This window comes from Heptranchias perlo, chromosome 5 (genome assembly GCF_035084215.1).
Source record: "Heptranchias perlo isolate sHepPer1 chromosome 5, sHepPer1.hap1, whole genome shotgun sequence".
NCBI classification, from domain to species: Eukaryota; Metazoa; Chordata; class Chondrichthyes; order Hexanchiformes; family Hexanchidae; genus Heptranchias; species Heptranchias perlo.
This window is the reverse complement of record NC_090329.1, coordinates 107,673,011-107,941,496: the sequence shown is the minus strand read 5'-3', so window position 1 is coordinate 107,941,496 and position 268,486 is coordinate 107,673,011. Positions and strand designations below refer to the sequence as shown.

General features: G+C 41.0%; 1 protein-coding gene across 1 annotated transcript; it reads right to left on the bottom strand.

Annotated features, from left to right (window-relative positions):
- Positions 1-52,651: 52,651 nt before the first annotated feature.
- LOC137321493 (protein lin-28 homolog B-like) lies at positions 52,652-222,793 on the bottom strand. Its single transcript, XM_067983883.1, has 4 exons — positions 222,784-222,793; positions 221,849-222,030; positions 134,679-134,863; positions 52,652-53,027 (listed from the first exon to the last, which is right to left on the bottom strand). Exons 1-4 carry the CDS (start codon positions 222,791-222,793, stop codon positions 52,652-52,654), a joined length of 753 nt encoding a protein of 250 aa, XP_067839984.1.
- Between the last annotated feature and the right edge of the window lie 45,693 nt (positions 222,794-268,486).

The following is a 268,486-nucleotide window of genomic DNA, read 5'->3' as shown; positions in this document are numbered from 1 at the left end:
GTGGGTCTGAAATAGTTGCAATTTTGAATGCCCCCCCCCCCCCGCCCCCAACCCACCCGTTTTTCAAAGTTAAAATCGCGCTCAAAGAGTCTGCAAAGATATATAGACAGGTTAAGTGAGTGAGCAAGAAGGTGGCAGATGAAGTATAATGTGGGGAAATGTGAGGTTATTCACTTTGGTAGGAAGAATAGAAAAATGGAATATTTTTTAAATGGTGAGAAACTATTAAATGTTGGTGTTCAGAGGGATTTGGGTGTCCTCATGCAAGAAACACAAAATGTTAGCATGCAGGTACAGCAGGCAATTAGGAATCAAATGGCATGTTGGCCTTTATTGCAAAGGGGTTAGAGTACAAGAGTAAGGAAGTCTTATTACAATTGTACGGGGCTTTAGTGAGACCTCACCTGGAGTACTGCGTACAGTTTTGTTCTCCTTATCTGAGAAAGGATACACTTACCTTCGAGGCGGTGCAACGAAGGTTCACTAGATTAATTCCTGGGATGAGAGGGTTGTCTTATGAGGAGAGGTTGAGTAAAATGGGCCTCTACTCTGGAGTTTAGAAGAATGAGAGGTGATTTCATTGAAACATATAAGATTATGAGAGGGCATCACAGGGTAGATGCTGAGAGGTTGTTTCCCCTGGTTGGAGAGTCTAGAACTAGAAGGTACAGTCGCAGGATAAGAGGTCGGCCATTTAAGACTGAGATGAGGAGGAATTCCTTCATGCAGAGGGTTGTGAATCTTTGGAATTCTCTACCCCAGAGGGCTGTGGATGCTGGTCTCAATAATCATAAAACTAATGGAATAAATAATTAGAAACAAAATGGAAGAGTACCTGAATGAAAATAACCTCATAAAGGACAGACATCATGGCTACAGAAGAGGTAAATCTTGCCTAACTAACTCCTTGACTTTTTTGAGACAGGTCCATCCAAATATAAGATACACCATATTTTTCTTTACAAAAGGCTTTCAATGAAGTACCACGTGGAAGAACTGATGGATATCCAGGCTGAGTCATGGATGTGGACTAAAGGGGAGGAAGCAGAGCGTAGCCTTAAAGGGAGCTACATCGCAATGGGATGAGTATTTTGTGGTTTGTTGCAGGGATATCTGCTGGGACCTCTCATATTTCTGGTACACATAAAGGATCACAATCTCAATATAAGGTAGTTAGATTTGCAGATGACGCCAGGCTAGTATAGAATTAGATAAGATCTTACAAACGGAGCTCGACAGATTTGCACCTGGGTTGATCAGTGACATGAAATGCAATGTGGACAAATGCAAGATATTAAATATATTGGAAAATAAAAATAGGAGGTATGTGTAGGAGGGATAGAATTTGCCAAAGGGGAAGATGAAAGAGACCTTGGGTGGTTAATTTGTCACTCACCATGTCCAAACAATGTGAGATGGAAATGATGTAAATAGGATGCTAGTTGCATTTAAATCAGACGTACCTTGTTGCACTTAAGTTCTCTACCAATGATTTTGGACAGTTACATGGGTAAGATGGGTATAGAGGGATATGGGCCAAGTGCAGGCAATTGGGACTAGCTTAGTGGTATAAACTGGGCAACATGGACATGTTGGGCCGAAGGGCCTGTTTCCCTGTTGTAAACTTCTATGATTCTATGAAGGATATCTGCCACATTTGCTCTTCCCATATGTTGCATATGCACCCTCTCTTGTCCATGAGCCTTGAATCATCCTTCCATTGTGCTTTCATCTGCTTTTGTCTATCTTTGTCAGTTGTATTTCATACCATCTTCCCAGTCCGTTTACAGGCTCTAGATACTGTAGGGATGCGTTCCCTCCCACCATGAACTAGGCATGCTTCATGACCCATTTCCTCAATAACAAATATCTGCCTTTCCTCAGCTTGAACGGCATCCTTGTCCACTTCATGAACTCTTCAACCTTTCCAACATTTCCCTCTGCTTTGATAACACTTTGAGGTCATCCATGAACATTCTCCACAATGCCAGTTCCATTGGTTCTGTCACAACACCTGTATCTTCAGTGTTCACCATCTCGTCGCCGTTTGTTGCTACAAATAACAATAGTGAGATGGTACCTCCACTTCACAACCTCACGGTTTTTTTTCCACTGTGCCATGCGCTTTTTCAGAGACAGGCTCATCTCAAAATGTTCATATTACCTGCTCAATGTGTTCTAGTACTCCGAGGACTGCACTGCAATCTCAGTCACTTTGTCAAATTTAGTTTGATAACGCTGCTGTGAAGTGCCTTGGGATATTTTAATATGTTAAAGGAGCTATTTAATGCAAGTTGTGTAGGATTGAGCTGTAAACATTAGCTACATCCAATCACACATCTCTATCCTTCCTCTCTTTATTCACCCATTTGTGTCTCAGATTACTTGAGTATGTTCCAGCTAACCTACTTTCTGTATAAAAATATTAATGTAGTCATTATTCAACAGAAACTATTAGCAATCCAAAAAAAAAGCCATCCATGTTCAGCAACGATAGTGGTCTAATACCAGTTACTCAAGAATAAAAAGAAAAATCTACAAAAGCTGGGAATACCTAGCAGGTCAGTTAGTATTAGAAGAGATAAGACAGGTTATGATGTTTCAGGTGTATGTCTTTCATAATATGTGATGAAGGATACATATCTGAAATGTCATAACCTGTCCTATCTCTACAGATAAAGACTGCATTTCCACCAATTTCTCAAAAATCCCCTTTTGCGATGTCAAACATCTCTTCACCTTCTCTCTCTTTCACTGTAGTAATTTCAGAATCTGCCACAAAACCTTCAGTGCCTTTGGTCATCCTCTTCAAGTCATTCTATTTTGTTATATTGAATTTACAAGAATTTAGACAGGTAATAAAAGAACACAACTTGTTGGAGAATCCATTTTTTCCAGGAAAGCTTTCTGCTCTATTTTCTTTACAAGTTCTACCACATCTCACCTCCTAAATCACCCTAAAACAAGTGAAGTCAGAGGTTGTTCTGTATTTGTAAAAGTCCTGCTGAAGATCCGATTTCGGTGCCTTGATCGTTCTGGGCGAACGCTTCAATGTGCACCAGCAAGAGTGGGATGCAATATAGTAGTGTGTTGTGTCCTGCACAACATGGCACAACAGAGAGGGGTATTGGCTGAGGAGGCCCCATCCCCTCATCCACCATCCACATCTGCCATCCACATTGAGGAGGAGGAGGAGGACAAACTCATGGGCAGAGCAGCGGCTTACCTGGCTGCTGATGAGGCCAGGGAGTCACTCATATGTGAACGGTTCTTGTAAGATCAGAAAGTGAGAAGATTCCAGTCCTCGGACCTCCTGGAAAGAGCAACGCCAACACCAGCGACCCCCCCCCCCCCCCCCCGGCACAAAACTGTCCTGCCACTACATGGACACCCACTGGGTGGCATCAAGTGTTGCCGTTCATGGTTAAGCACATGAAAGGGTGCTATCATAAAAGCCAGTCAAGAATGGGCAAGACGTGGCAGTAGTGGTGAGAATGATAACATTTAATGTGACTTTAACATAAACCAAATATAAATGAAAAACATGACAGTCTGTCAGACACCCTTGTGCATATCCTTCGTGATCACAAAACCTTAGCTTTTCTCTTCCTACCACTTCTACGTGGTGCATCCCCTGTGGCTGCAGCAGAGGTAGTGGTAGGTTGCTCATGTCCATGGCCAGACTGCTTAGATGCTTTTGGCCTACGCCCTCTGGTTTTTTGGAGCCCGTGAGGGCCCCTCCAAAGGGCTCCACCTGCACCTGTGCAGGGGCTGACTCAGCCACCTGGACAGGAGGCAGCATTAGGGTACTGGTTGAGAGCGGGGCAATGGGTGAGACATGGGAGTGCTTTGAGCGTCCCCACTTCCATGTCCCCTTTTGCCATTATCCCTCTCCTGGGCCAGGCCCACATCACTCCTACCACCCTATTGGACAACAGTTTGGAGGACATGTGTGATGCCTTGTAAGGCCACTTCTAAAGTATCTTGTCAGCCTGTTTAAGGTGGCAGAATGTCGTTCGCCCTGAGTCCGCACGGCCATTGTCAGGGCCTGAATGGACTCATTTGTGAGCCGTGCTTGAAGCTCAACAGAGGCTAGCCTTCTCCCCATCGCAGACATTCCCGCACTTACCTGCGACATTACCTCAGACATTTCCGCAGATACCTGCGACTCCATCTCAGACATTTCAGCAGATACCTGCGACTCTATCTCAGACGTTTCCGCAGATACCTGCGACATTACCTCAGACATTTCCGCAGATACCTGCGACTCTATCTCAGACATTTCAGCAGATACCTGCGACACTATCTCAGACATTTCCGCAGATACCTGCGACACTATCTCAGACATTTCAGCAGATACCTGCGACATTATCTCAGACATTTCCGCAGATACCTGCGACATTATCTCAGACATTTCCGCAGATACCTGCGACTCTATCTCAGACATTTCAGCAGATACCTGCGACTCTATCTCAGACGTTTCCGCAGATACCTGCGACATTATCTCAGACATTTCCGCAGATACCTGCGACTCTATCTCAGACATTTCAGCAGATACCTGCGACATTATCTCAGACATTTCCGCAGATACCTGCGACTCTATCTCAGACATTTCCGCAGATACCTGCGACATTATCTCAGACATTTCCGCAGATACCTGCGACATTATCTCAGACATTTCCGCAGATACCTGCGACATTATCTCAGACATTTCCGCAGATACCTGCGACATTATCTCAGACATTTCCGCAGATACCTGCGACTCTATCTCAGACATTTCCGCAGATACCTGCGACACTATCTCAGACATTTCCGCAGATACCTGCGACTCTATCTCAGACATTTCAGCAGATACCTGCGACTCTATCTCAGACATTTCAGCAGATACCTGCGACATTATCTCAGACATTTCCGCAGATACCTGCGACTCTATCTCAGACATTTCCGCAGATACCTGCGACTCTATCTCAGACATTTCAGCAGATACCTGCGACTCTATCTCAGACGTTTCCGCAGATACCTGCGACATTATCTCAGACATTTCCGCAGATACCTGCGACTCTATCTCAGACATTTCCGCAGATACCTGCGACATTATCTCAGACATTTCCGCAGATACCTGCGACATTATCTCAGACATTTCCGCAGATACCTGCGACATTATCTCAGACATTTCCGCAGATACCTGCGACATTATCTCAGACATTTCCGCAGATACCTGCGACTCTATCTCAGACATTTCCGCAGATACCTGCGACACTATCTCAGACATTTCCGCAGATACCTGCGACATTATCTCAGACATTTCCGCAGATACCTGCGACTCTATCTCAGACATTTCCGCAGATACCTGCGACTCTATCTCAGACATTTCAGCAGATACCTGCGACTCTATCTCAGACATTTCAGCAGATACCTGCGACTCTATCTCAGACATTTCCGCAGATACCTGCGACATTATCTCAGACATTTCAGCAGATACCTGCGACTCTATCTCAGACATTTCCGCAGATACCTGCGACACTATCTCAGACAATTGCTCACATCCCTGTGACACTCTCAGATTCCTTTACGTCCCTGTGACACTATCTCAGAGATTCCCTCCCATACCTGTGCCATCATTCCACTAATGCAGGAGTTGGACTCCTCCATCCCCTACGCTATTGTGCGTGGCACCTGTTCCAGTACCTTGCAAATGTGCAGCTGTCCCTCGATCATTCTCCTTTTAAAGGACGGCCCCTGGGGTTCAGCATCTGTGTCCAGCTGAGCAGAGCCTGGAGAGGAGTGCTCCCACTGACGCAGACTCTCCACAGCTGCCCTGCCACCAGTGTCTGCTCGTGCTCACTTGTGTGTGGTGACTCACCAGGTGCCAACGCAACTAGCTGACTGCTAGGACCCACCGAGGGGTGAGTGCGCTAGTGGATGGCTCACTAAGATGTGATGGTGTGCCCTCAGAGGCCGGCAGCTCCTCTGAGGAATCGCCCTCTGCCGTCACTGCAGTTGTTGAAGGGCCTATAAAGAACAGAAGGCAATATTAAGCATCATCACAGATGTGTCATGTAATGAGCATACTGAGGTGTTCAACATGCCAAGCATTGTTAATATCAATTCATGTTATGTGTGATGAATGTTAAAGTTTGTGTCCCCAGACGTTTTTGGGGTGCCAGTCTCGGCGTCCCCAATGGACAGGCACTTGAGGGTGCAGCTGATCTGCAGGACCTCCTGCTCCGTGTCTGTGAGGATCACTATTTGTTGCAGCCCCCTCCAGTCCTCGCCCTTTCTCGTGTATTTTGCGTTCTTTTCTCCTAGAAGGGGAGAAAGAACAGACGTGTGAGTGAGTGAGGGTGAAGTGGTCAGCTGATGAATGCATTTCTTTGGGTGAGGCTGACAGTGAAAGAGGTGCATCAGAGGGTGAGTATGAGACAGAGACATCACATTGGATCAGGATTGGGGTGAGTGGCAGTGGTGGGGTCATAAATGGGGAGGTGAGGAAGTGCAGGTAAGTTGAGGATGAGCCTTAAGTGGGTGTGAGGAGTGATGTGATGGAGTAGTCTTAGCAGTGCAGAATGAGTTGGGGGGGCGTGGGTGATGTGCACCATGGAATGCAGGAGAATCAGTAAGTTTACTCACTTTTGCTGACCTAGTTAGGTCATTGAAACGCTTCCTGCACTGGACCCAGGTGCGGGATATGTTGCTCCTGCTGGTGACCTCCTCTGCCACCTTGAGCCAGGCCTTCTTGGTGGCAGAGGCAGGGCGCTTCCTCCTGTCGGCCGGGTAAAGTAGTTCCCTCTACCTCCTCACCTCGGCCAGTAGCACCTGTGGTGAGGCATCGCTGAATCTTGCAGCAGCCTTGCCCCTGTGCTGCTCCATTGGGTCTTCTGGCTTTTTGCTCCAGCAAAATCCATTGGAGCAATGGCCCTTTAAATGTAGACGCTCCAGCTGACAGCCTGTCATGTGGGTGTGCAGCTTTTGGTCGGCAAACCCGGAAACAAGATTAATGGCCACCAATTCGCATGGGGAACGGTAAGTTTTTATTATCTGGGTTTGCCGTGCGCACATCAACCCACCTGCTGCCATCCTGCCGCCCTTTAAAATTGAGCCCACTGTCTGGGCCAATGATAGAGCCACAGTAGAGCAATTACTCTAATCCCATTTCCGAATGTTTTTTCTCTGTACCCATTAATATTTTAATTCTTTGTGTTTATTTAATTGTCTCTTCAATGTTGACTTCAATAGCTACTTAAGGTAATATATTCCATAATAAGCCTTTGGGTGAAAACATTCTCCTAACTCTGTTAAGCTTCTACTACTAATCCTAAATTTATGCCTTCTGGTTACCAACTATTTGAAATAATCTTTCAGTGTTTACCCTCTCAAACTTAATTTCAAAACTTAGTACACTTCTATTCACTCCCTCCTTAACCTTCTCTGCTGAAGTGAATACAACCCTAACTTTCAAGTCCCTTATTATAGCTATGTCCTCCTCATACCAGGTATCATCATATTAAATCTCTTTTGGACCTTTTCTCATAGTTCCAATATCCTTTCTATAATGGGGTGCCCAAAACTGCACTGTGTACTCCAACTGTGGCCCAACCAATGTTTTGTACCAATTCACCATCACCACCTTGCTTTTGTATTCTGTGCCCTTATCCAGAATCCTGTTTGGCCTTTTTTGACTTTTTACACCTACAATCACAGTTTTAAAAATCTGTGTATCTGCAGCGTCATATCTGTTACTCCCCTGTTGAGAATTTTACTATTTGTGGTATATTTTCCTTCCCTGTTCCTTTCCTCAAAACATAGGAACAGGAGTGGGCCATTTAGTCCCTCGAGCCTGTTCCACCATTCAGTGAGATCATGGCTGATCCATGTCCTAACTCCATCCACTCGCCTTGGCTCCATATCCCTTAATACCCTTGGCCAGCAAAAATTTATCGATCTCAGATTTAAAATTATTAATTGAGCTTGCATCTACTGCTTTTTGTGGGAGAGAGTTCCACACTTCTACCTCCCTTTGTATGAAGAATTGTTTCCGAACTTCTCTCCTGAATGGCCTGGCTCTGAGTTTAAGATTATGTCCCCTTGTCCTAGACTCCCCCACCAGCGGAAAAAGTTTCTCCCTATCCACCCTATCATTTACATTCAAAATCCTAAAAACCTCAATCAAATCACCCTTTAACTTTCTATGTTCCAGGGAATACAATCCTAGTTTATGTAATCTCTCCTCATAATCTAACCCTCGGAGCCCTGATAACATTCTGGTGAATCTGCACTGCACTCTTTCTAAGGCCAATACATCCTTTCTAAGGTGGGGTGCCCAGAATTGTACACAGATGTGGTCTAACCAAGGCTTTGTATAGCTGTTGCAAAACTTCCTCCCCTTTATGTTCTAGCCCTCTAGTTATAAAGGCTAACCTCCCATTAGCCTTTTTGATTATTTTTTGTACTTTACTACATTTTAGTGATCTGTGTACATGGACCCCAAAATCTTCTTGAACCTCCATTGTTCCTAGCTTTTCACCATTTAAAGAATACTCGGATCTATCCTTTTTTGTTCCAAAATGGATGACCTCACACTTACCTGCATTTAAATCCTTCTGCTGTAGTTTTGCCCACTCACTTTACCTATCAATGTCTCTTTTTAATTTTATGCTGCCGCCTACACTACTTACTATGCCACCAATCTTTGTGTCATCGGCAAACTAGGATATATGGCTCTCTATTGTGTTATCTAAGTCATTGATAAATATAGTGAATAGTTGAGGCCCCAGCACAGATCCTACTCAGTGATATTTGTCCTTCAGTTGTCTTGCTATCCATGCTTTGACCCTATCTCTAAAAGCGAGGTGCTTAAACTTTGTAACCCTTATGTGGTACTTACCATAGGTTTTTTTTCAACGTTTCCATTTGTAATTGGAGGGGGACTGTATTGAAGTAGATATTGACATATTGATGTTCCCTCAACTTTGGATGTCATTCAAATTGATGCACAAGTAATTTAGGCAAAGATCACTTAAAGGGGAACAGTGTTTAGATGAATTGCAACATAACCCTGAAGGTTATGAAGGGAGATGTCTACTCTTACTACCATCTTTGTCTTACTTTGTTCCCATGTTTCATAGTAAAAAAATTATGATGGTCTGAGGGTTAAAATACTGATGTGACAAAGCCTAGGAACAGACACAACCCACACCTCAGTGTCTCGTGAATGACAGATTCCACTGTCCTCATTCAAGATATCTCTCAAGGAGGTAATAAAACACAATATTTATCCCTTAACTTCTATAAACAGCAGTTTAAAAGCACAAAAATGTGGGTACAAGGGGTTATATAGGGGTCTCCATTAGAAGCGTTAACAATATGTGGATTTGCTGTTCCTCTAACTAGATTGATAAACCTATAGGATTTAATAAGCACAAGGGGAAAATCACCCATCCATGTATGGAAAATCTAACGGAATTATTTACTTTTTTAAAAAGAAAAGTGCCCATGCAACTACAACAAATATAAATTGATTTGAAGTGGACATTCAAGATGACATGATAGGACAGTATTTATTGTGAACAGCGCTTTAAAAGGGTAGGTTTCCCAACATTATTTCCCCTTGGTGGGGCTTCACATACACTCAATAGTATTTGGGAGAGGGGTGTAGGAAGGGGTGAGCTACTGAGTGACGCCATACCTTTTCCTATAGTAAGGGACAGTTGCCCTGGGTTGGTCTTGTGTGTCTCTCAGTAGCCAGCTAAAGAGTGGCATAGACTGAGGAATAGTCTGGTGAGAAACCGGAGGAAGAGGAATAGTAGACAACCAGGGCATAAAACTGTTAGATCAACCGAGTAGATCAATTTATCCTACAGAAACATAGGGGAGCGAAGAAACATATTTGTGTGTGAATTGAGATGAACATAGTTGATCTTAATAAAGGTGCAACAGTTATGTTTTATTAATTGAATTTAATGTGAGGAGTTCACTGGGTTGCACATGCATCACATTGATAGTTCACTGAAGCCTTTAATGCCACCCTATTGTGGTGCCCTTGACCCTGAAATTTAAGCTGTGTGACGATTAGTATTCGGACATGCACGGTCATATACAATTCCTTTGCGTGCCATTTTAACTGAGTTATTAACCTGTTTATTTTAACACATTAAATGTCTAGCTTAATGTTCGCATACCGTTCTCTTGTTATATATAAAATCAGAAGGAAAAGAACTGATGAATTAATTGCTTTGGAATTTTACAACTTTGTACTGTTTTCACGCTTTTCACAATAAAGACACTGTATTACATCGTTTCTCTTTCAAATTTTCTCAGATATTTTTTACAATATGATCCAAAAGGTGGAGTCTACATCTGAGGTAAATAGTAGTCCTTTAAAAAAAAGCCAAGACGTCAAGTGCCAGTGTCTGTCTCCTTCAGTCCTGTTTGAACCACGGTCCAAACCAATAGATTTAAACAGCTGAAGCTGAGCAGGAGTTTAAATTTTGTTTATGGGTTGCATCTTGAATACCATTGCTGCACCACCAATGCCACCCTTCAGCTTGCACACAAATTATGTTCAACAGCATGTAAAACCAGGATTGTTAATGCAAGTACTTGTTCTTTTGCACGCTGCAGGTAACTTGCTAAGGATATTTTGGTTTAGGTGCATTTAACAGATCTAGTATAGTCCTGAGTGTGTCTTTTCTCTGATGAGATGTGACAGTAGGTGAAGTGAACAACAGGCTATTTATATGATACAACTGTATATCACAAGATAGATGCAGATGTGAGAGACCATGCAACCCATCTTAGCTCATCCAGGAAAAAGACCTACGTTCCACCATCACAACATCTAACTGTCTCTTCAGTGAATCTAAGGATTTCATCTCCACTATCCCCACTCAGAAGACCATTCTAAGTTCTACCAGACATCTGTCCTAAACTTTCATTTCACCAGTTTTTAACCTATATTCCCTTATTCTCGTATGCTGATATACCTTGTAGTACTGCTTTGGATAATTTCTTATCTTTGTCATTGAATATCGTGTATACTTCTAAATATAAAGCAAGTAATTTGTACATCCTGAGATGATCCTGTCTCTGAAAAAGCACATGGAAGCTGCATCTTGGATACTGGACCCCAACTCACCGACAACATCACTTGTGGGAGGTGCTGCGGTTGTGCTCACCAACTGTGAGCCTGTTTCCCCTGCACTTGTGGGAGGTGCTGCGGTTGTGCTCACCAACTGTGAGCCTGTTTCCCCTGCACTTGTGGGAGGTGCTGCGGTTGTGCTCACCAACTGTGAGCCTGTTTCCCCTGCACTTGTGGGAGGTGCTGCAGTTGTGCTCACCAACCGTGAGCCTGTTTCCCCTGCACTTGCCCCTGATGCTGCACCCTGCTCAATGGCAGTCTGCAGAACAGAGAAACCTTACTGCATAATATCGTCCAATTGGGTACCAACTGTTTGCATCCTGATCTGCAAGGATGTAAGTAGTTGGTATAAACGTACTCCTGGTCTGGCGAAGATGGACACGATGATGCTAGTCTGAGCTATGGTGAAGCTCATTGCTGAGAGGGCCTGATTTGCTGCTTTTGTGGTTCTGGTATATCTGGAACAAGAAGCAAAGGACACATTGTAAGTACATGTACATACCTTCCATTGTGTTTGCAGAGACAATACATTGCACATTTGGTGATAGTCTACATTCATTCCTTCACTCCTACTGAAACACAAATGCACAGTTGGCAATTTCAATTGTACAACTCAGGACAATGTTTTTCTCAAAAGCAAAATATTGCAGCTGCTGGAAATCTGAAATAAAAACAGAAAACGCAGGAAACACTCAGCAGGTCAGGCAGCATCTGTGGAGAGAGAAACAGAATTAACATTTCAGGTCGATGACCTTTCATAGGAATGTTTGTCAGAATATTTTTCTTCTCCAGTTTGAATATTGCCCACACCACATACCCTTCCCCATCCAATGACTTCTGATATCACCTCTTTGAAGACAATGAGAGTTAACCACTGAGACTCTCTGCTTGTCTTTAGTTGTATGCTGCCTTTTTCTGTAAGGTGAAGAAAATTATACATTAAATAAACAAATACAAATTTTGTGTTGTGCATTTTAAGCTGCAACAAAACTTATTCATAGCTTATACTAAAGTACAATTGACTATAGAATGTTTGAGAGCTCATTGAGTGCATTGTAATTGTCAGCTGTATGCGTGAATATCAATAGTCTTCAATCTTTCTCAGCATTATCATTGTGGGAGGGAAAGACAGAATCATGTCATATGCTGCAACATGACCTGCAGCCAACCTCCAGGGCAGCCACAGAACAGCTTGTTGCTTAAAAAGAATCACTGAACTTTTTGCATTGGATTCATTCCGGACTGCCACAAACGACATCGGCAATGATAGTGAACCTGCAATCCATATAGGTGTAAAGCAGGTGACTGATGAGTTGCTTGCCAAAGCAAACAACTTCATCACTTTTCCAATGGCCAACCAGAAACAGAAAGAGAGGATCTTTGATTCTTTTTTTCCAGATTGCAGGATTTCCCAAAATCCAGGACATCATAGACGGCACAAATGTAGCTCTGTCCGCAATAGTGGAAACTTCATGAATGGTGAGAACTTCCATTTAAAAAAAAAATTGTTCTTGGGATCTGGGCAACACTGAGGACACTAAGAGTCAACCACACCGTGCAGGACTAGAGTCACATCACATGTAGGCCTGACAGGGTGGGGTGGTAGGTTCCCTTCTCTGAAAGACATTAGTGAACCAGTTGTCATTATCATGGTCATTGTTTCTGCTGCTAGCCCACGAATTACTAGATTTACTGAATTCAGTTTTACAACTTGCCATGGTGGGATATAAACTCACGATCTTTGGGTTGCTAGTCTCGTACCGTACCCATTATCAGTGTGCAACTAGTCTGTGACCATATGCACAGGATCGTGCAGGTGAATACCTGCCTTCCCAGCAGCAGTCATCATGACTTTATTCTACAACAACCCACCATTTTCCCACTGTTTAACCCTGAAAAAAAAACGTATATGGTTGGCTGCTTGGAGACCAGGGCTACCCTCTGCAACCCCAGTCTGTGACACTTGTATGGCATCCATGTGGTATGATGAGGTCCATGCATTAACCAGCATCAAATATCCCATTGATATGGTGAAGCAATGATTCAGAAGCCTCGGGAAATCCCACAATACATGCCAAATAAAGGATTATGCATCATCTTGGTTTGCGGTTTGCTACACAACTTTGCTGTGCAACGATAACATAATATGCGATATCATAACATGCATTGAAGTGGCACCAAATTTTATTTCCCAAAATTAGATTTGCAGCTTAGTAGCCTTAGCTCAGTGGTAGCACTCTCACCTCTGAGTCAGAAGGTTGTGGGTTCAAGCCCCACCTTAGGGACTTGAGCACATAATCTAGGCTGACACTTCAGTGCAGTGCTGAGGGAGTGCTCCACTCTAGGAGATGTCATGGATGAGATGTTAAACCAAGGCCCAATCTGCCCTGTCAAGTGGATGGAAAAAATCCTATGATACTATTCTAAGAACACCAGGGGGGTTGTCTCAATGGCCTAGCCAACGTTTACCCTTAACATCAGTTTCCACATGTTGCCTTGAAGACATCTTAGTCACAGGTTGCTTTCTGTGGAATGACTGATATGAACTGTTCCCCACTGTCTGCATTGGTTCCACTGAGTGAGGCAATGAATGAGCAGAAAAAGCTGGGCACAAACCTTGAACTGGAAACAGACCTCCTGCTTCCCCTGCTTCCATGGACCACCACTTCCTCCCAGGTATCCTAATCCACTTGGCATGCAACACAGTGACCATCCACAGGAAGAGAACCTCCCTCCCTGGCCTGCTTGAGCTAATAAAATTTCCCCAACCCCACCAGAAACCAGGGGTGCTCTGCTGCTCCCACAACTGCTGGTGACAATGGTTCTTTTTTATCTTTCTGCACTCCTGCAGCAACACCCCTTTAAACTGCTTCAGGTCTTTAAGAACTACAGCAGTACACGATTTTCTACTTACTAATGGGTGAGCTGCCAATCAGAGTTGTGATTTCTGCCTGCACCCCACCTACAATATGTTAACCTGGAAACTCAGGTAGATGCTGCTGTGTCTGCCTCCCGCTCACTGAGACTAAAATTGGCCCCATTAACTCTTGGGAGTGCGGCAATCCTTTGTGAGTCATGGCAGTGAATGTCGGCCGATTCCTGAGCCTGAAATTGTGATGTTGGTGCTAGCAGCAGGGAGGAACGGCCTCTCGAAAATTTCAACCTTAGCCTCTCCCTTTAATAGGCTTTGGGTCTCTGGAAAATGGATGTTGGGAGTTAAGCCCAGCAATTAACAATAATGTAGCTGGGCCAATGGCAGAGCTTTTGATTTAGTTTTTAAGATTTTGAATGCTCCAGTTTTGTTCTGGTTAAAGGAAAGACTCCAGTCCCAGATGACTTTTTGATAGTGGCAGAATAATTGATGTGATTTGACCTCGATGTATGGTAGCAACAGACCAAAATTAGTAGGAATGGGTTAGTAGGGTCTCCGGGCTGCTTTTTGCTTTTAGACTTGGATGAATCTTTCTACAATTGGTGTTTATTGATAGGGAAAGGTAGGGAACAGATGAGAAAGCTTTAGGAAGCCCAATCTTAGTGCTCCTGCCAGGTGAAAAGATAAATTATTATTATTGGTGGAATTTCTCCTGATTAACAACAGTGAATTGAAAATAATGTCCTTATATTTGAGAATAATGTAGAAAAATGGGTTCTGAATTGAGGGACAAAAATAAAAGTCTGAATTGGAGAAAAGTATGAATTAAATTTTCAGATGCTGTGCAGAGGCATCAGGCAAGATGGTTAAATAACTTCCAGAACCTGGACATACTACTGGCACCCTCTGCTGGTTTGATGTCATAAATGCAGGTCTAAGCTCCGGAAAAACCCGTATCTTGTCTTTGGTTTGATGCAGTCAGATTTTTTTCTCCTCCTAAATTTTATTTTAACTCCTCCGATGACTCAATTGATAAGTGCACTGCCGAGTAGGAAACTGAGCTATATAGACCAGGACAGTCCCAAATTTGACTCGCTATTTGTACTGTGTTATCAGATATTCCGGATATTATAATTGACCTCAGCACCCTTGGACGAAGAGGAGGAAAAATAAGCCAAAGTTCCTGCTCTTGACTGACATCTGGTGACTGTTGCTGAAAAACACACATGATGGACATCAAATAAGGACATGGTTATCACGCCAACATGATCAAGTAAAGAGAGAAATACTTGTATTTCACGACCTCAGGACTCCCCAAAGCGCTTTTCAGCCAACGAAATACTTTTGAAGTGTAATCCTTGTTGTAATGTAGGAACCTGCCAACACTCATTAGTTAACCTCACGTGCAAAAAGTGGTCACTTAGAGTAGTTACCAGAAGATCGCTGGAATCTGTGGAACTGTAGCTCAGCATTCGTCAATGCCTTCAGAGCTGAGGAAAGTTGCAAATGAAAGACTATTCAATATTTGTATGTGAATATGTGTACTCAAAAGCTGCACATAAAAAATAATATTGATTTTGATTCTAATCCATTCAACGAACATATTCAAACACAAAAACTATGAAAAGTTACTTGTCCCACTTTTGTGCTGAATAATGTTTGAATCTGAATCTTTTTAATCTCCTTTACCGGTTGATTGTGTTGATCAAAAAGCTCTTCCTACAGCACCAGCTGTTGGGTACTTAGGTTTAAAGCCCATTTTTGTATGCTGTGACATTTAATTTGTTTTTTTTTAAAGCCCAATATTGCTTCGAATCTTTTATTAAACTGCAATGGTTTCCTAAATTCTTTATTCCTATACACAAAAAAAACAAAAGAGTTCTGCGATTTAGGAGAAATCGTCCCTAACCCTTAATGAGTCGTGATGTGGCTTCTCATCAACAGGGTGTGATGTTGTTGTCGCAACTTGCTGAGCCCTGTGTCAGAATAATCATCAACAAAGGGAATTCACTGCCTTGGTTTCCTTGGCTGCAGTTGTGTTGCTCAGCAACCAGCAGTCTGAGTTCAAAATCTTTATCGCTATTTACTAACCAGGGCTTTTGGAGGCAAGAAGACGATTAGATCTGTGCTCAATGTTGACACTTGGTGGAAAGAGTGTTCTATTCCTTAGCATGCTTATTATTTCTATCCTTGAAGAATCCAAAATTTACCCTGAAAAAAAGATCTAAATAGAAAAGAAATATGATCCATGAGATGGATAATTCAACACTTTATTATCTTAGACTACTGATACTTTAACAAAACCTGCTGCTGTTCTCAGTTTCATTAATGCAATGCATAGAATTCCCCTGCAAACTTTGTCAGATTATATTAACGGCCAAAACAAAAATGTAATCAGGGTATTAGGAAACTCAGGTAAAACTCTGTTTACATTGGAGAAGTTTTAATAAACAGCACAGTACATGTAAATAAGAGAGAAATGTGAGTAATCCTGAAATATTGAAGCTTCTTTTCTATGTAGATGTAGACATTTACTGATAGCATGTAAATACTCTGACAGTCAGCAAATCTCAAGAAAGGACTAAGTGTTTAAGTGACCTCCAATTGATGTTAAGTTGCCTGAGCAGAATAGCAGAGGTACAATGTTTTATTTAATTATGACAGAGCATGCGGTTATGGTTGTTACACTGGCTGCCACTCTTTTGGACAGGAACAAAGATCCACACATTGGGCCAGATTTTGCTGTGAAAATAACGGTGAGGGTAACAGCGCCCACCATTATTAATGTACAAATCAGACAGCAACTGCCGAGGAGCGCATATGTGCAATTAAACGTGAAGATCCAGAAGTTGCTATCCGAGATGCGCTGCCCCTCTGTAAGCTGCGAAAAAACGGCATCTCGCCGTCTAGCGCCCCATTCAAATATATTGAATGGTGTGAAGTTCCTGTACTGACGTAGATACGGACTAAACTCGCCACAAAAAGTTAGGGCTTGTCCATTCCAGTCGAAATGCCCTTGAAACGGCGTGATAAGTCTTAATTACTGTCAAACAACCTCTCTGGCACTGAAAATTAGCTTTTACAAGTGTGGAGTCTCATTCCTTCAGCTTTTAATTATTGTTGAAGATTTAAAAAAAAAATGTAAATAACTTTTTAAAAACTTTCTCTTTGTCTCTTTTATCTCTCTCTCTTAATCAAATCTTTCTTTCCCTCTCTTTATTTCACTTTCTGAACCTGATTTGACATTGAATTCACTATTCTCACTTACACTTCCTGGTTCAGACTCTGCGCTGCTTATTAATGATCCTTCAATCTCTGATTGGTTAAGGAGATACACAGTTGCTTACCCTGTTCACACAGGTCCTAGATGCCCTGTAGAGGGCGCTGCGCCATTTGGCTGTTTGTCTGATAGCAACTTGCCGTGCAAAACTTCATGGAAAGTCTATGAGCAAGTGCAAGTCTAACGAACGGCTGCCTCGTTCGTTTGCCGCTCACAGCAAATTCTGGCCCATTAGCTTTCAGAATTTGGCATCAGAATCTTTTCACAGCCAGATTCGCTAAAGGTTCCTTTTAATTTGCCGTTTCCTGAAAATTTTACTTTTAAAAGTAGAAATTTTCTTCTGGTCCACTGCTGGGATAATGGAATCCAGTCAGTATGAATTATTGCAGCAGTACATTCTTCAAATATTTTAAAGCTTTTAAGAGGACTGAACAGTTTTTGGTGAAAGTTTTTTTTCACCCTCTTTCGCCCTCGGCACAGACACGATGGGCCGAATGGCCTCCTTCTGTGCCGTAAATTTCTATGATTCTTTACTTTTACCCTTTCTTTCCTGCAGGCACTGACAGGGGACAGTCCCAATGGTGTCAGCTGACCTCCAGTGAGGGGAGATTCATTACAAAGCTCGATCCTATCTTCATCCATTGTCCACACAAACACTTTCCAACAGGGGTCACTGGAAGTTCTTTATAAAAGAATTACTTTCTCTTTGCGTATGCAAATAACGACAAATAAAACATGCCCCATGGTGCTTTACGAATGGAAATGGGGGGTGGGGGGGGGAGCAATGCTTTGTTCAAATAAATGCAGGAGCTTTCAAGCAGCGTAGACAAAATAGCGTTGTGAGCTTAAAGTATGTGCTAGAGTTCCAAGTCTTGCTAACATTTACCTACTTGAAGATGACTGATTAGCGGCAAACGTCAAATTCAGAGCCTAGAAATTCCAACCATCAAGGTGTTTCAATTCAAGTGGAGTTGTGGCATGAGGGAGTTGGAATTTGGGGTAGAACCAAATCAGCTGGATTTCCATCCCATTTAATTAACCTGGAAATTCCGACCGGGTTGGGGGGCGTTGGGGGGGAGAGAGGGGGTCAGGTCATATTCTGGCTGCTCTTCTACATCCTGGCAGCAGCTGGAAAGGGAGGCTGGGGTGTTATTGAGGGTAGTCCCAGGCTGCCCCAGGAATTCTACCCCACCCTCTCCTCTTACGTACAGTAGTTCCATTCTGGGTCTTAGTTGGAGCCTACATTACAGAAGGCAAATGGCGGTTGATCCCAGAAGGATTCATTGCTGTTGGAAGAGTGCTCTGGTAGAAATACAATTATTTTTACCTGCTTTTACTTTGGCCTGATAAACGCTGCCCATCGAAACGGTCAGGGGGCGATACAAGGTTCCAGCGGCACTGTAGGATGGGCACCTCTGTGGCACCACTTCAGCCTGCCACGATTATTCAAATGACTCCCATCTCCGTAATTTGGGGCACGGCCAAAACAGCAGGCAGAAGTACTGCCAAGTTGCACTTCAACTCACTCTAAAGCGTCCACGGAATCTCTAGGGTCAGATGTTTTGTTAGCCTAGTGGTGAGCAAAGAGAATCAGGTACAGTAGTAGTAAAAATTCTGGGGCAATGGTGTTAATCCTGAGTGCAATGCCATTGACTGCAGCATAGATAGTGGCCGTTACCCTGAACCAGCGTTGGGTCATGAATGACATGGTCAGACTAGACTGTGACACAGAACCAGGATCAGGTACAGCTGAGAAAGACAGAGAAATAGTATGCTGAGAATAATGGAGGGCAAACACAGATGCCATGTTGGGAGGACCACTCAAACGCATAAGGGATAATATGGAGAGACTTTATTGTATCTTTTTTTACTTAAGGTTGAAAGAATGTCTCAAAAACAGACGTACTGGTATACAAGAAGTTTTCTAGGAACCTTTTAAGAATGCATTTTTAATTCCAGCTCTTCCACGGGGCTCATTATTTGCCTTAAGGTGCATAATTGTTAGTTTTCATCCTACGAAAAGTAGCAGCACTAAGGCAGTAGGCATGTGCACGGTTGTGTAAAAGTCCGTGATGTCAGCCCTGGCTCAGTGGCCGTAGTCTCACCTCTAAGTCCGAAGGTTGTGGGCTTAATTCACACTCCGAAGATTTGAGCACAAAATCTAGACTCATGCTGGAGTGCTGCACTGTCAGATGTGCCATCCTTTGGATGAGATGTTAAACCAAGGCTCCATCTGCCCTCTCAGGTGGACATAAATGATCCCATGGCACTATTTCGAAGAAGAACAGGAGCATTCTCCCTGGTGTCCTGGCCAATATTTATCCCTCAACCAACATCACTAAAAAAAAACAGATTATCTGGTCATTATAACATTGCTGTTTGTGGGACCTTGCTGTGCGCAAATTGGCTGCCGCGTTTCCTACATTACAACAGAGACTACACTTCAAAAGTTCTTTATTGCCTTGGGACATCCTCAAGTTGTGAAAGGTGCTATATAAATGCAAGTTCTTTCTTTCTTCCATGCTCATCCAGCTGTGACATGACAATCCTAGTGATGAAGCAGCTTTCGCTTTGCTCACATGACCTTTCTATTTTTGGACATCTTTGGACGTTGTATTACTCTTGGTGATTGATTACTGACATGTGCACCTTTATGAAGGACTAATAGAAATGACCTGAGGTTTGAGTGCATCTTTGCTGTTATTTCAAACATGAAAATTTGTAATTAATCCCTGACAGTGTGCTTCATTTAATAGCTGGAAATTCCACTCTTTCATGTGTGCACACTTTAACCTTTGGTCCTATCAAATGACTACATTTGTGATGAACTGTAACTTAACACCTAAATTGCTGGCATCTTCACGGAAATTGTCTCACTGGGTTGACTGGTTTTAGTTCAACCAATGTGATGCTGAAATAAACACTAATATTACAGTATAAAGCTACTCAAACATTTGGTATAACTTTATTACTGTAATATTAACCTTAAATTACAAACTTGAACATCTAAAATACAATGTTATGAAAGATGTGCTTTAAGTGCTTGACCTGTGCCCACTGAGACATCCTTTCTTTGACTTATTCCCTTTTCTGCCCTTTTCAATTCCTGGCCTAGTTTTAATTTTAACTTCAACTTGACTCTTTTCTATTTTCTAACTAAACATTCCCAAAGTATTCTGAGCTCTTTTATGCTGCATTTTAAAAAGTTTCATGTGTTCAACTTACCATTCTTCTTCTGTCTCTCTGCTTGTTCCATCCATTTTAGAGTCGAGAACGACTTTTTAAAATATATATAGTTGTGAGTTTAAGTTACAGCGTTTACTCTTTACTAGATTTCTGGGCTGGATTTTGCAGCCAATCAATAGCCTAGATTTGAAAGATGGAGATAGTTACAGCAACAGGTCAACATTTGATTCAAAAATTGTCTGCAAACACAGAAATGCTCATTGGCGCCAAAGATACTTGTTTGCACCTGCAGGATGAGAGCAACCTAAGAAGCAGACTTGTCTTCAGCATACGGGGGGTTAATACATGCAAGAACTGGATATTTACTGTAAGTCTGGCCATCTTGGTAATTCTAGTAGGCGAGTGCTGGATTCCTGACATGTTGGGCAAATATCACTGATTCTTAATGTCACTTTGAAATTCAAATTCATTTTTCTGTCTATTCTCCTTTGTGGCGTGTGCCCTTGTGTAATATGCCCTCCTTGGCAATGGGGACAGACCAGTGACCTTCTCCCAGTTCTTTATCAATGCCGCCTGATGGCAAGCCACTCGGAGCTGGGCAACAGTGACCCATGGTGACCGGCCCTCCACTGTTCTCCCCAGCTCTGCGGGGAGAGGGCTGGACTCTGTTCAGTAGCTCCTGATGGTTGAGAACTGAATTTGATGGTAGGACAATTTCTTCCACACATACTAAACAGGTCTGATAATCTGGGACTTCATACTAACTGAAAATTAGTCAAATACAGTCCAATCCTAGTCAGTGCAGTGACTCCTGGACCTTCTGCTCAGCAAGTCATTGAACCACCAGCCCAACTGTGGGGAAATTACTGGGCTTCTTTCTATTCATAGCCAATGGGCCCGATTTTAGCACCCGCTACCGGGTGCGTTCTCGGCGGGGGGGCCCCGAAAATCCCGAAATCCCGGAGCGGAACCGGATCGCGCCTCGATCCCGCCCACTTCCGGGTTCCGCGCTGACGTGCGGGGGTGCGTGCGCAGCCCCCGCTGGTGGGAATCCCGCAGGCAATTAAAGCCAGCGGGATGCCACTTGAGTGTATTTACTTTGGTTGTTCAGGTCATTAACTGACCTGATTAAGGGACTGTGTGTGATTTTGGATAAACATGGGACTGTTTCACACACTGGGGGAAACAGTCCCAGTTGAAATGGACGTGTTGCAGCCGTCAGCCTGTGGCAGCTGCAAAGGTCCATTTGACAGGTGGGGGGGAGACCCTCAGCCATTGCAGGAGGCCGCTCTGTCACTTGGGACAAAGTTTGGCCTCCACCACCCTCCTCCTGATGGTCGAAGTCACCAACCTGCACACTTACCCCGGGGTCCAGAGACATGTACCTACCTTGCGGACCCCCTCAGATGTACATCTTCCGGATGGGGGCCGCCGTAGCTGCAGTCATGACCTCCTCGGAGGGCGAACAGCATCACCAGCCTCACCAGCCTCGCCATCCACGCCGTCCACCTCTGACACGTGGAGCTCCACAACAGAGTGCTGTGACACAACCACCTGTACAGCAGGAGGGAGGGCTAACGCAGAGAGAGATGCGTCGCAGAGGGCACTACCCTCGCCACACGTTCCACAGACCGAGGCTCAGCCTCCTGGACTTCTCTGAGCAGCAGTGCACACGGAGGCTCAGAGTCACTCGACATGTAGCCGTGGACATCTGCAGCCTCTTTCATGCCGAGCTGCTCCTGGCTAGCCCGTGCACCATCTTCCTACCTGTCGCTGTCAAAGTCACCACTGCGCTCCCGAACTTCTGCTCCACATCCTTCAAGGCTGCAACCGGGGACATCCCCGATGTCTCTCAGTCGTCTACGCAGAAGAGCCCTGCAAATACACCTACACCCACTCTGCAGTGACACACTGGGTGGCATCAGTGGTGGGTCCTCATAGGGATACCAAGGAGCGGGCATTATTGCACAAACCGGACAGGATTCGCGAAGACATGGCAGTAGTGGTGCCAATATAATGTGTGATGTGAGTTGTTCTTTAATTCAATAGAAGTAAGAACCATGACAAACCCTCAAACACCCTTGTGCATCCCCTTCATGCTCACGACACGTTTGCCTTACGCTTCCTACTGCACATATGTGATGCATGCCCTGTGGCTGCAGCACAGGTAGTGGCAGGTTGAGTGAGGCTGACCGTGAGAGAAATGCACGAGAGGGTGAGTATGGGATAGAGCCATGAGATTCTATGAGGATTGGGTTGAGTGGTAGTGGCGGGGTGAGTACTCACGAGGTGAGTAGGTGCAGGTAAGATGAGGATGAGGTTTGAGTGGGTGTGAGGGGTGATGTGACAGAGTAGTGTTGGCAGTGCCGAAGGAGATGTGGGGTGGGGGCAGTGTTGTGGCAGGCGGAGTGTAGGGGAAAGACTACGTGTACTCACTGTGGCTGACCTACTGAGGTCATTGGAGCGCCTCCTGCACTGTATGCAGGTGGGCGATATGTTGGTGGCGCAGCTGACCCCCTCTGCCACCTCGAGCCAGGCCTTCTTGGTGGCAGAGGTGGGCCGCTTCCTCCCGCCCGCCGGGGGGAAGATCTCTGTCCTCCCCCTCCTCCTCACCCCATCTAATGATACCTGGGGTGAGGCATCATTAAACTGGGAGCAGCCTTCCCCCTGGGCTGCTCCATGCTGTAATTTTTGCTGTTTGTGGCAGCATCTGTCAGTGGAGGACAGCCCCTTTAAATAGAGCGCCTCCAGCTGACAGATCTTACTGCGCATGCACAGCCCGCCCGACGCGCAGATTAGCATCGGGGAACCCGAAGGAGCAGGTAAATGGATCCAATTAGTGTGTTGCCTGCTGCGATCGCGCGGGAAACCCACTAATTTCACCGGCCGCGTTTTCAACGCGCCCGCTGGCCTACCCGCCGAGAACCCGCACCCCTGGTAAAATCGGGCCCAATGTATCTGCCTGTGGTGGAAAGAGTGCCCCCTTCTTTGTTCCCAAAACTCATAGGGCATGGGTGAATTGAATAATACAAGCTGAGAAAATAATGTCTTCTCCATGCGTGGAGTGCATGATTACTCAATATTGTTTCCATTTCTGCAATATTGCAACTGAGAGACAATAGTTCTAAGTGGTTAAACATGAGGAATATGAGCCAGAGATACAGAGAAAATAGGATCATTAGATCTTGCTACAACAATAGAAGGCTAAGAGACTAGGAAAAAACAGAGGAGTTGACCGAATACTAAAAGCCTGCACTGCCTCAGGTATAACTTGGATTGGGGAAAGTTTCTTCAACAGCAGAACCTCACTAAGTTGACCACCTAAAGGATTGGACATGATACATCTGCTACTATAGCTGATTCTGGTGTGTAAGTTGCCCTGTTAGAATCTGCTTCTGTTCCTGTTAGAATAAAAGTGATAGTTCAAATGTAATTTACCCATTCGCTTCCAAGTTGTAGCAAGCAGTTTATTTATGGATTAAAAACTCCTTTGTTGGTTTGGGAATAAAAAAAAGTAGTCAACCTTGTGATTAGTGGGATGGTCGAGTTAGTAAGTCATAAATTGATGTTAACATAATGGATTTCAGAACAAGACTTAGCAGAGTGGATGATGAGAGGTCCAGTAGCACTCGACTCCAACAATGTTTCTCAGGTTCAGTCGTAGAAAAGCAGCCCATGCTAAAGTGGTAGTGATCATAATTCAGTTAGATTTAGCATAGTTATGAAAAAGGACAAAAATAGAACAGGAGTTATAGTTCTCAATTGGGGGAAAGGCCAATTTTACTAAGCTGAGAAGTGATTTAGCAAAAATGGACTGGAAACAGCTACTTGAAGTTAAATCAGTGTCAGAGCAGTGGGAGGCATTCAAGGGGGAGATTCAAGGGGTTCAGAGTAAACATGTTCCCACAAAGAAATAGGGTGGGGCTGCCAAATCTAGAACCCCCTGGATGACAAGGAGCATACAGGGTAAGATAAGGCAAAAAAGGAAGGCTTATGTCAGACACCGAGAACTCAATACTACAGAAAGCCTAGAGGAGTATAAAAAGTGCAGGAGTGAAATTAAAAAGGAAATTAGGAAAGCAAAGAGAGGGCATGAAAAAATATTGGCAAGTAAAATCAAGGAAAACCCAAAGATGTTTTATAAATACATTACGAGCAAGAGGATAACTAAGGAAAGAGTAGGGCCTATTAGAAACCAAGAAGGTAATCTATGTGTGGAGGTGGAAGATGTTGGTATGGCTCTTAATGAATACTTTGCGTCTGTCTTCACAAAAGAGAGGGACAATGCAGACATTGTAGTTAAGGAGGAGGAGTGTGAAATATTTGATGGGATAAACATAGTGAGAGAGGAAGTATTAAGGGGATTAGCATCTTTGAAAGTAGATAAATCACCAGGTCCGGATGTAATGTTTCCCAGGCTGTTAAAAGAAGCAAGGGAGGAAATAACGGAGGCTCTGACCATCATTTTCCAATCCTCACTGGATACAGACATGGTGCCGGATAAGTGGAGGACTGCTAATGTTGTACCGTTGTTTAAAAAGGGAGCGAAGGATAGACCGAGTAATTACAGGCCAGTCAGTCTAACCTCGGTGGTGGACGAATTATTGGAATCAATTCTGAGGGACGTGTCTGACTAACTTGATTGAATTTTTTGAGGAGGTAACAAGGAGGGTCGATGAGGGTAGCGCGTTTGATGTAGTTAACATGGATTTTAGCAAGGCTTTTGACAAGGTCCTACATGGCAGACTGGTCAAAAAAGTACAAGCCCATGGGATTGAAGGGAAACTGGCAAGTTGGAACCAAAATTGGCTCAGTGGCAGGAAGCAAAGGGTAACAGTCAATGGGTGTTTTTATGACTGGAAGACTGTTTCCAGTGGGGTTCTGCAGGGCTCAGTACCAGGTCCCTTGCTTTTTGTGGTATATAATGATTTGGACTTAAATGTAGGGGGCATGATTAAGAAGTTTGCAGATGATAAAAAAATTGGCCATGCAGTTGATAGTGAGGAGGAAAGCTGTAGACTGCAGGAAGATATCAATGGACTGGTCAGGTGGTAGAAAAGTGGCAAATGGAATTCAATCCGGAGAAGTGTGAGGTAATACATTTGGGGAGGGCAAACAAGGCAAGGGAATACACAATAAATGGGAGAATACTTAGAGGTGTAGCGGAAGTGAGGGACCATGGAGTGCATGTCCACAGATCCCTGAAGGTAGCAGGACAGGTAGATAAGGTGGTTAAGAAGGCATATGGAATACTTTCCTTTATTAGCCAAGGCATGGAATATAAGAGCAGGGAGGTTATGCTGGAACTGTATAAAACACTAGTTAGGCCACAGCTTGAGTACTGCGCACATTACAGGAAGGATGTAATGACACTAGAGAGGGTACAGAGGAGATTTATGAGGATGTTGCCAGGACTGGAGAATTTTAGCTATGAGGAAAGATTGGATAGGCTGGGGTTGTTTTCTTTGGAACAGAGGAGGCTGAGGGTGTACAAAATTATGAGGGGCCTAGATAGAGTGGACAGGAAGGACCTATTTCCCTCAGCAGAGAGGTCAATAACCAGGGGGCATAGCTTTAAAGTAATTGGTAGAAGGATTAGAGGGGAGCAGAGGAAAACATTTTTCGCCCAGAGGGTGGTGGGGGTCTGGAACTCACTGCCTGAAAGGGTGGTAGAGGCAGAAACCCTCAACTCATTAAAAAAGTACCTGGATATGCACCTGAAGTGCCGTAATCTACAAGGCAACGGACCAAATGCTGGAAAGTGGGATTAGACTGGGAGGCTCATTTTCGGCAGGCACAGACATGATGGGCTGAATAGTCTCCTTCTGTGCCGTAAATTTCCTAGGATTCTATGATTCTACAGCAGAACAACATTTCAATTTCCAACTCCAGCCATCTTTGCAGCCTCCCTGAAGGAGTGCTCAACTATGGGCAGTTTTATACTGTGGTCTCATACCCATCATCAACCTATCAGAAACCAACACTTACAGCTAGCAGAGAATTCTTCAACACGTATATGACTTTTAAAATGAAGAATTTAGTTCTATACCTGTAATATATTAAACGCCCTGCATATAGCACACACTTCCAATGTTACACTTCCTGTAACATTTCTCCATCATTCTTTGTTGATAACAGTCTTATTTTTATAAAATAGCTCATCCTGTGATTCACCAAGAGCAACACCATGGGCGTTACATATTCTTTGTATGTATAAAATATGTAGAGAAAAAACAAATTATATATTATATAATACATAAATAAAATCAAACAAAAGTTTCTAGCTGAAACCTTTTTCACCAAATGCAAAAATCCTGATGTAGGTAATTAAAAAGATGAGCCAGATTAAAAAATATACATGAATGAAGTACCTTTTTCAGATGTGATCTGGATTGGAAATAAAAATAAATTTATAAACACGTTTAAACTGAATCAACAGACAACTAAAATGGAAGAAAGTTTCTGCCTCTCCCCCACTTACCAATGCCATGAGATTTTATTGGTTGTTTGGGTAACATTTTTATGATCCTACAAGTTTTTAACCCATGTTACATTTACAAAATTATTGCAAACTAAATGCTGATGGCACTGACGAGATGTGTGGCTCCATGTAGTTGATCAGAACCAGTAACAGTAACTCCATGGTCCTGAACAGATGCAAAGAAAAATTAACTGCAAATATTGAAAAGTTGGCATGAAAACAGATAATGCTGGAAATATGCAACAGGTCTGTCAGCAGCTGAAAAGAGATTGATTAATATTTCCGAGCGTTCTGACAAAGGGACTCCACCCAATACATTGAACTATCCTTTCTCATTTCAAATGCTGACAGACCTGCTGTAAACTTCCAGCTGTTTCTGTGTTTATTCTATGGTACAGAAGCTAGTTGCAGGATGTACCTCTATTTAACTGTGTAGCATTTGATGCATACAAATGTGTTTTAATTCATAAGATATAAAAAGTAATCTCCATATAAATCAAGATGCATTATGTTTTCTCTCTTACATCCACTCAGTGCAAAATTGAGAATACATTTTCAATCAATTGGCTTTCAGCTATTCATCAATACATTACTGTCTTTACCAATAATGGACACCTTAGAACTGAGTATGAGGAAGACACCAAATAGCTGGATTCTTATTCAGAGAAAGGGACAATTATATATATGGATTGTAATTCAGACTGTAAAAAATAATCACAGCATTTAGATGTAGCAGTCCTTGTCTGCAAATGTCAGTATATTTCACACTCAATGAGGACATCCATCCAACTCATTAAAGTGCCACATAATAGGCTTGTCAGCAAAATTGAAGTCCATGGAATAAAAGGGACAGTGGCAGCATAGATGCAAAATTGGCATGGGGACAGAAAGCAGAGAGTAATGGTGAACAGTTGTTTTTCAGACTGGAGGAAGGTACACAATGGTCTTCCCCAGGGGTCGGTGCTGGGACCACTGCTTTTCTTGATGTGTATTAATAATTTGGACCTGGGTGTACAGAGCACAATTTCAAAATTTGCAGATGACACAAAACTTGGAAGGGTAGTAAACAGTAAGGAGGATAGTGATAGACTTCAAGAGGACATAGACAGTCTGGTGGAATGGGCGGACACATGGCAGATGAAATTTAATGCAGAGAAGTGCGAAGTGGTACATTTTGGCAGGAAGAATGATGAGAGGCAATATAAACTAAATGGTACAATTCTAAAGGGGGTGCAGGAACAGAGAGACCTGGGATATATGTGCAGAAATCTTTGAAGATGGCAGGGCAGGTTGAGAAAGCGGTTAAAAAAACATATGGGATACTGGACTTTATAAATAGAGGCATAGAGTACAAAAGCAAGGAAGTTATGTTGAACCTTTAAAAAAATACTGGTTTGGCCACAGCTGGAATATTGTGTCCAATTCTGGGCACCGCACTTTAGGAAGGTTGTTGAGGCCTTGGAGAGGGTGCAGAGGAGATTTACTCGAATGGTTCAGGGATGAGGGACTTCAGTTACGTGGATAGACTGGAGAAGCTGGGACTGTTCTCCTTATAGCAGAGAAGATTAAGAGGAGATTTGATAGAAGTGTTCAAAATCATGACAGGTTTAGATAAAGTAAATAAAGAGAAACTGTTCCCATTGGCGGAAGGGTCAAGAACCAGAGGACACAGATTTAAGGTGATTGGCAAAAGAACCATAGGTGACATGAGGAAAAACAATTTTACGCAGCAAATAGTTATGATCTGGAATATACTGCCTGAAAGGGTGTTGGAAGCAGATTCAATCATGGTTTTCAAAAAGGAATTGGATAAATACTTGAAGGGAAAAAATTTGCAGGGCTACGGGGAAAGAGCGGGGGAATGGGACTAACTGGATTGCTCTTACAAAGAGCCAGCATGGGCTCGATGGGCCAAATGGCCTCCTTCTGTGCTGTAATCATTCTATGATTCTAAGGGTGCTTGTCCTATTCAGAGAGGAACAATGAAATATTCTTCCTTCACTATAAAAGGGCATTGGTTTCCCCACCATATGTTAATGACAATTAAGAAGAACATGGCTTAGTGTAAGAAACTGCATTTACAGGCTTTCTAATAAAGATTGTTAAGAGCATCAACAGACCTCCTGTTAAGATGGCCTAAACCTTTTTATAATAGTGCGCCCTCAATCTGACCATGTAATGAGACACCCTGTTTCCATTATTATCTACTGGTGGTGGCATGGGAAATCATTAGTTGTCTGTTCCTGCCTTCTTGTGAAATGTGACAGAAAAAATGATTGATGTGCAAGCCCAAAAAGGGAGGAGCGGGGCTCATGATCTTGTAAGAACTAATGGGTGATTGTAACATATATAAGTCGAGACTTAAATCATACTTGTTAGAACGTTCTCAGAGCGAGACTGGACTGCTCAAGTGTTTTCACAGGGACCTTCGAAAGTGATCGTCTCGGAGCCTTGTCGATGTTAAGCTTTGTCCGGTTATATCCCAAAGTCTTATTCAGTATGTTATAATTGTACTCTTGTATTTTAACATCTTTACTACTTATATTGTAACTTCTTAATAAAACCTTTATACTTTGGAACAAAACACCGTCTAGTCTCTTTGTGCAAGGAACTAAACTTAACAGATTACTCACACTTAGCATGAACTAAAACAATTAGATTGATTTCTCTTGAAAGCACAAATAATACTATTCATAATAAAAACTGAAAATGCTGGAAATACTCAGCAAGTCAGGCAGCATCTGTGGAGAAAGAAACAGAGTTAATGTTCCAGGTCGATAAACTTTCGTCAGAATTGGAAGAAGTTAAAGATTTAACAGTTTTTAAGCAAGTACAGAACTAGGGAAAGAGGGAGGGAAGGAAGGGGATGGTTGGAAATAACAAAAGGGAAGGTCTCTGATAGGGCGGAGGGCAAGAGTGATTAAATGACAAAAAGGATGATAGTGCAAGGCAAGGAGGGTGGTAATGGGACAAGTAAAGAAACAAAAGATGAGTCCAGAGGAGCTGTAAATGGCAACAGCAAAACCATTACCAGCAACTGCTTTCCGAAAAAATGGGTCCAATGGTTATGATCTGAAGTTATTGAAATCAATGTTAAGTATTGAATAATACTATTCACCTCACTTGAGCACTGTTGGCTCTGTCAGAAAATGGGTTGGATTTCCAATTTTAAAAAATATTAATTCTCAGGAATGTGGGTGTTGCTGGTAAGGTCGGCATTTATTGCCCATCTCTAGTTTCCCTTAGAAGGTGATGGTGGACCTTCTTGAACCAGTGCATTTGTAGCAGTTCGATTCAACTGAGTAGTTTGCTAAGCCACTTCAGAGTCAACCATGTTGATATAGGTTTGGAGTCACACATAGACCAGACTGGGTAAAGAGGCAAGTTTTCCTTCCTTAAAGGATGTTAGTTGGCCAGTTGGCATTTTTACAACAATCCAACAGCTTCAGTCACCTTTACTGATATCAGTTTGTCATTTCCAGATTTTTTTTAAACTGAATTAAAATTCTCAAACTACCATGCTGGGATTAGACCTCATGTTCTATCTGAATTATTAGACATACCTCTGGATTACTAGTCTAGTAACATAACCACTACATTACCGTACCCCTAAGTGTAAAATCCATAATGAGCGGCCGATCCGTAGCTTCCGTTTTATGCCCGGGTGGCAAATTAAAAATCCACCCCAGCATCTCCACATCATGCTAAAAAATTCTTACCTCATTTTGGGATAACACTTTGAGATGGACAACTTTATAGTATTGGGGATTCTGGCAAAAAATGAAGAGTTGGGGTGAATGGGCCCCTAAATAAAGGCTCACAAAGAAAAAGGGAGGGGCTGCCAAATCTAGAGCCCCCTGAATGTCAAGAAGCATTCAGGGTAAGATAAGGCAGAAAAAGAAAGCCTATGATAGACACTAGGAACTCAGTACTACAGAAAGCTTAGAGGAGTATACAAAGTGCAGGGGTGAAGTTAAAAAGGAAATTAGGAAAGCAAAGAGAGGGCATGAAAAAATATTAGCAGGTAAAATCAAAGAAAACCCAAAGATGTTTTATAAATACATTAAGAGCAAGAGGATAACTAAGGAAAGAGTAGGGCCTATTGGAGACCAAAATGGTAAACTATGTGTGGAGGTGGAAGATGTGGGTATGGTTCTTAATGAATACTTTGCATCTGTCTTCACAAAGGAGAGGGACGATGCAGGGATTAAAGTTAAGGAGGAGGAGTGTGAAAAATTGGATGGGATAAACATAGTGAGAGAGGAAGTATTAAGGGGATTAGCATCTTTGAAAGTGGATAATTCACCAGGATGAAATGTATCCCATGCTGTTAAAAGAAGCCAGGGAGGAAATAGCAGAGGCTTTAACAATCATTTTCCAAACTTCACTGGATACAGGCGTAGTGCTGGAGGATTGGAGGACTGCTAACATTGTATCGTTGTTTAAAAAGGGAGCGAAGGATAAACCGAGTAATTACAGGCCAGTCAGCCTAACCTCTGCGGTGGGCAAATTATTGGAATCAATTCTGAGGGACAGGATAAACTGTCACTTAGAAAGGCACGGACTAATCAAGGACAGTCAGCACGGATTTGTTATGGGGAAGTCGTGTCTGACCAACTTGATTGAATTTTTCGAGGAGGTGACAAGGAGGATCGATGAGGGTAGCATAATTGATGTAGTCTACATGGATTTTAGCAAGGCTTTTGACAAGGTCCCACGTGGCAGATTGGTCAAAAAAGTAAAGGCCCATAGGATCCAAAAGAATGTGGCAAATTGGATCCAAAATTGGCTCTGTGACAGGAAGCAAAGGGTAATGGTCGACGGGTGTTTTTGCGACTGGAAGGCTGTTTCCAGTTGGGTGCCGCAGGGCTCGGTACTAGGTCCTTTGCTTTTTGTAGTATACATTTACGATTTGGACTTAAACGTAGGGGGCATGATTAAGAAATTTACGGATGACACAAAGATAGGCCGTGTGGTTGATAGTGAGGAGAAAGGCTGTAGACTGCAGGAAGATATCAATGGGCTGGTCAGATGGGCAGAAAAGTGGCAAATGGAGTTCAATCCGGAGAAGTGTGAGGTGATGCATTTGGGGAGAGCAAACAAGGTAAGGGAGTACACAATAAATGGGAGGAGACTGAGAGGTGTAGAGGAAGTGAGGGACCATGGAGTGCATGTTCACAGATCCCTGAAGGTAGCAGGACAGGTAGATAAGGTGGTTAAGGCGGCATATGGAATACTTTCCTTTATTAGCCAAGGCATAGAATATAAAAGCAGGGATGTTATGCTGGAATTGTATAAAACACTTGTTAGGCCACAGCTTGAGTACTGCGCACAGTTCCGGTCATCACATTACAGGAAGGATGTAATGATACTAGAGAGGGTGCAGAGGAGATTTATGAGGATGTTGCCAAAACTGGAGAATTTTAGCTATGATGACAGATTGGATAGGCTGGGGTTGTTTTCCTTGGAACAGAGGAGGCTGAGGGGTGATTTGATTGAGGTGTACAAAATTATGAGGGGCCTAGATAGAGTGGATAGGAAGGACCTATTTCCCTTAGCAGAGGGGTCAATACCCAGGGGGCACAGATTTAAAGTGATTGGTAGAAGGATTAGAGGGGAGCTGAGGAAATTTTTTTTAACCCAGAGGGTGGTGGGGGTCTGGAACTCACGGCCTGAGAGGGTGTAGAGGCAGAAACCCTCAACTCATTTAAAAAATACCTAGATGGCACCTGAAGAGCCGTGACCTGTGGGGCTACAGACCAAATGCGGGAAAGTGGGATTAGGCTGGGTGGCTCGTTTCTCAGCCGGCACGGACACAATGGGCCGAATGGCCTCCTTCTGTGCCGTAAATTTTCTATGATTCTAATAGTTATGATGCTAAAGGCAACACAAAGAACTGTAACGGTGGTAAAAGAGATGAGCCTAATGGCGTACCTTAAATTGGGATCTCTGACAACCAGACTGTTACCAGATTGCACCTTATAGGGGGGTGAATTTCCAGAGAGGTTCTCCTGCTTGTCTGCTGTGACTTTGGCTGAGGAGTTGCGGAAAGCCTGGAAAAGTTAATTGCGGGGGATGAGCAGGGGAACCTCCATGGAAAATCACCCCCTACACCTCTTTGAAAAGAAACAATAATGAGGGATTGGTGCCTTCTGTGCAGATTATAGATGAGGTTTTCAGTTTTCACAGTAAAATGGAATTATCGGCCAGGGTTTCTGCTGCACATGTGGCGAAGTAACGGAGCGGAGAAACTCTGTGGAATTACCCGGACAAAGAATGGGATCTCCAATACACTGGTAAAAGTCCTCAACTCCCACAAAATCTGACCTATTCAGTCAGCATGAACTAGTGGCCCTGATTGTAGCATGACCAGTATTGTGCTGGAAGAACACCAGGATAGCCATGTCAGGGGGAAACCTTACCACCCAGTAATACGCACAATGAAGACTTTATAAAACCTTGCTTGATAAATTCATACCCATCTTACATTTTCTCTGTGTAGCACAGTAATTCACTGCAACTCCCTGTGTATAATGTTCTCCAGATGTTAATATGCTTAAATTTTGAAATGGTAAAATAAGACATAGTAAACTCGCATTTCTTTTTGTCCTTTCCTACGCAGATAAGAACATAAGAACATAAGAAATAGGAGCAGGAGTAGGCCAATTGGCCCCTCGAGCCTGCTCCGCCATTCAATAAGATCATGGCTGATCTGATCCTAACCTCAAATCTAAATTCATGTCCAATTTCCTGCCCGCTCCCCGTAACCCCTAATTCCCTTTACTTCTAGGAAACTGTCTATTTCTGTTTTAAATTTATTTAATGTCATGTCAGATCATGTCATGCAACAGCCAACAGTGAGAAAACAAGCAGGCAACCTGCTCCTCAGCTTTTAGAACTGCTGCTGCTGTTCAGCCAGATGACCAGGAGGTGATTGCGACCAGGCTTAGATGATTTGCCCTCTGTTTTTGTTTTGTTTCCCCTCCCTCTGAGGTTGAAGCACACCACTGTTCAATGTTTTCCTTGTTTACATGGCTACAGTTTGGAATTCATGGTGTAGAAACCCATTGGTGAAAACACACAACCCAATATCTCATAGCATAATTTGTTGGAAAAACAATTTTCTGAAATAACTTAATTTCCATGTACTGTAACATTCCAGGCTAGGACTGGACAGCGCAGTGAGCTTGACATTACTTTTTCACCTCAAGGACCTGGGTTCAAATCCAACCCATGGAAATCTCATTTGCCCACTAGCATTAAGAGGAGAGGGCCAAAGAAAGATCCGTGGGGGACTCCAAGGTAATGGTATTGGGGAGCAAGGGGTGTGGGGAGAGAAGCCAACACTGGAGATGCTCTGGCTATGATTGGATAGGTGAGAGTGGAAGCGAGGGCAATCTCATTGAGGGCAATCGCACTCAGCTGGACAATGGAGGAGAAGCATTGGAGGAGGATGGTGTGATTGACCGTGGCAAAGGCTACAGACAGATTGAGAAGGATGAGGAGGGATGTTTTACCATGGTCACAGTCACAGAGGATGTCATTTGTGACTTTGATTAGGGCCGTTTCAGTGCTGTGGCAGGGTTGGAAATCTGATTGGAGAGATTCAGACATGGAGTTGCGGGAAAGATTTGGGAGGTGACAACTCGTTCAAGCACTTTGGAGAGGAAAGACAGGGTTGCAAGGGCAGAGGGGTCAAGAGTGGGTCTTTTAAGGAGGACGTTGATGATGGTATTTTTGAAAGGGATCGGGGCCAGTACCTAAGGAGAGGGAAACATTTACAATGTCATTATGTAGATGTTACAACAGGAAACAGGCCGCTCGGCCTCTATCAAATCACCGTGCAATCTCCTCTGTTCTAATGAAAATAGTCCTAATTTTTTCAAGCCTTTCTTAATATTTACATTTCCTCATACCAGGCAGTATCCTAGTCAATCTCTGCTGCACCCTCTCTACTGCCTCAATATCCTTCCTATAGCGTGGAATCTAAAACTGCACGTAGTGCTGCAACAGTGATCTTACTAAAGCTTTATGTAGATTCACCTTTACATCTCAATGTTTATATCCTACACTTTGATATGTATGATACGTGTATATTGTTAACTGAACACTAGATGGGCATCTGATGGGAGTAAGCATGTTATGGCTATTACACTCCAAGGTCTCTTGTATTGCTTTCATTATACTTTGACGGAATGTTCTAGAGGGTCTAGAAATAAAAGTTGCTGGTTATTACCACACCACTTTGAGTGTTTATTCAGACATAACAGTGGCGCATGGTTAAAAAGATTGAACATTGGACATCTTTGTTACTTCGGCATTGGTCTAACTTATCACTGAATTTTTTTAATCATGTCAGCATAGGTCTGTCATAAGAGTATCAAATCGGGTCGAGCTGGAGTGAATATGTAGAAAGACTTAACTTTATTTAAAGGCAAATGAACTTGCAACAGAGGTTCAGGAAGAACGCAGTTTTGCTTACTATCTGCGGACTTGCAATGTATACATTGATTAAGAATCTGATTGCTCCTGTCTAGTCTAAAGACAAACCATATGAAGAGTTAGTACAACTGGTCTAAGGAGATCCTGAAGCCATTCATTATTGTGGCTCAAGTTTAACCAGAGGAGGCAAAGGGATGAAGAAAATGTTTCTCAGTTTATGGCAGAACTGAGGAAACGGTCTGAAACATATGACTCTGGTCAGATTCTCGATGATGAGTAAGAGACATTTGGACAGTGGTTTGAAGGAAACGTTGATATAGGGGCAGCTGTTGGTAAAAGACAGGCTCACATCTGCCAGAGCTCTCAAAATAGCACTTGGGATGGAAACTGCTGCCAGGCATGCCAGCAGGTTAATGCCACAGGGTCCAACAGCTTTAGGAAAGTGTTGTCGGAAGTTAGGAGGTGCTGCTAGATTGGAGGCAGAGAGAAGAAGGCCTCAAGTCATATCCTATCGCTAAAGGAATCGAGAGGAGAAAAAACAAAAATCCAGTGTCCATTTTGTCAATTCATACAAGGAGCCTGAGGGACAAGCCGTACCACAAGGTAAGTCGGATAAAGAAGAGACGGGTTTTCCTGAATGTTCCATAACAGGAAAGGGACAATGTGAAATTGTGGTCATTGTCAGGATAGAAGGTATTAAATTGACGTATTAAAGTGAATTTGAATTGGGTACTGGGGCTGTCATAACTATTATATCATCAAAAGTATATGAGGAAAAGTTTTGGAAAATTGCCCTACAAAAAACTGACATTTTATTGAAAAGTTATTCTGGACCTATTGTCAGTCCTAGGAAAAATAAAAGTCTAAATATAGTACAAAAACCAGACAACAACTTGCATTTATGTAGCGCCTTTAATATAGTAAAACATCCCAAGGCGCTTCACAGGAGTGTTATCAAAGAAAATTTGACACCGAGTCACATATTAGGACAGGGGATCAAAAGCTTGGTCAAAGAGGTAGGTTTTAAGTAGTGCCTTAAAGGAGGAGAGAGAGATGGAGAGGTTTAGGGAGGGAATTCCAGAGCTTAGGGCCTAGGCAGCTGAAGGCACTGCCACCGATGATGAAGCGATGAAAATCGGGGATGCGCAAGAGTTGGAGGACAAAACAATTATCTGTAATTGTAGCTAAGGACAAAGATCCCTCATTGATGGGCAGAGATTGGTTTCATAGCCTGAAGTTAAACTGGTCCAATATTAAAAAGGTCATCAGTCAAAGACCCGTGGACATACATGGAAGGGTACAAGTCCCTATTCAGTTCACAATGTGGTACAGCAAAGGGTATTCAGGTACAGTTCAATGTGAAGAAGGGGCGAAGGCAAAACTTTTTAAAGCCCAGAACACTACCCTATGCTCTAAAAGAAAGGAGCTAATAATTGATACTAAGGAAGTGGCCATTATAGCCCCTCAGGAAACTTCAGTTGTATCGCCTGTTCACATGTGAAATGAAACAACCACCTCCCAGGCATTATTCGTGCTCCTGATTCTGGTGTAAACTCTCCAGGGTGGTGTCAAGAATAAAGTATTGAAACCTGATGGTGTTGAAATCGCACCTGAGAAGTTACCATCTACTGCTCCTGTTATTAATAAGAACATAAGAACATAAGAAATAGGAGCAGGAGTAGGCCAATCAGCCCCTCGAGCCTGCTCCGCCATTCAATAACATCATGGCTGATCTGATCCTAACCTCAAATCTAAATTCATGTCCAATTTCCTGCCCGCTCCCCGTAACCCCTAATTCCCTTCACTTCTAGGAAACTGTCTATTTCTGCTTTGAATTTATTTAATGATGTAGCTTCCTGGGGCAGCAAATTTCACATACCTACCACCCTCTGAGTGAAGAAGTTTCTCCTCATCTCAGTTTTGAAAGAGCAGCCCCTTATTCTAAGATTATGCCCCCTAGTTCTAGTTTCACCCATCCTTGGGAACATCCTCACCGCATCCACCCGATCAAGCCCCTTCACAATCTTATATGTTTCAATAAGATCGCCTCTCATTCTTCTGAACTCCAATGAGTAGAGTCCCAATCTACTCAACCTCTCCTCATATGTCCGCCCCCTCATCCCCGGGATTAACCGAGTGAACCTTCTTTGTACTGCCTCGAGAGCAAATATGTCTTTTCTTAAGTATGGAGACCAAAACTGTATGCAGTATTCCAGGTGCAGTCTCACCAATACCCTATATAACTGCAGCAATACCTCCCTGTTTTTACATTCTATCCCCTAGCAATAAACGCCAACATTCTGTTGGCCTTCTTGATCACCTGCTGCACCTGCATACTAACTTTTGATTTTCTTGCACCCAGATCCCTTTGTACTCCAGTACTTTCCAGTCTCTTGCCATCAAGATAATAACTTGCTCTCTGGTTTTTCCTGCCAAAGTGCATAACCTCTCATTTTCCAATATTGTATTGCATCTGCCAAATCTCCGCCCACTCACCCAGCCTGTCTATATCCCGCTGCAGGTTTTTTATGTCCTCCTCACTCTCTACTTTCCCTCCCATCTTTGTATCATCTGCAAACTTTGATATGTTACACTCGGTCCCCTCCTCCAAATCGTTAATATAGATTTTAAAGAGTTGGGGACCCAGCACCGACCCCTGCGGAACACCACTGGCTACTGGTTGCCAGTCCAAGAATGAACCATTTATCCCAACTCTCTGCTTCCTGTTAGATAACCAATCCTCCACCCATGCCAGAATATTACCCCCAATCCAGTGATTCTTTATCTTGAGCAATAATCTTTTATGTGGCACCTTGTCGAATGCCTTCTGGAAGTCTAAATACACTACGTCCACTGGTTCCCCTTTATCCACCCTGTACGTTATGTCCTCAAAGAACTCAAGCAAATTTGTCAGACATGACTTCCCCTTCGTAAAGCCATGCTGACTGTGTCCTATTAAATTATGTTTATCCAAATATTCTGCCACTGTCTCCTTAATAATAGATTCCAAAATTTTACCCACCACAGATGTTAGGCTAACTGGTCTATAATTTCCAGCCTCGAACCTATCCACAAAGGTTAAGCAAACCTCCAAATCATTTGGACTTGTAGTTATTAGTATAGTGGTTTTCATTATGGTTCCAGTGTTGGCATAACCCATTTTTCCTGTGTACTACCAGGAGAGTGCTATGGTTATTTTTTTATTATGTAAGATGTAGTTGCTGAATTTCTTTACTTAATGTTTTTTAGTTGTTAACCAGGCTCATTCTTGGAGATGATTATCTTCACCCTGTAATTCTGAGAGGGGAATGTGATATGTGTGTTACTTGCATTTTGTTAACTGAACACTAGATGCTCCCCTCATGGAAGTAACTATTACACTCCAAGGTCTCTTGTATTGATTTTGTTATTCTTTGACAGTGTTCTAGAGGGTCTGGAAGTAACTAGTATTACCACACCACTTTGGCTGTTTATTCAGACATAACATATCTCTCACCAAAAAAAAACAGTATTCCATTAGTTTTTTATGGCTTTATCCAGTTGAGGTGCTGCTTTTAATATCTGTGAACCTGAGCCCCCAAATGTCTTTGGGGGTGATTTTAAGCCCCAAGTATGGGTGGGTTGGAGGCGGTTGGGAGTTGAAAATAGTTTTTTTTGGGGTTACGACCGCAAAAGTTTTGGACTTGGCATTCCCAGTGGGAAGCCTGTACATTTCCGTGCCGAAGTTAAACCCAGAAATAAAGCTGGGTTGCGGTCACGACCCAAAAAATAACTATTTTCAACTCCCACCCACCCGTTCTTGGGGTTTAAAATCACCCCCTTTGATGTTCCCCATCACCCAACCTTCCTCCATTCAAAGTATTATTATCACTTTTATTTATTTTAACCAAAATGTACCACCTCACACTTACTGACATTGAATTCCATCTTTTCTGCCCATTCCACCACGTTATCAATATCCCCTTGAAGCTTCCTTTGGTCCTCAGAATTATTTACTATGCCTCCTATTTTATCATCTGCAATTTTGGACACCATTCCCTCTAGCCCTATATTCAAATCACTGATGTACCCAGTGTTCAGGAGTCCCAGAACAGGACCTTGTGGGATACTGCTACCCACTTCCAATCTCACTGAGAAATTGCCTTTAACTCCCATTCTCTGTTTTGTCCCTTCAAACCTCTTTTTTTTCTTCCACCTACCTCACACAAAGTGAAAATATCTTTGAGCCAATGGGACTTTGCTAAGATTGACTCCTAAAATAAGAAAATGCTCTCCTTAAGGAGGATTTGATGTTACTAGGGACAAATAAGTGTAAGAAAAATCCAGATTGAGGCAGCATGTTGCATGTTGGTGGGCAATGCAAGTTTGAGCCTGCAATTTCCCAATCCTGGCTAGGGGGAGGCGCTGGGTAGAGACAAGATACTTCCTGCCAGCAGTGATGCCATTCCCGGCTGCTGGTTAGAGGAACAGCAGCATTGGCAGTTAGGTCTGTTCATTTCTTTCGAAGAGTGCACTTCTCTGCAAGCAGTTCCCCATCTCACCCAAGTAGTGCAGAAGAAAATAACAAATAAAAGCCAGGCACTTCCTTACTGGCAGAGAGGGAATAGAATCCCAAGGGATAATAATCCATGGTTTCCTGGCGCGGTTAAATTTAGGCGCAGCACTAAGGATGCATTCATACAACAACTATGATGTGGAGATGCCGGTGATGGACTGGGGTGGACAAATGTAAGGAATCTTACAACACCAGGTTATAGTCCAACAGTTTTATTTGAAAATCACAAGTTTTTGGAGCTCCGAAAGCTTGTGATTTTCAAATAAAACTGTTGGACTATAACCTGGTGTTGTAAGATTCCTTACTTTTATACTACAACTATAGCATTGATGTGAAGTGAACAACTCCACAGTTACAGTGTAAATGCAGCTGAGTCTGGAGTCAGGATCCAAAGCAAAGCAGAGTGAGGCTCTCTGGAGGAAGTAGTCAATTCTGGTCTTGAAACTTCACAAGTTATTACCACTGTGAATCTGAAACTGTGCGCACCAATGCTAAATTTGTATTGTTGCTGCACTGCAGTGGGCACATTATTCAAGTCATGGCAATGTTATTTGGAGGAAGTTCAGAGTTTTGGTTTCTTGTACATTTTACCTGTGTCAATTGCCTCACTCAGTGAAGTTTTACCTGTGTAAGTAACCTTCCTCTTTATAAATCACTGTGAGGTGAGGTGAGGAGAATTTTTTTAACGCAGTGAGTTGTTATGATCTGGAATGCACTGCCTGATATGGTGGAGGAAGCAGATACAATAGTAACTTTCAAAAGGGAATTGGATAAATACTTGAAGGGGAAAAATTTGCAAGGCTATGGGGAAAGAGCGGGGGACTGTGACTAATTGGTTTGCTCTTTCAAAGTGCCGGCACAGGCATGATGGGCCAAATGGCCTCCTTCTGTGCTGTATGATTCTATGAATTTTTACCTGTGTTAATCACCTCTCTCAAGAACTTTTAAGGTCAAAAGAGGAATCACAATGCAGATTGCACATGGCCCACTTGGAGGGAATGGGCACAATGGCCGTTTGCTGTTCCACACTATGTTCACTCCACACTGATCTTGTACATCCTAGTGAGCGGCTGCAGAGCACCATGGACAGGAGTCTTGTGATCAAGCTTTCTGCCCACCCTTGGCCACGAATGGTGCGTGAAGAGTAAAAAATTACATTTTACCCCAACTATAAAATTTCACGTCCTTTTGCATATCTAGTTTAAAATGTTACAACAAAAAAAGCAGTAAACCGGCCTCAAGAAAGGAATTTTCAGAAATTTCAAAGAGGCAGATAGTCAGATGTATTTAGAATTGCAAATTAAAGCATTATATAAATTATACAATAGAATGAGAGTGGGAGACTTTTGATATCTGTAAGAATTTAAGTACTGTGCTGGTAGAAAAACTTAATTTTCTGTAGCGCATACAGTTTAGCCAAAAATAGAAAAGCATTCTTATAAAAATAGAGGGCTCTTGTAATGAATAATATTGGGTATTGCTTGTTTGCACAAAATCATAAAGCATTTCAACATTTATGCTTTTGTGCAGAGAAATGTATTGCTCTAGGCCACTGCCCTCTGATTCCCCTGCATGGTGAGCTGCCCAACCCGGCTGGGGCTATCAGCAGGAGGTTAGAGACTTGCAGACCCGGTGAAGAATCAGCAGCTGTTACCCACAAGCTGCCTGGCTGTGCCGTCAGCTGGAAAATGAGGAATGCTGCAATGTGAATAAGGGGGGAAAAAAATCTAAAATTTATAAAAGGTGCCAGAACATTTATCTCAGGACACGGACACCTTGGTATCTTTCAGAAACGAAGCTGTGAATCCTAAGTTTTTACTTGAACACTATAGAGGTAGTTTTCCAACTTCTTGCTCTCAGTGAAGAGCCTTGCCCTCTGGAAGCACATATAATAAACTTTGGCATTTGTGGCACACCGTTTTCAAACCATTAATTTACATGGTCAGATGGTCATGTTCAGTGCCAGTGGTCGAGTGGCATTTGGAAAAGTGTCCCTTATATGTATGTGGCACAACAATATAGTGATGTTGAACAAGCATCCACTGAAAAGAAAGAGATTGAATTTCAGCAGTGATCAGGCGATAAGAAAGAACAAAAGAATTTGCATGATGGTGTTGGTTGAGGGATAAATGTTGGCCATTTATCTCTCAATAGTGGCACGGGATCTTTCACATCTACCTGAACAGGTTGACGGGGCCTCGTTTTAAGGTCTTATCCAAAAGACAGTATTTGCATTGATGCAGCATTCACTCAGTCGTGCATTGAAGTGTCAGCCCAATATATATGGTCAAGTCAGAACCAGAGGGGAGATGAGGAGAAATTTTTTTATGCAGTGAGTTGTTATGATCTGGAATGCGCTGCCTGAAGGGGTGGTGGAAGCAGATTCAATAGCAACTTTCAAAAGTGAATTAGATAAATACTTGAAGGAGAAAAAATTGGAGGGCCTTGGGGAAAGAGCAGGGGAGTAGGACTTACTGAATAGCTTTTTGAAAGAGCCGGCACAGGCACGATAGGACGAATGGTCTCCTTCTATGCTGTATGGTTCTATGATTGGAAGTGGAACTTGAATGTACAATCTTCTGACTCAGAGGCCAGAGTTCTACCAACTGAGCCAAGTTGATGCTGGTTTTTTGATTTTCAATTGAACAAACTTAAAAAATAAATACACATACAAATGAGTCAACAATGTCAATGCCATGTTTTTCCAAATATTTGCATTAGTGAGATTCATAGCAAAGAACACAGAGAAAATTATAGAAGAGAATAAGGAGATACATTTTCAGGTCACAAATTTATCTGGTTGGGCATTGGTGGAAAATGAGTTTTGATTTTGTTTCCATGCACAAAAAGAGCCAACCATGTGAACCCTGGAGTCAAGACTGGATAAATCACAAAAAAGGTACGAAACTTGTGTGTGATAGCCCTGTATGTAATGAAGCAAAGCCTAAAAAAGGCTGTTAAGCCATTTGTCCCTGTGGAAACAAGCACTTATCTGTAAAGAGTTGCTACAATTTCAATCATTTTGCCATTTTCACTATATTAATTATGACAAGCAGTCGGACAAAATGAGTTTATCAACCAATATTTTGGGGAAAAAATAAAAACTATAATCAAAACACTACAAAAGGTTGCAGTCAATGTTATTTTATTTGGTCTCTACGTAATAGCACAGTTCTCAAAACCTTGACTGCAAGGGAAATAATTAGCTTTGTTATATGGGATTAATGGTTCATTCTCGGACTGGCAACCAGTAGCCAGTGGTGTTCCGCAGGGGTCGGTGCTGGGTCCCCAACTCTTTACGATCTATATTAACGATTTGGAGCAGGGGGCCGAGTGCAACATATCGAAGTTTGCAGATGATACAAAGGTGGGAGGGAAAGTAGAGAGTGAGGAGGACATAAAAAACCTGCAGGGGGATATAGACAGGCTGGGTGAGTGGGCGGAGATTTGGCAGATGAAATACAATATTAGAAAATGTGAGGTTATGCACTTTGGCAGGAAAAAACAGAGAGCAAGTTATTTTCTTGATGGCAAGAGACTGGAAAGTACTGCAGTACAAAGGGATCTGGGGGTACTGGTGCAAGAAAATCAAAAAGTTAGTATGCAGGTGCAGCAGGTGATCAAGAAGGCCAATGGAATGTTGGCGTTTATCGCTAGGGGGATAGAATATAAAAACAGGGAGGTATTGGTGCAGTTATATAAGGTATTGGTGAGACCGCACCTGGAATACTGCATACAGTTTTGGTCTCCATACTTAAGAAAAGACATACTTGCTCTCGAGGCAGTACAAAGAAGGTTCTCTCGGTTAATCCCGGGGATGAGGGGGTGGACGTATGAGGAGAGGTTGAGTAGATTGGGACTCTACTCATTGGAGTGCTGAAGAATGAGAGGCGATCTTATTGAAACTTATAAGATTGTGAAGGGGCTTGATCGGGTGGATGCGGTGAGGATGTTCCCAAGGTTGGGTGAAACTAGAACTAGGGGGCATAATCTTAGAATAAGGGGCTGCTCCTTCAAAACTGAGATGAGGGGAAACTTCTTCACTCAGAGGGAGGTAGGTCTGTGGAATTTGCTGCCCCAGGAAGCTGTGGAAGCTACATCATTGAATAAATTCAAAGCAGAAATAGACAGTTTCCTAGAAGTAAAGGGAATTAGGGGTTGTGGGGAGCGGGCAGGAAATTGGACATGAATTTAGATTTGAGGTTAGGATTAGATCAGCCATGATCTTATTAAATGGCGGAGCAGGCTCGAAGGGCCGATTGGCCTACTCCTGCTCCTATTTCTTATGTTCTTATGTTAATTTGCTTGAAAGAACATCACTCCAGGAAAGCTAGAGTCAAGAATACAGAGCACTGACTCATCCATATTTTAACAAGCCTGTTTCCTACAGGAAGGACCTGTCACCAGCATAATCTTTCAGCCTTTTTGGGGCCTGAAGTCTAGATAAGCTGACAATGTTTTACTGCAAATCTTTATATAATTGTTGCACCTTTATTCATTAACTTCGGCATTTTGCTCGGTACAACTTGAGGCTCCCTGAGCAGATCTTTCAAAGTGACCGATTCTAAGGAGGCTTGAACCCAGTTGACTTTTAAAGGAATTAAAACATGAGTGTGTTGTAATTGATTATGTGAAATGTTAAGGTAGACAAGATACATACAAGCATTGGACAGTTTTGAAGTCAAACCTGACTTCTTAACTATGAAATCCCAGAACTTTTCAAAGGACATTGGGACTTCCTGCACTGACAGCTTCCTGATTTATTTAGCACAAGGAAATTGATCTCACTGTACCTTCTAATCCATTTACAAAATAACTAGCAATCCAATTTTAAATATAAAGAAAGTGATGCTCACTTGCTACCCTGAGACTCCAGTACATATTTAACATGATGGTAATTGGAATTGCTCAGGTTCCCAAGGCTGTAAAAATTGTCAATGTGAAATAGCATTATTTGACAGTCATTTTCCAATTCCAGTAGATTGGTTGGTGTAGGATTCTGGAGAATGGAAGCTGTCAAGCAAATAGGAATGGGGAAGGGCAGCTGTTGGTTGCTCAAGGTGACAGCGATGGTGCTGTCAGGGATATGACCTAGCATGTCACTGAACATTTTTCCCTTCACACCTCATCCCAATAAACATTCTTCCATTGATGCTAAAGTTCTAATTATCCACAGGGTTGCAACATACTTATTTTCACTGGAGAGATGATGATTGAGGGCGGACATGGCAAAGGACTATAAAATAATGAGAGGTAAGGATAAGGCCGAAGTAAACAAGCAATCTAACTTGGACAATGAACATAAGACTACAAGACGCAAGAAGAAAATTCAAGCAAGATTAAAAGATTAGGAGGAAAAAAACTCATCTACTTTCACCTTCCCCCAGAATTGTAGATATATGGAATAGACTTAGGATCAAATGATACCGTTTATAAAAAAAACAAAGGATGAGATCAATATCTTTTGAGAAAGGAGATTGAGGGTTATAGAGATATTAATAGCAAGGGGAATTCTATTTTTGAGCGATGTATGGGAAAGAAATTGAACAGTGGTAGTTACGTAGCGGAGGGGGAAAAGCTCCATGAAGTGAAGTGTTAACCTGTTGTTTCTCTTCACAGATGCTGACTTGACCTGTTGCGTATTTTCAGCACTTTTTGTTTTTGTTTCAGATTTCCAGCCTTTGAGTTTCACTCCAGTTGTTTTTCTTTGAGTTTGGGGGTCCATTTGCACAAACCCACTCCCTTGTACTGTATATGCATTGGTGTTTCAACTTGAAGGGAAATATTTGTTTGTGGATTATTAAACTAGAAGAGAAATTAAGAATTTCTCTCCGTACTATAACTTGAGCCTTAATATATCAGTGTTGAAACTGATTTGCAGTGAGAAAATAATTCAAAACGTCAAAAAAATTTGAGACTTTGTAACTTTTAATGAAAAAGGACACCAACACTTTAGAAGTAAAGGAATGTAATCATTTATTAAATGTCACTTATACACTTCATTTTTTTTAAGTCAAGTAAAATAATTTTCAGGCTGCATGACACCTGTGTTTCACAGAACTAAAAAAAAGACATCAGATATGAATTAAGTATTGAAATAGAACTAGGTTATGCAAAACAAGGCAATCCGTGCTATAATCCAATCTTTAGATAGCAACCGTTGACCTTCTCAAAAAAGGTATGAACCACACAAGTAGTGGTATAAATACCCAAAGTTCTTAAATACCAACAAACAAATAACACAACGCTAGAATATTGTAAACAATGCATAATATGAATCAAAAATGGCAGCCAAGGTATGTTAAAAGTATGAAAAGATAATTTAAAGATATTATATAAAGACAAGATTTAAAAATACAAAAAAATGTAACAGTGTTTACTTTGGTTTTCAGTACACAGTAAAAAAATGAGTTTTAATACATTTATAACCATAATTAGAATTACGGACTAGTTTAGCAGCTGTGCAGTTCACCATAATATTGGCAAATTAACACTGCTAGGTGAAAAAAAATTTGTGTTAAGAGGTAGACCTAGTTTATTACACAACTGGTAGCTTCAAATTCTCGACTGCCCTCAGAGGCAACACACATTTTAAAGAACCACAGGTTGTCATAACTCAAGGAACATGAGGAGGAATCAGTAGTTGTTTTTTTTTTGCTTTCTGGACTACATTCAGTTCACATTCTATATTCAAGGACAGGTTTACTTGAGAGAGGTTTTTGTTTTCATCTTTCAAGTGCCCTAGACACATTTTTAAAACAGACAGTACAGGGTGTGCAGTTCCCATGAAGAGCAGTTTGGCAGTGTCGTTAAGTCAGGAGAAATCCAATGTCTGAACCACAAGAACTGAGATTCAAGGAGCACAGAAATTCAATGTCCTTCATACGAAAACCTCTGACAAACACAGATCTTAGGTGATAAGTGTCACTAATGACCTATTTTGATAGAAACTCGCTGCATTTTCCTTTGGTTAGTTTGTATTGAAGTAAAAGCAAAAACGAGCTTCTAGCTCAGAAGTTCGGTCCTGGTCAGATTTTTCCACGGCAGCACATTTGAATCACCCCATTTTTAATACGAATTACTGCACACCCGTAAAGCCATACTACCGACCAATGCCAAAGCACATGACATATGCGAGTACAAAGAAAGCTCCGCTTTCAAGAAAGCACATCCGTGATAGTCGCGGTTAACTACTCATAAATAAATATTACTGCGGATGATGAAGCCAATCTTGTTGCAGTCTTAAAAGGGCTGTCAAATTAATGTGTATGCAAAAGTGTCGATGTCTTCATCTTTGTAAATACAGATGATAAATGGAAATATTTGTAGGCCCCACATTAAGTATAAATTCTTTAAGACAGTGAATCACAAATTGCATACATTTCTAAGTTATACACCTGATCTCTATTGGCCATTCTAAGCCTTCCGAATGAATGCACCATCAGAGAAGTGAACAAAGTTAAAATCTCTCTCAGTCTTGGCATTTCCTTTCACTCAAAACAAATGCTTAGGCTCTTGCAAATATTAGTGGAAAAATCAACTTAGCCCTTAAAAGACATTCTAATTTTTTAAAAAAGTAAATTAATATCCCCATAAATTAATATATGCCTGCAACTGGAATCCAATAGTACCTCTGTGCCTGCTACCCAGCCACAAGAAAATTATTCTATTTTATAAATTGGAACATGTGATTGACAGCTGATTTCAAGACTAAAGCAACAAAAAGGTAGAACTATACAGAAAAGGGATGAGGTAGCCTTTTGCTGTAAACAGGAAAATTAAAACTGGTCAGTTTTACCATATTAAACATACCATACAAATTTGCATGTGCCAACTTCACAACAACAAAAAAAATGGATTATGATGGGTACATAAGCAGTCGGTACAATAAAACAATTCTACCATTATTACTTTTATACAAAAATAACAAATACAAAAAAGATGTCATAAATCTGATTATCAGAAATGTAGGACTATGTAAAACTCAGAGGTAGTTACTAATAACAGTATGTAAATATAGATATAGATACCAAGCTCTAAAACTATTTGGTTTGTTCAGAGTACTTTTGAATATGTCTTCAGTACTTAATCTGCAAATAAAAATAAACCTACTTGGTATATTCCCTGAGTAAAGTTCTTTGTCCTGAGATACACTTTTGAGAAATAATGATCATAACATTACAATATACAAAAATACAAAACCAATCTTTTGTCTCTCAGATATGCTTGGTATGTGCTCTTAGGAGTTCAGTATGGTGCACTAACAGAATCCTGCACTGAAAAGCTTCACACGCTTGACAATGTTCTTTAAAATGCACCCGGAAAGCTTTTGGGTGTCAGGGTTGGGTTACTGAAAATCTGATCTCAGCTCTGAACTTTTCCATTGTAAACAGGGAATGTCCAACTAAGGAAATATTCATGCTTTCTTCATTCAATAAGGTCAAGAAACTTTGGTTTAGCATGTCAAAGTGACTTGCAGCTTGCATTTTCTTTGTTGTTTCTTGCCTAATCTCTTTTTTTAAGATCTATATATGTAGATTAAGCAATGCCACTCTGATTTGTCTATACACTTTTTTTAAATAAAGAAACAATCCTTACATTACGTAAGCACACATTTCTCAATAGGTACAACACATTCAATATCGTCACGTTCAGATTACGGGAAGGTTCGCTGTGTACGACATCAAGACAGCATCGGTACAACCTGCAGCGCTTCAGTTACAAACACTCGTCTTTGTGGGATTCAAGTGTTTCAAACAGGCTATCTCGTCACATTCAGGCAGTTTATGCTTGTCTGTAATATACACACCGAGCAGCAGTATCGTTCCCAGCACTGGGGATATGGAAACCAACAATCCCTTCACCGTGATGAAGAACAAAAATGTTAGCCACACCTAATTTATCATACTTGTATTGTCCAGTTAATGCCTACCAGATTCCAGCCTGACCAATATACATACACTTTGAAGTTTTCTGCAGTATCAGCTTTCACATGAACTGATGCCTCCGGGGTACTTTTTGAAGGGTTCAGCTGAATGGCCTCTCTTCCCCCAGAATTTGTACAAAAAGTTTGCCTATGGGAAATATATAATCACATAAACGTACATGACCTGACCACTGGGCTGCTGCCATTCAAAACCCCCTTTTGTTTTAAAAGCCTAGTTATGGGTTCTCTCTTTCTGACCTAATGCAAATCGCAAGTTCAGTGATGTAATGTTATCCTCCCTGCACATTTTAATGTCTAGAACTGAGACAGTAATAAAAGCCTTGTTTTAAGTGATGCACCTCTGCATTCACTTGTATTTATAGCTGCGCAACTTGCAAAGATATTCATGTATTCTCAGCGGTGTTGCTTGGGATGCATGGAAATGCCATCCAAACCGCAGTTCAAAGGAGCAGCGACCATCCCATTCCCATTAACTATAACGAGATGCCAAGGTCATATTAGTTCCTGACCTCAGGTTGTTGCACATTCTTGCCCTTTTTCCAAAGAAGTACATCTAATGAAATTAGTAGCATGATTAATAGTGGGAAGTAAAACATGTCTTTTTAAACTAACCCCTCAGTACATTCAGCATCAATAAGCAAGGACTGTTAAGGACCACGCACACTCACTTGCCTTCAATGAAAAAGATTGAACTTGCCCAGCAATTGATGAGATCAATGTATCGGCTAATATATTAGCCTCTGAATATCTAACCTCTACAGCTACTGTGAATTAGCAGCAGTGATTCAGAATGAGAATTTTCACTATATTTATTGATTTATGCAATTAGCAATGCAATTTTTGTGTTTGTGTTTAACGTTAATAGGTAAAAAGCCAGGACATGTCCAGTCTATCCTACTTCAAACTTGAATGGTCATTCCTTTCACTGAGAAACTCTGGACCAACAGTTGTCTACTGGAAGGCATAACTTCAAGGAGTCTACAAAGTGCAATTCATACAGCTTTGTAAAGTAGAGGGGCAGGAGAAACCAAGAGATGCATTAAATCCTCTGTCGGTTGGTAGTGGCAGGCACAGGAAAAAACCTTTACTGGATCAAATGAATAGCGGATCCTGTATTTCATACAAACAAAAGTTGGGGAGGCAGAAAAACACATTGGAATAGGTTATCAATCAAGCTCTTTGTTCCTGCTACTGAGAACTTAAAATCCTACAGGTGAAATCCTTAGTGGGCAAAGACCCCATCAGTGATCAGAAAACCTAACAGTTCTGGCCTTTTCTGTTTGTTGGCATTATAGTAATGGTCTCAGCCAATACTCTCTGGAACTCCTTCCCTAAATTCCTTTGCTTTGCTGACTCTTTCACTGCCTTTAAGAGCCTCCTCAAAACCCATCCTTTTGAAGGTGCTCTTGCTTAACATGCCTAACTATGCTACTACCACTTGGGTGTCTGCTATCTTCAACATGAAGCCCCTGGGAATGTTTTATTTCATTAGATGTGCTATACAAATACAAGCTGCTCATCTTTGGGAAAGATGAACAGTCCATTTGCAGGGCTATGGGGAAAGAGCAGGGGAGTGGGATGTCTTGGATAGCTCTTTCAAAGAGCTGACACAGGCATGATGGGCCGAATGGCCTCCTTCTGTTCTGTAAGATTGTATGATTTGGAGAATGTTCTTTGATGTTACTGGTTTGATCAAACCATAAATGACACTTTTAACGGAACAGCACTAATTCACATTTTATCGGACACCTCACTTCTTCAAATCAAGTCCAACAACTTTATGTACAAAAACACCTTTCAGTTTAAATATAGTTAGAAAGGAAAGCGTAAAAAACCAATTAAGATAACCATATAAAGGAACTCGCTATAAGGACAATATGCTCATCCTAAATCATTAAGTTCAATGTCATGACTCTGCAAGATCATCTGTGGCAAGCAATTTTACCACATCATACCAATTTTGCAGTGTGCCTACAGGAAACTTATTTTAAACCGAGATAAGTTTTCAGGTCGTCGGCTGCATGTCCTAGAATATTTTTTAAAAAATCTTAAAAAGGTACTCCCCAAAATTCCTCATGGCCCATGGGCTAGGGTTTCTGCCCATTTACAGTCAATGGGCAGAATACCTAGCCCATGTCTTGTGAAATTTCCCAAACAAAAACCTCTAAGTTGTAAAGATCAGTCGCATTTCTGTGTTTCTTTTATTGTAAAATTAAACATGTAAGCTTGCCTATTTGTCCCCTTGATAATCTCCCTGCAGATCGCCACGTTCACTAATTTTTTAAAAATGTAAATGTTTTTCACCTCAGCAAGGTCTTTGCCAGTCTCTTCTAACTGCCCCCACTTTCAAAGAATGCTTTGGTAAAATGCATACGCCACACTATTATGCATTTACACCATTTGTTTTGAATTCTCGAGGGATGCGCAAATTCCAAAATCAGCACTAGAAGGACTAAAATTACTGAATTGTCAGAAGGTGGTGCAACTTCTTTGTACTGCAGAGAGGTACGCTATGTTATGACATAAACAAGAGAATGTCTAAACCTCACCCTAAAGTCCTAAATATGAACTTCAGTGCATATCTATACATGGTATTATAATATGAAATAGTATATTACATTCAGGTTAATTTTTTCCCAAATCTTAACTGAACTGTATCCCTTCTTTTCTTCAGTAGCCAAATTCCCAATTAAGAGTCAACTTTGTGGAGGCTGGTATCCAACAGACAAATCAGATTATTGAATTAACTGTAGAATAGGCAACTTACTCATACTGGAATCATCTGACATTAGATGAACTTTTTTTATATATAGAAATTAATACTGCAACTATTGTACCTGGGCGTGGAAATAATGACAACTGCTGCTTAGGTGTTTACTGCAGAACATTAGCAGAAATGGCATGACATTCAAAACTCTATTTTTAATTTTTTTTAATATGCATATCTATATATATATACCTGCACATAGATATCTATATATAGATATATATATATTTATGAAAGAATACTACAGTGTTCACAGATTTGAGTTTAAGACACAATTAACAAAAACAACCAAAAAGCACTTAACACACAAACACATTCACATTATCTGTAGCTTCGATTCCCCTAACGTTAAGATTCATGGCAGTGGCTAGCATCATAACGATGAATATTGCCTACAGAAGTAAGACACTGCCATGTATTATTAATTATATATATCAGCAGATATCCAACCAGATATCTGTCGATTTCCTTTGTACCTCAGCTCTGGCAGCATCCACATCTTGATTTCCTTTGGTTTCCAACTTGTATTAACAGCGTTGCTTCAGCTACCCACTGAATGAAACGGAGCCTCTGAAGAAAGTTCCAGGGTTGGTTGTAGTGTTGTGTATTGCTTTGCAATTCCGGGAGGACACCAAAGGGACTGTGAACAGTACTCTTTATAAAAGGTTAGAAAAGTCAAGGGAATTAAACATGGCAAAGTGACACTGAAACACATATGCCTTGTTTCACTGGGTGCATTATAGAAGTTTCTGCATATAAAGGTAAAAGTAGAGCACAGTGGACGTGCATGAACTTAATCCAATAATAATTCTTTGCATGGAGTGAATTGACCAGTTCAAAGTTTCAGTTGATTCACTAGGTCTTTTTTTTTCCCAAAAAAGGAGCTGCAGTATGTGAATTTACTTCCCCTGTACTTTTGCAAGTATGAGGTAGTTTGGGATCCTATTCAAAAAAAAAACCTCAAAAGCAGTCATGTAGCTTGCTTTATGTTTTTTTCCGTTTCTGAATGGAAGGCCCCTTTCTGCTTGGTTCTTCAGGGGACGCAGACAACTTGCTTGAAGAAGCTTCGTGGGATGACTTGCCAGAGTGTTCAGTCTCTGGTTTTCCCTCCTGAGGATGAGACAGAGCTGGGTAGCCTTGGGCCGCTCCCATTTCTCTAGGGAAAGCAGCATATGCAGAGGTGGAAGGTTGAGGATCTGCTTCATATCTTCCCTGAGGAATAAGGGACTGTGATGGAACAGTTTTGAGGGGGCAGTTGGCTACCATGTGCATGATGCTCTGGCAGTAATGGCACTTCTTTGGCTGAGGAGGTAGATTACATTCCTTAGCGTGATGATCAAGGCCGCCACAGTTGTAACATCTGTATTAAAAAAAAGGAGAGAGAAGATAATGGTTTTAACTAAATTTATAGGTAGATGTATCCATACTGGGGGCATCAGTCTATGTTTATACTACAATATAAAAAAATGGGTGTTTTGCCTGCACTGTTGTAAAACACAATATCCGTAATAAATCCACAAGAGGTTATAATGGCACATTTTATATGGTCAAGATAAAATTGGGAAAAAAAAGCACATAACATCTAGAAATACTGTAATGGTGTAGTTATTGTAATTTATATCATGATAAAAATAACAGTGTCACAACTTATATCAGTTATTCAACTAACATTTTAGAAGAGAATATTAATGCTACAATGGTATGATATAAAGTAATCTACGGAGACAATTTTAAAATCCTTGAGATAACAATTTGTGACAAGGTGCCCGGGTAATGATCCAGTGGGCATATTAAACGCAGTATTTTGCTATATTTATGACACAAGATTCAACTTTCAAAGCCTTGCCTAATGACCTTAAAAGAGTGTTCATTTGAGACTATCTTAAGCCCTATAATTCATAAACTTCCTTCGAGCTACTCTCGCTCATATAATCGGGGCTTCCGCCACACTCCCACCGACGCTCTGGTGGTGAAGCAGAAGTAACTCCGAGGAAATTCCCGTTGACCCGTCGCTTTCAGATTTCCTGATACATTCAACTTTAAAATCAAACCTGGGATAAAAACCAACACTCCATGCCAGGGTGATAAGTACAAAAAAAAAACGAATTCTTTTCAACCATATTGGTGTTCTCTCCCATTGCTGCTGTTATGGTCCACAGATTAGCTTTCAACAGTACCTCAATTCAGCAATTCCAGAGTCACTTGTTGTCGGTGGGGCTCATGAGCTTGAAATTCCTATGCTTAATCAATCACAATTTCTTCAGAAGACGAATGCGAAAGAGGTGAAAATGACCTTAACTTCGCAGTCAAAAGATTTATATTTCTAAAGAACATTTTACAAATATTTAAGTCTAAGGCACTATTTCTGGTGGTATGAGGATACAAACACAGTTCTGCTAGAGATGCACAACCTACTAAATTAACCATAAGCATTTGTTTGCAAATAAAACAATGACCTTAACTGACTACATTTGCACTATAAAGTGAGACAATTAAAAATTTTCTAAGGTTAATGCACTGTGAGCATAAGTATGGATAGGCTGACTCAACAGCTTACATTTATATTACGCCTTTCACTTAATGAAATATCCTAAGATATGTTGCAGGAATTGCGGTAAACACTGAGTGAGATGTAAGAATGGTGACTGAGATCTTAGTCAGAGAGCAGAGAGATCGATAGATTTCTCAGAGATCGATAGATTTCTAGATATTAAAGGCATCAAGGGATATGGGGATGGTGCAGGAAAATGGTGTTGAGGTAGAAGATCAGCCATGATCTTGATGAATGGCAGAGCAGGCTTGAGGGGCCGGATGGCCGACTCCTGCTCCTGTTTCTTATGTCCTTAAGTTTTGAAGAAGAAATTTTGAGGTGGGCGAGAGATAGCAAGTTTAAGAGGTTTAGGTAGAAATTCCAGAGTAGAGGGATGGTGGCTCTATGCTCTGCATAGGTAGGGGGGGAGGGATATACAACAGACCAGAGGGTGGCTGCATAACATTGCAGAGTTGATGTTCTAGGAGAAAGAAGAGGAGCAGCTAAAGTGAGCAAGGACAGGGCTGTCCAGGACTCTGCGAGGGATAAAATACACGCTGAAGAGTTGGGAGCACGGACTTTGCACAATCAGCAAATTGGTCTGTTTCTGTGCTGTAGCATTGAATGGTTCTACCTCCACCCAGAAACATCCAAGTGTGTGTAGATTCTTTAACAGTAGCGTAATACTGTGAATCCAATGTGTGCCATGACATGGCAATCATTGAGACTGTAGTCAGAAAGTATACAGCAGCAACAAAATGCTGCAAAAGTCCTCCAATTATTTGTTATATGTAAACAGACCATTGGGGGTCGGGGAAGAGAAAAGGGTGAGCACGAGGGAGAAATCGAGAGAGCGAGTGAGAGAAAAAGAGAGCAAGTGAGCTACAAATCCACCCCCGCCCCCGACAGATTAATATTACTGCTAAAGATAGTGAAATTCTGAAAAATGCCAGAATGTGAAACGTAGCTTTCGAATGCATTGCTCCATTCAGGAAATAGAAGAAAGACAAGACAGAATTGGATGAAATTCTATGCAATTATCATTTATTTCAAATGTAGCAAAAATATTCTAGTTACCACTAGAGGGCAACAAAGCTTGTGTGGAATATTACCATGGGCTCCTTTATTCTCATTATCAGGGTAATGACTATATTGAACATAAGATCCAATCTGGATTTCAGCAAAATTTAAGAATTCAATGTTATAGGTTAAGCACAGCTTGGCCTATATTATTTAAAGGCCTTGGATCAAGATTTTGAAAGTTAAAAGATCAAAATCCAAAAATCCAGATACTTATCTCAATCACAAACTCTTCCAGATCAAAGCATAGGGTAGATCAAAATGTTAGTTTTGTTCCTTAGCAGAACTGGTGTACATTTACTCTTCTCTCAATTTTACCCGCATAGCTGTCAACATATTTATATAAAGTACTTGGCATGCCAATATCCTGGAATTGCCTGTCTAACACCACTGTGAGAGCACCATCACCACAAGAACTACAGTGGTTCAAGAAGGCTGTGCATCACCTTCTCAAGGCACTTAGGGATGGGGCAATAAATGCGGCCATGCCAGCCTCGCCCACATCCCAAGAGAAAATTTAAAAAAAAACCTTTTATATGTATCTAGTTACAGACATTCACAAAACACTAGATCATTAGCCATTCTTGTTCTGAAAATGACATCCCCGTACACTGCATGGTTTTATCCCAGAACATGTGATTGTACACAATAAAGCAACGAGATACTCACTTCACCCGCCAATTATTCTTGAGTGGAAACAAGCAGGAGGAAAAGAATTCCACATCACATAAAGTGACAGATAGTTAAGGATTGAATTAGAACATCCAGCGGGTCCCTCACTAATTTTAAGTTTAGTTGCTGACTGCTTACACCTCCAATTCACCTCAGCCAGCCATTATTCTACATATAATTTTGCAACCCCATGCCACCTACTCATTATGCTGTTGCACTTGTGATATCAGTTATTTAGTAGTAGAGCGATGGAGAACATATATTGCATGTCTAATAGCAGGTTACACAACAAAAAAAAAACTTATATTTATATAGTGCCTTTAACAGAGAAAAACGTCCCAAAGTGCTTCATCGGGGTGCAATCAGAAAACTGGACCCTGCGTGAAAGGAGAGATGACCATAAGCTGGGTCAAACAGGTTTTAAAGAGGGTCTTAAATCAGGAGAGGGAAGTGGAGTGGTTTAATTAGGTAATGCTAGAGCATGAGGTCTAGGCGGCTAAAGGCACAGCCACCAATGGTGGGGCACAGAAGATCAGAGTCAGAGTGTGGGGGGGGGGATTTATAAGGCTGGAGGAAGTTATAGAAATAGAGAGAGGTGAAGCCATGAAGGGATTTAAACATGAGGATGACTTTTAAATTTGATAGTTTGCAATGACAGAGGGGTCAAAGGTGGGTTTTTTGAGGAGAGGGGTGAAGATGGTAGTTTTGAAAGGGAGAAGGCCAGTACCCGAGGAGAGGGAACCATTTACAATGTCAGGTAACAGGGTCCAAGAGGGGAAGTTAGGTGGTCAGCAGTTTAGTGGGAATGGGGTTAAAGGAGCAGCAGATAGATCTATGGATGAGATGAGCTTGAAGGGGGCATGAGGAAAGATGGGAGGAGAGCTAGAAAGCCACAAGTTCAAGACCAGGTTAGGGGTCGGGGGTGGGGGGTGAGGAAGATTTAGCTTGATGGGGAAGGAAGGAAGCAACTGAATTGGTGGTCTCAGTCTTGGTGACAATAAAGTCCATGAGCTCCTTACACTTGTTATTGATGTGGAGATGCCGGTGATGGACTGGGGTGGACAAATGTAAGGAATCTTACAACACCAGGTTATAGTCCAACAATTTTATTTTAAAATCACAAGCTTTCGGAGATTATCTCCTTCGTCAGGTGAGTGAGTGAATGAGAGGTTCTCAAATCGCATATCTTATATTAGGCTGGGACACGATCACACCAATCAAAGGTGTCATTGGTGTTCAGACAGGTTAGCCACGGAAAACAGTAGGTCCCAGTATACTGAATATACAATGGGTCAAATTACACAGACAGAGAGAAAGAGACCCAAAAGGCAGAGAGAGAGAGAGAATTTCCAGTTGTATTAAAAACAGATAACTTTTTTTTCCTGCTGGTGGGGTTACATGTAGCGTGACATGAACCCAAGATCCTGGTTAAGGCCGTCCTCATGGGTGCGGAACTTGGCTATCAATTTCTGCTCGACGATTTTGCGTTGTCGTGTGTCTCGAAGGCCGCCTTGGAGAACACTTACCCAAAGATCGGTGGCTGAATGTCCTTGACTGCTAAAGTGTTCCCCGACTGGGAGGGAACCCTCCTGTCTGGCGATTGTTATTGAAGGTGAGAGGGACAGGGAGAGAGTTTGAGGGGATGGTGGATAGTGGATAAAAGATACTTATCTTTGCTCTCCAAAGTGACCCTGTGGGGTAGGAATACTTAGTCGATTGCAACATTTAAAATGGTCGACTAACTGACAGATTCACAGCTATAGGTTTTACCACAAAATTGATTAATGAAAACGTAAGAAGAATTCACAGAAATACAACATGGGAACAGGCCGTTCAACCAAACCAGTCCATGCCAGTATTTTCCTTCCATGTGAGGAAGTAGTTCGAATCACATTTACCCACTCTGTTCCCATATCCCTTCAACAACCCCTTTTTGTTGATCCACCTATCCAATCTAATCTTGAATGTTGACATATTTTCTGCCTCAACCATTAACCCTGGAAGTGAATCCCACAGCCTCACTACTCTCTGTAAAGAGTTTCTCCTAGCTCAGCAGTTTTGATGCGTGTTGCTGAGGTTGTGAACTGTATATGCGGCCCAGATTCTGGTTCATGTTGGTGTGTATAAGGCTGGCACAAAGACTACACACATAAAAAAGAGCTAATTGCCTTTGCACGTGGGTAATTTGGGATGTTCTTAATCCCTTCTTAGTTTTACATTGAGTGGTTTGCTCAATCTGCAGTAGCCGTATTGCCTCCAGATGGTCCTCTCTAAAGGCACTTTTATATTGCCTATTTTTGCTGTCGCTGTCAAACTCTCCTGCTTTTACCACTACAGTGATGCTGGGCTCTGCTGTGGAATGCCAATCAATGGAATTATGAAGGACCAACTCCCCATGTTAATTTTAGTGAAACCGGTTCCCAATAGCACATTTGTAAACTCTTATGTTTACGAGCCTATGATGCTGCTGCTTCCCTATGTGCGAGGAGGGGGGGGAGGTGGTGAGGGGTGTTGGTGGGTGGTGTTTATGTTATGGAGTGCAGGTGAAAAGTGAGACCAGTGAAGCATCCATCGACTCCACGTCATAATATAAAAAACACCACCTAGCAATACTGTGCATGCAGAGTCATTGTAATCGTGTGATTCTAACAGAAATTACTTGTAAACCCCCGAGGATTGGAGGTGTTCAAATTGCATGAGGAAGAATCTGAACGAGTTATACTCTCCTTCAGAAACTGGATTATACTAGAAATGGAAAGCATTCGAAACAACAGTAGAAATGGAGATAGCCAAGCTATCTGAAACAGAAAAAGAGACTGAATTTTTGTAACATTTTCCCTCTACCCTCAAGATCCTAATACTTATATCTAGTTTTTATTTCTCTAAATTAAATCTGAAGAAATGTCTCATGATCAAGTATATTTGGAATAGGGGAGGAAGACATCAGAAATTGCAGCGCTTTTGGGGGAGGATGATTTCACCCACACAGACCCTTATTTTATCTGTTACATCCCTACACATTGTACAATGTAGCAGACTGAGTTTCAACTTTTATTGCATGACTGAAGTGGACATAACTCACAAGTGAACTTATGTATATCATCTTTACGAGTGCAATAAAAATCGCTCAATTAGACATGCAGTGTTCTATTAACACAATAACTAAAAGTGCACTGATATTGCTACATTTCTACTTTTCAAAAGAGGCTTTTGGTAAGAATACTTCCCCCACACACCTCCTGTCTTATTTACAGTGTGGCACATTTAGTTAACATACCAATAAGCCACACTAGTAAAGGAGATAGTTTGTTATGGTTTTGACACTAATAGTCTTTGAGTTGTAAAAACGGCACCTCACTTTAATGGGGCTCAGAGAGGGGATAGTGGAAATCCACTGATGGTGTCAAATGCCATTAGTTATTTTGCAGACTCTAAACCGAATCAAAATTATTAATAGATTATACCATCAGGACATGAAAGGCATTATATAAATGCAAGTTCTTTTCTTTATTTCCTAATGAATCATAAGTGTATTGACGCACAGTGGTGAGAAGGAGTTGGCGCTGGCCTGATGTTGCGCATCTCCAAGAGGCTACTAGCAGTCTTTAAACACTGAGGCTGCTACTGGCAGGGAAGTATCGGTACAGCGTGACAAGTTTACATAGGCAGCTTCCATTATAAATGTGGGCATAAAAATTTGTAATGGAAATATAAAAATAAAGCCGAGATGTAAGACTAAAATGGGGACTGAATTATGGTTGTGGGCTCTGGTCCAATTATCCTCTGCCGTCTGACCCTAATTCACCTGAAGACCACCACCACCACCACAACAACAACAACTCGCATTTATAAAGCGCCTTTAAGGTAGTAAAACGTCCCAAGGCGCTTCACAGGAGTGATTATTAAACAAAATTTGACACCGAGCCACATAAAGAGATATTATGACAGGTAACCAAAAGTTTGGTCAAAGAGATAGGCTTTTTAAGTAGCGTCATAAATGAAGAGAGGTGGAGAGGTTTAGGGAGCGAATTCCAGAGCTGAGGGCCTAGGCACGGCCGCTAATGGTGGACCAGCACTTGGTCTTGTCTCCCCGTGTACAATACCACAGGAGATCAACTAGTTTATCGTTAAAAGTTTGCTCATGCATGGACTTCCTGTCCAACTTCTTGTAGTCACGATTTTTGGTCACACTTTTACGTCAACATTAAACATCGAAACAGCCTACGTAAATATTTGTATGCAGCAGTTGGTGCAATGATATAGTTGCAGGCTCTGGCCAGTAGGTGGTGCTGTGGAGTGAGTTTCTTAAGTTTCTCTTTTTTTATATATTGCAATAGCATTGTCCAGCATTAAACTGTCAAGTTATTTCTTTAATTTCAGAAATAAAGAACGGCTGACCCTACTTCGTCTAGGTTGTAATATTTGTCTCCCGAATGACGGTCTCTCTAATACAGAGTTACAGTGAGTAGTAGCCCCTTACTGACGCAGAGTAATCTTTTCATGGACGTTTCCTTTATTGCTCTGCTGTAAAGATTATTACTGAACAGTTCATGTCACTGGTACATGAGGAAATATCGTAATCATTAACCCTTCAGTGTGAATTTATCAGGCAATAGCGCCACAGAGCACTCGAACTTCCCCAATGCCTAAAAGTAAATCATATAGTGAATAAAACAAGTCTTAAGATTAGACATCATAACACACCCTGGGATGATTTCAAATAGTAATTTAAGTTCATGGTTCAGATGATGTCGTAAGCAGAGCAAGTGAATTGGTGCAGTGCAACTCACTTGGAGAAGCATGGGTTAATAAGGGACAGCCAGCATGCATCTGTTAAAGGCAAATCATGTCTGACTAACCTGATTTGAGTTCTTTGATGAAGTAACAGTGAGGGTTGGTGAAGGTAGTGCAGTAGATGTTGTATATATGGACTTTCAAAAGACATTTGATAAAGTACCACATAACAGGTTTATTTGGAAAATAGAAGGACATGGGATTAAAGGGATGGTGGTAACTTGGGTATGTAATTGGCTAAGGGATAGGAGGCAGAGGGTAGTGGTGAACGGATGTTGATCTGACTGGAGAGAATATGCAGTGGGGTCCCCCAGGGGTCAGTATTAGGACCATTGTTTTTCTTATATATAAATGACCTCGGCTTGGGTACAGGGAGTACAATTTCGAAGTTTGAGGATGATGGAAAACTTGGCAATGTAGTAAATAGTGAACAGGATGTTAGTAGACTTCAGGGGGACACAGACAGAATGTTGAAATGGGCAGAAACATGGCAGATGCAATTTAATGCAGATAAGTGTGAAGTAATGGACTTTGGGAGTAACAATATGGAGAAGCAGTATAATCTAAATGGTACTATTTTGAGGAGGGGGTTGCAAGAGCAGAGGGTCCTGGGGGTGCATATTCACAAGTCTTTGAATGTGATAGGGCAAGTTGATAAGGCGGTTAAGAAAGCATATGAAATACTTGGCTTTGTAAATAGGGAGAATGAATAGGGAAAATCAAGGAAGTCATGTTAAACCTTCACAAATCACTGGTTAGGCGTTAGCTGGAGTCTTGTGTACAATTCTGGGTACCACACATTAGGAAGGATGTCAAGGCCTTGGAGAGGATACAGCAGAGGTTTACCAGAAAGATACCAGGAATGAGAGACTTCAGTTATGTGGAGAGATTGGAGAAACTGGGATTTTAAAATGTTTTTTTTATTCGTTCACGGGATGTGGGCATCGCTGGCAAGGCCGGCATTTATTGCCCATCCCTAATTGCCCTCGAGGAGGTGGTGGTGAGCCGCCTTCTTGAACCGCTGCAGTCCGTGTGGTGACGGTTCTCCCACAGTGCTGTTAGGATGGGAGTTCCAGGATTTTGACCCAGCGACAATGAAGGAACGGCGATATATTTCCAAGTCGGGATGGTGTGTGACTTGGAGGGGAACGTGCAGGTGGTGTTGTTCCCATGCGCCTGCTGCCCTTGTCCTTCTAGGTGGTAGAGGTCGCGGGTTTGGGAGGTGCTGTCGAAGAAGCCTTGGCGAGTTGCTGCAGTGCATCCTGTGGATGGTGCACACTGCAGCCACAGTGCGCCTGTGGTGAAGGGAGTGAATGTTTAGGGTGGTGGATGGGGTGCCAATCAAGCGGGCTGCTTTATCTTGGATGGTGTCGAGCTTCTTGAGTGTTGTTGGAGCTGCACTCATCCAGGCAAGTGGAGAGTATTCCATCACACTCCTGACTTGTGCCTTGTAGATGGTGGAAAGGCTTTGGGGAGTCAGGAGGTGAGTCACTCGCCGCAGAATACCCAGCCTCTGACCTGCTCTCGTAGCCACAGTATTTATATGGCTGGTCCAGTTAAGTTTCTGGTCAATGGTGACCCCCAGGATGTTGATGGTGGGGGATTCGGCGATGGTAATGCCGTTGAATGTCAAGGGGAGGTGGTCATTGCCTGGCACTTATCTGGCGCGAATGTTACTTGCCACTCATGAGCCCAAGCCTGGATGTTGTCCAGGTCTTGCTGCATGCAGGCTCGGACTGCTTCATTATCTGAGGGGTCGCGAATGGAACTGAACACTGTGCAGTCATCAGCGAACATCCCCATTTCTGACCTTATGATGGAGGGAAGGTCATTGATGAAGCAGCTGAAGATGGTTGGGCCTTGGACACTGCCCTGAGGAACTCCTGCAGCAATGTCCTGGGGCTGAGATGATTGGCCTCCAACAACCACTACCATCTTCCTTTGTGCGAGGTATGACTCCAGCCACTGGAGAGTTTTCCCCCTGATTCCCATTGACTTCAATTTTAAGAGGGCTCCTTGGTGCCACACTCGGTCAAATGCTGCCTTGATGTCAAGGGCAGTCACTCTCACCTCACCTCTGGAATTCAGCTCTTTTGTCCATGTTTGGACCAAGGCTGTAATGAGGTCTGGAGCCGAGTGGTCCTGGCGGAACCCAAACTGAGCATCGGTGAGCAGGTTATTGGTGAGTAAGTGCCGCTTGATAGCACTGTCGACGACACCTTCCATCACTTTGCTGATGATTGAGAGTAGACTGATGGGGCGGTAATTGGCTGGATTGGATTTGTCCTGCTTTTTGTGGACAGGACATACCTGGGCAATTTTCCACATTGTCGGGTGGATGCCAGTGTTGTAGCTGTACTGGAACAGCTTGGCTAGAGGCGCAGCTAGTTCTGGAGCACAAGTCTTCAGCACTACAGCTGGGATGTTGTCAGGGCCCATAGCCTTTGCTGTATCCAGTGCACTCAGCCGTTTCTTGATATCACGTGGAGTGAATCGAATTGGCCGAAGACTGGCTTCCGTGATGGTGCGGATATCGGGAGGAGGCTGAGATGGATTATCCACTCGGCACTTCTGGCTGAAGATGGTTGCAAATGCTTCAGCCTTGTCTTTTGCACTCACGTGCTGGACTCCGCCATCATTGAGAATGCGGATGTTTGCAGAGCCTCCTTCTCCCGTTAGTTGTTTAATTGTCCACCACCATTCACGACTGGATGTGGCAGGACTGCAGAGCTTTGATCTGATCCGTTGGTTGTGAAATCGCTTAGCTCTGTCTATAGCATGTTGCTTCCGCTGTTTAGTATGCATGTAGTCCTGAGTTGTCGCTTCACCAGGTTGGCACCTCATTTTTAGGTACGCCTGGTGCTGCTCCTGGCATGCTCTTCTACACTCCTCATTGAACCAGGGTTGATCCCCTGGCTTGTTGGTAATGGTAGAGTGAGGAATATGCCAGGCCATGAGGTTACAGATTGTGCTGGAATACAATTCTGCTGCTGCTGATGGCCCACAGCGCCTCATGGATGCCCAGTTTTGAGCTGCTAGATCTGTTCTGAATCTATCCCATTTAGCACGGTGGTAGTGCCACACAACACGTTGGATGGTGTCCTCAGTGCGAAGACGGGATTTCATCTCCACGAGGACTGTGCGGTGGTCACTCCTACCAATACTGTCATGGACAGATGCATTTGCGACAGGTAGATTGGTGAGGACGAGGTCAAGTAAGTTTTTCCCTCATGTTGGTTCGCTCACCACCTGCCGCAGGCCCAGTCTAGCAGCTATGTCCTTCAGGACTCGGCCAGCTCGGTCAGTAGTGGTGCTACCGAGCCACTCTTGGTGATGGACATTGAAGTCCCCCACCCAGAGTACATTTTGTGCCCTTGCTACCCTCAGTGCTTCTTCCAAGTGGTGTTCAACATGGAGGAGGACTGATTCATCAGCTGAGGGAGGATGGTAGGTGGTAATCAGCATGAGGTTTCCTTGCCCATGTTTGACCTGATGCCATGAGATTTCATGGGGTCCAGAGTCAATGTTGAGGACTCCCAGGGCCATTCCCTCCTGACTGTATATCACTGTACCGCCACCTCTGGTGGGTCTGTCCTGCCGGTGGGACAGGACATACCCAGGGATGGTGATGGAAGAGTCTGGGACGTTGGCTGAAAGATATGATTCTGTGAGTATGGCTATGTCAGGCTGTTGCTTGACTAGTCTGTGGGACAGCTCTCCCAATTTTGACACAAGTCCCCAGATGTTAGTAAGGAGGACCTTGCAGGGTCGACTGGGCTTGGTGTTTTGCCGATGCCGGGTGGTCCGTCCGGTTTTATTCTTATTATGACTTTTCGTAGCGAGATTTTACAACTGAGTGGCTTGTTAGGCCATTTCAGAGGGCAATTAAGAATCAACCACATTGCTGTGGGTCTGGAGTCACATATAGGCCAGACCGGGTAAGGGCGGCAGGTTTCCTTCCCTAAAGGACATTAGTGAACCAGATGGGTTTTTACGACAATCCGGTAGTTTCATGGCCATCATTACTGATACTAGTATTTTAATTCCAGATTTTTAAATTTAATTAATTGAATTTGAATTTAAATTCGCCAGCTGCCGTGGCGGGATTTGAACTCATGACTCTGGATTTTAGTCCAGGCCTCTGGATTACTAGCCCAGTAACATAACCACTATGCTACCGTACCTTCCTTAGAGCAGAGAAGGTTAAGGGGAGACCTAATAGAGGTATTCAAATTGTGAGGGGCTTTGATAGAACAGGTAGGAAGAAACTGTTTCCATTGGAAAGTGGGTCGGTAACCAGAAGTCATAGATTTAAAATAATTGGCAAAAGAACTAGAGGGAAATGAAGAGAATTTTTTCACACCAAGGGTTGTTAAGATCTGGAACGCACGACCTGAAAGGGTGGTGGAATCAGATTCCATCGGAACTTTCAAAAGGCAATTGGACATGTACTTGAAGAGGACTAATTTGCAGGGTTATGGGGAAAAAGTTGAGGTGTGGGACTAAACTAGATAGCTCTTTCAAAGAGCCAGCACAGGCAGGACGGGCGGAATGGCCTCCTTCTGTGCTGTAAGATTCTATGATTCTAACTCATGGCATATAGTGCAACTTGCTACACAATTTTGCACAAAAAAATCCCAAACGTGGTGAAAATGCCAGTTTCTGAGCGGATCTGAGCAATGAACAAGTAATTCATTACCTCTGCTCCTAGCCAAGACAAAAGTATACTTAAATCACACATAGACTGTATTGTGTGTAAGCTGGAAAGATTACACTGCAGAGGGTAGTAATGGAAAAGTCATTGAAAAGATTACTTAGCATCAATAATGGACGACAACCTATGTAACTTAGCATTAGAAACAAAACAAACGTATGGAAACGGGAGGAAAATACTAAAGCCTGGATCAATTAGGGTCAGTCAGTCATTCTTTGCTATTTCGCTTAGTAACTGACCAATAGGGGTGTAAAGTCAATAAGGCATCATAACGACATACAATAGACCTTCAAACTGCATTCTGCCCCCAAGTACAAGAAATTGGGTTTCTGACTTATTCTTGACTTTGGTTTCTGTAATTGGGAAGAATTTCCTTTGAGCACCAATTTGCTTCTTCCCAACCTACCATGGCAGATACAAAAGCAACGACTATCACAATAATGGAAAAATGTGATTTTTTTTTATAGTCTTCAGTATTAAACAAATAAAAGAGACTAGTAGATATCCCATAACATTGTTGACAGTGAGTTGGATGATATGTGGTAGAAGTTGGTGAAAGACAGTAAAGTATGTGAACAGTGTTAAGTGTTTTAGAGCCAATCAGAAAAGAACGACAGATGTTTGTGTTGCTGACACATTTGAAGTGTTATGCATGCTATACATTGTTTTTTTAATGTATTAAAATAGATTGGTTTGTTAGGCTGAATGGCTTTTTCCTGTTACTAAAATTTCTTATGTTCCCCATGATTGCAGTGGAGGACTGCTGTTGTAGTATGTTGATCCAAAGCTTGCTGATATGATTGAACGTGTGTTAAAATGTTTGAATGCTGAGCTCATTCTTGCATTCCCCAAAGCCACAAAGAAATGTCAACCTACCACTTAAACATAAAGACTAATTAGTATTTGTATATCATCCTTGAATTTAAATTTATACAAATTTTATATATACTCTACACAAAAATATCAGAATTACTTTTCAGCAGCATTTGTTAACCTCAATTATTATTAATGTAAAATGCCTTATATTGGAAATACTCGTTTCATTAAACACTTAAATGAAACAACCCTTCAGATTTGTGGATGACATGGCAAAATAATACCAAGTTATTCCGGTCCATCTTTCTTCTTGGCAGTCCCTCAGAGTCGAGGATGACTTGCATCCACTCCGGGAGAGTGGGTTCTGCGGTGGCTGAATAGTCCAATCCTGGAGCCGCAGACTCTGCCACAGGTGGGACAGGTAGTGTTTAATGAGGTGGGTGGGTGAGACGCTCTGGATTCTGCGCGCTCTTTCCACTGCTTACGCTTGGCCTCCGTGTGCTCCACTCGGTGACGCTTCTTCTCCAGTTTGGGCGTTCGAGGGCAAGTGATTCCCATGTGTCGGTGGGGATGTTGCATTTTTTTAGGGCGGTTTTGAGAGTGTCCTCATAGCGTTTCCTCTGCCCTCCTAGTGATCGCCTGCCATTGCGGAGCTCGGAGTAGAGCACTTGTTTAGGGAATCTTGTGTCGGGCATGCGGACAATGTGGCCCGCCCATCGCAGCTGGTTGAGTGTGACCAGTGCCTCAATACTGGGGATGTTAGCCTGGGAGAGAACGCTCACGTTGGTACGCCTATCCTGCCAGTGGATTTGCAGGATTTTGCGGAGGCAACGTTGGTGATATCTCTCCAGAGATTTGAAGTGTCTGCTGTACATTGTCCATGTTTCTGATGCGTACAGGAGGGCGGGGACCACGGCTGCTCTGTAGACCATGAGCTTGGTGCTGGATTTGAGGTCTCGGTCTTCGAACACTCTGTTCCTCAGGCGTCCGAAAGCTACACTGGTGCATTGGAGTCGATGTTGAATTTTATCGTCGATGTGGAGGCTCCCAAGGTATGGGAAGTGATCCATGCTGTCCAGAGGCTCACCGTGGATCTTGATGGTCGGGGGCAGTGTTGTGTGGCAGGAGTGGGCTGGTAGAGGACCTTTGTTTTCCGGATGTTTAGCCTGAGGCCCATTCTCTCATTCGCCTCGGTGAATGCGTCGACGATGGTTTGTAGCTTGGCCTCTGAGTGTGCGCACACGCTGGCGTCGTCTGCGTACTGCAGCTCGATGACAGAAGTTGGGGTGGTCTTGGTTCTGGCCTGGAGGTGTCGAAGGTTGAACAGTTTCCCGCTTGTCCTGTAGGTTAGCTCCACTCCAGTGGGGAGCTGCATGGTGATGGGGTGGAGTGTTGCAGCGAGGAAGATGGAGAAGAGTGTCGGTGTGATGACTCAGCCCTGCTTGACCCCAGTTTGCACTCGTACTGGGTCTGTGGTGGATCCATTGGTGAGGATCACGGCTTGCATGTCATCAGGCGGAGAATAGCGGTGAATTTCTGCGGGCAGCTGAATTTGAGGAGGATGCTCCACAATCCCTCACGGTTGACAGAGTTGAAGGCCTTTGCGCGATCGAAGAAGGCCATGTACAGAGGTTGATGCTGCTTCCTGCACTTTTCCTGGATTTGTCGCCGCTAAAGATTTTTGGCTCTCCGTGGGGTAGGTCCCTGGGAACTCGGACCGTAGATGGCTTTAATTGCGCTGAAGAAGTCACGCACGTCGTGGTTGTCGGTGAGTTGCTGAGTCTCCTGCGCTCTTTCCACCCACCATCTGTTCTTTAAATCACAGGTTCTTTGTTGCACCTCGGCCTTCAGTTGCTTGTAGGCTTGTTTCCTCTCGCTCGAGTTTTGGTGGAGCTGCCAATTCAGGAACGCCTTGCGTTTGCGGTCTAGGAGATCCTGGATCTCCTGATCATTCTCGTCGAACCTGTCTTGGTGTTTCCTGGTCGAGAGACCGAGCGTCTCCTCGCAGGTGCTGACTATGGTGGTTTTTAGGGCGGACCAGACGCTGTGGGCACTCTGCGGCTCTGGATCGTTGGTCGTCACCAGATTGGTTGTAAGGCGACAGCTGGGTAGGTATTTCTTCTCAGGGTCTTTGAGTCCAGGGACATTAAGTCTCCTGCGGTGGAGTTTTTTCTGCCGCTGCCGGTTTGGGGCCAGGTTGATGCAGACGGTAGAGCGGATTAGTCGGTTGGCAGTCCAGCAGTCGTCGGCTCCGGTCATGGTGTGGGTGATGCCGACATCTTTGCGGTCCACCGCTCAGATGATGATGTAGTCTATTAGGTGCTAGTGCTTAGAGCAGGGGTGTTGCCATGAGGTCTTGTACTTGTCCCTCTGGCGGAACAGGATGTTCGTTATGACAAGGCATTTCGTCAGGAGGAGGACTCCACTGGGGTTTGCCACTGCAACTCCTAAGATGGAGTGCTACTTGATGAGTGTTTGTTAGTGCCCGTCCTACAGCAGAGCTTGGTCTCCAATCGCCTCGGATTTCCCTGCCAATGGACTAAGACCTTGCTCCACTGGGACCGTGTGGTGGTCGGTGTGCAACGACCACCCCACGTTAAAAGAATCCACGCACAGGCATCTTCCACTCCCACCCCAACCCCACCCTAGTTACCCAAATGAATTTCGGGACCTGGAACGTCAGGACCCTTATGGACAATTCCAACAGTGACAGACCTGAATGTCGCGCTGCCATCATAGCCCGGGAATTCCGCGCTACAATATCGACATCGCCCCCCTGAGCGAGACACGGCTGGCAGGAGGAGGCCAACTTAAAGAACAAGGGGCGGAGGATACACCTTTTTTTGGAAAGGCAAACCAGGAGATGAATGCCGTCTCCACGGGGTCAGCTTTGCTGTAAAAAACGAATTGGTTGGACGTCTCAACGAATCCCCCTGCGGGGTAAATGAACACCTTATGACCCTCCGGCTCACCCTGGCCCAGAAGCAGCACACCACAGTCATCAGTGCCTACGCCCCGACCTTAGACGGAACGGACGAGATAAAAGAAGCATTCTACTCTAGCCTTGACCAATCGCTGTCCCGTATCCCAAAGGGAGACAAGCTGATTCTCCTCGGCGACTTCAATGCCAGAGTCAGGAGGGACGCAAACCTTTGGAAAGGCGTGTTAGGCAAGGAAGGCGTAGGGAAAGCAAACCAGTCCATAATGAGTATTTTGTTAGCAATTCATCAGTAACTATCTTGATGCTCAGGGGTCAGAAACAAAAGGAAGGCTTTTTGCCCAGATATTTTCTAATTTTCTATCAGGCCTACACATTGATATTTCCCCCTCCCTCCCCCAAGGGTATAAATTGCTTTAGTTTTTCCTACAGTTCCTTTGGCCTCTTTGAGCAACATGCCCCATACAGCTAGATGGAAAGGCAACCAGCTCCCTGGTTTCAGCCAATGCTGCTGAAGCTCACCAATAGGAGACAGCCGACAGTAGGCTGGGAGTGCAATCCTTTTGATTTTTCATGAACTCATTGATGCCAGATATCTCCACATTAGGGCTACAACAATAGCTTGTAACCAGCTGACACTAATTATAATCCATGCATGTACATAACAAAGTAAAACCGGGGGAAATGTCAGATCGTGGAACTTGCTACCACATAAAGTAGACAAAACAGCCCGCTTGATTGGCACCCCATACACCACCCTAAACATTCACTCCCTTCACCACCGGCGCACCATGGCTGCAGTGTGTACCATCCACAGGATGCACTGCAGCAACTCATCAAGGCTTCTTCGAAACACTTCCCAAACCCGCAATCTCTACCCCCTAGAAGGACAAGGGCAGCAGGCACATGGGAACAACACCACCTGCACGTTCCCCTCCAAGTCACACACCATCCCGACTTGGAAATATATCGTCGTTCCTTCATCGTCGCTGGGCCAAAATCTTGGAACTCCCTACCTAACAGCACTGTGGGAGAACCTTCACCAAACGGACTGCAGCGGTTCAAGAAGGCGGCTCACCACCACCTTCTCAAGGGCAATTAGGGATGGGCACTAAATGCTGGCCTTGCCAGCGACGCCCACATCCCATGAACAAATAAAAAAAAAACAAAGTTACGACTGACAACCGGGAGATTCTCCCATAGAAATTCATCCCAAGCTGTTAAAAATGAAGTATTATGGAGTAAAACAGGAAGTAGAGTTCTTTCCTTGGCGGAAGGTTAGTGCAAGCCTAGAGATATGGTATAAACAGTTGTTTACGCCAATTCTTTGTGAGTTCTGCCAAAGGTAGGGCAGGAGATCAGGAAAAGCCCGTGGAAATTCTCTCCCACAAAATCAGTTCTGGACACTCAGCGCTGACCTCTTCTAAATCTGACTCATATTACTGAATGCAAGGCTTTATAGCGACAGTAGACATTGCCACTTTAGATAAAGAGGTTTAGAGGGTGAATTTTCGTTGGGGCTTTCCTGGTCGGCCGCCATAAGTTTGACAGAAGACCCGCAGAAAACCCGGAGAAATGACGTAAACAGCATTTATGCCGTTTCTCCGGGGTTTTTCTGGCTCTTCCGCTGAAGTTCAGGCAGACAAGTGGGAGAACCCCTGTGGAAATTCATCCACTTACAATTATATAGTGCTTCATTACCTCTCAGAAATGTCTCAAAGTGCTTCACACACAATGGCTATTTCTGAAGTACAGTAACTGCTATGTAGGCAAAAATAACATTCAAAGGGAGCAACAAAATGTGCAGTTTTTCAAGGCTTCCAGCCGCTGCTTGAAAATTCAAAATTTGTTTGCCTGCAAATAAAAATTATGACAGTACAGCATATCAAAATACCAGTGGGTCATCTGGTACAGCAATGCGTCAAAGCACCAGTGGGCAGGCTGATACAGGAGTGTATCAAGGCACCAATGGGTTGTCTGGTAAAGGAGCAGGTATTGTGAGATGCCAGTAAGTTAATGTGAGACCCAGGAAATTTTGCATTCGAGGTCCTACAACCAGCGTAGGGCTTTGGTTTGCACATTTAAGGAGCCTAACACCTGTTTCAGGTGGGCGCCTTGGACGTCTAAAAGTTGGCCGAGCCAATATGGTGTCCGATGCAGTTCTGGCGTGGTAGGTCACGATGCAAAATTCGGAGGTCTTAACTTGGATTTTATGGCGGAATAACACATGTCCTATTATAATATCACCAATGAGAATAAATCAAGACCACTCCCAAAAATATGAATGGTTAGGTTCAAATCCTGTACTTTTGATTTTTTCTCTATCTCTTACAACCAGATATCAGGCTAAACCTCAAGCGGAAAAGCTTTGCAGGACTGTGGTTATGCAGCTATGTGTTGTGCTGCAACAGCAGGTGACATTTGAATCCTAGAGTCTCATTTATTGGGAAAAATTAAAATAGACCTCAGTTACTTTTCCCATCTGACTCTGATTCTCCCATTGCACCTGCCTTTAATCTTTATCCCTCTCCCCTGCACCTGCCTCTGCTTACCATACTGCCACACATCTCTTTTTTCGCCTCTATCGCCCGGCACATTGCATTCCTTTAATTTACTCCACTGCCTATCTCACCCAGCCTGCTCAATGTATCTATTTGCCTTTGTTTGCTTGCCCTCCGGCTGTTTGTCAGATTCAGTCCTGCTGCTTCTCTTTCTTGCAGCAGGAGAAAGCAAGGTCACTATTAGGAGGTAGGTTATCCCAGCCTCCACAGCACGGATAAAAGGGCTCTGTTATACATCACGCTACTTTGGACAGCTGGGTGGGCCACTGAACAGAGGCAAACAGATGCATGAAGTGGTCAGGACAGGAAGAAGACTACCTGCCCCGTCAGGCAAGTGCTTCAAGCAATTCATGTGGTTACAAAGACTAACTGAGCGTTTGGATCGTGCAGGCATAATGTCGATTTAAGTGGAAAGACAATAAAGTTAAAAGTGACGTAGGAGATAAAGTTAAATGTAACTATAGCAACTGCAAGATTTACCCCCCCAGTTGATTTACAGGATTGTATCCTCATGTCTAGTTCATATATACGATTTCTCCCTATACGCTGACTACCCAAATCCAGGGGAGAAGTCTAGGAGAGGAACTGACTGGAGGCAAGTTACTTCCACATTAGACAAGGAAAATACAAGTATGTGCCACCAATATTAGCGTTATCACTTCCCAGTGGTGAGGTCAAGTGGCACGAGGTAAAAGCTAAGCAGCAGAAGAACCTAAAAGCGAGAAAAATGTAAGAATACATTTAATTTTAAAAAATTTGTTACTTTCATTTTCCAATTTCACCTCTGCAGGTAAAATATGTTTTTTTTGCATTACAAAATCCTGAAATTCACACACGCATTTTAGCCCTCTGCCAAAAATAAAGTTGCAGTATCTTTTCTCCTGGGACTTTTAGAAGCACAGATCAACTGCACTCACTTGACTTTCTGTAATGCAATATTTTAATTCACTGGATGGATCATTTTTAACACCCCTTTTTTGATAAGTTAATCCATGCTTACCAAAAAATATTTACTGGTGCTAATTCTGAATGTAAGAATAAGGCCCAAAATAAACGTGCATTAGCGCTGAGCTTCAAATCAAATTTTAAATTCAAGTTAATCTGGTTTAGATAAATTAGGTAAAAATCCAAACTTTGGCACAATTAGAATGGCTCACCCGTATGAGGAAAATCCTACTAATACACTTGGTGGGACATTTCTCCCTTTATAAAATTTAGTCTACACAAATGAAATCATATTGCCCATCACATGCCAAAACATTTTAGGAAGTGAGCAGCAGGTGCTATTTGTTTGTAATTGTGAGTTTGTGTGAAGCCAACATGTTCACGGTCAGGGCTGGTTTTAGTGACTGTGCTTCCAAGATGTCATATCCCTGACAAACCAGATGTTTGGGACATTGGTTTGCTGAGTGGGCACATATATGACTGTATGTCATTTCAGGGAGGAGGGAAGGGGAGAATTACTTGCACATGATAACTTCAAGCTCATTTCATCTCACAGAGTAACTTCTGATCAGCAAAGTTCATGTAGAAATGGCTAAACTGCTCGCACCACAGTCCCGTGTGCACTATTTTTACACAGGCATTAACTACTATATTTGAAATGGGTTGATGCCTGTGTAACATTGGCACATACAGGAATGTGGTACAAGTTGCTTGTGCGACGAGATTATGTTCAAACGTGCACTTTGACAGTTGGAAGTTCTACCCTCACCTGTCCACCTTTTAGTTTCAGATTTTGATTTGGATCATTTGAGGAGCAAAAACATCACTTAAAAGCAACATGGCTTTGAGTAAACAACATGGATAAGCTGCCGCTCACTTAGTAAATGTTGACACACTAATGTGCAAGCAGCTGGACCCAAAATTAAACTAGCAACAGTGTCAAGAGGTTTCTTGGTCCTTTTGAAACCTAAACCAATATACAAAAGATCTACAAAATGTAAAAATGGATGTTCTGCTAATTTCTGAAGAAGATTGTTGTAAAGAGAATCAGTGAAACTGAAAATGCAGAGAACCTTTCTTAACAGTCTTGGGGTAAATAAAAAAACTTAAAATAGCAATGTCATATTTTTGACTTTGGTTCATAAAAAATTGCTCGTGTATCTAATTAGATTTTACACTCGTTAGAATATATTCCCATTACAAAAACAAAACAATGGCATAACCCCAATTACGTTCTTGCTGGCCTGTACATGAAAGCCCCCTAATTTTCAATTTTGAAGAAAACTGTTCATTCCCATTTCAGTAACACCGAGGTGAATCTTTCAATAGTGTGGCAAAAATAATAGAATTTAGTAATTAAAATTTAGGGTAGCATCACTAAAGCAAATTTTCTGTGCTACCATTGAAAATGGGGATCTCTTTTATATACATTTGTGCGTAAGATACAACAAAATGGCAAAAGAAACCTCATTGGAATGCACATTGACCTTTCACCCGTCATCCATCTGCTGCTGAATTCACTTTGGTTGACAAGGCCTGATGAAGTGTCGCACCAGCAACAACAAAATCATGGCAGGCTGAACATAATTGGACCATCAGCAACACTTCAATCCAAAGAACTATGCCTAGAATATATCATGAACTTTAGACTATCTCTTGAATGGATTTCCAAAAAGACAAAATCAAAAAAAAAATCCAACTGTAATTAGAAATAGAAGGATATGCTGAGAGGATCAGATGAAGTAGGGAGGGAGGAGGCTCGTGTGGAGCATAAACACCGGCATGGACCTGTTGGGCCGAATGGTGTTTCTGTGCTGTACATTCTATGTAAAGTAGTCTCAAATAAGTTATTTTTCCTCCTGAATGAGAAAATGTAAATGTTGCAAAAAACAAAATTTTAAACAAATAATATTTGAAAGGCAGCTTGTGGTGCAATTACTTGGTGAACCAACAGATTTAACTTTACAGTGAAATGACAGTCTCCTTATGGTAAAATCCTGATCTCAGTTTGTCTGTCTGATGAAGTTGAAGACAGGCCACTTCCCACAGGAAGGAGAGAAAAAATAGGGGTTAAATTAACCAAAAACACAGTGACTGCGGCTCAACTGGTCACCCTGTTGGATGGAGAATAGTTTGAAAAGTATAGGAGGAAAAATTGATAGGAAATGAATGAAATAAAAAAAAGTAGAAAATTATTTTTCTGGGATGTGGTGAATGTTTATCACAGTACAAGTATCCTGTATCAGGTTATGGGGAAAGATTTGAACATTTCTGGTCAAACCACAATTTAAACTGTAAAAGAAAGTTGTCAGGCTAGCTTTTTGGACCAGCTTAATTTAGGATTTCAGTGTGCATAAACAAACTGCCGTAACATTCTTAAATAGCAAGCGAGCCCTAAGTATTCCTTTAGTATTGTACCACATTATGATGATATTAAACAAAAGTACACTTAAATAATAAGATTTACAGGAAAATTAACATTTTTGAACCAACCCTGCTCCCTGCAGAGCAAGTTATCTACATTGCTGATGCAGGTTTAAAAGCTTCATCAAAAGTTTCAGTCAGTTCTTTCCACTTGTTCCTAAATCCCCTAAAAAGCTAGTTTTTGTAAAGAGTTCAGAAGCAGGTTAAAGGGCCTCGGTAACAGAGTAGGCAATGGCCACGGACAAATCAATTTAATCAGTCACTATGGTATGCACTGTGTTATTCGATTCAATGAACCATTTCACCTCACCAATTGACCATCAACCTGCTGTCAGGGCTCCCACTTCCACCATTCACATACCATTGTATACATTTGGCAGAAAGGTTTGTGTTTTAAATTAGCTTCCCTCCCATTCTTAATTTTGTCGACCAGTAACATTAAAACCAAAATATCCAACAAGGTGAAGAAAATCTTATTTTTCGAGAAAAGCTTTTCACTGTCCATCTGATCTCTGCAAGTAAAAACTGCGAAAATGTGCACTGCACATATATTTGCAGTGTATGGAGTTTGAAGGGGGAGGTGGAGTATTTTTTGGTTCTACTTGCTATTTATTCATTCTGTATCAATCACTCGTGTCAGATGTCCAGACCACACCCGTTTTCTAATGCTTTCATTTCTCCAGTGGATGTATGTCAAAATGTAAGTAATTGAATAATCCTGTACAATGGGTAATTTGCATTAGTGTGTATGTGCCAATATATCTGGGGTAAATCCTAAATCCAAAATTATCAAAAAGCTTACCAATAAAATTTCAGGAAAGGAATATCACTCTTTTCTGCTCCTTGTTAATGTTTATTCATAATTTTTTAATGTTAGGAAACACCAATGTGACTGTCTTAGCAGAAGCTTTTCTTTTAATTTTAGGGCCAATTTACGCTGCTGGGGCAGGGCCTCGTTAGATCTGAGAATGAATTGTCGATAGGGCTATAACTCTATAGTTCAAATGTTCTGACCTGCGCTCGTCACTAGGAATTAATGATGATGGCGCAATCACTACAAGCCTTATCAAGTGATATACATTTTAATAGATATATCAAACAATTCTAGCACTAGTAGCAACCAAGACATCTAGCTCCTTTAAACCAATAGGACAAAAAAAATCTGATTTGCTCCTAATAATACTTGAATTTATGGAGCAACTTATGTCAAAACAGTTCAAGGCACTTCACACGGTGATTTATATTTGAACGACAGTGACCATTACACAGGCATAGAAGTACATATTTGTGCCTTCGAATCATACTATTAATGGGGAAACTTTTCTTTTTGCATGGAGTTCTTTGAAACCTTCAGAGCTATTCTCAGCTTTTTTTTCAAAATCAAATTCTACAGTTTTGTTTGGGCTAAGAATTTTAAGTCTCGGTAGCAACATTTTGCTATCAGACAAAAAATTGCCAGAAAAGTTAACACTCTTGATAGAAAAAAAAGTTTTAAATAAATGTTACAACTTATATATGGTATGTCAATTTAGATATCTCGCTTTCCACCACTCCTTATTGTGCTGCAAAAGACTTGTTGCTTTTTAAAATTAAAATGGTAGATTATAATCAGCGTTTAATATGCGTCCTGGGACTGAAGGTCTCTCCCTAGCATTAATCTTTCATTATTTTTTTGACCCTCTTTCAAATCAGCCGCAATTCATTCTATCGAAGCGAAGAGAGTTTTTTTTTAAAAAACAGAACGAGAAAGTTGGGAAAAACAAATCTTGGAAGTATGTTACACCTAAATGGCTTGTGATTACAGCTTCAAATTTTATTTGATGTGCATGCTCTGGATTCCATCCATTAGAGGTGGCCCAAGAAGAATTCCAAAAATGTTGTGTACACCCATCTGGGTTAACTTTTACAACAGAGCGTCAGTGAAAAATTAGGTTGTCTTCATTATTAATGGAGACCTGTCGACAGAGTTTTAACTTCAGTAGGAATGTCAAATTTCAAACTCCTCTACAGCTTTGCGTGTTTGAAGTGAGAATTTTTCACATCAAGAACTGTAAAGCGGGGCTTATGCTGAATAAAGTGGTTGATAACAGGTCATATGCTTTATTTAGAACTGCCCTTTTGAAATCAGGGTGGCTCCATTTCTCAAACTGGAAAGGCAATTACTCAAGTCACAGGGATGAGTGCAAATCCAGGCTTCTCAAAACCTGGGTGGTTTGGTGCAACTGAGACGTATAATTGTCCCTTGGTGAAGTTTGGGTCAAGATTCTGTTTGGCACATTGTTGAAAGAGGAAGCAGCAAACACACCTGCTCGGATTTGATATTAATTTGCTCATCTCTTGCCCTACAACCCAAATAAATAACAACACTGGATATATTTGAAGAAATTTCCAAATCCATTTCACCAGTACAATCTCCTCCTCCCCACCCCCCAATAGACACATGCATACTTTTCATGTCTCATAACATGAAAGTGAGTAACAAGAATTACAGCATTCTGAAGCTAAAGATTTGAAGAGTCAAGCAAATCTGTCACATCACCAAAGTCTTGCCATAGCCCAGCACATAAAAATATGTACTCACCAATTACATACCTAAATCTCCAAATGTGGAGAGCTAAGACTAGAATAATAAATTGATTCTTCACTGCACTTTACTCTATAAGGCTTTGCCAGTAATTTTGTTGCCCGATATGATTACTTCTTGGAGTGAAACTAAAGGCTGCAAATTCCCATGAAGAGGTTGGCACTGCCACTAGGGACCATAATGTGGTTTTAAGCCTCGACAACATATTAAATAAATATGAGCTCTATTTTTCTCCATAATTTTATTGAGAAAGTAAATGCAAGTAAAGAAACGTGTAACGTCAGTAGAAACAAAACAAATGAACTACTTGTTGGTGTTTGATGCTGTTCTGAGATTTCCTACTGCTTCAAAAGTACAACAACAAACATCAATGCAAAGCAGCTTTTCGCCTAAGACTATTAATGAGGAAACGGTGCAGCATTCCCCAGCTTCATGGTCAAACCTTAAAGTGAATAGTTTACTGCAGAATTAGACCCAGAGTTAGTGAATTAAGAATGGAAACATTTTTAAGTATCAGCACAGAAATGAATAATGCACAGGATTATTTGGCAAATAGGATAGTGGAGTGACCACCGTGTATTAAGACCATAAGAGATAGGAGCAGGAGTAGGCCATTCAGTCCCCCGAACCTGCTCCGCCATTCAATGAGATCATGGATGATCTGATTTTTACCTCAACTCCACTTTCCCGCCCTTTCCCCATATCCTTTGACTCCCTTGCTGATCAAAAATTTGTTTAACTCAGCCTTGAATGTATTCAATGACTCAGCCTCCACAGCTTTTTGGGGTAAAGAATTCCAAAGATTCACGACCCTCTGGGAGAAGAAATTACTTCTCATTTCCGTCTTAAGCGGGCGACCCTTTATTCTGAGACTATGCCCCCTAGTTTTGGATTCCCCCATGAGGGGTAACATCCTCTCAGCATCTACCCTATCGAGTCCCCTCAAAATCTTGTATGTTTCAATAAGATCTCCTCTCATTCTTCTAAACTCCAATGAGTATAGACCCAAACTTACCCGGTCTGGCCTATATGTGACTCCAGACCCACAGCAATGTGGTTGATTCTTAATTGCCCTCTGAAATGGCCTAGCAAGCCATTCAGTTGTAAAATCTCGCTAAAAAAAGTCATAATAAGAATAAAACCGGACTGACCACCCGACATCGGACCACTAGGCACCGGACACGACAACGGCAAACCAAGCCCAGTCGATCCTGTAAAGTCCTCCACACTAACATCTGGGGACGTGTGCCAAAATTGGGACAGCTGTCCCACAGACTAGTCAAGCAACAGCCTGACATAGCCATACTCACAGAATCATACCTTTCAGCTGACGTCCCAGACACTTCCATTACCATCCCTGGGTATGTCCTGTCCCACCGGCAGGACAGACCCACCAGAGGTGGCGGTACAGTGATATACAGTCAGGAGGGAATGGCCCTGGGAGTCTTCAATATTGAAGCTGGGCCCCATGAAATCTCATGGCATCAGGTCAAACATGGGCAAGGAAACCTCCTGCTGATTACCACCTACCGCCCTCCCTCAGCTGATGAATCAGTCCTCCTCCATGTTGAGCAACACTTGGAGGAAGCACTGAGGGTAGCAAGGGCACAAAATGTACTCTGGGTGGGGGACTTCAATGTCCATCACCAAGAGTGGCTCGGTAGCACCACTACTGACCGAGTTGGCCGAGTCCTGAAGGACATAGCTGCGGCAGGTGGTGAGCGAACCAACACTTGACCTCGTCCTCACCAATCTACCTGTCGCAAATGCATCTGTCCATGACTGTATTGGTGGGAGTGACCACCGCACAGTCCTCGTGGAGACGAAGTCTCATCTTCGCACTGACGACACCATCCAACATGTTGTGTGGCATTATCACCGTGCTAAATGGGACAGATTCAGAACAGATCAAGCAGCTCAAAACTGGGCATCCATGAGGCACTGTGGGCCAGCAGCAGCAGCAGAATTGTATTCCAGCACAATCTGTAACCTCATGGCCCGGCATGTTCCTCACTCCACCATTACCAACAAGCCAGGGGATCAACCCTGGTTCAATGAGGAGTGTAGAAGGGCATGCCAGGAGAAGCACCAGGCGTACCTAAAAATGAGGTGCCAACCTGGTGAAGCTACAACTCAGGACTACATGCATGCTAAACAGCAGAAGCAACATGCTGTAGACAGAGCTAAGCGATTCCACAACCAATGGATCAGATCAAAGCTCTGCAGTCCTGCCACATCCAGTCGTGAATGGTGGTGGACAATTAAACAACTAACGGGAGGAGGAGGCTCTGCAAACATCCCCATCCTCAATGATGGTGGAGTCCTGCACATGAGTGCAAAAGACAAGGCTTAAGCGTTTGCAACCATCTTCAGCCAGAAGTGTCGAGTGGATGATCCATCTCAGCCTCCTCCCGATATCCCCACCATAACAGAAGCCAGTCTTCAGCCAATTCGATTCACTCCACGTGATATCAAGAAACGGCTGAGTGCAGTGGATATAGCAAAGGCGATGGGCCCCGACAACATCCCAGCTGTAGTGTTGAAGACTTGTGCTCCAGAACTAGCTGCGCCTCTAGCCAAGCTGTTCCAGTACAGCTACAACACTGGCATCTACCTGACAATGTGGAAAATTGCCCAGGTACGTCCTGTCCATAAAAAGCAGGACAAATCCAATCCAGCCAATTACCGCCCCATCAGTCTACTCTCAATCATCAGCAAAGTGATGGAAGGTGTCGTTGACAGTGCTATCAAGCGGCACTGACTCACCAATAACCTGCTCACCGATGCTCAGTTTGGGTTCCGCCAGGACCACTCGGCTCCAGACCTCATTACAGCCTTGGTCCAAACATGGACAAAAGAGCTGAATTCCAGAGGTGAGGTGAGAGTGACTGCCCTTGACATCAAGGCAGCATTTGACCGAGTGTGGCACCAAGGAGCCCTAGTAAAATTGAAGTCAATGGGAATCAGGGGGAAAACTCTCCAGTGGCTGGAGTCATACCTAGCACAAAGGAAGATATTAGTGGTTGTTGCAGGCCAATCATCTCAGCCCCAGGGCATTGCTGCAGGAGTTCCTCAGGGCAGTGTCCAAGGCCCAACCATCTTCAGCTGCTTCATCAATGACCTTCCCTCCAACATAAGGTCAGAAATGGAGATGTTCACTGATGATTGCACAGTGTTCAGTTCCATTCGCAACCCCACAAATAATGAAGCAGTCCGAGCCCGCATGCAGCAAGATAAGTGAGCAAGTAACATTAGCGCCAGACAAGTGCCAGGCAATGACAATCTCCAACAAGAGAGATTCTAACCACCTCCCCTTGACATTCAACGGCATTACCATCGCCGAATCCCCCACCATCAACATCCTGGGGGTCACCATTGACCAGAAACTTAACTGGACCAGCCATATAAATACTGTGGCTACAAGAGCTGGTCAGAGGCTGGGTATTCTGCGGCAAGTGATTCACCTCCTGACTCATAGAATCATAGAAGTTACAACATGGAAACAGGCCCTTCGGCCCAACATGTCCATGTCGCCCAGTTTATACCACTAAGCTAGTCCCAATTGCCTGCACTTGGCCCATATCCCTCGATACCCATCTTACCCATGTAACTGTCCAAATGCTTTTTAAAAGACAAAATTGTACCCGCCTCTACTACTGCCTCTGGCAGCTCGTTCCAGACACTCACCACCCTTTGAGTGAAAAAATTGCCCCTCTGGATCCTTTTGTATCTCTCCCCTCTCACCTTAAATCTGTGCCCCCTCGTTATAGACTCCCCTACCTTTGGGAAAAGATTTTGACTATCGACCTTATCTATGCCCCTCATTATTTTATAGACTTCTATAAGATCACCCCTTAACCTCCTACTCTCCAGGGAATAAAGTCCCAGTCTGTCTAACCTCTCCCTGTAAGTCAAACCATCAAGTCCCGGTAGCATCCTAGTAAATCTTTTCTGCACTCTTTCTAGTTTAATAATATCCTTTCTATAATAGGGTGACCAGAACTGTACACAGTACTCCAAGTGTGGCCTCACCAATGCCCTGTACAACTTCAACAAGACATCCCAACTCCTGCATTCAATGTTCTGACCAATGAAACCAAGCATGCTGAATGCCTTCTTCACCACCCTATCCACCTGTGACTCCACTTTCAAGGAGCTATGAATCTGTACTCCTAGATCTCTTTGTTCTATAACTCTCCCCAATGCCCTACCATTAACGGAGTAGGTCCTGGCCCGATTCGATCTACCAAAATGCATCACCTCACATTTATCTAAATTAAACTCCATCTGCCATTCATCGGCCCACTGGCCCAATTTATCAAGATCCCGTTGCAATCCTAGATAACCTTCTTCACTGTCCACAATGCCACCAATCTTGGTGTCATCTGCAAACTTACTAACCATGCTTCCTAAATTCTCATCCAAATCATTAATATAAATAACAAATAACAGCGGACCCAGCACCGATCCCTGAGGCACACCGCTGGACACAGGCATCCAGTTTGAAAAACAACCCTCGACAACCACCCTCTGTCTTCTGTCGTCAAGCCAATTTTGTATCCAATTGGCTACCTCACCTTGGATCCCATGAGATTTAACCTTATGTAACAACCTACCATGCGGTACCTTGTCAAATGCTTTGCTGAAGTCCATGTAGACCACGTCTACTGCACAGCCCTCATCTATCTTCTTGGTTACCCCTTCAAAAAACTCAATCAAATTCGTGAGACATGATTTTCCTCTCACAAAACCATGCTGACTGTTCCTAATTAGTCCCTGCCTCTCCAAATGCCTGTAGATTCTGTCCCTCAGAATACCCTCTAACAACTTACCCACTACAGATGTCAGGCTCACTGGTCTGTAGTTCCCAGGCTTTTCCCTGCCGCCCTTCTTAAACAAAGGCACAACATTTGCTACCCTCCAATCTTCAGGCACCTCACCTGTAGCGGTGGATGATTCAAATATCTCTGCTAGGGGACCCGCAATTTCCTCCCTAACCTCCCATAACGTCCTGGGATACATTTCATCAGGTCCCGGAGATTTATCTACAAGGCACAAGTCAGGAGCGTGATGGAATACTCTCCACTTGCTTGGATGAGTGCAGCTCCAACAACACTCAAGAAGCTCAACACCATTCAGGACAAAGCAGCCCTCTTGATTGGCACCCCATCCACCAGCCTAAACATTCACTCCCTTCACCACTGGGGCACAGTGGCTGCAGTGTGTACCATCCACAGGATGCACTGCAGCAACTCGCCTAGGCTTCTTCGAAAGTACCTCCCAAACCCGTCACCTCTACCACCTAGAAGGACAAGAGCAGCAGGCGCATGGGAACCACACCACCTGCACGTTCCCCTCCAAATCACACACCATCCCGACTTGGAAATATATCGCCGTTCCTTCATTGTCACTGGGTCAAAATCCTGGAACTCCCTTCCTCACAGCACTGTGTGGAGATGCCGGTGATGGACTGGGGTTGACAATTGTAAACAATTTTACAACACCAAGTTATAGTCCAGCAATTTTATTTTAAATTCACAAGCCTCCGAAAGCTTGTGAATTTAAAATAAAATTGCTGGACTATAACTTGGTGTTGTAAAATTGTTTACAATTCACAGCACTGTGGGAGAACCTTCACCACACGGACTGCAGCGGTTCAAGAAGGCGGCTCACCACCACCTTCTCGAGGGCAATTAGGGATGGGCAATAAATGCTGGCCTCGCCAGCGATGCCCACATCCCATAAATGAATAAAAAAAACCTGTTCAATCTTTCCTCATAAGACAATTGCAATGGAACAGGAGAAGGAAGACAGTGCAGGAGCATAGAGTAAATATGGGGCACACAATTCCCAGCAGTTAAAAAATCAGGCAAGCAAGTCCATGACAGTGGAGTCAGCTAATTGAACATAGTAGGGGAACAGTGCATGAACTGGGAGGCTGTGTGACTCAGAGGTGCCACATGCTCTATGAAGACCTGCAGGGACAGGTTGTGCACAACCAGTGCCAGGGAAAGTCACCACTGTCCTCAACTTTGTGTTTTAATTTCCTTGTTTTCACGATTTTTTCCCCTCTACTGAACACATTCACTCCTTGTTGGGATAAAGACGGCAATTATCTCAGCCTATTAATACCTCAGGCTATTATTCATGTATCTGCCTCGATCGCGAGTGAGGGCATGGTTTTCAACCAGAGGGCATCTGGACCAACCTAATTCTGTCATCACACACCGTCCACATAGGCGATACTTCCTGGGTGGGGTGGGTTGCTGGATAATGATCAGAATTGGGAAGCCTGGCTGATTTTCCCCTTGACTCAGGGGCACCAACTGCAGCACCCTTACCACCACCCTGACTGAAATCAGCTCACTCAACACAGACTAAACATCAGACCCGGGGCCTTCCAGTTCCGTAAGGCTCAGCTACTCACTGGATAAATTCGCTGAGCCATTGGTGAGACAACATCCTCAAATTTAATATCGCAGAGCCCTTTAACACACCGATAGTGGACTTCTCAGGAGGTGGGCACTCTATTTGTTTGATTTTTGGGCAACTGGCTTTTTTTCACCACACAAAGGAATTACAGACTGCAAGATATAATAGAAATGAATATCCACGCTGCGTGTATGTGTATGTGTTAAACAAGTTCTTGTACTTTTGTCTCTTGTATGTCGTGAATTTCTCTGTGCTGACTGCGCATGTGTTTTACGACTAAGAGCTCCCCTGTTCCGAGGAACAGCACTGACGAGTATCTGCATAGCCAAATGGTGGGTTGTAGGCGATATAGAAGGCCCATAACCTATACTTATGACTAATCCTGATGTATCTGCATCTGTCGACGGTCTTCTTAGTTAAGAGTTGCTGTGGGCCATGGTTTCCAGAGGCAGCATCTATTATCGCTTGTCTGAGCCTGTGTGATGCCACAGAACTGCCACTGACATGTGTACCAACCAGCTGCTCAAGTGCTACTCCATGAGGGATGCTCCTACTGTGCCTATGGTCTGTGTAGGTGAGGATACCCCTGCAGATGCCCCTGGTGTTACCACATGTTCAGTGGTAGATCCCTGCACAGACAACCCATGACATCAGTGTCAAGACTGGCTCGGTTGGTAGTACTCATGTCTTTGAGTCAGAAGGCTGTGGGTTCAAGCCTCACTGCGGGACTTGAGTACATGATCTAGGCTGACACTTCTGTGTTGCAGTGTAGGATGTGCCGTCTTTCATATGAGATATTAAACTAAGGCTCCAACTGCCTGCTCAGGTGAACGTAAAAGATCTCATGTCACTATTCAAAGAAGAGTCCGGAGTTCTTTAGATGTCCTGGCCAACATTCTTCCCTCAGCCAACACCACTAAAAAAAGATTAACTGGTCATTCATCTCATTTACTGTTTGTGTGACCTTTCCGTGTACAAATTGGCTAACATGTTACCCTATAACCTGTAACTACACTTCAAAAAGTAATTCAATAAATATGAAGCATTTTAGGATGTCCTGAGGATGTGATAAGATGCTATATTAGCTCTTTCTTGCAATTTTGTGGATGATAGTAGCACATATCTTGGTTTTGAAATCTCCTCCCTACTGTTACTCCTACCATCTTCAAATGTAGTGCACAGAGGCAATTGATTCCACAACACCTGTTTCCATTTGAAAACAGGGCTGCCAAAGTCTGTATCCCCATAGAAATAAGAAGGGGCTTCCAGTGCATTGGGCTTATGTCCTGTACTAGCTAGATGCTCAACCACTGCAGGTGCTACCCCATATCTCATAAGGGTATTGGTGCTCCTCCACATCATCATTGGCTACTTCCACTGTAGAATCATAGAAAGGTTACAGCACGAATGGAGGCCATTTGGCCTATAGAGTCCGCGCCACCACTATACACGAGCAATCCAGCTAGTCCCACTGCCCCACCCTATCCCCGTAGCCCTGCACATTTTTTCATTTCAAGTACTTATCCAGTTCCCTTTTGAAGGCCATGATTGAATCAGCCTCCACCACCCCCTCGGGCAGTGCATTCCGGATCCTAACCACTCGCTGTGTAAAAAAGTTCTTCATGTCACCTTTGGTTCTTTTGCCAATCACCTTAAATCTATGCCCTCTGGTTCTTGACCCTTCTGCCAATGGGAACAGTTTCTCTCTATCTACTCTGTCTAGACCCTTCATGATTTTGAATACCTCTATCAAATCTCCTCTCAACCTTCTCTGTTCCATGGAGAACAATCTCAGCTTCTTCAGTCTATCCATGTCATTTAAATCCCTCATCCCTGGAATCATTCTAGTAAATCTCCTCTGCATGCTTCTAAGGCCTTCACATCCTTCCTAAAGTGCGGTGCCCAGAACGGGACGCAATACTTCAGTCGTGGCCGAAACAGTGTTTTATAAAGGTTCATCATAACTTCCATTCTTTTGTACTCTATGCCTCTATTTATAAAGCTCAGGGCCCCGTATTCTTTTTTAACCGCATTCTCTACCTGCCCTGCCACCGTCAATGATTTGTGCACATATACCCCCAGAAACCTCTGTTCCTCTACCCCTTTTAGAATTGTGCCCTCTAGTTTATATTGCCTTTCCTCATTTTTCCTACCAAAAATGTATTAACTCACATTTTTCCTTGTTAAACCTCTTCTGCCATGTGTCCGCCCATGCCACCAGAGTGTCTATATCCTCTTGAAATCTATCACTATCCTCCTCACTGTTCACTACCCTTCCAAGTTTTGTGTCAGCTACAAGTTTTGAAATTGTGCCCTGTACTCCCAAGTCCAAGTCATTAATATGTACCAAGAAAAGCAGTGGTCCCAGCACCGACCCCTGGGGAACACCACTGCACGCATCCCTCCAGTCCGAAAAACAATCGTTCACCACTACTCTCTGTTTCCTGTCATTTAGCCAATTCTGTATCCATGTTGCTATTGCTCCCTTTATTCCATGGGCCGCAATCTTAATAGCAAGCTTACCATGTGGCTTTTTGAAAATCCATAAACATCACATCAACTGCATTGCCCTCATCTACCCTCTCTGTTACCTCATCAAAAAACTCTTATCAAGTTGGTTAAACATGATTTGCCTTTAACAAATCCTTGCTGGCTTTCACTAATCAATCCACACTCATCCAAGTGGCTGTTAATTCTGTCCCGGATTATTGTTTCCAAAAGTTTCCCCACCACTGAGGTTAAACTGACTGGCCTATAGTTGCTGGGTTTATCTTTATGCCCTTTTTTGAAAAAGGGTGTAACATTTGCTACTCTCCAGTCCTCTGGCACCACCCCCATATCTAAGGATGTCGGGAAGATTATGGCCAGTACCTCCGCAATTTTCCCCCTTATTTCCCTCAGCATCCTAGGGTGCATCCCATCCGGACCGGATGACTTATCTACTTTAAGTACAGCTAGCATTTCTGGTATCTCTTCTTCCTCAATTTTTAGCCCATCCAGTATCTTAACTATATCTTCCTTTACCGAGACTCTGGAAGCATCTTCTTCCTTGGTAAAGACCGACACAAAGTACTTATTTAGTACATCAGCCATGCCCACTGCCTCCATGAGTAGATCTCCTTTATGGTCCCTAATCGGCCCCACCCCTCCTCTTACTATTGTTTACTGTTAACATGTCTGTAGAAGACTTTTGGATTCCCTTTTATGTTGGCCTCCAGTCTATTCTCATACTCTCCTAGCCCCTCTTATTTCCTTTTTCACTTCCCCTCTGAGCTTTGTATATTCTGCCTGGTTCTCACTTGTGTTATCAACCTGACATCTGTCATACGCCCCTTTTTTCCGCTTCATCTTACTCTCTATCTCCTTTGTCATCCAGGGAGCTCGGGCTTTAGTTGCCCTACCTTTCTCCTTCGTTGGAATGTACCTTGTCTGTTCCCGAACCATCTCCTCTTTAAAGGCCGCCCACTGTTAAATTATAGTTTTGCCTGCCAATCTTGGTTTCCAATTTACCTGGGCCAGATCTGTTCTCGTCCCACTGAAATTGGCCCTCCTCCAATTGAGTATTTTTACTTTAAAGTGGTCAGAGTCCTTTTCCATAGCTATTCTAAACCTTATGATACTATGATCGCTGCTCCCTAAATGCTTCCCCACTGACACTTGCTCCATTTGGCCCATACTGTATGTGTTGATTCAAGTGGGTACGGCGATGGCTACTGCGTGGGTGAGAGATGCTGTTGTGTTCGGCATGAGGATATTTGCCTTACTGTATGAAGGGAACAGATGGAGCATTATGAATAAGTAGCACGTCTATCCATTTGGATTCTGCACTGCATGCACTTTATTGATTGTGTACAATAAACAAGGGTGTGTGGTCATGTGTAATGATGTAACATCAGAAACATATAGTACGCACAGAGAGTTCTGTGATCTCTTCCAATCTCTGCAGTTATCATGCCTTTTAAGCTCTCCCTCCTGAGCAGATCTACAATAGCTTAAGCGAACCATTTCATATCTGAGGGTCCACTATCTGTTCCTCATTGTGCTCTCCTATTATGCACGCGTTTAACTTTAAACATAAGAACAGTGGGATTGAGACAAGGTGATTTGGCCCATGGAAATTCCTTCCTTCAGTACATTCTCTTCATCATTGCATGTGTGATACAATATGGGATGTAACTTATTTCAACTTCCTTGTTAACATCTCCATGTCAGTGTAGTGATTTTGCATATATCTTTCACTACTGCTTTCCATATGTGCTCTGTAATGTTACTCGATATTAATATTCATGCCAAACTTTTGTGCTCTCTTTTAAGTCATGTAACTGCTTTCACACCTCACACCAGATCCTTCCTTTGAGTTGTTAACACCACACTGAGTCACACTGCGTGCATTATTCCCATGACACATTTGTTGTCTCCTTTGCATAGTTAGAAGCTATCCTCGCCCACAAAAAAAATCGACTTTCTTTTCTCCTTTACAATGGTTACCAGCGTCCAGAACCCGAATGGCAAAACAAGAGCCAAGAGCTATCACCATAAATACTGTTTATTCCACAGCCGCTTTAACAATCATTTCAACATTCGTACCTGTTGAGTGGCAAGAGAAATGTTAAAAGGGTTGTTATGGGCTGCTTTTTATGTCCTTGCTAATGGAATCACATTCTCAGGAATCGTACATTTGCAAATGGTGTGCCCCCATAGTTTTATTAGCAAATCATAAATTCAAATAAAAATGGACAACAGAAGAATTTTCTTTTGGGTCTGCTGGTAGCTGATACACGTGAAAAGCCAGCACCATGCTGAAGACTCTCCAAACTGAGCTGCTGAGAAATCCACACTGGTAGTTTCAGTTTTCCCCATTATGGAATGCATACTTTCTCCTTGGAGGGATAGACCTCACTTCTGAATAGAGAGAGCGTAGACACAAGTTGGCAATGGTCAAGGCTTAGGGACCCCCCAAGTGTGCGTAGGGATTCTGCTGGAGTTTAACCAGCTAAAACTGTATACCCTACCAGCGAAAGCACTGCTTGTTCAGCAAGAATCATAATAAACTAGACCATGCACTGTGTTTAACGTCCATGGACATGACTGCAGATTATATACAAAATAATAATTCAACCCTAATTAAGTTTAATTGATATAGCATGTAATTAAATAGTATTTGTTTTTTTTTTCCATTTGTTGTTTGTCTTGTATTCTTACCACACATATAAACCTAGGGGTCAATTTTAAAAGGGCAGCGGGATGGCAGCAGGGAAGTCAATGGTTGCGCGTCAAACCTGACTAATAAAAACTTACCTTTCTCCTCGCGATCACAACTTAATTGGTGGCCATTAATCTTGTTTCCGGGTTTGCCGTCCGAAAGCTGTGCAGTGGGCGGACTGCGCACCCGCATGACAGGCTGTCAGCTGGAGCGTCCAGATTTAAAGGGCCATTGCTCCAATGGATTTTGCTGGAGCAAAGAGCCAGAAGGCCCAATGGAGCAGCACAGGGGCAAGGCTGCTCCAAGCTGAACGGCCCATAAAAAGAGGGGAGTCAGGAGCACAGGATTAGCTGAGGCGGCGGAGCAGAGGAGCGGCCCATAAAAAGAGGGGAGTCAGGAGCACAGGATTAGCTGAGGTGGCGGAGCAGAGGAGCGGCCCATAAAAAGAGGGGAGTCAGGAGCACAGGATTAGCTGAGGCAGCGGAGCAGAGGAGCGGCCGAGCGCGAGGGAGAGAGAAAAAAACCCCAAAGTGACGTCAACACAAGGGAAGGAGCTGATTGGTGAGTGTTTCTTTTTCTGGTGAGTGTTTTTTTTAAGTCTTTAGTTTATTTTTGTTAAGTTTAGTTAATAATCTAATAAACCGAGGCATGGCAGGGCAGCTCAGACCTGTCGAATGCACATCTTGTGCCTTGTGGGGACTTCAGGACGCTTCCTGTGTCCTGGACAACCACAGGTGCAGGAAGTGTTGTCAGCTGGAGGAGCTCAAGCCCAGGATTTCGGAGCTTGAGCGGCAGCTGGAGTCACTGCAGTGCATCCGCGAGGTTGAGAGCTACATGGATAACATGTTTCAGGAGATGGTCACCCCACAGCTTAAGAGAGTGCAGGCAGAGAGGGACTGGATGACCGCCAGATAGACAAGGAGGACCAGGCAGGTAGTGTAGGAGTCCCCTGAGTGCATCTCACTATGTAACCAGTGTTCAGTTCTGAATACTGGTGAGGGAGAGGGTTCCTCTGCGGAGTGCAGCCAGAGCCAAGTCCATAGCACCATGGGTGGCTCAGTTGTACAGCGGGGGAGGAGAAAGGTCAGGAGAGCAATAGTGATAGTGGATTCTATAGTTAGGAGAGCAGACAGGCGTTTCTGCGGCCGCAGACGTGAGTCCAGGGTGGTATGTTGCCTCCCTGGTGCCAGGGTCAGGATGTCACTGAGCGGCTGCAGAACACTCTGAAGGGGGAGGATGAACAGCCAAAGGTCGTAGTCCATATCAGTACCAACAACATAGGTAAAAAGAGGGATGAGGTCCTGCAGGAAGATTTTAAGAAGTTAGGAAAGAGAGTAAGAAGTAGGACCTCAAAGATAGTAATCTCCGGATTACTCTCGGTGCCACGAGCTAGTGAGTTTAGAAATAGGAGGATAGAGCAGATGGACGCATGGCTGGAGAGATGGTGCAGGAGGGAGGGCTTTAGATTTCTGGGGCATTTGGACCGGTGGGACCTGTACAAGCCGGACGGGTTGCACCTCAACAGAGCCGGGACCAATATCCTTGCGGGGAGGTTTGTTAGTGCTGTTGGGGAGGGTTTAAACTAACTTGGCAGGGGGATGGGAACTTGAATGTAGATTCAGATGGGACAGAATCAGAACTGGAGATAGAAGGCAGGAAATTAGTAAGTGATTTAGGAAGGCAGAGGAAACAAAGGTTAGAAAATAAACAGCAAGTAAGTTTGGCCGTGCTTAAAGGTATATACCTCAATGCAAGGGGTATAGTGAATAAGACAGATGAGCAGAGGGCACAGATAGACATGTGGCAGTACAATATCTTAGCTATTACAGAAACGTGGCTTAAAGAGGGGCAGGAATGGCAGCTCAACGAGATAGAGAAGGGGATAAAAAAAAGGACGGGGGGGTGGCATTTTTGGCATTACAGTTGTGAAGACGGATGAAATGTTAGAAGGATCATCAAATGAGGCCATATGGGTTGAGCTAAAGAACAAAAAAGGGGCAGTCACACTACTGGGAGTGTACCATAGACCCCTAAACAGTCAGAGGAGATAGAAGAGCAAATATGTAGACAAATTTCTGAGAAGTGCAAAAACAGTCGGGCAGTAATAGTAGGGGATTTTAACTACCCTAATATTAACTGGGACACAAACAGTGTGAAGAGTATAGAGGGCAGAAAATTCTTAAATTGCATTCAGGCGAACTTTTTTAGCCAGTACGTAGCAAGCCCGACAAGAGAGGGGGCAGTTCTGGATTTAGTTTTAGGAAATGAGGTGGAAGGAGTATCAGTGGGAGAGCATTTTGGTGGTAGTGATCATAATTCAGTTAGATTTAGCATTGTTATGGAAAAGGACAAAAATAAAACAGGTGTTAAAATTCTCAACTGGGGAAAGGCCAATTTTACTAAGCTAAGAAGTGATTTAGCAAAAATGGACTGGAAACACCTACTTGAAGGTAAATCAATGTCAGAGCAGTGGGAGGCATTCAAGGGGAAGATTCAAGGGCTGCAGAGTAAACGTGTTCCCACAAAGAAAAAGGGTGGGGCTACCAAATGTAGAGCCCCCTGGATGTCAAGGGAGCATACAGGGTAAGATAAGGCAGAAAAGGAGGCTTATGTCAGACACCGAGAACTCAATACTACAGAAATCATAGAGGAGTATAGAAAGTGCAGGGGTGAAATTAAAAAGGAAATTAGGAAAGCAAAGAGAGGGCATGAAAAAATATTGGCAAGTAAAATCAAGGAAAACCCAAAGATGTTTTATAAATACATTAAGAGCAAGAGGATAACTAAGTAAAGAGTAGGGCCTATTAGAGACCAAAAACGTAATCTATGTGTGGAGGCGGAAGATGTTGGTATGGTTCTTAATGAATACTTTGCACCTGTCTTCACAAAAGAGAGGGGCGATGCAGACATTGTAGTTAAGGAGGAGGAGTGTGAAATATTGGATGGGATAAACTTAGTGAGAGAGGAAGTATTAAGGGGATTAGCATCTTTGAAAGTAGATAAAGCACCAGGTCCGGATGAAATGTATCCCAGGCTATTAAAAGAAGCAAGGGAGGAAATAATGGAGGCTCTGACTATCATTTTCCAGTCCTCATTGGAATACAGGCATGGTGCCGGAGGATTGGAGGACTGCTAATATGTACCATTGTTTAAAAAGTGAGGGATAGAACGAGTAATTACAAGCCAGTCAGTCTAACCTCGGTGGTGGGCAAATTATCGGAAACAATTCTGAGGAACAGGATAAACCATCACTTAGAAAGGCACGGAGTAATCAAGGACAGTCAGCATGAATTTGTTAAGGGAAGTTCGTGCTGACTAACTTGATTGAATTTTTTGAGGAGATAAGGAGGGTCGATAAGGGTTGTGCATTTGATATAGTCCACATGGATTTTAGCAAGGCTTTTGACAAGGTCCCACAAGACAGACTGGTTAAAAAAGTACAAGCCCATGGGACCCAAGGGAAAGTGGCAAGTTCATAGAATCATAGAAAGGTTACAGCATGGAAGGAGGCCACTCGGCCCATCGAGTCCGTGCCAGCTCTATGCAAGAGCAATCCAGCTAGTCCCACTTCCTGCCCTTTCCCTCTAGCCCTGCAATTTTTTTTCTTTCAAGTACTTGTCCAGTTCCCCTTTGAATACCATGATTGAATCTGCCTCCGCCACTCCCTCAGGCAGTGCATTCCAGATCATAACCACTCGCTGTGTAAAAAAGCTTTTCCTCATGTCACCTTTGTTTCTTTTGCCAATCACCTTAAATCTATGTCCTCTGGTCATTGACGCTTCTGCCAATGGGAACAGTTTCTCTCTATCTACTCTGTCTAGACCCTTCATGATTTTGAATACCTCTATCAAATCTCCTCACAACCGTCTCTGTTCCAAGGAGAACAACCCCAGCTTCTCCAGTCTAGCCATGTAACTAAAGTCTCTCATCCCTGGAATCATTCCAGTAAATCTCGTCTGCACCCTCTCTACGGCCTTCACATCTTTCCTAAAGTGCGGTGTCCAGAACTGGACACAATACTCCAGTTGTGGCCGAACCAGTGTTTTATAAAGGTTCATCATGACTTCTATACTTTTGTACTCTATGCCTCTATTTATAAAGCCTAGAATCCCGTATGCTTTTTAAACCACTTTCTCAACCTGCCCTGCCACCTTCAACGATTTGTGCACATATGCTTCCCAGATCTCTCTGTTCCTGTACCCCTTTTAGAGTTGTGCCCTCTAGTTTAAATTGCCTTTCCTCGTTCTTCCTATCGAAATGTATCTCTTCGCATTTTTCTGCATTAAATTTCATCTGTCACCTGTCCGCCCATGTCACCAGCCTGTCTATATCCTCTTGAAGTCTATCACTATCCCCCTCACTGTTTACTACCCTTCCAAGTTTTGTGTCATCTGCAAATTTTGAAATTGTGCCCGCTACACCCGAGTCCAAGTCATTAATATATATCAAGAAAAGTAGTGGTCCCAGCACTGACCCCTGGGGAACACCACCGTACACCTCCCTCCAGTCCGAAAAACAACTGTTCACCACTACTCTGTTTCCTGTCCGTTAGCCAATTCTGCATCCATGTTACTACTGCCCCCTTTTTTCCATGGGCCACAATCTTGATGATAAGCCTACCGTGCAGCACTTCATCAAACACCTTTTGAAAGTCCATCTACATCACATCAACTGCATTGCCCTCATCTACCCTCTCTGTTACCTCATCAAAAAACTCTATCAGGTTAGTTACACATGAATTGCCTTTACCAAATCTGTGCTGGCTTTCCCCAATCAATCCACACTGTTAATTCTGTGCCGGATTATCGTTTCTAAAAGTTTCCCCATCACTGAGGTTAAATTGACTGGCCTATAGTTGCTGGGTTTATCCTTACACCATTTTTTGAACAAGGGTGTAACATTTGCAATTCTCCAGTCCTCTGGCACCACCCCCATATCTATGGATGTTTGGAAGATTATGGCCAGTACCTCTGCAATTTCCACCCTTACTTCCCTCAGCAACCTAGGATGCATCCCATCCGGACCGGGTGACTTATCTATTTTAAGTACATCTAACCTTTCTAGTATCTCCTCTTTATCAATTTTTAGTCCATCCAGTATCTCAACTATATCTTCCTTTACTGAGACTCTGGCAGCATCTTCTTCCTTGGTAAAGACAGATGCAAAGTACTCATTTAGTACCTCAACCATGCCCTCTGCCTCCATGAGTAGATCTCCTTTCTGGTCCCTACTCGGCCCCACCCCTCCTCTTACTACCCGTTCACTGTTTGCATGCCAGTCGAAGACTTTTGGATTCCCTTTTATGTTGACCGAAGTCTATTCTCATATTCTCTCTTTGCCCCTCTTATTTCCTTTATCACTTCCCCTCTGAACTTTCTATATTCTGCCGGGTTCTCACTTGTATAATCAACCTGACATCAATCATAAGCCCCTTTTTTCCACTTCATCTTACTCACTATCTCTTTTGTCATCCAGGAAGCTCTGGCTTTAGTTGCCCTACCTTTCTGCCTCGTGGGAATGTGCCTAGACTGTACCTGAACCATCTCCTCCTTAAAGGCCGCCCATTGTCCAATTGGATCCAAAAATGGCTCAGTGGAAGGAAGCAAAGGGCAATGGTCGACGGGAGTTTTTGTGACTGGAAGGCTGTTTCTAGTGGGGTTGCGCAGGGCTCGGTACTAGGTCCTTTGCTTTTTGTGATATATATTAATGATTTGGGCTTAAATGTAGGTGGCATGATTAAGAAGTTTGCAGATGACACAAAAATTGGCCGTGCGGTTGATAGTGAGGAGGAAAGTTGTAGACTGCAGGAAGATATCAATGGACTGGTCGAGTGGGCAGAAAAGTGGCAAATGGAATTCAACCTGGAGAAGTGTGAGGTAAAGCATTTGGGGAGGGCAAACAAGGCAAGGGAGTACATAATTAATGGGAGGATACTGAAAAGTGTAAAGGAAGTGAGGGGCCTTGGAATGCATGTCCACAGATCCCTGAAGGTAGCAGGACGGGTAGATAAGGTGGTTAAGAAGGCATATGGAATACTTTCCTTTATTAGCTGAGGCATAGAATATAAAAGCATGGAGGTTATGCTGGAACTGTATAAAACACTAGTTAGGCCACAGCTTGAGTACTGCGCACAGTTCTGGTCACCACATTACAGGAAGGATGTAATTGCACTAGAGAGAGTGCAAAGGAGGCTGAGGGGTGATTTAATCGAGTTGTACAAAATTATGAGGGGCCTAGATAGAGTGGATAGGGAGGACCTATTTCCCTTGGCAGAGAGGTCAATAACCAGGGGGCATAGATTTAAAGTGATTGGTAGAAGGATTAGAGGGGAGCACAGGAAAATCTTTTTCACCCAGAGGGTGGTGGGGGTCTGGAACTCACTGCCTGAAAGGGTGGTAGAGGCAGAAACCCTCAACTCATTTAAAAAGTACCTGGATGATCACCTGAAGTGCCGCGACCTACAGGCCAAGTGCTGGAAAGTGAAATTTAGGCTGAGGGGCTCATTTTCGGCTGGCGCAGACATGATGGGCTGAATGGTCTGCTTCTGTGCTGTAAGTTTTCTATGATTCTTCTATGATTCTATGATTTAGCGATGCCTCACTTCAGCTGCTACTGGTCGGGGTGAGGAGGAGGAGGGAACTATTTTTACCCGGCCGACAGGAGGAAGTGCCCTGCCTCTGCCACCAAGAAGGCCTAACTTGAGGTGGCAGAGGAGGTCACCACCAGCAATATCTGCTGCACTTGGGTCCAGTGCAGGAAGCGTTTCAATGACCTAACTAGGTCAGCAAAAGTAAGTACCCTTACTGATTCTCCTGCATTCCGTGGTGCACATCACTGCTCTCCCCCCACCACCCACGCCCCCCCAACTCATTCTGCACTGCCAAGACTACTCTATCACATCACTCCTCGCACCCACTTAAGGCTCATCCTCAACTTAACTGTACTTCCTGAGCACTTCCTCACCTCCCCATTTGTGACCCCACCACTACCACTCACCCCAATCCTGATCCAATGTGATGTCTCTGTCTCATACTCACCCTCTGATGCACCTCTTTCACGCTCAGCCTCACCCAAAGCAACGCATTCATCAGCTGACCACTTCACAATCACTCACTCACACGTCTGTACTTTCTCCCCTTCTAGAAGAAGAGATCGCAAAATGCACGGGAGAGACGAGGACTGGAGGGGGGGCCACAACAAACAGTGGTCCTCACAAACGCGGAGCAGGAGGCCCTGCAGATCAGCTGCACCCTCGAGTGCCTGACCGTAGGGGACACCGAGACTGGCATTCCACAAACGTCTGGTGACACAACTTTAACATTCATCACACACAACATGAATTGATATTAACAATGCTTGGCATGTTGAACACCTCAATATGCTCATCGCAACATGACACATCTGTGATGATGCTTAATATTGCCTTCTGTTCTCTTACAGGCCCTTCTACGACCGCAGTGATGGCAGAGGGTGATTCAACATGAGGACCTGCTGGCCTCTGAGGGTGCACCGTCACATCTTAGTGAGCCATCCACCAGCACAAATACTCACACCTCAGTGAGTCCTAGTAGTTAGTTGGTTGGGTTGGCACCTGTTCAGTCACTACACACAAGTGAGTACGAGCAGACGCTGGTGGCAGGGCAGCTGTGGAGAGTCCACGTCGGTGGACGCACTGCTCTCCGGGCTCTGCTCAGCTGGACGCAGATGCTGGACCCTGGGGGCCATCCTTTAAAAGAAGAATGATCGAGGGACAGCAGCACATTTGTGAGGTACTGGAACAGGTGCCACACACACTCTCCACAATAGCGCAGAGGGTGGAGGAGTCCAACTCCTGCATTAGTGGAATGGTGGCACAGGTACAGGAGCCATCAGCACCCCCCCATCCTGATGGTGTCAGTTTGAGGGGGTCTGAAAAGTTGGTAAATAAGTGTAAACAGAACAATTCTGAATGTAACCAAGAATTTTCATTCTAAACACAAAGATCTCCCAGCCAAAAGTTTGTCTGAGAGAACTGAGTGCCCTGCTGCAATAACTCACCTTTTATCCCCATCTGTCAAACAGGCATTTAAATGTCCAAATGGCTGCCGACTGAAACACGGCTCCTTCACCATGGCGTGCTTCACACAGCACGGGAAATACGCTGAGGCAGCATTGAAATCGCTTGCCAGCATAATTAATTACATTCATGCACATTTCAAGTACTTTTAAGTACTGGAATTGTTGGTTTAAATATCGTCCTGCCGGCTTTAATTGCCGCCGGGACTTCCGGGTTCGGGAACGGTGCGTGCACCCTGATGACTCTGGGTTGTGCGCATTCTTCAGCGTGTTGGAGCCGGGATTTCTGCCTGCTCCAGAAGATCCCCCACCCCCCCACCCCCAACGCACCCGGACTTCTGTTTTAAAATTGAGCCCCTTGTGTCTATCTCTGCACGCTGATGTATAATCCTATTAAGCCCATAATCCATTATAATGGGCAAGAAGACAGATGCACAAGTAGATAAACCAGTGTTATCAGCAGGCACACCTTGAGCAGATGGAGAGTTCACACTGGCTCACCTAAAAACTACATTGTGCAAATACTGAAGAAAATTCTTCCCAGTCTGATGGAAACATGATTACATGTATATCAGGACATGATGCTAATATGACTGGGTGTGTACAATATCTGTCAGCACTTTTAGCAACAATAAACTGTGGTATTCCTTTCCCTGCATTATTTATTCTGATATATGTTAACAATTATGCTGGGTGCCTGTAAGCAAATACTATCCACTCACTTAAAAGATGCACACAGAATCAGCTGATTACAGGGCATGATCCAACCTCTGCGGGAAGGAGCAATTTTACAATTCCTTAAATTCACGATGGTACTGGCAAATAAATATGGCAGTATAAAGGGGGAGGGAAGAGAGAGAGAAAAAACAGATGTGCTCTGGCTATGGTTCATAACAAATATTTTTTTGAATTTTAGAAAGAAATGAATAAACTCTACACATCGTTTACAGTGTACATCACATCTGCAGCACGTATATTAGGAACTACCCACTCAACACAGCATGGCATTGGAAATCTCAATCAACCAGGGTTCTGACACTTAGTAACAACTTGCCTCATAACGTAGAATAACATAGACATAGAATTTACAGCACAGAAACTCAGTTTCTAACCCTGTAAAATCAAATTGTTTCACAAATAGATACACAATATATTTGTTTTAAAAAAGGGGAAGCAAACCTTTTCAGAGTGATGGTTAAAAACCATGTGCAATTTACACACACATACACAGACACAATAAATATACATATATTATGTGAATATATAAGTGTCAGCCTTGGCTCAGTGGTAGCACCCTCGCCTCTGAGTCAGAAAGTTGTAGGTTCAAGTCCCACTCCAGAGACTTGACCACACTATGCTGACACTCCAGTGCAGCACTGTCAGAGGTACCGCCATTCAGATGAGACGTTAAACTGAGGCCCCATCTGCCCTCTCAGGTGAACATAAAAGATCCCATGGCACTAATCGAAGTAGAGCAGGGGAGTTCTTTCCAGCGTCCTGGCCAATATTTATTCCTCAACCAACATCACTAAAACAGATTATCTGGTCATTAACTCATTGCTGTTTGTGGAGCCTTGCTGTGCACAATTTAGTTGCCGCGTTTCCAACATTCTAACAGTGACTGCATTTCAAAAAGTACTTCATTGGCTGTAAAGCACTTTGGGACGTCCTGAGATTGTGAAAGACACAATAAAAATACAAGTATTTTTTTCTTCTTCTTTCTATGTATAACATATACAAATTCAATTGCCTTTTTATTTAGATCATTTATGATAAGTGAGCCCCGAATTTACTTGGGGAGCGAACTGGGGTGGGGGTGGGGGGGGGGGGAGTGACATGGCTCGAGTTGGGTGGTAATCCTCCCATGAAGTCTTCGGCATGAGGCCCGGTGATTTTAATATGATCGCAGGGCTGCCTTCCTGATCGTGTAGCTCACATTACACGTGCAATTTCCGGCGAGACCCCTGAGGTGTACTTAAAGCGAGGCTGCATCCCCACTTGGATTTTTCATTGTAAAACTCTGGAAACCTTTTTACCAAAAGACATGAGTTGAACGGCTGCCTCCTGCTTTTCTGATGCCTCCTTGGAGGTCTGAGTGGAGGAAATGTGGCTAGGAAGGAGACATTTTTTCCCATGTGCCGCAAGAGGGTCTCTGAGGTCTGTGAAACACAGCGGTGGTAAACAGAGTCAGTGTCACCAAAATCACCCCCAGAACTTGGGTTCAATGTAGAGAGAAGTTCAATGACTTGACAAGAGCAACAAGGTTGTATACACCTCTTCACCTCTCAATCTCTCTCAACAGCACTCCACTTGACACCTCTCACACCCTCCTCACCACTCTCAACAATTCCCTCCCCATCACATCCTTCTATATACAATCACAAGGACACACTGCCACACCTCTTTCTCATTCCAACAACTTATCTCTTCCTTCCCTCTCTTCACATCACACACTAATACCATTCTCTTCTCACATCCTATAACTTGCACAACCACCTACTCCTCCCAGCACTCTTTCCTCACTTCACATTACACACACTTGGCTTAACGTTCATCACCTCCCCATCTTCGTTCCATCTTGCTTCTTCTCCACCTCTCAACAGATCCACTATATGCACAAGTCCCACACATCTCCACTTAACTTTCAACTCACTAGCTCTTCCCCCTCTCTTTCTGGAGGACAAAACCGCGCAGTAATCTGAAGGAGAGCAGCAAGACAGGGGGAGGAGTCGCTGACATCATTGGCCTCAGTGAAGCAGAGCAGGACATCCGGGAGGTCAGTGGCCCAGGCAGAGCCATGAGCATCGGGGAAGGCAAAGCTGGATCTTACCTCAGCCTACATGGAATCCTTTATGTAGCTCAGCAAATATGCAACAAGCTTCACAACTTTAAGCTGTATTCTCAAGGCAGTCACCTGCAAATGTCAAGATTCTATTTGCTATCCTAACTTGTGTTCCTTTTCTCTTTCTTCTAGGTCCTTCTTGGCAGCAAGAGCCTCTTGCACAGCAATACACCTCGGAGGAGGACAATCCTCCCATGGAAGTGCCGTAAAGTTGATAACCCTGGTTGCAGGTATTCCTAGAGGTGTCATCACGTGACATATGAGCACCTTGACATCTGATCACCTGATGCTTTCAAATGTTACTGCTTTTACCTTATAACAGTTGGGTTCCCTGTAGTTGAGTATCTTGTCTTGTGGTTTCATGCCAGCAGCCGCTGTGCGAGAAGTTCCAAGAGCCAGAAGGCCACCTGTGAGCAGGCGAAGAAAGTGCACAGGCGCAAACCACAGGCGTGGACTGCGAATGCAAAAGTGCGAATTCGACTTTCCTTCCGTTTGCTAATAGAGCCCAGGAAATTCACATTCCATTCCGGGTCACTCCTGGACAGTCCGAGAGGGTTGGCCACCCTGGCTGAAGCATAGCTCCAGGGGAACACCTGCACAAAAACATCAGGCTCCCTGGCTTGATTTGATGGGTAGTTTTCAAGCATAAGAGTGACTGAGACACCAGTGATGTATGTGGACACCACCACCCTCACCTTTGATAACTCTATGTTCCTGTAACAGCTGCCCAGGCTCAAGCTCCTTTTGTAGATGAGCAGCTTACTGGTGACGTCATCACAGTGGAAAGTAAGTCATGCTCACCTCCCCTGTCTCTTACCAAACATTTATCATGTTTACAGCCCAATTACATGCTCCCACCAATGTCACCTGTGTGCCCAAGTGCTCCGGTAGTCCATCGGGTAAAATATGGGCCAAATCCGCCTTGGCGTGACCTCTACGTTAGCTGGGTTGACGCCAGCGCCAGGTTTCCTGGGACAAGTGAGCAGCCCCAGCCCCAGCCCCAGGCCGCCAGCGCCTGCCGTCGCTGAGATGTGGGAACGCCACCGAGCTCCGGCCAGGGGAAGAGCAGCTCCTCCACAGAGCAGCAGTGCCCGGCACACCTCAGCCACCGTGCGCCGGGGAGGATGCACTGGCGGATGTCAACCCGGCACTGGGTTCAGCTCTCCGGGCGCCACGGAGATTGAGTGCAGCGCCGCCCCCCACCCCCGCCCCAAAGATCAGCGGTTGCAGAATTTAATTTAAATATAACAGTTCAAATGAGATCTGCTGTGGCTGTGGGAAGTCGTACTTTTCTCCTAGTTTGGTGGCAGCAGTGCCTGGGATATCAATGTTCTGTTCCGGGGGGGTTGGCAAACCTAATACTATTCTACAGCAAGAACATCAAAAAAGCCTCTCAATCTTCTATCAATATAATTTCAGTACCATTTTTCTACTGTCATTAGCGTAGTTTTCATTTTATTAACCCCATTACACAAAATAATGGCTGCAAAAATGTGAAAGAGCCATTACAATTTAAGCTCTCAGTTCAGCTGACATCCATAATGATTTCTGCCACCTTAACACTTCCTTTCAATAAAAGCATTTCATAGAAGCATACAATGAATCATAGACTGTAACAGCACGGAAACCGACTATTTGACTCATCACTTCTGTGCCAATGTTTTTCTCCATGTGAGCAACTAGTCTAATCCCATAATATTTCTCTTTTTCAGGCAACTATCCAGTTCCATTTTAAAAGAATTTATAAGCTCTGCTTCAACAGTAGCTTGTGGCAGAGAATTCCACATTCGGGAAAAAAAAAGAAATACACTTGTAACTATTAACTCTCAACTTTCTGTTTTGATGGGCCTGGATTCAGTTACCGGTTCCATAATCCAGATACTGCGTCTGTCGAACACTCGCTTGACTTACAGCTGGAATGAGAGAATTTTGTGTCGTATCTGCGGACAGTAATGCTGATTTGGCAGCTGTAATCTGTGGGGTGGTGTTGCACTGCACAGGTCAGATTGTGGTCAATTTTAAACGTGATCTGACCTCTGACCAGCAGTACAATTAAGATAAAAGATGCTTAAAGAACAGATTCTACTCTCCTCATTGACATTTTAATGGACGTATTTGGAATTAATCAAGAAACAAATGGTGTTATTATTTATCAATCACAAGTAAACTCCTACCTCTAAACAAAAACTCCTTTGTGTTCTACCATCATACCAGCAAATTGAACAGACCTATAATTTTTTTGCGGGGTGGATACCCTCAGCTATACTGGACAGATCGTCCCACATCTTAGCAAATATATTTTGTAACTAAATAGACTAAAACTTCAGCTTTTAACAAAATCCAAAATACTATACTGAAAACCTCACAGATTGATAAATTATGAAGCGATATCGTACATTAGTTATGGCAGTAAAACTATAGTAAGGCACAAAGAAAGTTCTGCTTCCTCTTCCTAGTTTTACAATTAGAAAGTGTAACTTTTTTTGGCAGCTTTGTATACATTTTCTAAAATGTTTATTTGCCATTGTGGACTTTTGCACTTAATCCCTTCCCTTGCTCGGAGATGACACCATACCTGAATAATGGTTAATCACAAGTGAATCAGACAAGATTTGTTCCCAAACAAAAATTTAACACACTCAATGCCTTTTCAGATACCTTATTTCCAAACAGCAAAAGAGCCAAACCAAGCAGAGTGACAAGGCTTAATTTAACTAAAGAAAGCCAAGCAGATAACTCCCATATTAAAACTGGCCAATAAGAAGCCCATAACAACACAGTTGTATATCAAGCCTTCCTACTTGGCCAATACTGGCATAAATACTGGTACTGGATTTGTGTTTGAGAAGAGAAAGAAATTTACCAGGGCCAACCATGTCTATTGGGCTATTTTTCAGTCTAACTGAGTGATAGGCAAACTGATGGTAGAGAACATGGCAGAAAGTTTCCTTATTAATGATTTACTTGCAACTGAACACACTCTGCAGGCAGCCTGTGACCCACTGAAGGAAGTGGGAGCAAAGATTCAGGAGTGTTTGGTAGTGATCGAATTGAAGGAGTTGAAATTGAAGTGCAATTCAATTTTGCACCTCATCACTCATTGGTGCACAACAAAGCAACTACAGTGAAATCTGTAAATTAGGGACACCAAAGGGACTTGCATCAGGTGTCCCTATTTTCAAAATGGTCACTGTAAATTATTTGGGACTGTCAATGAATGTTCCTTTTTTGCAGGTATCCCTTTGCACGGGTTTCACTGCATGTCTCTCTGAACTAGAATAGTCTCACAATATTTACTGAGGTCAATGATGAAGCCCCAGTGGTCAGTGCTCGTGGGACTGCATCACATTGAGCAAAGAGAGCTGACTTTGTCTGAGCTTGCGAGAGCAGCCTACTTAAAAATAAATTTAATGCACTTTCTGCACACATTGGCCTAGGCACATGGAGTACAATCAATGCATGGATTGGATGTCCAAGTTGTGAATCTGTACCACTTTACCAGAAAACAATTGAGTAGTAACAGTCACATTCTGATTATCCTTCCACGACTGATACTCTAGATAAAACAAGGTTGCAACACCTGCATCAACCTATAATGTAACCATTTCTATAGATTCCAATATCATTACATTATGCCAAACATTACATTTAATTTGTTCACCAGATGGGACCACTTTTTGCCACTGTGGTTGCCTTGATTTATCCACTCTTCCTATTTTATTTTCTTGCACACTCTTGTGTGTTTAAACTTTTTGCAAACATGGTTTTTCTATAAAAAAAATGAAAAATCAGAATAAAAATGTTCCCACAAATTCCAAGGCAGACATTACTAAGATAATGGAGGTGTGGAAATGATTTAAAGACATTCATCTCATCTTGCCATTCAGATGATGGTTAGAAAATGTTCAAGCTTCATAGCTGTGGTTCATGATGTCACCTGAGCTCCTCAATGAGATCACTGTTTTCCTAATCATTCCCAGATTTCCATTACTCTTTTGTGGTATTTACTAGACACTGAATTCCATGATAATCAACTGCCAATTATTTCTCAATAAACATGAGTAATGACCTCCCAATTGTTAATCCTTTGCTGCGAATGTTAGCACACGCCATATTGTTGATGTAATGATAGCCACCATCTACAAGGAGAGGGGCTGCCAACTGAGTAAATTATTAACAAACTTGTCATAGTGATTTATAGGCAGTAAACTAAACTAAGGGTTCAGGTAACAGTTACAAAGCACAAGGGCATTATATTAACTCTTCGATAAGACAACTGCATTTTTTATCATAGAATCGCATAGCACAGAAGGAGGCCATTCGGCCCATCGTGCCTGTGCCGGCTTTTTGAAGAAGTTATCCAATTAGTCCCACTCCCTGTTCTTTCCCCATAGTCCTGCAAATGTTTCCCCTTCAAATATTTATCCAATTCCCTTTTGAAAGTTACTATTGAATCTGCTTCCACCACCCTTTCAGGCTGCGCATTCCAGATCATAACAATTCACTGCTTAAAAAAATTCTCCTCATCTCCCCTCTGGTTCTTCTGCCAAGTAACTTTTATTTGCTATGAAATTAGCACACAATAGCTTAGATTTTCCAGGTTAGTCATGGTGACTAGGAACGAGCAAAACTCTCACCTGGAGTATTGCGTGCTGATTGCATGTAATTTTCTGTGGTCAGCTCATTTTCAGAATTATTCATATCTCCAGGTGCAGCTTAGGCTGCTGTTAGGTAAATAAGCAAATATTGGGTGGGGGGGGGGGGGAGAAGAAAACGAACATTGCAAATCAGGTGACGTTTAAGAGATGTAGTCGCTTAAAGATAAGTGGCAGAATAGGGGGGCCAAAAATTCTTAGAGATTTGCAAGGTCATTTAAACCTGTTGGCAGCCTACACCAAGGATGGAGAGGAAAGATGAGACAGGAAAAAGCGAAGTGAGAGAAAACCCAATGTGGAGGCATGAAATGGAGCTTGCAGGCAAGTGACAAACCAGTCCAGGGGACCGTTCTCGTAGGTCAGCATTGCAGCATGCCTCGGAGGAGGTAGATTTGAGGCCATCGCTGACCATTTGTGTCACTGGCTGTTCAGCGCTATGGCGCAATTTAGCTGCGCGCGTCCTTGCAGCCGATGTCACAACTCTGCATCTAGTCCTCTGCTAGTTCCATGGTTGTGGCCAGGTAGTTGCATCAGGACCTGCTGATATGGTTGTCGCCATCCTGGCAGCCGTGGCCATTTAGGCTCTGCTGGCTGTTGATCACCCTTGGAAGGCAGTACCACGCTGAGGATGTTTCAGCGGCGGGCACCATCAAAAGGTCAGTTTAAAAAAAAAACATTCCTTCGGAGCCAGGAGGAGCAGGAGCACTCCCCCAACTCCACGGTATCCTGATCACTCCACTCCCCTCCCCCCCCCCCCGACCCCGGGGACTTAGGGACTTACCTTCGGGCCACTGCCAGCTATGCAAGCGGCCCGAAATATATCTATTTAAAACGGGCGAGCTGGCCATGGAGGCACCAGCAGCTCACTCAAGTAATATTAATGAGGCCCAAGGCCCAATTTCTGAGGCCCAAGGCCCAATTTCGGGCCAGCCTGGGGAGCGCACTTTGTGTGAGGCGCCCATTTCAAATCCAAAAACTGGCCCCTATCTTTCCATTTTGCCTTCCCCTCCCTCTTTGCAAATGAAAGTGCTAAATGGCAGAAAATTAAGATATTAAGGACAGATCGTTATCACACTTTGGCTTTTAAATTTCCTTTGATGCCCGAGTTCCACACATGTTAAAAATGTAGTTGCACAATTATCTTGTTTTGAATCTGGAAGTGAATATATGAGGGATGTTGACAGATTAAATCTTTCAGCCTAGGCATTTGAAACCTCAATGTGTCACTAGTGATTTCCTGTAGTCAACAGAAGGCTTTTGATTTTTTTTCCTTTATCTTCTGAGCCCTGACATATGACAAAAGCGTTTTTCATGCCAAATATAACATGTATAACTCCAATCATCATCCCGATGACACATACCTCATCATTAAGGATGTAATTCTTAAATATCCAATCCATTTTTTCTGACATTTGTGTTCTCTATTCAGAGATTTTCCTGTGACTATCTTACTAGAAAAGCCAAAGGATTTAACTATCTGAAGCATAGGCAAACATCACACACCTCCCTCCCCTTGAACTACACACAAAGTGCTAAACCAAGTAAGAAATTCAAACTTTTTTTATAAAGTAAAAACAGCAACAACGAAAGAATGAGAAAAGAATGCTGCTATTAAATGTTTGTCACGAGCTGAGGAAACAAAATAGAAACAAGTTCTACTTGAATAATCATGAAGTCTGCATGGGGTCATGCATGGTGGCATCTTAAATTAGCGCAAGGAAAGGGGGAAGGGCAGAAGGAATTTGGGTTAGATCTCCAGTCTGTGGAGCCAGCAGCATAATCTCTCCAACCCCCTACTCTCCCTCGACATTCCTCATCAAGTTTCTTTTGTCTGATATGAAACCACGGCAAATTTTACAATTTTACTTTCCAACCAAGTTAACCTCCACAAACTACTTTTACAAAAAAAAATACAACATCCTCAGCTTTCTCGTTCACATCCGCTGACTAAATTTACTGTGGTTTCCAAAAGAAATTTACAGTATGCACTTCATTAAAAGAACATATTGGATAAAGAAAGATTCATTAATAATGTAGTCTGTGTACAATTCATTGGAACCACAAAGAATGCCTCACAAACCCAGAGGTATGCCAACCTTTCAAGCGTACGGCAGTAGTTTCACACAATGTCGTTAATGTAAAATATGATGCTGGTTATCTTTACTGTGTGGCCAGAAAATGCAAATAGTATTAAGTTCTCTCATGATCTTAAACGGATACCATGTAGTCTTGTAACATTTTCCAATGATAAACAGAGCAACAATATATTGGAACGCGCTGAAAACATATGGAATCTTAAAGGAGTCCTGTCTTCATGAACTTTCCCTCGTTCCTCATTTTATTTACAAATAAAACAAATATGAAGACATAATTCAATTGCAATGCATCACTCTGGCACTAGTACATTATATCATTGCCATAAATATGAAACATTGCTCTTTAGGCTTTCCTCCCCCAAACAAAAAAGGTTTGCTAAATATTTTTGCATGAATACTATTAAAGGACAGCGTACATTATTGCTGGGCTTCAGAGACAGTTGACAAGTCACACATATGACCTATTCCATTCCCGCACGCTCAGAAATTTCAGTGTCATTCTTACACTTCATTCGGGAATTAAAGATAATCAGTGGAAATCATTCCTCTAGCATGAACGGGGAAATTCATTTCAGATATTTATCTCAGAGGGCTGTCTCCCTTCACAGCCACCATCGCTTCTCATATTTGAGTTTGTGCTGCAAAGCAATGTTCAAAACAGCCTACCACCAGTTTTTGGAGAATAACCTATTTCCTCTTGCTATGTTGAGATGAGACCTAAGAGTATTTTTTGTTTGTCCAACTCACAAACCCAAAAACTGTATGCCAGTTTATTAAGGTCACTGCCCTTTTCCCTTCTTTTTAAGAAGGAACTAAATTAAGTTTGTTATCACAAGCATTTTCTTTGATGAAAGTAACTGCCCATCCAAAACCAGCATTCGAAACTTGCTCAAGAATTTAAAAAAAAATAATTTTATACAAATGAGCAGAGGAATAACCTACTTATTTCACTAGTGAATTATCAAATATTTTATCTTTGAGCGAATGAAAGAAAAGCTGGTGGATGTATATATTGTGATTGGTCATGTACAAATGTTTTTTTTTCGGTATTGAAACTCCAGCTATGTGAGAGAGGCATACATGCCTGATACTGCCATTAGAGGGGGACGTGCTGATATAAGTTGTCCTTGGTATTAAGTTATTCAATATCCAATAAATGTGTTTTATCTACTCTGTGTTACCATGGGACCCGCACAGTTCACCTGGTCCTGCAACAGATTTTATTCAATGGGTGGTGCAATGAAGCATATAAATAGCTTTATTGATCAAAAGTTACAATTAGCTTCATGCAATTGGCTTCATGCCAACCACGGGAAATGCTTACAGTAAGGAACGTCTTATCCTTATCATTGTTTTTCAACAGTGAATCTGGGCTGCAAGGAGCTTCCAGAGCCAGTACCATAACTTTGCTGAACAATATTGAACCAGTATAATAAGTGACCTTGCAGCTCACAAGACAGTCCTTTTTTAAAACTTTACTTGCCTTTTCATATGTCACAGAGTCATTAGAGGCTGTGCAAGTGTTTCAACCATTTCATAACAAAGCAGAGCATTCCTGCTCACCTTCTCCCACCTGCTCAGAATTTTAAAAAATCTCCATTGTTTAAATTACATCATGTAACTAATCATCTTTATCTGCTATATTGCTTGTTCTCTATCTTGAACTCCTCAGGGCACAGGTGACCTACTTCCTGATCATCTTCACCAATTGTGTATGGAAGGGCAACTTGTCACAAGTCATCCATTGGTTTTCCCCAATAACCTTGAGAAAGTTCCTCACTTTTACTCAGTGCCTCTTTTTAAAGGTCTTAGCTGAGATCAGAAATTCACCATATCGGAAGTAGATCGTGCATCTTTCTACACTGATATTACACATTATTGTACCAACACAGTGATCTTAACTACAATACACACCTTTCCTCGATACATTACGCACCTTGAGGAAGCACATATCTGAATAATTTCCTTGCTGAATGATATGTTGGACTGCTTCTTCTCCACTTCAAGCCTGACCAAGTGTCGGGCTGAGTTTGGGAACTGAGAAACCTTAGTGCAGATTCCATGTTCTACCCTTCTGTGGTGCAGCACTTCAGCTGAGCGCAGCAACTACCATAATTGGCTTTCAGTTCTCTTTGGGCATTTTATTTCTGTTGTCGAGTTAAGACAATGGGACAAAAAAATTTTAAAACACAAATGTGATCTGACGTGAAACAATCTTTTTGACACCGAGATCAATGGTGGAGATCAGCTCAACGAAGGCTTTACAATCCAATAGTTCATTGTACAAAGCACTACAAGCTGAATAAACTACAGGGACAGAGTAACTGGCATGCTAATGGAAAATGTTTTTGTTCAATTAACAGTCACGTTTCCACGCTGCTTTTGGGTTTCAACTGCTGCCATACTCTACAATCTATTGAATATATTTTGAGAAACTTCCTGATAAAATTGAATCAACTGCTAACCGGTTTTAATTAGGTATAGCAACTGTTAATCAAGTCACTGGAAAATACTAAGCTCTCAAGCTATTATGACAAATTTAGCATTCAAATTTGTTCACCTTAGCATTAATACATGACTGGCACCATTTCTCTCTCCCAACCCAAGGACAAACAAGTTCCCTGCCTCTAACCTGGAGAGAAATATATATGCATTATACACACTATAAAACACAATCATTGTCGCCAGTGATGACTCAGCTTGTAACGTCTGTATACTTTGCATTATGTAAATTGTAGTTTAGGACATGTGAAAGTTACTTGAGAATCATGACTCATTTCCTTCTCTCTCCTGCCTTCTGTGGTTTTAAAAGAAACATTCAAGCTCCTCAAGGAGCGTCTCACTGATTGAAAGTAAATATCACATATATCTTCAAGGAGATAATTTAATTTGTTCGCGTTCTCCGTTTGAATCAATTATTAATAAAAGCACATGCACAGGAACACACCTCTGAAAATCTTTACAAAGATTTAAATAAATGATACTTTCAAAACCTCATGCACCATTTTTTCAGGACCATGAACAAGTTGAAAACAAATTGTTTAAAAGAAAGAAAAGATACATTTAGCACAGTGAATCTCTTCAGTCAATAATGACACATGAGTTGGCTTGAACTTCAGTCCTCATTCCAAGTAAACCAGAAGTTACACAGCACCTGTAACCTGACTCTAGAAGAGCGTTTGACCAAAATGGGGGTGGAAACAAAAAGAAAGAGAAGCATTTCAACAAAGAGTCTGAGCAACACACTGTGTGTGTGTGTTACGGTTGCCAACCCTCCCGGATTGTCCTGGAGTCGCCAGGAATTAAAGATTAATCTCCTGGATTTTTTAATGGCCCCATGGTTTTTCTCCTGGGTTAACCCAGGAGAAAAATCACAGGGGCATTAAAAAATATTGTGTTTTTTTTTTCATTTCTTTGAACACTTACATTTATTATTTATAAAACTATTGGGAGATGGGAAAAAGGCTGTTTTACTGGGTGGGGCCATTGGAGGCGGACGGTCATGTGATGAAACCTCCAGGAATACGTCCAACCAGTGTTAGTAACCCTAGTATGTCTGTGTCAGTGTGTGTGTGCCCGTGTGCATTATATATATATATATATATATATGCTTAGATTTCAACTCCCGGCGGCAGTCGGCAGACGTTGGCTGAGGTGACAAGAAACTGTCCGGATCGCCGTAGTGTAAAGCCAAAAGATTTTAACTCCCCAGCCTCATCTGCATGGGCTCTGTCAGTCTCCTGCCCAGACCTGGCAGGAAGTGCTAGCTGGCCAGCGGGCGGGAACATAGAACATAGAAAATAGGAGCAGGAATAGGCCATTCGGCCCTTCGAGCCTGCTCCGCCATTCAATATGATCATGGCTGAGAGGATTTCCGGCAGCAGGAGGCCGCCACCAGGGACCCAAAGGAACAATCCCCCAGCAGCCAGTAAGTGCTTAGGTGGGAGTCGGGAGGGCATTGAAGTCGGGGGGGAGGGGGAAGAGAAGCCCAGGTCAAGGGAGGCACAAGGTTTCCTTGTGGGGCCAGAAGGAGAAACTCCTGCTCCTCCTGACCCACAAGGAAACAAAACAAAAAACATTTAAATTACATACCTTTCTGGGGCTCTTCTGGCTCCTGATCCACTGGCGACCAGGTTAGCCTCCCCACACAGGCCTTGGGTTAAAATTGCAGCAGGGGTATCACTGAAGCTCCATCTGCATATTTAAAGCAGGACCCCACTGCCTTCCGGCGGGTGTCCCTCTCGTCTGCACAAAAGAGGTTAAAATTGCAACCCGCGGGAAGGCAGGGTGATCAGACGGGTTAAGTCGCTGTGGCCATTTTAGCTGGCCGCCCAGTCAGTTTCCGTCTAGTGGGCAGTTAAAATTGGCCCTTTGTGTGCATTTTGCTGCTTCAGATTTCTCAAACAAATATCAATCTTTGGTTGTTTAGAACTCAAATGGAGTCGGCTCACTCAAACCCTACCTGTGTAAAACAACCTTTCTGCCATGTTCAATCGCTCAATGCCTTCTTTCTAAACAGATGAGAACCACCAAAAATGAGGGTTTATTTACATGGAAAGGACTTCGGGATCGGCTGCTTCACTATTTTATGGGTGATTGATCCTGAAACTGCCAAAGATACATGAAATACCGTGCGTCTGACAACTGCTTCACTAAAACTGCCTAAATGATTAGTAAAGACTGGCACTTACATTGCACCTTATTAGCTCCCAGGAACCTTTGAAAATTTTGATGTGCAACGTTGTTGAGTCGGCTAATTAGCTGCCAATAGTAGCAGACCGTGGACAGGAAGACTTGAATGAAAAACAGACAATGAACAAACAAGCTACAGCAGCTGGGAGAGGAGCGAATGGAATAGTGAGAGGAACGAACGGAATAGTGAGAGGAGTGAATGGAATAGTGAGAGGAGTGAACGGAATAGTGAGAGGAGTGAATGGAATAGTGAGAGGAGTGAACGGAATAGTGAGAGGAGTGAATGGAATAGTGAGAGGAGCGAACGGAATAGTGAGAGGAGTGAACGGAATAGTGAGAGGAGTGAACGGAATAGTGAGGTATTGCAACATTCATGGCCAGCCTGGCTGACTGACTTCCTGAGGGAATATATAACCTGACATTCAAAATATTTATACTAATCTTTATACAACTATACCTGCACACCATGGCTGTGCTTGTTCTCATTTCTTTTTTGAGTTACTATTCGATAAGGCACTGCCTACCTGAGCACGGTAATCAATCTTTGATGTGTTGTGCCAGATACAAGCGCTACAGCAGCAGGATTGACTCCATCTTGCTTCTTAGGCTCACCCTGCATTTATACCCATTCTGATGCGGCAAATATTACTTCAACTGGGCTCTATGTCAGGCCCACTTGGCACGCGTCGTGATGTGATGATTCCCAGACCCGCCTCAAACTTTCACAAATTATTCTTCAATAGGCCTACAGAGAGTGCAACGGCAAATCACAATATAATTGCCAGCATGTGTTGTGACTATGGATTCATCGCAAGTATTTTTGTCACGCTGCTTTGTCTTCGGTCCCCGCCACAAACTCTGTTCCCTAGCCACTGACTCCATCCCTCTCCCTGGCCACTGTCTGAGGCTGAACCAAACCGTTCGCAACCTTGGCGTCCTATTTGACCCTGAGCTGAACTTACGACCCCATATCCTCTCCATCACCAAGACTGCCTACTTTCACCTCTGTAACATCGTTCGTCTCTGTCGCTGCCTCAGCACATCTGCTGCTGATATCTTCATCCATGCCTTTGTTACCTCTAGATTCGACTATTCCAATGCTCTCCTGGCCGGCATCTCCTTACGTGGCTCAGTGTCAAATATTGTTTGATAACGCTCCTGTGAAGCGGCATGGGAAGTTTTACTACGTTAAAGGCGCTATATAAATGCAAGTTGTTATATTGTTGTTATATTCAAAAGGAAGCTGGACAAGTTCCTGAGAATGGCAAACATCTCAACATATTACATGGACAGTACAACACGGAAACAGGCCATTCGGCCCAATCAGTCTGTGTTGGCGTTTATCCTCCACGTGAAACGTGGTTCTAATCCCACGTGCCCACTATGTTTCCGTATCCCTTTATTCCTCTTTCCTTCAATCGTCTATCTAATCTATTCTTAAATGGTCTCTGCTTCAATCATTAACTCTGGTAGTGCATTCCACATCCTCACAACCCTCTTTGTAAAAAAAAAGTTTTCTCCTGCTCTCTGTCCTATCTCTCTTACATTTAATCTAATATCTATGTTGCCTTATTCTATATCCCTCAATCACTGAAAACTATCTTTTCTATCTACCCCATCCTATCCCTTCATATTTTTAAACATCTCTATCTAAACACCCTGTAATCCCCTCTGTTCTGATAAAAACAGACCCAATTTTTCATCTTTCTTCATATTTGCACTTCTGCATACCAGACATGAGTAAAGATTCCAATATTTTCCCTACCACAGATGTTAAACTAACTGACATTAATTACTCAGGTTAGCTCGGTCTCTCTTTTTGAAACTGGATATTACAGTCCTCCAGTACACACCCACTCTCAGTAGAACCCTGAAATATAATTTCTAGGAACTTCCCCTATTTGTCTCAGGATCTTTGAATGTATCCTATCAGGTGCCAGCACCTTGTCCTTCTTTAGCTTAACTAACTTGTCTAATACTTTCTTTTTACTTGTTACAATGTCTCTCATCTCACTTTTAACCAATTCAGGATTTACTTCCTCCCCATACCCTTCTCTTTTGTAAGTAGAAGTGAAGTATCCCCACCAATTTCTACTTCTCCTCAACTAACTCACTATTCTCTCCTTTCATGGTAACAATTTTCTTTTTATTGATATATTTTAGAATACTTTACTGTTCTTTCTAATTTTTTTTAGACTGGCCTCTCATACTCCCTCCTTATTGTTCTTATCCCTTTCTTAACCCATTTATTTATTTTCTCATTCTCTGTTAATTTTTATATCTATAGATTTCATTTACTCTTCTTTGATTTTAGTTTGTTTTTAATTTTTTTAATCTAACATTCTGAAGCATTTTTGAAAAAAAATGTATACATTTATCCTGCAACTTTGGAATCTCCTTTTTAAAAATATCCCATTGTTGATCTACAGTCCCGTGGGCCTATATATCTTTCCACCTCACCATCTTTTTGCCCTATTCCAATCTGATGCCCTTTCTTTTTGTACTAACTTTTTACTCTTCCTATTTGGACCTTAAACTTTATCATATTATAGTCACTACTCCCAAGGTGCTCACCCACACTTAAACCATCTACCTGATTGACTTTGTTACTTGTAACTAATCTAGCAATCCCTCTCCCCTTGTCGCCGTACAAATGTAATCCAGCACACATTTTAGGAATTCCATTCCTTTTTCTCCATTTAATCTTTCCCTGTCCCAAGCAATGAGTGGGCAATTAAAATATCCTAGAATAATAACTTTGTTATTCCTACTCATCTCCCTGCTCTGCCTACAGATTTCCTCTTCCATTTCCTTCCCATAATTAGAGTGTCTGAAGTACAATCCCACTAATGTAACAATCCCTTTTTTGATCTTCGATCTCTAACTGTCTTGGTTATGTCGGAATGTTTTTTTTGTGTACATCAGTCCTCTCAAACAGTATGTATTCCCTTCTTTCGCTAATACTGCCGTTCCTCCTCCTCTCTTACCTATTCTGTTCCTTCTAAAAATAATATAACCCAATGCTTATTTTCCACTCCTGTCCACTTTGCAGCCAAGCTTCTGTTAGTGCTATTAAATCTATATCTTCCTGTGACATAATTCATTCTAACTCACCCTGTTTATTTATCATACTCTTGAGCAGTGCAATCTATGCGCTTTATCTTATTTAATGCTACTTCTTTTCCTTTGTTTTTTGTCCAAGATGAAACCTCGTTCCTTTATTTCAATCTTTTCCTGCTACTGAGTACAGAAACAGGAAGATAGTGCAGGCGAATGCGTGGCTGGAGCAATGATGCAGGAGGGAGGGCTTCAGATTTCTGGGGCATTGGGACCAGTTCGAGGGCAGGAGGGACCTGTACATTGCCACCCCTCTTTCCTCTACCTCTGCCATCTCTCTCTCTCTATCTCAGTGGGGTAATTACCCTCTGAAATTCTTGCTGCAGAAACCTCTCTCTCTCCCCGATGTGTCAGATTGACTCCAACTCTGCCTCAAGTTCCGAGCTCTTGAGCTCAGTTGGAGACACTTCCTGCACGTGTTTGTCCGAGTTAACATCTGCTACTTGAAACCCCCACATCCTGCAGGAACTGCACATCACTGTCCCTTCCTGCGCTGCCATTCTTACTATAAATGCTATTTAAATTTCAATTAAACTACTCTGTTCCTCCTTCCCCCACCTCCCTCAATTTCCACTCCTACTATGGATGTCCTGTTCTCACCTCACTCTCTTTCCTACCCACTCACTCTGTGGTGTGCTCTCAGCTCCAACATAGCTGAGAGCACATAGAGAAGGTAGGTGGCTCATGGTGTTACCCAGTCACTGTGATCTCCTGGGGCTTGGTTTGCTTGATCATTTTTGGGGATCAGAGAGGAATTTCCCAGAGTTTTTCCCTAAATTAGTCTCCGGCTTTGTCCCCCCCTCTCCTGGGAGATTGCATGGCTGCGTGGGGGGAAGGGGGGGTTTGTAGATGGTTAACAGAAGTTACACTATGCTGGGACAGGACAGGCTTGATGGACCACCTGGCCTTTTCCTGTACTTTTGTTAAATTCGTATGAATCGTGGAGATCAGCGCATGGATGAAGTGGATGTACGTTCGAGCAATGATCTTCCAGGACGCAATCAGCAAGGTAAAATTGCATATGATGATCCTCAGTGATACCAGCACAAGATTTCTTTGTTCATAAATTGCAGATTAGCTGCAAAGCAGGTTTCACTACAAATTGTTGCTCACAAGTGTGTTAAAGAAATTTAAATGGCCAAGATTACAGAATCCTCAGGCAGAAGGTATTTTATGTTGTTCGTACTTCCCTCTACGATGAAGTACCTTTTAAATTATAAATGTATCCTGTAAAAAAGAAACACAGCTCTTTAAATCTGCATCACATACATGATGTTCATGCAACCCTCATACAAATATTTAAAAACAGCTCCATCTTGTAAGGCTTGTGCATCTCAAACACGATTCAATACTCAGTGAAAGTGAAAGATTTGCAAGGTGCTGTGGAATGAGCCAGAGAATACCCAAGGGGACTCCAAAATAAAGAGCATAGGTGAAAGCTAGGGAAACCTTTATTTACACCAGGGGAAATAAGAACATTTTACATACACTTTCACAGAACATACAGCAACCCTTTCGCTCATCATCGTCTACATTTATTCCATTTGCTGCTTGCTCACTCTCTCTCTTTTCCGGTATTTACTATGCTTTTTTCACCTTTCCCTATCATTGTGTGCCCATGAGACAATTATCTTTTAGTAAAATGTATAACGTTTCATTGTTTCCATGTGAGCATTTTCTGGTGTACAATTTCCTTCCTGTTCTCCCTCCAATTTGTTCTCAATAAAATTTGTGTATAATAATAATGTATAATAATTTTCCTCAAAGACACAATCTGCTATCATTCATAAATTTAACTGGACCAGCCACATAAATGCTGTGACTACTAGAGCAGGTCAGTGGCTGAATATTTACAATGAGTGGCTCACCTCATGACTCCCCAAAGCCTCTCCACCACCTACAAGGCATTTCAGGGGTGTGATGGAATACTCTCCATTTGCCTGGAGGGGTGCAGATGCAACAACGCTCAAGAAGCTTGACACCATCCAGGATAAAGCAGTCCGCTTGATTGGCACCCCATCCACCAGCTTAAACATTCACTCCCTTCACCACTGGCGCACTGTGGCTGCAGTGTGTACTATCTACGGGATGCACTGCAGCAACTCACCAAGGCTTCTTCGGCAGCACCTCCCATATCTGTTACCTCCACCACCTAGGAAGACAAAGGCAGCAGTTGCATAGGAACACCACCACCTCTACGTGCACAGAAACGGGATAATGTTTCCATCCATGTCACACAACATCCTGACTTGGAAATATATCGCCATTCCTTCATCGTCACTGGGTCAAAATCCTGGAACTCCCTTCCTAACAGTACTGTAGGATCTCAATCAATATCATTGAAACATAGAAGATTGAGAGGGCTTGACAGGGTAGATGCCGAGAGGCTGTTTCCCCTGGCTGGAGAGTCTAGAACTAGGGGGCATGGTATCAAGGTAAGGAGTTGGCCATTTTAGGACTGAGATGAGGAGAAATCTTTTCACTCAGAGGGTTGTGAATCTTTGGAATTCTCTACCCCAGAAGGCTGTGGATGCTCAGTCATTGAGTATATTCAAGGCTGAGATCGATAGATTTTTGGACTCTAAGGGAATCAAGGGATATGGAGATCGGGCAGGAAAGTGGAGTTGAGGTCGAAGTTTAGTCATGATCTTATTGAATGGCGGAGCAGGCTCGAGGGGCCGTATGTCCTACTCCTGCTCCTAATTCTTATGTACTTATGTGAGAGTAACTTCACCACATGGACTATTATCGGTTCAAGAAGGCGGCTCACCGCCACCTTCTTGGGGCATTTAGGGATGGGCAATAAATGCTGGACTTGCCAGCGATGCCCATATCCCGAGAATGAATGTTTAAAAATCTTTCTTTGGAAATTTTTAAATTTAAGAGAATAAAAAATATTATGACGGTCAATTAATCGCAGTTACCTTTTGTGAATAACGCGCTAATTTTTTCGGCGGTTAATTTTTTTAATGCGCGTTAAATCGCGAGAGCTTCACGAGGTTCATCAGAGCCGCCTGCAGCTTTCAGTACACCGCACAATTCCTCACTTTAAACTTCTGTGCATGCACAAAACTTATCTTTTGCAGGTGTCATGTTCTGTGCATGTCTGGCTATTATGTCCTTCTGTGCATGCGTGTCTATTATGTCCTTCTGTGCATGTGCATCGTTGCCAGGGTGACAGTAGAGTGTGAATGCACCACTATCTGTCAGTGGTGTTCGTTATAGAGCCTGAGGACAGCTGCAGGCCGCCCCTCTATCAGCTGTGGGTCCCAGCCAGCCTGCTACTCCGTGGATGCCCATTCATGGCCTACAGGTCAGAGTGTTGCCACAATTTAAACCAAGATTAACTGAGATAAACATTTTAATCGTGAGATTAACCCCAATTAATTTTCTGAATCACTTGGCAGCCCTAAAAACGTAAGAATTAATTCTGCAAAGGAAAATAATTATACGTGTATTTTGCTATGTGAAACAAATTCACATTTATGTCTATACATCTTTATATAAAACAAATATTTTTGAAAAATTAATAAACCACACGAAAGCTCAAGAATGAGATAATAACCACTTGTCAGTTTTATTTTATTAATTCATTTACCTAATATACTGATATTTTAATACAGTTAGAAGGTGTAATTGCTCTATATTCTTAATGAGGAGAGATTATGGGTGAGAAACCTAGTTTTGTTTGATTAACAGTCAATTAAGTTGTAGACATTGTGGAAACAATAGGTTCTTAGAAGGAGGAAGCTGAAACACAGTATTTTAAGATTGCTTTTCATCTGTAAGAAAGAACTGAATACAACAAAAGAAGGGTGAAAGTTACCCTAAAATTGCAAGATTCATTATTTTAAAAGTTTTCCAAGCTTCCCTAAATGTTAGACCTTATCTTGGAGCTGTTCAATTGCTTTTGCTTGTACAGGATCTGCTGCAGCTCTTGAGAAAATGCATGTGAAGGCTGGGAGGACCAGGACTGAGAGTCAATTATGTGGGGAAAAATCACCCAATAATTTGTCCAGTAAGTTTGCATAGGGTAGAATAAAATTGTCAGTGATTGGAGTGACAGAGAAGCTTTACAAGAAGGTTTGCACAGACGTAGGAAGTATGCGCTACATGCAAGATCTTTAATATATTAGATAGGTCTTGTAAAAAATAGTTTGGTTTGAATTTTAGCTCATTTGTAATCTAGTAAAATGTGGAAGATCAGTTAAGCTGGGTATTTAACAAATGAAGAAAACAAGCTTTTTTTTAATTATATGTTTTGACAATACAAAAATATTGCTTTGAGTTTTTAGATAAGTTTAAGTATTGCTAATCAGTTCCCTTATTATTAGAGCTATTTTTAATCAGCATTACAATATTATACATCTTAAACTCCATATTTCCAGTCATCAACTGCACTGATTGACTGTGCTTTGGTTCAATACAAAGCCTCATCAATATTGTTCTATAACTAACAGGAGAGGTGTGAGGGTGGCACAGTATTAAGTGGGGGAAGGAAGGTATGAAAAATCACTGGCAAAATACTGTACCTGCTTACTCTAGGATAATTATGGGTGATCTTAATTCGCCCATCCAGAGAGATCCTAACATTATCCCATTATAGCATCCAAATCTTTTTTTTATATGATTCTAATATTTTTGCCTCCACTATTCCACTTGGAAGTTTATTCCATATACTCTTTGCGTGAAGAAAAATGTCCCGATATCTGTCTAAAAGTACCTTCTCTAGTTTGAACTTGTGTCTCCAAATTCTACTCCCATAGTTTAATTTAAAGTAATATTTTGGGCTAACTTTTTAACAAATTTCTCCGTTGTTTCCTTATAACTCAGACCTCCGATACTGGGGATCATCCTGGTGGTTCATTTCTGCACTGCTTCCAGCGCATGGAACGTTTCTTGGCGACCAGAATCGGACACAATATTCCAAGGTGCAGTCTGACCAGCGCAGTATGACTTATATTTAACTGTTTTGACTTTGTAGTTCAACATCCTATTGGCTTTGTTGGTTGCTATTCTGCTTTGGTTGGGCATTTTTAGTGTCTGGTGTACTAAGACACCTCGGTTTCTTTCAACTTCATCCTTGGCTATTTCAACATGATTCATGGAGGTGACGCATCAACTATTTTTCCTTCCTATGTATAGTACTTTATACTTGTATGCATTAAATTTCATCCGCCATTGTTCTGTCCACTTGTGTAGCTTGTCCAACTCATTCTGTAATTTCTGAGCTGTATCTTCAGATTCCACTGCCTCTGCTAGTTTGGTATCATTCTTTGTTGCCTGTTGCCCAGGGCTGCTATGGTTTCTGTTTCATGTACATTTTCTGTGGTTTTTTTTTCATTTACCAGATCAAGAGGAATATTGCCTCTAGTGGCATCCTTGATGCACTGGATCAAGAAACAGCCATGCATTACATTTACCAACTCTAAACCACTTGGGGTTTCTGGCTTTATATTTGTTTGACTGAAGTCTTTCATTAAAATAACCTCCCTGTTCTCGTATATCCTTTTTATCTCTTCGGTTGTCCATCTATTACTGACCGGGTAGTCTATAGAATATCCCTAGCATTAGCTAGGATTTTTTTTGCATTAGAGATATCTGACCAGAGTCATTCATTTTGTAGCTTTCTACTTCCCACAGGATCAAATTCTTTAACCTTCCAGGTGTCCTTAATACATAGGGCTGGACTACTAGTTTTTGTCCACTCTCTCTGCTTTAAACACTCCATACTCCTGAATGTAACTGTTAAATTTAATGATGATCTGTGCCAATACCTACCCATTGACTGCCTTCTACCCTATGATTTGTCTCATTTTGTTTCCTCCATACCCTCCCTACATATCTAGTTTAAATGTACTCCAAGGCCTTCCATTGATTTAAGATTAGTGAAAATCTGAAATTCCCAACCTCTCAAGCATATTTGAAAAGAGGCATTGGAAAAAGTTTCAACTGATGTGCTCATTTTTTTTTAAATGGAATTTTTTTTTTGCAAAGCTACTCAATGTTCCTGGCTCAAAATATATCCATTAATCGTGGGCCTACTAATAAACAATGGAAGTGATTTCTCTCTTCTAAATAGTCGCCAACAAAATGGAAAATTGCAAAATGTTTGTTAAAAATGATTTTCTCCATTTCCAATTCTTTACATACTGTAGGATTTATCGACTCAAACCCCTAGAGTCTTACTATTTTGAGCAACATTAAGTGTTCTCTTCTATTTGGCACTAAACTGGTTGCCTCAGTTAGAGAGGTTACAAAAATGACTGATGCAAGTTGCAAAAATTGACAGTGTTGCAGTAGGGAATGCTCTTCTAAGCTTGGGATTAAAATGTATTGTTGGGAAAGAGCAGAAAGGGCTTTGCTCCACATCTGGCTCTTGTCGTACCTGACTTGGGAGCACTTGATAACGACCTTGGGTGCCATAAGTAGGAAAGTGTTGCTGCATTCCTCGTCACGGACATCCCTCACTTTGGTGGGCACAAGTAAATAAATAAAATTTCACTCAGGGCAGTTGAAGAGTCTTTTTTAATGATGTTTTTAACTGCAATTAATCTTCTTCAAGAGAAAAAAAAAGTCTGCAGAAAAGGTCATAATCAGTGTGTTGTAGGTCTGAAATTCCATTCTGGTCATGGAGGTGACGACATAAAATTCTACTTTATCACAGCATTGAGGCCATCTTTCATGGTACGTGATCATACAAACCAAGCTTTGCTAAAACTAATCACTAAGGCAATCTATGTGGCAGAATTCCATAAACCAATATATGTGGAATGCCAAGAGCAGTGGTGTGTTTGTAAATACACCAACATTCTCATTTACATGGAATGACATAGAATTTACAGCACAGAAACAGCCCCAACTGGTGTTTGCAGGTGTTTATGCTCCACATGAGCCTTCTTCCACCTTACTTCATCTAACCTTATCAGCATATCCTTCTATTCCTTTCTCCCCCATGTACTTATCTAGCTTCTCCTTAACTGCATCATTACCAGTGGCTTCAATAGCTCTGCTCCTGATGGTTGTCTTAAAGTAGTTTAAAACCCAAAACAAATTACCTGATCAATAGGCTGCAACACTGAATTTCTAATCTCATCTGCTTTTCCCCTGGTGTTTGCCAGAGGAAGACCAGATAATAAGATTAGATTTTAGAAATTAGCTGTCTAGAAGGAGGGCAATTTTTCTTTTTTGCTCTATTGGTCAAAACTGCAACACTAGACACGCTTATTTGAACTATCAAAATGCTTTTCTTAACTCATAGGCCTGCTCCCTTCTGCCACCAAACATATCATAGTATTTTAGGGTAACCTTGCTTCAGAGGTACTACTTTCTCTGGACTTGGCTGCGATGCCTCTTGCAGTCAAATAGCTTGATGACACTCACTTTTAAGGTTCACTAATAGGTAGCTGGAGACAAGTTATCGGATGGTGTCCAATGTACCTCTTCAGGAGAGGGGAGTGGAGAGAAAACAACTAAGAGTGGGTTAGATGGGAGATAGATAAACAGGTACATAGAGTAAATGGGGGAATTGAAAACACTACCTGGGTGCTCAAATCATGCAGCCTATTCCTTCTGTCGAGTGCTGTTTCAAATCGTCTTTTATCATTTTCACCTTCTGTCATCTGCCTAGACTGACAAAACTCTTTCATCCTTTCTATTTTAATGCAAATATCCTGTCGCATCAGCTTCCTGTCAAGTGGAAGAAATGTGAGATGATAGATAAAACTTTGGCACTGTTTTTTTCCTGAGATAAGGGTAACTCAGATACAATCTTAGGCAAAAAGGAAGGATGTCCTATGTGTGTACCAGACAATGATGAGGTAGATTTAACCTGTGTGCCAAGATCAAGGTTAGTAAAATAACTGTCTCGAGTGAAAGAAATTTAAACTCTTGAAAATCTATAGGCTCAAAAAAATTCGTGCACAAAGCCAGAGACAAGACTCACATAGTTTTGAAGGCATCCTTCATAAACTGGGATGTTCCTTCACTTTCAACCCTGCTTTGGTGGGTAGATAGGCAAAAATAGCAAGAGCACGGGCTCTCAGCGATCACAAAAAGTGCCGGTGATCCTGCAACATCTTATGATATATAGAATTACTTGCACATTACACCTAGTGGGGTGAAGTGGTAACAGTTGGCATTCACAATGATCAGTGATTTTCACTGTGCCCAGCTGCTGGCTGTAAAACACACACTTTGGTTTCATCAGGAAAAGCGAAAATGAAAAAGTCCTCATCTCTTCAATGGCAAACCTCCTACAACCACAGCAGGAAATTGAGGGGAAATTGTCCTTTGCTTCACTGGAACAAGCTCATGCTTCAGTAACAGATAATCAGTCTTCAGATTCTAAGAAATAAACAGTGCTCTATACAGACAGAAAAGGTAAGGAAACCAGGAAACAAGGAAAGCTCAGCCATACTGTACTACCAGTGCAACTCCAAATTGAAAAAAATAACGGTTTCACTTTCCTCATTTAGTAACAATACATAAAAGGCGAATAAACTGGAATACCGCACAAATAAAATCACCATCGAAATATACATAGATGTCCCACTTTGTTATAGGCAGGTTATTCTGACCTGGGGCCAGAAATTTATAAGCCGTTATAACTGCCCTCTGAGTGACCATACGAATTTATAAGAAACTACAATTATCTGTATTTGCCTACTTGGATCACCTTCCTAAAAGAAATATTTGAACAGTAGCCTGAAAAGGGATAGGCCAGGGTAGTAGCTAAACATTACAACAGTGCTCCAGACTTTCCATGATCAATGCTACAGGAGATCCTCAACAGAGCATCAAAAAGTTAATGGAAACTCATCAGTATATTGAGAATCACAAGGCCACTTGGCCAATGATAGCTCATCTGTCACAAATTCCAACTGTTCCCTAAATGATTCCAAGAATTCACTAGTCTAATCAGCACCCATTCCACATGTTGATCAATCTTTGTGTGACGAATTTGCTTTTCACTAGTTTGATCCTAAGATCCCATGTTCAACTGACACTGCTAATTTGAGGTAGTGTCCCATATTCCATATTTACCTTTTCTGTACTGTTTACTACCTTGTTAATTTCTATAAGGTCACCTCTCAGTTGCCTCCTTTCAGAGCTGAAAAGTTCAGATTCCACCAGTCTTTCTTCATTACAGAGTTCTCCTGTGACAGAGATCAACCGTGTGGCTCTTCTCTGTATCCCTTGAGGGCAGGTCCCCTTGCAGCTTAGTGACCAGAACTGGACATAGAACTCAAGGGCTAAAGAGTTCAGCATTTTAGTCACCCATTGCTATAACACCACCATTCATGGAGTACTTATGGCACACATTTGTTTCTTCCTATGTGCAACACTTTACACTTATCTGTATTAAATTTCATCTGCCACTGTTCTGCCCCCTCACATATTGAGTTTAACTTATTTTGTAGTTCTCAGGCTGCCTCCTCAGATTCAACTGCCCCTCAAATAGTGCCTGTGAAATTTTCCTTGTAAAGGAATATTCACCACTAACTAGCATCAATTAGTTACTTCTCAAGAAGAGATGGGACCTTATAAGGCACTTAACTGGATAGAGAAGTAAACCCAAAACAATACTTCCAGATACTCCAGGACAAGAGGATGCAGGTTCGGAGCAGTAAAAGATAAATTTAGAACAGACGTCAGGAAGTATTTCTTTACAGAGGCTGATCAATAGCTGGAATGCGTTGCCAGGAAGTGTTGTTGAGGGCAGAACACTGGATATATTTAATAAACAGTTAGACATCGTAATGGGAAGATGACCGTGTTGGGATTCCAAAAGGATGAGATAAAACAGTTGAAGGGCCTTCAATAGAGCCTATCTTGTGAAATGCATTGTGAATGACCTTTGACATAGAAAAGACATTTCCAATGGAAAATAGATGATGACTGATTTCCAAAAAGGAGTAGGTTTTGGTTGACCTCTTTAGCAAAGTTCAGTTATCTGCTCTGTGTTCAAACTTCCTAAAATGTAGGCTTCCCATCTTCCACCTTCCATAAACTTGAGCTCATCCAAAACTCTGTTGCCTGTATTCTAACTCGCACCAAGTCCCATCCTTGCTGACCTCCATTGGTTCCCGTTCTGGGAACGCCTCAATTTTAAAATTTTCATCCTTGTTTTCAAATCCCTCCATGGCCTCACCCCTCCCTATCTCTGTAACCTCTTCCAGCCCTACAACTTTCTCTGCACTCCTCCAATTCTCGCCTGTTCCACATCCCTGATTTTAATCGCTTCACTATTGGCGACCGTGTCTTCAGCTGCCTAGGCCCTAAGCTCTGGAATTCCCCCCCTAAACCTCTCCACTTCACTATCTCCTTTAAGATGCTCCTTAAAACCTACCTCTTTGGTCAAGCTTTTGGTCACCTGATCTAATATCTCCTGATTTGGCTCAGTGTCAAATTCTGTTTGATAATCGCTCCTGTGAAGCGCCGTGGGATGTTTTACTATGTTAAATGCTATATATAAGTGCAAGTTATTGTTGTTGTTATAAATAATACAACATTGTTTAATAACTTCTTTATACAGAGTTTTGCTAACACTTTATAGAACATGAACTGTGCATTATACATACACCAATCAATAGCATTACTGTTGAATACTATAAAAGAGGAAGATTAAGGGAATATATAAATTATTTTTTCCCTGAATGAGTGCAAAATCTGAACTTTGCCACAGTATATTGATATAAAAGCAGAGATACACTGCTATACTCGCAGGATTAGTGGGAGTTCTTCTGCTTTAATTAACATGTTTTGTGGATAACAAATGACAGCAAGGCAAGTTGCAATTTCTAGAATTTTATACTCAGCATTAATGTATTTCCAATTGTTGTTATTAATGGATCCTTTTTTTCTATATTTAGCCAAGCTGCTGAAAATGACGCTGCAAATTTCATCAAGAATTTGTAATTCCCAAAGGAAAAAAAAGAACTTTCCTAACCTGAGAGCAGTGGTAACCTGGCGGAGCAGACAGTCAGCCTGTTATAGAACAAGCCCTATTATTAAGCAGGGGGATTGCACAGCAGACCAGAGTCAGAAGACTACATCAAACGTTGTAAAGAGGTTGAAGATAGGATAGTGCATCATTATTACAGTCACTGAGGAAATTGATGGTGATTTTGACCAGGATGGTCTCAATACTGGGCGCAGGGAAAAAAAAGCACAATGGAAAAGATTCAAGCTGTTACTGGTTCGAAGATTGTGACTTAATATGGCTGGTGCTGGAGACTTGGGGTAGAGCGCAAATGGGGTGGGGGTGGAATCAACAGAGGCAGGGAATGCTAATGTTATGGTGTGGGCTTATGTAAGATTGGCAAAGGAGGAGGTGAAACTGGAGGAACGGGGACTGGAAAGCAGAAGAACATATGATAATGGGAAATAATAGAAGAAGCTGCGATATAAGGGCAGCAGAGAGTCTAGGGGAGCTGTGGCGAAAAGCTGGTGGTAGCAGATCAACCGCCTGTGATACACCCTGCCCAATTTTCCTTGGAAGAATCAGGCTGGGTGTATCATGGTTGGCCATCAGCTAGCAGCAGTTTTTCGCCACCACTAAAAATGAAAATTGGCCCCCATGAGTGGAAAGAGTGAAAATCGAACACTCTAGCTTTCAGAAAAATACATGGATTATTAATTACGGAATGTGGTGAGGTGCCAGCCATCACTTAAAACAAATAATCACATCATAAAACTTTGCCCACATAACAAGTCGCTGCACTCCATAAGTATTTCATTGTGTGAAATTTAGGATATTTCAACGACTTAATGAATCACTACATAAATCCAAATATATTATAAATTAATTGACACTCAAGTAGCTGGAGTTGGATTGGCCAGAATGACTGGGTTAATCATTAAACTTTGCAGCATTACAACTGCACTGTAGTAAAAGAAGATCCAATTATTTCAGCAGAAATATATAACTTTTTAAAGAAATATTTCACTGTTCTTGTAAAACAGCCTGAGAACAAACCCGATTTTGCAATGAAAAGTATAAGGAATTTATGTCTGAACAGCTCTTTTTACTGTTACTTGCCACAGACAACTGGCCATAAAGAACTTGTAATTATATATGGATGTTCCAAAGCACTTCAAATATAATAAACTACTTTTGAAATGCGGTCACTGTTATGTAGGCAAATACAGCAGCCAATTTGCATGCAGCAAGGTCCCTCAAACAGCAAACAAGTGACTAGATAGAAACATAGAAACATAAAAAATAGGAGCAGGAGTAGGCCATTCGGTCCTTCGAGCCCGCTCCGCCATTCAATATGATCATGGCTGATCCTCTATCTCAATACCATATTCCCGCTCTCTCCCAATACTCCTTGATGCTTTTTGTGTCTAGAAATCTATCTAGCTCCTTCTTAAATATATTCAGTGACTTTGCCTCCACAGCCTTCTGTAGTAGAGAATTCTACAGGTTCACCACCTTCTGAGTGAAGAAATTTCTCCTCATCTCAGTCCTAAATGTCCTACTCCGTATCCTGAGACTGTGACCCCTCGTTCTGCATCCAGTCTGTCTAGCCCTGTCAGATAATCTGTTTTTGGTGGTGTTGGTTGAGGGATGAATATTGGCCACGACACTGGGAGAACTCTTAGCTCTTGTTCAAATAATGTCATGGGATCAGACAGTCTGGGCCTAGATTTAATACCTCATTCAAAAATAGAACATCCAACAATACAGAACTCCCCCAGTACTGCTATAAACAATCAACCTAGATTATGTGCTTAAATCTTTAATAGCACTTGAACCCAGAACCTTCTGACATAGGCAAGAGTCCTACCAACTGAGCCAAGCTAACATTCAGCTACAAGAGTTGTGACACTTGTGCATTGTCTCATATGCCACACTGATTTGGTTTGGATTCTGCAGACCTGTATCCATAAGCTTGCTCCCTACATTTACAGTGTTATATCAAAACAACAGAATCATAGAGCTAACTATTCATGATCTCCTGGAATCTGAACGATATGAGCACCAGTGTAAAAGTCCCTATAACAAAGGAACTTGACAAGTGAGGTACTTGATCCTATTGTTCTGTGAAAATTAGTTTGTTCTGATTGATTGTCACAGCTTTTCACCAGTGGCTTTCAACACAGTGCTATTAAATCAAATTGTTTAGGTACATTTAAAAAAGAGACAGGAGTTAGGTAAAATCAACCATGTTGTGTAATACTAAGCTATACAGATCAAGATTTCGTTGGTACAATCAATTGGATAATTCTTGGGTTTATTTATCATGGATGGACATGCCACATAAGTAAGCTGTGAGCAAAGGTGGCCTTAAAAGCATAAAAACGTAATATTGTTTTTGCTTCAGAGCTACAGGATCTTGCTTCAACAAAATTAGGTGTTCCCATCTATCCCATTCTGGAATAATCATTAAGTGATGTATTCTCATTTAAATACTACAGTTCAGTTTATTTGCCTTTCAGACTAACGTAAGGAATCTTACAACACCAGGTTATAGTCCAACTGTTATATTTGAACTATAACCTGGTGTTGTAAGATTCCTTACATTTGTCAACCCCAGTCCATCACCGGCATCTCCACATCATTTCAGAGTAACAACCACTACAGTTCATTTCATGTATATTATTTTTTCCCTCCAACACTGGAACGTCCTTCACCCTCCACAGGCAATCCCCAGAACACAAACATAATAGTGAAGTTACTTTTGTAACACACAAGTTAAGATACTTTCGAATCTCAAAGAAACCCAATGGCACAACACACTCACATATTCTGGTGGGTGCATTCATTAGGTAAATATGGTATTCAATGGCTTCCAAAAATATATATTTATTTCCTCCCAATAAGCTTCCTTCATATTAAGTAGCCTTGTAAACAATGAACTAGGAAATAAAATGGTGACCGGTAGCCATCAGAAATCATTGACAAATCAGTATTAATCAACATTAATTACTAAATCTTTCATTTTGCTTTAAAGAACGGTCAAAAGTCCTTAGACCAGATGGCTTGCTTTTGTCATGGTTTCTAGTCAGATGCTTTATCTTGTGTGCTCCAGTCCCTAAAGGTCATTTGACAAGGTTAATTTTTGCATATTTATGAGTTAAATTTCTTCTGTTCCAATCACTAGCAATTGTATTAACTATTCTTCTAGAAGGCCCCCTACTGAAATGTTAACGACCACCAGAGTTACCAACACACCACCTTCAAAGTAGTGCACCATCAGTTATCTTGAATAGAAAACAAAAAAGAAAAAAAGGATCAAGTTAATTGTGATTTCCAAACTAATTTCATTAAAGGTGACCCAAGGTGTCTAATTTTAAGGGCCACCAATATATTCATACTGGCTGGAAACAAAAAAAAAGCAAATTTAGAAATTGTAGTGTGGTCAGTCTTGTCGTTGATATAGTGGTCAGTGTTTCTCTCTCATTCTTCTACTTGCTTATTCTATTCTTTTCATTGCTCCCCCCCCAATATTTTGTCTTTTCATTCTCTTGCCTCCATTTACCACAACTCTTTATTTCAATCCCCTGCTCAATTTTTCCTCTGATTAGCTCATTCCCAAGGCACAACTTTTGTAGACATAGAGGGGTCACAACAACACAACATGTCGATTGAGATTTTCAGTAGGTTACAATCAAAATACAATCATCACTCAGAATTAAAGGCTGATACCTGGATTAGGGCTTATGGAAAATTTTGAATCAGATTTTTAACATCAGCATAGTATAGAGTAACAAGAACTTAGCTACTGCTACAGATGTGGAGTTGGTTGGGGGGAACGGGGAAGGAAGAAAGGGAACACAGATGAAAGAGAGTAAAATAGAAATCTGCGCAAAGTTTGATTAAAAAGGTATGGGACATTATGCGAAAGTCTGTATTCCCCTTCCCAACCATCTGTGTTCAGAGCAGACACTCATTCTTCAATCCTGCCCATTCTGCTCACGAACTGGCTCCTCAAATAGTGGTTCTCTCTCCAAAAAGTTAGTAATTTACTGCTTCCATGAACTTTTTGGAATGAGATTCAATTAGAGCCAGAAATACCATTTCAGGAGCCACTACACAAACGGCTGTGGGGGAGGTGGGGTGGGGGGAGTGGAAGGAGGGTTGGCAGGTACGTTTAGCTAACAGAGTGGCTTATGCAGTCAGTATGGTTGCTAAAACCAGAGGACGTTCAGCAAGAGTGCAATGTGTGTTTAAGAAAACAAAAAACAAAAATACTGGAGATATTGGAAATCTGAAAGAAAAACAAAACAAAAATATGCTGGAAAACTCAGCAGGTCAGGCAGCATCCATGGAAAAGATGGAAAAGTTAACGTTTTAATTGTGTACCGCTTGGTCAGAACTGGAAGATATTGCGGATGGACTGCTAGTAAGAAGGAGCAGAGCAAGGGAAGGGGAAAGACCCACATACACAACAAAAGAAATAGAATGAGCTGTAAAGAGATTAGGTGGAGATGGTTAAATGACAGAAGTGATAATAGCGCAAGACAAAAGGGGGCCACGATTCGAGAAATAAGGTTATCAGATGATTGTATTTTTCGACATTTGTTGATTACTGGAACATTATTTCTGTTACTGTATGCTAATACTGTATGCTAAATGTTTTCTCTAATGATAACATTGTTTTCCTTTGAGTATCTGATGTCATTTGGAAGATAGGCCAGGGGAGGGGGGAGTGGGAGGGGTTCCCGGTAGTGTGTGAATATTTGCAAAGAACCCCCACACAAAAATCATTGGCTCAGATGGATCACTTTCAGTCCAAAGTACTCTGCCAGTGGGCGTCTTTTTAAATAAAATAAAATATTTGCATATCCTCTAACTAGTAAGAGATGGTTTTAATTGAAGTTACTAATTTTCCCTCCCATAATGATGCACCCTACAGGTCTCGGCTTGTACCTAGCACCATTCCAATAATGCAGTATGCAACAGCTGCCTGTGTGTTCCCCTAAGTAACTTCATTCAGTTATGAGGAATGCAACAGAGGCATCCAGATCACAGTAGTGGTTGAGTACATAAGTACACAATAGGAGAGTGAGATAGTTGGGAGGTGGGGACTGCAGGGGGGGGGAGGTCACACAACAGTCTGGGCTGTTTAGGTCAATTGTTCTTTTCCAGTTCTCTAGAAACAAATCTTATCCACCTATCCCAATTTTCTCCTCTGCTAAAGACAGTGGGAAACAATTTTACAACACCAAGTTATAGTCCAGCAATTTTATTTTAAATTCACAAGCTTTCGGAGGCTTCCTCCTTCCTCATTTACCTGAGGAAGGAGGAAGCCTCCGAAAGCTTGTGAATTTAAAATAAAATTGCTGGACTATAACTTGGTGTTGTAAAATTGTTTACAATTGTCAACCCCAGTCCATCACCGGCATCTCCACATCAAAGACAGTGGGGTTAGGGTTGCCGAGCCTCCAGGATTGTCCTGGAGTCTTCAGGAATTAAAGATTAATCTCCAGGACATTGCTACGAGCAACCCAAGAGAAAAATCGTATGGACATTAAAAAAAATGTGCATGATTGTTTTCATTTTCTTTCAACTTTTATTAGTTATAAAAATATTGGAGACAGGATAAAAAGGCTGTTTGACTGAGAGTCAAGCATCATCCAATCGGGTAATTAAGAGCCTGTTTGCTTTCCAATTGGCATGGGAAGGAAATGCGTTGCAAGGATGGATGTGTCGGGCGATCAATGGCAGGAGTGTGGGGATGGGGTAGGGGTTGGAGGAGAGAGCTCATGTGATGAAACCGCCGGGAATATGTCCAACCAGAGTTGGCAACCTTAAGTGGGGTCTATTTTGACTGACCGGTGGGACGCGCTGGTCGGCCGCCCATTCCAGTGGTGAAGAGGCCCGGTCTCACTTAAATCTGGCAGGCGAGCAGTGGGGCACCAAACATGGATCTTCTTAGACTGGACGGCCCAATTCCGCATCTACATGATGGATGCAGTCTCAACAACATACTTAAAATCATAAATAGAGTTTTCATCCTGCAACACAGCTTTCCCCATCGGTTTCTCTGCTCACTGACATGTTTAATTTTGCTCAGCAGTGCGTTTTAAACTATCAGCATTCTGTTTCTCGTAGCCCATCTAAGAAAGGAAGAAGTTTGCACTGTGTTACTGCAACAGCTACTCATAAAGTCAGCACATACTCTGCTTACCGACAATTTAATTTCAAACTCTGCAATACTATTGAGCTGTATTATACTTCCTGACACTGGCATTTCAAATCATGTTGATTAAAATTAAAGTGCTGTGAAGGACAAAAACTGACTGGTACTGCAAGAATAACTCTTGCAATTGCACAAAATTTTAGCCATTTCTTCCATTTTGGTCCCACAATTTTTGCCACGCCAAATCAGTTACCCTAATCTAAAGAATTTACTGAGCCATCAGTGTATAATTCATCTTTTTATCCATCTGTGTTTCTTAAAGAAACAAATTACACACTTGTTCGGCATCAAAATGTCCTTCCAGTTTTATTTAAACTCAGCTATTTTCTACATACAAATGCATCCTTGCTAAATGTCAACACTATTAATGATCTACCTGGCAAAGCAGGCTTTTTATATCTGTATCAACTGGGGTTTTCATGATAAGCAGAACAAAGATGCACAAAACTACATGATCTTTAGATGGAAGCTGCTTTAAAAGGGGCTTGAAATTACAGTGTGAACCTCAGCCTATGAATGCATTCTATGAAATTTCTTTGTCTGCTATTTAAATTGAGGTAATTAAACCAGTCTCTGTCCTGAATTGGAGGAATAGAATTTGTATACAACAAAGATAAATCTCAAGTATGCTGTAATACAAAGTGAAACACAGAATGAAAGGATTATTGACGTATACTGACTAGACTTTATGCCGATTCTTGGAAGTTTCTACCGATCATCCGTCGAAGTTGTGACAGAAAATCCGGACAAATCCTGTGGAAATTCCAGGCTTTAAAGTTTAATTGTTGAGAGAGGAACTCTGTGCATACGTGTAATTACACATGTGCAAAACTTTCTCCTGGGCAGGTGAATTCAGTTGCAGCAAAGCAGTGTAAACAAGGTACTGCCAGGAACCCATATGGCAACTAACAGCCTCAGATTGAAAAATAGTCCATCATAGAATCTACAAATTGGACCAGCTCTTAATCTACTCATCCCCATTGTATACACTTATATCTTGTTTCTAAAATTCCTAACTAATAGATAGTCTCTGGACAGCTACTAAATGAGCCTTGACTACAGTGTTCCATACAATTAAGAATTCATCTGACCTCTATCTGATCCTCTACTTTGTCCCCCGGCAGTCAGTGTCTGTGAAATGTGGTCCCTCTGCTTTTCCACCAAATTTCATTGGCTTTTTCCGCTGCTCATGCAGAGACTTGCTTGACAAACTGCCCACTCTGTTAATTTTACCTTTTGTTCCTACGGTTTCATACCTTATCTTCTAATGATAATTAATTTTACCCCTATTTTCTGAGAACTCTTCTAATTGGAAAGTCAACCAGAAATTTCTTATCTCTATTTGACTAGAGAACTTTCAGAGTATCAGCTTGGTGTCAGTTTTGGTTTGTCCAAGGAGATCACAACATACACTTTGTTTGTGCTGCATGTTACCTGCCAGACTCGACTTTGTTAAGTCTTAGATTAAGTCTATGTTTCCACATTCAGAACAGAGTTCATTATCACTGCTTTCACAACAATTTATTTCTAATGGACAGAGGTGGTCACTAAGCTGGCTCTCTTAGCTAGGAAGGTATAGAAGCTTTAGAGGCACTGAAAGAGGATAACGCCCCAAAGGTACAAGGAAATGGCTGATGGAATTGGTCATGTTTTGGCAGGGATCTTTAAAGAGCCATTAGAATCAGGAGTTGTACCAAAGTATTAGAGAAGAGAGGACAAAACAACTATCTTTTTTTTAAAAAAAAAGCAAAAGGACCATAAGTTACAGACATCATATGGAGAAAATGTTAGAGCTTATTCAGAAAAAGGATATTATGAAACAACTAGATGAGTATCAAGTCACCAAAACAAGTCAGCATGGCTTTATGCAGGAAAATTATGCTTGACAAACCGGTTAGACTTCTTTGAAGAGGTATCAGAACTCGTGGATAAAGGGAACTGGAATTATTGTTTACCTAAATTTCAGCAAGGCGTTTGATACACAATTGCATAGAGTGTTGGTCCAGAAAGTAGAATAGCATGGGCAATTATTAAAGTACATTGGCAACTGAATGTAAGTCAATGCAAATTGATGCTGGGCCCGTGTAACTACTTTGTAATACCCCCCACTTATACTTGATTCCTTGCCTGAGCTGGAGGTGTGCTTCGTAGCAGAACTGGAACCAAAGGTATCGCTGCACCTGAAATTGAACATAGACTGTGGCAACTCTCCAGCAATCATGACAGATACCTCGAACGCCTTTTCCTCTCGAATGCCTTTTCCTAATTCTTGAGCAGTATTCACACTTCCGAAAGTCATGCCACTTTGGAATCAAGTATGAGCAACTCACTAAGCTGGATTTGCAATTTTCCATGCAAATTTTAAAACCAGAAATTGACATTGACTGAAACGGAACAGACGGACCTTGGTGGGGCAAGGAAACACAGCAGGCATCAGCTGAATAAAAATGGCATTAATGACTGTGTAGAATAAACAAAGGATTACCTGACCATAATAGTAGCACTATGGTGTGAATTTCTTGGTATCTCAAGGGGATTCTTTTCCCCTTAAGAGAACTTGGCAATATCCTATTTGTATGTGGAATGTGGACAAAAGAGGGAAATTGCTGAAATGAACACTTCCAATTTAATCAAAGAACAGTTTTGGAGTGAATTAGAAAACACACCAAGCGCAATCTATTTGCAAATAACTCAAATAGTAATTTTACCGGTCTCCCTTTGGCTTCCGTTTTTGTACTGTCTTCCCTTTTGGCCGCCTCTCACTGCCTGAACAAGGGTTACCACCTGGGCCTGTTACCCGTATTGACTCCAGGCCTTTGGAAGATTTTTTGAAGGTGAATTCCACAGGCTCTCCTTCTTTTAAACTCCTGAATCCATCCATGTAAAGTTTGCTCTATAGATTCAAACACAAAAAAGGAATAAATTACTATATTCATCTTTGCTAAGTAAGGACTGATTCTAAGAAATAAATGCGGTCGGATGCATAGCTAGACTTTTGGTAATATTAATGAAGCAACACATTAACTTATTTTTATAATTCTCATTTTCATTGGGACTTTATAACACATAAATTAATTAGTACCCCGGAAGAATCCCTTGATAATATAAACAAAATAACGTTACAACAGTGACTACACTTCATTGGCTGTAAAGCGCTTTGGGATGTCCTGAGGTTGTGAAATATATAAATGCAAGTCTTTCTTTCTTACGATGGCCTAATGAATCATACAGACCAGACAGTTCCCAGGTTTGATACTCAGTTGTGCTGAAGTATCTGATATTCAGCCAAGGCAGCAATAGGGGCCTTGACTGGGTAAAGGGGAAGATCAGCCAGGAAGATGTTCCAATACTGGAAAGCCTGGGATTGCCCTCGATTGTGAGGTCTGTTTCATCCAAGACTTTGTCCAGTGAAAATTCTGGTGCGTAAGTTAGGAAAGTAGATAATTGGACTGTGAATAATGGAGATAACACGGTCGTTGGTTATAATAAGGACCTCGGCACTCTAGAGTATTAATACATTGATCCAGCTCTCCCTTTCTTCCCCTTCCCTCCACAATTTTCTTGCCCCCTCTCCTGTAAGCGCTGACTCCTATGAAAGTACAATCCCATGGGTGCTGACAGTGTTCGTGAATTCTTGGCTGAATGGCCTAAACAGCGAGTGTCAGAAAGTTAATCTATAGGGAGGGTTTCACAGATGAGACCTATCTTGTCCTCGCCAATACCCACATACATGGATTTAGTTGTACAGAGCCTCAATCAGATCCCATTTGAAATACTGCGTTCAGTTTTGGGCACCAAACCTCTGTAAAGATATATTGGCCTTGGAAGGGGTACAGTGCAGATGCACCAGAATGATACCAGGTCTTAAAGGGTTAAATTACAAGGACAGCTTACATTAACTTGGCTTGTGTTCCTTTGAGTTTAGACGGTTGAGGGAAAAGCTAATTGAGGTGTTTAAAATGATAAAGGGATTTGATATGGTAGATACAGAGAAACTATTTCCCCTAATGAGGGAATCCAGAACAAGAGAGCATAATCTTAAACTTAGAGCTGGATTATTTAGGAGTGAAATCAGGAAACTCTTTTTCGCACAAAGGGTAGTGGAAATCTGGAACTCTCTCCCACAAAACGGTGTGGAGGCTGGGTCAATTGAAATTTTCAAGACTGAGATCGATAGATTTTAGATTTTTGTTGGGCAATGGTATCAAGGGATATGGAACAATGGTGGATAAATGGAGTTGAGGTGCAGATCAGCCATGATCTAATTGAGTGGTGGAACAGGCACGAGGGGCTGAATGGCCTACTCCTGTTTCTATGTTCCTGTTCCTATGCAGACAGCACAAGGAGAAAGACAGTTCACCATATGAAGGAACCGGAAGAATATGTGAGAATAGTCAAAAAAAATTTAATGGGTGACTTCAGTCTAATATGAATTGGAAAAGCCCCAAGTGGTCTAGAATCAGAACTGGTAAATATAATGCATGACTGCTTCATGACCTAGCGCATCAGAAAAACTACGAGAGGCAGTGCTCACCACGACCTGGCATTTGTAAATGATCCAGAAAATGTACAAAAATGTGGGAGTTGTAGTACCCCTGGGGAACAGCAACCATAGAGTGATAAAGTTCAGCATGATCTGGGATTCAGAAACACTAAATCATCTGGAGCCAGGTATAACTTTGAAAGGGCTAATTTAAAAAAAATGCTAAACCACCTAAGCAAATTGATTGGGGGAAGCTGTTCAACAACAATTCAGTCATGAATAAGTAGAACTCCTTTAAAGACATGATGTTGAGCATGCAAGATAAATACATACTTGAAACTAGTAAACTTAAGATTAAACCAGCATGACCCTAAATGGATTAACAAATCAAAAGAAAAATAAAGGAAAAAAAATGACCTCTGCAAGCTCTGGAAGAAGAAAGGGGATGAGGTTCATTGAGGACATAATAACACGCAGAAAGGCGTTAAAAAGTTAATCAGAAGGGCAAAGAGAGAAAAAAAAAGCATAGCTGCAGATGCAAAATATAATTAAGAAATTCTTGCAGTATTTAACAGTAAGAGGGCAGTCAAAGAAAGAGGTGAGAATCATGAAAGATGCAAAAGGACTTGAAACAGAGGGCATGCACAAGATAATAAATATTCTAAATGACTACCTCCTCCAAGCAATCACAAGGGAAAACGTGAGCAACATGCCTTTCCCAAAGGGAGTTATCCTCGGCAAAATTAATGTCTTCGATAAAATTGAGATAGAAATGCTTGAGGCTAAAAAGGCTCAAAAACAATGTATCCCTATGAATAGACATTATTTATCCCAGAGTACTAAAGGAGACCAGGAAGGAGATTTGCGAGGCACTGACAATCATTATGAGGTAATCACTGGACACTGGGGAGGTACCAGAGGATTGGAAACAGGCGAACATGATGCCCATGTTTAAAAAGGGCAATAAATCAGACACAGGCAACCACAGACCTATTACTTTTACTTCAATTCTGTGTACAATAATGGAATTGGTCATCTGGTGAAAACTTGAAGGTTATCTGTGCCATAAATAACTTCATTAACAGAAGTGAACATGGATTCAAGAGGAGAACATAGGATCAGAATAGAATTAGGCCATTCAGCCCCTCAAGCCTGATCCTGCCTAACCAACCTCCTTGACTTCTTCGATGAAATGACATCCTGAATGCACCGAAACTTCCAGCAAGCATTTGCAAAAGTTCCACACAAAAAGGCTATTAGTTACAATCAAAAAGCTATGGTGATTCAGGGTAAATCTTGGGTGTGGATAACAAATTGACTTGTGGATAGAAAACAATTCCCTGTCAGAGGAATTACATCAGGTGAGAGGGGGTGGGGAAGCAGGGTGAGGGGGTGGGAGGAGTGAGGGGGTGGGAGGAGTGAGAGGGTGGGAGAAGTGAGAGGGTGGGAGGAGTGAGAGGGTGGGGGGGATGGGAAGGGGAAGAGGGAAAAGGGAGGGAAGGGAGAATAGTTTAAGCTGATTGGCGGAAGGATTAGAGGGGACATGAGGAAAAACTTTTTTACCCAGAGGGTGGTGGGTGTGTGGAATTCATTGCCCGAATTGGTGGTAGAGGCAGGGACCCTCAACTCTTTTTAAAAAGTACCTGGACCTGTACCTAAAGTGCTGTAAGCTGCAGGGCTACGGACTGGGTGCTGGAAGGTGGGATTGGAATGGGCACCTGGTTGTTCTTCGAGCCGGCATGGACACGATGGGCTGAATGGCCCCCTTCTGTGCTGTATCTTTTCTATAGTTCTACGGTTCCATAGTAGAGGGGGAAAGGGAGAGGAGTGGGAAGAGAGAGGAAAAGAGAGGGCAGAAGCACAGTGGAGGGAAAGGGAGTGGGAGGAGGGAAAGGAAAAGGGAGGGGAGAATGGGAGAGGAGGAAAGCGGAGAGAGATGAGGAGGAGGATAATGATGGGGAAAGAACAGGGTGGTTAGCTCTAATCATCAAAGTGATGCTCAGTGGGGGTTATGGGAAAATGACCTCGTCCCCCAAAATCTGGAATTGTACTTTTTAAAAAACTTTGCCATTCACAAAGTTGAATGACCCGAGGATTAACATTATTTATTTGCCACAATCTGATTACTGGATTAAACACAATGCTATCCTAACTCACTCATGTCAGATTGGCAGATTTTAAACTCAGACCAGTTTTACAGGCTAAACCCTAGAAATCACTTGGCAATAGTGCTGGATGAACGATTAACATGCTCATCAAAATACCTCTCTCTGCTATTTTAACAGGAGTGTGAACTCATTTAATTTCTAGGCTTAAAATAGGCAATATATTTAGTTACAATTAAATAGACATAAAGCACAAAACATTTAAGAACTATGAACGAGTACAACATTAAACATAAATACAATGAAAACATCCATAATTGGGAAATAACTCTTCATAAGAAAGGTTGTGGATATGAGTGGATCATCTCTGATTGGCAAATTTGTTTACTTGTGACATTATTATTCCATTACAGAAAGTACCAGTCAGATCAGATACAGTCTACTCCTTTTAATTAGAATTATCTGTTAATTTTTTTTCATGCAAAAGAAGCTCTTTGTTCTGTTTCCTTTAAATTGCCTATTTGAATTACTGGATAACAATTTTTTTTAAGTAATAAAAACAAACTAACTGGAGTAGACTCCACAATTTCTCCAAAAGCTGTAGTTTTTTTAGTTTCTTGCTTTAACCATTCGATTCTTTTGAAGTCAGTTTACAAAATTACCTTAGCGATATTACAATTCACAATTATAACAGCTACAAAACTACCACTATTTAGGGCAACTAAGGATGGGCAATAAATGCCCACATCCCGAGAAAGAATAAAAAAAATACAAATTTAAAGTAAGGAGCTATGCAGCAGGAAGATTTTTTGTTGTTACAAAAAATGCGCTCAGTATACATGTTTTCTAGACAAATGGGTTTAGTGGAACATTCACAAAGCAAAACCTGTTAGTTTAGACACAGGAAACCTTATTTATATCAATGGAGCCATTAGTAATTTAAAATTAACAAAACAATCTGATCTAGGCTCAAAAGACTTTTTCATTTCTTGAGTTACGCCAAATTCTAAATTAAAATGAAATGATCAAAATCCACTGATTTGTGACACCCTTTATGCTTTAGTGGACAACAGAACTAAAACAGTTTAGCCCTTATGGCTCAAAATTAAATCAAACATACACTGAAAAGTTGAACAGTTTGAAAAGTCAGATCAGCAAAGGTTTTCAATGGACCAGCTGGTCTTTATCATTTTTGGGAAGAAAAAATCTGGATTATTTCACCTTTGGAACCTGGGTCTGTTGTGGATCTGACTAATGGAATGAAAGTCTCCACTATGTGGTGCCTGTGAAAGAAGATGGGTGTGGCTGGGTATGGATCAAAGTGTAAAACTTCACAATCTGGTACAAATTGGTATTTAAACTGGCACTCTCATGCACTGAGGGACTGGCATGGTTGATGTGGACTGATGTTTTGCTTAAGGCGTTTTGTTGGAACAGAGAGCTTCATTCTGCATCTAATCCTTGCCTAACACTCATCCAAAATTGGAAAATAAAGGGTTCAGTTCCCTGAACTAAAATTTCTCACTTTAGCAAGCACAAAAAAATGTCACCAAAAATTGTTTGCTTTATCTGCTGTACTTGTAACGGTCCACTTGTGTCAGCCTTGGCTCAGTCGGTAGCATTCTCATGTCTGAGTCAGAAGGTTGTGGGTTCAATCCCCACTCCAGAGACTTCAGCACATAATCTAGGCTGGCACTTCAGTGCAGTACTGAAAGAGTGCTGCACTGTCAGAGTTGCTGTCTTTTGGATGAGATGTTAAACCAAGTCTGCCAGTCTGCCCTCTCAGGGGGGCATAAAAGAACCCACGGCACTATTCGAAGAAGAACAGGGCAGTTCTCCCGGTATCCTGGCCAACATTTATCCCTCAACCCACAAATAAAACAGATGATCGGATCATTTATTTAATTGCAGTTTGTGGGATCTTGCTGTGCTCACGTTGGCTGCCACGTTTCCGACATTACAACAGTGATTATACTTCAAAAGTACTTCATTGGTTGTAAAGTGCTTGGTGATGTCCAGAGATTGTGAAAAGTGCTGTATGAATGCAAGTTCTTTCTTTTCTATCCACACTGACTGGTAGGTCATTAGCTGTATCCCCAATTCACTACATGGCACGTTCCCAAACTTATTTATACCTTTTCCAATTAATACTTTCCTAAATATAACTACCTGGAAATGTTTGATGGCTAAAAATGATCAATATTACATTATATTTACATCTTAACTGAAATGGCGAGTTATAAACATTCAATTTTAAATAAGTAAATCTGCAAGTCCTTTAATTTTTATTTTCTACGACATAGGAACACAGGAACAGGAGTGGGCCATTCAGCCCCTCGTGCCTGCTCCGCCATTTGATAAGATCATGGCTGATCTGTGATCCAACTCCATATACTCGCCTTTGGCCCATAGCCCTTAATACCTTTGGTTGCCAAAAAGCTATCTATCTCAGATTTAAATTTAGCAATTGAGCTAGTATCAATTGCCGTTTGCAGAAGAGAGTTCCAAACTTCTACCACCCTTTGTGTGTAGAAATGTTTTCTAATCTCACTCCTGAAAGGTCTGGCTCTAATTTTTAGACTGTGCCCCCTACTCCTAGAATCCCCAACCAGCGGAAATAGTTTCTCTCTATCCACCCTATCCGTTCCCCTTAATATCTTATAAACTTCGATCAGGTCACCCCTTAACCTTCGAAACGCCAGAGAATACAACCCCAATTTGTGTAATCTCTCCTCGTAACTTAACCCTTGAAGTCCGGGTATCATTCTACGCTGCACTCCCTCCAAGGCCAATATGTCCTTCTGAAGGTGCGGTGCCCAGAACTGCTCACAGTACTTCAGGTACGGTCTAACCAGCGTTTTGTATAGCTGCAGCATAACTTCTGCCCCCTTGTGCTCCAGTCCTCTAGATATAAGGGGCTCGATGTTAGCAGGGCTGCGGGTTCTCGGCGGGGGGGCTATCGGGCGCGTGGGTAACGCGCCCGGTGACATTAGTCAGCTTCCCACGCGATTGTAGCATACAATCCACTAATTGGATGCACTTACCTGCTCCTCTGGGTTCCCCACTGCTAATCTGCGCGTCGGGCGGGCTGCGCATGCGCAGTAAGATCTGTCAGCTGGAGGCGCTCTATTTAAAGGGGCAGTCCTCCACTGACAGATGCTGCAACAAATAGAAAAAATTACAGCATGGAGCAGCCCAGGGTGAACGCTGCTCCCAGTTTACTGATGCCTCACTCCAGTTATCAATACATGGGGTGAGGAGGAGGGGGAGGACAGAGATCTACCTCCCGGCGTGTGGGAGGAAGCGGCCTGCCTCTGCCACCAGGAAGGCCTGGCTCGAGGTGGCAGAGGAGGTCACCAGCGCAACCAACATATCGCCCACCTGCATACAGTGCAGGAGGCGCTCCAATGACCTCAGTAGGTCAGCCACAGTGAGTACACGTAGTCTTTCCCCTACACTCCGTCTGCCACATCACTGCCCCCACCCCACATCTCCTTCAGCACTGCCAACACTACTCTGTCACATCACCCCTCATACCCACTCAAACCTCATCCTCATCTTACCTGCACCTACACACCTCGCCAGTACTCACCCCGCCACTACCACTCAACCCAATCCTCATACAATCTCATGGCTCTATCTCATACTCACCCTCTCGTGCATCTCTTTCACGGCCAGCCTCACTCAACCTGCCACTGCCTGTGCTGCAGCCACAGGGCATGCATCACATATGTGCAGTAGGCAGCGTAAGGCAAACGTGTCATGAGCATGAAGGGGATGCACAAGGGTGTTTGAGGGTTTGTCATGGGTGTTACTTATATTGAATTTCTAACCAACTCACATTACATACTATATTGGCACCACTACTGCCATGTCTTCGCGAATCCTGTCTGGTTTGTGCTATAATGCCCTCTCCTGAGGATCACTATGAGGACCCACAACTGATGCCACCCATTGTGTCACTGCAGAGTGGGTGTAGGTGTATTTGCAGGGCTCTTTTGCGCAGACGACTGAGAGACATCGGCGATGTCCCCGGTTGCACCCTGGAAGGATGCGGAGGAGAAGTTGTCGAGGGCAGTGGTGACTTTGACAGCGACAGGTAAGAAGATGTTGCTCGGGCCAGCCAGGAGCAGCTCGGCGTGAAAGAGGCTGCAGATGTCCACGACTACTTAACGAGTGACTCTGAGCCTCCGTGTGCACTGCTGCTCAGAGAGGTCCAGGAGGCTGAGCCTCGGTCTGTGGACCCTGTGGCGAGGGTAGTGCCCTCTGCGACGCATCTCTCTCTGCGGTAGCCCTCCCTCCTGCTGTCCAGGTGGATGTGTCACAGCACTCTGTTGTGGAGCTCCACGTGTCAGAGGTGGACGGCGTGGGTAGCGAGGCTGGTGAGGCTGGTGATGCTGTTCGCCCTCCGAGGAGGTCATGACTGCAGCTACGGCGGCCCCCATCCGGAAGATGTACATCTGAGGGGGTCCGCAAGGTAGGTACATGTCTCCGGACCCCGGGTTAAGTGTGCAGGTTGGTGACTTTGACGGTCAGGAGGAGGGTGGTGGAGGCCAAACTTTGTCCCAAGTGACAGAGTGGCCTCCTGCAATGGGTGAGGGTCTCCCCCCCCCACCTGTCAAATGGACCTTTGCAGCTGCCACAGGCTGACAGCTGCAACACGTCCATTTGATCTGGGCGTGTTTCCCCCAGTGTGGGAAACAGTCCCAGCTTGCTCTAAAATCCCACCCCTCCTCACATAATCCCTTAATCAGGTCAGTTAATGACCTGAAATACCTAAATAAATACTTTCAAGTGTCATCCCGCTGGCTTTAATTGCCTGTAGGATTCCCACCAGCGGGGGCTGCGCGCGCACGCCGGTGCGTCAGCGGGGAACCCGGAAGTGCGCGGGTTCGGGGCGGGCTCCGGTCCCGCTCCCAGATTCTCCGATTTTCGGAGCCCCCCCCCGCCAGGAATGCACCCGATAGCAGGTGCTAAAATGACGCCCAAAGGCCAGCATTCCATTTGCCTTATTGATTATTTTCTGCACCTGTTCATGACACTTCAATGATCTATGCACCTGAACCCCGAAGTCCCTTTGGACATCCACTGTTTTTAACTTTTTACCATTTAGAAAGTACCCTGTTCTATCCTTTTTTGATCCAAAGTGGATGACCTCATATTTGTCAACATTGAATTCCATTTGCCACAGTTTTGCCCATTCACCTAATCTATCAATATCGCTTTGTAATTTTATGTTTCCATCTACACTGCTTACAATGCCACCAATCTTTGTGTCATCGGCAAACTTAGATATGAGACTTTCTAGGCCTTCATCTAAGTCGTTAATAAATATTGTGAATAATTGAGGCCCCAAGACAGATCCCTGCGGGACTCCACTAGTCACATCCTGCCAATGTGAGTACCTACCCATTATCCCTACTCTCTGTCGCCTTTCGCTCAGCCAATTTCCTAACCAAGTCCGTACTTTTCCCTCGATTCCATAGGCTTCTATCTTAGCTCGCAGTCTCTTATGTGGGACCTTATCAAATGCCTTCTGGAAGTTATCAAATGCCTTCTGGAAGTAATACAAGAAATACTTAATAAAGATTTAGACTTCAAAAAAAATAAACGAAAGCCACCAACAACAAATACCCATGTCAATGTAATTTTGGATCACTTCCAAATCCATTGTTTGTTTTCACATGCCTGGTTCAAAAGCATTTTTGCCTATAAAAGATAGTACCTACTTTTGTGTAGAAAAAACTTCCATATTCTGCACCAGAGTATTTGATATAGAGCAGTGTCATCCACTACATTAACCACTAGCCACATGTGGTTAATTGGGAATCCAGATGTGTCTAATTGTATTTCTGATTAGTAAATTAAAAAATGAGTAATAGACACTGTTTTTGGGCATGTGGTCTCAATACTCATATTCACATGGTGTATGCATGTGCACTTTAACCTTTTTGTGCATCTGTTGGTAAAATAGTAAGATGAAAAGCAGAGTGTGTGAGTGTTTTTTGATTGTTGAGTGCTTTACTTCCTTGTTTACTGAATGGTGGTAGATGTGTGTTAAGTAAATATACATGTGAAATATATTTACCTGTATTTTTTGAGTGAATGCACAGCTTTATCTACTAAAATTAGTATATGTGACTAAAATGGTGTCACCGTAAACATAGGCACAAGAGTAGACCATTCAGCCCCTTGAGCCTGTTCCGCCATTCTATTAGATCATGGCTCATATGAACCTCAAATCTATTTTTCCACCTTTGACCCATATCCCTTGATACCCTTACCGAATAAAAATCGGTCGATCTCAGTCTTGAAATTTTCAATTGACCCCAACATCCACAGCTTTTTGGGGAGAGAATTCCAGATTTCCACTAGCCTTTGTGTGAAGAAGTGCATCATAATTTCATTCATAAATGGTTCAGCTCTAATTTTATTATGCCCTCTTGTTCTGGATTCCGTCACTAGAGTAAATAGTTTCTCTCCATCTACCCCATCGAATCGCTATCATTTTAAACACCTCGATTAGCTTTCCCCTCATAATTTAGCCCTTTAAGCCCTATGATTCTGCTGAATCTGCACTGTACCCCCTCCAAGGTCAATATACCCTTCCTGAGGTGCAGTTCTCAAAATGGAGTATTCCAGATGGGATCTGACCAAATCTTTGTAGAACTGAAGCATAACTTCCTCTACTTTGTATTCTAGCCCCTTGAGATATAGACCAACATTCCATTTTGATTATTTTTTTTTATTCGTTCATGGGATGTGGGCGTCGCTGGCAAGGCCGGCATTTATTGCCCATCCCTAATTGCCCTCGAGAAGGCGGTGGTGAGCCGCCTTCTTGAACCGCTGCAGTCCGTGTGGTGACGGTTCTCCCAGTGCTGTTAGGAAGGGAGTTCCAGGATTTTGACCCAGCGACAATGAAGCAACGGCGATATATTTCCAAGTCGGGATGGTGTGTGACTTGGAGGGGAACGTGCAGGTGGTGTTGTTCCCATGCGCCTGCTGCTCTTGTCCTTCTAGGTGGTAGAGGTCGCGGGTTTGGGAGGTGCTGTTGAAGAAGCCTTGCCGAGTTGTTGCAGTGCATCCTGTGGATGGTGCACACTGCAGCCACAGTGCGCCGGTGGTGAAGGGAGTGAATGTTTAGGGTGGTGGATGGGGTGCCAATCAAGCGGGCTGCTTTATCTTGGATGGTGTCGAGCTTCTTGAGTGTTGTTGGAGCTGCACTCATCCAGGCAAGTGGAGAGTATTCCATCACACTCCTGACTTGTGCCTTGTAGATGGTGGAAAGGCTTTGGGGAGTCAGGAGGTGAGTCACTCGCCGCAGAATACCCAGCCTCTGACCTGCTCTCGTAGCCACAGTATTTATATGGCTGGTCCAGTTAAGTTTCTGGTCAATGGTGACCCCCAGGATGTTGATGGTGGGGGATTCGGCGATGGTAATGCCGTTGAATGTCAAGGGGAGGTGGTCATTGCCTGGCACTTATCTGGCGCGAATGTTACTTGCCACTCATGAGCCCAAGCCTGGATGTTGTCCAGGTCTTGCTGCATGCAGGCTCGGACTGCTTCATTATCTGAGGGGTCGCGAATGGAACTGAACACTGTGCAGTCATCAGCGAACATCCCCATTTCTGACCTTATGATGGAGGGAAGGTCATTGATGAAGCAGCTGAAGATGGTTGGGCCAAGGACACTGCCCTGAGGAACTCCTGCAGCAATGTCCTGGGGCTGAGATGATTGGCCTCCAACAACCACTACCATCTTCCTTTGTGCTAGGTATGACTCCAGCCACTGGAGAGTTTTCCCCCTGATTCCCATTGACTTCAATTTTACTAGGGCTCCTTGGTGCCACACTCGGTCAAATGCTGCCTTGATGTCAAGGGCAGTCACTCTCACCTCACCTCTGGAATTCAGCTCTTTTGTCCATGTTTGGACCAAGGCTGTAATGAGGTCTGGAGCCGAGTGGTCCTGGCGGAACCCAAACTGAGCATCGGTGAGCAGGTTATTGGTGAGTCAGTGCCGCTTGATAGCACTGTCGATGACACCTTCCATCACTTTGCTGATGATTGAGAGTAGACTGATGGGGCAGTAATTGGCCGGATTGGATTTGTCCTGCTTTTTGTGGACAGGACATACCTGGGCAATTTTCCACATTGTCGGGTAGATGCCAGTGTTGTAGCTGTACTGGAACAGCTTGGCTAGAGGCGCAGCTAGTTCTGGAGCACAAGTCTTCAGCACTACAGCTGGGATGTTGTCGGGGCCCATAGCCTTTGCTGTATCCAGTGCACTCAGCCGTTTCTTGATATCACGTGGAGTGAATCGAATTGGCCGAAGACTGGCTTCCGTGATGGTGGGGATATCGGGAGGAGGCTGAGATGGATCATCCACTCGGCACTTCTGGCTGAAGATGGTTGCAAACGCTTCAGCCTTGTCTTTTGCACTCACGTGCTGGACTCCACCGTCATTGAGAATAGGGATGTTTGCAGAGGATGTTTAATTGTCCACCACCATTCACGACTGGATGTGGCAGGACTGCAGAGCTTTGATCTGATCCGTTGGTTGTGGAATCGCTTAGCTCTGTCTATAGCATGTTGCTTCCGCTGTTTAGCATGCATGTAGTCCTGAGTTGTAGCTTCACCAGGTTGGCACCTCATTTTTAGGTACGCCTGGTGCTGCTCCTGGCATGCTCTTCTACACTTCTCATTGAACCAGGGTTGATCCCCTGGCTTGTTGGTAATGGTAGAGTGAGGAATATGCTGGGCCATGAGGTTACAGATTGTGCTGGAATACAATTCTGCTGCTGCTGATGGCCCACAGCGCCTCATGGATGCCCAGTTTTGAGCTGCTAGATCTGTTCTGAATCTATCCCATTTAGCACGGTGGTAGTGCCACACAACACGTTGGATGGTGTCCTCAGTGCGAAGACAGGACTTCATCTCCACGAGGACTGTGCGGTGGTCACTCCTACCAATACTGTCATGGACAGATGCATTTGCGACAGGTAGATTGGTGAGGACGAGGTCAAGTAAGTTTTTCCCTCGTGTTGGTTCGCTCACCACCTGCCGCAGGCCCAGTCTGGCAGCTATGTCCTTCAGGACTCGGCCAGCTAGGTCAGTAGTGGTGCTACCGAGCCACTCTTGGTGATGCACATTGAAGTCCCCCACCCAGAGTATATTTTGTGCCCTTGCTACCCTCAGTGCTTCCTCCAAGTGGTGTTCAACATGGAGGAGGACTGATTCATCAGCTGAGGGAGGACGGTAGGTGGTAATCAGCAGGAGGTTTCCTTGCCCATGTTTGACCTGATGCCATGAGATTTCATGGGGTCCAGAGTCAATGTTGAGGACTCCCAGGGCCACTCCCTCCTGACTGTATATCACTGTACCGCCACCTCTGGTGGGTCTGTCCTGCCGGTGGGACAGGACATACCCAGGGATGGTGATGGAAGAGTCTGGGACGTTGGCTGAAAGATATGATTCTGTGAGTATGGCTATGTCAGGCTGTTGCTTGACTAGTCTGTGGGTCAGCTCTCACAATTTTGGCACAAGTCCCCAGATGTTAGTAAGGAGGACCTTGCAGGGTCGACTGGGCTTGGTGTTTTGCCGTTGTCGTGTCCGGTGCCTAGTGGTCCGATGCCGGGTGGTCCGTCCGGTTTTATTCTTATTATGACTTATCGTAGCGAGATTTTACAACTGAGTGGCTTGCTGGGCCATTTCAGAGGGCAATTAAGAATCAACCACATTGCTGTGGGTCTGGAGTCACATATCGGCCAGACCGGGTAAGGGCGGCAGGTTTCCTTCCCTAAAGGACATTAGTGAACCAGATGGGTTTTTACGACAATCCGGTAGTTTCATGGCCATTATTACTGATACTAGTATTTTAATTCCAGATTTTTAGTTAATTAATTGAATTTAATTAATTAATTGAATTTAAATTCGCCAACTGCCGTGGCGGGATTTGAACTCATGACTCTGGATTTTAGTCCAGGCCTCTGGATTACTAGCGCAGTAACTATGCTACCGTACCCGATTGCACCTGTGCATTAGCTTTTAGAAATTTGTGTACATGGACACCCAAATCCCCTTGCTCCTCCACAGTTCCTAGTCTCTTGCCATTCGGAAAATATTCGGATGTCTTTTTCTTGGATCCAAAGTTGATCACCTTACACTTCCCCACATTGAACTCCATCTGCCACAGTTTTGCCCACTCACTTGATCTGTCTATATCCTTTTGTATCTTCCTGCTCACAGCTACACAACTTATTGTGCCTCTACGCCTGTTGCTAGTCAGCAATTTTGATTGGACAATACTAGTATAGAGCCACATTTTTATAAAGATTTTAAAAGTTATTTTTAATGAATTTATTCCTTTTATTTACAGAGAGGATTTTTAAAAATGAGAGACTGTTGAAACAATACACTGGTATGGTGTTAGATTGATAAAGATTATCTACATATTTTGTATCAAGTGTAGAGTAAGCGAAAATTAAATCTGGATAGAATTGTCATGATATTAAAATCAAATAAGTTTAACAATTTATTCTTTAAACTGTAAAATATGTGTTGCTGCAGTGTCAGCAGACTTTATTGCATGGCACTTATTGAAACACACTACACATTTCAAGGACATCTTACTATCATAAGAACTCTACAAGAATTTTACTTTGAAAGAAAAAATAAATCTATTTTTAAAAGTAAATCAGAATTATACGTTTTTAAAATTAAAAACACCGTATGAATGCAATGGGTTTCATCATTAGAGAGCGAAAATATACAGTGCTCAGTCCGGTATCACATAAAAAGGGTTTGAGTGACATGATAAGCTTTGTACATTCAAATATGAATGAAACGATTCAATGCTCCCATGACAGCTCAAGGAAATAACTTAAAAACTTTTTAATTTTTTTTATCTTGTAGAAGCAGTTTGTCCAAGAAATGATTTAAGGAGACAACAGGAGAGTAAAAGCAATGGGGGTGACCAATGAAGTCATGAAAGGCTTTAAGGGGAAAGAAAGGGTGTATAAAATTCCAAAATGTGCAGGGAAGGAACAGGATAGGAAGTACTACAGAATCATGTGGAGGAACACCAAGAAACTAATGAGGTGTGAAGAGGAATCTTGAGTGAAATACAGTGGAAATATAAAGGACAATTACAAAGCATTCATTAACTACATCGGGAGCAAGAGAAGGGTGTAGAAGGGCATTGCGCCATTTACCACTGGTAGTGGAAGAAATGGTACCTGGGGGCAAAAAAGTGGTCAAATTGTTCAATCATTATTGTGTGCCTGTTTACACCACTGAAAGAGACTGAAAGAGAGAGAGATAATTGAAGGAGCAGTAAGGAAAAGATAGATGGGAAACCCTTATCATCACAAGGAAAGATAATTGATAGGTTAAGAAACCTTAAGATAGATAACGGTCTTCAAATTTTCAGGGATATGAAGAAATTAGATCGAGGAAAATTCTTCTGGTGGGCAAAGGATTCAAGGACTAGGGTAATGGTGTCAAAAAATAGAAACTATTGGCATTTTTTTTTCCAGTAGAAGGGCATATAGAAATATGGAATAGATTACCAGGGAAAAGGGGCAATGGAACAGCAGATCATGGGAGGTTTTTTTAATAAAAAGGACTTGATGAGTTTCTGTTAGTAAATAGAATTCAGATCTATTCATTCTAAAATCACAGTAAGGAACTTGATGCAAGGTTTGGAAGGGTAGGCTAGATGGTCCAATGGTTTTCTTCTGCCCAAAACATTACCATGTTAATACAAGTCTAAAGCATTATTAAGTCTTTTCAGCAGGAAATTAAAACCTATCTGTTCATTAAAATTGTATGTTTATAAATCTTCAGTACATTAAATAGTGAGATTTAAATATAATGAGTCCTACATTACAACAGCGACTACACGTCAAAAGTACTTCATTGGCTGTAAACTGCTTTGGGATGTCCCGAAGTCAAGTAAGGCACTATATGAATGCAAGTCTTTCTTTCTTCTTTCTTTCTTTACCTATAGGTTAATAGCAGCATGAAAATAACACCAATTGGAAAATCAAGGCTTTATTGAGCTGAGCAAACCTGTGGACAGAACCCAGAGCAAAAATGAATTGCAAAAATTCCTGCAGCCCTCATCAGTCAGGATAAAACTGCAAAACCCTGTCATGCATTGAATCCATATTAGCAATCAACATAGTTATTAATTTATGACGTGGTAATGATCATTAAGCCTACTAACAGGAAACATTCCTGATGCTAGTGTGGTCTTAGAGCCATTGTTTGATAAAAGCTTTTGAATTGGAGTCAACTACTGGGACTTGTTATCATAATTGTTGGGATGGGTGAAACTTACCCCTTGCTTATGAATTGCATCAAATTCTTGATCATATGGTTCTGCGGGGCAAGGATACTCATTCTTCCAAACTAACTTCAAAGCTACTTACGACAGTTTGTTTAATTCTATTTACAGTGTTCCTGTCTTCAGATAAGTTTACAAGTCTTCATGCATTGTTGCAAACATGAATTGTGTCCCTCAGTTTCACATTAATCAAACCAGAATAAAAGGAGTAAAAAGCTACATTTATAGAGCCAAGTCATGCAACATAAATAAGTACTGCAGTGACAAGAACATAAATACTCGTATAGACATCACCTTTTTCAGAGTAAACTACTGCGAGGTTAAACAATGAACTAATGAGATGTATCCTTTAAAAATTAATTAACTGTAAACTACCAGTTTGTGTAAGTAAGTTTAGCATTTACAGGCAGTGACTACCAGTAGTGCAGTAGAGTGAAAATATAAGTCTCAGCATTTGTTACACGTTGGACATGAGTGTTTGCATCTGAAATTTCCAATTCACAGGTATCCATAATCAGCCAACAGTTGTTGCATTTCCATCAAGATATTAAACTTGATGAAAAAAACCCTAGAAATAGTGTTAAAACTGACCATAACAGATGAAATTGTATTGTTTCTCATTGTCAGTTAAGATAGTTCTGTTAAAGTATTTATTCTCTGGACACACATGCATTTTTAAGTTCTATTTCAAATCAATCTTAATATCTTCCTCAATGTAAAAATCTTTCACCTTTGTTTAAATCCCTCCTCTCTTCCCACTGAAACATCTTTAGATGTATGGGTACAGCACCAATCGGTACCAATATCGGCAACTTCAGTTGCCTGCAAAACTCAGTCTTGGCCCTGTCTCAGCTAGCTCAATGGTTTCTGTTCTATTACAACCTTCGTTTCCAGTCCTCTGCCCGATCTTTCAAACAATCTGCACTCGCGCACCCCACATTTTAATTGTTGAGTGGCAAGAGGAACAAAGAGGTGGAAGGATAAGATGAAGTTGGCATTTGCTAAAACATGTCATTGGCCAATGCATCCTGTAAATGACAACGTCAAGTACAAAATAAAGAGCAGCTTATAATCAGACTTGGAAATCCAGACTGGCTGCCTGTTCAGGCCCCAAGTTAAGAATCAGCTGAAACTTGGTATTAGCAACCTGCTGAAGCCAGATCCACACTAATTCTTGGTCAACTGTATCTTCCAGAATGATTGCACTTTATGCTGTGGAGCGCTCCACTCCTTTGTGCTATACCAGGTGACATGTTCTGAACATGTTCTGAACTATCCCATTCACTCAAAAACTGTAGAACTATTAACTTCTTCCCCCCCACCGCTGCCCATTTGCTCCCCTTTTCACTCCTCTTCTGTAAATATTCATTCCTGATGGTACTCACAGCAGTTCTCCAAAACATAAGAACATAAGAAATAGGAGCAGGAGTAGGCCATACGGCCCCTCGAGCCTGCTCCGCCACTCAACTCCATTCTCCGCCCGATCCCCATACCCCTTGATTCCCTTAGCGTCCAAAAATCTATCGATCGCAGTCTTGAATATACTCAACGACTGAGCATCCACAGCCCTCTGGGGTAGAGAATTCCAAAGATTCACAACCCTCTGAATGATTCCTTGCCTAGAAGGCCATTTTTGTCAAATAAAAATAGCAAGTACTGGAAATGCAAAGCAAATTTTCAGCAACTAATCTGCAACTATTGTAAAGTCCTTTATAGATTGTGAGCTCAAGATTTGTACAGATTGTTATGGCTTTGATAATCAGTTGACAACTTAGGTGCTGTTGTGCCAGCCCCTCACTCACAGTTTATGGCAAACAGTGCTGGACGCTCAGAGTAGCCAGATATAGATCTGCCTTTTCTGTTTCTCACTTCAACTGGAGAACTTGAGCTGAGAGGATGAATGTTCAAATGAGACTGACGTTAAATCTCTGCACTATTTACAATGGCAATTATGCTGTAAATACAGTTTTTGTTCTATGGTGTAAATGGGGGCTATTGTGAGCCCTTCCGAGTCATTAATGGCAACAGTAAAATTCACTATTATTCAGAAAAATCATAATTGACTTTTATTTGTGACCAGAATCTAAGATACTTCCATATACTTGGTATAGAGGTGAAGAAGGAGCTGAATTGATCTACGTTCGGAAGTCTGAATTAAACTAGTAATGCATATTGTGAATTTTGAGTCAGGGTCAATCTGAATTAAGCCTGTACTCAAGGCTTCGTAAAACCAAAGATAAGATGAAATTAATTGAAAGCTGCTATCAATATCAGTCTGCTCAAGATCAATCTCATTTCTATTTAATACTTCTGATAGTATACCCGGATCATCACAAAAGAAAATGTTTTTAAATTGCAGTCTCCCCCACCCCTTCCCCCCCTCCCCCACTTTGCTTGTACGTAATACATTGTGCACAATATTTTTGCAAGTGGAATTTTAATTACAGGTCTTCTGAATGAAGTAAGGAAAGACTTCTCAATGTTGCACTGCAGATTTTGAAAAGAATACTTGAAGTAGTACAATGCAGATTTTTTTAAAAAAAAGACCTAATTGTCTCCCAGCCCTAGGCACTGCAGGGTTGTAGGAAAGCCATGACCAATTCCTTAGAGGTGTCCTTCAAGATGTGAACCCTTCCCCCACCCTTAAATTCCACAGGCAATGTGGCACTGGCCTGCTAATGAAAATTTTCACCCCAAGACCTTTTTTAAACAGATGGCTTGACAGGAAGTAATCTACATAACTATAACTGAATTGAGGTCTGCATGCATGCATAAATAAACAAATAGGTAATTGGCAGCATACTGCAAACTTAATAAGCAATTTTAGAATCAGATTTCAAAATCTATTGATTTTTAAACAAATTCAGTTTTTTCAATGTGATGATGTGCTTTTGCTTCATTAAATTACTTCTGCGCTAATCTGTCCAGAGAACCTTGTTATGGAAAAACTTTAGGAGCTCAATATTTGTCTACATGAAATGTCATATTTCATCATCCCCCCGTTCCCTGGTCATATGCTTTTTTAACCACCAATGTTATTGCTATTATCATTGTAGGTATAAAGTTGTTTTAAAACCCCAGTAGGATTCTTTTTCAAAGACTGTTTCTTGCTTATATTTGCAGGAATTCAGTGAAAATCCCAGGTGACATGCAAAAAAATGGTTGCAGTGTCTCTTCTGGTCACATGAGATTGTCTTAACCTTTTGTCCTGTGCCACAACCTTCCTTTCCTCTTACTTATCTACAATATTCTGTTTTTCTTTCCCCAGGTCATCAAAATGGTATGATGATGACAGACGACTAGAATCCCAACTGTTAAATTTGATAGATGCAAAAGACAAAAAACACAGACAGAGCTCAGCAAATCCAACAAAATACAAATGCAAATGAGAAGATTTAAAAACCTACTGAACATTATTAATTTCCCATGTGGCCCGACAACAGCTTATTTTCTTTATGAGCTTGCCCGATCACCTAGTACACCGTCTGGTGTAGCATCAAGATATTGGCTCAGAAGGCTCCAGGTTTGGATCTTTGTCTGTCCCAAATGAGCTAATCTTAGCTGGGGCGGTGGTTAGGGAACCACAACTGGCGTTAGCACCTCTGCTTTGGAGAGTGGTGGGGAGGTGGGGAAATCAGCCATGGATTCTGCTCTTGGTTGCTATTGGAAAATGTGGGTATCAATTGAGGACAGGTTCACACTTAACTTTGATTAGGCTCATAAATGAAGAATAGCTTACTTGGGCAAAGGTACTGGAGGGAGGGAGTGTGAGTCAGAGAGGAGGGCAAGATTTTTTTTTCCTTTATTTAAAATATTCCCCCCTGACAGCTAAATGGCAATTGTACCCTTTCATACAATCACCCGGACACAGACTAGGTGGCAGTGGAAGTGCTATAGTTGGCCTCTGTGACACTAGGTTGGGGAGGGGCCAAAGCCCGTTCCCACCAGCGTTTCACTCTGGTGTTACACAGATTAAAAAGCTCTCTTTAGATATAACCTAAATTTGGAAAATTAGAATCTATAAATCATACTGCTGGATGTTTTCGCAGTCCAAGTGCACACAGTATGAAAATTTCACATGCCCATCATTACGCGACTGAAACTGAAAAAGATACAAAAACTGCTCATTTTCCAGGTAGCAGCATGGGAGTGTCTACTGGCAGCATCTAGCCTCCTGGCATCTGGTGACCAAAGGCTGTAAATAGTCTCTCTGTAACAGCTAATGCATGATCTCAGGTAAATGGAAACATCTACTCAAGGTATTTGAAGGATAGCGTTTTCCTTTAAAGTAGGGCTAACAGAGATGCAAACAAGAGGCAGGACTAAAATTTCTCATGTATTTCAATGCATTTCAGTCACAATTTCTGATGGAAAGGGAAGTTTTAAAAACTTCTAACTGTAGCAGATTGCACAGTACATTGCTGGCCAGCACTACATAAAAGCCTATAGTTTTTAAAGCTTTGACCAATATTCACTTCCACAGTGCTGCTAGAAGTCTTCTCTCTGGGTAGCAAATTAAAGGCATCATTTTAACTCATTTATTGCTGTACTGATATTAGTATAATTGTATGATGAGATTACTGTGCTCTGGGAACATTTTGTATTGGCTAGCAGTTAAATAGGTTATCGACTTATCGTAAATGAACACAACCAGTTTGAACTCGATCACTGACATTTCGTGTAGAAGCAGTGCTGAGCGATTGTGTGTATCTAGAATAAAATGACACAGAAACTGTAAAGAAACCACTCAGTCTCATTACCATTTCCAGTGACTAATACATGCCGTACCAACTTATTTTAGTTTATTTTGATAAGGTTCTCTTTTCATAGATAAATCAAACCCCTGAAAGTGTGTCATTTTATGCTTAAAGGTCCTGTATATAAATTGGTTTATTGCAAACTTAAATGAACCCTGATTCCACAAGTGGTTATTATAAAAATGTTATTTTTGGAGAGGAGTGGAATTTCATAAATTAGCAACAGCCTCCAATCCAACTATTCTTGCCTCTGGACCAGCTGGAGTGACAGATGTGATAAATAATTTGTCACACACTCTGAAGGAAACATAGAAACATAGTAACAGGAGTGGGCCATTATGCCCCTCGAGCCTGCTCCACCATTTCTAATTGAATCTGTACAGGGAAAGGCTGCAGGTCAGTAGGACTACAGAGATGCCACACTCAAAACGTCAGTTGCTGCGGGGTGACAGGAGTGCTATTATATTTGCAGTTAGATGTATATTGTTTTTAATTTGTCAGATTGTTGGTGGTAGGTTAGGTCAACATTGGCAATGTTATCACCGATCATGCCAAATAGTGAAATAGTACATCTTTACAGCACCTGATTGCATCAATATACACCAAAGCAGTTCAATGAGTTACTTTTGAATTGCAGTGACTATTGTTATGTAGGTAAGCACGACAGTCAAGTTTGCGCACAGCAAGGTCCCACAAACAGCAATGAATTGAATGGCCATTTTTGTTTTACCACTATTGATTGAAGGAGGAATGTTGGCCAGGACACTGAAGAACTCCATGATCTTCTTCAAATACTGCTTACTGCCATGGCATGTTGACTTACTGGAACAGGCAGACAAGACTTTAGCTAAATAGCTCATCCATAGGACTGCACCTCCGATAATGTAACACTTCACTGTAGTGTTAATCTCGGTTATGAGGACAAATCCTGGTAAGGGCCTCAAACTGACCCCGAGCCAAACTGTGATTACACACACACTTATGAACACTAAATTAAAAGCAAAATACTGCAGATGCTGGAAATCTGAAATAAAAACAGAAAATGCTGGAAAAGCTCAGCAAGTCAGGCAGCATCTGTGGAGAAAGAAACAGAGTTAACATTTCAGGTCGAAGACCTTTCGTCAAAACTGGAAGATGTTAAAGAGTTAAGTTTTTTAGCAAGTACAGAGCCAGTGAGAGGGAGGGGAGGGGAGAAAAGAACAAAAGGGAAGATCTGTAATAGAGTGGAGGGCAGGAGTGATTAAATGACATAGAATCATAGAAAATAGGAGCAAGAGTAGGCCATTCGGCCCTTCAGGCCTGCTCCGCCATTCAAAATGATCATGGCCGATTGTCTAACTCAGTACCCTGTTCCCGCTTTTTCCACATATCCCTTGATCCCTTTAGCATTAAGAAATATATCTATCTCCTTCTTGAATACATCTAATGACTTGGCCTCCACTGCCTTCTGTGGTAGAGAATTCCACAGGTTCACCACCCTCTGAGTGAAGAAATTTCTCCTCATCTCGGTTCTAAATGGCATACCCCGTATCCTGAGACTGTGACCCCTGGTTCTGGACTCCCCAGCCATTGGGAACATCCTCCCTGCATCTAGTCTGTCTAGTCCTGTTAGAATTTTATATGTTTCGAAGAGATCACCTCTCATTCTTCTAAACTCTAATGAATATAGGCCTAGTCGACCCAATCTCTCCTCATACGTCAGTCCTGCCATCCCAGGAATCAGTCTGATAAACCTTCGTTGACAAAGGGGACGATGGTGCAAGGCAAGGAAGGTGGTAATGGGACAAGGAAAGAAACAAAAGATGGGTCCAGAGGAACTGTAAATGGCAACAGCAGAACCATTACCAGCACCTGCTGTCCGAAAAAATAGAAGCAATGGTTATGATCTGAAGTTATTGAAATCAGTGTTGAGTCTGGAAGGTTGTTAAGTGCCTAATCGAAAGATGAGGTGCTGTTCCTCGAGCTTCCATTGAGCTTCATTGGAATAGTGTAAGAGGCCAAGGACAGAAGTCAGAGTGGGACAGGGAATTAAAATGGCAAGCGACTGGCAGGTCAGGGTCATGCTTGCAGACTGAGCAGAGGTGTTCAGCAAAGCGATCACCCAATCAGTGTTTGGTCTCCCCAATGTAGAGGTGACCGCATTGTGAGCAGCAAATACAATATACTAAATTGAAAGAAGTACAAGTAAAGCGCTGTTTCACACCAATGAACATTGTAGGTTTTGTGTAAAGTTAAATAAACAAAAAGTGTTTTGCACTTACCCTAATGTTCTAATGTCATTACCTTTTGTGCTGCTCAAATAATCAATTTTGGAACAAGGGAATGAATAGTAAACTACTTCAATTTGCAGTTTCAATAGTAGATAAATCCTTGATAACCACAAAATAAAACATTGATAATGCTGCTTGTTCATTGTGGATTTTCCCCTTCCTCCAACGTTCTCTCCAACCTATCCTCCCCTGAAGGCATTGACTCACAATGGGGTATGGTTCTATTGGCAGCATTAGAACCTCGTCAAACGGACATTTATCATGTGCGAACCTCATGAATATTTGCAAACAGGTTTAACTTTTAGTCCCCTGTTCAACCCTGAGCTGAACTTTAAATCCCACATCCCATCTGTCGCCAAGACCGCTTACCTTCACCTCCGCAACATTGCTCGCCTCCACCCTTAGCCTCAGCTCCTCTGCTACTGAAACTTTTATCTATATCCTCACCTCCTCCAGAGAACTCAATGCTCTCATTTCTCCCATCCTCCATAAATTCCAACCTCCAAAACTCTGCCGTACCTATTTCCTGTTCCACTTTAAGTCTCACTCACATCTTTGCTGAACTACACTGGTTCCGTCATCCAAAGCATCAATTCGAAAATCCTTGTTATCATCTATAAAACCTACATGACCTTGTCCCAACCTATCTCTGCAATCTTTTCCAGTCCTATATCCTCTCCAGAATGCTACAATCCTCTGACTCCAGTCTTCTGTGTATCTCTCCCTTTCCTTTACCATACCAGTGGTGGCAGAGCCTAGAGCTGCCTTGTCCGTACTCTTTAGAACTACATCTTTAGACCTCTCCTTGAAACCCTTAAAATATCTGCTCAGGACCCATTTCTGTGACCAAACCGCCAGTCACCCTTCCTAATCTCTCCCTTACTGGCTTGGTGGCTGTTTTCCTCATGCAAGTTATTGCTGGTTGAGTCAATCCCGTCCTCGCTCAACCGCCATAAACTTCCACGAAATAGCAATCAGCAGTGGGAACCCTGCTCAATTATTCTCTTCTTCAGCCGAAGTATATTACAGAAAATTGTGATGACCCTATAACAGTGCTCCCTGGGATTAGCTAACTCAGCACAAACCAGGGAATGAACCTGGAACCTCTCTGCCATGTATAGCTGTAGCGATGCTAGTGCAATTGCTCATTAAACATTGGGCCAGGTAATTTCAGTTTCTCTTTCTCTTGCCAATTTTCTTCTCTCCTCTCCTAAAGATCTGTATCTCTTGCTGCTCCAGTTTGTCACCCACATGGCCATCATTCACCTGCACTTCCAACAGCTGAATAAATATCAGGATAGAGAACTCTGACCTATTCTTCCCTCCCTAGCTCCGAGGCGATGACACCGGTTGTCATGTCCTTACCACCACTCCGGCTGACAACAGCTAAAGCAGCACAGAGTGGGGGTTGAGCTTGGGTCTTCCTTGTTTGGTTTTCTGTATGGATCAGTGAGTTTATCCAGTAAGTAACTGAGCCATTTAGGGAGATTGATAATTGCAGTAGCAACTTGAAAGTAGAACAATCAAATTGTCATTAAAAATAGTAAGATTATTTTAGAAACTACTTCCAAGTTACATTATTTGCCGTACCATCCTACTTGGCTTGCAGAATACATCAGCAATATCTGTTTAGTTAAAAATGGTTGGTCAACAGCATAAAAATAAAAATGTACTTGTATTTATATAGTGTCTTTCACATGTTCAGGACATCCCAATGTACTTATGAAGTGCAGTCACTGTTTTGTAGGCAACGCAGCGGCTAATTTGCGCACAGTAAGGTCCCACGAGAAACAAGTAAGATAAATGGTGATGTTGGCAGAGGCCAGGAATGATGACCTTTGAATAGTGCTATGGGACCTTTTAGGTCCACTTGGAACAGGCAGGTGGGGCCTCGGTTTAACATATCACAAAAAGAGCACCTCTAAAAAATGCAGCATTCCCTCAGTACTGTTCGGAAATGTCAGCCTAAAACTTATGCAGTTTAGCCTGATACCTATGGCCTGTGAATGTTTTTCTGCGCAGAGAGGTCAGAGTATGGGGTTAACAGAAACCAGTTTAAATTTGTCTTTAATATGCAGGGCCTCCAGTTAAAAGTGTATATTAGTCTTGTCTACAGGTGCTCAAGCTAAAAAACACATTGATAACAGCAACAGCCATGGCTTCCATTTTAAAAACCCCAAATCTCTTGCCTTGTTATAATTTAAATGAAAGGACGGAGCATAGAAATTTTATAACTTGAAACTGGTCAGATTATTATGTCCGTCACAATGAGATCTAAGGCAACTTGACAGAGATTTGTGCAAGTACACAACTGCAGACCACATTGAGGCTAGTGCCTAATTCCATACCCCTTCTTGCCTTTATACCTCCACCTATTTCACAGATACAAATGGACTTTTCTGCAAATGTGTGCAGTATAAATACAGCCAGAATGCAACGTCTTAGTAAGACCACAGTTGGAGCGCTACATGTAGTTTTGGGCTCCACACTATGGGAAGGATGTTAAGGCAAGAGAGAGTGCACAGCACAGATTCACCAGGAAGCTACCTAGTATGAGGAAATATAAATACAAAGATAGATTTGAATAATTGGGGATGTTATTGTTACAACAGGGGAGATAATGGGGTGATTTGATAGAGGTGTTTAAAATTATGAAGAGGTGGAACACAGGACTTCAGCACAGACTGGTTGGGCCAAACTGTTCATTGTAATTTTATGTAATTCTATGCCTTTGTGGGTGAAGCTAATCCTGGTATTCAAGATCGACCTCAGACTGGCTCAGTTGTGTTCACTGGAGACTTTCAGTATGCTTACAAGTAATGATGCAGATTTTAAAAATTTGGAAAGTAGTAACGACAACTCCCTCTCAATATAAATATATCTGGTACCAGCATTTATTTGGCAGTAAGTATTTCATAGGGTTTATTTCAAAGGGTCTAGTCCCAAATGTCTTTGATGCAAAGGTAAAAAAGGTTGCCTGGTTCTGAGCACTATTCACTTATATTAGACCAACATGCTGTCCTTTTTACAGGAAACAGTCAGAATGCCCCAGATCCCATATTACAACTTGATTTAAATGGAAGAAGTCTCTGATAAAATAAATAAGAAAATTGTTGCAGTGATTCCAAAATCTCCCTAAAGTAGAACACAACTTTTCAGAACAGACACAATGATGGTAACTTATCCACTGAGAATACTGGAATAGCACATGGCTATTAAATAGAATGCTTACTGGATTACGGTCCAAAAAGTCATATGAGACAAAAAGGCAGTTTAAAAAGCTCGAGTCAATCCCAACTCTCCGAGGCTTTTTTAAAAAAAATGGACAAGGCAGTTGTCAACCTGAAGCTGAAGCTGAAGCAGTGAAAGATAATGGGAGCATTTCAGCTACAGTATCAAATTCTTATAGATGGAGGAAAAAGAAAGTTCTATTAAAAAGTTTTAGGGCTTGTTGAAACAGCAAGATCACCACAAAGCAGGAAATATTCTTGTAGGGGAAGAGTAGAAGACTCCTTTGATGGTATAAGGATTTTTTAAAAATTCCTTAAAATGTCTGAAATGCATATATTCAGGAAGATGAGACCTGACTAGGTAAAGGCAACAAGCATTCGTGGCATCAAATGGCTCTTTCACGTCTGCGATTGACACGAAAGAAAGTGTTCCAAAATTACCAAATGGCCACTCCTTAGTACTTCAATTAAACTTTACACCAAGTTCTTGTCAAGTAACCGTGAAGGACAAAATCCAAGAAAAGAAAATCAAGTCATCAAGACAGGTCATAGCAGTCAGGTTTACGAAAGGGTTCTGGAATATGATCAAAACAATTTTTAAAAAAAATTCTACGACCATATGCTTCATCAATCAATTCAAAAAGTGCTCATGACCATGTAGCTTATGAGCAGATCTAATGAATATTATGTTACAAAAGTACAAGATTGATGGCAAAATTCTACAAAGTATCTACTCCCTTTACAAGGGCTGTTGGGAGCTCTGCATGCATGTGTGCGTGCAGTCAAGTGGCCAGCTTTCAGATCATGTTCTAGCGAGTTAGGGACTTCATTGTGAATAAAGGATACATCCCATCCATAATTTACATGGACTGGATTAGCAGGCACAGCCAAATCTCTGTCACTAACCACTCTCCTATTATCCATCATTTAAAAAACACGCACACGCAAACACACACACACACACACACACGATGGGGCAGGGGAATTTACAGGTCAGTGGAAGTTGCCACGGATAAGGAATGTTGTAGCAGTTATTTATAGTTATTCATATGAGGAGTTAAACTGACTCCTAACAGAGCTGACCAGAATCCTTGGTGAAAATAACATGCAAGCCAAAGGTTGCAAAGCATGAACTGAAACCAACTTAAATATCAGAAGATCAATTGTTTTCTTATGTGCCAAACACAGAAGAAGGTCTGCAGACAAATAAACTCATTAGAGTTAAACAGTACCCAGACAAGTAAACTCCTCTGTGGCAGTGAACAATAAATATATATATTTTTTAAAACAATGACTGATCAGATTAACCTAATGATTTATCTGCAAAACAAAATTAGCTGATGTAATTAACTCAGCTATTAAACAGCTATTGTGAAACCACTTATTATAACCTGAGTTTACTGTTGATACCAACAATTAAAGAGAATACCTGACATCTTAAACTTTGGTGCTCAGAACACTCAAATGGTCTCTTCACAACAATGTGTAAAGTTCATTCTTCTTGTGACAGTTTTGTGTAATTTATCCAGCTTTTTGTTAAAATGCTTCACTTGACTAATGATGAAATAACAACAACATACCACAGAGGGCAAATCAGTTTTAAGTGAAATAGGATTATAAATAATTATACTAAAATAGCTTTTTTTTTGGCAGATGACACAGTTTAAGTTGCTCCAGATTCCCAAAAGACCAAAATACAGGAAAGTGAAACAGTAAAATGGCAATACTTATGATCATATAATGAGAAAGAGAAAGTACTCTCTTCTTATAAAGGTAAAATGGTTTGCTCAGAATTTGCTTTTCAGTCGTGAATAGGTTAAGTAGAAGATTCTTTGCGCCTCTATCAGCTATGTTTCATGCATGATTACATGATTAAAATCCTACAATATTACACATCTTCCCCCACCAGCCTCAGGTTCCATTTTATTTTTCTTAACATATACAATTTCAAAATGGAGAAAACCACAAGTTACCCTCAGCTTCATCTCATTACAGATCTACCATCTAGTCTACAGCAGCTTTACCTTTCCTGGTTAAAATGTTTAACAGGAATTTCCTAACATTGTGAGCTAACCATTTCCCCATTTCCCATAAGTTCTAAAAACTTCTAGGTCATGAAGTTCAGAGGCCAAAGGTCGCAGTGTCAGCTGACTGATCAATTTGGACAGGGACGGAAGCTGGGCAACTGGGACCTTTTCTTTAACTTCGGTCATCTTTCAGTCTTAAATTGATTGCCTACTGTTTTCGTCTCCCGTCTATAGTATTCCTATTCTTACTTTAATCCTTATCAAACCTCCAGATTCCTCAGTAATCTTCCACCTAATTCCTGAGGGGTTTGTTGATTGTAAGTGGAACTAAAACAGAATACCAGAAATTGATTGGCATTCCCTGGTATTGCAATCAATAGATTTGCAAAATTAGAATGCCACCCAAAAAAGTACAAGACAAAAGAGAAATATTTCCTAAGTTTTCTACAGCTAAAATTTGTACCTTGACTTTTTTTTAAAAAAAGCACAATGCAGTGAAAAACATTTTTAAAATCCTTCAGGCAGAAACATAAAAGACATCTTTTTAATAATGCCAACTGACTAATTAGTAACCAAAAAAGAAATGGTTGTTTGTTTTCTTAAATTTGAGCTGTATAATGGTAAATGAATATTACTATTTTGTTCAAAATTCTCATTTCTAAATCTACCTATAATTTATACTGGTATTACAATGTGCTACATTACCACCAGCGGAGGGCCGTATGCATTCTCTCCGGATTCTAGCATGGGTTATATTTATCTTTTATTCCTCCCTGCTCCAATCCCAGAAGGTCGCCTGATGTTTCCACAACTCTTTACATTAGTTGTACCTCTGCCAAGTAACATAATATTTATGAGGCATTAAATGGTGAATTTAAATGAAGTTCTGATACTTGCTCCTGTATTTTGTGTGATCAACCATCTCTGAGCCTTGTAGATGGAAGCATGTCAATTTAAATTTGCATTCTCACAGAAGTAACACCTTTTAAATTTAATATTCAATACAAGAACCCAATCCATCTCGCCCCACGTACAATTTCTGAAGGGGCAAAACAAGATTTAGGTTATATTGAATTTTCATCGCTCACAAAACTGAACTACAAAAAACTATTTTACATTCTTCAGTATTCATATAGGCAGTCATTTTTATTCAGCAGTCTATACTGCTGATTGAATGAAGCAATATTTCACCCTCCCCCAAAAGACAAACACAGATGCTTTGTTTCATTTTACAACGGTCGGCAAAATTATCAAGGATATCGGATTTGCATTAAACATTTTATTAGTCTGCTGTCAGTTGCTTAGTCTTTATTCCAACAAATTCTTCAAACTGTACACAGTCAGTTACTCATTTTTGTTAATTAATTCCCTGTTTGTGTGTATGAACCTGCAATAGAGAATAGATGGGCATCATAAATTCGTGGGAAAAAAAGAACATTGATATCACGTTATGCAATATTATATGCGAATGCTTCACGTGGTCATATGTAGTTTGCATGAAATTCTTTGGTCCGCTATTTTAACAGCAAAATTAACCCATTTATTTCAAGGTTATTGTATTTCTTTCAAAATTGGGAGAAAAATGTGATGTTTGTTAATTAATCACTATATTATCATAATCAAAATAAACACTAAAACATTAAAAAGTTAAATGAAAACACTACACAAGATAAAAAGCAGTGTAACTAAAAATTCTTCTGTGAAATATTTAGATTTTTATGGCTTTTTCAATAAGAAAATGTGCTGAAATTATTTGGGTTGTAGAAAATATTCCCATGTGAACTTAAAAAATTTCTTAATTTGCTTTCCAATCAAAAATTCTCCTAACATCACAATGTTTCCCCACCAGTGGGGGGAATTTCATTTTTGTGAAATTAAAGATTGATCTAGATTAAGCCATCTTGGTGCTGGGATTGTCAACTGCTTCATCTCATTTTACTGTACTACCTTGAGCAACTGAAACAGTTTCATACTGTTTAAACAGAAGCCCATAATTACAAGCAAAGTCCTCGGCACTAACCCAACACTAGACTATTCTTCTAAAAGCATCCAGAACCTAATTCCGCTACTCCCTCTGGCCTCATACTCTTTTTTTTTTCCAGCCTTCTGAACTGAAGTTTTAATCTCAAACTGGCATCATCTGACCCTGTTGATATCCTGCATGGTTTAGGTTCACACACGGAGGTCAAGAGAGGGCACAACCAGAGGACTTGTGAAAAAGAAAACAAAATGGAGGAGGGCCATGGAGGAGGGGGTGCCCTGAGAAGATGAAGGGAAGCCAGCAGAAATGCCTACAGCATATTTTGATCAGCTTCAGTGAGGTAGCATTTCCTTATCATTTCTGAGGAACAAAAAGCAGGTCAAAATAACCACATTTTGGATCATTACTGTAAGAGTTCAATTTTCCAGGAACAAGAGTTTTATCAGCAAAACGAAAGTAGGTCACTTTTGGCAGAAACACCTGCTTGAAAAGTATAACTTTGCATGAAGAATCCCTTGTGCATTTAATGAAAAACTGAACTGGAAAGCAGCTGCGAGTTAAAATGATGCTAATTAGTGGTAATAAACAGAACAGTAAACAATTTAAATAATACCTCTAATTAATTGAAGTTACTTTTAAGAGCAAGTGCCCTTGTTGATTAATCATTGTTTTGACAGACTCTTGAAAGAGGTTACATCCTTGGAGGGAAAAAATGCTTTGGCTAAAAAAGAGAGATTACATGAGAGCAAGAAAAAGAAATAGGAAGAAAGGCAAATAAAAGTATTGTACGTCATATCCTAAATAATCTCACAATTTCACTGAGCTGCACAGCTATCTACATATGTGGAAGTGAGGCTTTCTTAAACAAGTAGTTAAATTGTTGTTCACATACTCAACTATTTTTCATAGCCATCTTAGCACTCTTAGTACTTTTTTTTGAAGTGGCAACTCAAATTCAAAAACAAAGTTCTAAAATGGGCATATAATGGGTCGAGTAATGAGAAATTGCCTCAGATGCCGGTTAAACGGACAAACTAGCTTATATTAAAAGAAAATAAGGAAAGCTTATACTCGTATCGCACCTCATCGCATTTCTCAAACATCTTAAATGCTTCACATACAATAAACTAGCTTGAAGTGCAGTGACTGGTGTCATGCAAGCAAATGCAACATTTTGCACATATCAATGTCCCATAAAGAGCAATGAGATGCATGATCAATTAATCATTTTTTTTGGGATGGGGATGTCGGTGAAGGGAAGAGTGCTAGCCAGTACACAGGGAGAACTTCATCCTCTGATTCAAAATAGTGCCACAGAATCTTTGAACATTCGCCTGATCCCCTGGCACAGGCTGACAGAACCTTGGTTTAACCTCTTGTCCAAAGCACAAACACCATCAAACTGCAACTCAACTGGAGGTTACATTCAAATCAATTCCGGGTGGTTTTAAAAAAGTATCCAGGTGGTTGGTCGAAGGGGCCCCTGGGCACTCGTTAAAACAGGTTTAACGCCCACACTGGAGTTACAGTCCATGCATCTTCAAACCAAGGGGTCCCTCGTCACTGACTCTGGAACATAAGAACATAAGAAATTGGAGCAGGAGTAGGCCAATCGGCCCCTCGAGCCTGCTCCGCCATTCAATAAGATCATGGCTGATCTGATCCCAACCACAAATCTAAAGAACACAAGAAGTCGGAGCAGGACCCGGCCACATAGCCCCTGGGCCCTCTCCGCCACCCACAGGGCATTGACCGATCCGAACTCAGCTTCATGTCCAATTTCCTGCCCGCTCCCCATAACCCCTAATTCCCTTTACTTCTAGGAAACTGTCTATTTCTGTTTTAAATTTATCTAATGATGTAGCTTCCACAGCTTCCTGGGGCAGCAAATTCCACAGACCTACCACCCTCTGAGTGAAGAAGTTTCTCCTCATCTCAGTTTTGAAAGAGCAGCCCCTTATTCTAAGATTATGCCCCCTAGTTCTAGTTTCACCCATCTTTGGGAACATCCTTACTGCATCCACCCGATCAAGACCCTTCACAATCTTATATGTTTCAATAAGATCGCCTCTCATTCTTCTGAACTCCAATGAGTAGAGTCCCAATCTACTCAACCTCTCCTCATATGTCCGCCCCCTCATCCCCGGGATTAACCGAGTGAACCTTCTTTGTACTGCCTCGAGAGCAAGTATGTCTTTTCTTAAGTATGGAGACCAAAACTGTATGCAGTATTCCAGGTGCGGTCTCACCAATACCTTATATAACTGCAGCAATACCTCCTTGTTTTTATATTCTATCCCCCTAGCAATAAAAGCCAACATTCCGTTGGCTTTCTTGATCACCTGCTGCACCTGCATACCAACTTTTTGATTTTCTTGCACTAGGACCCCCAGATCCCTTTGTACTGCAGTACTTTCCAGTCTCTCGCCATTAAGAAAATAACTTGCTCTCTGATTTTTCCTGCCAAAGTGCATAACCTCACATTTTCCAATATTATATTGCATCTGCCAAATCTCCGCCCACTCACCCAGCCTGTCTATATCCCCTTGCAGGTTTTTTATGTCCTCCTCACTCTCTACTTTCCCTCCCATCTTTGTATCATCTGCAAATTTTGATATGTTGCACTCGGTCCCCTCCTCCAAATCGTTAATATAGATTGTAAAGAGTTGGGGACCCAGCACCGACCCCTGTGGAACACCACTGGTTACTGGTTGCCAGTCCGAAAATGAACCATTTATCCCAACTCTCTGCTTCCTGTTCGATAACCAATCCTCCACCCATGCCAGAATATTACCCCCAATCCCGTGATTTTTTATCTTAAGTAATAATCTTTTATGTGGCACCTTGTCGAATGCCTTCTGGAAGTCTAAATACACTATGTCCACTGGTTCCCCTTTATCCACCCTATACGTTATATCCTCGAAGAACTCAAGCAAATTTGTCAGACATGACTTCCCCTTCATAAAGCCATGCTGACTTTGTCCTATTAAATTATGCTTATCTAAATGTTCCGTTACTGTCTCCTTAATAATAGACTCCAAAATTTTACCCACCACAGATGTTAAGCTAACTGGCCTATAATTTCCAGCCTTCTGCCTACTACCCTTTTTAAATAACGGTGTTACATTAGCAGTTTTCCAATCTGCCGGGACCTCTCCTGAGTCCAGGGAATTTTGGAAAACTATCACCAAAGCATCCACAATCCCTACTGCCACTTCCCTCAAGACCCTAGGATGGAAGCCATCAGGTCCAGGGGATTTATCCGCCTTGAGTCCCATTATTTTACTGAGTACCATCTCCTGAGTGATTTTAATCGTATTTAGCTCCTCCCCCCCGAGAGTCCCCTGTTTGTCCAGTGTTGGGATATTCTTAGTGTCCTCTACTGTAAAGACTGAAACAAAATATTTGTTCAGCATTTTTGCCATCTCCATGTTTCCCACCATTAATTTCCCGGTCTCATCCTCTAAGGGACCTATGTTTGCCTTAGCCACCCTTTTTCTTTTTATATAACTATAGAAACTCTTGCTATCTGTTTTTATATTTTTTGCTAATTTCTTTTCATAATCTAACTTCCCTTTCTTAATCAATCCTTTAGTTACTTTTTGCTGTCTTTTGAAGAATTCCCAATCTTCTATCCTCCCACTAAGTTTGGCTACCTTATATGTCCTTGTTTTTAGTCGGATACTATCCTTGATTTCTTTACTTAGCCACGGATGGCTGTCATTTCTTTTACACCCTTTTTTCCTCAGTGGAATATATTTATTTTGAAAGTTGTAAAATAACTCCCTAAATGAACACCACTGCTCATGTACCGTCTTACCCTTTAATCTATTTTCCCAGTCCACTTTAATCAATTCCGCTCTCATACCATCATAGTCTCCTTTATTCAAGCTCAGTACGCTTGTTTGAGAATCAACCTTCTCACCCTCTAATTGGATATGGAATTCAACCATGTTGTGGTCGCTCGTTCCAAGGGGATCCTTAACTAGGACATTATTAATTAATCCTGACTCATTACACAGGACCAGGTCCAAGGTTGCCTGCCCCCTTGTAGGATCAGTTACATACTGCTCAAGAAATCCATCCCTGATGCACTCAATGAACTCGTCCTCAAGGCTGCTCTGCCCAATTTGATTTGTCCAGTTAATATGATAATTAAAATCCCCCATAATTATGGCTGTTCCCTTATTACATGCCCCGACTATCTCCTGATTAATACTTCTTCCAGCAGAGTTGCAACTATTAGGAGGCCTATATACTACGCCCACTAATGTTTTTTGTCCCTTATTATTCCTTATCTCCACCCAAACTGTTTCATTATCTTGATGCTTTGTCCCAATATCATTTCTCTGTATTACAGTGATTCCTTCCTTTATTAACATAGCCACCCCACCTCCCCTTCCTTCCTGCCTGTCCTTCCTGATTGTTAAATACCCTGGCATATTTAATTCCCAGTCGTTGTCACCCTGCAGCCATGTTTCTGTAATGGCCACAAGATCATACCCATACGTAGTTATTTGTGCCGTTAACTCGTCCATTTTATTACGAATGCTACGTGCATTCAGATAAAGAACTTTCAAATCTGTTTTGTGACGCTTAGTTCCTGCTTTTTCCTTTTTTAACACTTTACCTATTACTCCATACCTTCTGTCCCTTCCTGTTACGCTTTCCTCTCTCTCCCTGCTCAGGTTCCCAACCCCCTGCCACTTTAGTTTAAACCCTCCCCAACAGCACTAGCAAACACTCCTCCTAGGACAGCGGTCCCGGCCCTGCCCAGGTGCAGACCATCCGGTTTGTACTGGTCCCACCTCCCCCAGAACCGTTTCCAGTGTCCCAGGAATTTGAATCCCTCCCCCTTGCACCATTCCTCTAGCCACGTATTCATTTGAAATATCCTCCTATTTCTACTCTGACTAGCACGTGGCACTGGCAGCAATCCTGAGATTACTACCTTTGAGGTCCTATTTTTTAATTTACATCCTAACTCCCTATATTCTGCTTTTAGGACCTCATCCCCTTTTTTACCTATATCGTTGGTGCCTATGTGCACCACGACAGCTGGCTGTTCGCCCTCCCCCTCCAAAATGTTCTGTAGCCGCTCCGAGACATCCTTGATCCTTGCACCAGGGAGGCAACACACCATCCTGGAGTCTCGGTTGCGGCCGCAGAAACGCCTGTCTATTCCCCTTACAATTGAGTCCCCTATCACTATAGCTCTGCCACTCTTATTCCTCCCAGCCTGTGCAGCAGAGCTACCCGTGGTGCCAGGAAGTTGGCTGCTGCTGCCTTCCCCTGATAAGTCATCCCCCCCAACAGCATCCAAAGTGGCATATCTGTTTGAGAGGGGGATGGCCACAGGGGACCCCTGCACTACCTGCCTGCATCTCTTACTCTTCCTGGTGGTCACCCATTCACTTCCTGCCTGTATACCCTTTACCTGCGGTGTGACCAACTCGCTAAACGTGCTATCCACGAGTTTCTCTGCATCGCGGATGCTCCACAGTGAGTCCACCCGCAGCTCCAGCTCCGAGATACGATCGGTCAGTAGCTGCAGGTGGACACACTTCCCGCACACATGGTCGGCAGGGACACTGGTAGTGTCCATGACTTCCCACATCTTGCAGGAGGAGCATATCACGGGTGCGAGGTCTGCTGCCATGACTTGCCTTAGCTTAGTTACCCCTTTTAAATTACGTTGAAATTAGAAAATGTTAACTATACTAGGGACCTAGGTTCACTAAAAAAAAACACTATCTGCTATAAAACCTGCAGATCTTCCCTTTCTTATTACTTTACTTACAGTAAAATGGTAGAAATACTCACCTGAACCAACTCACCAATCAGCTGCCTCCCCTGTGCGGCGTCACTTTCTGACTGATGACGTCACCCCGAACTGCCGCTGGTCTCAGAGTCTCGCTTTCAGAGTGAGCTCTGGTCTCACTCTCTCCGCGCTGTTTATATCCCCGCTCTGGTCTCGCTCTCTCCGCGCTGTTTATATCCCCGCTCTGGTCTCGCTCTCTCCGCGCTGTTTATATCCCCGCTCTGGTCTCCCTCTCTCCGCACTGTTTATATCCCCGCTCTGGTCTCGCTCTCTCCGCACTGTTTATATCCCCGCTCTGGTCTCGCTCTCTCCGCGCTGTTTATATCCCCGCTCTGGTCTCGCTCTCTCCGCGCTGTTTATATCCCCGCTCTGGTCTCGCTCTCTCCGCGCTGTTTATATCCCCGCTCTGGTCTCGCTCTTTACCGCCGCACACCGACTGAACTCTCGCTGAGCCAACTCAGGAGTTATGCTGCAAATATCAACATTGCTGCAAAGCAGAAATCTTTTTGCAGTGACACTAAAGTTCCAGTATAAACGTACCCTTAAGAAGGAAAAATGCCACCAAATGAGCCAAGCCGATGCTACATATTCACAGAAGTTCTAGAAGTAGAATGTCAGAAGTGTTACAAATATTATGCAGATTAAAAAAAGGTATGGAACAAACCACCTTTCAAGTGAACATAGATTTTGTTAATTTTTATATGGCACTATTTCTAACAGTTTTAAAAATAATATCACTCCTCAGTTTCAACACTATTTCATAGGAGAGTAAATGCTTAAATCTTTTAATAACATGTTAGTACAGTCTTTGAAATTGATGAGTCTTTCTTGCAACATTAGCTGTTTTGTCCTGTGGCACAATGCTAAAGTGCACTGACGCACTTGTGCCATGGAGTGGCAGCATATGAACTCTTCTCTACACGGCCAGAGCTTGACCATCTGCTGGAGGCACCAAATGCAGTACAGAAACTCAGTGAGTAAATTGAGCTTCGCTAGTATATTTCTTTCGGGGCTGTTTTAAGAGCCATGGGGGCCGGGGAAATGGGAAGGAACATAGTGAGGGAATGACAAGATAAAGGAAGAACTAAGGAAGTGGGAGAAAATGAGCTACTGTGTTTTTTTGGACACATTTTGAAAAGAGAAATCTGATAAAATGCTACTTGTATAAATGAAGTCCCTCAGTAAAAATACTAGTTTGTAAAGGTGAGTAGTAATTTTTCAAAGGTTGCCATTTAGTGTAATGCCAGTGAGAAAACAAGTTTGCCAAATCTAAAGTAAGCATACAATGGCCAAATTCAAGTCACATTAGATAGAGATTATGGAGGTAAATTTCTGCAAGAATTTCCTCTCCCGTCTGCTGTAACTTCAGTGGAAGAGCCGCAGAAACGCCAGAAAACATTTCTGCCAAAGTCCTTCCACTGCAGTCACAGCGGGACAAGCAAGAGAATCCCTGTGGAAATTCACACCTACGCTTTGACTTAACAGCAGCAATATATTAGAAAGCATTAGCAGAGTAGTCCCTTTATCTTTATAGAGAAAACAGTTAAAAAGAGGTTAACTCCATGAAGGAGATATTTGGATGGATGGATAGAAGGAAGGATGGATGGAAGAATGGATGGATGGATGGAAAACATGCACTTCTAAATCATCTTTCACATCCTCAAAAGCACTTCACAGTCAATTACTTACTTTTGAAGTTATATTACTTACTGTTATGTTGGCATCAGAATCAGAATGAGTTTTCCAGTTAACATTTACAAAAATTATTTTAAACAGTTCCCAGATGAATGGTTGGATAACCTTATGCTCGAAGTAAGAAGAATTCCAGACTGGACACATTTACAATCGTGCAACTGCTGTTTGCTTTGCCTAGTTACATTTTTTGTACAGAACTACATATCTTCTGTTAGGCTTACATTTGGAAAACTGACTGCACAATGAAAGAATGGCAGATGTGAGATATATTAAAAGTGATTTCACTTAATTCAGTGGCAGCAATTAAGTTCCAATATTTGCTTCTTGTGTGTACTGAACATCTCCTTGTTGGTTATGGATGTGCCATATTACCAAGTGCTCCCCTAAGTGAAGATGTGGAGATGCCAGTGATCACGTAAATTTCAAATAAAATCGTTGGACTATAACTTGGTGTTGTAAAATTGTTTACAATTGTCAACCCCTAAGTGAAGGAATAGCACTTGTGGATGGTTGTGCATCCATATCTAGCAAGCTGCAGAGAATATAGAAGATCCCCTGTCTGTATCTGAGACAAACCCAGATGGAACTGCATTGCCAGAGGTTTTCTTTGCTGGAGTTGCTATGGCTCATATTTTGTTTCTGAGGTGATGCAATTGTCGTTTTGCAGAGCTGTGTAATAAGATTGTAATAATTCATAATTAGTGAATTGTTTCTGGTCATATGGTCACAACTTGTTACACACTGCCCTGCTGTTATGATCCAGTTTTGCCTTTAATGTAAGAGCAGTGAGGATTGAGGCAGGGTGAGTATGGAAATTTTTTCCTGCAATACATTCTCTTCATTCTCTTTCCCCACCCCCCCCCCAACTCCGTCGCGGGATGTGTACAGTAATCTACTCTTCTACCAATTTAATTGTTACATTCTCTATGTCAGTGCAATGTCTTTTGCCTATTTTTAACAACTACGATTGCATCCATAATTCTTCTGTGCTGATACTTCACATTGATTTTCATTTTTTACATTTACCTCTATTTTTTAAGTTGTGCAACTTTTTCCTGAGCTCCTGTAAGGTACTCCAATACTGGCATGCTTGAAACCTCTTCAGAAAATTTGTGGACCGTCTTACCATACAAAAAAATGTAATCCAGTTTCTCCATTACTTAGTTTAGAAGTACATGCAGAAGCAGTTCGCTAAATTGGGCTTTTTTGTCATTGAACCATTTTCCTTGCCACACTTTTACACGGTTTATGTGGCTTGTTAGCTGCTTGAGAAGTTGGAAGAGTCATTATTGCAGGTGTTGCCGTGATTGACAGCTAGTTTTATCATTAACACTACCAAAGTTGCAAAGATTCCCAGAAACCTTACATTTAAAAAATGAAATTTCCTACCAATTTTATTACAATGAAATTGATTACAATGCTACGATTACAATGAAAAAAATAGGCATTTAATCTGTTGTTTTAAGAAAAGGGCTATGGTTCAAATTGTCTTGTGCAAAGACACCACAGTTTTCTGCCACCAAATGTTATCTATCATAACGGAAAGGTGACCTGTCGTCTGTGATTGGAGGCACAGGTCTAAATGATACACAGCCTCAAACCCATTTACAGAACGAGCCAACACAAACAGGACAAAGACAGTATGAATCAATTATTAAAAAATAATGCCTACAAGTCTCTCGAGTGCTGATAGAAATCGTTCAAAAACATTCCTAGTAAAAGAAAAAGGATACCCGAAATTTTAACTGAACATACATAACGGCCCCGATTTTGCTGAAAAAAGAACAGCGTGTGAATGATGCACGCCGTTATTAATGTGCAAATCGGTCAGCAACTTGTGGCGAGGAACAGATAACCTGCGAATTGCGAATCGCCACAAATTGCTGGCCGATTTGCACCACTCTGCAGTTAGTTTCGCGATAACGGCATCTCGCCCTTAACCTCCCCGTGATTTTCCTGAAGTTGCTGCATTTGCACATTAATTGCCCATTAAACTCGCCACAGAAAGTTAAGTCTAGTTTTTTTTATTCATTCGTGGGATGTGGGCGTCGCTGGCAAGGCCAACATTTATTACCCATCCCTAGTTGCCCTTGAGAAGGTGGTGGTGAGCCGCCTTCTTGAACCACTGCAATCCGTGTGGTGAAGGTTCTCCCACAGTGCTGTTAGGTAGGGAGTTCCAAGATTTTGACCCAGTGATGATGAAGGAACGGCGATATATTTCCAAGTCGGGATGGTGTGTGACTTGGAGGTGAAGGCGGTGGTGTTCCCATGCGCCTGCTGCTCTTGTCCTTCTTGTAATTAACAGCATAAGTACCTTTTTAATGACATGATAATTGTTAATGACTGCCAATCAACCTCTTGCCCAGAAAGTGAACAGTTTATAAGTGTGGTGTCGCATTCTTTCAGGTTGTGAATTGTTGTTGGAGATTTTTAAAATGTCAAGTCAAATTTTAAAGTTTTACTTTTTTTTTCTTACTTTTTACTTTCTGTCTCTTTTTTCTCTCTCTCTTAATCCAATCTTTCTTTCCCTTTCTTTATTTCTCTTTCTGTACCTGATTTGACATTGAATTCACCCACTCTAATTCACCCTCCATCTCAGCTCTTCCTGTTTATTTCTCAATCCTTTAATCTCATTGATTAAGGAGATCTGTTTACCATTAGGACAGCGCAAATGGACACCTGTCTGCTAAAACAAGAATCACTCATTAGTTATAAGCACCTTTAAAATCTAAAATTGATTGGGAAAATAATGACCTGAGGATTAGAAATGTTACAGCAAAATGTATTGATATGCAAGTTAACACTGCAGAAGTCTGTATACAATGAACTGTGCTACACCTTCATAAAGCAAAGTTTAAATTGACTTATGAAGCAATTTTTTGATCAGAAAGGGTAGACAATTAAAATGGGATGTCGTTACCTGTTTATCCAAAGATGTGCCAATATTGCAAGGTATTATATTTTCTAAATAATTTTACCTATCTACTATACATTGTCCAGGTTGGACACTTTGAACTTCAAATTGCTTCACAGCAATCATACCTTAAACTTATGAAGCCAATGCTGTTTTATTGATGTTAAATGTGTCTATTATATAAAGCATAATTATGAACCACACAATATATTTAAATCTGATTACAACTGGTGCAATGAATTTGCTTTGATTGTTAGTGTAAAGCTTGATTCATTAACTCATGCTGTTACCAAGACACTGAAGGCTCACCTACACCATTATGCAATGGAGATTGCAGCAGCATTAATTCATCTAACTCACAATCACCATTGATTTTAATGGGGGAGGGAAGGATAGAGCTGTGAAAATTAGCTGTCCAACTTTTTTGGCGAGGGAGCAGAACAAAAGTCCCATGAAATGATGATATGGCATAAGTGATGATGTGAGTCTCCAGGAAATTCTGGAGTTTACATAGGCAGTTTCCATTGTAAATGTGTTCGTAGGGATTTATAATGGCAAAAAGTTGATACAAGTGTGAGAACAGGAAGTAATGTTTTGTAGACAGGAAGTGCATGAAAACTTAAGTATTTTAATATTATAGAGATAGAGGTATACACACTCACACACGAGATGGGGCAGGGGAATTTACAGGTCAGTGGAAGTTGCCATGGATAAGGAATGTTGTAGTACAGGTACTCAGTTATTCATATGAGGAGTTAAGCTGACCCCTAACAGAGCTGACCACAATCCTTGTTGAAAATAACATGCAAGCCAAAGGTTGCAAAGCATGAAGTGGAACTCTTTCCAATATCCAGGAGTATCCAAATCTTTAAACTTTAGATAAATGGCACCAACCAGAGGGTGAGGATAAAGACCTGCAATGTGGCCAGAAGGTTGCTGAATGTAATTGCAAACTAATGGGCATGTGCACATAGTCGGATGTCTGCAAATGATTCAATGATGCAAAATAGATCAGACAAAGAGAAGGGTGCACTTCATTGCCAAGTTAGGACAGCGGGAAGAGGAATTTTATCACAAGTTTAATGGTTGAGATTTAAACACGGTGAAGGGGACTGAAATTCAACCTCGACGTGGGGTACAAAACAGGCGGTAGCAGATTGTCCGCCCATTATACACCCTACCTGGGAGGGGTGTATAACAGGTGGCCAATTCACTACCTACCATTTTGTGCCCTCGCCAAAGTTGAATTTCATCCTTCAAAATTTTAAATTTGAATAGTTGGCCGACTGAGTCACAGTAAAGGTCAGGGTGAGCAGGACTTTGTATGGGCAGCACAGTTTTGGATGAGCTGAAGTTTATGTAGGATGGGAAGCCAGTGGTGAGAACATTGTGGGGTAATTGAATCTGGAAGTGACAAAGGCATGGATGGGGGTTTCAGCGGTATATGGGCTGAAGTAGAGGCAGAGGCGGGTGAAATTACCGAGAAAGAAGTAAGCTGTCTTTGCGATGGAGAGGAAATAGTGTCAGAAGCTCAGCTTAGGGTCGAACAGGATAGCAAGGTTGTGAACAGTCTAGTTCAGCCCAATACAGTTGCTGGACAGGGAATGGAATCAGTAGCGAAAATATAGAGTTTGTGGCAGGGGGCGAAGGTGTTGGCTTCGGTCTGCCCAACGTTACATTGGAGGAAGTTACACCTCTTCCAAGACTAGAAGTTTGACAGCATAGAGTCAGTGGGGGAGGGGGTGCGAGAGGTGGGATTGAGAGAGTTAGATAAGAGGTATAGCTAGGTGTCTTCAACGTATATGTGGAAGCTGAACCCCGTGCCTCCAGATGCTATCACCAAGGGACAGCAATTCGATGAGGAAAAGGAAGGGACAAAGGATGGGGGACTATGAATTGACTCTTGTGGTTGGGAAGACAAGCTGTTGCTAGATATGTGCTGGCTGCGATTGGATAGGCAAGAACAAAACCAAGCAAGGACAGTCCCATGGGGCTAAAAAACTGAGGAAAAGTGTTGGAGGAGGATGATGTGGTCAATGGTGTCAAAGGCTAAAGAGAATTCGAGAAGGAAAATGCACAGTCATAGTTACAAAGAATTTTGTTTGTAACTTTGGTTATGGCCATTTTGTTGTTGTGGAAGGGTGCAAAGACCTGATTGGAGATGATATTATGAACCCCAGCAACAAATTAGGGGCAATGTTGAAGGCTGCTCTCTCTGTGGCTGTCTATGAGAGGAGGTCAACTCTCCTAATGGTTCTGATGGCAGGACTTGCAGATCTTGGTGAATAAGTATAACAAACACTAATAAGGAAAGGTTGGACAGAGGTGAAGTATATCATTCAATGTGCCCTCTGCTGGATCTTCAGCAAAGCCTTAATGCCCAATGGGAAGGAATGCCATAAACAAAGAAACAAATCCCAACTTGAAAACAATTGCATATGCAGTGTCTTTATATCTGGTGTTTAAGCTGCTGTGGTAACTGCTCTGCAATATAAACAGGTGGTTTTCATGGTACTGGGGCCCTGAAGCAATAACTGAAGCAGTTGTGCAATATAAACTAAGTATTAAAAGTCAGGAGCAGATTCTGAGGTCATCGGAGGTGTTAGAAACAGATGACAGAATTAAATTTACAGAAAAGACTGGTTGAAATTGTAGCCAAAGTGTACTGACTGTGGTTTTTTGACTCGGCTCTTTGTCACTGCAGCCTTCCCTGCAATTCAGTTTTTGGCTTTCGTCTCTGGGTCTGTGCTGCATGTTCAACCAACCATTTGGAGGTTTTGGAATAGAATTAGATATTGCCTCAGGGTCTTGGTGCCAAATCATCATCTTTTCCCATCAAAAGCTATTGCAACAAAGCCCATAACTACAGTAATGATCAGCTCCCTGACACACAAGACTCAGCAGCCTGAGCTTAAATCCCAGAAGTAACACACGTTAGCGCAGTCTTCGGAGTTGGGTCTTTACAAGCAATTTTTCTTTACAGTCAGCTGCTAAACTTGATTGCAATTAAAAATGACCCACCCAATCCCGATTGTTAACTAGGCATTGATTTAAAAGAATAATATGCAGTAATAAATTAAAACTGGACCTGGACAAATTGGAGTCAGTGAGGGGTGTAAATTTAATATTAAAATTACAACAGGAGGAATGAAAACAAGATATAAGGGATATACATATTCAAACCACAAAATCACTGTACAGTAGGGTTGCCAACCCTTCTGCATTGTCCCAGAGTCTCCAGGAATTAAAGATTAATCTCTTGAACACTGCTGCGAGCAACTCAGGAGAAAAATCATAGGGGCATAAAAAAATGTTTTATTTAAATTGTTTTCTTTGTTTATTGGATATAAAAATATTGGAGATGGAGAGAAAAGACTGTTTGATTGGGTGAGGCAGTTGGAGGCAAGAGATCATGTGATCAAACCACCAAGAATACGTCTGACCAGAGTTGGCAACCCTACTGTACTATATTTCTGCAGTAAGCCCTGTTCACACAGCAATTACAATACACTACAGTACAACTCAACCAAGTAAAAACTCAAGATTTTTGCTTAAATATTTCTGCAGATCTAATCAAATAATTCACCCCAATAAATGTTTTTAACCAAGGCTTTGCAAAATAGATTGACTTTTCAGAAACGTACTGCTTGGTGATGCAAATTCTACCAGTAAAAACTATCTCCCCTGGTCAGTCAGTAACTAAAGGGCACAAATTTAAGATCATCACCAAAAAATGAGAGGGTAGAAGTAACAGAGTTCTTCGGATAAGGAACATTGTACAAAAAACAATGGTGGAAGCAGAACCCATGAAACATTTTAAGAGTGAAGCAGATGATTATTTGAAAAAGAAAACATTGCAAGGTTTTGGGGAAAGGGACTAAGTGGTTAGCTCTCTCAGAGGCTGAATGGAATTAAGAAAAGAAGGAAAGACTCATATTTATATAGCACCTTTCACAACTTTGGCTCGTCCCCAAGTACTTCATCGCCAATTAAGTATTTTTGTGACGTGTAGTCACTTTTGCATTGCAGGAAACACGGCTGACAATTTGCACTCCACAAGGTCCCACAAACAACAATGAGAGAATGACCAGATAATCTGTTTTAGTGAGGTACATCCTTCTGTGCTGTAAAGTTCTGGTGATTCTATACTAGTCTTGATTAAAATCAATGTTTTTAGTTAGATAAATACACCACCAACACCACCCTCACAATCAACTTTTTTAAGTTCCTGAGGTGTCAATTGCTATTAAATGTACACAATCAGATTCAACAACCAAATTCATCAAATGCATCAGTCAGATGCATGAAAAATCACTTACTAATTGTTGAAATTCCTAAAACAAGTTTAAGAAACAAAATAAAAGATGTCAAATAACTTGTACAAGTGACACTGTTGATGGCTGACTGTACATTTCCCAGTGTGCTGTTTTCAGGAAGGACTTGCTGCACCAAAGTGTGATGAGAAAAAAAAACACTAGCCAAGACGGTAAAAATCTAACAGCAAGTTTAAAAGTTAAGGAGGGGATACTTCAGCATTTATGGACTAATTTTAGGATTCCCCATTTTCCAAAGGAACCCAGTGTGCAGTGTGAAGAATCGTTGGCTCAAATCAGGTATGTTATCAGAGTTATGGTGACAAGACTGGGTGGTGCAATAGACACGTACACAGCTTTTCCTAGAATTGGCATCTGGCTTCAAATCAGTCAGACTGATAAAATAGACACTCTTATAACGAACAATGGCTGTTAATAGTTTGGAGTGAAAAAAATTGATCAACTTCAACTACAGTTCTCTAGTGGATGCCAGACTGCAGTGCAAATCATGACTTGCCAGCTATTGTTTACGAAGATGGAAGGGAGGGAAGGAAATGTTACATTAGTTCAACAAGGGATTGCCCTCGAGAAGGTGGTGGTGAACCGCTGCAGTCCGTGTGGTGACGGTTCTCCCACAGTGCTGTTAGGAAGGGAGTTCCAGGATTTTGACCCAGCGACAATGAAGGAACGGCGATATATTTCCAAGTCGGGATGGTGTGTGACTTGGAGGGGAACGTGCAGGTGGTGTTGTTCCCATGCGCCTGCTGCCCTTGTCCTTCTAGGTGGTAGAGGTCGTGGGTTTGGGAGGTGCTGTCGAAGAAGCCTTGGCGAGTTGCTGCAGTGCATCCTGTGGATGGTACACACTGCAGCCACAGTGCGCCGGTGGTGAAGGGAGTGAATGTTTAGGGTGGTGGATGGGGTGCCAATCAAGCGGGCTGCTTTATCTTGGATGGTGTCGAGCTTCTTGAGTGTTGTTGGAGCTGCACTCATCCAGGCAAGTGGAGAGTATTCCATCACACTCCTGACTTGTGCCTTGTAGATGGTGGAAAGGCTTTGGGGAGTCAGGAGGTGAGTCACTCGCCGCAGAATACCCAGCCTCTGACCTGCTCTCGTAGGATGAACCCTGATTTAATCTCAGATCTTGGCTAATGTAGTTGATCTCACCCTACGAAGAGGTGGGGGGTGGGGGGTTGCATGCCATTGACCTCATGTCCTTCAGCTGAGGAAGGGGAAAAAAAAGAATCTGCCAGGATCCCTGATCCTGACTGCTACCCATGGATCCCCACTGGAGAGTGCACTTGTGTGAACATTAGGCATGGATATGACCGGGCGGAAATGGAAACTCGAATTGGGAGAGCAGCCATCTGTAAGTATGGAAATAGATCAAAGTTAACAAATAAAACCAAATCATTTACAAAAAGTATAAAGATTTTTTAAAATGGATTGCATTTTGAGCAAACAATTGAGAATAAGGACACTATGCGGTCCTATTCGGGAATATTCCTTTAAGATCTTAAACACTTCCAAACCTAAGCATTTCAAAACTAATCATAAAAGAGGGCTCCAGTTGATCATATAATTATAGTTTTCATCTGCACGTTTGTAGATTAAGCAAGGTCTTCCTATGAGTGGGATATGCTGGATATCTCACTGCTCTCTTGTACATTCACTTCATACAACACAATTAAAAATAAGCATGCTTTATGCATTAATTCCCCCTTCCTCAGGCACCAAGAACAGACGCAATAAATACTTCTTGTAACCACACCCAACCAAGTCTCCCTATGGCTATTATAAAGGCACAATGACTACATTATATTTGAAAATAATTGGAGGTTTAACTAAAAACAATATATTTTTGAATGCAATAATAAGGATTAGATTAGAATAAAAGATTAAATGTATGAGATTTAGGACAGAGAGCAGGAGAATATATGTCTTTAAACATAGGGTTGTGAGGCTATGGAGTGTACTATCAGTTAGTTAGTGATTGAAGCAGACCATGCAAACATTTAAGAATCGGTTAGATAGGTGATTGAAACAAAAGGTAATAAAGGGATTTAGGAACAGAGCGGGCACATGAGATTAAGACTACTGCTTGTGTGGAGGATAAACAAAACATGGACTGGTTGGCCTGGTGAGCAGTTTGTGTGTTATAATTTCTATGTAATTCTGTGTGGAATGCAAGAAAAAAAAATCTTCCCAATCACCACCAGTTAAAAATATGCAGACATGCAGAGAACGGTGACATAGGAAGGAACCTACCATTTGCAGTATTAGGTTGATTGAATGGGTCATTCGTTAGCAAAAAAGGAAATAATAATAAAGTTGATTTTATTAACAGGTCGTTTCACAGTGAAATTCATTTTTTTTTAAATTTCCATCTTTACCTGTACCTTCTGTCAAAAATCAGAGAAAGGTGAAGGAACAATTCTCCCTCTACACCAACTGGTGGCATGACAACCAAGACATAATTGGAATAACTACAATAGCTCTTGAAAACATTTTAAAAAAAATAAGTCAACTCAAAGCCAGGACTGTTGTCAAAATATAATTATATTATTGCCGGAGGTTACAAAAATCTGCCAGATTGAAATTTGTCCTGGTGTGGTTCTTGTGTTTGAGTTTTTGCACAGAGATTGCCTAGGTGTAGCCATTGTTCAGTTCCCGGAGTGAGATAATTTTGCATTACAAAAGAATTATACAAAAATCAAAATATTGAAAGTATTAAAAATACCAAAGATAAGGTGAAAATAATTTAAAATGAAGAAGGATATAACAGAGATAGTGAGATAGTGAGTTGGGAATCATTATGTGATACTAAAAACTTAGGATCTGGTGATATGGATCTTAGTGACTAAATGTTAATCAACACATTTCAATTGGAGACATTTGGGGACAAGTGGCAAAATTATTTTCGAATTCAACAAAGCTTGAAAATTGTAAGAGTATTCTTTGATGGTGTTACTTACAAGGACTACATACAAGAAAGAGTAAACTTCACAAGACAAGGCTCCTGATGCAGAGCTTTGCTCAATGGAATCATGGATTTGCGAATTGGGCATGCTGACTTCCACGCCCAATTCTCTGTTCTGCGCTATCATCAAGCGAGGTTCCTGGCTGAGAGCCTTTCCGTGCAACATTTACCCTACAGTGAATTGTGGAAAAATTCACCCATTGCATATAAATATGGAATATGATAACTTTAAACAGTTTGAATCATCAAAAGGAAATCCATTTAATTGTGACGTGATGTCTCCAATTGAAACGTGTTGATTAACATTTAGTCACTAAGATCCATATCACCAGATCCTCTGTTTTTAGTATCACAATGATTCCCAACTCACTATCTCGCTATCTCTGTTACATCCTTCTTCATTTTAAATTATTTTCACCTTATCTTTGGTATTTTTAATACCTTCAATATTTTGATTTTTGTATAATTCTTTTATAGTGCAAAATTATCTCACTCCAGGAGCTGAACAATTGTGACATGGTTACGAGAAGGATCATCAAAGCTTGAGTATAATACAGTTTCAATAAGGAGGAAATGTTTAACAGTGGGGTTATTTATGAATGCTAATTAGGATTAACTGAGAAAGAACATTGTTAATGATTAACAAATACTGGTTTCCTGTTTGTTTAAATCTTTATTCCATGCAAGCCATTCCTGAAGAGGAAAAGATTAAATTTCTAACTTCTTTGATCCAAGTGTGTTAGGAGAGAAATGTTTTATGTTGCAATAACAGTCAATTTTTTTTTCCATATTAAACTGCAGTTCTGATATGATTCTGAATCCAGCAAACCTCCCCGCATCAGAAAAAAACATTTAGATGTCACTGTAATTTTTAGAAAAACAGGCAAGATTTCAACTGTCATGCACATCTATTTGTCCACAGTTTATTTTTGACAAAACTTTTTGCAAGTTATCTTCAGCAGTTCAATCATTCCTTCTTGAGCCTAATATCTCACTTAAAGTTTTTAAAAAAGGAGCCAAATTGGGAGGGGCAAAATTGACCGCTCAGCTCCTTTTTGATACTATGAACTCTACGAATTTAGACACCTCAGAATCAAATTAGATTTGAGATTTCCTTTAATCAGACTTTGTAGCTTTTGTGAAAGAAACAAAACATAGAAAGCAATTCACTTGCTGGCAGTAAGGGATAAACAATGATTCATTATCTATAAATTCATAAAAGGGCTCCATTCTCCAGCACTTTATGAGCATAGGAGTTCATCGAGAATAAATCCATCAATGTTTTCTCCACTTCACATTAGCTACCATTCCCAACATTTCTGAGTTGTTTCAACTTTGACTTAATTTTCAACCTCAAATCATCTGCATTACTCAAAAAAAAATCACCCAAAGGACGTTATTACAAGATTACATAGGCAGATTCCATTTTAAATTTGGATATAGGAATTTATAATGGAAACATAATAACAGAATTTGTGACGTTAAAATGGGGACTGAATTATATCTGTGCGCCTTGGTCCAATTATCCCCCACTCTCAACCTGCTTCACCTGAAGACTACATTTGGTCTCGACTTGGAGAAGAGATGCGATTAATTCACTGATCATCCATGGAACATTACCAAAATCTGTATCAAATATCCCTCTGAAATAACACAGCATGGCATTCATTTTATGTTTGTGTATCTAAAAGTTTGTGTATAGCATGTTGGCACATTAAAGGTTGGCACATTACTCTAGTTGGGGGGCGGGGGGAGAGAAATCAAGTGTTATCTTTTTCTGATTGGTAACTTAACGAGTATATACCAATTTGCTGAAGTATAGATCAGGAAACATCCCACAGAAAAGTAACCAATTCAAACACTGCAATTTGAATTGATCATTTTGCTCAATTCTTTTTCTCCCCCCCCCGCCAAAGTGTTTCCAACATTAACTTGGATTTCGGACTCAATTGAACAAATGGTCATATAAAATAAAGAGCAAAATTATTAAACGTATCAATAAAATTAAGAATTTAATGTTAAGTCTGAATGAGGAACTGAGAAAATAAGTGAGCGAATGAGAATTGCAGTTTTCACCCTGCTCTAGTGGAACTACAATATCCATCATGCACCACGACAACCAATACCATATTATAACCAGGCCAAAAAAATATGAATAAGAACAAGCAATGGGGAAATTATACAAAATGGAGATGGGAAAATCTCTTTTATAATCATGCAAATAACTGGGCAAAAGGTTTTAGGTTAAAGGCGGGAAGTATAATATATACATCTTAAGCAAACACTACAAATCCAATATGGGAAATAGTACTAAAGCAACAAAAATTATATTATTTATCAACAACACAATGAGAAGAATAAAGTAAGTTAATTGCATCTTCAGCACATTTCTAAAGTAGTAGGTAAAATGGAATTATAAATCTATCTGAGGGGCTGCATCTTTTTGCACCAGTAAATGTGTGCATTGCTTCAGAAGATTTTTTTGTATTACAAGCCATTGTCACACTTAGGCTGACGTGGGGCCTCAGTAAGCATCACAAGGCACACTCCAGGTCTTAGGCTACTCATAAACAATGCTATTGAAGATCTGTTATATGTGCACAGATATTCAAACCCATTTACATGTTTGAAGGCTTGATTTTCTTCCATTGCCCATTCATGGCAAATCATTCCAGGCCAAATTAATGCAAGAATCCACGTACAAAACCCAAATGTATTCAAGAAAATGAGTATTTCTGTTAAATTCAAGTCAAATGGTTTGTAGTGCACTGTGCTAGCCAGGTTGCTTATCCAACTTTAACTAGATAAGGCAAACAGATTTTCAACATTGTAAGAGTTCTGCAAAGCCAGGTTATGAACAATGTATTTCTTGTTTGAAGGTTATATTATTTGTATACAGATCAAAGTTGGTATAATTATGATGGACTGTTTCTAATTTAATTAAAGGCTTAATTCAGAAATTCAATGCAAAACAGATATGAAATTTTGGAATGAAATTTACACATCATACCAAACTCAGAAGGGCAGTTGATTCAGAGAAAAATTTCAGGAACGATAAAATGAGTTGAACAAAATGTAAGCGGGTAGAACAATGGCAGATGAAATATAATATGGACAAGTGTAGTGTAAAGTATTGCACAAAGGAAGGAAAAAATGAGCAACATGAATGGTGCTGAAATAGCTAATGATGAAATTGAGAGAGTTGTAGGATTTTTAGTAGATTCAATCCTCAACATGTCCAACCACTGTGGATGTATTTAATAATGCATAGATGCATTTAAAGGAAAGCTAGATAAGCACATGAGGGAGAAAGCAATAGAAGGTATCTTGATTGGGCTAGATGAAGGAGGGAGGGAGGAGGCTCGTGTGGAGCATAAGCATCAGCATAGACCAGTTGGGCCAAATGGCCTGTTCATGTGCCACAGGTTCGATGTAACGGCAATCAATAAAGCAAATAGAATGCTGAACTATATAGCAATAGATTACAAGTCACAAGATGTCATGCTCAAAATGTTGAGTGCTTTGGTCACATCACACCCTGAGTACTAGGTCTAGTCACCAAAACACACTAGAGACATTCAGGCCCTGGAAGTAGTCCAGAGAAGAGCCATGAGTCTGAACCCTAGAATCAGAGGACTAAGCTATGAGGATAGACTGGAGAACCTTGAAAGGAGGCAACTAGAAGGTGTCCTTCAAAAGGTATACAATAAACAGTATGGAAAAGGTAGAATCAGAAAACGACTTCAAAATAGACCTTAAAAATCAGACAAGGGGACAGACGTTCAAACTTATAAAATGCAAATTTAGCATTGATGTCAGGAAGACCCTCTTCTCACAAAGTGATCAGGTAGAGTAGTGGACGCAAAACCTCAATTAAAAAACAATTAGGTGACATAAATGGGAGTTACTGTTGGGCCTCTCTGGAAGGATGAGCTATGGACACTCCTTGACCGTATCTGGCGCTTAGCTCCAGCATTTTCTGTTTATTCTTTAAATAGAAACTATATATTGCACAAAGATATGCTGGGTTTTGCCCATTGCTGCCTTTGGGTGCTGCGTGGAAATTCTTTCAAGACTTTTCCCCCTCACCAGTTGTTTCCACTCCTGCCCCAAAGTTAGAAACTCATGCTGTGGAAGTTCCTGGTGTGAGTAAATATTTGGAAGGATTGATCCCGGGGCTTGGGCGCACTTGAGAGGAGGGTATCAGACTTTGGGAGCACACAGGCTTGTGGAACTCCCTCCTAAACCTGTTTATCTTGCTAATTCTCTAAGTGCCTTGAAAAGTCTCCTGAAAACCCACCTTCTCGTCCTGCTATTGCTATGGTCTCCTATGTGAAAGTGTCTTCAGATATATTTTTATAGTGCCTTTGTTGTAAAGGTGCCCATTATTGGAGACTTTCAAAATGGTTATTAAAAGCAGCATTTTAGTGAATGATAGTTAAATTATAAAATAAAGTTAATTATAAAGCAAGCCTTTGCTGCAAATACAATGACTGCTTATTCAGCTCATTTCATAAAATTACTGTGGATACCCTTGATCAAAAGAGTTGATAAAAATGTAAATTGCAGAGGGAGCAAAAACAATTTATTTTATCCAATTGCGAGGACTTGTACTGATTATTCATTACTCTGTAAAGAACTCAAGGATCGATTCTGGCCTGAATTGTTAAGATTTTTCATTCTGCTCCCAGCAGTAAGCAGGTATATCTTAGCCATCTCCAGCCTCTTCTTCGTGCACTCTTGATACACAGTGATCTGTCAATCAACTCATTTCCAAATCATTTTTCAATAAAATTTGCCAATACTCGTGTTTTGTCCTCATAGCTGTTGTCATGGTTTGGGTATTGACACATCAATGTTTTTCTTTCCTTGTTCAGGCTTTCACAACCTCAAATTTGTTTTCTTATGAAAATTATGACATAAAAATTGAGAAACAAAGTCATTTCTTCCACGATTAAATGGTGATGACATCTATGAGTAAAAATGTGGATTTAGCTCCCAGTACAATACATATTTCTCCTCAAAAGGTACAGCAAGTTTACCTTGCGAGGAGTTGAGTCATATAGACCAGGAAAGTCCCAGGTTGGATCACGCCTCTGTTGAGGTGCCTGGCCTCAGGTGAGCTCGTGGTGGGGGAACTTCTTTAGGGACAGGAAATATAGGCTCCTGATCGCCAGCCAGTGACCCCCCCCACAGGAAGGGAGTCTATCTGGCAATCAAGTGATAAACTGAATACTGTACATAATTCTCTGACTGACCTACTTTCCAGAACACTTAGATCCAGGCACATATCATGTTGGCATTAATGCTTGATGCCACACATCTGAATAAATGAATAAGCTGACCCATATGTACCTCTAAAAGGATTATTAGCAGAGACTAAAGCAGGTTAGGGCCACTTGTTATACCTGTTTAGGCTTTCCTCACTATCATAGCTTAGAATGGTTGAACCAGACAGGTCCATAATATACAAAAGGAGGTTACTACTTTCTCAGTGCCAGTTCCTTCAGACACAAAGATGCAAAAGTGGAACTGAACTAGTATAACATGTACAAAGTAGCATTTTTAGTTGACCTTCCTTCTCAGTGTTGCAAATAGATATTGTATGCACAGCAGAAAATACACTTTTACTCTGCCTCTGGTACAGGGTCTTCCATATTAGGAGCCCTGGCCTCTCTAAAGTGGCTGCTACTCCCCTGTCTGACTGTCCTACTCCTGTTCTTTTGTTCCCATTAATGATGAAAATGGATTAGAAAAGGAAGACCTTGTGGTCCAACACAAATATAATTGAAGGTTTTTCATAGAAACTTAGAGAAAAAGAAATGTTACAGCTGGAGGTATCTATAAAACCCATTCCTTTCAAAATGATATTTTATGTTCTAAGTACTCATATGACATCATGGATCCATTCTCCAATAGACAGAAACATCAAAAGGCATTTATCCCATCGATTTTCAATACCTTCTGTCTATATTTAAGAGTGTGGGGAGTTGGGGAAGTAACAGGATTATTTCTGGTGTTAAGACCTTGTTCAATATGGAAAAAAGTACAGTTCCAAGTCTTCAGGACTGCCCACTTGAGCAGAGCTTTGCAACCAATGCACTAGAAAGTGTAAACTTCTACAGTTGTATAATCATTTGATGCAAGGAAAGATATAGAGCAATGAGGAGAGACCAAAGCAGTGGGATTCGTTTGGGACTGCTGTACTGAAGAGCCGGCACAGATACACTGAATGGCCTCCTTCTGGTCTGTTGACTTTTATTGGATTGGATTGGATGTAGAAATGACCAATGTTACTGCTCCATTCTCATCTAATAGTGCTCCCTTGAAGTGTGAATTTAACCCAATATAAATCTGACCTGGACAGACCAATAATAGAATAACCAATTGGAGAACAATCCTGAGACCTGAGAGGCAGGGAATCAGATGTGCTAAAATCTGACACAGGGTTATTTATTTGAAGCGGGGCAACAGTTAAGTTATTTGAAAGTGGTTCCTACAAAGTGCACCAACAGTTTTTGCAATAAATATAGGGAATGGCAAAGAGGTGTTTATACTCAGTCTCCTTTCTCTCCCAAACAAGAAAGCAGGGGAGAAAGACCATCCGCTGTGTCCTATCAAATGGCACATAAAATGAGGTGGGGTACCTGTCTTCTTAGTGATATTCATCCAAGTGCTTAAAGACTGATTTGATCTATCTAAACAGAGGGAAAAAAAAGTTTTAATCCGTAGAAAGAACTGCAGGAGACCTAAGGGCATGTTTAGTGTGATTGATCTTATACTCAAATAGAAGAGCAGATTGCTTGATACAGGCCATGACATCAGGAAGGAAAAGCAGGGGGTCGGAGGTATGCAGCAGTTCATCATCTCTGTATAATGGAACTTTATACTTTTAACCAGCAACCTGCATCCCATGTCTGCCTTGACTGGCTTATATGCTGACAGCCAAGGGTTCTGTTGCTACAGAAAATAACAATGGTGATAATGGCAGCTGGAAGGTTCTCTTGACTAAATCTGAATCCTTTTTGTCAAAGTTTGGCATTTCATAATTAAAAGAATCAAGGAATTTTTCTGTGTGGCCAAGAGAAATTCTTAAGTCAATAACCTGTTTGTTGCTAAACTGAATTCACTTAAAAACACTGAAATGTTAAAAAGGTTATCACACAATGACTTGCATACTTTAAAAATTATAATATGCTTTCAGAAATCCCTTTATTTGGCTAAACCACTTAACATCTTGCAATTCAGTACATTGCAGAAAATAAAACGGGTCCTGTAACCTGTCATCCTGTACATAAAGTGATGGGAAAATTTGGGTTCTAGTACAGTAAAAATGTGGAATTTGGGTGGCAAACATTAATATAAGGCAGTAAATATGTTGAGCAGTGTCCTGAAGACTGTAAAATGTATTAAATAGATTTTTTTTGGCCCTTCTTTAAAAAAAAATATTTTTGTTTCTTTCCAGTGTTCTCATCCCCACCTCTCCTGAAACTGTTGACTCTCTTACTGGGGTATGGTTACATGAACAGCTGCCATGTTCAAGAGGACATTACTTGTGAGCTTAAACAGTGAGAGGGAAAAATTGCTCTATGCGTTATGAGTAGCATACCTGCTGAATGTGCTTAATGTTTAGCAATTTGGTGAGTTAGCATCAGCACAGCAGATGTTAACTTTTCACCATGCTCCTAAAATTGCTTCTGTGAGAAATAGGTGCAAAGCACATTGCCATATTGACCCGATACTAATAATGTACGATAATTAAATGACAGAATTTTACAGCACAGCCGGAGATATTCAGCCCAGGACTCTTGCGTTGACCAATGATGTAATTGTGCTGCTAATGAAATGTATTTTTTATATTTGTTCTTGGAAATGTGGGCAACATTTGCATTTATTGGCCATTCCCTAGTTGCCCTGAGCTGGTGGTGGTAGGCTTTCTGTTTGAACCACTACAGTTCTTGGGTGGTTGGTACTCCCATATGCTGTTAGGTTGAAAATTTCAGGATTCTGACCCAGCGACGATGAAGGAATGGTGATATATGTCCAAGTAATCAAAGAGGCTCATGGAATGTCAGCCTTTATAACTAGAGGGCTAGAATATAATGGGGAGGAAAGTTTGCTACAGCTATACAAAACCCTGGTTAAACCTGGAGTACTGTGTACAGTTCTGGGCACTGCACCATAGAAAGGATATATTATCCTTGGAAGAAGTGCAGCGCAGATTCTCCAGACCGTTACCAGGGCTCCAAGGGTTAGATTATGAGGAGAGATTACATAAACCAGGCTTCTATTCCCTGGAATATAGAAGGTTAAGGGGCGATTTGATTGAGGTTTTTAGTATTTTGAAAGGAATTGATAGTGGGGGGGGGAGAGAGAGAGAGAGAGAAACTTTTTCCCACTGGTGGGGAGTCTAGGACAATCTTATAAATAGAGCCGGCCATTCAGGAGAGAAGTTAGGAAACATTTCTTCATGCAGAAGGTGGTAGAAGTGTGGAACTCTCTCCCACAGAAAACAGTAGATGCTAGCTCAATTAATAATTTTAAATCCCAGATCGATAGATTTTTGCTAGCCAAGGGTATTAAAGGATATGGAGCCAAGGCGAGTGGATGGATTTAGGATACAGATTAGCCATGATCTCACTGAATGGTGGAACAGGCTCAAGGGGCTGAATGGCCTACTCCTGTTCCTATGTTCTTAAATAAGAATGCTGCATGACTTGGAGAGGAACTTGGTGGCGATGGTGTTCCCATGACATTGTTGCTCTTGCCCTTCTCAGTGGTGGAGGTCGCAGGATAGTGAGTGCTGTGAGATGATTGCCTTCCATCAAGTAGTTGATACTTGCTCCACAATGCCATTGTACTGGTCGTTGTTGCCCTTCTCAAAGTTGTTGCCATTAGTAACCGGTATTGAGCACTGAGTTCACATTTGTTGATCCAACACTCTCAAGGGATCCTTGCACTGCTTCACAAGTCCTCTTCTTACCTTTATAGATGGTCACTCACTTCCTTCATCAACAACCTGTTCTGCCTGCAGGGTGATCAGCTCCTGAAATGCACACACGGGTTGGAAGAACATACTCTGTGGGTCCAAATGTAGGACATTTCTTACTTCAGATTCCAATCTCTTGATAGAAGGGGTTCCCCTAAATTATCTGAATATACCACCCCCCAAAAAGGTGTGGCAGTTTGCTTTTGGGTGACTGGCTCTATGAACCACGAATCTGAACGAATTGCACCCCATCCCACATGCCACCGAGAAATGCTGAAGATGACTTCCCACCTGGTTCAACGATGGCTGGGAGGCCCCACAGAGTCCGCTGGCTGTAGAGGGGCCAGTACCCTGGGTAAACTCACGATACAATCCTCTAGAGTCGAAGCCTGGCCCAGTGTATTGATCTAGTATGGGATAAAGTATACAAAATCCCTGCATCCCCTCAAAAGGGCTGGGAACCTGGATGGGATCTAGGGGCGTAACTGAACTATATTTCCTCTGTATTATAATGTAAAAAACTTCCACTTGCTAACACAGGACACCTTGAGATTTGCTTGTCAAAGTTTTAAAAAGTTTACTAACCTGATTTAGGAGTCAGCAGAGATGTGTACACTGGAGTTGGAAATAAGACTTATCAAATAAGAGCACAAAGCGCGCCTACAAAAGATAATTTTAACACAGAAAAAAAACCCAGCATGGTTGTCTTTTAAGAGGCCAAGCAAATACATCGAGTTTCACTTATGTGCACTTTCAGCTAAGCAAATCAGAACAAAAAGCACTAGAGGTGTGTGCACTTCACAGCAGCATTAGCAGAGTTTTACAGACTTCAGGTCATTCAGTGCATGGTGAATGGCTTTACAGCTTAGCAAACGACTGAACAGCATTATTTTAGGATGCATCCCAATTGGTCCTTCATTGAGCAGCAGTTGCAAATATCCATCTTACAGAATGCTAGCAGTGAAATATTCCTTTGCTGTAAATGTGCTTAAAAGAACATTTTAATCCTCATTTAATACACTTTCCGCAGGATAAGAGCAACTTGTTTCCTTGAGTGTCAGCAGTTTATCTAAATGTTAAGGACATCACACTTGAGCCTGATATTGTTCTCACACAGCTTCTGCACCCCCACACTTCCAGTACAGGCCCTCTACGGTCATTAAGAGGGAACCCTGGCCAATTTTCACCTTCCTAACATGGCAATGCCGTGGCCAATTGTAGCACCTGCATGACCATTTCAGCTAAGATCAACTAACCCAGCATAGATCAAGGATTGAATTTGGGGCTCTCCTGTATGGCTCAAAGACAGAAACTTTACCTCGGCCATCAGAACGGCACTCATTACATACATTTTCATGCAGAGATCTATGATCTGCAAATTTGAGAATACAACTCGTACAACCAATCTTCTGATAACTAAAAAGCCAACACAAAGAGCACAGGATTATACAATACTACAACAAATATTTTGTGCTAACATTTTGCTTTTTAATACATTTCGATATGTATAAAATGTGAATAAGTGACAGAGAAAGGGAAAGAGGGAGATTCCAATTTGAGAGAGTTAGAGGACTTTGTGTGATCATAAACGCTTACCTGGGCAGGGATGCTGCAATTCCCAACAGTACTGAAACCACTTTCCCTTTCTCTATTACTGGCAGTGATAGGCTGCCAATCTGCAGCCACGAAAATCACAGATCAGGAACTTAACAAGGAAAAACAGACCTGACCCCTAGAAGAAATAAAGTGTGCATTTCCTAGGATTGCCGCTGCATCCCACTCCACCTCCCTCCACCTCCTCTCCTTTACCCTGGCTCTGCACTTGCTTAAAAGCTGTTCGTCCCTAACATCTTCCAGTTCTGATGAAAGGTCTTCAACCTGAAAAATTAACTTTGTTTCACTCTCCACAGATGCTACCTGACCTGCTGAGTGCTTCCAGCATTTTCTGTTTTCATTATCTAGTTCAATGTTGTCCAATACATTAGTCACCAGCCATATGTGGTTAAGTGGGAATCCAGATGTGGATAATTGCATTTCTGATTAGTAAATAAAAAAGTAACAGACTCCATTTGTGGGCATATGATCTCCAAACTCATATTTGCATGCCGCATGCATCTGTACTTTAACCTCTTTTGTGCGTTTGTTGGTAAAATGGTACCATGAAAAGCTAAGCGTGCGAGTATTTTTTAAGTTGTTGTGGGTACTTTACTTTCTTGGTCACTGAATGGTGGTGGATGTGTGTTAAGTAAATAGACACATGTGGAGTACATTTACCTGTATTGTGTGAATATATGTAAGGCATAAGTCTACTAAAATTAGTGCATATGGCTAAAACACTGTTGCTGTAGCCATGCCTGTGGCTAGTCAGAAATTTACACTGGCCAACACCAATCTAGTTGGGCTGATATTACAAGATGACACATAAAACAAAAGGAAGATTTACTGAGCAGGAAATGGCTGTAATAGTGAATGTAGCAATGATAATGAAGGTGGCTATATTGAGCACAATATTCCATCCCAAAGCATAGGCCTGGGCAAGGCGGATGGGACGGGTGGGGAGGCGGGGCGAAGGGAGAAGCGAGCACAGCAACTGAGTGCTATCTTTAACCAACAAGACATGGTAGGAGGTTCAGAAAAGATTCACCAATGTAAGTAAAATAACGAAAGAAGTTAATTTTCAACTGTATGGGCCGGAAATCTACTGGGCGAGATCTGCAATAGATCAAAGAATTTATTTTTGAAGCTGAAGAATACGTCCTCCAGTAAATGTCTTCCCCATGTACTTCAACAACAACTTAAAATCCAAACATTTACATACAATAACTGAGCAACAAAACAGTACCGCTGATGATCACGTGTATTTTGTTATTTCAACATTATATACCTGTCAATACCTAAACATAAACAACACTGTTGATATTGAAATTATGCTTCTGTGATATCTGTCGATCTTCTCTCCACACAGATGAATTTGGATGAATGCACTGTGCATAACCAGTTGAAGAAAAGGCCATTCGATAATTAATGCAGGTTGGGAAATGACATACATCGGAAATTTATCAGGAGTCAAAACTTGTCATCTAAAAATATTCAACAATTCTTGAGCTTATAGGTCAGAAAGGAGAGACAGTATTACGGAGAAAGTCTTCCTTTTCACACTGGTGGGAACAGGGTACAAGTGACTTAGAATCATAGAGAGGTTACAGCATGGAAGGGGGCATTTGGCTCATCGAGTCCGTGCCGGCTCTATGCAAGAGCAATCCAGCTAGTCCCACTCCCCCGCCCTATCCCCGTAGTTCTGCAAATTTTTTCCCTTCAAGTACTTATCCAGTTCCCTTTTGAAAGCCATGATTAAATCTGCTTCCACCACCTTCTCTGACAGTGCATTCCACATCATAACCACTCGCTGTGTAAAAAAGTTTTTCCTCATGCCACCTTTGGTTCTTTTGCCAATCACCTTAAATCTATGTCCTCTGGTTCTTGATCCTTCCACCAATGGGAACAGTATCTCTCTATCTACTCTGTCTAGACCCTTCATGATTTTGAATACCTCTATCAAATTTCCTCTCAACCTTCTCTGTTCCAAGCAGAACCACCCCAGCTTCTCCAGTTTATCCACATAACTAAAGTCCTTCATCCCTGGAATAATTCTAGTAAATCTCTTCTGCACTTTGTCTAAGGCCTTCACATCTTTCCTAAAGTGCAGTGCCCAGAACTGGACACAATACTCCAGTTGTGGCTGAACCAGTGTTTTATAAAGGTTCATCATGACTTCCTTGCTTTTGTACTCTATACCTCTATTTATAAACCCCAGGATCCCGTATGCCTTTCTAACCGCTTTCTCAACCTGCCCTGCCACCTTCAATGGTCTGTGTACATATACCTCCAGATCTTTCTGTTCCTGTACCCTTTTTAGAATTATGCCCTTTAGTTTATATTGCCTCTCCTCATTCTTCCTACTGAAATGTATCATCACGCATTTTTCTGTATTAAATTTCATCTGCCACATGTCCGCCCATGCCACCAGTCTGTCTATGTCCTCTTGAAGTCTATCGCTATCCACCTCACTGTTCACTACACTTCCAAGTTTTTGTCATCTGCAAATTTGGAAATTGTGCCCTGTACACCTGAGTCCAATTCATTAATATTTATCAAGAAAAGTAATGGTCCTAGTACTGAACCCCGGAGAACACCACTGTACACCTCCCTCCAGTCCAAAAAGCAACCGTTCACCACTACTCTCTGTTTCCTGTTACTTAGCCAATTCTGTGTCCATTTGATTTGACTTCATACAGAGCACAGGAGGAAACTAAAAACAGAAAATGGTCATAAAAACAGAAAACGCAGGAAACACTCAGCAGGTCAGGCAGCATCTGTAGAGAGAGAAACAGAGTTAACGTTTCAAGTTGATGACCTTTCGTCAGAACTGTGACAGAAAATATGGTCACATGGTTCATTCTAATACATGGGAAGAGGATATCGCATGGCTTCTGATGAAAGGTTTCATGGTTACAAGGCTTACCTTGCTCATTGTATGTGGAGGACAACAAATGAGTTTCAGTTTTCATTGTAACTAACCTTGGAATTATTCCAACCTTGCAATAATTATTGGTTCTACATTGAGTGTACCATTCAAACTATATTTCAACAGCCAAGACAGTTTTCTTTTGTATGCAATGAAGCTAGATTTCTACAGAGAGCTTACTGCAACAGTTACTCATAGATCACTCACTGAACATGGATATAGTGTCTTTAGTTATATCTGACTACCACCTTTCTTTTCAGAGTCTACACATTAAAATAAATAAACCGATGATACATTCAAAGATATGCAACAGACCTCTCCCCTTTTTGATGCATCAATGTCTATTATGGCTTCTTCACTGCAGATCCCAAAGACAACACATTCTGTATTACTTTTGGGGACAGGTAGCTTTCAATTATCAATTTATGGATGTTATATTTTCAGCAGTTATCCCCAAGAGTTAAGAGGAGTTCCATTTAGAACACAACTTCTTTGCTTTTGTACTCCATGCCTCTATTTATAAAGCCAAGGATCCCTTGTTTTTTTTAAAAAAAACAGCTTTATCAACTTGTCTTGCCATCTTCAAAGATTTGTGTATGTGAACCCCCAGGTCTCTTTGTTCCTGCACCCCCTTTAAAATTATACCATTTAGTTTATATTGCCTCTCCTCATTCTTCCTCCCAAAATTCATCACTTCAAACTTCTCTGCATTAAATTTCATCTGCCATATGTCTGTCCATTTCACCAGTCTGTCTATGTCCTCCTAAAGTCTGCAACTATTCTCAGAGCAAGAGAAACTTTTTTATTCCGGAGTTGTGAGGCTATGGAATGCACTACTGGTGATTGAAATAGAGACTATGTCAACTTTTAACAATAGTTTAGGTAGGTGGTAGAAGGAAAAGGGAATAATGGGATATACGAATAGGATGGGCACATAATCTACATATAGATTGGAAGAATCTGATTGGCAAAGGTAGCCTGGAAGATGAGTTCATAGAGTGCTTTCAGGACAGTTTCTTAGAGCATGATGTTCTAGAGCAAACCAGAGAGCAGGCTATTCTAGATCTGGTAATGTGAAATGAGACAGGATTAATAATGATCTCATTGTAAAGGAGCCTCTAGGTAGCAGTGATCACAATATTATTGAATTTCGCATTCAGTTTGAGGGAGAGAAGAATAAGTCTAAGACTAGTGTTTTTAACTCAAATAAGGGCAATTATGAGGGCATGAAGACAGAGCTGGCTAAAGTGAACTGGGATATTCATTAAGGGATATGTCAGTAGAGATATAGTGGCAGACATTTAATGAGCTATTTCATAACACCCAGCAAAGATACATTCCAGTAAGAAAGAAAGACTCTAGGGGAAGGACGTACCGTCCCTGGCTAACTAAGGAAGTTAAAGATAGTATCAAATTGAAAGAAAAAGCATACAATTCCGCGAAGATTAGTGGCAAGTCAGAAGATTGGACTGAATATAAAAAACAGCAAAGAATGACTAAAAGAATAATAAGGAGGGAGAAATTAGAGTACGAGAGAAAACTAGCTAGAAATATAAAAACAGATAGCAAGAATTTCTACAGGAATTTAAAAGGAAAAGAGTAAAGTGAGTGTTGGTCCTCTAGAGTGCGCGTCTGGGGAATTAATAATGGAGAATAAGGAAATGGTGGATGAATTAAACAGATATTTTGCGTCCGTCTTCACTGTAGAGGATACAAATAACATGCCAGAAATAATTGTAAATCAAGAGGTGAAAGGGAGGGAGGAACACAAAACATTTACAATCACCAGGGAAAGGGTTCTGAAAAAATTATTAGAAGTAAAAACTGACAAGTCCCCAGGTCCTGATAGACTTCATCCTAGGGTCTTAAAAGAAGTGGCTGCAGAGATAGCAAATGCATTGGTATTAATTTTCCAAAATTCCCTAGATTCTGGAAAGGTCCCATCAGATTGGAAAACAGCGAATGTAACTCCTCTATTCAAGAAAGGAGGGAGACAGAAAGCAGGAAACTACAGGCCAGTTAGCTTAACATCTGTCATAGGGAAAATGTTAGAACACTTTATTAAGGAGGTTATAGCAGGGCACTTAGAAAATCTCAATGCAATCAGGCAGCATCAACACGGCTTTGTGAAAGGGGAATCATGTTTGACTAATTTATTAGAGTTCTTTGAGGAAGTAACAAGCAACGTGGATAAATGGGATCCTGTGGATGTGGTGTACTTGGATTTCCAGAAGCTTTTGACAAAGTGCTACACCAAAGGCTACTACACAAAATAAGAGCTCATGGTGTATGGGGTAACGTATTAGCATAGATAAAAGATTGGTTAGCTAACAGGAAACAGAGAGTAGGCATAAATGGGTCATTTTCAGGTTGGCAAGATGTAACGAGTGGAGTGCCACAGGGATCAGTGCTTGGGCCTCAACTATTTACAATCCATATTAATGACTTGGATGAAAGGACTGAATGTATGGTTACACAAAGATAGGTATGAAAGTAAGTTGTGAAGAGGACATAAGGAGTCTGCAAAGGCATATAGATAGATTAAGTGAGTAGGCAAAAAATTTGGCAGATGGGAGTATAATGTGGGAAAATGTGAACTTGTCCACTTTGGCAGGAGGAATAGAAAAGCAGTATATTATTTAAATGGAGAGAGATTTCAGAATTTTGAGCTTCAGAGAGATCTGGGTGTCTTTGTACATGAATCACGAAAAGTTAGTATGCAGGTACAGCAAGTGATTAGGAAGGCAAATGGAATGTTGTAATTTATTGCAAGGGGAATGGAATATAAAAGTAGATATGTTTTGCTACAGTTGTACAGGGCATTGGTGAGATCACATCTAGACTACTGTGTGTAGTTTTGGTCTCCTTATTTAAGAAAGGACATAATTGCTTTGGAGGTTCAGAGAAGGTTCACTCGACTGATTCCCGGGATGAGGGGTTATCTTATGAGGAAAGGTTGGACAAGTTGGGCCTGTATAAACTGGAGTTTAGAAGAATGAAAGTTGACCTTATTGAAACATATAAGATCCTGAGGGGACTAGAAGGGGTAGATGCTGAGAGGATGTTTCCCCTTGTGGGAGAGATTAGAACTAAGGGCCACAGTTTAAAAATAAGGGGTCTCCCATTTAAGACGGAGATGAGGAGACATTTTTTCTCTCAGAGGGTCGTGAATCTGTGGAATTCCCGTCCCCAGAGAGCAGTGATTAACATGGGAGTCAAAGGTTATAGTAGGTAGACGGGAAAGTAGGGTTGAGGTCACAATCAGATCAGCCACGATCTTATCAAATAGCAGAGCAGGCTCGAGGGGCAGAATGGCCTACTCCTGCTCTTAATTCGTATGTTCGTATATAGGATGGGACCACTGCTCATGTGCAAGAGAAACACTAACATGGACTGGTTGGGCTCAACATCCTATTTTCATGTTGTAATTTCCATGTAATTCTATATTTCAGTTCAGTGGAGTTGACATGATTAAGACATTACCTAGGACTTCTAGAATTATAAAATTGGAATCTCATTGAGCTTGTACTGGTGCTAGCACGACATGGCAACTATCTACTCTAATCCCATTTCCCTGCTTTCTCCTCTTTGCACCCCATGATATTTTTCTTCAAGTTTTTATCTAATTCCTTAGATGATGATATGAATGGGTCAGCTTCAATAATCACTTGTGCTAATGCATTTCATCTTCGAATAATCCTTTCTCACCTTCTCCTCCTTTACCCTTCTAGTACCAATCCTACATTTATGCGCCTTGTTCACCAATTGGTGGCAAGAATCTTTCAGTTGTTACTTTCTCAAACCTTTCACATATTTGAATATTTCTATTAGGTTCTGTCTTCCTACCTTCTCTGGTTCAGCGAAAAGAGCTCTTGCATTTTTAAGCCTTTTGTTGCATAATTATATCCTTTTCCCCCTAGAATTAGGGATATTTACTTATAATTCAAATTGCAGATGCCAGTTTGGCTCAGTTGGTAGCACTCTTTCCTCTGGGTAAGGAGTTTGTGGATTTGACCCCTCATTAGGACTTGAGGACATAAACTAGGCAGGCAACCAGTGCCGTACTATGAGTCTGCTGCATTGTCTGCCTGTTCAACATTAAAAATTCCACAGCACTACTCGAAGAAGAGCAGTGAGTTCTCTCAATGCCCAGGCCAACTCAATCAATACCATCATAAAACAAATTAACTTCTCAGTCACCTCATTGATTTTTGGAGAGGGTTATTACTAGTGTGGAATGGTTGCCAGCCTTGACTACTTAACAGTCAGTGTACTCCATTCCCTCCAATACGTCATTCTATTTTTCCATGTGTGAGCATCAGCAAAGTATGCACACATGAAGATATCATAGCAAAGCCCAATCTGGTCCTCATCCAATGGTCAAACATGTGCAGGGTTCACCACACAGTTATAAAGAGCACAAAGTCTGGTTGCACTTCCTCCTTTTTTAGCATTGGGAAACCGTCTAATTGTAATGCTTCCACCACAGCCCTAGCTCAGATCAGATCATTCAACCCATATCGAGGATTGAATCTGAGACCATTTTAGTCACTACTCAATACCGCACCAGGCCATGCATTTATTCACTGAGCTACAAGGGAGCCTAAAAATAATTTTAGGCTCCCCAGCCTGTTTCTAACCCCTTATACACTGTGATAGAATTAAAGAATCTCTGACCAAGCTAAGTCTTAGACAAAAATGTTTCATTTTTGTCAAAAAATGTTTCATTTTTGTCACACCACTGAACAAGATTGTCTTGGCTCAGACATGAAAAACGGCAGCTTATGCAAGATTGCAGAAGGCAACCAGAAAGGAATCAGAAGCGGGCAGATCCCCATTAAAATACAATAAATGTAGTACAGTTTTGTAGTGGACAGTTTGTCGATGCTTGGTTATGTTTTTTTTAAATTGTGGGCTTCAAATAAACCCAAAGTGCAAATATTATTTTAGAGTCCCATAATTTAAAATAAATGAATGGTTAACCTATTTAGTTGAATTTATTGAAAGGAAACAGGAATCTGATGAGTGGAAGTAGTTTACAGGGTTTGGATGAGTTCTGGCGCTTGGTAATTATACATTACCAAGTTACATCAGTGTTTCTGAACAAAGTTAGACAAAACACAGGATCACAGCATAAGTACGCTCCCTACCCATTTCTAATACAGTCTCCACTGCGGTTTTCCCGCTATACGCCGTGGACGCTGCAACCAAGAAAGCCCGTGAAAATTGATAGGATAATGGAAAAAAGCTCTTGATAGCCCAGAACAAGAGCATATAATCTGAGATTTCAAACTAAACCAGTTAAGTGAATCCAGCATCGGAGCCGGGGTCGCGGTCCTGAAAGATAGGAACAAATTTTGCCCTGGTCTCAGAGTGATCACCAAACTATGTTGTTGTGCGGATGCATTGAAAATATAATACTGCTACTTATTATTCCATCACATCTGTTTCACATAGTAGCTGTAGTGTGTCCCTCGTACTCAAGGATGACAATGCCAGCAAAGAATGGAGCATAAGTTCATGGGTATGTTGATGACTATGCAGACCAGTATGTGGCATTGTCTACCACAAGCCTAAAAAAGACACGTTTCTGGGAAGTTCGCCTGCTGATCCATCGCTCCATCTCTCACTTCAGCACACCATTGCCATCTGTCAGCGGCCAGGGTTTCCCCCAGAGCCAATGACCATGTCGCAATGCTTCACGTGAATCTTCAGTATATCTTTGTAGCGCCTTTGCTGTCCGCCCTGCTTTCTTCTGTCATTCATCAGTTCTCCATAAAGTACCTGCTTCGGATGCCATTCGTCATCGTTCCTAACAACAAGTCCAGCATTAATTATCATAGCCTCAATCCTGATGCTGTCAGCACGTTCCAGTACTTTGTTGTTAGTGCTCTTAATTTGCCACCTAATATGAAGTAAGCTGTGAAAGTATCTTTGGTGTCTGTTTCACATACTGCTGCAACAAAATGGTTATTTGCAGTGTAAATGAACGTAACTTAAGACTAAGTAACATATTGGGCAGAAACTTTCAGTGAATATATGACCAAAAACTGAAAATTTCAAACAATCTTCTACTCACATCCATTGTATTTACAAAAAGCAAAATACTGCAGATGCTGGAAATCTGTTGGATTTCCAACAGATGTTGGAAAACAAAAACAGAACATGTTTTAAACACACGGCAGGTTCAAGAAGGATCCACACCTGAAATGTTAACTTTTTTGTTTGCTCCACAGAAGTTGACTAATCTTCTGAGTTGCCAGCATTTTCTGTGTTTGGTGCAGTACTGAGGGAGCGCTGCACTGTCAGAGGTATCATCTTTCAGCTGAGATGTTAACCAACCTCCTGACTGCTCTCTCAGGTGGATGTATTATTTGAAGAAAAGGAGGGGAGTTCTCCCAATGCCCTGGCCAACATTTATTCCTCAACCAACATCACTAAAACAGATTATCTCTTCATTTATCTCATTGCTGTTTGAGGGACCTTGCTGTGTGCAAATTGGCTGCTGCGTTTCCCTATATTACAACAGCGACTACACTTACATAGGAACATAGAAACAGGAATGGGCCATTCAGCCCCTCGAGCCTGTTCTGCCATTCTATTAGATCATGGCTGATCTGTACATCAACTTCATTTATCCACCTTTTCTCCATAACCCTCGATACCCTTACCTAACAAAAATCTACAAATCTCAGTCTTGAAATGTTCAGTTGATTCAGCACACACAGCCTTTTGTGGGAGAGAGTTCCAGATTTCCACTGCCCTTTGTGCGAAAAAATGTTTCCTGATTTCACTCCTAACTGGCCGAGCTCTAAAGCACATCATTGGCTGTGAAGCGCTTTGGGTGTCCCGCGATTGTGAAAGTCGCTATATAAATGCAAGTTTGTTCTTTCTTTTGTTCCACTGTCTAAACTGAACCATTTTTTTTTCCTTCCATGTGATTTTTGTTTTTACACAGATGACATATGTTACAATGTTTACAGCCCTTTCCTTTTGCTTAACAGGTTGCAAAGATTCTACACTAATAAAATATAATGAATTAAAAGCAACAGTATGTTTTGGAAATACTTCATCGCACTTATGTATGCACTAAAATATCCTAAATGTTTAATATGATCCTGATAAACAAAAACAAAAGTTTGATGAAAACAGATTTTTCATTATAATGAGACTTCAACTGTATGAGTTACTAAATATCATAACCAACATAATGAAGACTGAAGGTTACAAAATCAATAGAAAAAACATTACTGTGCCATGAAAGCAGTTCCATAACTAAATCAGTTGAATTCTATTTAAAGATATACAAATTGCTATGCTCTCTCCAAAGATCAAGTCAAGGTTCTTCAGCTTGTATTTAGTGCTGATTCCATGGGGAGTATTATCCTGTGGTGCCACACAGTAGCGAGCCATAGTTTTATGCCTATCATTCTCCATACCCACTGACTGTCTGACCTTAGCTCCGTCAATATGGGGAAAGCATCAAGTTTAGGGACACATACATCTCACAGGGCAAAAGAAAATTGAGAGAAAGATCCCTCAACACTTGAGTCTTGGGATGTTTTTCTACATTATAGGTGCTATATAAATGCAAGTTGTTGTTGTAGTTCTTGTGCATATCCTCATGGCTAGTGCCAGTGTGACATTGGCAGCAGCCTGGAAGCAAGTCTTGCCCATGTGCTCAGCTGCAGGTGTGGATCAAGGAAACCTGAGTTAAAGGAGTAAAAATAATTTGGTCAAAAATAAAGTCTTATTTCACACTATGGAATGTATGATTGAGCATTAGATTGTTTCCTGGACGGTAGTACTTTATTTAGATAGTTATTCTACAGTTGTGGTTTTTATCAACCACAATTCATAATCAGAATGATAAAAAGAACACCAACATACGGAAGTTTGCATTAGATGATAGAGGACTATATGACGAGGCACATAAAGTAGCAAAAGGTTTTTGCTTGACTTACAGCTTAATGTAGCTTATCCAGTATCAGCATATTCTGCAAGCATCAGTGAGAAGAAATAGCTCTGGATTTAAAACATTTGCATTAGCCTAATTTTCCCAATCACCATTACTTTTATATTGATTTTAACCCATTTATTTTAAAATGGTTAATGCTGTCATTAAATAACAGCCATCAGAAAATCTAGGTTATAGACTCCAACACACGACTGAATAATCTTACAAGTACTGGAAAAAATACATGCCTCGTGGATAAATCACAAGAATGTAGTCACAGTGAGGACTTGTGCATTCTGCTTTAAGTGCATTTTACACTAGTACAAAGTTAAACCCATGTGAGCAAAATCAGAACTGGTCAATCAATTAGACTGAGCAAGTGTAACTTGGCTCAGTTGGTAGCACTTGCATCTCCAAGTAAGAAATTTGTGGGCTCAAGCCCCATTCCAGAACTTGGGCACATAATCTACACTGACACTTCAGTGCAGTGCTGAGGGAGTGCTGCAGCATTGCTGTCTTTTGAGGGCAATGTTAAACCAATGTAAGGACTTGCACAACACCAGGTTATAGTCCAACAGTTTTATTTTAAATCACAAGCTTTTGGAGCTTACCTCCTTCGTCAGGTGAGTTAAAGCTTGTGATTTAAAATGAAACTGTTGGACTATAACCTGGTGTTGTGAAGTCCTTACATTTGTCCACCCCAGTCCATCACCAGCATCTCCACATCAATGTTTAGCCAAGAATTAATCCATCCGTTCGGGCATAAGATCCCATGGCATTATTTGAGCAGCCTGGAGCCCTGGCCAATATCTATCCTCAACCAATATCACCAAAATAGATAAACGGGCCATTTATCTCATTTGTTGTCTGTGGGACTTTGCTTGTGCAAATTTGCTGCTGCATTTGCCTATATAGCAGTGGCTACACTTCAAAAGTAATTAATGGGCTGTGAAGCACTTTGGACCAACCTAAGCACATAAAACGTGCTCTATAAATGCGAGTTAATTTGTGCTTTTAGAAAAAAAATGTTAGTGAAGTGTGGTCAAAAATGACACAATTCATTTAGTTGTTCCCAAAAATAGGTAAAGTTTAAAATATTTTGACGTGCAGTAAAATAAGCTTTCACCAAAGGTAATCTTTCCTCAAGCATGCACTCACTTACAAAGAGAAATTAACTTTAAGAAAAAAACTAAATATACAGCTTCGGTTCCAGAAAATCAAGCCTTCGCATTAATCATTACCTATCAGATACACAATCCATAATATACACTGGTCAACCCTATTTACAAAATGTCCCCCCTTCCGATTCTGCAGTAACCCAGACTTAACAGAATTAATTAAAAAACATGCATAGATGTTCGTATACTTTAAACCATAAAGTTGATCCTCAGCTTTCAAAATAACTAGATTGTTATCAGGTAAAAGAACATGCCAAAGAAACTATAGTCAATTTCCATCTACAAGAATCGTCAGCCATTTAAGATACCACTGTATCAGTCTAAAGCGGATTGAGTCGCGCTTCAGCAATCTGACCCCAGGACTCACTAAAGCCGAACAATGCGACACCCTTGCAAAAAGGTTTTTCAGATCTCCTGGGCATTTTATAAAACTCACTGCAGTCTTTTTAATGTTACAAGAAAGTTGACACTACCACCTATACTTTCAAAACATTATAAGTTTGCCAGATGGCGAGTAGAGTGTGAGGCTTAGCACGCACGTGTAGAGCCCTTTGCTGGCAGGCAAGAATGCAATCGGCAGCCTGCAGTATAACTCAATTGTTACTGTCTGCGGCTACCAGTCGGTACCAGTTAGTAAGTTAGTGAGCCATTTGGAACTCCTCAGGAGTAATTAACCAGATTTTTCATTTCAAGGTAACAAACTTAAGTCATCATGCAACGACCGCTGAATCGTACATGGCTACCTGAATTGTTTTTAAATTAACTCATCTTTGGGAGCCGTACTGTCACAATATTAATACACCACTTAACCAATGTAAAGTACTTCACAATTACACAGCAAAAGGATAAGTGGTATTTGACAAATGTATTTGGTTTAAAACATGCTTTTGTGTAGTGTCAAAATTGGTTTCATCTTATTTTTAAAAAGGGTCCCCATCCCCCATACGTAAGCGGAGTGGGAGGGAGCAGGGGGGCCCTATTCTCATCATTTGAGAGCTCTTCTGGCAAGATTATTTAGCAACATGTAGTAATCTCATGAAATAGCTGGTAGCACGTCAAAGGGAAATGATTTGTGTGTGCCAGTGTCCCAATTCTTTTTTAGTCAATAGATAACCTGCAGCTCATTTACCAGCTTTTAAAAAAAAACCACAACCAGTTCCTATTATTTTGTACATGTAATATTTAGAAATTGTGGTTACATTTAATTTTGTTGAACATATTGACAAATTCAGAAGGAAATTGCAGAATGGCAATTCACTCCCTGATTCACCCTCAACCTATGTGTGACTCACTAAAAGGGAAGTCATGTGATCAGACCAGTGAATGTGATTGAGAACAGTGTTTCTTGCTTTTTAAAAAAATCCTTTCTACAGAAGAAACAAAAGCCTGGTATTAGCTGTCCACAGCCATTCAAGGGTGGGTCTGAATGCCAAATAAAAAAGCTGTAATGGGTTGAGGTTAATCTTAATGGGGGCCCACTTTAACCTTCTGAATGCATCAAAAATGCGAGAATTGCATCTTGCCCCAGGACCATTGCACTGCTACCTACATTTACTACAGGGATTTTATTTTGAAGCAGGATTCAAACAGGAATGATTCTAATGTGATATTTTTCAGAATTTGGAAACAACGGCTCTTTTACAAGGTGAAACACTTTTGTGTTTTAACAGTTAACTCTCACTTGACTAACCTTTGCTTAAGGAAATAGCCCCTCCCCTCCCCCACCCTGAACTATATTCTACTGCAAGCTTCTTAAATAAATAGGAGTATCGGATGACCAGGGAGATGGGTGGTCTTAAGGGCTCCAGCCAAAGCTGCACTATGTTTGGACCAGGGAGATAAGAACAAAGTGTTGGCGGGAGTGTGGATTGTGATCAGAGATAAACCAGGCAAGTGGGGGAGGGGAGGAAATCATTGGATTTTTAAAAGAATTCATAATCAATGTAACCAATTAACTATATCCAATGAAATAAAAAAACAGAACATGCTGGAAATACACAGCAGTCCATCAGAGGCAAGTTAACATATCTGATCAAGTTGCAATGAAGGGATTACACCTGAAACATTCATCTGTTTTTTTTCTCTTCACAAAGCTGTGTATTTTCATCATTTTCTATTTTACTTCACTTGCATTATTTTTCTGTCTATTGAGTTACATCCAATGACCTCTCAAAAGCTATTCGCAAATAATTTAGAAACAAATAAATCCAAACATAAAGCACACATTTTAGACTTTGTGAAATCAAACTGTAGCTGAAGTACTTGATAATCTTGGTCTCATCTCCTTACCCCATCACTTGAGAATTATGGATCAGCACTCTGTATTAGTCTTTCATGGGCAGGCAGTTAATTAAGACAGCAAAGGTCAAGTAGCATTCGAGTTTTTAATGTGGCATACTGAGACTATTAATAGGCAAATGAAAGAAAAACAGACCATTGGTGGCTAAAGAAGGCATTAGGCAATAAGCAAGGCCACTTATTCACAATTTTTATAGGAAAATCGATGGAGCTGCCGAATGCAATCCCAGAACAACAGTAAAAATCCTGGAAAATCCCAAATTCCTGTGTAATAGAAACAGAATGACTTATTCAGTCACCTTAAAACAGTGACTCTGGCAATGATTTTCCCTGGCCTCCAGTTCCTTGGTTTGATGAAGGGGGCTTGCAACCTGATCTGGTGGGTGCAAAATGCCTCTTCATTCAGAATTCCTTCAGTAGAAGAGGGAAGAGGAAACTATTAAGGGGGTGGGCATAAGACGGAACTAACAATAGTTCGTACCTTACGCTTGAGTTTGCTTTTTTTTAAAAAAAATCATTTTTGCAGCTAAAACCTACATTTTCATGTTATGCACACCTGCACATCTCAATTTAATTCTAATTACTGACTCAAAGAGCTTATGCTATCGTAAGGGAAGGAGGGGTTCTGCGGTGAGCAAATTGCCTTTTGATTTGGAGGTAAGGTAGGTAGATAGATAATCTATCTATTTTCCATACCATATGTAATACGGGGAGCAGCTCTTTATCTTCACAGTAATTACTGTTGCAGAGATATTTGTTAAAGAAGAAAAAAATTAAATTAGTACTTTATATATATCTTTCTTGGTGTTCACTATGGAAATACACCCCCTAATTGGCTACACCTAAATATACATGTTTAAACCACGAGTTTTATTCAGAATCTCCCTCCAAATTTGAATAATGGTACAGTACTTCCAGAACCTAGGACCTGGAGTAGGCCATTCAGTCCGTTGAGCCTATTCTGCCATTCAATTAGATTCATGGCTGATCTGTACTTCAACCTCATTTACCCGCCTTTGTTCCCTATCCCTTGATACCCTATCGTGACAAAAATCTATCAGTCAGATTTGAAAATATCAACTGACCCAACGTTCACAGCCTTTTTGGGGAAGAGAGTTCCAGATTTCTACTACCCTTTGAGTGAAGAAGTGCTTCCTGATTTCACTCCTGAATGAACTGGCTCTAATTTTAAGATTATGCCCTTCTTTCTGGATTTCCCCCACCAGAGGAAATAAATTCTCTTTATCTACCCTATTGAATCAGTTTATCATTCTAAACACCTCGATTAGATCATCCCCTGAAACAATAACTGCTTATTATGTCAGAACTCAAAAACAAAATTAAGTAACCTTTCGAAATACACTATAAAATATATGACCTAGTCAGAGTCATTCCACCCAAGTCCATCCCCATTCATTGGTTTTCTCCTCAGCTGTGTGTTCAGCTCTCTTACTTTAGCTGCTGACGGTAGTTTTGAGAGATCAGCTAGTATATAATACAAACCATTTTTGCATTCAAAGTTACCTTAGAAAAAACTGAGTTCATGCTTTACCTTACTTTTGATGTTATATATTATAAATATTAAATTGTTTTAACTATTTCTAATAATGGCTTTACTCTGATGTTTTGTCCACAGTAATTTTCCATTGATATATAAAGGAGGGCACTCTAATGGCCAACCTTACTTCCAATCAAACAAAAATCCTGCAAATTGTAGGCACAAATGCCTGCTGGGAGCTATAGCCTGCAACCTGGTGAGTCTCTTTAACTGCTTCCATTACAAGTGTGGACATAGGAATTTATAATGGAAAAGGCTGACAAGAATTGCATGCAGAAGTAAGATTTTTAATATACTAATGGATTGTTTTGTATCTGTAACAAAGTGCAATGTCTGGAGTCTTGACAGACAAAACACACACGATATGTACCATTTTTACCTGCCCAATCTCTCTCAATTTCTAGAGGCCGGTTTCTAAGTAACAATGGTGGAAGGCTTGGGAGCAGGTTGCCTGCCTGCCTCGCTTGACTAGGCAAGTTACATGGTTTGGGAAAACAAAAGAAAGGATATAAGGGGAAAAAAATCTCAAAAAGAAAGCTTCCCTCAAAAACACAATTTGAAAAGCCAAGAAATAAAAACAGAATGTATATGATCAGTAACTGTTCAATAGCAGTTTCCAAGCGTTACAATACAGTGGCTAAAAAAATCTTTTTAAAAAAATCAATTTGCATTTATAAATTTGATCAAAATTATTTTAAACATGCATTGTACAGTCATAAAAAGTCACAATACAACACGTATGATTAAAATGCAAAACTACAAATCCCAGAAAGTTTATTACTAATGTAAAGCATATTGAACTTTCATGCTAAATGTTGCAACAAAAAAGGCATATGAACAAAACTGTCGTTTTTCTACTGCTTTAAGCAATTATAGCCAGATTTGTAACTTTCTGGCTCCCACTGTATTAGGAGATAGACTAAAAAACAATACATATACAAACATATTTAGCTATTTTCTAAAACCAATTACTCAGAACATAAGAAAACACAGTTGGACCTTATTGTTCATATCCTGAGACGGGAGTATCAGATTTATGAAATGCCCCTTTAGAACTATGTGGCTTTCCAAATTATTTTTCCTTTCAAACAACACCACCATCAATGAATGCAATAATGATGGACCATTTTCATTTATAATTCAGAAAAAACTGCGCATTACTAAACTAAAAACCGTACATTTTCAAAATGACTGGGACACTTGCTGTATCTATCTTAGTTTTGAAGACTTTTCAAAATATTGTCTGAGGGACACTTTAGAAAAGATTATCAAGGTTGTTGTGTTCAGATGACATAAAACAAAATAAACACTGAAAACTGCAGATTCACTGCACAAAGGTATAGGAAACAAGGTTAAGTACTTTTGTAGCCTACATAACAATAGATGCACTTCAAAGCTGTGTGAAGCACTTTGACTATAAGTGCAAGTATTTCTTTATTGCTTATAGTGAATAAAGATTGGAGGTAGTTGCTATTTCCCACATATCTTTGAACAGAAAATCAGAGTTGGAAATTATCCTGAAGAGCATGAAATAGACGAAATAGGCCATCATCAGGATTTAGTTTTATATATCTCATCAGCACATCATTGTTTCTAATACAATAGAGTTGATATATTGTGGACATTGAAGATCACCGGTTTAGATTAACCAAGCTAAACAATCAGATACAATCCTTTGAAAGACTGTAGTAATAAAGTGTCCTAACGGTTAGTCTTTCCTTTAACACTACAATGAAGAAAAGCTGCATGATTTTAATACTTTCTTAAACTGGACCTTTAAACCTAAACAGTTTTGTACATGCTAAATGAGAGAAACAAGTATCTATCTTGAAAAGTAAAGGATGGGATGTGAAATTTTTTAGCAGCAGTTTCTTCACCTATCCACAACACGTTTTTTATAGTTTTCTTAGTGTGAGATATTAACGCTGGGGAATGCAAAACTTTTGTGTTTGGAAATATATCATTGGCATCACGTTCTCCCAATTTGACTGATATTTCCTCCACATTCAATCATGTGGAAGATTTCCTCTGTTCGATATGTCTAGCATACAGAGGAAATCGTGGGATGCTTACAACTGACAGGATCAGGCTCAGCCACGATGTCCCCTGTAGTCAAGTAGCCCACCAGCACTCACATGATTAGTGACTACTTACATGTGGTACTGGAGGGTGACTGATTCCTGTGGAATAATAGAGCAGTGAATCAAAAGGAGGGTGGGGGGGGAAATGAGTATTAGCAAAAAAGGTTTTTAAAATTAAAAATCTTAAAAGACCAGTGTACCACTCAATCACCCAAGATTTTAATATGAATAGATTAAAAATTTTCTACTGCAGTTAGCAAGAACTCAGTGGTCTAAGATCACCTCTTCAAGATAGTCTCTCTACTGATAACGAACAACAGCTACAACTTGCAATTATACAGCGCATATAACGTGGTAAAACGGCCCTACTACTAATTGAGTATTGCTGTGAGATTATCTTTTGATATAGTGCAATATGGCCAGAGGATTTGCCTAAATATATAGCAAATCAGTTAGAAATGTTTCTAAAAGCGCTTACATCATATCGTGATTTATTTAACCTGCATTCATAATTGGAATCTCATTATATGCAACCTGGAAACAGATGTATAAGAGGTTTAACATAGTAAAGCAATAAGTTAACAAAATCTGTAATATTAAAATTGCTATGTACGTCGAGCACTCCTTTTTTAGGCATTTTCATTGTGAAACAGTCATGCTTACTGCCACATACTGCTACCACTAGATGGAGCTTCTTAAACTCTAGATCCCCATACCTAATCGCTAATGCACCCACTTTTAGGGAAATTAGCTTTATCCTGACTTTCCACGGGACATTCACTTGTAATAAAGACTTTTAGTATTGCATCGATGTGCTACCAAATCTATTCAGCTGCTTGGTCTTAATATTCTCTCCTTCAGGTAAATGATGCTGTTTTTTTCTGGACATTTTGCTGATCCATGATTAAACCCATCTCTTCAGTATCTGGCATCACGGCTGAATGGATTAAAATACAACAGTTTGAAGTACAGTGTACCAGTTACATTATATTTTGTACAAAAGATAGCATGTAGTAAAGGCTTAATGTGAATTTCAAGATCGCCAGGAAATGCATCCTAAATATTGATTAATGTACAGTCTTGGGGAAATTATCAGAAACTCAACCCATGCAATGAAACTAGATTTTAAAAAAAGCACCACAGCTCTCTCGATGGCTAAGCTAGTTAAGGCCATGAGTAGCTGGGCCATACGTACTAGGAAGGATCCAGGTTCGATCTCTGGTCTATGCTTTGTTAGGGACGGAGAGAAAAAAATAAACAAGCCTGTGTTCCTGCTCCCAATTGCAATTCAATAACCTCTGTTTGAAGTGCATTTGCGTGGGCATCAGTCGAGAAGACAGGATCAGATAATATCCTCCATGGTTGAATATTCCACTGACACTCCTTGTCTGGGCTCACACGTGAAGAATGGCCACTTCAGCAAGATACAGGAAGACACTCCATTTTGGGAGGATATCACACCAAGCCTGTTCCTGTCTTCAGGCATCCATGTGAATATTTTCCGGCAGGAGTTCCTGGATAATGATCAGGGGCAAGAAAACCGACTGATTTTTCCCCTCCAAAGCTAAGAGATGCTGAAGGCCTAATCTCTGTTCTGGCTGGGATCAGCTAACTCAGTGCAGACCAAGGATCTATCCTGGGACCTCTTTAGTTTACGTAGGTCAGCTACTCACTGCTTTAACCATTGGGAAACCACCAATAATGTGTAAAAACCTGAAGTTTTATTGTGAACCGCAGCCACGATCTGGGTAGTACGATACGTTAGTACACTAAACCTAATTCCACACTGAGCTATTGGGGGAAAACATGAATTTGATTAAAACAAAGTCCCAAACCTTCTATTTTCACGGTATCTTAAGGGCCTAGGACCTTCTATTATCAGGTTGAAAAATAAAATGAATTCTTGCGTTCCAACTTACATTCAAGTACACTGAGAACTAACCCATTATCTACTGTCTATTCATGTTTAATGATTAATTTACTATGTAAAATGACACTTTATCTGCAATGGTAGTTTTATAGCTAATACATTCTTCACTAAGAAGTTGCTTTCCTCTTTTGTCCCAAATACCTATTCCCCCTCAACATCTCTTAATGCTCCATAAGTCCATTCATGTCTTAAGTTTGGTCTCATTTTATTCAATATCACTATGGTCTGCACTCTTTTAAACATTCTACTCATGTTCTTCCTAAGTTCCTGTCTTAAGATACTGTCTTATATATTCCTCCTCCTTCCTTCAACCCCACTTGTGTTGAAATCAAGATTTGTATCTCATTCTTTCCCATAAATTCAAAATTGTGGAACTCTTTTTAATTCTCAGTCCTTCCTTCCTCCCTCTACAATCTTCAGGCTTTAAAAGCTCAAGCTGGACATTATGTAATCACCACTTCTCGTTTAATTGTGTTTCCCTTTACTCTTAGCCTTGGTGTGATGCTATGTGTTATGCGCATGGCCCTTCACTTTGGTTTCTCAACAAAGAAAATTGTTTTCCCACTTACTCCATTTACGGCTCTGGAAAGATGAATAGCTTTTTGTTACCAGTTATGCTATACTACTTGCTATTGGCAGCTAAAATGGAAACTCTGCCTTAACCAATTGTTTCCAAGCCAAGTATTACAGTGCAAGTACCATGAAGGGACAATATTCAATATTGAATCTTATGTATATGATTACTATTTACAAAAAAATTTTTTTGAAAAGTTTCTTTAAAAAAATTAAAAATGAACTTGTGCACCCACTATGTTGTGCAATAAAATGGGTGTCAAAGATCAATCATGACTGCATAAAGCTAATCTGCCCAGTGATGGTGATAGTTTTTGTGAATATCTTTTATTCCCTGAGACAAATTTAGATTGAATTTTCCAAATGCTAGAAATGGACTATTTTCACCAACATCCTGTAGAAAATCTTAATAAATTCTTTTGGTATCTCACCCCCAAATTTAAGTTATTTGTATCATATCTTCAGCTGTTTTTAAAAATATTTTTTTCTTGCCAATTTCTTTCCGGCCCTCCCTCTTGTGAAGGCATTGATTCTCTGCTGGAGTAAGCTCAATGGGCATGGGTCACGTGCCAATACTTCACCCAATCACCATTATTCATGTATACGCATTAATAATAAGCATAAGCAGGCTATTTGACCATGGGACAAGTCACAGCCAAGACTAATCGTGCCCTTGCCTGTCCTCCATACATATAATTACATAGAAATTACAACACGGAAACAGGCCGTGCAGCCCAACCAGTCTGTGTTGGCGTTTATCGGAGCAGGCTCGAGAGGCCGAATGGCCTACTCCTGCTCCTATCTCTTATGGTCTTATCATCCACATGAGTAGTACTCTTAATCCCATATGCCTGCCCTGTGGCCTTCCAGCAGTAGTCACTGGTTATAATAATCAGGAAAGGGAACCATAGCTGATTTTCCTCTCACTCAACCAGAACCAGTCAGAGCACAGCTCCATCTGAAATCAGCTAACTCAGCATAGATTTGTGATTTAAGATGGGATCTTCCTAATCTGTATGGTCAGAACATCTATAATCAAGAATATTTTAGATTGTTTTTTGTGAATACTAAAATTACTCACTGTTGGCTACAACTTTTACATCAAGATATCATTTTTTTATGTTGACTATCAGTTACATTTTGAGGGACAATCGTAACTAAACAAAAAAATGCTCAGGTGGTCTAATCTGACTGTAGTAATGCTTCATTCTTAGTAAATTTAGATTTTTAAAAAAATAATGAGACATTAACAATTAAAATGCATTTTAAAAAGCAGGCAATTTCTATACTACAGTTGTGACTGGTGTTGTTAAATACTGCCAGGCAGGCACTTACTTATACGATGTTAAAGGTTTATTAAACATTTTCAGGATCTTTGACATGAAAATGTTTCACATTGTCTGGACTTAAATGGAGCATTTTACAGATTGTGACTACCTGTTAAGAAAGAGACTTAAAGCAATGAATATCTTCAAGGCAAAGGACCACAATCAAAGAGAGGGTTGAAGAAGTGCTAAATTGTTACGGAGCCTGTGTTACCAGAACACAATTAACATATGCAAATACTCAATGAAACCAGACCTTTGACAAAATGAAGAGCAAATATTTAAATCATTTTACGACAGGAACAGCTCCAAATGTCTTATCAGCATGGGAGCTTTATCCATTTTATCTCATCAAAGGGGACTGACAGTTTAGTTGGATGCTCCGTGGGAAGCCAAATGCCAAGATCTTCAAAGAATGATAGTGTCAACCAGATCTGATCCAGGATCAGTTAAACATACTTTCTAAAACAATTGGCATTCCCCAAATGCTTGCAACTTTAAGTAGAACCGAGTTAATCTTTCAAGAGTTTGATATATATTTTATATATAGCACTCCATATCACAAGGATTTAGAGTAACAGCACATCTTTTCTGATACTTTTCAAAGTTGAAGAATGCCTAATATTTAAATCTGCATCTACTTTCAAAGCTTCACAGCATCTTCCCCAACCTGGGTATACATGCAACAAACTGAAGCTTCATTTGTTTTTCTAAATAGAAAACCCCAAAGAGAACAAAGCTTTAAATGAAGAGGATTAGCACATAGCATTTTGTTTCGGAATAGTTGAAGAACAGCTCTAAAATAGAAGAGGCATATAACGCAATTGTTTTCAACCAAAAGAAAAAAAACAAGAACAATTTTAAGCAATACAACAATGAGTAATGTGAACTTGATACACATGTGGGAGATATGCAGGGACTAAACTTTCTGTCTGTAGGAACATATCCTTATTGCATTTTTAGACAGTGACTCAAAACCTTACTTTTAAAGCCATCTGATTGTCTACACACTTTATTAAAAACAAGTGCTGCAACAGGACAGAAAATTATTACTCATGGTCTCAAACATTTACATTTAATTCCCAGCCACTTACATTTTTGTTTCAGATAGGACTCTGCTTCCCATCCCCCTCCCCATTTGTGCAGTGTTCCAACCATTTTTAAAAGCACTATTTATAGGCTTGAAACAACACATTTAAGACCAGATGATTGTGCTTTTTTGGATTCATTGACATTTTTCCAGGATTTATAAACTAAGAATATTGTGAAAGGGACAAAAAAAATTCCAAGGTACGATAAAATAGAAGCAGCTTGATGTATCTTTCCTCTAATAGCAATGTCTAAGTTCCACAAAATACTAACTCCAGTTATATCTTTAGAAGCTCAGCAATTCACACATATTCAAACTATTTACCGTACCGATCAAATAACAGTTATCAAAATGTCCCACTGCAAAATATGACACTTTATGAGCTGGCTGTGCCAGATCTACAAATTAAATTGTGATTTACAGTTTCCTGTAGTTTATCTTACAGCAGCCAGTAGCAGCAAGGCAACACAGAAGGGCCAATGTTCTCAACAAAAATCAATAGATTGAATATACTGATTATTCCTGCTGACCACAACAGTATTTTTACAATACATTCAACCATCTTGATGATGTGTTTAGCCCCACTTGAAATCAACATGTTAAGATCACATTCTCACTATGGCCCTCTTTGTGTTTTTCCCCATACCCAAATGCACACTCAGCATCACTACCATTAATTGTCTTTCTTAGTGCTACATTGGTAAATTAGAAATGTAATCTTTAAGACTATTTTAAAACCATAAATCTGCCTCATATTTTAACACATGAGATGTAAAGTCAATCCTATAATCAATAAACCTCTCTTTTAAAAAAAGTATTTTAGAGGTAAATAATGATCATAACCAATGTATTTTCCCCTTTTTGAAAAAAGAAGTACTTTTGGTATATTTTAGAATCCCAAATAATCACACTTGAGGTTTTGAACAATTTAACCAAAATTATGATTCAAAGTCAGGAGCTGCAGCAAAGTGAAAATGAATGATTGTTACAATGTAACATAGGTTACTACACACAGTTGTGCTTTTCTAGATCTGTACATTTCTGGGTTTTGTCAATGTAAGACTTTAAACTGAACTTAAGTAGGTCATGATCCCTGCTTATCTGCATTATTGTAGTGAGAGAACCACAAATCTTAACATTAATACATCAAATTCAATTTTTTTTTTACATTTCTATGACTTGTAGAAAAATACCAACAAAAAGATCTATCCACAGGCAAATCGCATCACAAATCATCTTCACAAGATTGAGAGAGAGAATACAAAAATTAAGCCCCTTGAAATTATACTTTAAATATCTCCATTCATGAGGAAACTATAAATCACCCATCACTTCTTCACTCATAACTTAGCTGGTCAGCCTTTCATTTGAAGATAATTATCTTATTTCATGCATTGACAGCCTATATCCCCTTTCTGTACAACAAATAAAAATGATAATCATATGTAAATATAAACACAGAAATACAAGAGGCGGTCATCAGATTATATAAATATACTAGAAACTGATGCCTAATAAAATGTAGTCATTCATTTGCAGTATTAAGATCCTTTATGCATCATACATGTTTATACATTATGGTATAATTTTTTTTTAAAGACTGCTAAATTATGTGTATTTACGAGCTACTTTCAATATTACTCTGTAATACATTGTAGAATTGTTTGAAAACATTAAATTCTATTTTTAGAAACCTCTTTCTTGGCCTGTGCTGAATTAATTGATCTCAGTTAGGATAGTACTAAAAATGGCCTAAGTGACCTCTTGGTTGATAATGGAGGGGGAGGGGGGTCAGGGGTGGGGGGGGGGGGGAGAAAATTGTCCAAGCATCCCATTCCTGATCACTATCCAGCAAACCCAGCTAAAGTTTCACATTAGCAGAATTATGGGAGGACAGGCTATGATGCCTTTCATAGTTGGATAGCCTGTCGGCACTCAGTGTCTAGACATAAATGATTATTATTTTGGTGAGGTAACAGAGGGTGCCTTGCACCACTGGAACCATACCACAGCAAGGGGTCAATGCCTTCAGGAGCTGAGAAGAGGAGAGGAGTGGGGAGAAAATTGGCAAAGTAGATTAGCAAGAGAAAACTAAATATCTGAAATGGAAGTTTCCACTATTATTGTTTAAACTAAACATTTTGTTTTTATCCTTAATATTAACATATTTAAAAATAATGGATGTATGAAATGTTGCAATGTAGCCAATCTTTGGATCATGATTCTTGCCTTTATTTTTCAACTATCTTAAAGATCATCTCCTGTTGTGTTTAGTGTTATTTCCATACACTATCAGGGCATTAAGTTAGCATCCTTTAAGGAGGATTATTTACTTTTAAGTATGGGATTGAAATCCTAAAAAAAAGTATTAAAATATTTCAAAAAGTTAAAAGACATTTTGGCAAGTTATAACTAAACAATACATAATTGTATTTGAGTATTTCTTGAAGTTTAATTCTGTAGGTTTCCTTTACAATTATATTTGAGTAGACGTATTTAGTGCAACAAAACTTCATTCATTCTTAATGCTACGCCATTAATGCAGTTAACAGATTTTAAAGCTTTTGTTTTTTAAAAAAGCCAAGAATCAATACATAATTTTGATGGAGCTGTCTTTTAAACTAACAAAACTTCAGAAAACAGCTGGCCCAAATCTCTCTAAACCATTTCATAGAAATAAAGCAATTTTGAACATCAAACCTTGAGCAAGAGCAGGACAAGTGTATAAAGCTAGTACTTCAAAATCAAAATCTATTTCATCCACACAACTTAATTGAGAATGAATATAAGCAAAGTTTACATGAATTACTTGAAACTAATTTGTGTTTGAAGACTACAACAATTAGGGACGTGTCAAAGAAATGCAAATGATATTCAACAGCAGGTGCACTGTTACAACATAATAAAAGCAGCTGAGATGTTTTTCTGGCTGTTTACATGTTATGATAGAAGATTTTTTTTAAATTACACGCAACTCATAGAACAAGTTGTATATCAAAATATAGTTTTGTATAATAGATTATTTTAATTCAACACCCTATTCCTCACTCCCTTTGTCTGTTTATCCTGTAACTAACTTCGAAATTCACATAAATAATGCATGATTTTTTTTACTCCATCAATTTTAAGATATTGAACATGAAGTCTAACTACAGGTGGTTTGTTGGTTATGGATTCCATTAAGTCTTGGGCAAGATGGTTTCTAACACACAAAAGGGTGTTGAAAATTAGGAATTATTTAATTCTCATGAAGAAACATTGAAGTATTCACCTTTTCTAAAATAAGATTTCATTTTTTAAATTCTCCTTTGTGATGTATTTAAAAAGTACACATTTCGAAAATGCAACTATGCTTTAAAAAAACTGCTCTTTTCATCACTATCATGTAGAATAAATATTAAAGAACATACACTGACAGCTGAACATAAGCCTTACAGTAATAATAATTACCACAAAACTGGCAACAAGTTGCAAGGTTTTAACCAGCACAGAATTGCTTGAACAAGTGGATGCTCTTAATACACTTGTAGAAATGTGCATGTAGAAATTTGTATGTCATCTTATTTACTAAAAATGTTGCCAATCTGGTATTAATGTATTATTAACCATAGCTTGAGTGGATGAGAATATATTCGCAGAACACTCTCGATAAATGTAACTTATTTAATTTGCTAAGAACAGATGCAACAAATTCCAACTAAAGTCCATTAGAACGCATGGCGAGGGAAACAAAAATCATAAAATACATAGGCAGCATAACTAAAACGGGGTAATAACGGAGTAGAAACCTCAGTTACTTCTACATATATATAATAATGAATCAAATCATTGCCAATAAATAAACAATACATTCATGCAAAAGCGATTTGCTGTCTTATAAACCACGAGCGCTTCATTCAAACGTGAGTCGAACCATTCCAGTAAACACAAAACACACGCTGTGCTTGAGCCACAACCAGACAAAAGTATTTTTCTAAAATGCTAATTTTAAGTGTTGTGATTAGATTAGAGAAGAAACGTTAACCGAAGTAAGACTTTAATCGAGATTGTAGCCCGAGTCTGTCGGTGGCAACATTTCTGAAAGCTCCATGCCACGGTAGCACGAGGGTGCTACCAGCTCAGCCGAAAACGTTTCTCTCTCCTGCTTGTCGCTGTATTCGTCTATAAAGCACTCTTACGAGGTCGTAAACCCCTACTTAACGACCCAAGGAAGGTTTAGAGAAAGAGAGAGAGGCAGAGAGAAAAGAGGGAGGAAAAAAATCAGAACTTGCAAATACAGACAGATGTTTAGAAAACAGGTATGGAAAGGGACCGCTAGAAGACAAGGTACAACACAGGGACACGTTGCAAGGCTGTGGTCACAAACCAGTTAGAGTCTGATTCCCCTCGCCTCCACAAAAAATAACATTTCACATATTCACATTTGTTTTCTGCCAATTAAGGGGAGCAGATGACTTCAAAGTGTACATAATTCTGTATATATAATTCTGAGTATATAATTGTGCTTGGCATTCCACGTGTATAGAACTCTATGTATAGGATTATGTATGTATAGAATTCAATGGTTATAATCCAGTGTATATAGAATTCTGTGTGTATATAATTCTTTGTATATAATTCTATGTATATCGAATTCTGTGTGTATAGATTCATTGTAAGAAACCAATCGTTGATACAATAACAGTGGGCAGACACCTCGCACCGTGCACGTGAAGGTGTTGCAATTATCCATAATCCAAGTTTCCTTTAATAAACTAATTGCTCTTCCAGAAATCTTCCGAGGCGAATGATCATACAATAAAGCGAGAGAAAAAAGACCGTTTATCTTTCACTCCCAAGTTTTACGCCGTTGTATAAACATCACGGTAGCGTTTTAAAGCTTTAAGTCTTTAGAAAGGCGACTGTATGTTACAATATACGCCCCTCTCCCAATGTTTCCCTGTACAAAACATGCAACAGTCTGAGTCTGGCATTTCCGGGTTTCACCTCTGACCTTGACAAGCACATCGTTATTTTGATATTTGCACCGGCAGAGAACGCCAATTGGCATGTGTACGCGTTTTCCTTTAAACTTTATTCATTCATCAGACTTTCTTCATCGCTCTTTAGACAATGAATGCATTCGCTGTATAGTAAAAAAGCATTTTATGTAAAAATGTTTTACCACGCAATCGTGAAACGTTTAACTACCAAATCCCGATATCTTGTTTCTAGAGTTACACCATTCAAAAATTGGTGAAAGTAAAAAGCAAAAAAGCACAGCACGTCTGAAAAGTGTATGTGATGGGAGCCGGCTCCAGCTCACACGGTGCAATCCAGAACATTTACACGGAATTGCGCGTGCAATAGCAGTTTTTTCAATTGAGCTTTAATTGTTTTTTTTCTACGAACAACCCCTCCCCCTCCAAAAGCAAAACATTTTTATGAATGAAACTGGCGGAATTATGCAAACTTACTTGGTGTACGAAAACATCGACTGGCGTTTCCAAGGGGGTGCCTTCCCGAGAGGTCATAGAGATAAATCCGAATCCCATTCTAACGTTGAACCATTTACAGTGGCCTGCTCCCTGCTGCATTTGAGACTCTTCTTTCTCTGTCAATTTTCCTTTTTCGTCTCCACCACCTTTACCCGCCCCTCCTGGACAATTGCAAACACACACACACACACACACACAAGCACAGAGGGGGGAAAAAAAAAACAAGGTTTCAATTTATCTGGCGGAAAAGGGGGTGGGGAATAATTAACAAAGTACAATTTAAAAATAAGCTTCTGAAGAAAGCACTTCACATCCACATGAACACTGGCTGAAGCCTCTGTGGCAAAGCCATTGTAATATCGATTTTGATCCATGTGCAATGCTGGCAGATTGCTCCTTTACTCCATGTTTGAGGCAGCAAGTTAAGATTAGCAAACCGTACGTAACTGGAATAGGGCTGGTTTAAAACGGATCCCATCTCGCGCAGAAACCACTGTCACACAAGCCGGGCTTTATTCCTCCTCTCTTTTCGCCAATCGTGATCAACATTCAACAGCGTCGATCGCGAGAGCTTTTTTTTTATTGCTCCACTAAAATAAGCTGGGTATTATACTGAAGAGAACTACTGTAGCATCCAGCGTGCGTTAACTGTACTCCGATCAAACTTAAGGGGCAGGTGTACAGTGTTGCCTTCCACACACAAACTGAGAGGGAAAAAAAAACTGTGGTTAATCGGACACAAACAGCCCGCACAATAGCCCTCAGAAAGCCTTTGAAGTTTTGAATAAATGGGGGGGCGGGTACATACATTTTGGGAGATCTACAACAATAGGTTTGGAAAAGCCCCCTCTGCGATCTCTTAAAAAGTATGCAAAAAAGGATTTTTTTTTACAAGAGAGAGAGAAAAAAGTAACCTTCGGCCATGTTGTCACACAGGCCCCTATGTCCAAACCCGCCCGATGAGAACTTTTTCCTTGGAATGGATAATCTTCTGCATCAATCTAGCGTCATAGGATTCAGGGATCAAAAATTTAGCAATCGCCAGTGCTCGCATGGTCTAACGTGCTTTCCCTCGTTAGTTCCCCCCCCCCCCTCCTCTTTCTCTCCTCCCTCCCCTTCCCTTCCCTTCCTGGCCCTGGCACACACGTGACTCGTCAATTACATGCTTTCTTGCCGCTAATTACACATCGCAGTCTTTAGAGAGGCAGAACAGAGCCAATCGGCCTCTCCTCTAACCTGTCACCGCAATAATCGATGATTCAAAAAAAAACTCCAGATTTTTTACCCAGCTAATTTGTCCGACATTTTTGATGAACCGGTCAGCTCGATATACTTAAAGCTACAGGGTCTCTTCTCCCGTTGTTTTGCTTTCCAACGTAAACCTACGCAACCTAAATATATAAACTAACCACAGATCAACTCTAATGATAAACACGATTACGTGTAAACTGATAATGCTGTGTGTAAATTTATTCAGAAATCTCAACAGTTAACACTCCCTGGCGATAAACCTATATATATTTTGTAAAACAGATGTAAATATTGTTGCTGTTTCGTGAATGTAATATTCTGGTATAAAAATAGCAGGTTAAATATAGGAAGGACAGATGTTTAATAATTCAACAGGGTCTCGGACCGTCGTCTACGCATTTTCATGTAGTAACATTAAGAGAAAATCTTCGCACCAAAAAAAGAAATCAAAGACTTCACAAAGCCTTCTTAGTAATAAACACAACCGGGGAACGGCTGTCATGCGTCTCCCATAAACAAGGTTTATTCATTTGAATTTAAGATGTCAATTTTAAATTATCTCCGTTTAAACTATAAAACGGTTCATCAATCACGCAAGTCCTACATGATGCCTTTATTTTTGAATGAGGATGCTAGTGACGGGTGCAACAACAGATAAAGCGGCGCCTTTTTCAAGCATTTGGGTATTGTTGGCTTTTAAGTGCACATGTACCTGGGGACGGCCAAGTTTTAAAAGCATATATATCAACACTAAAGATGATTAGTCTTCTCCCACATGCGACTTTCCCTCACTTTTTGTTAAAAGGAAATTCCCCTCCAATCGGGTTCAAAGGTCAAGCATTTGCTTCATTGCCTCTGTTGTTACTTTGAAATACCTTTACATTTGGAACTTAGAGGAGAAATGTGGAAGACTTTCTGAAAAAGGGAAAAGGCATGATGATAAAACTTGGGATTTTAGGGAGGGGGAGGAAGAGTGACCGATTTTACATTGCTTGCCGTACATTGTCGATTACCATGCGTTTTGCTCAAAAAACTGGCCTGACGTGTCGGCGCCAACTAGTCTGACCAATTGTAAGGGGCAGTTTGCACTTAAAGGACTTGTTTACTGTTCTAACACCAGCGTCTTAAAACTTGCAAACATTTGTTTTCGCACAACATACACTTTTGTCCCCACAGTGTGCTGGTCAAGCATCGAAGGCGGTGTGGGATATTTTTTTTAAACCGGGTGGAGGAGGGAAGAGAGAGAGAGAGAGAGAACAACCTACTAACTAAAGCAGAAGCTCTCAGTCCTGAAATTCCTTTGAAGTCTTCAACCGTAAATTTCCTATAGGTTATTTCAACAGAGCGTGAGTTGAGGTCCAATCCCTAAACCGACCTAAAATGGTTGCGTCTGTTGGCTCTGTGATCACTTTTCTCTCTCCAGTGTTTCCAGTGTCGCTTTGTACCAGTCCATCGATTGGATTTAAAACCACCAAATCTTTTTTTAAAAACCTGCTACGGTACCCTACACGTTTTACAAATAGTCTTTTAATTTTACTGAGATTATTTTCGTACGAAACCACATGCAACCAACAAAAGCCCATATGCCCATTGTTTCCAAGATGCCTTATCCAAGAGATGTAAGTGCATTCATTTCAAATAAAGAAAAACAATCGAAATGCATTAGTTTATTTGCGCACCCCCAATAAATATGTGCCGTCTCAGTTGGTATTTTATTCGTGTAGTAACTATGTGAACTGTTTTGAATTCTGACGCGCGCCTCGGACAAGCTAAGGATACTTCCAAATTCTTGAGATTCTTAAAGTCCCCCTTAACAGATCAAATGGACACTGTGTCTTTAAGAAAAAAAAGTTGAGAGCTTTCAGCTTTACTGGGTGCGCAATGTTTCCTAAACTCATAAATGAACCCCAATGCCCCAAATACAAATCTATAAAGTCAACCATAATAAACACAACTGATATATCCCGATTTCTCCTTTAATATTTGATCATTCGACTCCGGTCGGCAGAAATGGCTGTTTCAGGCCATTCAACGTATTAGGAGAATTAAGATCGGGTCAGCAGAGTGGTCACTGGTGTCAGATGTTATCGAGTCATTCATTTCCTGTGAGAGGACATCAGCCTTTCAAGTCATGCAAAGGTATAGCTTTGGTCAGCTGGGAACCCCACATCCCAGCTTTAGCCCATTCAAAAAGAATCAGCCAAGTTGTTCTTTATAAAGAAAGCTTTGTTTTTCTCTCACCCTTTAACAAAATACAAAAAAAAGAGCTTGGGGAGTTTAGCAGGCTCCAGTCACGTTTCCTAGTAAGCATTTTTGTGTTTGCTTGAAAATATTTTTTACGTCTTTATTATACATTTCTCACGCAACAGTAAAAGATCCGACTCGAAGATAAGTTTCAATTCTCGCTAAAGATCCACCCCATCAAAAACTTTACATTCTAGGACTTCGACCTTAAATTGCAAGTTTGCCTCGCCAGCAAGGAAGCATCTGCGGTCCTATTGATAAAGGTCTCATGGGCAAACGACGAATTGTTTTCTATCGAATTCACTATTGTGGGTATTATGAAACTCCAAAAACAATTCGCGAAATCACATTTAGGTTTTGTCGCGCAGAGGTTTGGATAATAGAAAGAAATTCAACAGTTAATTATTTGTATACCTCTGCTTTTTGTTTCAACAATGTGCTTTGTGGGATCCAAGATATATTCAAAAAATGCATTTATATAGCGTTTTTCACGACCTCAGGATGTCCCGAAGCGTTTTACAGCCAATTAAATACTTTTGAAGTGTAGTCACTGTTGTAATGTAGAAAAGGCGCACAGCAAGGTCACATAAACAGCAATGAGAGAATGACCAGATAATTTGTTTTTTGTGATATTGGTTGAGGGATAAATATTGGCCAGAACAATGGGGCAACTCCCCTGCTTTTCTTCAAAATGGTGCCACTGGGTCCTTTATGTACACCTGAGAAGGGGGGGGGGTTAACCTATCGTCGGAATGAAGGCACTTCCAACAGTGCAGCACTCCCGCAGTACTGCATTGGAGTGTCAGCCTAGTTTTTGTGCTCAAATCTCTGGAATGGGGCTTGATACTACGACCTTCTGACTCAGAGCTACCACTGAGCCAAGGATGACACTCAAATATAGCGAGCACAATTTGTAAAAAAACCCTCTAAGACCTGATACCTTTAATAAAAATTAGGTATACAGCACTTAATCATTTTAGGATGGGTCAGCGTCCATGAAATATATTTTCAGAAATTGGGCATAAGAATCGACATTTATGTAAATATAATCCCCAATATTACCATATTGTTATAGCACCCATTTTACATTTTCTCTTGTGCAGTTTGTTGGGATTGCCACATTTTCGGTTTATATGAATGATGAAAAGAAATATACTTAAAATTTTAGATGAAAGTATTTACCTGTCATTTACATTTCTAAAATATACACTGTTTCGTATTTGCATAAAAGGTTTTATCAAAATACACGTGTGAACGATTTGTTTCAATTGTCATAATTTAAGAAAAAAGTTGTTCTTTGAGAAATGACTAATCCAGTAAAATCGAATTATTAAAAATTCTCAATGCTCGGCATTGACTCGCCAAGGGATGTTAACAAGTGATTCGGATACTTCATTAGTGTTGCTAATTAAGCCGGAACTAGTTCTTTAAATCGGTTTCCCCTGAATACCAGCTGAATGCATCAGGGCGAGAAGCAGAGTATTATTTCAATGTTTTGTTTTATTTTCCCCCTCCCCGAAAGTCATCAGGAGGCTGACTGACCATTGATTCTCCTCAACCCCACCCCCATCGCTTTTCAGGCCTGCTCCACGTGAGATAAAGGGTATCAGCCCAAAGACCGGCGTTTCTAGCAGCTTCCCGTGCGATCTCCTGTGCGAATGGTGCTTAGGAGTCCATACATTCCACTCCCCAGTCTACAGGACTGACTTTGAGGGAAAGGAGGGGGTCCTGGCGGGCGATAGGACGAGGGGAATGAGGTGTTCTTTTAACAGCAAAGGCCAGCTATTAGCGCCGGTGACTCTTACCCGGAAAATCCTGTCAAACAGGTGGGGGAGGAGGGGGACGATTTAGTCACAGCACTCGGACTTGTGCACCACGCTACTCCTTAAAAAGGGAGCCGGCGCTTTCCGCATCGATACCTGTAAGGGAACTAGATTGATCAGGAACAATGTAACTTGAGCAAACAAAATTAACCCCAACATGTCGATATTCATGAATTTTTAAAGCACTAAATATATCAGCGACACTTGCTTTATATAAGTGTGAACACGCCAATAGCTGGGGAAGGAGGCGTGATGCGTGGAACTCATTCATAAATTTATTTGGTGAGGCCCACCGATACTCGCCGTTACTGATTGACTCACGGACTGCCAGTGGAGATTGAGATATACCGCAGTACATATAGTGACACTGGTCATTTGTTTGATCATCGATTGCAATCCGATACCAATGGAGGCGGTGCGATATTCGTGCATAGCCCCTGACTCGTGTGCAGGCAGACGATGTTCATTTTCGCCGCAATATCCAGTAAATATTTTGTTTTTTTTCCATTTTAAAGCTCAACAGATTAACAGTCATTCGGAGAACTGACACCATAGTCCACCAGTTACAGGCTTGTCGCCATCTTTATTTGCGGACTCTAAAGAAAATGCCAGTTTATACATTTATACATATAGTGGTGACATTGGCCATATATTTAGGGTTTTACAAGATAACCGATGATGAGGCTTTGGTTATCGATTTTTTAAAATGTTAGAATCATAAAATCTTACAACACAGGAGGCCATTCGGCCCGTCGTGCCTGTGCCAGCTCTTTGAAAGAGCTATCCAATTTAGTCTTACACCCCAGCCTTTTTCCCCATAACCCTGCAAATTAGTCCTCTTCATGTACGTGTCCAATTGCCTTTTGAAAGTTACTATGGAATCTGCTTCCACCACCCTTTCAGGAAGTGTATTCCAGATCTTAACAACCGTCTGTGTGAAAAAAAATTCTCCTAATTTCTTCTCCAGTTCTTTAGCCAATTATTTTAAATCTATGACCTCTGGTTACCGACCCACTTGCCACTTACCTATTTGCTCCATCAAAACCCCTCATTACTTTGAATAGCTGTATCAGGTCTCCCTTTAACCTTCTCTGCTCTAAGGAGTACAAGTACAACGTTCAGCTGAGGAAGGAGGAAGCCTCCGAAAGCTTGTGAATTTAAAATAAAATTGCTGGACTATAACTTGGTGTTGTAAAATTGTTTACTAAGGAGTACAATCCCAGCTTCCCCAATCTCTCCACATAACTGAAATCCCTCATCCCTGGTAGCATTCTGGTAAACCGCCTAACGTTTTCTAAGTAAAATTTACAGCTGCCAGATCAGCACCACCTCTTCATCTTAAACGACAAATCTGAAAAAAAACCTGCAAATGGACTTCTCCATAGATGATGGTTAGTGGTTGATTAAACATGGTAAGTATAGACGAGGAAGTGTTCGAGCCCCTCCACCATAAATATTGAGATTTTAATCTGATAATTTAAGCGTTTCTCTGTAAGACACATTTTCAATCGTCATTTGAACGGATTTAACAAGAGTTGTGCTCTTTTGTCAAGTGAAAAGTGATGGTAGTGTTTATTTTTAAATGGTGTGTGTGTAGGGGGGAGGGGGAACAAATCGACTTGATCACCCTTGCCTGGTACCTAGGCACCAACAGCAGTTCGACACACTGTTTCCACCAGACTTTCCATTTCTTTTGTTTGCAGTGGTGGGAGCCAGGCAGGTGCACATTACAAGGTTCCAGTGATCGGATGTGTCCCTATCCCGCTCCGCAATTCTAAAGTAGCAAATCAAATGTCACGAGGACCCGACCTTAAATTTCCAAAATGTGGTCTAACGCAACATATTTCGTTCTATCGAAACAGGAGTTATTCGGTCGTGTTTAAAATAAAACGTCTTCGGTTGTGATTAAGTTTCATTCTGGTCGTGCGTTTGTTACAAGCTGATCGATCATCTGACAGTTGGTTGATGATTCCGCTGGGCTATGTTTGGGGACAGTAGTCACTTGTGAAGCGGGCCTTATCTGTTTTTCTTGAAAACGACCAACAGAGAAAAAAAAATCAAACTTTATTTGACATACCCCCGTTAAAATCAGGAATCAGCGATTCTTATTGTCGGGCGGTGGTTAATTATCATATATTTGATACAAATTAACACATCTCTTTTACTCACTGAATCCTACCATACGGTTGGCACTGCAGCCCCTTTAAATCTCGGTGTTTCTAATTTTGATCAAAGTTCTTGGTTCCCGTGAAAACATCCGTAAAATTTTAAACCAGGGGCATAACCTCTAAAAAAAAATGCGAGTTATATCACACCTAGCTGTACCAATCCTACGGAATTTAGAACAAAGTTAACATCTTACGATTTCTTGTTTAATCGAATTACACAAAAAAATAACGTCCACAGCGCACCCTACTCTTTTACAATCTAGCCTCCTTGCTGCTGGGGAGATTAGCGCCTTTCAGACGTGTTCCCATTATGAATAAATGACCCAGTGAACGGCCTTAACGGGAAACTGGGAGGTGCTCGCCAACAATGAGCATAGTACTGAGGAAAGAAGGCAAGTGTTAGAGCAGCGACACAGTCCTTCGTTTCAGCACGACGGGAAGTCGCGGGATACTCTGTAGTGTGCTCGCTAGGTTGCTGTTCACCCATGTTAATTTACAGCACCTCAGACACCAGTGAACATTCGATATATGTACAGCGCACTGTACACAACTGTACTCAAACAACCAATGACCTCCACTATAGTTTTCCACACGGACTCAAGAAGTTAAAGTACAGGACACCTAGAGGTTTCGTGTATTCCGTTACATTGTCTCCTTTACACCAAATAACTCCGACGTATTTTCCTAACATTCACTTTTTGTCTTTTAATGTAAACTATAATACTGACATTTTAGCACAGAGGCTGGGTGGAAACTTTGAAAATGTTATGGAATCTTTTTAATGTGATCAAGCTCCGGCAGCGCTCTCCGAGCAATTAATGTCCCAGGGTGAGGATCTCTGGCCCCTGTGGAATCATCCTTGCTCCTTTATACATGACCGTACTGTCAGCTGGACAGATTAGTAACCGGCAGTATAACCCCGGTCTTCCAGCCTCGCATCGCACTTCGTAAATGGGTCGGAGAGGGTAGCTGCAGTATAACTGTAGCCCAAAGGCACAGCACAGTCGCAATTCGGTTTCCAAACTGGAGGGAGGAAGCACCTGGCTATCAAAATTAAAATGGTCCGTGAAGAAAAAGTTGGAATTTGTTGAAATCAACAGGATTTGGATTGAAACTGAAACATTGAATTCTGGATCCCGGCATTTGTCTCTCAAACAACCCAATTTCCAGATAACAGATTAATTCTTTTTAGAAAACGATCTCCGAACCAGTATTTTGAGAAATTTCCTCGAGGTTTCGCCTGCTTCGCCGCCACAACTTCGGCGGAAACCACGTTTGTGGACGGAAACGAGGTATCCGCCGAAGTTTCGGCGGCGGAGCGGGCGATGTCCCGAGGAAATTGCCGGCGCTGCATTTTATTTAACCCAGCAGCAGTCCAATGTGGATAACTTTTGTACATTTCTTGCTCTCATCGTCATCCTTCTATCTATTTACTTACAATATGCATCAGGCGTTGGATTTTCCATACGCAATATCATTAATATGATGCGCTCAAATTTGTTTCAAACGAATTGTATCTGAAATGTTCGCGGGTCATACCACATCAACACGTAGCCCCATGTATGTTACAGTTGAACAATTGCCATTTGTTTGTAGCCTGCTCTAGAGAAGATGCTCGGGAACGTGTACAAAGAAAAGTACTATTGTATGCGACTGTCACAGACCATTCTGTGAATTGAGTTTAGTTAACTGAACTTGTCCAAAAGGCACGGAGATTTACGTCAGGCTAGGGTAAATGACTAGCAAAGATTGTAAGATTAGGCGTCCGGTAAGGCGGTTGGGTGGCTTTGAATTAGTATCTCACGCATCTTAATTGATTTTACGGGATTTCTAAGACGTTAGATTCGCAATGCCGAGGGTTTGTCCTTCACCTGCAGGCTAAGGCGGGGCACTTAAAAGCCATCACGTTAACTGAATAACACGCCATTTTGGGAGGAAAAAAGCAAATGAAAGGTACACATAATGACACTAAGCGAACAGCTCCTAAATAGAATAAAACACAAAGAGACCGACATATATGATGTGTAATAGACTCGAGTATTTAGTCGACTCGTGGTTATATATTAACTTGCTCGTTTCCTTTTCTTATTAGGCTTTTGATGATAATATCACACAATATGTATTTAAAGGAATGCCCAAGAGAGGGAGGTGTCCAATCTCTCGGGCTGTGTTCAGGTTCCCTTGGGAAATAATTGATGATAAGTCCATGTGTCAGGAACTTCCTTTACATCGAGAATAGATAAGTAGCGTTTTACGAAACTGCAATATCCCCTTCAAACTGACGTTCTTGTGAGTTGTACAAATTACGCCCAGTGCAACATCTGTCCAGAGGTGAACAATTCCGTTGCTTGGATAGGCTGGTTGGTTGAAGGTTTTAAACTTGGGGGTTCACAAAAAAAACCTGGAAGTGCTACTTTGGAAACGAGCAGTGCAACGTTTCTCGCCCGGATGGGGTTTTACTGATTTCGCAAAAGGAACCAGTGTGAGTTCTCTTGAGCCTAGGCTTATCATAGTGGGTACAGCACAGGAGGAGGCCTATCGCCTCAAAGAATGAGGCCCCACTCGTACTTTCTATTTGTTAAATTAACATCCGGCTTAGATTCGCATGCTCACTTTCTGGGTCTGTATTAGTGACACCCCAAGAATAAGAGGCTGTCCGTTAAAATTTTCAAATGTAATAATTTCCCGTCGGTTTTTAATATTGATTTCACGTAGAAGTATTTTTATCAAGTATTAGCGCAAACACATAAGACTGCCAATTGGGTTCTAATTACTATTTGCAAATATAATAAGAACGGTTTGCATATTTTGTTAAAACGATCTACATGTAATAGATTCCAAGCGGATTTTAATATCGTTGGTTAGAGCAGGTAAAATTCGCGAATTATATCCAACTGCTACAATGGGGGTAACATGCAAATACTTGAGTTGGAGGCTAACTGTATAAAAAGAGTAGATGGTGATATCCGTTTGCGCCGGAAGCAGCAAATCAACCTATAGTGAAAAGCACTCAGTGCGGGCGGGCACTACGAAACTCGAACAGTTCCATTCATAGCCGGAGCTGCAAGCAACTGGACGTCTTTAAGAAATGGATTTGCGATTAGTTCGGTCTGGAAAGCGATCCTGGTTTATCACGGCTCTAAACTGTAGAATCAACTTGTAATCGTGTCCCTGTAATCCTTCCGTAATTTTGTGAGCTGGTAATTGGAGCTGCTGTAGTTCCTGATGCCTGTAATTAACACTGCCGCCTCTTCCTTCTATCACAAGCCCTTTCTAGGTCTCGGTGGTGACTTATCAATTTTCCCACAATGATCACTTTCGGTTTATGACATGTACAAAACTCTGCTGTTTTCACATCAAAATATTAGGAAGAACACACGATGCCACGCTTAGAGGGGAAATGACTTTATATTTTGATTACTAAAATAAATATATGTATTGCCGACTTTTACTCTCATTCTCTGGACTCCACTAGCGATTTTTTTTCTCGTCAGTTAAATGTTTGATCCACACTTTTTTTCACATGCATACATTTGTACTGTATGAAATGTTGAATGTCTCTATCTCAAGTTATAGACATCTCTTCTTACATATCAGTAATACAGTACAACAACTTCCATTTTTGTAGCGCTTTTAATTCAGTAACTACCCCAAGACGTTAACTCTCATACTGGGTGTTTTTTTTTAAAAGGGCGTCTAAAGGTTTTGAGGATGCTTTTGAAAGTGGGAACGAGGTACCCAGGTCGAGAAACTTAAGGAGAGAGCTCAAAGTATAGGGCCAAAAGGATGGAAGGCTTTGCCACTGGCTGTGAGGGGAAAAGATGCACAGAAGGCCAGAGATGGAAGGGTGGAGAACAAAATTGTCATGTAGGGCTGGAAGAGCTTGCACATGTGGGAAAGACTTTGAATCTAATATGTTGGGAGATGGAGAGCCACTGGAAGTCAGCAAGGACAAGGATGATATTGCATTCCAAGGCCTGTTTCCCTAACAGTGGGAAGCCCAACCTCCTTCACCAACCTTCAATGGCGTCACCAATGAGACCTCTCCATCAATATATTGAGGGTCACCACTGACCTGAGGCTTAAACAGACAAGCCATATCAGCACTTTGGCTACAAGAGCAGGGCAGAGACTGAGTACTCTGTAATGCCTGGTTCACCTCCTAACTCCCTGAAAGCCTCTTCACAATCCACAAGGCTGAAGGAGTGTGATGGAACACTCATCACTCACCTTGATTTGTGCAGCTGCAACAATACTCAAGATACTTGACACTATCTAGGACACCATAATGGGAGGACCATAACTCAAACGATTCAAGAAGTTCATCATCACCATCTCAGGGTAACTAAGGATAGGCAATAAATGCAGTTTTGCCAGCATCATCCACATTCTGTGAATAATAATTTAAAAAGTGTGTGTGGTGGCGTTTTGGACGAGTAGGAGTTTTCTGTACGATGGAGCTCGGGAGAATGTTAAGAAGTGTTGGAGATTATAAAGGTATGGATGAAGATCTAAGTCGTGGTAGGGATGAAATAAGGAGAGAGTTGGGCAATGTGGTAAAGGTGGAAATAGATAGCTTTGGTGATGGAAAGAGTATAAGTTTTAAGCTCAACTTAGTATCAAATAGGACACCAAATTCTCGGACCATAGGATTCTGTCCAAGTAAGCAGCTGGGGAGGGGGAATGGAATTGGAAGCTCCAGCGTGGAGTTTTTGACAAGAGTCGAGTTGGATGGCTTTGGTCTTGCCAATATTACGTTGGAGAAAGTTCTGTCTCTTATGTGGTCAGCACAGTGGTGTTAGTAGAGAGGTGTAGATGGGTATCCTGTATGTTTTGACTCTTCGTACATATACAACTGATACTGATGTACTTACCAATGAGAAAAGACAGCGTGAACTTCAGCCACCTTAATAAAAAAATTAGTATGAGTTATTAAGGGAAATTTAGGAGAGGCTTGAATAGCTAGTTTCATTTGAAACTAATTCGTTGTGAAGTAATTATAAGATAAATATCAAATATTTTGTTTTTGAGAATGAACAACGAAGAACCATAATTATCCATGAAACCAGATGATCGCAATGAAATCCACTGAGGATGAAACAGGACTTGTACTACCATAAGAGATAGGAGCAGGAGTAGGCCATTCGGCCCCTCGAGCCTGCTCCGCCATTCAATGAGATCATGGCTGATCTGATTTTTACCTCAACTCCACTTTCCCGCCTTTTCCCCATATCTGTACTGCAATATCTTACATGTTTATGTTTAACGGCAGAGATAAAGGGGCGAATGACTCCGCCCTAGTTACAACTGCCGATAACAAGAACAGTCTGTTTTACTATTACAGTTAGTTTTTGTTTGTGTTTGACGAGGTATAATTGTATCAGAAGTTACAATTAACTCAAAGGTTTTGGGACAATAAAATACGTAATTTTGTCTTTTTTCAGAACGGCACACATTAGACGATTCTTTGCACGTTCCCATAAGCAAACAGTTTTGCTTGTATTATTTTTTAAGTTTGAAATGATTTATAGTATACGTGAAACATAAGAATTTTTGTTTAACAAGAGCAGTTTTTGTTACTTATTCCAAAAATCAGGAAATGACGCAAAGGATATTCACGGACAGAGATCTGAAGAAGAAAGCATTAGCACAATCTACACCATCCATCAATTAAGCTTAAAAGAGATGGGGTGGGGGGGAGGATTAGGGAGAGGAAACTACAAAGTTGTGAGGAGAAAGCTGACACGCCTCTCAAAAGATCGACACTTCGTGGATGTCACACTCGCCTTCTTTAGTTCAGAATGTTAGTGGAGTACTGATAAACCGAAAACAATTCTTTACATAAAAGAGGCAAGACGTACTTCGTCTAGTTGCAGGCATCTGACCAATATTGGCTGATTAAAAGGCCGGGAGCAGAGGTTTAAGCTTAACATTTTTCATTAGTGGTAAGTGATTTATCTAAATATTTGCACATTTGAATTTTGGTGGCCAAACAATGGAAACTATAATTCGAGTTCCCATTTGTACTATGCACAATAGGACATTCCAACAAAGTATATATTTTTTCCAATTTTGTCACTTGCTCATCCTCTCCCAAAAGTGAAAACTCACAAGCATCAGCAGTCCCCTAGCATCTTCCCTAATATGCACCATTTACATGTTTGCCTGTTAAATTTGGTATTTGATGGGTGACGGTCTCATCTCTGCTGCAGCCTCCTCAGGGACAGCATGCGGTGGCGCTGAGTCTCCGGGAGTGCATGAAGGATCTGACGGGAAGGGCCCTTCTCACCACCAGCCAAGCTGTGCCTTTGCAAAGAAGGTCTGGAGAGAGATGCAGTGGTATCTGTCCAGGTTCGTCCCGAGCAGTTCCGGAACACAGGACTCTGTGCTCTACGGGCTGTTCCTGGGGATGCACACTGAGACAGACATCAACTGCTGCTGGAAGACCATCAACTCGGTGAAAGACGCCCTTTGGTCTGCCTGAAACTTGCTGGTCTTCCAGTGCAAGGAGCTGTCTTCGACCGAGTGTTGCAGACTGGCACATTGCAAGGTCCAGGACTACGTGCTCAGGGATGCACTGAGGCTGGGTGCGGCCGCCGCAAAGGCTCTGTGGGGAAAGGCAACTGTTTAGAGCCTTTCCACCCACTGTATACCGAGGGGCTGCAATCAGGGAAAAAAAACCCTCGGGCAGAATGTAAAATTCAAATTGATGTAATGTAACTGTGATGTACCTGTAATGAATCTGTAATCAATAATCTGTATTGAGTGTAATGCAATGAGGCACCCTAGAGTGTCATGAATTGTAATTATGTACAATGTGTTCATTGAACTGTACTTGATGTAACCTGCAAATTGTATAATCTGTATTGTGTATGTTTGGAATGTGATATGACAACTGTATTGTATGTATTGTTGCAAATTTTATGAATAAAGTATATTTTTTGAAAAAAAAATTGACTGTAGCTCAAGGAACTGAGAGGGTGGACTCGATCAGTTTCTTCCCCAACCAGATGGTCGATGCCATTTGGCAGAACATCTTGTCACCAGAACTGACCAACAGGCACCAGGATGTAGCCTGGATGGTGGTGAGAAAGACCCTCCCAGTGCAGTCCTTCCAACACGCACGGAACCTCAGTGCCACTATGAGCTGCCCTCGAGGCTGTGGCAGGGAGGAGACCATCGTCCACCTCCTGATGGGCTGCCCCTTTGCGCAGAAGGTGTGGAGAGAGATGCGTTGGTATCTGTCCCGGTTCATCCCCAACAGTTTGGTAACACAGGACACTGTGCTCTACGGGCTGCTCCCCGGGACACACGCAGAAACAGATATCACCTGCGGCTGGAAGACCATCAACTCGGTGAAAGAGGCCCTTTGGTCCACCCGAAACGTGCTGGTCTTCCAACTGAAGGAGCTGTCCAGGACCAAGTGTTACCAACTGGCACACTCCAAGGTCCAGGAGTATGTGCTGCGGGACGCACTGAGGCGAGATGTGACCTATGTAAAGGTTCAATGGGGAAAGGCCACCGTTTAGAGCCCTCCCGCCATTGTATACCGAGGGGTTGGAATCAGGGAAAAACTCCTACAGGCAGAAAAATGAATGTAACACTGTAATGCAATGAGGCATCCTAGGGTGCCATGAACTGTATTTACAACGTATGGTGCATAACTGTATTGATTGTACCAGACCATTGAATTGTACTGTATGTAGGGTTGCAAATTGCATGACCTGTATTATATTGTTTGAAGCATGACTTGAATTGCATTGCATGTGCCTTTACAAATTTTATGAAAAGTTTATTTTGAAATATAAAAAAAGTATTTGACTGTAGCAGGCACCACAAACGTCGGGGTGGGGGGTTGGACAGCAATTAGGAGCAGGAACTCTAACTGATTACTCCTTTCCTGACCGTCTCTCCGACGGGATTTACGTCTGTGTCTTTTATAAACTGTTACATCTCTAACTTCTTCCAGTTCTGTTGAAAGGTCATCGACCGGAAACGTTAACTCTGATTTTCTCTCTCCACAGATGCTGCCTGACCTGCTGAGTGTTTGCAGCATTTTCTGTTTTCATTTCCTCCTTCCCTAAACTAGAGCCACTAAATCCCATTTCAGTTCTACACTACTGCCTTGACTATCCGCTTATTCTGATGGGGAGATGCCGGTGATGGACTGGGGTGGACAAATGTAAGGAATCTTACAATACCAGGTTATAGTCCAACAGTTTACTGCTAATTCAGCACAGATCAAAGATAAGCTTGGGAATTTCTTGGTCTGTGGGGCTTTGTAGCACAATATGCAGCGCATTTCATCACAAGCCATCAGGCGAACTAAGTTGGAAGTTATTTTTAACGTTAGTCTTCATGGTTTGCAGTTGATTCAATTACATGGGTGCTGGGCTGGACTGAACATACCTTGGTGTACCGGCACACAAGCATGGAGTGGTCGTACGCGGCTGCCTGCCGGCGATTCCCTGGTCTTTGCCATGTTATGTAAAATACACGCAAAGGAAGGATTTCCACAAAGGCCGTGAGAAAAACAATGTAAAAAATAAAACTGGTTGTTCCTGCATACTTCTGAGAAACTAGTTACAACTTCCAAGGCACACTGAAGCAGAACGGGGAGTGGGTTGCTCACTCCTCCTCATAGCCAAGAAACGATGCACGGCATCCAAAGAATGAAAGTACGATTTCAATTGCGTTTTACAGAGGGTACAAAATAGTGAACAGCAGCTGTAAAATTAAATTCCCGTCTGTTTACATATTTTTGGCCAAACCTGATTATAGAATCATAGAATGTTACAGTACAGAAACAGGCCATTTGGCCCATCAAATCAATATTGATAGGTGTTTTTCTCCACATGAACCACCGTACTTAATCTTCCTGTCTTGCTTGCTCCCCATACACTTTAGTATTTCTCTTTGTCAAGTAACTATCTAATTTCTTTTTAAGAGAAGGTATGAACTTTGCTACCTGTAATGGATTATGGTGGAGAATTGTACATTCGACCCACCTCTGTGAAAAGAAATGTTTTGTAACTTCCCCTTTCATTCTTTTAGTGATCGTCTTAAATTTGTGCCCTCTTGTTATGTCTTTTCATATATGTACAGATTTTTAAAATACTCAGTTTGAAAATAAATTTGTATCCCTCTCCCCTTTTGTATTTTGCCCTACTCCTCCAGCTAGGAGGGAAGACAACCTGTTTATAAGGCTCAGACAATTCTATTTTTATCCAGGTTCCCATGAGGTACACGACAGCAGCCCAGGGAAGAATTAGTCTTTAATGTTCTATGTCTCTATGAAGGAGCATCCAATTTGTTGTATGCTTCTCACGACTAAGATTGACAAATCCTCTTGTAGGGAATCGTGAAGAAAATCCTGCATTTTACCATTCTATTGGAGCACCTGTCTTCTAAAACTCATTTCTGTTGTTCTATTGCCTTGGGAAAAATGTGCTCAACACACTTCATTGACAACTGCAACATCTTTTAAAAAATGTTCACTGCTGGTACAAAGTTTCCAGTAGCATTAATGCAACATTTTCATTTCAGTTGGACCCATGTTATACAGACAGTGATATTGACTAACGCATGGGGGAACTGGCAATTGTATTTGGTATTTTGGACTGTTCTGCTAATTCAGGATCCTATTGGACTTTATATAAATGGATGTACTATAGCTGTGTTTTTGAATGGGAAAACTTTACTGTCCAATGTAAACTGCATAGTAGGGCCCAATTTTGATCACATTTAGTGTTGATGGCATTGTTCTTTATAGGATTTATATAAGCAAACAATGATTAGACAGTATGTAAACTATTATCTATGTAGTGTATAAACATTAGCTTTATTTATGTCAGCCTTGGCTCGGTGGTAGCACTCTCACCTCTGAGTCAGAAGATTGTAGGTTCAAGCCCCACTCCAGAGACTCGAGCATAAAGTCTAGGCTGACGCTCCAGTGCAGTACAGAGGGAGTGGTGCATTGTTGGAGATGCAGTCTTTTGGATGAGACATTAAATCAAGGTCCCATCTGCCCTCTCAGATGGACATAAAAGATCCCATGACACTCTTCAAAGAAAAGCAGGGGAGTTCTCCCCGGTGTCCTGGCCAATATTTATCCCTCAACCAACATTACTGAAAAAAAAACGATTATCTGATCATTTATCTCATTGCTGTTTGTGGGACCTTGCTGTGTACTAATTAGCTGTCGTGTTTCCTACATTACAACAGTGACTACACTTCAAAAGTACTTCATTGGCTGTGAAGTGCTTTGGAACATCCGGAGGTTGTGAACGGTACTATATAAATGCAAATTCATGTTCTTTCATTCTTTCTCATAGCTAACCTCATATTTTACTATTGTAATATATTAGGAAACTTTAAAAAAGAGCCAAGATTCAATCCACAAGCCATGCTGTGAGCTGATCTCAGCCAGAATGGTGGTGGGGGTGATTTAATTGGCCTCAGCATCCTGTGATAGGGAGGGAAACAAAAATTGGGTAGGGTTCCCACTCCCTGATTGCCACACTATTGCAAGTGTGTGTCTGGATGTTTCACAAGGAAAGGAATAGGCTTGGCTGTGCTGCTCCCCATGATGGAATTGCTGCATATACTAACTGGCAAAACTCTAAATAAATTATTGCTACATGGGTGAGAAACCAGAGGCCAATGAATGTACTTGGAACCATACCTCAGGAAAGATTCAACACCTTCAGGAGAGAAGTAGAGGAGGGGAGAAAAAGAGTAATTTTACATAACATATGTGTGTTTTTGGAGAGGTATACAAGATAATTATTGTTTTCTTTTTTATAAGTGTGATCAACAATTTCCTTGGTATTACTTTCTGTTTTGAAATTGGAACAATTATTTTTAATAATTTTTTGATTTCTGCTATTATTTATCCATAAGAGGAAGAACTTGTATTTATATAGGGTCTGATCAGAAACATCCCAAACACTTCACATACACTGAGTTACTTGGCAGTGCACTGTTCCTTTATAGGCAAACACAGCAGGCATTTCATGCATAACAAGTTCCCACAGACAGCAATATTATGAAGTACCAGTTAATCTGTTTTTGGTAGTATTTGTTGAGGGAAGACTGTTGGCCAGGACACTGGGAGAACATAGAAACAGGAGTAGGCCATTTAGCCCCTCGAGCTTGTTCCATCATTCTATTAGATCATTGAAAATCTATACCTCAACTCCATTTATTCATCTGCTCTTGTTCAAATAGTGCCTTTAACATCCGCCTAAACTACAGCAGATTACCATCTCAATTTACTGTCTCACCCAAAAGGCGGCACCTCCAACAAAGCAGCATTCCCTCAGTGTACTACACTGGAAATGCCAGCTTAGATTATGTACTCAAATCCGAGAGCATGGTTTGCATCCAAAACTTTAAGAGTCAAAGGCAAGAGTGGCTCCTTCACAATTGTACAAAATTTGTTTGAAAAAAAAATTGAACAAGGACTGTCGCAAGGGCATATTGTGTAAATGCATCACGTGATACTGAGTCACCCAGACCAGGAAGGTCCCAGATCCGCCGCCCTGACCTATCCTGAATTTGATGGTCGTGGATCGGAGGCAGTGATAGCACTATAACTGGCTAAGGAAGGAAAAATAAATCAAAGCTTTCACTTCTAATCACTATCCAGTGATCTCTCCTAGGAAATGCACACACATGCACACCTGGCAAGGACATGCTCAAGATCAACTGTGACACCCCATGTAGTTTAATAGCTTTCCAACACTTGCCATTCAGGTTCACAGTAAAGAATAGCCATTTGGGTGAAGCATGGAGGCCTGCCAGCACCTGTGGATCTGTATCTCGGCAGGAAAGATGGAAAGTATGGTGCGGACGGGTGGTGGTGGAATTTGAACAGAATGAATACAACACAGCCTTTAGAAAAGTGTATGAATATATTCCTTAATACACAAAGAGCAACAGCAGAAGGATGATACAGGCTATGTAATGTACTGAAACAGTGAATGCAAATTAACAAAAACAAAGGAATCTAAGGAAAATGTACTTTGATGATCTAGGGCATGAAACAGCCAGAGCTATATGACAGAGAAAAGTGGGGGTTGGGCTTAAATGTCCAGAATGAGATCTCTGATGCTGAACTATGGCCATGGGGAAAAGAGAGGTTGAGGGCACATATGGTCCTAATTAGCTCAAAATCAACCCTACCATTGCGAAGTATGTCCTGGAAAGAGAGAGAAACAAATCAGGTGGAGATAAAAAAAAATGTTTCTGTTTATAGTATGAAATGAAGCAAAAGGATTTCATCGACATGGTTAGAAACCCAAAATGACTTATACACAGTGCCTTATCATCATTACACAGTTTTCTTGTGCTTTGGAGGTTGATTTTCACAACTCGGTCCCTTAGTCTATGAAAACTGTAGTTCAGTGTCCTTTATATGTACTTATTAATTTTTATGCCTTACCCTTTTTAAAGTGGATGATAAACAGGGTGTTGCGTAAGATGTATTCGTTGGAAGTAGGTACCTGGTATTTAGCAGTACTGGGGACGGAAGTGAGAATGAGAGTCTGGCAAGGAGAGCAGTGCAATAGTTTAATCTGGAGGTGACAAATGAATGGATGAGGGTTTTAGCAGCAAATGGACTGAAGCAGGGGCGGAGGCAGGTGACATTATTGAGGTGGAAATAGGCAATGTTTGTTGGAAGCTCAGCTCAGGGTTGAATAGGAAGGTGAGATTGTGAACAGTCTGGTTCAGCCTCAGGCTGTGGCCAGGTTGGGGAATGGAATCAGTGGCAAGGGTAAGGAGCCATTGAAGTACTTTTTAAGTGCAGTCACTGTTGTATTGTAGGCAAACACGGCAGCAATTTGTGCATAGCAAGGTCCCACAAACAGTAATGAGGTAAATGACCAGATAATCTATTGAGGGGTAAATGTTGGTCAGGATACCTGTTCTTCTTCGAACAATACCATGGGATCTTTTACATATACCTGGGAGGGAGGACAGGACCTCGGTTTAACATCTTATCTGAAAGACGGTACCTCCAACACTGCAGCACTCCCTCAGTAGTGTCAGCTTAGATTATGTGTTCAAGTCTCTGAAGCGGGGCTTGAACCCACAATCTTCTGACTCGGAGGTGAGTGCTAACACTGAGTCAAGGCTGGCACCTGAACCGGTAGCCTACCATAGTTACTGTACTGTGTGCAGTTTTGAGTGTCCCATTATGGAAAGGGCATTAAAGCCGCGGAAAGCGTAGAGTCAATAACCTGGATATTGCCAGCGATGGAAAACATAGTTATGAGAAGAGACTTGGGACTACTTCTAGCAGAGCAGAGAAGGCTAAGGGATGTAATAGAGGTGTTTAAAATTATGAAAGGTTTTGATGCAGTGAATAGGGAAAGACTATTTCCTCTCGATGAGGAGCCAGTAAGAAGGAATCATGAATTTAAAATTGTCGCCAATCAGGTGAGAAGAAAAGTTAGGAGAATTTCTTTGTACAGGGAGTTGTTGGAAGAAAAACTGCAGATGCTGGAAATCTGAAACAAAAACAGAAAATTCTGGAAACACTCAGCAGGTCAGTCAGCATCTGTGGAGAGAACAGATAAGTTAACTTTTCAGGTATAGAACCTTCATCAGAACTCTGCTAATGCCACTCTGAGTCAGCTGATAAGGTGCTTGCAAGAGCAGCCTGTGAATGACTCTCCTTCCTCCTTGTGTAAAAGCATCTGGCTTCTGCTTTCTGCCTCACCACAGTGATATAGCCAAAATGCAACACACTATAATGCGGTGTGTTCTTTAAAAAATAATTTTCATGAGATCTGCAGGATTTTTTTTTTAAAAAAGTAGTGCAAAGTGAACAATTACAATGTCGAGAAAAGGTAAAAGTAGTTTATTTCAATGATTAATGTAAAAACATTCGTAACAAACTGTACAGCACATTGTTATTGCTACAATTAAACTCTATTATTAATTTCTATGATGAAATGTTATGACAGGTATTCTTGACACTGACTACAAACAACAGTTTTATAATCCTTGTTCACAAGAGTTAGATTAAAGCAAGATTGGTTTCAAAGCTATAAATAGGCCTGTTAATTGCAATCATCATCTATTATTTGAATATATTTTGTATCGAGCCCATGTTACATTAAAAACCTGTCATGATTTTCTAATTGGTTCCTGTGACTTTTGAGCCAATCAAAAATATTCCTGTTTCATACCTTCAACCATACCCCCTCAAAATACCTTCTCCTGAAAAAAAAACCTTTTCATATCTTTTTACTCAGTATAAGCATTGCCACGGAAGATGACTTCGTATGGCAAAGAAATATTTGGTTTGTTCGTGGCAAATGTCAATTTAAAAAAAAACTCCCAAAACAAATATTTCCAAAATAAAATACCCTGAAGGGTACACACCCGAAATGTCATAACCTGCCTTCTCTCATCTACATGCTGCCTCTTGGCCACACCATCCAAAAACACGGCATCAGGTTCCACTTGTACGCTGACGGCACCCGGCTCACCACCAACTCTCTCAACCCATCCACTGCCTCTGAGTTGTCACCTTGCTTGTCCGACATCCAGTCCTGGATGAACAAAAATTTCCTCCAATTAAATGTTGGGAAGACCAAAGCCATTGTCTTTGGTCCCTGCCACAAACTCCGTTAAAGAAGGCATTCAGCATGCTTGGTTTCATTGGTCAGAACATTGAATACAGGAGTTGGGATGTCTTGTTGAAGTTGTACAAGACATTAGTAAGGCCACACTTGGAATACTGTGTACAGTTCTGGTCACCCTATTATAGAAAGGATATTATTAAACTAGAAAGAGTGCAGAAAAGATTTACTTGGATGCTACCGGGACTTGATGGTTTGACTTATAGGGAGAGGTTGGATAGACAGACTTTTTTCCCTGGAGAGTAGGAGGTTTAGGGGTGATCTTATAGAAGTCTATAAAATAATGAGGGGCATAGATAAGGTAGATGGTCAAAATCTTTTCCCAAAGGTAGGGGAGTCTATAACGAGGGGGCATAGATTTAAGGTAAGAGGGGAGAGATACAAAAGGGTCCAGAGGGGCAATTTTTTCACTCAAAGGGTGGTGAGTGTCTGGAATGAGCTGCCAGAGGCAGTAGTAGAGGCGGGTACAATTTTGTCTTTTAAAAAGCATTTGGACAGTTACATGGGTAAGATGGGTATAGAGGGATATGGGCCAAGTGCAGGCAATTGGGACTAGCTTAGTGGTGAAAACTGGGCGACATGGACATGTTGGGCCGAAGGGCCTGTTTCCATGTTGTAAACTTCTATGATTCTATCTAGCCACCAATGTCATCCCTCTCCCTGGTCACTGTCTGAGGCTGAACCAGTCTGTTCGCAACCTTGGTGTCCTATTTGACCCTGAGATGAGCTTCTGACTACATATCCGCTCTACCATCAAGACCGCCTACTTTCACCTCCGTAATCTCAACCATGTCCGCTCCTGCCTCAGCTCATCCATGCTTCTGTTATCTCTAGACTCAACTATTCCAATGCTCTCCTGGCTGGCCTCCCACCTTACACCCTCTGTAAACTTGAGCTCATCCAAAACTCTGCTGCCCATATCCTAACTCGCACCAAGTCCCATTCACCCATCACCCCTATGCTCGCTGACCTACGTGTGTGAGATTGCATTTTTTAAAAAAATGGTCCCAGTTCAGCAACGCACGATTTTAAAATTCTCATCCTTGTTTTCAAATCTCTCCAAGGCCTCGCTCCTCTCTAGCTCTGTAACCTCCTCCAGCCCTACGACCCTCCAAGATCTCTGCACTCCTCCAATTCTTGCCTCTTGCGCATCCCCAATTTCCATCACTCCACCATTGGTGGCCGTGCCTTCAGCTGCCTAGACGCTAAGCTCTGGAATTCTCTCCCTAAATCTCTCTCTCCTCCTTTAATACACTCCTTAAAACCTACCTCTTTGATCAAGCTTTTGGTCACTTGTCCTAATATCTCTTTATATGGCTCAGTGTCAAATTTTGTTTGATAATGCTCCGGTGAAGCACCTTGGAACGTTTTACTATGTTAAAGGTGCTATATAAATATAAGTTGTTGTTATTTACGGATGTTGACTGAAATGCTGTTTCCAACATTAATGGTTTCTACAAACATTTGACAATTAGACCGACGTGTGTCTTTGAGAACAAGACTCTGCTTTTAAGTTCCACCATACATGCAGTAATACCCATCTCATAAGTTTCTCCCTTCCTCTCCTGATGGCACCAATCTTTGCTGGGGTATAGTTCCACAGATGCCAACAGCCTTTCAATACCTCACCAAAGTAGCTGTTCTTCATATCTAAGCCTAAACAGCGAACATCAGCAGGTTATTATTTTTTGGCTAACTTTCTTATCCCATTCTCTCCTAAAAGGTATTGACTTATGTTGGGACATGATACTGCATCCATCCAACACCTCGCCTAAAAAGGCTATTCTTCACACGTGAGCTTAACCAGTGAGTCTTGACAGGTCATTTGCAATAGATATTAGTCAAGCTTGATTCTTTTCTAACTGGCCATCCACACTTTGCACCAGGGATCGTGGAATAGCATTCAGGAGTGAGAGAACTAGCTAATTTTCCTTGCCCTACCCTAGACCAATGAAGTAATTTGTCTCTCTCATCCTGCCACCCCAGCTGAGATCAGCTAACTCAGCAGAGTGGAAACTGAACTTGGACCCTCTCATCTGTCGAGTCAAGTACTGCCTTTACGAATTGGGCCATCAAAGGAACATGAGTAGGCGATTTATCTATGGAAAAAATTAGAGCAAATAAAGCCAGCCGTTCGCTGATATACAGACATGTAGACATGACACCAAGGGTCACTGGATAATCATCAGGAGTGGGAACCCTGGGTATTTTGCCATCTTTAATAAACTGTGGTCCCTGAACTAGTTGAGACCAACTAGCTCAGCATAGACCAGGGATTAATCATGGGCATTTCTGATATGTATGGCTCAGTAACTCAACTGGAGATGGATTTATGCACTAAGCTATGGGTGGAAGTTGTGAAGGAACATCTTGATGCTCCTCCAGTGGCTCAGTGGAGAAGTGCAGTGCCTGGTGTGATAATGAACTATTCAGATCACTAAGGTCATGGTTAGTGCCGAGTTACCTAATTTTAGCTGAGGATCTGGTAAAGGAACTGAAATTGGCCTCAGCAGCCTTGGCCTGGGGTGGGATGGGCGATTCTGGTTCTGCTTTCCATTCAGTTGGAAAATATATGGGCCTGATCATCAGTTAAGTACAGGATTGAACTTAACTGTGATGCTCTTTATGGTCAAATAGCCTGCTGACATGTACTATTTAGTCTCACACATGAAGAATGATCTCTTGCGTAAGGTACCAAACTGAGGTGTGCTGACACCTAAGCAACCATGTCAGAGCATGTCAGCACTTCTAGGGGATGGGGGGTAACTATCATACCATGAGTCACAGTTACAGTATGTGGTTAACAATTAAACAAAAACAGGCCCACTGGAAAATCTTCCTAATTTATCTGGAAAAATAATTTTAAAATCCACTAAAATAATTGGACTTCAAATGTAGAAATCATTTGAATATCATCACAACCCTCCTCATAAGAAAAAAAATGATCAGCAGACATTAACATGAGCCAAACCAGACATAATTGAGACTCGAATCTGAATTAGGAAACTACCTAAACTCAGCCATAAATCTGATCATTTCACTACAACTATCAAAATCAGACTACAAATAGACAAAGAAGTTCCAATTGGCAAAGAAATTTTACAAAGGACAGATATACATGGTTCCATTCAGCCTCAACCCCTTTTTCATTATGCACCACAGCATGTACTTTGAAGTTAGCACAGCATCAGACAGCACAGGAATATTAACATTTTAAGAATGCAATCGGACACTCATACCAAAAAATACTTTGGCATATCAAGCTCAGTTTCATTAATTGTATTTACCTATTTCTGAATGTACTTAAACCAACATTAAATGCATGCATTCTCAGTTACCATTACCTCAGTATAATTATACGTTCAGTCATCAAGATTAAAAATAGAACAAAGAGAGACAAATCCCCAGGACCAGATGGTTTCCATCCCAGGGTTTTAAAGGAAGTAGGTGATCACATTGCGGATGCCCTAACTATAATCTTTCAAAGTTCTCTAGATTCAGGAACTGTCCCTCTAGATTGGAAAATTGCACGTCACTCCGCTTTTTAAGAAAGGAGAGGGAACCCGGGGAATTAGAGACCAGTTAGCCGAACATCTGTTGTGGGGAAAATTAAGGATAGGGTGACTGAACACCTCGAGAATTTTCAGTTAATCAGAGAGAGCCAGCATGGATTTGTGAAAGGTAGGTCGTGCCTGACAAACCTGATTGAATTTTTGAAGAGGTGACTAAAGTAGTGGACAGGGGAATGTCAATGGATGTTATTTATATGGACTTCCAGAAGGCATTTGATAAGGTCCCACATAAGAGACTGTTAGCTAAGATAGAAGCCCATGGAATCGAGGGAAAAGTACGGACTTGGTTAGGAAGTTGGCTGAGCGAAAGGCGACAGAGAGTAGGGATAATGGGAAGGTACTCACATTGGCAGGATGTGACTGGTGGAGTCCCGCAGGGATCTGTCTTGGGCCTCAATTATTCACAATATTTATTAACGACTTAGATGAAGGCCTAGAAAGTCTCATATCTAAGTTTGCCGATGACACAAAGATTGGTGGCATTGTAAGCAGTGTAGATGAAAACATAAAATTACAAAGCGATATTGATAGATTAGGTGAATGGGCAAAACTGTGGCAAATGGAATTCAATGTAGACAAATGCAAGGTCATCCACTTTGGATCAAAAAAGGATAGAACAAGGTACTTTCTAAATGGTAAAAAGTTAAAAACAGTGGATGTCCAAAGGGACTTCGGGGTTCAGGTACATAGATCATTGAAGTGTCATGAACAGGTGCAGAAAATAATCAAGAAGGCAAATGGAATGTTGGCCTTTATATCTAGAGGACTAGAGTACAAGGGGGCAGAAGTTATGCTGCAGCTATATAAAACCCTGGTTAGACCGCACCTGGAGTACTGTGAGCAGTTCTGGGCACCGCACCTTCGGAAGGACATATTGGCCTTGGAGGGAGTGCAGCGTAGGTTTACTAGAATGATACCCGGACTTCAAGGGTTAAGTTACGAGGAGAGATTACACAAATTGGGGTTGTATTCTCTAGAGTTTCGAAGGTTAAGGGGTGATCTGATCGAAGTTTATAAGATATTAAGGGGAACGGATAGGGTGGATAGAGAGAAACTATTTCCGCTGGTTGGGGATTCTAGGAGTGGGGGCACAGTCTAAAAATTAGAGCCAGACCTTTCAGGAGCGAGATTAGAAAACATTTCTACACACAAAGGGTTGTAGAAGTTTGGAAATCTCTTCCGCAAACAGCAAATGATACTAGCTCAATTGCTAAATTTAAATCTGAGATAGATAGCTTTTTGGCAACCAAAGGTATTAAGGGATATGGGCCAAAGGCAGGTATATGGAGTTAGATCACAGATCAGCCATGATCTTATCAAATGGCGGAGCAGGCACGAGGGGCTGAATGGCCTACTCCTGTTCCTATGTTCCTATGTTCCTATTTCATCTTGATAGCATAGTTTTGAAACCCCATTAATATATACCCAAGTTCAAATTATCACAAATCAAACTTATTGCACCTAAAAACGACATCTATTCATAAATTTTCTTTGCAGTAGCTGCCTCTATCCTCATGTTTAAACTGTACATTGTAATTATTACTGTTCATTAGGTAATTGGTGATTTTATTTTCATCAAGGCCTGTTAATTATATTATCTCAGACTATGGAAAGTAAAACAAAATACCACACAAGCATGGAGTATTTTATTGCACTTATGAAGCTGTACCTCAGACTAAACAGTCAAATGGTTAATAACATTCATCACAAGTACAACACAATGTCTTTATTACTGTTAATAATTATTTTGGGAGGTCTTTGTCCAGGGATTGCACAACATATGCCTTCTAATATAGAACAGTGATGTTGCTAAAACTATCAATAATCAGATTACCATATTAGAGTACTTAATTCAGGCTTTTTATGTATAATTTGAACCAACACCATCTCTTCTGTTGGATTATAAATCTACCAGAAGTTTAGAAGCCAAACTTTGATTACATCTATAACTGCAGCATGGGGAGTTAAGTAAATATGATATGAATACCTGGAATATTCTGAAGAGTTATATTTGCCTCCCTCTGTAAACACCTCACCAAATGATGCCTCCTATTATCACAGTTTCTCCTTCAGGTGGGGGTGAGGAGGATGGTGACACACTAATAACCCCCAACGCTGCTCCGTCATCAACTAAAGACTACTCTTCAAATTAACTTTTTGAGTTACATTCTCCTGGTAGTTGCACATTGATTTGGGTGACTGTGAAAATGAATGTTGTTCTGTAATCAGCCGGCACACCATAGGGTTCTGAAAAGCAACTGAAAGGTTGAATGCCAGGCAATTTCCCTCCCATTGATCATGGAGGCATCTCTGGATTGTTTGTTGCAATGTTCAATAGCAAAAGCAACATCAGCAACTCACCATCTGGGGCAAACCTGAGTGTGAACATTAGTCATGGTTAGGATTCAGGTCTGATAATCTATGTTTTGTGTACTAATATATTGCATCCATACCCATCTGGGATATTCATTTCTGGGGGGCGGGGGGTTGTTCCCTAAATCATGGAGTCTGGTTGGCAATTTATCTTAACAGGACAAGAAGTAAAATGTCACTCAAGAATGGAGCTTCAACCGATGACTTTCTTGGTTAAGAACTGAATTTATTGTGCCTTGATTTAGGGGTAACCATTTTAAAAAGTGAGAATAAAACAAACATGTTCTAAGACCACAGAACTTCGAGGAGGTTGAATTGTGTGGAATTTTCTGTTGCTTCTAAAGAAAACATCGGACCCCCACCTCCACCGTTAAGAAAAAATATTTTCTTCAAATTGGAGGTACTTTCCCACCTTTCATCTTAAAGTAATCTTACAATAATCTTACAGGAGCTGTAACGAGGGACAGAGATCACTTCGATTTTGATTTGTTGAGAGTTGGTTTAGTCCCCCAAAAAAGCCACTAACATGAGGGTGGGACTCTACTTGCCCTCACCCTCAAAAATCATAGCTTTCATGGACCAACCATCCTTACTCAAAACGTGTGGTTTAAAGTGAGTTGGAACGGGTCCTGCTTCTTTAAGAGGGCTGCGTTGGTCGGATGACGCGCCTCGAGGAAATCCCTTTCTGGCAGGTGGTGATGTCAGTGTTTTGCGAAGCCTGGGGTTGGTTTTGGAGCTGACTGAGTCAGTGAGAGAGAGAGAGCGAGAGTCAATGCTGCTGGAATCGAGCCAACACAATGGACTCCGAGTGTCTGCTGAAGACCACGATCAGCCCGGAGCAAGACAACCACACACTATCAGACAAGTAAGGAGCACCTTTAGATACTCTATATACACACACACACATTTATAAGTCCGTGTGTTCCTCATCACCTGGTAAGCCGAAATGCTGAGAATACGACCCGTGCAGTTGCAACTACGAAACAGATGGAGACTGCAGCGGGCAAGGGGTGGGGAAAGCCCGTTTGTCTTCATACGGCAAGTTGAGGGGGGGGGGGGGGGGTGAGGGCGTGGACCGTAGTAACTAAAAGTATAACTCCGGTTATAAAATGCCACCCACTCGCTTGTAAATGGTAGTTTGTAATGGCCTCACTGACATACCGACCATACAAGGACTCCCCGAACCGTACTTCGATCGCTTGTGGGTGTCGGGGATGTCCGAACCGAGTGCTGCTGGTCGGATCTGGCTGCTCCACACAAAACATATCCAACAACTCAACTCCTCACAGTGTGCGTTTAGTGTTTAGCCTTTCGGTAACTTCACGCGGTAACAAGTGTTTAGGCTTTCGGTAACACATTCCACACAGTAACAAGTGTTCAGCCTTTCGTTATGAACGGTCGGGTAATAAGTATCAGAAACCAACCCAAGCTCTATATAGGGTGTCACTTTGACCACGCAGTTTAAAGTTCTGATTCTTTGCCACTTTTCGCTCAATTTCTTACACATACAGGCGGAGTTGGATTAAGATCCCAGTTGTGTCGCTTTACCTGAATCTTAAAGTAATGACCACTAATCCCATTAGAACATTAAAAACGACGCCAGCTCCTCTCCAATTCCAGATTACAAACGGAAAACAAAAGTTTTAAGCTTATTTCCGCTGCACAGCGAGGATGTAACTTTCGTCCTAATAAACTCTCCAATGAACCCATTTATAAAGTGAGTTTGAGAAGATTTCTTTCCTCCAACTTTGGCTGCCGCGTAGCCCAATAGATTGTTACCCGGGGGACAAGAGAGATCTCTGGAATTGGCACGTTTCTGAGAGTCTCCGCTATCAATTTATTAAAATATGCAATGTGTTGTTTTCAAATACCGAATACCAATAACCAGCAACAAGAGGGTAACCGTAATGTTTGGTTGCGGACACAGCGCAGTCTGATGACAATAATTTATGGCAAAAGTCTGTTCCCACATACATCCGTCTCCTAAATGGACTTTCCTTTTTCTTCCAATCTTTCTTACCGAAAAGTTTAAAAAAATTATTGAACACATCACAGCGGGTGAGTTTAGTCGAGTAGCTAGCACACAACGGCTGGTCCAAACATCTTCACTTGCATCGAGACTGCTTCCCAATGTCAGAACGCCATAAAGTCACACAGCACCCCTTTTGGTACAGTACCTAACATACATGTTTAGAAGAAATCACAACCAACTCGCGAAGAAATCAATGGAATCCGCCAACTGCACACCAGCTGGTTGCTTAAGTTTACATTTGTTGCACTGATAAGTTTGTGATATTGTCTGAAGTTTTATACTGTATGTTTCAGTGCTCAACTCCCCCCCCCCCCGGCCCCGAAAAACCCCACACTCATAAAAGTATCCCAAACGACATCACTGCTCAAAATTTCGCAGAAGGTGATGTCGTTTGAGAAAGTAAATTTCAGTTTTACTCAGTCAGCAAAAATTCTACTAATTGCACGTTTGCCCATAATGTCGTCATCTCTTGAAAGGTACTTTACACTTTTAGGTAAAATTATCTAGACGTTTACTACTCCTGAAAATGAAAATTTAGCCTGAACGAGGCTAAAAAGCGAATTATTTAATAGTCAATTACAATGTAGTTTTGCTGGGTCAATCATTTGTACACGCCTTAACACCACTTTATTAAACTAGTTAGTATAGGACAGCATTTTAGGACTACATGTAGTGTTAGGATATGCCATGAAGGAATGAATGCACTGGACGGTCAGAAAATTGACCGTCAGTTAGATCATCTGCTTTAAAAAACCATAGAATTAAGAAATACCTTCAATGGCACACAAACACATGTATAGCAAACATTTTTTTAAAAAGAGATCGACCAACCTGAGTCTGAACAGGAAACCATCTTGAATGAGCTCATCCTCTTCTCTGAGACCTGGAAATTAACACGTTTGCTCAGTTTGACATGAAAGGACAAGAAACATTTGCACGCAGTTCACAACTTTTTAAGTTAAATGAAAAATTTGGTCATTGTTTCCAGAGACGGAATCTGATATTTCATTGCATCCCAAAGATTTCTGAATCTTTAGATTACCTTTCTCACTAGACCGACAAAATGACTAAACTGTGCCAAATCTTGAGTGCAATTCAAGCTTCTCGCACGAGCATTCGCAAACACCTAGGAGAGCCAGGTGTTTTACAATTTACAGTTTGTGGTAAGTTATAATGCTGCAGATTGGGTCTACCCGCCGCTTCCAGCGCTATACCATCGTGTAGCGAACATTCCAGCCACATTTTTGAGAGAAAGACATCCGGATTTGTTTCCCTACTGCAAAAGCGAGGTGTATATTCTTTCAGCCTATTAATAATGGATTATATTTTACCAGCAGAGTGTAACACAAGAACTCCCTGCGTTCCAGTACTCACTTGAGCTGATTCTTCTGTGCAATAACGTCCTAGAGCTTATTTTTGCATTAAAAGCAATGATTATGCTATAATAGTCCTATTGAACCACTCCAGTATGTCTCATTCATACATAATACATTTTAACTCGCAAACGCAAGACTGTGTGTGTGTTAAAGTTGCATTTACATAGTATTTACAGCACAGAAACTGGCCATTTCAGCCTCACTGGTCTATGCCAGTGTTTGTGCTCCACACTTCATCTAACCCCATCAACATAACCTTCTACTCCTTTCTCCCTCACGAATCTAGATAAGTATCTAGCTTCCCCTTAAATGCGTAAACGCATTTTACTTAAAATGACCGATTTGCTGAACATTATTCATTAGATTATGCCACCAGTGCATTGAGGGGATAAAACATTTTGTAGGTTTAATATATGTGTGATGTTTTTCCTGTTCAAAAGTCGAATACGTGAACAAAATATAGATTTGCCTGTAACGATCAAAGATAAAAGATCGCTCAAATATAAAGATCGCAACTTGATACAAAGATAAGCAGTTGTCCATTGTGAAAAAGAGCAGTGATGCTTATTAAGATAGCTGCAGTATGATCATTTTAAACCGATTGGGTGTACGGTTCAATTCTGTTGCCCATTTTGAAAGTGACTAATCCACATACTGTTGGTGAGGCGGACGGTGCTGTGTGATCAGTCTGAGTGAGGGCTCGGGTTTCCACCGGGCTATTTTAAGAATGCCTGGCTCTATCATGTTGTATACAGGAACTCACCTGGTAACAGGCGACGTCTGCTTTCCCACAGCCATTGGATCAGCCGGAAGCTATACGCGTAGTCAGGTGTGTTCAGAAGATATCTTTTTGTTTTACTTTCCCGTGTGCAAATCGAATTCCCCAGTTCCCCCCCAGAACCGTCTGCCGATAACAAAAATAGGGTTTCTCCCCCCACACACACACACTCACTCACTCAATCAGCACTGCTGGATGGTTTCAAATGATTTGAGGCAAGGAGAGGCGAAACGGCAGCCCAGGCCGGGTTGTGAGTTGAATGATTCAGGCGCACAGCCTTGGTTGTGCTGCTCGACCGAGCGAAAGCGTCACAACTGCTATTTAATAACAAACCGTAAAAGGAAAACTAACCTGATCGCTAAAGGTCAGCTGTGGACACACTGGTTTGGGTGTATGTTGCACGTTAGCAGCCTTCTCTTGCACATTTACACGCGACCTCGTTTAACAACAGATACAGTGTCAGCTTTATCAAATTAAAAAAAAAATTTTTTTTTAAATGAGCCTATCTATAATTTCCAGTGAATCATCTGGGAGGAGATGTGTCCCGAATTCGCAGTCAGATTACGAGCACTCGTAACGTAATTCGAAACGTGTTGAAAGATCCTTTTGTGCGGCGTGACCATTTTGCTTGGGAAATTGCTGGAAATATATTTATTAAAACAGTACACCGACGTTTCCCCCGGTACCTCTCAGAATACAATGGGTAACTCTGACTGTTGCCTATCTTCTCCCCAAATTACGTCAAGTCCCCGTTGTTTTTATTCCTCTAACTCACCCTCTTCCCCCCCCTCCAAAAGAAATCTACAAATGTCAAAGATGTTCTTCAATAGTTGTTGCATCAATAATAGATGCAGTTTTTTTTCCAAGTTCTTGAGCTCAAATACAGAATCGGTCCTGTAATCGTGAATTGTGAAGTAAAGGGGCGATAAATGATTTCATCTCATTTTATTTAACATTGAAAAAAAGTGAGGGGAGGACAAAGATACAGAGCTTTAACCGCAGAATGTGCGAGTTTTTACTACAATACTACTTTGGTGCTGTCATCTGAGGGAATAACGTGACGCTCAATTGCACGGGTCCCATTTTATTTCTGTGGTTACCAAGGTTACAAAGCAATACCTTATGATTCTTTCTGCGTCTCCCAGAGTAAACCCGTGCCTTTGATTTTCTTCTTCAATTACACAACATTACTATGCATATATAAAATGATCTGTTCGGCTGTAGAAACAACTTCAAATAATTCAGTATTATTCTATTGCCACAAAGAGCCGATTTTTAAAATCAATTATTGTGTAAAGGATTATTGCCTTTTTAAATTTGATACATCCTGGTACTCCCGTTTCTATGGCGACGTTTACCCATTCTATAAAAGGAGATAAATACACAAGTATTGTACTGTGGGCGGGTGGGCGTGTGTCAGTGTGGTTCACTGCACTCGCCTGTTTCCTATATAAACATTACTGACGTGGTATTAAATGCACTAACATATTTGAGCATATATAATTATATAAAAATAATAACCGTGCAATCAAATAGATGAGCCAAGAGAAACTAAGGTTGATATGTTACTTAAATAAATCGGGGACATTAACTTACTGCGCTGATATTAAAATGGTCACTTCAAAAGAACCCCCCTGTAATAAAATAGATTGTTTTATAGAGGTTTTTGTTTTGCCTCGTTGGTAGGCATGCTCTATGTAGGATGATTGAAGATGTTTACATCAGTGTGTCAAATCAGCTTGACAGCTGCCATTCTATTTCCAAATAACTTGTATTGCAAATAAAAGCCCCCAGTGACTCAAACTTGAGGAGAGATTAATTTCAAAGGTTTACTCTATGGAAAAAAAAACTGTTTTCGGAATCAGACCTTTTAATTATCTTACTCTTTGCAACATTGAATTTGGACTTGAATTTATAATATATAGAGTACATCAGATATCACGCAGTAATTCATTTAATATGCAGTAAAAGGTAACATATCACACATCAGAACTTACAATATTATCCCATGGTTCATGATTTTATTTTTCCATAAAGGCCATGTGATGAGAAATAAACCACTTTCCACTTTAAAAGGCAGCTGTGGACTCTCTGGAGGAATGTACATTTTTAAAAAAATTGAACATTTATTATCACTACACAAAAATGCATGCAAACTGATTTAGGGATCTGAGAACTACAGGGAGTTAAAGTCTTTGACTGTTATGCCTTGTAGTACACTCAGTCATCTATTACTTTCAATCAAATTCAGGCAGAATTCCAAGCTCAACATTTTAGTAAGAAAGCATTATAGACACAAGAAATATAGTAACACCTCTACCTAAATGGTTTTGTTGTAATTTATGCTCAGTAAACAATATCGTTGTTGAGATGAATATGCCATTAAATGTACTTTGATTAGGATTTATTTCTTCAAAGCCTTAACACCCTAATGTTTTTTTCGCCCCACGAATTTCCTCCCTTCTCCTGAAGGCATTGACTTCTTGCTAAGATATTCTCCTGCACTTTACCCAAGTGGTCATTTTTCATGTGTGAGTCTTGACAGTGAGTGTAGGCAGGCTATTCAACACTGGGGTCATTAGAGCTAAGCCCAACTCTGTCCTCATGCGTTATCTACATTTGTTTACTTCCAGTAGCAGCCACTGGATAATGCACTGGAGCAGGAACCCTAGCTGATTTCCGCCACCCTAACCTATGGGAACTAAGGCCAATTTTAATTCTTTTACTGTTAAGAGCACAGATGGGGCTCAAACCTGGGATGCGGTGTACCTCAAACATAACGTTCAAGCTATTTAAGCAACCAATATATTGACTGGACGTCATTAGAAGCATACAAATCAGAAAGTAATTGAACTATAACATCACCGTGAATACAAACCTAGAAGAAAACAAGAGTTTTAATTTAGATAATGTATACAGTAACCATAGTATAAAATTTCCCATATCTGATTTTAATTACAAATATTTAGCATCAACAAGTCCAACGGTTGACTGTTAAACCAATTGGGCATATTTGTTGCTGCCAGACAATTAATAGCATTTTATTTTTAAAAAATTGTGAACTCTCCAATTTGTCAGCTACATTGTTTCAGAAACTGGAGAAATGTTTATTTGATTAAGCAGGAATGGTGATGAGTTGAGGGCAAGAAAACAATTTGGATTTAATAGCAACTAGTAATGAAAAGGCATATTGCACTGTTTTCTTATGTGGCAGGACTGCTAGTATTTGTGATAAAATATGCAGCAGTGCAATGTGCCCTACTAGAAGTTGAGTTCTGTCAGTCTAGTTACATAAGTAAAATACAGAGTTTGCAAACCATTCAAGTATCTTGATCTTGCTTCACTGCCCTTTTCCCCTAACCTTTGAGGATGGTAGTATATTTTCTGCATTAAAATGAGAGAATAGTAGGCACCTCTGAGTAAGTTAAAGGATGCAATCTAATCAAGGGGATTCAAATAAAGTATTAAATTGTGAGAATAATGCTCACCACATTATAGTCATCTGACTCCAAAGATTAAATTACTTAGAAGTCACTCCCTTTATACCATTTTACTTGCTTTTGTGCTTTTCAACTCTTTGAGATGCACTATTGATCATGATGGCTGAAATATGTCTAGAGTACAATGCTTACAAAAAAAAAAGAAATTCTTGTGAATCTGAAAAAAATGTATTATGAGTTTTTATTTTGCTGCTGCTTACCAGGACATGTATATATTAATTAAATTATATTTAAATAATGAGGTCCAGTTTTATTGGCGACCTAAAAGGGATAACATTGCAAATGGCACATGCATATGCAGAATTGGTTGCATACAGGAGGTTTTGGAATTATATGTGATTAGAATATATAGATGATTCAATAATTTTCAGAAGATATTTTCTACCAGTATTTTATGGGGAAATAATCAAATGTGGAAATCTTAAAGCAAGACATAAACATGCACCTAGAATTTAATCACATTTTAAAAAAATATTTAATTAGTTGTAATTTACAGCAAAATAATTCAAATGTAAATGGCCCTGAATTAGTATTCTGAATTATAGACCAACTTAGAGGAATCAAAAATAAAAAAAAGAGTAAAAAGACAAACAAAAAGGACAAGCTGTAAAATGTTATAATTACAGGGATAAACCTTTGGACAAAATATATTTCTGTTAAGTGGAATTATGCTTTAAAAGGAGTGAAACCAAACAAAAATAAAGACAGGAAGTTTCTTAAAAGTTGCAGGATATAGAAATTGAATGCTGTGACTATGGAACTTGAAGCAATTTTCTCCTTTGTCAGAAGTTTAGCTTTAGACCCTGTGTTGTAGAGGCATTGTGCAAAATGACTAAAATAAATTACAAAATTAAATGTTTTAGTTCAGAGAACACTGCACAAAGAAACATTTGACATTAACAAAATCAGCATTAAATGTTTACAGGATATTATCTAAAGAAAACTGCAATAGGATGATTAGTTACCAGAGGGGACATGGTTAAATATCTGTGAACGTACTTTCATGTAACATGTTTAAGCAACAGATGTTTATTTGCAAATTCTATATGTTTAGGCTTCGGATATAACATTTAGTTTTAACTCAGACATAAAATCTTACTAAACTAAAATGAAACGTTAAATCTTAATATTTATACATGTCTTACTCCATTCAGCAGATCTTGAGGCAGAATCCCTGTCTAATGTAAATTGTGATTAGTGCTTATCATTTTTGCAGGTAGCACATCAGTATAATGTTTAACTGGCTCCGTGTCACTGTTTAAAATTGATTTTGTATAACTCCATCTTCCTTAATGTCAGAAAGAAAGGTAATACATTGTATGGGATTACCTGATGCATTGCTTTAATACTGTTAATTAACTAGGGTTGAAAACTTAACTCTGCAAGTACTGAACAAACTTTTGGAATACTTATGCATTTGATAATATTGAATGCAACTTTCCAAGATGATGCAATTTTTCTTTTAAATAAGTGTTCTATATATTTCCTTGGATGATTGTATTCACTAAGTGGGATTTTAAGAATGTAACTTTCTTGCATTGTTTGTGATTGTTTTTCCACCACTTACTCCATTGGCTAATTTGGTGGGTATGATCTGGAGTTCTTTAATAGTTATAGAAGAAGTCCCTATTTAAAACAACAAAACAAACAAACAAAACTTTAGCTTGGCTGTATTTAGTTAGTGAAACAAATATTTCAAAGAGTTCATGGATTATTTAAAAGGTGACATATATATATACATACATATACACATGGTAACAAACATAGTGGAGAAAGTAAGTCACCTTTTAAATAATACATAAATTCTTTGTACATGTATATACCCAGATATAGTACAGGTTTGTACATGTATATACCCAGATATAGTACAGGTTTGTACATGTATATACCCAGATATAGTACAGGTTTGTACATGTATATACCCAGATATAGTACAGGTTTGTACATGTATATACCCAGATATAGTACAGGTTTGTACATGTATATACCCAGATATAGTACAGGTTTGTACATGTATATACCCAGATATAGTACAGGTTTGTACATGTATATACCCAGATATAGTACAGGTTTGTACATGTATATACCCAGATATAGTACAGGTTTGTACATGTATATACCCAGATATAGTACAGGTTTGTACATGTATATACCCAGATATAGTACAGGTTTGTACATGTATATACCCAGATATAGTACAGGTTTGTACATGTATATACCCAGATATAGTACAGGTTTGTACATGTATATACCCAGATATAGTACAGGTTTGTACATGTATATACCCAGATATAGTACAGGTTTGTACATGTATATACCCAGATATAGTACAGGTTTGTACATGTATATACCCAGATATAGTACAGGTTTGTACATGTATATACCCAGATATAGTACAGGTTTGTACATGTATATACCCAGATATAGTACAGGTTTGTACATGTATATACCCAGATATAGTACAGGTTTGTACATGTATATACCCAGATATAGTACAGGTATAAGTATTTCATATTGATACAATGGCTGAACCGTCATACATCAGTATGTGTTTTTTTTGGCCAGCAGATTCAACTAATTAACACATTGGCTTGGTTCATGGTCTTGTGGTTATCCAGGATTAGTTAATCTAAGTCTACTTTTGGAAATTTTTCAGCATTCTGTAAATATGGTATATAATGATTATTATTTTCAAAATGAGTTTACACTCAATATTCTGCCAATATCCACTATTCCTACTTAATCTCTCAAACCGTGGTCCTTTATGTGCCTCAGTGGTTGAAATTAAATGATATATTTTTGCAATCTATATTTAAGAAAAAAAAGATTAACATCTTAACAATTAGTGCTCAATTGAAATTGAAAAATAGATCTTATGGCATTTAATATGTACTGAATTATTAAAGGAACTGTTGGAAAGCAAGAACATCAAAAACCTTTATATTTGAGACTGCATTTGCTTCTACCTGTAGTAAAATTGAGATTTCTAAAAATACCGTTCAACCTCGAACAGGGAAACAATATTTATTCAGTTACCAATGTAAATAATTTGGCAATTGAGTTAACTATTAATATTTACATATTATTTTAAATGAATTATGTTAATAACTTTCTATACTTGGGTATGAAAAACAAAGAACAATTGGCACAGAAATATGTTCTACACAAATAACATTCATTTCTGATTTTATTTAATTTTGGTCTACATGTGGTTGACCTTTAGACTCTATATAAATTGTATTGTTTATTGGTATGTACATATGGGCCAGTTTGGTTCATTTTACAAATATAGGCACTGAATTCTTCCTTTAAAGAGAAAATGGTTTCAAATTATGCATTGAGCAACAAGAAAATAGAAAAATGCTAGCTAGTGAGATGAACAGTCTAGATACATTCATGTGTATGAGTCATAATTCCATAGCAATGTCTTTCAAAGATAATTTCTTTGTAATTAAAATGTTTATTTCCCATTTTCTGTGACTCTTGGATTTTTGAAGAATTGAACTACAAAATCTTTAAACCTACTTTAACAGCAGAAGCTGTAACAGATAACCTTAATGGAAAATTAATATAAATTTAACATTTTAAAGGTTAAGCTGCACGTTTTGTAATTGCACAGGAATAAATCTGTATCAAAACATGTACTATGACATTTTCAATTTTTCGTTCTCTGGTTTTATATATTTTTGGAGATCACCAGCATTATGAAACTGTTCACATTTGTAGAATTATTGAATAAACTTTCACTTTGAAATGACAGAATTAATTAAGTGTTTTAGTCACTGGATTATCTAGCAAAAAGATCAGGTTTGAATGGCTTAAATGATAATTCACTGTTGTAATTATAAAACAACTAGATTGTCTTACAAGAGATTCAAAACATTTAAATACGCTGATACACAATTACCACCACAGATTAAATATGTTTGGCACCTTAAACTTTGCTTTCTGTCATTCGTAAAGCAAATATGTTTAAGTACTGATGCTGCATTTGGCAGTGTTTATTTTAGATTTAAAAGAGCAATATCCAGAACACTGACCATTTGCTTTATGCAGGAACACAATTTCAACATGCAGAAAAATCCCTCTTATTTTTCAGGAAATGAAAATTAATTGTTTGTTGTTGTATTCCTTTCAATTCCATTTCCTGCAATGTGTGGTTATAATTGTAAACAATTTTACAACACCAAGTTATAGTCCAGCAATTTTATTTTAAATTCACAAGCTTTCGGAGATTTTCTCCTTCCTCAGGCAAATGTTGTCTTGAAACAAGCTCTTGAAACATTTGCCTGAGGAAGGAGAAAATCTCCGAAAGCTTGTGAATTTAAAATAAAATTGCTGGACTATAACTTGGTGTTGTAAAATTGTTTACAATTGTCAACCCCAGTCCATCACCGGCATCTCCACATCATGGTTATAATTGGCAATTTTAGTAGCTCTCTGTGCACATTTTATTTGTGCTTCTCCTTTCAAACTTTACCGACCTACTACTAGAATAAATACGGAACAATATTTGCTATTAATGCATTTGTTGTTAAATAAACTAACATGGAGAAATATTTGATGCTGTAAATTACAACTTTTTCAAGGTATATTTTTCACAGATTTGTTTTCCTTGTTATAATGTCCAGTGCTTTTTTTTTTAAGAAAGGGAAACTTTTAATGCCTTTTTTTTGTGTTTGAAACTGCAGGCAAAGATTAAGACATCAATTAGTTAGTTCCCAGCAGAAATGCATCCTGCCAGTTCAATCTGCATTGACCACAGTGACTGGTCATCACAGGCTTCGAAGCTGCATAATTAAGCCTTTGTTCAGCTAAGGGAAAACTGGTACTGGCCTGTTCAAAATGAGCTCAGTGACCTTCCACCTGGTTTGTCACCTATGCCCTTTAATTTGATGATCCCGCATATCCTCAGACTCTATTTTTAGAGGCAGAATGTCAATAAACAGCTCAATTTGATTTTCAATGACAATTGACATCAGCATGCATGTATCTATACTAACCCATTACATGCTTTACTATGAAAGACAAATGCAGTTTCCATTTTAAAACAGACAGATTTTTCCCCCACCAACTTCTAATCCGATGTAACTGTTAAAATAATACACTTTCTTCATTACTGTGCGATACAACAGAATTATATGTATTTTAAGTGGAGGAAGTTGTTCCACTACTTAGTGTACAAATATAAATTACTGACAAAATATTTTATTCAAGCAACACATCACAATGACAAATTTGAACAACCAAGCATTTTATCAGTTTTTTAAAAATCACGAGGAGAATTTAAATATATTTAAACAAAACAAAAAATGATTAAAACATTTAATCTCCAGGTTAATGTTATAATTGGTATTATAATAAAAATATACATTTTGGCAAATTTCATAATTGTGGGGTGGTTCCCTGACAAAATGTGATATCTGATTCCATTGATGGACTCTCGCTTTTTCAAATGTGTGTTCTAATTTCTTGGAAAATACGGCTGCTATTGACAAATATACTTTAAGCACTACATCTTGTCTACAAAATGGATGATGGATTTCTGCAGCTATCTGAACATACTGCTCTAGAAGGTAGAATTAATTTTGGTAAATTATCACAAGCTTTGCTAACAATTATTAAACTATCATTTTAGATTAATTTCTACAGACAATTTCATCGGATATCTTGTTATAATTTATCATCTAGTAACCTTCCTCCTTTCAACCCAAATTAATTTGCTCACCATTTAATTTTTAAAAAAACTTTCATGCTATAAAAGCCCCTACATTATTTTCTGTTCACCCCCCAATAAAGTAACAGTTTCATAGAAACCAATAGCAAAAGGTATTGATTGTAATGAGATTATCATCACAACTAAATATGTCGTAGCAGTGATCTTTGGATATTTTTCTCATCATTTTAAAGCACTGAATATAAGCATTTTAAAAAATAAGCAACTTACTGGAAGCCTTCTAGTGCCCAGAAGCTATGTGGAACTTCCAAATATGGATTAATAAACAAGATTCAGTAATGATCAATATAGCTGTCTTGATTCAGCACTCCGGTCAGCGACATCATACAAAATCATTATGTCATAGGAAGAGCACCTCCATGATATTGCCTTACTTGTGCAAGTTAAGTCAGGCTCAAGGCCAGTTGTTTATATGTATGTATAAGCTTAAATTAAATTTATAGAGGGCCTCATATTCCGTACTATAGATTTATTTGATCAAACATGTTATAAGCAGACGGAGTGAAAGGACAGGGAGGCAAACTCTCTGGACTGGCTGCCAGCTGGGCCTTTAATCACTCCAGGATAGGTTAGTGGTTTGCCTTGCCGTGCCTGACAGAATAAATAAGCCGCAGTGGTTTAAATGAGGATAGCAAATATCTATTCATTATCAAGTGTTTAACTATTTTAATTGTTACACAACCCCAAGATTACTACTTCCTAGAGGTGATTTGTTCAGAAGATAAATAAACTGCTCAAACGAAAATGGTATAGTACCAGTCTATATAAAGGTACCAAACTCATAAGCTGCACCATTTCCTTTCCATCTCAGGAAAATGTAGCCCAGAGGCACCAAATGCTATTTATCAACAAATCCAGCCTCCACTTCATGTAGTGAAACAGCAGCAGAATTGGATTTGCAGTAAAATATTATATATCGTGAGGAATTCTTGCTGAGGGTCTGGTTCTTTGATTTATAAAATTATTAGGAAAATGTCTTTTTTCAGAAATCAGCTAAAGATTTATTTTAATAAATAGAATAATGAAATTATTTTATTGCACAATTGTACACAAAGTACAATATCTGCAACATTTTAATTAGATAAAACATTTTGGATTTTTAAAGAAAAGCACCTACAAACACATTTTTACTCATTTATAATGTGTAGTTTTTCCTTTCTTTATTAAGTTGAAAGTAAAATTATTTTCCGATCTATGAGAAATAGATCAGCAATCTAGAGAAACATTATATCTATATCACCACTCTTATAAATTACCATTATAACTGGCAACAATGAATGAATGTTTTGAAACTATAAATGATAAGACTACGGTATGGAGCACTTGATGTTTTTACAAGCTCATTTTTAAGAAAACAAGCTTTTGCTGTTTTGGATTTTAGTGAGTACAATTTGTTAGTTAATGTAAAAAAAAGTTGTAAGTTAGAAAAAGATTGCTACTATATAAACTTAAATGACCTGTTAAATGAGCCACAGAGCAAAATTACATAATTGCAGTTGAATTTTGATTTTTAAAAAAAAAAAGTTTGCCATAGAGCACATTACTGAATCAGGATTTCTATAAACTCTTATTTAAAATTTACAAAAAAAGTTGGCGTTAATATAAAACAGTAAATCCTATTTGGTAATTACAATTTTTTTTGTAAAATTGACAGGAGAAATGTCACCTCCTAATTTCCAAACCTTCAGTGATTTAATCTCACTAAATAAACCAAGCACTACATAAAAAGCATCTTAGCATTCTAAAAGATACTGCTGTCCCTGCAGTAAAACTTATCATTGGATTATATCTGCTACGTTAGGGGTTCCAAACATTAATAAAAATGTGCAACATTCAAGCTTAAAGACTTCCATACAATGGTAAATTTTTAGTAAATTCAAATTTTGTGCTTGTGTTAGCTATATTAGATCTCCAATATTCACCGACTATAATATGGAAGTTTTAATAATAGTAATGCGGTCAATTTAATCAGTAGCAATTTTACTTCAGTTATGTTTAACCACTTGACCACTGAAGTTTGTTAATAAGCTCTTTTAAGTGGAAAAAATATTCATACAATTTCAGTCAGGCATTTAAAGACATTTTTTGATCTAGAGTAGTATCTTATGCTGGACACTAGTACACAAAGATAAATTACAGCATAAATGCAGAAACATGCATTCAATTGAATAAGGAAAACAAACACATTCTCAGTAGCCAAGATTGGTGTTACACCAAGTGTACTTAAGGGCAACAGAGGCTTAATTTATCATGATGTCTTTTCTCTGCATACAACTGAATAAGAAATTTTTCCGTTATTAATTCTCATCTCAAACTATTAAAAAAAACCTCCATTTAAAAGTAAGATTTATATACAAGTGGTAAAAATAAATGTTTTTAAAAATATCAAAACCTTATAAAAATTACTAATTGTAGACCTAGTTTTTTTTAAACCAATACAAACTTAGAAAAATAAGGCATCCGACATATTGAACATTAACTGCAATTTGGCTATCTCTCTTGGATGTTTGGAAGTTTCCCTCACCAGATATTTTGGTAGCAAAACCACCTAGTTCTCCCTCTCTCCTTCTCCATAAATATTCAAAATAGATAATTTGGCATTTCAAAAATTTGAATCCCTACAATCACATTGTTCACATTCTTTTCTTTAAAAATGCATTTAATTGGAAAAGCATAATTCAGTGTCAATTGAATAGTACTTTTGAATTCAGCAATTTTTTCTAGTGTCAATGGGAAATGCCCACAATATGTTGTAATCTAGTACTTACATTATAATGATAGACTAGAAACACAGTACAATGATGTTTAGTCTCATGTACCAATTTTTCATCTTTAAGTACAGAACTGAATGGGAAACGTTTTTTTCAACTTATAGCCAATTTTATTGAAAATTCATTTTATATGAAATCGGTTAATGATCCACTTTATGATGTACTTCTTTCAAAAACATTTAGACTAATTAATACATTTCTATAGATGCACTCTTCTTTAAAGGCTTTAAACCCTTCTTCTCAATAATTTTTCCTTTTCAAAACCAGTTCAAATGTCTTAGATGCCTAAATACCATTTAATCCAAAATTATATAACTAGCAAATATCTAGCAAATGAAAAGCATGGTCATCATGTTAAAATTTCTTGTTCAGTCGTATTCTAATTCCAGATTTTAAGCAACGGACAAAGCAGAAAACGAATACAACTGTATACAATGTCACAAAAACAAGGCTGGGAAAAGCATGAACATCAAAAATGTATTACTGTGCAACTCATGTTGCAACGAAAAGACAGCATCAGCTGGTTCAGTTTTTAACAATACATTTGATCCCCAAAATCAATGAAAACTTTTGGTAGAACAAGAGATCACAATTTGTACTAACACAGGATCAGAAATGAGGACAATGAAATACAATCAATTTTCAACCACATACACAGATCATAATATGCATATGTTATTGTTTTCACAGAAATATAAAGTCTACAATTTTAAAGAGAAGTTTGTAATTAAACAGAAGCACTGGAGAAATTACTAATCACAGATTAGGAGTCAAAGCTTCAATGTGACAAAATTTTCATTCCCCTGCCCCATAAAAAACACTTACAGGTTGGAGATAATACGTTCTAATTTTTCTTTCTAATCTTTTGAGCCCCATATATTTGAAGCTGTCCCAGAATGTTTTTTTCCCTGTAGGCTTGATGACTTACAAACTGGCTTTACGTTTGGGATGATAAAAATAATGCTTGAACTTATGTAGCACCTTTCACATCTATACGTCTGAAAGTGCTGCACACAATAGAATTATTTCTAAAGTGCAGTCACTATGGTCATGTAGGCAAAGAGCCTAAATCTAAGACTGGTGGTCCATGGCTTGAGATCACAAACCACACCTTCATAATACTGACCTCTGGAATGAAATGATATTGTTTTAATTGTGGAGGGGCTAGAGAAAAAAAATCTTCATTTATTTTTTACATTGGTAAGCTTCCTTAGCTGTCCAACGATAATTTTTATTGGAAAAATATTATGCGTCAACTTTGGGGTACTCCAGCTTTAGGTGATGTCCAATCAATCTCTACAGTTAGTAAACAATATTTATATATCTCTTTCAAAGTGCTAATTTTAGTCAGTTTTTTTAAAATAGGAAACAAAATCCACTTGTCCTACAATACAAAAAAACTATCATAAAAAAATAGTATTTTATAACATCTCATTCCGAACAACATTCTCTGCGAGGAAATAAACACTTTAAACTGGGGGTAGAAGGAAATCTACTCAACGCAAAAACATTCAGGATTTGCAACTGGAAAAACAAAAATCCTCCGTTTGCAAATTCCAATGAGTTTTTCAACGAAGGCAGAAACATATGACTTCTGGTAGTGCAACTTCTGTTTAAAAGGCTAATGCATCACTTTAGATCGGTGTACGGATAACAACGCTAGCGAGAACCATGGAAAAAAACACATGAACAATTCAGGAAACAGATGCCCTCGAAATGCTTGCTTTATTTTTTTTAATACCTCGGGACGTGTAAACTGCCAATGACAACGAATCAAAATGGCGACTTTCTATTCCCTGATCCACTTAAAAGTCGAGCGGAAGGAAATCATTTACTCTCTCAGATCACATTACAACAGCAAAGTTCACCGCCGATTTAAAAAAATAACTGAACGAATCGTGCTACTCGGTTCGTATTACCGCACTGAAATTTATTTTATGAAAAGAAAAATAATGCACTTTCTCGCCATAAACACCACGCCGCTATGTATCACACCAGTTTACCCAAGTTTTTTTTTAAAAACCCTAAAATTTCAATTGAGAAACTAACGTTTAAAATAGTATGTCTATACACACACACACACATGTTCCCGTGCACAGGCAGCATGCCTCGTATACCCAACTCACTGCGGAGTGAAAGGGAATACTGTACGATGCATTGGTGGGCTGGAGGGGGGGGGGGCGGATTTAATTAATCCCAGATAAAATGTTTTCCCTTTATATAAAACAGTGCTGCTGTCCCGAGGAAGGTGCACAGCCACCAGTCCCGGGGACAACATGCTCTCCCCTGGAATCGCCGCGCGCCGGTCCCCAGGACGCCCCCTCGCGCCACCAGCCCG

Bases quoted from the DNA above. Each gene is read 5' to 3' on its own strand.
- LOC137321493 (XM_067983883.1), bottom strand. The intron at 134,864-221,848 runs GTAAGTTTGCAT...TTGAATCTATAG, and splicing joins TCGATGTTTTCGTACACCAA to AGCAAACTTTACATGGATGG. The intron at 53,028-134,678 runs GTAAAATTACTA...TTTTTAATACAG, and splicing joins CGGAAGCCAAAGGGAGACCG to ATGTTACAACTGTGGCGGCC.